The following is a 288,358-nucleotide window of genomic DNA, read 5'->3' on the forward strand; positions in this document are numbered from 1 at the left end:
TATAATGGTTTAATTCACACAGAAAAGAAAAATGTATATGCATTAATGAAGGTTTGTAATGCAAAATGGCTAAATGTGTATTGCTAACACTGGGGTTGTAACGTGGGATCATGTGAGAGGTATTGAGTTGCAATCTCCATTGTGAAGGGTGTTGCTTTGAATCTTTGACTCCCAAAACTTAATAAGGCAAAGATGCAAATGGAGTTTTTCTCTGAATGCTACAGAGAGAAGAATACATGTAAATGGCTCTCCTGAAGAGGGAACAAACAACCTGGAGGCTGGAAAGGAGGTTGGAGAGAGAGAGAAAGACCTTTGCTTATAGGTCTGTTTGAATTATTTCATATTTTGTAGGATGCTGAGCCTGTGCTGGACATCACAAGATATTGTATGGATGTTTTTGATGTTTTAATGTTGTTTTGAAGAAAGTTCTGCCAGTAAAAGTTTGAATAATATTTCTATGGGCCTGGGCAATATTTCATTTCCAAAGGAGTCAGTTCTTATGCTTCCAGTCACTTCAAACTGTGGAATATTTAATACCTGCAACATGACCTAGATGGACAAATGATATGACTGAGTGTAGGGCAACTTTATGTGTCCAGTAGTGAATTTTGTTTATTCCTCGTACACAGGCCAACAGCTCCAGAGTGACTGCCACTTCTTGTTGCAACCAAGAGTATTTGCAGCCTCTCAGCTGCTTCTGTAAAATGCTCTCTCTTTCAGTGGGCAAGACATGATATAAGCATGGAAAGATGCCCCAGTTGTCAGCCCCAGCCAAATTGGTAAGTGGCAGAAGCCTCTTCTCTAATTTCACAGCCAAAGATAAAAGTTTGCTGACGGTGACACAAATCAGGTTGCAGGCAAAAATTAGCTTAGAGTATATAGATTAATATAATATAATATAATATAATATAATAATAATATAATCAGCACATAATAATATGTGAACACATGTATGTACTTATTCAGGAACCACATGCAACCCCCTCTTTAGCACACACACACTCTTTTTTTTTTTTTTTATAAAATTTTTATTGGTTTTGCAACATTTTTAAAAAAAACAAACAAACATTAAAAATGACAAACATACACGTATAGTTTCAAACATATTTTCATAAACCTCTTTTCTTGGACTTCCCCATACCCCCCCTCTCTGCATCCCAATGTCCGTAGTTCAACTAGCAACTCCCAATTGTTACTTTCCAATCTCAATCATCTTAGTCCTCTTTTATAGTCTAACCTTATATCCCTGTACCCCTTTGTCTCTGAAAACCACGACATTTTAGCATTCATTAAGTTTATAGTAGTCCTTAAGGTAGCTTTTAAATTTTCTCCATTCTTCTTCCACCGTCTCTTTTCGTTGGTCACGGATTCTGCCTGTCATCTCGGCCAGTGTCATATAGTCCATCACTTTCATCTGCCATTCTTCCAAAGTGGGTAAATCTTGTGTCTTCCAATACTTTGCGATGAGTATTCTTGCTGCTGTTGTGGCATACATAAAAAAAGCTCTATCTTTCTTTGTCACCAGTTGGCCGACAATGCCCAAGAGAAAGGCCTCTGGTTTTTTAGGAAAGGTACATTTAAGTACCTTTTTCATTTCATTATAGATCGTTTCCCAGAAGGCCTTAATCTTCGGGCATGTCCACCAAAGGTGATAAAAGGTACCTTCAGTCTCTTTACACTTCCAACATTTGTTATCGGGCAAATGATAGATTTTTGCCAGCTTGACTGGGGTCATGTACCACCTGTATACCATTTTCATAATATTTTCCTTTAAGGCATTACATGCCGTAAATTTTATACCGGTGTTCCATAACCATTCCCAGTCAGCTGACATAATATTGTGTCCAACATCCTGAGCCCACTTAATCATTGCCGATTTAACTGTTTCATCCTGTGTGTTCCATTTCAACAACAAGTTGTACATTCTAGATAGATTCTTAGTGTTGGGTTCTAACAGTTCAGTTTCTAATTTTGATTTTTCCACCTGGAAACCGACTTTCCTGTCCTGTTTAAAAAATTCCATTATTTGGCGGTATTGGAACCAATTTTCTACTTTATGCTTCAATTTCTCCTGACTTTGTAGTTTGAACTTATCTCCATCCTGTTCTAAAATTTCCCAATACTTCGGCCATCCGACCTCCATATTGAGTTTCTTCACTGCTTTAGCCTCCACTGGCGACACCCATCTAGGGGTTTTGTTTTCCAATAAATCTTTATATCTTATCCAAACATTAAACAATGCTTTTCTGACAATGTGATTTTTAAAGGCACTGTTAACTTTACCATACCAAAGATATGCATGCCAACCAAAAGTGTTATTGAAACCTTCCAGATCCAAGATGTCCGTGTTCTCGAGGAGCATCCATTCTTTGAGCCAGCAAAAAGCTGCTGCCTCATAGTACAATTTTAGGTCCGGCAGGGCAAAACCCCCTCTTTCCTTAACATCTGTCAATATTTTAAATTTAATTCGGGGCTTTTTGCCCTGCCAGACAAATTTCGAGATATCTTTGTGCCACCTCTTAAAACATTCCATCTTATCAATAATCTGCAAGGTCTGAAACAAAAATAACATTCTAGGCAATACATTCATTTTAATTACTGCAATTCGGCCTAACATTGACAGTTTCAAATTTGACCATATTTCTAAGTCTTTCTTGATTTCTGACCAGCATTTTTCATAGTTGTCCTTATACAAATTCTGATTTTTAGATGTTAAATAAACCCCTAGGTATTTTACCTTCTTGACCACAGTCAAACCTGTTTCCTCTTGAAATTTCTCCTTTTCCATATCTGTTAGGTTTTTCCCTAAAACTTTGGTTTTTTGCTTGTTCAACTTAAATCCAGCTACCTGGCCAAACTGTTGTATTATTTCTAAAACCCTTTTCGTACTAGTGTTTGGCTCTTGCAAAGTCAATACTAGGTCATCTGCGAACGCTCTTAACTTATAATGTTTAGCTCCGACCTGCACACCTTTGACCTGCTGGTCATTTCTTATCATATTCAGCAACACCTCCAGAACTGAAATAAAAAGTAATGGGGAAATCGGGCACCCCTGTCGTGTTCCTTTTTCTATCTTAAGTTCCTCAGTCACAACATTGTTTACAATCAGTTTGGCTTTTTGTTCAGAGTATATTGCAGCCATACCATTCTCAAAGCCCTGACCTACCCCCATCCCATGAAGATTCTTCCTCATAAAACTCCAAGAGATATTATCAAAGGCCTTCTCCGCATCCACAAAGATCAATACTGCCTTGGTGTTTATATTCACCTCTAACTTCTCCAAAATATCTATTACATTCCTTACATTATCTGCTAGGTGTCTTTTAGGGAGAAAGCCTGCTTGGTCTTTATGGATCTTCTCCATCAAAACTCTTTTAAATCTTTTTGCCAAAATGTCTGCAAAAATTTTGTAATCCACATTAAGCAGGGATATTGGGCGGTAGTTCTTGAGTTGGGTCTTTTCAGTCTCTGACTTTGGTATGAGTGAAATATATGCCTCTTTCCACGATTCAGGTGCCTTTTTTCCCTCAAGGATCTCGTTACAAACTTCTCTTAATGGTTGAGTCAACCATTCCTTCAGCGATTTGTAGTATCTGGAAGTCAGTCCATCTGGTCCTGGAGATTTGCCCAGTTGCATATTCTGAATGGCAGCCTCTATCTCTTGTTCTGAGATTCTCTGGTTCAAGTCCATCTTACTTTGATGAGAGATGTTTTGTAGTCCATATTTTCCGAGGAATTTGTCTATATCTTCTTCATTTTGCGGGCCTTGGGTATAAAGTTTTTTAAAATAGCTTAAAAAGCAATTTCTAATTTCATTGGGTTTGGATATGTTCTTTCCATCCACCTCTAGGCTTGTAACTGTATTTAGTTTCTGCCTTTTCTTCAATTGCCATGCCAAAAGTTTGCCACATTTATTTGCTGATTCAAAAGTCTTTTGCTTCATTTGCCTTATCTTCCATTCAATCTCTTGGTTCGTCAATTCCATATATTGTGTTTGGTATAATTTAATCTCTCTTAAAATGTCCTGAGACTTTGGTTTTGTTCTTAATTTCCTCTCTCCTTCCTTTATCATTTCCAGAATCTTCTCTTTTTTCTCATTTTGTTTTTTCCTCTTTATTGAGTTTTGTTGAATCAAAAATCCTCTCATCACCGCTTTACTTGCGTCCCAGATCACTCTTTTCTCCACGTCGGTCCTCAAATTTATTTCAAAATAGTCTTTTAGGGTCTTTTGGGCCTTCGTGAGAATCTCCTTATCTCGAAAGAGGGTGTCATTCATTCTCCATCTAAATTGACCAGTTATTGTGAGTTTCATCTCCATCTTCACGGCGTTATGGTCGGAGCAAGTTTTTGGGCAGATTTCCACTTTCTTGATCTTCGGAGCCATTCCACTAGTAACCCAGATTTGATCGATTCTGGTCCAGGTCATCATTGCTTGGGAGAAAAAGGTTCCCTCTCTCTCCAGAGGGTTCCTTGTTCTCCAGATATCTATCAAGTCCATATTTTCAGTCATTTCGAAAAAAGTCTTAGGGAGTCTCCCTTCCTTGGTGACTGTAAGTCTTTGTGCCTTGTCCATATTAGTGGAGACCACGCCATTCATGTCTCCCATAATTATCATATTGTAGTCCAGATAGTCCATCAAAGTTTCATGAAGTCTCTTAAAGAAGTCGGATTTACCTTCATTTGGTGCATAAATTCCAACAACTAAGAATTTTTCTCCTTGTACTTGTATCTCCACAGCCAGATATCTCCCTTGTTCATCTTTGAATATCATTTTTGGAGCCCATTTCTCCTTCACATATATTACAACTCCTCTCTTCTTAACCTTGTCTGATGAAATAAATTCTTGTCCTAGCCTTTTATTTAAAAGTAATCTCCTGTGGGCTCTGGTTATGTGAGTTTCTTGTAAGCATATCAAGTCCAATTGTTCTCTATTCAATATATGAAATACTTGTCTTCTCTTCAAAGGCCCATTGAGCCCATTACAATTCCAACTGAGGAATTGCAGAGCCATCTTGTTATTTTTCTAAGGCTCCTCCAACAGCTCCAAGTTGTTGCTCTTCTTCTGATGGTAGTAGTTTTTGTCCAAACGAGAGATTCAAGATATCCAATGCTCTCCTCTGTTCTGCAAGTACGTCAACAGTCCCCTTCTGTAAGTCCTCCTGGTATCTTGCCAAAAATTTGTCTTTATCTTGAATTGTCTTTATTTTCACCTTGTTTCCCTTAAAGTCAAATGACAGCCCTTGTGGGAATTCCCACCTGAAACGAATAGCGTTTTTCTTTAATAAAAGGGCTAAGTCCTTGTAGAAGTTTCTTAAGTCCAGAAAATATTTTGGGATGTCTTTAAAGATCTGTGCAGCTGAGTTTCCAATCTGCAAGGCCTTTTCAAAGTGTAGTCCCAATATTTTGTCTCTTTCCTCCTTGGATCTGAGTGTAATCAAGCAATCTCTCGGAGTCTTTCTGTTTTGCTTCTTACCCAATCTAAAGGCAGTCGTAATTTTGAATTCGTCTTCCTGGAGTTCCCAACAATCCACAAACTCCTGTGTCAAGTATTCCACAAGGTTGTCTCCTTCATTCTCCGGGATCAATCTTATTTTTAAATTTCTCTCTTTCCTCTGTAGCTCCCACAAGGCCAAGGTTGCATCATGCTCATAAACCTTCTTGGCAATCGGCTCTAATTTCTCCTGTGTCTCTCCCGCAGTAGCTTTGGCGTCTTCCGCAATTTGACGCGTAGTGGCGTTTTCCTCCACCAATTTATTTATAGATTCTGTATTCTGGTTTAATCTTGCTGAAATTTCTGCTAATTTTAGTGTATTCTCTGAAGTCTGTTTTGTCAGAGACTCCAGAGTTTGGTTTATCTTAAGCAAGGCATCTGTCACAGCTTCCATAGAGACGGCTGCTCCTTTGTCTTGTCCTGTTGATGCTGTTGTTCCTGTTGATCCAACTGTTGCGCCTGAAATTGAGCCTCTTTTCTTTGCCTGTAACTGTTGCAGCTGTTGTTGTTGTTGTTGCTTGGTCTTGGCCCTTGTGACTATCTCTTCTTGTGTGCCACTCATGTCAAGGTCAGTTCCCACGGGATTTATTCTCCCTTGGAAAATTCCACTGTCTTAGGCCGTGCCGGGCTTCACTTTGTCCTCTAGAGGGAGCAAATCAAAATGGCCATAGAGCAAAGTTTCCAAGTATAGAGACAAAGGAGACTGTCCCAAATGTCCAAAATATAAAAAGGGAGATTAACCCAGTCAAAAGTCTAAAAGCTTGTTGCTTCAAATTGCCACAGTTGCCCTATTTATGCTACTTCTTGTTGTATTGTACAGTAGCCAGGCACTGTGGAAACTTTGTATCAGAGTATCACTTCACAGGAAAAAGTCAGTTCAGTGTACTAAGAAGGCAGACCGTTTCATGCTTTCAAATAAGTGAGACAGCAGAGGTTTTTTACTTCCAACAAATCTTGCAGTTATTGCTCAAATTCACCTCCCCTCTGCCCTGCTAGCTAGAGGGGAGATCAAAGGGTCAGAATGTCCGGTTAAGCTGATCAAAGAGCTGGTTTAAACGGATGCAGGTTTAGAGCTCCGTTGCTTTCACTTTCATGCAGTCGGGGGGAGGCAGACTTCCTTTGTTTAGATCTCCCCCGTTTTTAGCCCAATTTTTAAAATTTGAAAAGTCCCGATTATATTTCAGCTCTTACTCACGGGGATTCAGTCCAGATTTTCTTTTCAGGAAGGAATCGGCGCTCTCCGCTTATGGCGACGCGGCTTCACTTCGCAGGCTGGGTAGCGACTCTCAGCACCGCGCTCACTCCCGATGTCGATCCGTAGCCTTTAAAAAGGCTCTTTCACGGTACCGGGGGGCGCAAAGGTGCCCACCGAGTCTCCTTGTTCTCAGGCTTCAGCGCCTGGGATTTTAGGGGTCCCCCGCTTGCCGTAGCGGGTAAGACCCGAACTTGCGAAGCAGTCCTTCTCCGGAGCTCGGAGCTAGGACCGCCATTAAGCGCTGGCACCGACCGGAAGTCTCAGCACACACACACTCTTTCTCATGTTGGTTTGTGCAGCTAATAATAATGAGAAACCTTGGAAAATAATTGTTTCACAGTTAGCCAAGGTTACACAATTATCTCTCTTTCCTCACTCAGATAATCTCTCTCTCTCTCTCTCTCTCTCTCTCTCTCTCTCTCTCTCTCTCTCCCTCCCTCTCTCCCTCTCTCTCTCTCTCTCTCTCTCTCTCTCTCTCTCTCTCTCTCTCTCTCTCAGAGGTCTTCAGGACTAACAGCATCCCTTTCATTATATTTGTGTATCAGTTGAACTCAAACTCAGGCCAAATCATTGACAAACCCGAGACTTTAGCTTTCTCCACCAGTCCAATGGGTGTAAGACTGTCCTCTCTGCTCCTCTTTCAGCTGTGGAGCAAAACCAGTGAGAGTAGACATTTCCTGATGCAGTCTGTACCAAATAATAGGCCATTATTTATCTTGTGCCTAAGGCAAGATCTCTCCTTCACTTCACATCACAATACACCAAGGTAATTCAAGGAAGTTTGGGGAATGGCATGCAGCTGAAACTAATAATACCTTCCCAGTTTTAGAAATAATAATTGTGTTTTATCTAACCTTTGGATTTTTATTGAATATTTTTGTGCCTTTTTTATTTTCATGCCCAAACACAGCAAATGTCAAGAAAGGCCCTTCCCTCAAACATTCTTTTGGGTTTGTTTTTTCCCCTCCACTTATTCTGGGGCAAAAAGAACTGCCAAGGCCAGGGCGAGGATGTTGGGCATAATGGAGATATAGTCAAATAAAATCCCTTTGACAATAGCCCATGAGCCTCTGAATTTCAGTCAGCACGCACTGACTTCTAATCGTTGGTTAATAACAACAACCTCATGGTCACAAACAAGGGGGGTACCCCATTCTGTCACCACAACAACCCTAGGGTAGTTTGTGACAAACACTTAATGGGCTTAGACTATCACCACACACCTCCCACATCAGTAGTCAATCATTGTTTTCAGTCACATGCTTTAAATACAGTAGAGAAATATATGGGCCACATTTTAGTCCAAGGATAGCCAGTCTGATGCCCTCCAGATGTTACTGGACTACAGCTCCCATCATTCCTTACCATTGGCCATGCAGGATGTAGCAGATGAGGGTAACAACATCTGGAGGGTGTCATGTTGACTAGGTAAAGGGCCCCTTACCATTAGGTCCAATTGCGGACGACTTTGGGGTTGTGGCGCTCATCTTGCTTTACTGGCTGAGGGAGCCAGTGTACAGCTTCCGGGTCATGTGGCCAGCATGACTAGGCCGCTTCTGGTGAACCAGAGCAGTGCATGGAAACGCCGTTTACCTTCCCGATGGAGCGGTACCTAGTTATTTACTTGCATTTTGACATGCTTTCAAACTGCTAGGTTGGCAGAAGCAGGGACCGAGCAACGGGAGCTCACCCCATTGCGGGGATTCGAACCGCCGACCTTCTGATCGGCAAGCCATAGGTTCTGTGGTTTAGACCACAGCGCCACCCACCATGTTGACTACCCCTGCCTTAATTCCTGTAGCCCTGTTAGATCTGACAATAGGTCCAACTAGCCCACCATTTTGTTTCTGAGAGTGGCCAGCCAAGTGGCTCTGGAAAGGTCACAAGCAGACCATGAATACAATACAATACAATACATAAATACAGTACAGTACTGTTGTTTGTCCCCAACATCTGGAAGTTAGACATTTCTTGCTTCTGCACTTGGTGTGGAGGTTCATTCCAGTACCATAAATATCTATGCTTCATGATTTAGAGACTTGGAGATTTAGAGCTCCTTTATAGACTGCCATCCCATTCTTGGCCAATAATATTGCCTGTCCTGAACTTTCTGTCAGTAGATATTTAAAATAAGAATAATGAATTAAAACAGCAATCCATTAAAAAGAATACAATCCATGCAGGAGAGATAACAACTGTGGCTGATTTCCATATGTTTGTTCTGAAGAGGCAGAATCCCTTCTGGTGGCATTTGGGAGAGGCAGGGGTCATCACTTTGAACTGGATTCCAATTATGGTAACACTGTACATTTATATAAAGCAGTGTTTCCCTATATGGACGATACTCCCAATATGGGCGATATAACTGAATAGGTTATTAAATCAACAGTGGTGCAGATAAAAGGAATAAACTTTCCCTCTATTGAAATTTCACATAAAACAAAAAATTAAGTTATCTGCTGAAATGAACAGATTGCAGGCTTAATATATATGAAAAGGAGTACAATATTAACCTTTGAAATTTGTTTTTGGAAGGATTATTTCTTGGGAACTAGATTAAGCACATTTTAAAAGATTCAGTATAGAGGATAAGACTATTTTGTTAACACTACTCATCAAGATAACCAGAAAAGTGTAAAAACATGTAAAATGAAATCTCTGTTTTCAGAAATTATACATGCTTACTGTCAGGAATCAGACTGAAGGGTATTGCTCTGAGGAAGAATGGTGGGAGCCCCCTCTCCCTCTGCTCAAGGGCCTAATCCTGAAGCTCCTCTGGAGCAGGAGGATAGTATCAACCTAGAGCAATGGTTCACGGAAGGACACAGTTCGGGAACTAACAGTTGGGCTGAGCTGGGAGAAGAGCAACCAAGGGGAGAGGAACAGGGAGAGAGAGAGATGGTTGAATCTCCCTCACTAGAAACTATGCATCCCATGAGCCCGAGAGCCAGGCGGCTGGATAGGGTAGCCTCTGAGAAGGCTCAGTGGTAGAGGGATCACGTGGTGAGGAGACGGGAAGACGGAAGTAACTAGAGGGAAGTGGGAGGAACTCAATGGGAGCACCTGCATGATGAGAATGGACGCTGAATGTTTGCGCTGTGTTCAATAAACCTCTCTGTTGCTGCAAAAGACTGCTTTCGCTTCGTGCTGCTATCTACAGAGAGGGGGATGGTAAGCCTTGCCTGGTAAGCCCGACCTTACCTAGGAATAGAATAGCAGATCCATAGGAAAAAGCATGGAATCCAATAGGCCTTAATTTTATTTATAGTGTTTTAAAATTAATTAATTTGTGTTATGAAACTTACTTATTAAAAACTTTCTTCCTAGCTGCTGACTACCAGAGTTGATACATTTGAAGGCACTTCCCCCCCATCCATAAGATTACCGCATATAAAATAATGGAGGCAGTGCAGAATGCTTGACCTCATCCTTGCCCGATAATATCTATAGTCTGAAAAGAAAAGAATTTCCCTTGAAAAGCTGCATGTCGATTTTTGTTGGGCAATGGGGTCCAGTAGATGCCAACAATGGCAGAAGGTTAAATCGACATGAATGGTAGTTTCTTTAAAGGCATGCAAAACATTCTGCCGTTGAATATGCAAAACAAAACCAGACTCAGGGCTATTTCTATGCCTTGCCCTGGTGCCAGAATACGTGATGAATGCAACAAATGTTACCAAGGAGATAATTGGAAGTGAAAAGTCAAAGCATGTCAATTTGCAAATTTTCAGCCGTGCTTTTCCTGACTGAGCAGCTTTTGAGCTGTAGCTGGCCAACTCCACTGTATCAAATTAAAGATCCTAACTTGTTTTCCTACATTAGACTTGTGAGTGCAATATTTTATTTTAATAATGATGATTCCATGAAGGTTTAACTTGACACATATATTTCCATCCTTTCTTGAGTTTTCAGTCCTGAGAATTTTATCTTCATATCCTAGGCACTAGAATGTGAAACCAGGCTTGTGTCAAGTGACTCTCCTTCTACAGTAGATATCCCACCACTGCTGAGGAGAAGGTAGGGACTCCTGGAGAGAATTTCAGGACTTGCCCTAGGAGTCTGGTACAAAGAAAAGACGACCTGTCCAGTTGCAAAAAAAAGTGTTCCCCTTTGCTTCCCTCAAAGGAAAATGGAAGTTCCACTCTGCCTATTGGACTGGACTGGAGGAACAGAACAGCGTTGTTGTGTTGTGTTGTGTTATGTTGTTGTTATGCTATGCTATGCTATGCTATGCTATGCTATGCTATGCTAATAAAGTCACTTGTCACCAGAAGGTCTCCAAGTGACTTACATTAAAGAAAAATATATGCAAATATATAATGCCATAGAAAAAAATGAGGGGATCATATTGTACATTAATATTTTATATAACATACAGCTAATGGGAAAACTAAAATAACACACCAGCCCCATGAAAAGTCACAAACTTTGTTTGCAATCCTCAGACAATAAAGAAAGCAATATTCCTACCCACTAACTAGCAGAAAAACAAAACTTTAGCCCCCCTCCCCAGTCTAAAATCCATCCACATTGGTGAGTCCACGGTCGTCACCATCTTAGTCCAGAGTACAGGGTGGTTGGGCATTTCTCCTCTCCCTTCAGTAGGGAGTAGTAAAAAAAAGGAAAGCAGTGGCAAAAGTGTTACCTGCTTTGTAGTTGTCCTGCCTCCTGTTCTTGTCTTGCTGCTGGTCGGGGTGCAGAAAGCAGAAATGTGCAAGAGTGCTTCTTCATACCCCTCTGCAAAGGAAGTGAGTGCATTGTGATAAGCAGCAATGGCTAAATAGCACTCTTGCACAATGAGTTTATCTCACCTACCCACCCGAAGAAAAAAAAAATATCCAAGGTGGGAAAAGTAATGGGAAGCTACAGCGGAAAGTGCAGGAGAACAAGCAATTGATGGCAATGGCATATAACCTCCACACAATTTGTGTGAGAACAAATCAGGAGATTGCTGAATATACAATTTGCCTGAAGCGACCAAAGAGAGGAAAGTAGGCCAGACAAAGGTGGACTATTGGGAAATGTCTGTGAATTTCAATAATAGGAAGAGGACCACGTTGTCAGGAGTTGTAGAAATGAACAGCTGTTGCAGGAAGTTGTAGAATTCCTGCCATCTTGGGAAAACAGGATCTTCAGTTTAACCTAATGCAACAGTCTTCCAAAGACCATCTTCATGGTATGCCCTAGAACTAAAAGTACAGCATAACCAGGTGGGAATTTCAAACAGCTGTTGGACTTCGAGTAGGAGAACTGAACATTCACAGCCATTCTACTAAACATTGTTAGCTGTTATTGCAAGATGAGGTGTGATGGACAAGACAAGCAATGATTCCACCACGAAGTAACCAAAGGCTCATTTATTAATGCAGCTTTTCATCAATATTTTTTGTAACGAAAGGCTTTGTTGGAAAATGTGGAATGCCTAGATGGGCTATGTTTTTATTTGTTGTTTTAAAGTTGTGGCGAGGATCACTCTTTGCATTGCAGCACCCAAAGTGGCTTTGTTGAATCTGACTTCCATTTTTTTTAAAAAAAGCTTTGTTTCTTGTTGAATCATATGGAAAAAACCTAGCTCATCAGTGTTAGCACAGTACCTCTGAAGAACATGTAGGTTAAAAAAACTTTATTCTTGGTTAAGGAATTATATATGGCTTAATTACTTTCCTTTCATTTGTTTCAGAAAATATTATACATATCCGGTGACAGTATTCTTGTGTTGATTTTTGCTTTTCGATTGTTCACTTAGAAGGATATTGCTCCAAATATTTGGTGTTCTATAATTAACTTTGAAATGTTATGAGATCAGTGTGAATAAAAGTGGGAAGTCATTGTTCAACCATTGTTTTGGGGGGAACTGCTAGTTAGAGCTGAAGACTTCCTTCTGTGCTTCAGTGCTCTGATGTGTATTAGAATGAATTCATCTCAGAGGTTTTATATAAGACGAAAGCAGTGTGGTGTCAGTAAAAATAACTGTCTCTAGCTACTTGCCCCCTTCTATTTCCACAAGCAGAATCTTGCTAAACACTAATGAAGTCTTCGTTGTAATTTTCTGGTGCTTAATCTCTTACCAGTTCCATAGTCAAAAAGCTTCTCTTCAGTTTGTTTGGTCCTTTGCCAAGGCTTTGATGTGCACCCCCCCCCCAATAGACTAATAGACTTCCTTGGGTCATTTCCAAATGTAGACCTGGAAGACAATCTTGTTGATTCTAATTTCTGGAAAGAGGTGGGGGAGGGGGTTCTAATTATTTTTGCCAAAAGGCAAATAAATACTTAAGCAAATAAAATTAGGTTTCTGTTTATCAAGTCTTCTGTTTGTGTATCCCATTGTAAGCGTTATTTATTCCCTTCTGTCTATCTTTTTTGTAATTTCACACCACTAAGGATCTCTATCAATACATTTGAAAGAGGAAAAAGTGTAGCTATAAAGAAATTAATGCATAGAGATTCTGTATGCAGTTATGGCTGCAACAATCCAGCTGAAATTATCTGCAACTCATTCCCGCTGAAAGCTGTGGAATGAGAGATGCAGACCAAATCTGTGTTTATTCAGGTTTACTCAGAAAAAGTCCAACTGTGTTCAATAGGACTCATTCTCATGACTTAAGCTGCAGTTTTAGTCATGGATCTCATATGTCCTGCTTAAATCAATTAGCTTAAAATGCATTTGCATTTCTGCTGAATTGTTGCCAGAATCTTTAACTCAGTGGAATACAAAAATAAAATGGGAGGGGGATTTCAATGTGCAAGCAAATATTTGAGCATAACCCATCAATGATAGCACACTTTAAAGACTAACCCAGAATGCAATTACCATTTTTTAACTTGGGTGCAATCCTGTCAAAATTAAACACACGCTTAACTCTCTTACATTGAAATCAATGAAGTTTAAAATAGCTTAACATTATTGCACCCATGCATTTTAAACTTGCACTCTTCTGTGTACCAAATTTCTCACTGAAATTCCAAAGGACACTAAGAACCATATGCAGAACTGAAAAGACATTTCCTGCAGAACAAATTTTAAACAATTGTGTCTCTCTCTGTGGTCTTTATTTGGACAGGTCACAAACAAAGCAATGAATGGAATACCATTTAAGAAGACAGATGAACAATGAAAAGGAAGAGAGGAGAAGAAAAGACAAAGGAGGAACAAGGACTCAGTCATGTGAAATTATTGTGATTGCCATTTCTATTCATTCTCTTTATGTGCTACAACCCTGTAAGGTGGGGCGCTGTTATTATAGACTGGAACTAAAGCGGAGCAATAATGTCTTATCTGGCACCATGCATTAAAGATAGATTTTAACATACCTCCTTGCTGTTTCCTAAGCATGGTGCTCCACGCCACTGAAAAACAGCTACAGAATGGCTTTGCAATGTGTGTGTGCCATTCTGTATAAAGAGAATGGATTCCAAGTTGTTGGACTAAATGATCCTTGGGATCCCTTCCAACTCTACAGTTCTATGGTCCTATGATTCTAAATCAAAATGTGCTAACTGGAATATTACTCTTCCTATGTTGAATTCAGTGATGGAATAACTGTTGTATGCCTCTTTATTATATAATGAAAGGCAGGCACTACTGAGGTGCTAACACAGGAATGAACACAATCTGAAGACGTCTCAGGTGTTCATAGTTTTACAACATTTGTCCTTGAAACTGTTTCCAAAGTGATTGGGCGGGTGGAGGGGGGCGGGTGGATTGTGTGTGATTCTAAGGAGACCAGAGAAGGAATGCAGCTTAGAGTATCAAAAGAATCTGGTCCACAGGAAATGTGATTGTTTTAAAATAATCCAGAGTAATTGGGTTGAGAAAGTAAGGTGCAATTGTATGGAAGGATTTAAAATGAAATTGGAAGGGATTTTAAATGCTCTTACTAAATTCTCTGCATAATACTCTAGGCAGCCTTCAAAATCTTGATTTCAAAAAGCGGGATGCAGTTTGAGTGACCAGATTTTCAAAGTAAAATAATGGGCTGTTCATCACATGGGGGGGGGGGATGTGTGGTTTTTTTTTTATAGCAGGCCAAAAAAGTTTGGATTCAGGCAGTCAAGTGATGAGAAAGTAATGCCAGTACTGTCTTCTTTCCTTTATCCTGTCTGTCTCTCCCGATGTCCCATCAAAGTGCAAGATCAGTTAAGCAATCTTTTGCTTGCTGAAAGAAACAACACATGACATATCCTTTCTATTGCCAACAAGGTACTGTAAAACACAGGCATTTAAAGCACCTGACTTTCCCAAAGAATCCTGAGAACGGTAGCTTGTTAAGGGTGCTGAGAATTGTAGCTCTGTGAGGGTCAAACTGTTTTCCATACCCCTGTGGTGTTGTTTGGCTTGGTTTCCTTTAATCATGGGTGTGCTTTAACTCCAGCCCCAGCCAGCTGGGCCAATGTTTATGGATGTTGGTAGCTGTAGTATAGCAACATCTGGAGGGGCACAGGTTATCTATCCCTGACATAGATCCTAACACTTTAAAGATGGATATATATGAGACACCAATAGTGTTAATTCCTGTCTCGTGTTATTCCATGACTCCCTCTTGGTTGTCAAGTTCCCAGTGGTAGCTTATATTTCTCATTTGTTGGTTTCCCTCTGGACTTTTTTTTAAAAAAACTTGGATCCTGTCAGCACTGCCTATCCATAATCTAATTAACACGGCATCTGCTTCAACTTCACACTTCTTTGTTTTGAAAAAGCAGCAGACCATTGCAGTACTGCACCATCTTCTTTGTGCCAAACACGCCTGAGCACAGAAAAGGAGATTCATATGACGTGATAGCTTGCTGCCAGCATTGAATGACTAAATTTGGTCCAATAAATTGCACTGGCTTCACTGTTTTCATTCTGAAGGACCAACATGCCTACTAGCTCAGTTGTCAAGGAAGGCTAAGAGCTCATCACTATACACACACACACACACACACACACACACACACACACACAGAATAAGAGTCCCACATGTGGATACAATGTTTGGAAAAATGGGCAAACAGGCAGACAAAGCAAAAGGTCAGGAACCCTTTTTGCCCAAGACCCACGTTGCCTTCTGGTCAACCTTCCAGAGGCCACATGCGAGCGATGGGTATGCAAGGCCTACAGGCAAAAGTGGGTGGAGAAACTCATGTACATTTTATCTTTGTGCAGTAGGCTTCTTTCTTTTTCTTTCTTTCTTTCTTTCTTTCTTTCTTTCTTTCTTTCTTTCTTTCTAATGCTTTTTTGATTAACAGAGAAAAACAATCGGCAAAAACAATCCAAAATCCATACATATTACCAAAAGCAATCAATTCAATTCATACATAAAGAATTCCATTGTGACTTCCGATCCCAGTGTGGTTCCTACATTGCGTGTTCGACTGCACACTTTCCCTTGTCTCTCCTACAGTGTCTCAATTGTATTGATTTTGTACTATTTCCTACGGTCATGCAGGCATCAATCCATACCTACCAAAGAATTTAAATTTTTACAGTGTTCTTTTAGATAAACTTTGTGAGTTTCCCATTCTCTATAAAATGTTTGTTCTGAAACATCTCTAAGTCTTCCTGTCATTCTTGCTAGCTCAGCATAGTCAAGCATTTTCGTCTGCCAGTCCAGCTTAGTAGGAATGAATTCTCCTTCCCAACCTTTTGCTATTACGACTCTTGCTGCAGCTATTGCATACATAAAACTTTTCCTCACATTTTTTGGAATCTCATTACTCATTATACACAACAGAAAGGCTTCAGGCTTTTTTTTTTTGAGGGGGGGGAGTACATTTAAACATTTTCTTAAGCTCATTATATGTTATACCCTAAAATTCTCTCTTTTTTTACAGGTCCACCACATGTGGATCATTGTGCCCTCTGCAGTAGGCTAGTTTCTATACACTTTCCTCCATCCAGGCGAACAAGAGTTCAAGGACACATCCCAGGTAGGCTTGTGTGAAGCAGAGCTAGTGAGGGATGTGGCCTGGAGAGAGTCCTAAGGGTCAGATTGAGGGGCCTGAAAAGATGCATTTGGCTATCTGACCTGAGTTTCCCTTCCTCTTCTATGTACCAAGGAGCTCCCAAGGATTTTTGTAAACGCCCTGCCCTCCCCCAAACCAAAATGGCTTGAATGCCTGCTGCTCAATGCTTCTTCCAAAGGTTGGCTGTAGCTAAGAGCATGTGAAGAGCCTGCTGGATCAGGCCCATGGCCCATGTAGACCAGCATCCTCTTCTCACAGCAGCCATTCAGATGCTTGAGGGAAACCTGCAAGCAGGACTTGACCACAAGAGCACTCTGGCCTCCTGTGGTTTCCAGCAGCTGGTACTCAGAAGCATTACTGCATGCGATAATAGTGCATGGGGACAAGATTTCGCCTGTTGGGTCTGGGGGTTACTGTATTTTTTGCTCTATAAGACTCACTTTTTCCCTCCTAAAAAGTAAGGGGAAATGTGTGTGCGTCTTATGGAGCAAATGCAGGCTGCGCAGCTATCCCGGAAGCCAGAACAGCAAGAGGGATCATTGCTTTCGCTGCGCAGCGATCCCTCTTGCTGTTCTGGCTTCTGGGATTCAGATTATTTTTTTTCCTCTTTTCCTCCTCAAAAACTAGGTGCGTCTTGTGGTCTGGTGCGTCTTATAGAGCAAAAAATACGGTAAGTACCTTAAGGCACCCTGACAGGACATTGGTAGACAAGGGCTTTTATCCAAACCCATGTGGAGATATCAGGCTGTAAGGGATATTAATGGTGCCTAGAATGGGAAATCAGATGGTATTTAGATGTCTAAAATTTCAATATTTATTTCATAAAAATTCAATACTGCTTGATTGTTTTTTTAAAACAACTAAAAGTTGTTATATAGAAGTTGCTTGATAAAATACTTGCACTCCTTCCTCGATTTCCTATCCACCAGCACTGGAAATGCTTCTGTATCCAAGGGGGAACAGGTGCCTTCAAAAATGGAAGCATCCCTCTAACTGGTTCAGCGCCCAAGTCACTTTTCCCAATCACATTCCTCCTCTCCTTTTAAATTATTCTGACATACTTTTCTCTTCAATGAAAGCAGTAAGTGCCAGTGCCAAATGGTGAAGCTCCTGAAAATGCATTGTGTCAATTATGCTGTACCAAAGCTTTCCCAGACAAAACTATCATTTCATGGGTAGTTTTACTATAAAATGCCATCTGTGTCAAATAAAGAATGAGGCAAAACTACAATATCCAATTCAACATTTGAGGATTATAATTAGCTGCTGAGTATATATGGACAGCCTTTAAAAAAAGATTTCATAACTCCTACGTTGCTGAGTTTATCTTAATAATGAAATATAATGGTGACGGAAGCAGGATTTATGTTATTTTGAGCTTACTAACAGGCAGTGTCACTGGTAACTCTTGTGTAAGCTGATATGCAAATTTTACAAATGGGTGCTTTTCATGTTTATCCTCTTGGCAGAAGTACAGACTGGGATCAAAGTGATCGAGGCTGTAATCTAACATGATCAGTGATGAGGAGATATTTATCACTAAGGTCTCTGAGCATGTTAGCATTGTCTTTTCTGGTTGGCATGAAGGCAATGGCATTATTTTTCATGTTTGCACCTTGCCATTCCAGAGGAGACCGGGAAGAGTCACTTCCCTTGGTGGGAATGCAGTAGACTGCAAAATATTGAAGCAATTCATAGATATGATAATACTAGTGCTGTTTCTTTTTGTTGATGCCAGTGTTTAGGTGATCTTTGTAACAACCTGTATTGGGCATTTGACTTTGTATAAATTTCGGCTAATGCAGTCTATGAGAATTTATCATGAAATATTTCTTGAATAAGCTCTGCTCATGCATTCAAAAGAATCTGTGAAGATTTCAGCTAGGTAAGGGCATATGGTGTGTGCATGCTGACCTGCCTACAACATCTCCACGCCCCACCCGCTCCTGAGCTTTCAATCTGTTTCCCCCCAATTTATCTTATTTTATTCTTTCATACAGAAACAACATAACATAAACATTAAATCCAACAACCGCAAAAACAAATGTCCAAATTTGGCTAACAGACCTAAAGCAATGTCACCATTCCCTATACAATGTCTTTTCTTACCCCCAAAAGATCTCCCCATAACTAATCCAGTGTCTTATTTGGGTTTGATACATTGAATAAAGCAAAACCAATCATGATCTAGTGATCTCTCTCTGAATACTTCTTTTGTGGCCACAGCTATTTACTTAATTTTCTCCATAATCACTTGCTGTGGCAAGTGGCAAGGAGAGGCGGTCTAACTCTTTTCATTTCCGAGATATAGCCATCCTTGCTGCGACCAGTGGAAAGTTTATGATTTATTTGTGTTTGAAATGAAATATTTTACTCTTATACAATGAGAGCAGTTCTAGTTAATATTCCAGTTCTGTAATTATCCTAATCTCCCCATGTACCGAAACCCAGGATCTATAACCCTTTTGCCTGACCACCATAGAATTGTAGAGTTGGAAGAGACCTTGTGTGGTTAAACCATTGAGCTCAAAGGTCTACAGGGAGAGTATAGCTGCACTCAGCTGAACAGTTAGAATCCTCCTTTCAGTCAGATGTGTGTGGTTAGAATGTCCGTGCAGAGCTTCACTCAACACTTGAATGATTGGATAAGGAGGGGTGGCACACCCAGGGATGTTGGAGTGATGGTAGCACATGCCCTAACATAGTCTAAGCCAGGGGTCAGCAAACTTTTTCAGCAGGGGGCCGGACTATATTTTGTTCCTCAGACCTTGTGGGGGGCCGGACTATATTTTGAAGGGGGGGGGGATGAACAAATTCCTGTGCCCCACAAATAACCCAGAGATGCATTTTAAATTCTACTCATGTAAAAACACGCTGATTCCTGGACCATCTGCGGGCCGAATTTAGAAGGTGACTGGGCCGGATCCAGCCCCCGGGCCTTAGTTTGCCTACCCATGATAAGCCCTCGTTGGCTATTCCGACTAATAAGTGAAGAAGAGTTCTTCTATAAATATCCACTTTCATGTTTTATTCTTATTCTTGTTGTGTTATCATTTTGTGAGTTTTTGTGTGTTGTAAACTGCCCTGTGATCTTCAGATGAAGGGTGCTAATAGAAAACAATTAATAATATTTATGCTAGGCTAAAATCCTATCTACTTTCTCCTCTTCAAATGGAAGACCATTTCTGCCTAATAGCAAAGACCCTCACCCAAGCAGACATCATCTCCTGTTGTTTGGATCCCCTGTACCTACCTCCTTTCTGGTTAGACACCCAAGTCACCCAAGACAATTTCTCACCCAGCAAAATATTCCATGTCATTTATTCACACTACGCACCCACCAGCCTTCTGGTCTCTTGTTTATTGCAGAATGGAGTTTAAGCTTCTCATTGCCAAAGCCTTCTTTACGGATCTGACCCTCCTGCTTACCACATTGCTAATACCTTGCTTCATCAGTGTCTGTGTTGTCATTTACTATTTTCTTCCATAAGACAATGGGCTGATTGACATAGCTGTCATTCTTTTCTAATGGAGGCCTTATTCTCTAACCACAAAAGTGGCAACAGATACAAAAAAAACTTCCCGAGTTAGCCTAGGTTTTCTAATCATATTAGTTAAACGCATGTAGCAAATTACAGCAAAACGGGATACAACTCCCTCATTCTTTATCATTTATTTTGTCAAATTATCAAAAAGCCTTATTTTTATAAGTTACATTCTTTTGCTTTTTTGTCACATAAAGCAAAATTATATGTTATAAATAACATGCTTTTTTAAAAAAACCAAAACGACCCCTTTTATGAAGAAAAGGCAGTGACAGAGACTTGATCCAGAATGCAGTTTTAATCTGAATTGGGGTCCTGCACCGGTTTGCTGCCAAACACACACACACACACACACACACACACACACACAGAGTGTTGTTTAACCTTCAAAGCTATAAGCAGAACCCTCAGGGCTGTTTAGAGCATATTCTATATTGAGGCCCTGTTGCTGCTTTTTCTTCAAAATGAAAGTGGCCAGTTTAAGTGCGCTTTTAAAATGAAATTTTGTAATATACTGTTGGGAGATAGTAACGTAGCGTAAGTGCACAGTGCATTGTTTTCTTGAGATGTGGACCATAGACAATTATACTAATAAATACTAATTTCATTATTTATATGCCACCCATCTGACTGGGTTTGATCCTACCACTCTGGGCGGCTCCCAACAAATATTAAAAATACAACAACAGACAGACAGATCGATGTGAAATTATTAACTATGAAACTTTCCTGTTGTTAGGCATTTTACCTTCAAGGCACTGAAAACTTTTATGATCTTCTCAGGAGAAATGGAAAAAGTAGGTCAGTGACCTCAACAGTAACCAAACAAGCTGTTCAGCATCAGGTAAGGTACAGATAAACAAACACTGAGAAAGACAGGTGGCTGGTCTCTGATGTGCACTCAGGCTTGGAATATCTGGGAAGGGTGAAGTTCTAGAGGCACTGCTTGAAATACAAGGCCATTAATAGTCACAGGTTCATTCGTGTCACACAATACAGTTTTTCTTCTCACAAACAGTGTCACCCTTGGCAGGGAGGAAGCTCAAGTGGAGAAAAGTAATGAGTGAACCATAGCCTTGGCACAAGGCACTTTGAAGCCTATGGTGCAAAACTGAAGTGGTAGCTTACCTGAAAAGATGAGAAGTTAAATTACTGGCCATTTGGCAGCATTTAATGTATCCCAGTGTTATGTACTGAGCTGAATAGGATCCAAAATGTAGCAGTCTGATTGGTCCTAGAACAATAGGATCCAGAATGCAGCAGTCTGATTGGTCCACAGGAGCCACCCAATCCAACTCCAGGTGGAAGTGAATCCGCAACCTGATTGGCCGACAGAAGAATCCCGGGATTAGCCAATCCCGTGGGGCCCATTGTGTAAATAATGTATATAAAGCAGACATTTCGGGGGAACTGGCATTCCTCACTACTATAAGCTGAATAAAGAGCATGAAATCCACACTCAACTCCGAGTATATTTCACCCAGATCTACCACCTACGATCTCACTCTGCCACATGGTAAGGCCACCCCACGTAAACCACAAAAGCATGGGTTAAAGTTTGTTCTCCCTGTTTTTGTTGAATTGATTTATCCTGCTCTTTGTTTTATTTTATGAAATTGATTTTAGTAATCTGAACTGCTTCTAACTGCAGTTTGAATGGTGTTTTAAAAACTTTTTAAAGTTTTGGCTTTATCTTATAAAAAGTGGTGTCTGAATTCTTAAGTAAATAAATATCAATCAATCAATAAACAGCAGAAAGTTCGGCAAAAAGTTATGTAACAACAGATGCATATCTTTGCAACGTTCCTACACAATCATGAACATTGCTGCTGGACAGATCTATAATTACCTGGTTCACACATTACATATGCCTTCATGAGCACATTTTTCCACATAAGGTAAAGGTCACACAAAAATTGTCTAAAATGTACATAGACAAGTATATGAAATCAACATATATGGTAGGTAAGGGCCGCTTACCATCTTCCCGGTGAGCTACAGTTGCAACCCGACATGGCGCCTTCTCTTTTGCCTGGACACACAGCACCATTTTTGATATTTCCCCCGTCCTCTCCAGCTACCGCAAAGGCTCACGAGTTCCCACCAAACCCGTGCTTTCAAATCAGCCAGTCTGCAGCAGCCCAGGTATGTGTGTATGTGTGTGTGTGTGTGCTTGGCCATCTACTTAGCCCGGCCAACCACTCATCACAGCATCCAGTCGGCTGGCAGCATCACTCACCCTTTCCCTCCCTTCATGAACAGCTGATTAATGCTGTAACCGTTTCTTTTCAGCTAGTCGGGCTTTGCTGTGTTCTTTTTAAGGTTGCCATATTCAGAGCCGGGAAGGAATTTTCCCTGCTCTGCAGGTCTCGCCTCCCCGATAGCACAAGTCACAACCTGGGCGGAATCCTATTGTCATTCATCCGATCGGAGTGTGGTGAAGTGGTGACTCACCTACCCCCTGTTCTCTGTGGCAGTCTTAACAGGGTACCCTGTCAGAGGGGTTTGGAGGGAAGTCTCTGTCCAAGAGCCAGGTTCATAGGGCAAGCGGGTCATAGAGCTTCCCTCAGCGTTTGGGGGTCATCTGCGCAAACTTGTGTTTTGCGGTGGATCCACCCCCGAATAGACCCTGCCATGCCTCAGTCCTCCAGCGGGGGGGGGGGGGCGCTGAGAGGGATACATGCCCATTGCCTATACCAAAGCTTCCTACATCTGAAATCAATAAAGTTGTGGTCGTTTGAATCCCAGACAGCCGTTGTGTCCATTCATGTTACCTCTCAGCTGTTGGTGCTCCAGGAGAGGTGACTCTGTGGCTGAGAACGCAATGGTTCATAGAAGTAACCAACCAGATTTAGTTCCAGCTATATTTTGGTTACATTCTCTGTATTTTAATTATAAGGATATTTGGGGCTCAGCAAGCAATTTCCTTCAAGCTGAACTGGCTATTCATTTGGGATACTACCCTGATCGCTAGCCTGTGGCTTGACTCACTTGCTTGCCTTATCTGTATTTGCTTTGCTGGCCCCCTTTTGAAGTCCATGCACCCTCTAGTAATGACACGCTGTGGTTGGGACTCTGTGGATTCATTTGAGGAATACATGATGGTGCGTCACGTCCGGAGGAGGAGGACAGTAGCTATTTTAAAACAGCAGGAACACAAGAAGCAAAATGATTACATTCAGGGACAATTTGGGGCCAAGCTACCAATTACATTCTAGCCATGCATGTAATGCTAGCTCAAGAGTTGATTTTCCACTCCAAAGCAATGAGGAACTGTCTCTAAGCTGTCAGTGGGATTCTAGCCTTGTGATTGTGATGTAAACACAGGTTTGGAACCCTAGCCGGGGAAACAGCAGCTGAAGTAGAAATGTTTAGCATGGTGAAAGGGTGAAGAGTTAAGTAGCATCTGCTGCTGGTGAAAATTGTCCCCTCCCAAGGGTTATTGTTACATCACTGAATGCGCATTTCATCTACCTGTTTGCATCACTACATAACTATATGATGGAGTACAGTAGATCACTATGTTATTTTAAAATAACCCAACAGGAGTAGCAGAAGAAGCCACTCTTACATTATCTAACCATACATCAATATCACATATTAGTAATATATCGCATAATGCACAATTAGGTCTTGGAACGAAATGAAACCTCACCTCTAAGAGAACTGCTCATCTTCAAGGTTCCAGCCAGCCATATCTTCTTCCAGTATACTTTATACTACAAATAACTGAAGATGGATGCTCTGATCTTACCCATTTTCTGTTTCTTTCTTTTTCAAACTGACACTCAGCATTCCACAAATACTGAACACGTTCAGTGCTCAATGACCTGCTTTTTTTGGGGGGGGGTTACATTCTTAGGTTCTTGAAAGTGGGTGGTGTGTGTTTTCGTACTTCTGGAAACTTTAAGGTTTCCTCAAGCATGTTGACCTCCCTCTTGTTTTCCTGTTTCGGCTTAAATATTGTTGGCACTCACTGCCTGAGTTTGCTGCTAGAAACAGCAACATCTAAATATGGCTCACTCAACCCTAGAAGAACCTTACTCTTTTGTGCAGTGAACTCCTCTCACAAATATAATTCAGGATGATGCTAAGGAAACTCTTAGTGTTCAGTTCTTATTAGTGCTTATGGAAATCCAACCTCTATTTTTTTACTGGACATATCTGGGAAAACAGTGACCTAATCATGGCATTAACTTTTCTTTTTAAAAAATCTCTAACAAGTTAACTTCTCTGTTTCAAGAAATTAAATAATACTAATTGTTCTCTATCTTAGCATCGGTAAGGTTTTTTTGTTTTGTTTTAGAATAGCACTAGATTCTACCTAATGAGACGTGAGGTACCTCTTAGAGACTATTTTATGTCAGTGAAACTGTTAAAGTGTAACTCTGGTCAGAAAAATGATACCATAAAAATGACATCCATCATTTATTTCTCCTCAGTGACTTCCAGATTAAATCTGCTCAGTTTACATATCAGACAGAGCCTTTATTTAACTGCCTTTTTATCTCAGTCTACTTAGGAAGCTCAACCAGGCTCTGAACTACCAGGATGTCCTTTTACTGCTTAATATATATTAGTGACCATCCATCATCAAGATCACAGATTCTTCATTTAAAATTTAGGTTGGCTTGGCTTTAAAGGTAATTGAAGGGTGGATTTTAATTGGCCAACCTACTCTTTATATTGTGTAGAGTGGTTTGGTACTTGAGTGTGGGGTAAATAACAAGGCCCTGGACCAAATTTTCCAAAACAAACTGTTGATAGATCCCTAAGCCATAGTTTGGCTCAGTGTTATGTGCGATCCAGATCATAACTGTACCTACAAACTATATAGAAAGGCTATAGAGAACACTAGCTACACACCCACAACCCACAGCTTGAAAACCTCCCCTTGGATTTTAGTTTGTTACCGCAGAGGTCCCTGAGTAGGAAGCCTGCCTACTCTTTTCCACCACGTTGGGAAATACTAGCCAGAATCTAAATCCAGATTAAAGAAGGCATTATGTTTAAGAATGAAAGTTTAAAATTAGGTATGTTATCTTTGGAAAGACAGGCTTCTTGGACTGATTACCTCTGAGAGTATGCAGTTTCTTTCTCCTTAGAATTATATATATATATATATATGCATGCCTAAATAGCAAAGTGACTCTGAATATGTGTATAGTGTCTTCCCTTTCTGACTGAAATGCTCCCTTTCAGATACAGTGGTACCTAGGGTTACAGACGCTTCACGTTACAGACTCTGTTAACCCAGAAATAGTACCTCGGGTTAAGAACTTTGCTTCAGGATGAGAACAGAAATCATGTGGTGGTGGCGCAGCGGCAGCGGGAGGCCTCATTAGCTAAAGTGGTACCTCAGGTTAAGAACAGTTTCAGGTTAAGAACGGATCTCCAGAATGAATTAAGTTCTTAACCCAAGGTACCACTGTATACTCCTGCTGTTGGGATTCTTGTGGCCTGTTCTTCAGATACAAGGAAGCTCTTTTACACTGAGAAAGACTATTGGTTCATCTAGCTCAGTCCTGTCTATATTGATTTGCAATGGCTTCCCAGGGCTTTAGGCAGAAGTTCTCCTAACCCTCCCTGGACATGTAAAAGATTGAAATCAGTGCCTTTTACATGATAAACTCTGCTAATGAGAGCTAGAGTCTTCTCCGCTAAGGACACCATGCCCTCAATGTATTCTCAAAAGGCTCCAAGGTCTGATTCTATCAGTTCTTAAGTGTCTGCAGGTTTCTGCAGTGTAATCCCCACAAAAAAATTTTGGCTGGAACTGACAGCGAGAAGAAAAGAAACGTGTGAACAAACCATGGGTAATTATATCTTTGACTCTCTTTTTTTTAATTAAAAAAAACAACTAATGTCCACTTGCAGTCAGGATGTTACGCTGGTCCAAGTGGCAACACCATGACAGTTATAGGAAGGTAATAGTATTATGCAGAAAAGCCCCTCCTTTGTGACTTAGCTCTGTGCTGGCATGTCAGGTGGGGGAGGGAGGTTCCTGCCCTCTGACCAAAACAGGATGCAACACAAGGCAGATCAATTTTCTCTCCTAGTGTAGCCTATTCTTTTCAAGCGTTTGCTACGGCTCCACAAGAAATATTGGTTCAGTCCATGTACCTGCTTTGTCTCTGAACATATGTTTTCAAAAGATACAGGAAATTAATTCATTTGAGTCATCTCCATGAGCTGTTATGCTCATTTGCATGCACAGCGACACCTTTAAACAAGGCAGCACACCCATACCTGAGAGGCACTGTGATTAGCTTTCCTTTGATAAATAAGGAGCAGAGAAACCATCCAGGATAGATCACAGTATCAAAACGCGAGATTCTAGTCTGCGTAGGAGTTCGGCCTTGTTGGATAACCAGTGGAGTAAGTGTGTGTCTTCTCTTTTGCACTTCCTAACAGTACAATCTACTCAGAAGTAAGCCCCATTGAACTCAGTAGGGTTTATTTCTGAGTAGACATCATAGGGTTGCACAGTTAGCCTCACACTTCTGTTTTCAAAGCATTCCCTCCTTCAGCGTTGAAGGTTGAATAATGCTTTCTAAAGCAGTATTTTAGCAAGTATTTGCTTATTGTCCATGCTTAGCATGCAGTGAATTTTACCAGCTTTATTAATCATTCTCAGAACAACCAGCTGAGGGGACCATTTACAGATGAAAAATTGAGACTGACTTTTCCAGCCTTTCCATCTATGCACACCTGTCAACTATTCCAGACCCTCCAAGTGTCCCTATTTTCCAGGGACAGTCCCAGGTTTACAGAAGCCATCCCAGTTTCTGATTTGATCCCGGAATGTCTCTCTTTTCCCTATTTTCATCAGAGAAATGTTAGAGGGTATGGTAGGATCTCCCTATTTTCATCAGAGGGATATTGGAGGATATGGAGTTACGTGACCCCGAGCCAAGGAGATAAGTAACTATACAACCTTTAGAAGACATCTGAAGACAGCCCTGTATAAGGACGTTTTTTAATGTTTTATTGTGTTTTCATATATGTTGCAAGCTGCCCAGAGTGGCTGAGGCAACTCAGTCAGATGGGTGGGGTATAAAATCATCATCACCATCATGATTATGGAATACGACGTCCCTACTTTCATTGGAAAAATGTTGAAGGGTATGAGATTCTTTTCCAGCATTTTATCCCCCAGATCATACTGAAGTACTGTAAAAGTCAAGAGATCAGCAATATGGCTGAGTGCTTGAATTACAGTTTGATAAGAATTCACCATGTGCCTTGGAATACAGTGGTGCCCCGTAAGACGAATGCCTCGCAAGACGGAAGACTTGCTAGACGAAAGAGTTTTCCATTTTGGAGGTGCTTCGCAAAACAAATTTCCTATGGGCTTGCTTCGCAAGACGACAATGTCTTGCGAGTTCCTGCTGGTTCCCCCCCCTTTTTTTAAGCTGCTAAGCCGCTTATCAGCTGATCCGATCAGCAGATAAGCCGCTGAAAGCTGTTAATAGCGCTAATCCTTCAATGGGCTTGCTTCGCAAGACAAAAAAACCCGCTAGACGAAGAGAATCACAGAACGGATTCTTTTCGTCTTGCGAGCACCACTGTACAATAAACTTTGGCTTTTTGTAGTATTTTCAGAGAATAGGAAAAAATAGTCTTGCTAGATTAGGCCTATGTCCATTTTGATGAGCACTCTCTGACTCTAAACTATGGCCAGCCAGATGCTCTGGAACGCTTACAAATGAGGAATGATAGTTACTGAAAATAATTTCCTGTTGGCCTGGAGTTCTAGCATTTTGAAAGAGAACCATTTATCTCTGCTCACTCTCTTCTCACTTATAAGGCATTATCTTCAACCTTGATTCCACCGTCCCCCCCACTGCACACAAAAAATATTAAAGCCCATCTGTTTCATAGGCTGCAATCCTATACATTGGAGTAAGTGCCACTCAACAAGGCTTATTTCTGATTAGATGTGCACAGCGTTGCAATGTTGTTCTCCCCGCAAATTCAGATCATTTTAGTTGCCCTTTCAGCATTTCCTCTCGCTCTACCACAGGCTTTTTTGAGACAAGGCTAAAGGGTTTGCACTTTGTATTCCAAGTGTCACCACCACCTACAGAGGCCATTTACTGAGCCTTTGCCCTGTGTCCATGAGATTAGTGGTGGCTCAGAATAGTGGCTGTGTATATCCATTCACTTAAAGCACACATCTTCCCCCAAAGAATCCCAAGAACTTTAGTCTATCCCTCACAGAGCTACAGTTCCCAGCACCCTTAGCAAACACCAAGCCATGGCATTCCAGTTGTGGAATTCCTTCCATCTGTAGGTTCATATAACCCTTGCAATACAGGCTGTCTGTCCTACCGTAAAGGCTATTTAATTTGACCCTATTCTCATTGGCCTTGAGGCATTTTGAGTGTTGTCTTAACTCTTTATATATCTATTTTACTGTATGTGGTTGATTGATAGAGCTGACTCCTCAGGCCTTTTCCCCTTTTATGGACTATAGTTTACTGCTGGTGCTTTTCAAAGCAGTTTTGATGCCCAAAGCTACTTTGAAGTCCATCAGGTTAAAAAGCAGAATCCAAATCTAAATAAATATCATCATGAAATGTTGCTTCATTTTCTTTCACTTTCCTAATCATCAAATGGCCAACTCAGGTGATAAGTGCTGAATGGAGGTACTGCACAAAAAAGAGAGGGAGCTTTCAACATGGCTATGTGAGCCACAGTTAGTGCAAAAGTATTAAACTTAAAAAAGAAAAGAAATGTTAATTTAGTCCAATGGATGTGCTCCCACAGCTCAGGGAAATCCTGAGATGAAGACTGAAATTAAGGAAGCATCCAAAAGTGGAGATGTTATACTGAAGGGTAACTTCAAGTACCCTCACACGGGCTGGCTGCATATGTGTTCCAGTCATGACAAAGAGTAAAATTTATAGATACCCTAAATGATTGTGCCCTAGAACAGCTGGTTGTGGAACCAACCAGAGGGATTGGCCTGACCCAGCAGGCTCTTCCCATGTTCTTAGGGGCTGAGGATGCAGGGCAACATTTTGCTGCAGGTCCCAAGTGTCATGCAGAACACTGAATATTATTTCTTTTGTTCTCTACCTTAAAGGGTTTCAGTTCATTGCCAAAAAATACCATTGCAGCTAAAAGTGGCAATGGGTATTATTTCTAAATTAAAAATGTATTGCTTTGCCGGTGAGTCTTGGGGAGGACTGCTCCCCCTGCAAGCCCATTCTCCACCTTGGGCCTGGGGGCGGCCCCCATACTCCACCTCAGCATATAAGGCTCCAAGGAGGCCTCGGGACATCGCTGCTGCCGCTTTGCCGGTGAGTCTTGGGGAGGACCGCTCCCCCTGCAAGCCCATTCTCCACCTTGGGCCTGGGAGCGGGCCCCATACTCCACCTCAGCATATAAGGCTCCAAGGAGGCCTCGGGACATCGCTGCTGCCGCTTTGCCGGTGAGTCTTGGGGAGGACTGCTCCCCCTGCAAGCCCATTCTCCACCTTGGGCCTGGGAGCGGGCCCCATACTCCACCTCAGCATATAAGGCTCCAAGGAGGCCTCGGGACATCGCTGCTGTTCTTCTGCCAGTGAGTCTTGGGGAGGACCGCTCCCCCTGCAAGCCCATTCTCCACCTTGGGCCTGGGGGCGGCCCCCATACTCCACCTCAGCATATAAGGCTCCAAGGAGGCCTCGGGACATCGCTGCTGCCGCTTTGCCGGTGAGTCTTGGGGAGGACTGCTCCCCCTGCAAGCCCATTCTCCACCTTGGGCCTGGGAGCGGGCCCCATACTCCACCTCAGCATATAAGGCTCCAAGGAGGCCTCGGGACATCGCTGCTGCCGCTTTGCCGGTGAGTCTTGGGGAGGACCGCTCCCCCTGCAAGCCCATTCTCCACCTTGGGCCTGGGAGCGGGCCCCATACTCCACCTCAGCATATAAGGCTCCAAGGAGGCCTTGGGACATCGCTGCTGCCGCTTTGCTGGTGAGTCTTGGGGAGGACCGCTCCCCCTGCAAGCCCATTCTCCACCTTGGGCCTGGGAGCGGCCCCCATACTCACCACCGCCACAACTCTAAGGACACTGCTGCTGCAGCAGCAAATGTTTAAACGTTTTATATTTTTTAAAGTGTTTTAAAAGTGTTTTTACTTATTACTTTGTTGTATCACCAGAAACGGTGGTTTTTTATCCATGTATTTTTATTTTGTTTTGTTTTATTTTGGGTTGGGATGGTTGTTGAGTGGGGTGGGGATTGGTTTTGTTTTGGGGTAATTGTTTCTTTGTTTGTTTGTTTGCTTTTATATTTTGTAAATGGAGGCGAGTATGAGGCCTGGGATTCCTACTGTGGAGGGGCGAGGGAGGTATGGCGGTGGGGGCAGATGTCATAGGCGAAGGGGATCGAGATACGGATATGCTCGTACCCCTTCCAATCTGCGCCCCATCCCGAGAGACGAGGGTAGGGTGAGCAAGGATTACTCACCTCCGTCACTGGTGTTGTGCAATGCCAGGTCTATAGGCAACAAAACCGCCACCCTGCGAGATTTCATCATCTCGCAGGGGGTCGACCTGGCTTGTGTGACGGAGACCTGGGTGCGCGAAGGGGATACTGTTACCTTGCGAGAGATGGCGCCCCCGGGTTTTTCCGTCCTCCACCAGTCACGGACTGTGGGCCGGGGGGGAGGGGTGGCACTATTAATCCGGGAAGATTGTTCTTTCAGGGCTCTACCACCGCCATCGATCCCCGGCATTGAATGTGTTGGCCTAGTGTGGGGCTCCGAGGTGAGCTTGGCTGTCTGGCTGGTGTACCGGCCACCTAGCGCACCAGCAGCCACCCTGTCAGGCCTGCTGGAGGCGGTGGCCGGCTGGGCCTTGGAGTTCCCTAACCTATTGGTATTGGGGGACTTCAACATCCATGCCGATGCCACTCCCTCCTCACAGGCTCTGGACCTGGTGTTTTCCATGGCGACACTAGGGCTCTCCCAGTTTGTTTCGGGCGCCACACATCAAGCAGGCCACACGCTGGATCTGATCTTTGGCGTCGGTATAGATGTGATCATGTTTCCTTCGATGAAGGTGCCATGGTCTGATCACTACGCTCTGAAAGCCAGGATTGACGTTCCACCCCCACCCTGCTTAGGTGGTGAGCCGATTTGGGCTCGCCCGCGGAGGCTGATGGACCCTGATAGATTCCGTCAAGCCTTGCGGGACCTTTCTCCCCCTGGCGACTCATTGACTGAGCTTGTTGAGGGCTGGAATACCCAGCTCCTGGCAGCCATCAATGAGATCGCACCTAAGCGCCCTCTGCGACCCCGCAGAAACCGGGCTCCCTGGTTTACTGAGGAGCTCCGGAAAATGAAGCGGGACCTCAGACGGCTAGAGTGAGTATGGCAGGGTGCCCGTGACGGAGCCTCAAGAACATCTTATAGGGTTTTTATGAAAACCTACGAGATGGCAGTGAAGGCCGCTAAGAAGTCCTACTTCTCGGCCTCCATTGCATCCGCTAGCTCTCGCCCGGCACAATTATTTAGTATAATTCGGTCTTTAACGTCCCTCGAAGGACAGCCAAATTTAAATAACAATTCGACACACAGCTGTGAGGCATTTGCGAGCTTTTTTGCGGAGAAGGTCCTGTCGCTCCGCCATGACCTCCCTGCCAATTTGGATACAATAAAGGAACTGGAGGCCCCTCGACTGTCCTCGGGTCCAGTATTGGACCACTTTGACCGGATATCCCCAGCCGATGTGGACAGACTCCTCCGAGCTGGAAAGCCCACCACTTGTCCTCTCGACCCGTGCCCGTCTTGGCTGATTAGAGCGTGTCCAGACGAGGTGCGGGCCCCCCTGGGGGATATCATCAATTTGTCCCTTGGCACCGGGACATTCCCAGGGGAACTGAAGGAGGCAGTGGTGCGTCCGCTCTTAAAGAAAACATCATTAGATCCCTTAGATCTATCCAATTACCGCCCAGTTTCGAATCTTCCATTCCTGGGTAAGGTGATTGAGAGAGCGGTTGCTGAACAGCTTGGTAGGTTTCTGGATGAAACATCGGCTCTGGATCCATTCCAGTCCGGCTTCCGCGCTGGTCATGGGACCGAGACGGCTCTGGTCGCCCTAACAGATGATCTTCGTAGACAGCTGGATCGAGGCGGGTCGGGGCTGCTGATTCTTCTAGATCTGTCAGCAGCTTTCGACATGGTTGATCATGAACTTCTGGACCACCGCCTTGCCGACGTGGGGATCCAGGGCACAGTCCTTCAATGGCTGCGCTCGTTTCTCTCTGGTCGGGGACAGAGGGTGGCGCTTGGGGGGGAACTGTCATCCCGCCACTCCTTGGTGTGTGGAGTGCCTCAGGGTGCGATTCTCTCCCCGATGCTTTTTAACATCTTTATGCGCCCCCTCGCCCAGCTTGTCCGGAGTTTTGGGCTGGGCTGCCATCAGTATGCTGATGACACCCAACTCTATCTGTTGATGGATGGCCATCCTGACTCGGCCCCAGACACACTGATCAGATGCTTGGAAGCTGTGGCTGGATGGTTACGTGGGAGCCGGTTGAAGTTAAATCCTTCGAAGACAGAGGTCCTCTGGCTGGGACGGGACGATATGGGATTGAGGGGGCAACTCCCATCTCTTGCGGGGGTGCAATTAGTGCCAGCACCGTCCGTTAAGAGTTTGGGTGTAATCTTCGATACCTCCCTCTCCATGGAGGCGCAGATTGCAGCTATAACAAAGGCGGCATTTTTTCATCTCCGCCAAGCTAAGCAGTTGGCTCCTTACCTCTCTCGCCCTGACCTAGCCACTGTGATCCACGCGACGGTCACCTCCAGACTGGATTATTGTAACTCGCTCTACGTGGGGCTGCCCTTGAGACTGACCCAGAAACTCCAGCGGGTGCAGAATGCCGCAGCAAGACTCCTTACGGGGTCTTCGCTGCGGGATCACATTCATCCGGTGCTATACCAGCTGCACTGGCTCCCGGTGGAGTACAGGATCAGGTTTAAGGTGCTGGTTTTAACCTTCAAAGCCCTACACGGCCTAGGACCCTCGTATCTACGGGACCGCCTCTCCTGGTATGCCCCACAGAGGAACTTACGGTCCTCAAATAAAAACATCTTGAAGGTCCCAGGCCACAGAGAGGTTAGGCTGGCCTCAACTAGAGCCAGGGCTTTTTCGGCTGCGGCTCCAACCTGGTGGAACGCTCTGTCACAAGAGACAAGGGCCCTGCAGGACTTGACATCTTTCCGCAGGGCCTGCAAGACAGAGCTGTTCCACCAGGCCTTTGGTTAGGGCACAGCCTGACTCCCTCCTTTGGCAATCTTTACAATACTTTAGTTTATGGTTGCCATCAATTGTGATTTTAATTAATTCTTATGATGTTTTATAATGTTGCACTATTTTAGTGTTGTTAGCCGCCCTGAGCCCGGCTTCGGCTGGGGAGGGCGGGATATAAATAAAATTTATTATTATTATTATTATTAAGATATGCCACACACAGCACCCCCATACCATGTGATGCATGAGGTTTAAAGCAATCCAGAAGCAAAAATTGTCCAGTCACTTCTGCTGTTCAAAGCCAGATTGGCTGAAATCGTGCTTCTGAAAAAGCTATGCTTGCTAAATGATGATCAGAATTACCATTTGAAAGCATATGTAATATGATAATAAAAATGCACGTGAAAAGGAAATGGAAGAATCTAACATATAGGTGGAATGGATGGATCTTAATTGAACTGCAGCCTCTGCGCAATTGTCTACATAATTATTTGTTTTAAATTAGACACAGGTGTATAAGAGGATTTTAGACGTGGATCAGGCAAACACTCTCTAAAGTGCTCTTGAAATTACTGGTACTTTTTTCTCTCCTAGCAGATTTAAAAGTGCCCTTGTTTGTACTTTGTTGCCTAATGCTTTGTGTTCTCCATAGAAGATAAATGATGGCAGAGTGAAAGAGAAACTCCAATAAAGTGTGCAAAAATGCCTCTAAAGCTGCTCTTCAGACTCTTTGTCACCTTGTAGGCAATATCCCCCCTCCGTTCCCCACACTTCTGACCTAGAGAAGGTTCTAGAATTTTGTACTCTAATCTTCATAATCGAAAGGAGATACGAGAGGAGTTTTGACAGAAAGTTAAATAGCTGAACCAAATAAAAAGGGCACTTGCAACTGGAGACAAATAATTTTTCGAAGTGAACTGATAGCCCACTAATCATGGCTCTCAAAATATGAAGCAGACCTCCCTAAACGGGCATAGCCAGTTGCTGCTGGATATTTTGAGTTCCACTGTGACATCCCATAAGCCCAGTTTTTATAGTTTCTTTAATTGGTCCAGGAGGTGGTGGCTGAATGCCCATCTGTTTGTAGTACTGGATGGTTGTGCTGAGACTTAGTAAAACAACCCAAGAAACAAGAGAAAGCTTCAGTAATGACTAAGAGCAGTTAAAACAACAGAGTCTAGAGGCACTTTAGAGACTAATGCATGGATCATGGCATACACTATAGTTTGCTTGGCATGTCTAATGTTGTTGTTGTTGTTGTTTTTACTAGCACCCCAAACTCCATTTTGGAGAGCCAGAACAACTTGCAAAGTAGCCAGTTCAAACTAGGCTGTGTATGCTGCATTTTCTCCATGTACAGTGGTAACTCGGGTTAAGAACTTAATTCGTTCCGGAGGTCCATTCTTAACCTGAAACTGTTCTTAACCTGAAGCACCACTTTAGCTACTGGGGCCTCCCGCTGCCACCGCACTGCCAGAGCACGATTTCTGTTCTCATCCTGAAGCACAATTCTTAACCCAAGGTACTATTTCTGGGTTAGCAGAGTCTGTAACCCGAAGCGTATGTAACCTGAAGCGTATGTAATCCGAGGTACCACTGTATTTCACTTTCCCACACACTGTGATGTGCTCTCCCACCATTTACCCTTACAAAGCTTTTCCAGGAATTGTTATCCCACCCATCTGACCTCATGGAGATTTGGTTTCAATCCCATCCACCTTGTTGCCGGGCAGAGCTGCAGTCACCTAGCTTTGGTGCCTGACATCTCTCATGGCTTGCTTGGTTCTTAATTGGCTTTTTATAAGCACTTCCTCTAGCAGTCTTTGTCCGTTCTCTTTGACTTGTAAGATATTGATTGGTTCACATTGCCGGGGCTAGATCTGCGCCTTTTGCCCAACCCTGAAAGGTAGGCTTTATAAACAGAGGCAAGTCCAGGAATCAGTTTGCTCCCCTTGATTCTGCCCAACAACTTAATATGAAGTAGATGATCCGCTCCATAACTGGAGAGTCCACAGACCATGCAGACTTTGTGTAAAGTGGCTTGAACAGAAAGACTTTCAGTTTTGATCCTGATTGGTACCCAGACCTTAATGAACTAATGAAGAAGCACCTGTTATTATTACTTCTGCTTCTTCACTATTTTTCATGTTACTTGAGTCTGCATTGTCTCCATAATAAACCACTTTTATTTAACAAGAGATCTATACAGTATAGGTTATAAAGTGTTGTACCTATACAGTCATACCTTGGAAGTGAAACAGAATCTGTTCTGGAAGTCCGTTCGACTTCCAAAACGTTCAGAAACCAAAGCATGGCTTCTGATTGGCTCCAGGAAGCTCCTGCAACCAATCAGAAGCTGCAGAAGCCCCTGTTGGATGTTCAGGTTCCAAAGAACGTTTGCAAACCAGAACACTCACTTCCGGGTTTGCAGCATTCGGGAGCCAAAACGTCTGATTAGCAAGGCGTTTGGGATCCAAGGTACAACTGTATTATATGAAAAAGCCTGGAGACTGTTTGCTTACACACTTTCCTGAAAAGGGCCTTATTCTGGGGCTCTGTAGCCAAGTTTGCCTGTCTCCTTCAGGCGGCCACTTACCCACCCCCCCAAAAAGGGTGAAAGAGGACACAGACTGCATACAAATTGCATATTCTAATTTATATTTCTAGATGCAAATTTATAAATAAATACCATGGTGGGGAAGTCTGTACTCAGATGACCTGTGTGCTCTCCAGGTGCTAATTGCTGATAACAGCTTCAAAGTCAGTTCATGTGAGAATATACAAAGCCAGTGGTGAGTTTACTACATTTCACCAGGTTAAAACTGGTTATGAAAACCAGTTCCTGGTATATAACAGCAGTGAGGAACTTATGCCCACCCGTTCTTGCAAGATTCTGAGATCACGTCTACCTCTCTTGGCTAGGACCAGGGGAAAGTGGAAAGGAATTGGTATATTCTCATCTACAAAAGCTTTGAATGACCAGCTATAAATTGTGATATATCAGCTGCCATAAATGTTACCTCAAGGTAAATGACTATAAAATCATAAAGGCTTTCCGAGTCATTAGAGTTTATCCAAAAACTGGGATATTTGACTTTAAATATACTGAAGTTTCTCTGGAACCTGAATAGCCAAATCTATCCTTTTGATGCTTCTGCAAGAAAAACTAAGAATGGTCGAGATGAATATATTAGGAAGAGGAAGTAGAGGGAAGCTCATGCACTTATGCAAGGAATAAGAACTGGGTGAAGTTGTCTGAACATATGAGAAAATGTGCAACCCAGATTCTTTCTTCCACTACTTCAACCTAGGCTTTGGGTCTCTTTTCCCCTCCCCATTGATCAGCATATATTTTTTTGTAGCCCCACATACTTATCTAATATCTACCATCTTTTTATTTTATGAAGGCTGCAATCTTAAACCTACACTTTCTTGTGAGTGAGCTTCATTGAACACAGATGCCTTACTTCTGAGTATACGGCCTCGGTCCTGTATACCTGAAGGAGTGTCTCCATCCCCATCGTTCAGCCTGGACACTGAGATCCAGCGCCGAGGGCCTTCTGGCAGTTCCCTCATTGCGAGAAGTGAGGTAGGTTACAGGGAACCAGACAGAGGGCCTTCTCAGTAGTGGCGCCCGCCCTGTGGAACGCCTTCCCATCAGATGTCAAGGAAATAAGCAGCTACCCTATTTTTAAAAGACATCTGAAGGCAGCCCTGTTTAGGGAAGTTTTTAATATTTAATGCTGTATTGTTTTTAACACTTGATTGGGAGCCGCCCAGAGTGGCTGGGGAAACTCAGCCAGATGGGCGGGGTATAAATAATAAATGATGATGATGATGATGATGCATAGGATTGAGCTGGAAGATACTTTTTTGCCCATTCTTCACCTCATCTGTCTGTCTCTTCAATCCAAGCTTCCTCCACAGCTGAATGCATCTGATGAAATCAGTCCATCGGCTAGCTTGTGTACATATACGAATGTGAAACAACACAATCAATGACCTTTAATCTGTATGCTAGTACAGTATGTATTGTGTTTTGCTAACAAAAGGTAGGCATAGGCGCACAGTAGAAGTGCTAGTAATCAGGAAGGAGAAAAAGATTGTAAGTAATCAAAGATGAAATGGCAAGGCCATGAACGGTGTAAACAGTACTTAGAGGGAATGAATGTTGCTGTCTTAAATTGGTATTTAAAATGTGTGCCTTGGAAGAAGATGAAACAACTTTTCTGTGGTTTTTCCTATATTAATATATGATAGAATTTTCTGTCAGCATTCTGCGGCAAAGAAGAAGCATCTGACACACAAAGTCGCCATTAAAATGGCATTAAGAATGCTTGCAGTGTGTGAGAGGGGAGGGGTGGATTTCAGGGAAACAACATCTGCAGTCATTAAACGGTGCATCATCCTTCACCCATATAAGACAATGAGCATTTAAAGTTCAGTATTTTTAAAAATTGTAATGCTGCCTTTACTTATTCAATAGACGACAAATGGAAAAGCCACGTTTTGGTCAAACTTTAAAAATCATCTATGTGGCATGTCTTTTTTACGTATTATGTGAAGAGTCAGGGCTATGATATCTAATATACGAGTAGCAGTATTTCATGTGTGGCTTCTGGAACACATAGAGTTTGTTGCCATATGTTCCAGTTTTTAGAGCTGTTATACATAGCATAATTCATAAGTTATCCTAATACTGTACAGCATAAGCGGTAAATTATTTGAATTAGTCACTGTACAATCCTACAGATGAATTCGAATGAGGACTTCACCGGAATGAATGCATGCTTCTAATATTGTGCTAAAGTTGCCACCTCTCAAATCATGCATATTTTTAGGTCAACCCAGATTATTATATTATTCCTAGACTATATTTCTAGGAAAGATCAACCCATCTCACTATAAAATAAAACTGCTGAAGTTTTCTGCCTTTTAACACAATTTGAAGTTGATGTTTCTGTTGTGGAAAACCCAGAAAATTCAGAAACAAAACAAAAAGTTGTTGGCATCTGTCGTTGTGGTTGCTCATTGCATGTGTTTGAAACAGTGTATGGTACTGCCAAGCTGTGTGCTCATGTGATGAAAATCCTGTTATAATGCATAAAAAGAAAAAGATTAAAAAGTGGGAATGCACTCTATTGCACAGGAAATTCTCAGCAGGCCTAATGCCTTAGCTTCATCCTAAATTTGAGGTAGAACATAAGATTAAAATAGTTTTAACTGCTCAGTGTCCTTCAGCTTGCTTGACAGGCAAAGTCAACTCAGATTCCCAAGCAGCCAAGCTCTGGGAAATTCTGGGCTCACTGTGCAATGTTTTAACAGCAGGAATCTCAATAAAATCAATATTAGTCATTTATCCGATCTCTAGAAAATCCTCTTAAAACATGCCCCATATTGTTTCACCCATCAGTTTTATACACAATTCTTCCATTTGCTTAATCGCCAAAGTCACTGGAGTGTCTCAAGCAGGTTTGTTTTCCATCAACCCAAACTTTTAATTTTCTTTCAAGACAATAACAATAATCATGTCATTGCCTTTGGACATGATGTCTAAAGCTGAGCCTGCTTTTAAAATTAATCTCATTATTCTTCGTCAGAGCTCTACACTTTTTGTTATCAGTCGTGGAAATAGCCTCCCATACAAAGCAAAATATTTTTATTTGTCATTGGCTGTATTAGCTATAGTTAGCAATTGTGGTAATATATTAATGGTGATGCTTATGTTGTGCGAGATAAATAGTTGAGAGATTTGGATGATCTGAGCTTAAGCAAATGCTGTTTTGTACTCTCACAAAGATTAAAAGTTACCTCAGTGCTGTGGCCTGGGGGGTAAAAGAACCAGAGCCAGCAGTCAATGATGATACCTTGTGAAGTAAAATGAGGAGGCATAGCTCAGTGGCTATGCATGATATAGATCCCAGATTTAGTTAGTGGTAGCATCAGGGCAAGATGTTGGGGCAGAAATCCAGGGTGTCTCTCAGCAGAATGGGCACGAGGGCTCCTAAGCACATTAGGAACTGGATTATCCTATTCTGAAATAGATAAAGTAATGCAGATTATTTTCCAAAAAGTCCTCTCCCTGTAAGACCATCACTCACAGTTTAAAGCAGCTTCTCTCAACCTCCATCAGAGGTTTTGGAATGCAACTCCTATCCACCGTGCAAAATGCTTGCAGGACACCAAGCTGGGAAAGTCTAGTCTGAAATCACCTAGTGGCATGACTCGGTTAATTTTCCAGGACATCCGCTACAAGGCCTGAGGTGGCAGGGATGGAAAGGAGCTCCATCTCAGACCTTAGAAAGGCTTCCAGGGCTAGACTAGATGGATCAAGGATCTGACTCAGTATTCAACACCTTCATAGGTCTGAGAGGCTTCTGCTGTGGCAAGCACGAGGGGCAGAAGGACTTGGTACCACAAGGCAGCAATGGATGCATGGGGACTGATACGTCCTCACTGTGCAAGTGCCTCTGATAGCCATGGCCCACATTGGTAGCACATTAGCCAGCAGGTACAAACCTATAGTACACCAGCCTAGCAGGCTGCATCCCTCTGCTTCTGCCTTTGCGATGCCCACAAATAAGGTTCTGGGCCATCCTAGCAGTGGCAGCCTCTTTCTTCCAAGGGCACCATCTCACTGACCCCACCATCGTGTGAAACCAACAATGGCCTCTTAGTTCACATGAATGGCTAGGCATGCTGCAACACACCCAGTATAATGCCAAGAGTGGGTGGGGAGAGAATGGGATGCTATCAGCAGTTCCAATTTATCTGAACTGCTGATAAGGTGTCGTTTGAGTCATTTCTAGGCTACCCCAATTGAAACGCAGCCCCATGAATGGGACACAGGTGGACTCCTTTGTTTGCAATTTCACCACAATCATCCTGTTTTACACTACATTTGTTGTTGTCGATGATGATTTGTCCCAGACCTCTAGTTTGTTAATACAACGTTGAGTTAAAAGCAGAAGAATCGTGCGTATATACTTTTTTTGGAAAGTTTTATTTTCCTGTAAACTTTGCTATAAAGCGAGCATCTGTTAAAATTACAAAATGAGGTTGTTCAAAGAAAGGAAGAAAAAACTCACCATTGCTTTTAAATGCAAGCATTACGCCTTATATTTTCATTTATTAAACACGTTGTCTCATAAAAATACTGTCAAAATGCAGGGACGGACAAGTCTAGCAGTTGCGTTGCTTCCCCTAAAAAAAGCAAACAACAACAATCCTGGGCTTGGTTTGTTTAATATTTAGATGGAAGATGATTTCAGCGTTGTTGCGTGATTTCTTTGTGGTTCCAAACAAGCACATTTGAAACAAAAAAACCCTTCCTTTTACCTACAGCATGATGGATGTTTAGAGTTTTTATTACATGAGGCAGACTAATATTAGAATGGTTTGTTCTTAGTTTTTGATTGTTATCAGAGTTATCAGAACATTTTGTAGTAATATATTAATTATCTTGTACGCTGCTCCAAGCTCTTGTTTGGGAAGAAGCAAGGATAGTATAGAAACTGAAGGACTGAATGAATATTGGAGCTGAATTTGCATGGCTAGAATAACTTATTCTCTTGTAAACACTGGAACAATTCAAAAATGTCTGCAGTCAAGGATGACTGTTCGGTTCACTTCTCTACTGAGATTTTCACTGTCCTGAGGTCCATTATGGTAGATAAATAGATGCATTATGGTTAGTATTGGCCTCAAAGCTGCCCAAAATAATACCTCTCTGGGGCTCTAATCCTAAATAAACAAAGTAGGAAATAAGTTCCATTGATCACAATGGGACCAATTTCTAAGTAAAACTGCATGTTGGAAACAAACATTGCACAACCAGTAAACTTGATTTAAATTCCCAAAGAGCAAAAGCACCAGAATTTTAGCCATCTTCAGCTAAAAACTCACAACTCAAACTTCCTCTAGCTGTCTCACGATCCTCTGGCAACCACATATAAAATACTAGAGCCGTTAGATCACACTCTTGTTCTTTAGCTAAGACCATGATCACATGATAGCCATAGCAACAAGCCCTTTCATGCTCATAACCGTACAATATGGACTGAGAAATTAAAGGCCTATTAGGTCAAGATCAGCCCTTTGAACTGAGTCTAGAAAATAGGACAAAATCAGCACATTTATTTTATTTATTTATTTAAAAATATATACAGTGGTACCCCGGGTAACATACGCTTCAGGTTACATACGCTTCAGGTTACAGACTCCGCTAACCCAGAAATAGTACTTCAGGTTAAGAACTTTACTTCAGGATGAGAATAGAAATCGTGCTCCGGCGGCGCGGCAGCAGCAGGAGGCCCCATTAGCTAAAGTAGTGCTTCAGGTTAAGAAGTTTCAGGTTAAGAACGGATCTACGGAACGAATTAAGTACTTAATCCGAGGTACCACTGTACAGCACTTGAATATATATATGGTTGACTTTTGACTTTTGTACATGGTTGTGGATTTTCTCATATATTCACAAACACGTACAAAAGACAAAATACAAAGATAGATTAACACTACCTCAACTTTCTAAACATCTTGGGGGGCTTGTCTAAACAAGAATGTTTTAGTAGGCACCGAAAAGAACTCTGTGAAGGTGCTGCTTGAGCTCAATAGTCAGGGAGTTCCAAAGTGTGGGTGCTGCCACAGGAAACACATGTGGAATGGGTATTATGTGGCACCTATAGTAGCGCCAATTCTGCTGATAAAGGGAAGATACTTCTTTTCGCTGACCAAAACAATGAAAGGTTCCAAGTCTCCGGAAATGAATTTCTTCACTGGAATTAAGCATGTGTATTATGCACACCTTGCATGTTTAATTTTTTTGGGGGGATACATGCAATGTATTATAATCACAGTGTTTGTGTGTTGTGCTTACAGAGTTCAAGACACCTCAAGTATTACGGCCATTGGTCTATAAGGGATACCTATGGCCTTTTGACAAAACATCAGCATCCTCAGTGGGGAGCAGTTATTAACTGCACTTTGCTTGGTTTTTTTAACCAAAATTTTGAGCATTGGTAGGTTGGTGTGGGTAGAGGCAATCTGTGGCAAGTGCCACGGTCATTCATCAGTCTAGTCTAGTACCCTGTTCAATTATGTTGTTGTTGTTTTTAAAAACTCTTATACCAAACAAAGAACTCTATAGTTCACGTTCTCCTATCTAATGTATATAGGCACCAGAAAAGAAATTTTCAGTATGCCCCTTCCAATTGTGAGTATCTCATAAATTGAAATAAAGGATGTCATAACACTTTAGATACGATTGCTTCCTGGAATCTGAACAAGATACATAGTCATTGTTTATCAAAGGCACTGGAATTCACAGACTTCTGTTTGTAGCTCTGGAGGATATGACTCCAAGCTTTTAAGCAAGTATGGCTTGTGGGCCTAAGGACAAGATTCAAAGGTCAGGGTTCAGTTTTTAGAACTGCCCATATGAAGGCAGAATTGGTGACTAATTTTCCTGTGCTACTAGGCAACTGTGGTTGGGGTTTTTTTGCAATAAAGTTCATTCTAGAAGTTCATCAAAAGTGGTATAGTGCATCTTGTGATAAAGCCAGCATTATTGGGTTATAGAGGAAAGCATAAAAGAATCTTTTCAGGGCAAATCTTTATCAAAAACCATGCACATTGCATTTGTCAAAATCATCACAGTGTGTGACCTTTTGGAACAGCTCATATTTTATTTTATTTTTTATTTCTGCCAGATGTAGAGTCTTTTTAATGGAACACCAAGCAATGCTGAATATACGTTTGCATCTTAGAAAAAGACTATGTTCAAAGATAGCTAGACAATACACTTTCCAATACTGTACAGGATGAGAATTCCTCTCTGGATAGGTTGTCATTTTACCGGCTGAGTTGAATTTCACTATATGCTACCTTTACTTGTTTTTTTAATAAGTAAAACCAAGGATTATGAGGACCGGTTAAAGGAGCTGGGTATGTTTAGACATCTATGATAGCCATCTTCAAATATCTCAAGGGCTGTCATATGGAAGATGGAGCAAGCTTGTTTTCTCCTGCTCCGGAGTTGGAGTAGATGACTTTTGGTATCCCTTCCAACTCTGCAATTCTACGCTATGATTTAAACCATCTGAGTGATTTGCTTATCACCTTGTTTTTGTGAGAACAAACAATCCTATTCATTTATTTCTGAATAATTCTACTCAAATCGTCAACTGAAGGCATTCAGAGCAGCGCAGCAGTGGGTCACTTAGTGAAGCACGTACTACAAGCATCATGGCAACAGGCTAATGCCACAAGCCAGATGCTTCTCTTAGTTACAAATGTATAGCTGAAAGCAGAATATGACCCTGCGTGTCAGCTGAAAGCTGCTGTGAAAGCATTTTTTTATTTCACACAGTTGCTATTCCTGTTAATAATTTGGTTACTCGTAGCAGTTGAAACTGCACCATGTAGACTGACAGCCAAAGCGAAGGTCTGGTCATCTTCCAGGTATGCTATAAAGCCTATTTCATTTTCTGGCTTTTAATGATAGATTGGATCCAGGAATATGAGAGTCCAGGACTCGCTCTGTGAAAAATAACTGTGGTATAAATTATTTAATATCCAAATGGACTCCCTTATATTTTGTGCTTTACATTCTGTAATTACAGATTTTAAAAATGAAGAACAGAACAGGCTTATTACAGAACTATTGACTGGTTTTCCTTGGAACGGGCAACAAACACTGTACCAGTTGTACACTTTCTATAATTGTTTTCAAATTATTGTTTCAAATTATTTAGAAACAATAAAAATATTGGTCAAAAAATATTCCTGATCCATATAAATATGCTTTTTTTAACCCCCCCAAAAAAATCCAAGTCAGAAGAGCACTGAAAATATTTTATTTATTAACCACATTTCATGAAATTATTATGAAATGTGGAAAATTATTAACCACATTTCATAAAAACACAAAATCTTAAAGCACTTTACCAAATATAAAAACATAAACATGTTGAAGCAGTTCAGGAGCAGAAAGTGTTTTTTTATTTGAAAATTGATTTTTTTCAGTACACTTCACCACATTTTGTTACAGGGAAAACACCAGAAAATATTTTGCTTTTGCAAATGTCAAGACCAAAAGAAATGTATCTGAAAATGTTAATTGTTTATCTTCGTGTCAGCAGTTTTTAATCATCTCATCTCGGCATCCAGAAAACAGTTTTCCTAGCTACCATTTCAAATGTCACTCTGCTATAACTGGTATGGCAGTATTTAGTGGTAAAGGGCACCACACAGGCCACTTTTCAAAGTGGAATGATCATTGCTCAACTGCATATGTTAATTCATGTAAATATATGCAAACATCAAATGTTTTCATTCTCTGCAGTTAAGGGTGTGGTAGGAATAAAATAATAAATATGGGCACTTGGCTAGAAACTCAGTCAGATCAATTTAAAACCAATGAGATGACATTCTGAATTTTATATAAATCACTACTAGTGCTGCCAGCGCATCTTAATTTTGGCCAACGCTTACCAGGGCTTTGTACTAAATCTTGCTTTTAGTGCCAGCAGGATGGGTAACCTTCCAGAAGGACTACATTTCCCGTTATCTCTGATGACGGGCCAAGCTAGCTGAAGCTGATGAGAGTTGGGAGTCCAACAACACCTGGAGAACCATGGGTAAGCCATCCTGCCATACAGAATGCTTTCCTCTAGACAACTTCTGAGTAAGCATGCATAGCCTTGTGCTGCATGCCTGTGGCTCAAAACACCTATGAAGAAGTGTGGAATTTGATTTACAGAATGCAGTGGAGAGTGGAGCTGTTGTGAAATAAGAGGCATCTGTTCTTTGGAACAGATAAACAGCTGTGTACATAAAGCATTAGCCAGTGTCATCTAACAGATAAACTGTTCGCCTTCAGCATTGGTCATATTCAAATCTAGGTTCTCCAGAATCTATGATATGTAAAGAAATTATGTTATTATCTTATTTAGTAGTCTGAACTGCTGAAAATCGGAACTTTGCTAGCCTCCTGCTATAATGCCACATCTAATTTCTGTTGATTATCATTACCCTTAGACCTTCCTATTTTATTAATGCCCCCTTATGATATTTAAGGGCCAGCTATAATCTGCTCACTTAAGCGTCAGATTTGGGGGCTAGCCAACTATCTAGCATGCAGTATTTGACTCAGGCTCCCCTAGGTGACCTTGGGCAAGATATTAGCTTTCAGATTTAGTTGTGTTTGCTGAATGGGACGATGGCTTCCTGGACATATCAGGAGAGAGCTTCTGCTGTTGGTTTGAGCTACTAAATGTATAGCTTCAGGCTCCTTCGCTGACAGATGCTGGTGTTAGGAAGTTGGTGATCGGTATCTCTAAGTTAGCACCCCTATGGCTGTTTTTGGCTATTGGACCCTGGACGGTATGAATTTTTAGTGATCAGATTTATTAGCCTGCACTCTTCCTAGTTAAAATTAATGTACGGTGAAATTCACACCAGCACAAAAGGCAATTTCAGACACTTAATTAAGCCCTACTTAAGCCTTATTTAGATAACAGAGATGATGATACATTTCCTTTTGATTGACTCGCTTTTTCTAACATCTGAACTCAAGTGGTCTTCCTAAAAGGAAATGGTTACTCAAGGTGACTAAAGGCTTCACTAGCTGGGTCATGAGTCACACCCGGTCCAATCCATATCTAGAAGAACAAGGCAATAAGGCTGTCCAAATCCCAGTCGATGATGATGCACGATCAAGGCATCAGCGAGTCTTTGAGATTTGGAGGGAATCCAAGGAGAGCTGCTTTCTGCAAGCAAAGAGGTTGGGTTCCCCCCTCCCCCTTGCAGAAATGATTATTGACTTTACCTGTAGTGCTGAGCTTTTCTCGTCTCCCAAAACTAGCACTGCCAAGATACCCTTGGAACTTAAGTTTCATTAAAAAAAATTAATTCCCTCAACCCATTTTTTTTCTCCCGACATCATTTCCATTTTCCTTTCTGACCTCTTGCACTAGCAAATTCTACAGTAAATATTATTAGTATTAACTCGGTGGTAGGGCACAAGCTTGCATGTAGAATCAAGTTCAAGATTACCTAAAAAAGGTTAACCTAACACCCGCTTATTTGTTGGATGGTAGCACGACAGTTTTTCCAACCCTTTCAGTCCAATTTTATTATATTTACTTTAATACATTACATTTATATATACCACTTTTTCTTTCAGGGAGGTCAACGTGGTGTACATGGTTCTCCCCTCATTTTATCCTCACCCACAACCCTGTGAGATAGGCTAGGATGAGAAACGCTGACTGGTTGAACGGAGATTGAAGCCCTGATCTCCCAGGTCCTAGACCAACACTAACTGTTAAGCCACACTAGTTTTATTGTTTTAGGCACTGGCCATACATATTTATGTAACTGTGGGCTACCTGTGGTAGGTTTAATTAATTTTATACATAACTTCCAATAAAAGAAAAGTATAAGCCATTTACAACCAAGGGGAAAAAGGCAATGATAAAATGTATTTAAAATAGGTTTAACAGTACAGTATCACACCACTCGTGCAGCTCAAATGCCTGTGAAAATATAAAAGCACTTTGGCCTGGCACCAAAAAGATGACAAAGTTGGCAGCAGGAGGGCCTTCCTGGGAGACTATTCCATAAATCTTACAATTACAGGGGGAATGCATCTTTTAAATACTTTAAACACATCTTTTAAATAATTTAAACTATTTTTGGACTATTGAAACATGTTAACAATTTACAGCTCCATCCTATGCCATATAACCCATTGCGTTCAATGAGGCTTGTTGTTGTTTAGTCGTGTCCGACTCTTCGTGACCCCATGGACCAGAGCACGCCAGACACTCCTGTCTTCCACTGACTCCCACAGTTTGGTCAAACTCATGCTGGTAGCTTCTAGAACACTGTCCAACCATCTCGTCCTCTGTCGTCCCCTTCTCCTAGTACCCTCAATCTTTCCCAACATCAGGGTCTTTTCTAGGGAGTCTTCTCTTCTCATGATGTGGCCAAAGTATTGGAGCCTCAGCTTCACGATCTGTCCTTCCAGTGTGCACTCAGGACTGATTTCCTTAAGAATAGATAAGTTTGATCTTCTTGCAGTCCATGGGACTCTCAAGAGTCTCCTCCAGCACCATAATTCAAACGATAATTCAATGAGGCTTATTAGCAAGTAAATGAGAGTGTAGGATTGCAAGCTTAACGAACATTGCACTGTGCAAGAAATTGGTTATATAGAAGCACCTTTGGGCAAATTAGGATAGTGAGTAGCCGTGATATCACTAACACTGTGCTTTGCAGCACACCAAGCACCCTGTAGGCAAAAACAGGGTTGGGGGGATAACTGGTTTATAAAAGTGAGAGAATGGGCTGGATATTTGAGCTTGAGTGCCAAAGATCTGGGACAGTAACAACCCCTCAGGGAGTGTAACTTCTTCAGCACTGAAGTCCACACTGGGATTGATTTATTCTTTAAAGGATTTATCAAATTTGTATCCCATCTTTTGTCCAAGGGGCTCTAGGAAGATCATTTTGAGGTTGATTAGTTGTGAGATAGCAAATTGCTGAATATTCATAGGGTTTTTGAGGCCCAGTTTAACATGCCTAACCATCTGTCCATTACTATACTACCTCAAGGGCCACAGATAAATGCCAAATTTTAGTAAAAAAACCCAAAGCTTTTATATAGTTTTAATACAATACAATGCTAGCATCGTAGCCATCTACACAACTCATATTCAGAGTAAACTGTGGAGTAAATTATTATATTGATGCCTGTGGGTAGCAATATAATTTAAAAAATGTTGCAAAGTACCACCATGCTGGTTGTAGTTATATAATTTTAGACTCTGCTCTATCTTATGCCGCACTCTTGCTTCCCCACCTTTAGATGGTAATATCAGTCACTTCACTTTCTTCACAAGGTAGCAAGCTTTTTAGGAAGCCCCTGCTCATTCTGCAAACGAGGCCTGGACACCTGCCCCAAGTTCTGTCCTGCCATCACCAATGGCCATAGATTTGCTCTGGAGCAGTTCAGCTGCAAAGTAAATAAGATTGTGCAGCCAGCCCATTTCGGTTTTTATTCACCACAACCAAGAGGTAAGAGAGGCTTGCAATGTGTTCGATTATGAAGTCTTACATCTACATGATGGCGCTAATAATGGAGAAAAGGCTATCTGTTTCCCCTTCTTACTTACTACAGTGTGTCATTGCAAAGCCAGCATTGGCCTGAAAAGACCTGCACAGCAGTTTGCAGAGTTTCCAGATTCAATGTTTTTCAGCCCTCCGTGCAAGCACAATCCTAAACGAACTGCTCAATTCTGAACAGCTATCCGGAGCCTAGTCGCTTCTAGGACACTGTCTGGGGCCCAGCGCTTGCAACCTCTCCTCTCCCCACCCCCGTTTTTTTTTGCTCTTTCTCGCCGGCAGGAGGCTTTGATGCATGGACACAAAGCAAGTTTGCTCAGTGACCTGTAGGGTGAGGGAAAAATCCTTGCCAGCTCTGCAAATGACCCAGCACTAATCCTCGAGGTTTCCTGTGCACTCAGCAACCTTCCTAATTTCCGTTATGCAGCCTGACATTTTTTGGGTACGCAGGCTGGAGCGCTGCCCAGCAGCAGCAGCAGCAGGCAAAGTTTTTATTTTAAAAAAGCAATTACATATACAGTATGTGCAATATTTAATTGCACATTTGGCGAGTAACGAAGCAGGTAGCAGAATCTCGAGGAGGGGCGCCCGCGGGTTGAAAAAAGGTCCGCCAACCCACGAAGCGCAGGGACCGAAAACTTCCTAATTGGCGCGCTGGTCCCATTCCAGGCTCCTAGGCGATGGCGGGAGAGGAGCAAAAACAAAAGGCGACGCAGCCGCCTCCTCAGCTAAGCCGCTTTTCCCAGCAGGTGGCTTCGTCGCAAAACGCCTCCAGACAATGGGGGCAAGAGCAGCGTTCCCTGGCGTCGCCCGCCTTGGCTTGCCTCGGCTTTTTGTTTTGCACAGGCATTTCTCACGTTCGCCGGAGAGTCCTCTCACCCAGCTCATAATAAAAGCGCGAGGCTTTCTCACGGTCGTGTCGGAACGTTACCTCGAGTCTCTCTCTCGGTCTCCCTACCATCTCGCCTAAAATCCCCTTTCTGTGTGTGTGTGCAGACCAGACACGCCCGGCCCGTGGTCCTGGCTGAGGGGTAAAGTGCCCACAATAAACCCTCGGCTTCCTCCGCGCACCTCTCTCTGGTGAAGAAGCAGCAGCAGCTCAACCTTTCGCTCGGGGGTAGCTGTGGGCGGTTGCCTGGCCCGGGCAAAGGGCTGAGCTGAGCTGGAGCCGGTTGCTTCCCATTGGCCGTGCGGCCGGCAGGGAGAGCCGGGGAGGAGGGGGGAAGAAGAGGAGGAGGAGGAGGAGAGGAGGAGGAGGTGAAGCTGCCAGCAGCAGCAGCAGCAGCAGCCAAGCGCAAGTGAAGGCATACACATACACACACACATACGCGAGCGCGCGCGCACACACACACATACAGGCGCACACAGGAACGCCGCGCGAGCGAGGCAGAGGCTGCTGTGGTATTGTTATCCTCGTGTGTGCAAGCGGAGGGGGTTGTTGTTGCTGCTGCTGCCGCCGCTACTGGCTGCTGGCCGGCGGGGAGACGAAGCGAGGCAAGAAAGTGAAGGAGGCGAAGGACTCGCGGCGAGCATGCAGCAGCAGCAGCAGAGCCGGCGTCGGAGCGGCGCTGCCAGGGCGCACTTGGCGACGCGCTGAGCAGGAGGAGGAGGAGGGAGGGAGGCTGCCTCAAGCCGGCCGGCGAGAAAGACAAGCAGGCAGCCGCCGCCGCAGGAGCGAAGAAGACGGGCTATGTGCCCGGGGAAAGCCCGCGGGAACCGCTAACACCGCCAGCCCCCCCCCTCTCGGCAGCGCCCCTCACGAAGAGACTCCTTCGCCCGCTGCCTTTTGTGCGAGTCGCCCATCGCCGACACCCCGGACGCGGCAGCCGGACCGGGAGCTCCGCCGCCCCTTCCTCCCAGGCGAGCGCCGCGGATTCTCCGCCGCCCCCTGCCGCCCTTCCCGCCTTGGCCCGCGCCGCCGCCGGGCCCCCATCCGCGGACTTTTCGCCCCGCCGTGCACGCCTCCCCCCGCCACCGCTTCGCCTCCATGTGCCGGATAGCGGGAGCGCCGCCGCGGATCCTGCCGCCGCTGCTGTTGATGGTGCTGGCGGCCCTGCAGCAGGTAAAGAGCCGAGCGAGCGAGGGGAAGGAAGGAAGACAGACAGACAGAGGAGAGCCGCAGCAGCGGGGCTGGGGGCTCTTTGTTCCCGCCGAAGGGCGGTGGCGGGGCTGGCGAGAGGATGCCGCCGCCGGGGCCGCGGGCGAAGAAGCCCGGGCTCCCCGCGCTGCCCCGGAGGCGAAGCTGGGCCTGCTTGGAACGGGGTTGCGAAGCTGGGGCGGCAGCGGTGGGGCGGGGAGGGGGCTTGGGGGAAAGCGACCCCCTTGATCCCGGAAGGTGTTGGGGGACGAAGACGGGGTGTAGCGAAGGGGGACGGGAGAGGAGTTGCAGAGGGGAGGCTGGAGCTTCCTCGGGAACGCGAGTTAGGGATTCGTATTTCCCACGGCGGAAAGGAGCAGGTGCTCGCTTCGGCGTTAGTAAGGAGACTAATAGTGGAGAGATGCATATGCCTGCGTAGGGAAGAAAAACCGGGGCGCAGAAGCGTTATGGCGGAAAGTTAGGACCCAGTGACACCCCCCCCCTTGCACTGGCGTTGGATCTGATGGGTGGGGTCAAACAAAAGTCGGCCTGCGGGTCGAGAAGGATGAAACCGATGATTGCAAATAAAGGCACCGCGGGGCGTGCGGATGGGAAGAGCTGGGATCCCTCCGTCCTGGGGACGAGCAGAAGTGGGGCAGGGACTTGGCGCCATCTCTTCCTTGGGGAGGGAGCGTGGGAAAGGAGTGGATGCCACCCACCTCTTCCCTTGGGATGGGAGCAAGGGCTTCTTTGCTCCTTGCTGGCAAGGCGGAGATGCGCACGCTCTTTCTTGAAGAGCAGACTTCCCCGAGGATGGAAGTTACCCTGGATAAACAGAGTGGGGCCGGTGTCTGTGTTGAGACACCTGCTTCGCAAATCAAAGGCTGGGGTGGGATTTATTTCCCATGGCAGGGGCCACCAGACCACCCTCTCTCCCTGTCGCCCTCTTCAACCCGCTCGCGCTCTTTCTACTTTGCCTTCCGGATGCCAGATTGCCAGCCCACTCGGGTCTCGCAGTTACACAACCACGAAGTGCAACTCCATAGATCTCATTGAATTGATTAGTTACTTTTTTAAAAAAACCACGACACATCCCCCCTCCTTGTATACAATCGGGAAGGTTAAAGGGAGCATATGTAATGCACCGCAGGAACTGTTTGTGAATCGCGTGGGATTTTAATCTGTGTTTAGTAGTAATTGTGACCCCAGAATCAGGGCGCCGGTCGGCTATTTCGGATTAACCGGCACAAAATCTTAAGGCAACGGTGTGTACTTTTGCCTCTGTTTAACGAATCTGGCGAGAGCTGCTACCTGAGCAGCCACCCCGGTCAGGGACCCCGGGTTAGTGGAGCCAAGCGTGTCCGAAACGCCGCCTTCCGTGGCCTCGGGTCCGGTACAGAGGAGCGTGCGGAGCCGCTGCCTCGCCCCTCTGCTTGGCTCCCTAATCCCTTCCCGGGAAGAATTTAATCAGCCTCCGCCTCCGCCCGGCAGCCTCGCTCGCCTCCTCCCCCGCTGGCGTCCTGCTGTGTTTTTTTTACCCCTGCTGCAACAGCTAACGGGAATTTCCATTGAGGCAAACTCTTTCTCCTTGCTTAATAAAGCGTTGCCACCTCCCTCGCCCAACAGGGGGCGCTGCGGGAAGGCCACGCGAAGGCAAGTGGGAGGCATGTCCACGCACCCCAATAGTTGAGACTGAGGTTCTGGCCAATACATGTAGGGATTGAAAGAGCCGCCATCCTTGGAGGTCTGCCCAAAGTTGACAGGGTCTGTGCCACTGTGATGCTTGCTGGCAAGGGGTGAGTCGACTTTCACCCAAGTCAGGAATTAATATTTCAGAGATAGGATTTGGTCCTTTGCTGAGTAAAGAGTGAGCTGACTTGGACAAGGGAAGGCTGTATGCTTTTACGAGGCGAGAGGTTTGCAAGCCTTGGCGAAGGCTTAAGACTGGTTTGTTTACACTTTTGCAAAGTAGGGATCTGCCTGGAGAGCATTGCTGGTGTTTCTGCATTTGGTGGACAGTGGTCACCTGGAACGCATAGGATGGGTATGGGGGCTAGGCTGTGTACCATTTTGTTGGGAGACAGATAGGAATCTGCCTTATACTGTCCACACTGACTGGCAGCAGCTCTGCAGGGTTTCAGGCAGGACCTCGCCAGCCCTACCTAAAGTTGCTGGGGATTGAACCTGAGAGTTTCTGCATGCAAATCAGATTCCCTACCAGCAAGCTGGATGTCTTGCCTGATAATTTGTGATTCTGCACCAGGAGTGGGCAGTAGTCCATCTGTGCCGAAAGTGCAGAATTAGGGTGGGCCCAGGTCTCCAGAATAAGGATTTGATTTGTCTGGGCAGGAATTGGTGGGTAAATTACTTGGATTTTCCTGGAGTGTTTTTGTGCACCTGAAGGTAGAGCATTGCCATGGCTTGTTCAGTGAATATTGACTGTGTAAGGAATGTACCTGGGATGTGGGACAGCTTGTATAGAAAGATGCAGGCATTAGGGCTGTCTTTCATGAAGCAGATACCACTTGACATATGCTGATGAAAATTCAATTAAGTGATTATCCTGCATTTTGGGGCTTATCCTGTTGGAATAGGGAGTGTACTCTTTGCATGGCCACCGGACTCCCCTGGTTTTGCTGCAACAGACTAACATGGCTACGCCTCTGGAAATAGTTTGTGAAAGGTTCTCTGGAGTAATGGATGAACTGCATTTGATACTGCATTTGATGTGCATTTGAAATGGAACTGTGTAGGGTTGAGTGGGGTTTTTTTGGGGGGAGGGGTGTCCTGGCATTTTCCTAAAGTGAGTTCCAATAAGGCAGGGGACAGAGGATGTGCACAGGATGGATGCTGGCACTTCGGTCAGCGAAACTCCGTCTTCTTCCTAGTGCAAAGGGCAAGCAGGAGTAAATCTCCGGGACAGATGGTGCAGCTCATTGCCTCTTAATGGCATATGTGGCTGGAGCATATCGTCGAGAACGGGCAAGGGACTCTGGGGAAAGGGGTATTTGTGTAGCGGGCTGTGTGAGTGGGCTGGCTTTCAGCAGTGGGCGATATCCGGTTTAAATCCTGCAGGGGTTGAGTGATCTGGGTACAGTAGCTGCAGCAGCAGTCACTGTCCATGGTGCAGAGCTCAGATTACTCTCTGGCTGTGAACTGAATCCCTGCTTCTGAAACGTAGTAAACACAGACTTGGCATGTTGCAAAGCTCCCTTCCCTTGCCCTTTATTTCAAAATACTGCTTTTTTTTTTTTTTTTTTTTTTGGCTTTCTCCTGTACAGCCAGTACTCTTTTTTCTGTAGCTCTGATGGCTGCATCAGGCAGCTGAGGTGCTGAAACATTGATCCTAAACAGCTGGGGGGATTTTTCACTGGTTTAATAGGAGGTTAGTTTGCCCTGATGGGAAAGTGTCAATGTTGCACCTTCTGTGTCTTTCCTTCAAACTCTGCCTCCCTTTTTGGGAGGATTGTTTTAACTTTTTAGCTAGGTTTATTGTTTTCAGGGTCTGTTTATAGCCGGAGTCTGAGTTGCTTTTCTACAAATTTTTAAGGTAGAGTCCACTCCTCCCCCCCTCTCCCCATGACACACTTTCTTTGTCAGGCTTATTTTCTCGTTTTAGGATGCCTCCAAATTTTTTTTATCTCCATATGTTATTTGGTAAACTTTAAAACTTGAGTTCTCTGCTAAACTCTTTATTTCACTGTGTGGTTTCCCCCTATAAGTACTGTTTTTAAATTAAAGCTATCTATGAATTATGGACAGGAACTGCCTTTATTGCTTTTGTGTATCAGAGAGTTCCAGTGGCATGTCATGGTTGGAAAATCCAATTTCCTCCTTGTTTGGGTACACATTAAATCAGGTTAGGACTCTCTTTTTAACAGGGTGTAACAACACTGAAAGTTAGGTATGAAATCAGTTTTCTAAACCTGTGTCTGGAAAGTGGCCTTTGATTTTTAACTATTGCTTGGCTTTTTTTTTTTTTTTTTTTTTGCTTTCTCTTGCAAGTCAGAAATTATTTAAAACTTTTACATTGCGTACATTGCTAGTTCAAGAGAATTTCAGTTATAAGAAAATAATATTGTTTCAGGACCTATACCTTGGCTAGGTTTTATTTAAATTGTTTTATATTGCTTTCAGCCTTTGTCAGATATTTCTTTGAGGGTTTTTTTTATGAATTCATCACTCATCATTTGTACAGCAGAGCAAACAGCTTGTTCAGTATAGGTTCAGTCAATGTTTGGAATAATGCAGCATTTAGGAACATACTGGTAACTGATGATTAAACACTCACTTCATTGATGATTTACTTTAGGTAAAATCGGTGGTTGTTACGCAAAAGCTTGGCACTCTGAAGGAAAAGGGGAAAGTTTGAAAGGTGTGTGTGTGTGTGTGTGTGTGTGTGTGACACAAACATGCATACTTTAACATCAGAAGCCATAAGTGCTTCTGAATTGGGAAAAGAGGAAGTCTGTGTGGGAAAACTGGAGGCAAAACATCACAAAGGACTTCGAATGACCTCCAGAGGCAATAGTTCTTAGGAAAAGCTTCAGTTAAATTTTCAATCCTAATTATTAATTCTAGTTTCTTTCATTGTATGGTTTCTGAGTATGGCTAAGATATTGGTCTGAATAGTTAATATGAGTATTGAAAATTGATTATAGGAAATGGATTTTAGTTGTGTTAAAACTGACTAGTAGCAAAGCAGATGCACATTCAGGTCCCAGTGATTGCCACCAAAACTTACGCGGTTCTCCTTTATTATTAATTAATTATTAATTAATTATTAATTATTATTAATTTATGAGTGCTACTACCATTTTTGTTGCCTTTACCCCAGTTTTTGAAGTTGTGTGCAGATTCGTTATCTTTCCAGCTTCTTAAATAGGGCTATGGAGGTCTAGGGGCCAAACTAGACATTTATAAGAGACATGGAGAAGCACTCTGTAGCTTTTTCCTTTTAATGTAATATTAACATGGTGTGACATGGCATTATCATGTGGTGCATCTTACTGTCTTTGCCAGCCAATGATGTGAAGCTAGGGTGGGGAGGTGCATGGTGCAATGGCATCCCATCCCATGTTTTTTGGGATACAGAACTACATAGGTAGGTTAGTCCTAATTAATAAGAATAAGTGGCAAAGCACTTCAGTAGGTTAATATAAAGAATCTTGAGTCTACTTATGATTCTTCTGCCTCTACAAATCATGTTTTCTCAGTGGAAACTTCTAGACTATGATGCTTTATCTCAGATATTTGGAATTCCTTTTGAAATGTGGGGTTTTTATATTAAATTAGAATTTGTCAATATTTTTGCTTTCTTTCCCAGGGTTATGTTTCACATTTTTACAAAACATTGCAGAAGTTTATTATGAGTAATTTTAATTTCTGATTACTGGAAAATAATCAGTATTTTGAAATTCTAGTTTCTTTTGTATCAATATCAGTGACGTCATTCAAATCTGTGACAAACCCCAAAAGTACAATTTTTATTGATATTTATTTTATTATTATAAATATTTCTAGACTGCTTAAACATTAAAAAAATCTCAAAGCGATATACAAAATAATAAAAGGCATGCAATGCCACCAACCAAAATAAAACAGTATAAAATACAGTTCAAACTTCAAATAGCTTTTCTTCTATCAATGATCTCACCATCATTTTCTGGGGAAATACTGAACTGTTGTTTTGACAGATGGGTGGAAGAAGCCATTCTTTTTAAGGAAATGTTTTATATACATATTAACCTAGCAGATGCATTTCAAATATGTTTCTGAAACAAGACAGAAACTGACTTTGGGAGCAATACAATTATTTGACAAAATGCACATTGCATACCTGTTTTATCTGGTTTAAAGTCAAGATGATGTGCCTTTAAATGTTGAATACATTAACATTTTAGGAGACATTTTCATTATACTAAATATCAGCATTTCAAATAAATCTTTAAGGCACATTTATAATAAGATATTTTCAATCTATTGACATTATTTTAAAAGTCTTCTCCCCATTCCATTTCACATTCTGATTCACTATCATGCAAGACTCAGTAATTCCTATTAAGTTTTAGGTGGCAGCAGAATGATAATTTGAACCACAGTGTTTGTTTTTCAGAATGTCTTGCTGAAGCATCAACTGGGAGGATTATTTATCTTGTTCTCTGATTTGTTTGGAAATATTTACCACACTTTTTAAAAAGAACTTCATCCTTGAAACAGTTTTTAGTTAAAACCAACCCTGGCTGAAAATAAAATAATAAAAAATAAAGTACAACTAAACAATAAAGCAGTATAAAAACTGTATAGAAGTAGAAGATAAAATATACAGATTTCCTTTTCTCCGCTAAGATGAACTTATTGCATCCTGTGAGCAAATACTTTTATCCAAGTTTGTATAAGCAGTTTTTACCCTGTTGGTGCCTGCAGTTTTTATCTCCCTCCAGTGTACGAGTCAATATCTACTCAGCTTTTTTTTCCAGCTGGTGAGTTGGAACCCATTATTGGGCATGTTCAGCTACCCTGTGAGTAGAATAGGAAACTCCCAGTAACGTCAGCAGAAGCCAAGTCTTGTGGAATAAGATGGCTAGAGAAAGAAGCTCAAATTCACCCAACAATCTAATAATAGAAAGGGTAAAAACATTCAGATTCTTTTTACTACAGACGCCAATTGTGTAGACTATAAAATCGAGAAAAGCTATTTTTATTAAGTGATGGTGACCACTCAGAGTGACTCACGCCTGGTTCTTTCCTTGACTTGTGCGTTCTCTCTCTCCAATTCCTTATTTAAGAAAGTGAATTGCTCATATCTATGCAGCATCTGCTTTTAAGTTCCTTAAAATTTAAAATAGATGAAGATTTCTGAACTTCCCTTTTTGATAATATAAAAGGGGTTATCTAAACAACCAGAAGTTTGGAGAAGGGTTGTAGCTCAGAGGTAGAACATCTTGAGTTTCATGCAGAAGATCCCTGGTTCAATCCCTAGTGTCTCTAGGTAGGGCTGTGAAAAACCCCTACCTCAAACTCTGGAGAGAGTCTCTCTGCTGCCAGTCAATGTAACAGTACTGAGATAGGTAGACCAGTAGTCTGACTTGGTAAAAACCAGCTTCCTGTGTCTCCCAGAAGCCTTGTGACTCTTCAAAGATTTAACAACGCATTTCTAACCATGTATACTCAGAAGTAAATCCTATTAAATTCAGCTATGCTTAATCCCAGATACGTGGGGCTAGGATTGCAGACTAACGCTTATTTTTATTTTAAGATTTCAAGAACTAGTTCCCACTTTATCAGGTACACAGAACATTATCTCTTTTTGCCCGTATGGATATATCTATAATTTGGTCAGTAAATGCAAGAGGTACAGTATAACATTCCTATGCAAAGCTCAAATGGATGCAAGATCAGTACAATGGTTATGTTGCTTTAACAATGGTTGTGGGATAGAAATTCCTGGGGTTGTATTCAGCTAAGTTTTACTAAGAGCAGACCCACTGAAAATGTTGGACCTAAGTTAGTCATGTTCATTAATTTTAGTGGGCCTATGCTGACTAAAACTTAGAGAATAAATGAGAGAATCATAGAATTATAGAGTTGGAAGGGATCCCAAGGGTCATTATCCATAATTCTGTATACTTCTATCATATTTTACTCACCTTTTTTCATAAACTAAAAGTGCCCAAATGTTGTAACCCTTCCTTATAGGGGAGTTGCTACTGTCCCTTGATCATTTTGGCTGTGTTTTTCTACATCTTTTCAGCTCTACAATATTATTTTGAGGTGCGGTGAACAGAACTGTACACAATATTCCAAGTGTGGCTACACCACAGATTTGTATAATGGTGCTGTGATATCAGCAGTTTCCTAATGATCTAGAAAATGACTCCGCCTTTTTCACAACCTCTGCACACAGAGTCATCATTTTCAGCAAGCTACCCACTATGGTCCCAAGCTCTCTTTCCTGGCCAGTTCATGCCCCATTAGTATATATTCAAAGTTATGATTTTTTTGGCTTTCACTTTACATGTACTTGCACTGAACAATTATTTGCCATTATAATGCCCATTCACTCAGTTTGGAGAGATTTGTCCCTTCTTCCTTTTTATTTGTACAATAGTAACCATTCTCAGTGTTAGACAATGATTAATACAAATGGAAAGGAAGAAAGAATTTCCAGTGTGATATTTCATCACCGGCCAACAATGTCCTAACACACCTTGGAACCGTTTGGGTCCAAACTATTTATTGAGCACCTGCAGACATACTATTTGACCACACTTTAAGCTGAGGTAGGCAGTGTGGTGGAATGGCAGTGCTCACCTGACCTCTGTTTGGTCACATTACTACGGCTTACTAGGAGGTAGAGCGGGAGGGGCAGGGCATCAGTGAGGTCGGTGCTGTGCAAATGCACCAGTGGAGCCAGTCAGGTGCTCCTGTCAGTGCATTTGCACCTCGCAACTGCCTTGGGCCCTTTCCCTCTGTTTTCTGCAACAAGTAGCAGCACAACCAACCATGGACTGTTGAGTACCACCACCCCGTCATGCAATCTGCTGCTGACTTTGATCTGCTTTGGAGACTCTTCTAATGTGTCTTCTCTCCCCACAGCTGGTATGGTGGGTGACCACAAGGAAACAAATCCTTCTCTGCGGTAGCCTGATGGCTATGGAATTACCTTCCATTGGACCTGTATCAAATTTTTACATTGCAGAATTTCTGGAAGGCCCTGAAACTTGTCTTTTTCATTTGGCCTTCTAGGCATGATGCTTATTAGCTGTGTGATGGTCTAGTGGAATTAGGGTTGGGTGTCATTTTGCTCTGTTGGAAAAAAAAAAGTGTAGTATTGAGTTGTAGTTCAAAATTTCAAAATTTTGTATTACTATTCTTTTCATAATTCCATTGCATTGCACTGAACTAAACTGGATTGTATTGTAAGCTACAGGGACATTTGCCCAGAAAAGCAGCCTAAAAATAATTTAGATTAATTAATTTAATTAAACAAGGGGCTAAACAATAAAGGTTTACTCATGAGTCCTGTATTTGGCACGTTGCCTACCCCCCCCCCCCGCTTCAGTCATTCAGTGTTAATGATACCCTAACAAAATGTAATAGGAAACAAAAGGTTTTCTAGGCCTTTCAGGCTATAGTTAAAACAAAGAAAAGAAAAGTAGCTGAAAATGCTTTATGAAATTTTGGCCCATGTGAAATCTTGTTACTTTGCCTTAATGCATACCTAGAGATAAAGGGTTGTGGCCTAAGCTACAATACAACTTGCAATATCATTTATGTTTGAACCAAATTATTGCTGTACTGTCCCAGTGTGAAACACAGCTATATATCTTATGTTCTGCTAGGGAACAGAAACAGTAGTGAGTTAACTATGGTTTTTAAAACATCCTTTTGTTTTTTACTTTGTAAGTATTCTGTGAACTGAATTTTGTTTTTGTTTTTTAAATAGACTTGAAAAGTCTCCCCCATGAGGATACATTAACCTTTTCTGTGTAACCTTTCAGGAATATGTTTTGTCATTAGCATGTTTTTGTCCTTTCCCCCCTAAAACTTAGATGAAGAAACTAGTTCTGTTTGGTAGCATACCAAGGTTTAAGCCTTGGAAATTACTACTTATGGATACAGTTAATTCCAGTGTGCTTTTATAACCATAACTCTTAAGCATGCACAACTGCCTTTGCAAACCTGGGCTCTGAAAGTGCTGTTGTCAAATGAAATAAACCAAAGAGTAGACATACCACTTCATCCTTGCAAAGCTGACCAATCAATTTAACTGTAAGTGTTTCTCTTCTGCCGTTGTAAAATCAGTTCATCTCTTTGTCTAAGGGATGTGTTTTGACAAACTTCACAGTTTAAAATTGGCTGCCCTACCCACAACACATTTGCGCTGATGGGCGCCTCCACTGACTTCCAAGAGCTTTGAAGCATTAAGGAACACAAGAGCTGCATTTAATTTAGTTAAGAGAACTCAATATTTAAAATTGCTGTGGTGTGCAAGGACTTCAAAACTGGGGTCAGAATTTCAGTGCACACTAAGGAAATGCATCATACAGACCTGTGGCTCAACAGAGGTTAGTTTTCTTAATTTTAGGAGAGATGACAGTTCCCACACTTCCATTGGCATTTATTATTATAAAGGTTACTACTCGCAGTGTTGTTCAAGCTAGGCTATTTATATCACTAAAAAAACAACTTGAAGGGAAAATCACATAGGGAAATATGAGACAAGTAAAAGGTTTAGTACAGAGAAAGGACCTCCCCATCCTTTTATACAGTGTATGTAGGCAACCCAGCAGTGTGACAGTGGATGTGCTGGACCGTTACCTTCCTCCATAATGGAGTAGATGAGAGCCAATGAACTGAAGCCCAATCGAGATAAGACTGAAGCACTGTTAGTGCGTGGTTCCTTAGACTGGATGGATGGGATACTGCCTGCTCTTGATGGGGTTACACTCCCTCTGAAGGAACGGATATGCAGCTTGGGTTCCTCTGGGTCCATTCCTCAGGTGGTCTCAGTGGTGCCTTCTATCACCTTCAGCTGGTGGCCCAGCTGTCCCCCTGCATGGACAGGGATAGCCTAACTTCAGCCATCTGTGCTCTGGTAACCTCTAGGTTAGATTACTGCAGCATGTAATATGTGGGTCTGCCTCTGAAGACGTTTCGGAAACTTCAGCTGGTGCAGAATTCATCAGCCAGGTTACTTGCCTGGGCAAGACTGTTTGAGCATATAATGCCTATCCTGGGCCAACTCTAGTTTCTGGGCCCAGTTCAGAGTGCTGGTTTTGACCTAGAAAACCTGAAACAGCTCAGGACCGCAATACTTCAAGGACTGCCTTTCCCCAGATGAACTGACCCAAATCCTGCGATCATCACCTGAGGCCCATGCTTGTGTGCAGCTACATGAGAATGGGCCTTTTTTGTGATGGCTCCCAATTTGTGAAATGCTCTCCCCAAGGAGGTTTGTCTGGCGTCTTCGTTATACATCTTTAGGTACCAGGCAAAAACACTTCTCTTCTTTGGCTAATTAAACAAACTTACGGCCTTTTAAACTGGTGTGTGTGTGTGTGTGTGTGTTGTTTTTGTTTGTTGTTATGGTATGCATTTTCTCAAAATAAGTGAGGAGAAACACACATTTGGAGGTGGAAAGATAATCAGAAGGTCAACTAGAAACCTCCCTGACTTGTGAGTTTTCCATGTGTAGGATGATGTTGTGTTCTGTTCATAGCTGTCAACGTTTCCCTTATTCCGAATAGGATTCCTCGCAAGAAAAGGGGAAAGTTGACAGCTATGGTTCTATTCAATTTTGGTACTATTCAGAGTAAACCCATGTAAATTAATGGACATGACTGATTTGGGTCCATTAACTTATATGGGTCTACACTGTATAACTTTCTTGGATACAACCCTTTGTGGCTCTAGGTCACATTTCCCTGTGTGCATTGTGAAATGTTACGGTCCTATTCAAACTTTAAGGGTAGATGTGATATTTTCCCCCTCCTATCCCCGTAGAGGTGTTCAGAAGAATGTGTGAGGCCTCAAAGATGGCAAGAGTTTGAGATGGAAAAATATCTGTTTCAGCTCACTTAAGTTTCTCCTTCCAATCTTACATTTTGTTTTCCATATTTATGCAGTCAGTAACTTGATTTAAAAAAAAAACACTTTAGCATAAATTTCTCCTAATAAAAACAATTTTGTATGCAGTTTTGATTAATACACACATTTTTGGAACACTATTCCCTAATATTAGGCATTTTTGTATGTAATTTTCACTAACATATGTATGTCTTTTTAGGCACGTTTTCCCCGAAATATGCATTTTGGTACATGTTGTTTGGGGGGAAACTGCATCACAAAATCCAGACAACTGAATTTTGAAGGATAGCTGTGTTTTAATGCACATATTGGTGTGAGAAGTGTGAATTAAATAGGGTTTGTTTTTTTGTTGAAATAAAAACAAAACCGAATTTCCATCCCTAGTAGGGTGTGAGCACATGCTGGCGCTGCCCCATGGATATAGGCCCTGCCTTTTCCTCACCCAACCTTCGTACATTGAGCAGAAAGGACTGCAGAGAGATTTAAACTGTGATCAGTCAAATGTGGTTAGAATCCTCATTTCAGTCTTGAACACAGTTCTGTGGAGAGGTTACAACCGAGTTCAGCAGATTGTGGTTAGAATCTCCCTTCAGACCTTCCTGCTCAGGGGTCCCTGAGAAGTGGGGGCAGATCACTTTGCATGCACCTGCACCTTAAGTTTAAGTTTCAGTACTCCCTCTTTCTTCATCTCTGCTTAGTTCATTGCTGATACATGATATAAAAACATGTGATTACAGATTGGCAAGTATGCTCGCCACATCAGGGCTGTTCAGTGAAAGCTAGTGAAACAGTTGTTCTGTGATTTAGGCTATTTAAGGTCTAGATCAGGGATTGTCAGCCTGGTCCCTACAGCCTGGTCCCTACCGCCCACTAGTGGGTGTTTCAGGATTATGGGTGGGTGGTAGGGGGTTCTATGGCACAAGCTAAATCCTCCTTCCATCGAGCACTGGTGGGTGGTAAGGAAATTTTACCATCCAGAAAGATGCATTAGTGGGCGGTAGGTACAAAAAGGTTGACTACCTGTGGTCTGGATAGTATTTGTACACCAATATTACAAGTGATGGGGCATGGTAGTTGTAATGGGCTTTTAATTTAATACTGAGGCTGTACAATTCGGTTGAAAATTATACCTTCAAACATTTCCCCCTTATCTAGTATTTTTTTATATATTATTTGCCGATGACCCTGAACATCCCTGGAAGATGTAATGATTTATGAGAAGAGATTAGCTGTACTTGCAGCAAAAAGACCTCCTGCTCATTTTACAGTCTCATACTCTGGAGAGACAAATGAAGCTTCTAATGTTGAACAGAAAGAGCAGAACTGGGAACAGTTTTGTTTATCTTCCAATCAGATTATGATCAGAAGGTTGAAGGTAGCAGTGTTGCAAATAATATATTGGGGATAGGTACTATCTCCTTCCTCAATCCTGTTTTATGTTTTCCTCTCCTTCATTACCTTCTCCTGCAGTGTAGCTGTTACAGATCTTACACATCTTTTGTCCTAAATTGGGGTGGGGTGGATTAGTGCTATTACTTGTAAATACCTGATACCAAAGGAGTGAGTCTTTTTTTTTGCATTGGCCTTAAAGCTGGAAGTCTCATAGGGATCTAGGGATGTACATGACTATCCCAGTCTATGTTCTCTGTTTCCCTTTCTCTCTTGCAGAAGACTACAAATGCAGCCACAAGACCTATCTTTTCCCTATACGAATCTCTCTTTTAGACAAGAAGGTGAAGAGAATAATTAATGTTATTGTCTGCTTAATGATATTGTCTGTTTCACCTGTTCAGGAATGCTTGGACCTCTAAGGGTGCTGTTGCTTCGGCAATGAATCATTCCAGAATGAGAGCTTATATGGGAGTTGGAGGCTCCCTTTCCTCGTTCAACCAGGCCTTGATCTGGTTGGCTGGTTATACACACATCCTTCTTTCTCTGAGTAACCTCACATTAACCTGGCTGGGTGCATCACTCACAGCCCTGAAACTCCTACTGGGCTTGCCATTTGCTCTCCTAGGGAGATGACGGGGTCCAAGGCCAGGAAGCTATGCAATTGGTGTGTAGTTCTCTGATCTTGGAGTAGGGAAGATGGCTCATCAGGATTTCTGGTTGCTTGGAGATCTGCTAGGGCTGGGGTCCTGTTCCCCTTACTATTCTTCCTAGGAGACTGCAGATTTGAGGGCTGGGGAGGGCTAAGCCTTGCCATTTACCCAGTCAGGGAAATAATATAGCATTTTATTATTATTTTTCAGCATTTACATATTGCCCAATTAACCATGTTCTCTGAGTGGTCAACAAATTTAAAAGCTGTGAAATACAATTAGAAGCAAAATGAAAACCAATCTGTATCTATGCTCTCTGCCTTAGTGGTGTGGCTGCTTATGACTGTCACAATCAACCAGATGAGTTACTAATTACAAGCGAACAATAATTATTTTTAAAAATTTAAAAATATTGTCACTTTAGATGCAATTATTTTCAGCCTAAGGAAGCTCGGCTATTGGGCCAAGCACTGACATATTTTGAAACAATCTGTTTTAGTGAGATAACACACTGCAATGTAGATAGAATAAGTATTTTAACTGAGGAATCAGTTATTTGCATCCAGCTGAGTGACCACTGAGATTTTTTCCTCAACTGGAATGTCGCTCTGCCCCCTGCCTAGTTGGATTGATCTACAGTGATGGGCTAGCAGTTTTCTAATATTTAAAAAGTAATTAGTAGACTGTTGGCACAAGGTTGATAAAAATGATGATTTAAAAAGTTCAGTTGTAAATCAATATTATAGTTAGGTTTTCAACCTTGATACTAATCTAGCAGAGATTCAGAATACTGTATGTGTTTTGCTTTTCTCATTGTTTTGAGTGAAAGTTGAAATGTTTTTTAAGCCAAGCAAAATTGCATTTTAGTGAGATGTGATATGTTTTGTCTAGCTGCAATTTAATTACCATCTACTTAAGTGTTTATTTCTGTTGATTTCAGTAAAAGCCAATTGAGTGACATATTTCCTGCAGGTGGTTTGTAGGCCAGCTTGTTTCAGTTCTTTCCCCGTAATAGTATTTCACCGACTAAAAGACCTGCCTATCCTGTGCATTTGAGTAGTTACCTGCTTAAAGTTGCTTAAACTTTTCCAGAACTGATGCCTGCTTGAGCAATCCCAAATGTCCCAGGAACAGCAGATGATGGGCCGCTGCATCCAGCAGATCTCTCTCACCACAGTTTGAGAGGGAGGTCCACAGTGCAAGGTTTCCTAGTAAAACTATGGAAAGGTTAGCCATTGCGGGTTACTCTCCATATGTACTCAGAGCTCCGTGGAGGCATGGACATGGTGTGTGTCAAGACAGAGGGACCATGGATCTACAGCAATCTAAGCCTACTCAATCCCTTGGCATACCTTCAGAGAGACCCCCGGATATATGCCGGTCATTAAGCTAGTATATTTAATTCTCTTACATTGCTGTCAATTTTTGATAGCAGTATTTTTGCTTCAATTACTTTTGTAAGAACAGAGACAATAGATATTAGCAGTATTTTCTGTGGCTCATAAAGGTGGCATTTAGGGTATTTTTCATGGTCTAGTACTTGAGCAGTAGCGCTGATGTTGCCCTTCCACTTTTAGCAGGGCTCTGTAGAGTGTATTCAGATCTGCATTTCAGAGGCCATTTGAATAACATTTATGTGGGCCTCACTTTAAGCTATTTCATTAGTCCCGCCAATAGACAACAAAATGCGGTATTTTATTCTTTTCATGGACATTTCCATGACTATAGGAGATATAACATATGACCAGCCAGGCCCGTTGAACAGAATTATGATGGATTTTTGCCTAGGTCCCTATACCAGTGCTTCCCACTAGTGATTATTAGAGAACTCTAGGCTCTGGTGAGGTGAGTTTTTGCTGCTTTTAAATCTCAGGCCCCTTTGCAAGTCACAGTTGCTGTGTACGGCCCATTTAAATTGCTTCACAGGGTTTATTACTGCTGAACTGTTGCTATGTCGTAGTTCATCACCCACATCCTGCAATTCATGCTTTTACAACTGCCCAAAAAGAATGATCCACAAGCCTCTCTTTATAAACAAATGTTTCATCATAATATGACATCTGTTATGTGAGATGATTTAAAACAGCCTCTCTATAGCAAGTGTAAGGTGTGCAGTTGCCTTTATCTTCTTGCTGAGAGGAGGGCAAAGTTTGGTTTGATTTGCTTCTGCAGAAGGAAGAAAACAGAGATTTCACACCCAGCAGCAGCAGCTGAGCCAAATCTCTAGCAGAGGACTGGCGGGAAGAAGCACTCTTAGTTTGGCAATGGTCCATGGCTTAGTAATTGAAAAACAACACCTTACTCTTGTTTTTATAATTTTGCCAGGCATATATAAACAGACTTTTTAAAAAATGGTGGTCATATCTTAAAACTGCAGAATTCCCATGAAAAGCTACTTTGATTCTTACAGATCTCTACAGACATATCTTTACTAGAAAGAACATTTTATGAATAGTTTTCCCAAGGGGGAAAGGGGAATTGTTTTTATGATTTCAACGTTCTTCATTCAGGGGAGAAGTCTGCACCCTAGACAGAAAGGAGTGGTGTTCTTACACGCTTCATCTTCCTTTCTACAGTATTATGAAGATTACAATGTTGGGCTTTAAATTGTTTTGCTGTGTCATGAAATAAAAATGTAAAAGAGAAATGTATGGCTGTGATGCTTCATACTCTTCAACTGAACTTGAAACGACCCAGATTGTGTGGTGATTCAAGATTCAGTTTTATTTAATTCCAAATGCAAAACACGAGAGGCTAAGGCATTGTCAAAGTCTGAATCTCTGATTCCTCTCATGTGTTTATGGCCACAAAATCTTTACAATAGACTTGCTTTTGGGAACAGAGTGCTGTCTTTTGTCTCTGGGAAAAATTGAGAGGTTGCAAATGAAAGCATAAAGAGGCCTCTTTATTCATGTCCCCAAGTCTTTGTTTCATTGGGCATTGTTTCAGTTTATAAGAGTTGTTTTAGCAGATATAGCGTGCTGGAAAGGCCGACTGATTCCCATGCACATCAGTGCAGGCTTGTTAAAATCCTGTTATCTACTCAGCTGCCCACCCAGGATTTATTTGTTTCAAGGGTAGTTAGGATGTCTGTTTTCCCCCCTCTCCTTGTTAGTTACATTGAGTTTGCTTATTAAATTATGGAATCTGACAGCATCTTGGGCTGAAGAACCGCCTCCCGCTCTGATTTTCAGGGTTTATTACAGTTGTTGTTTAAAAGCAGTACGTAGCATTTTCCAGAATAATTCTCTTATAATTTAGAAATCATGTGCATTTTGTTTAGCACAGTCGTTTGTCTATAGGTGCCTAAGATAATTGCAGTCAAATTTTGTGTGCAGCTTAATGTTCATATGACACCAAAATACTTGGGAAGTGGAAGTCCTCTGATTAAAAATGTTTATGGTAATGAAATGTACAATACCACCTAGTATAGTTTTTGACTCTGGTCACGTAGATCGTTTATTTGGCCTTCTTTCACTACAGAAGTGGGTTGTTAAATTGTACAATGTTGTATGTTTTAATGAGGTAAGAGCAGGAGACAGCATGGTTATTAATGTCATACTTGGCATTTAGGTAGATCAGCTATATTAAAGAAAGCCTCCAATTGATGGTATTAGCTACAAACAGTGTAAATGGCTTACTAGTGATAGTTCAAAGGACTATTTAAATTTTAAATGTCTGTCTGTAGAAACCTGCTTAGATTGGAATTGTTTAAGTTGTGCTGTAAGATGACACAGGAGTGGTTTTTTTTAACTGTTTAACTTAGATTACTATTTACTCCCATTAATGAAAATGCTGCATGAAAACACTTTTTTAAATTAAGGGCTAACAGTTTCATAAAGACAACAAATCAGGCTTTCTTTGTGAACTGAGTAACTATTCTTCAGTAACTTTATAGCAAAGACGATTGTATTAAAAACATTTATTTGCAAATGTATATAGAGATTTCATATGACTGCATTTATCCAATCAGACAAATACAGAGTTGAGCAGAGCTTGAAATGTATTGACAGGTTTAGTGAACATGTTTTGAATTGGCCATTAAATCTCTTGAATGCCTCAGATTCATATCTGACAAACTTGATAATCAGTTTTCCATAACATTTATTTTTATTTGAAGAAATGAATTTGTTTTTTCCACAATTCTACTTCAGCCTGAATGGCTGTTTAAGCTGAAACATTCAGTTATATTGTGTATTATTTAGATCTTACTAGACAAGTGGGATTTGTTCCTTGCATCCCAGTTATCAAAAAGATTAACCCTTTGCCCCCAGAATTCTAATTGCAGCCATTTAGAAACAAAGAGGTTGTTTGTACAAGATAGTAGCAAAATCAGGGTTTATGCCAAGTGCAATGCTTCTCAATTGAATGGGGTTGCGAGTATTACATAAATTTTGTCTTGCATTTCAGGCACCTATAAAGGCAACTTGTGAAGAAGGCACATTATGCAAGACTGGGTTTCCTGAAGACGTTTACAATGCAGTCATATCCAGGGGAGTTCGTGAAGGGCAGCCTCTTCTAAATGGTACGGTTGCACGTGACATTTCGTTTATTATTTCTTGTGCATACATTAATTCTAAGGTATATTGTTTGGATTCCTTAAATAACACAAGAACCCTCTTTTACTTCAGTAATATACCAGATATATACTACCAGATGTAGTTTTGGGATTCAGTTAGATAGAAATGATTGACCAAAGGTTTGCCATTGAAATACCTCTTCCAGAGTACTTTTCCACAGAACTCATTATGAGATGGCTTCATTGCAAGACTTTTCTGTTAGCCCTCTTGATAAAGTCATTCTCGATTTTGTAAATTATAACAAGGACCTTTCTTATCCTAAATAGGAATTGAAATTTTATTACAGAAAAAGATTGTCCCCAAATCAGTGTCCTCCCTGTACCAAAATGTGCTTGCTATGTGGCAGGGGTAGTGTTCATAGAAGGATAAAATAGTATAATATCTATGTTCTCATCTCCCCTCACCCACTTCTCTCGTTCTGAGTGTTTTTTGTACATGTGAAAGCCTTTTACCAAGCTGTCATATGATTTGTGAAAGCTACCTACTTTTTAAAAATTCCCTCTATCCTTTTCCCCCAAATGGCATAATAACCGGAATGAGAACAAAAAGATAGGCGGTTCCCATTTCTTCAGCCTTCAATGCCATAAAAGCTGGCAGAAATCTCAAGAAACACAAAAATATTAAAATTGTTTATTTATTTCTGTTCTGTGAGAAACATATATTGTGTGAAATATATTGCTAATACTTTACAGCTAGACAGATTTTTCTATACAAAGAGAGAGGGAGAGAGAGAATTTTAATTGTCAGTAGAGGGCCTCAGAGTAAGAAAAATGTATTAATTTTGTTGTTTTATAAGCTGTGAATATCATAGAAATTACTTTGCAGCTAATTTAGAAATTATGGCGCTGATCAAGAGGATTAGTTTCAGTGAGTTTCAAATCTATCTTAAATAAAAACTAATTTGATTCTATCCATTGTTTCTTTCTTCTACAAATATTGCTGCATAGATCAAGCCATTAACATAAATGAAAAAGATTTTTTTTAAAAAAAATGGAGCCACAAATCAAACTGATCCTTGAAACAAAAGCTTTCTTCTGTATTTAACGTATTCTATTCAACAGTGTCTGCTCATAATTATATTTTTACAGACCTTCCTAGTGCTTTCATAACAATAATTGAATCTCAAATGCAAGAGGAATTTATTGGTTTTAGATTATTAAATCCTGACTTTAATAAAGTACTTCCTTGATTCATTTAAAGCAAGGAAATAAATTCCATATATTTGGTTCACTAATCAGTAGGTTTCAAAAATGATAAGACAACTTGGAATATTCTTCAAAACTAGTTTCTTGATATTGGGAATTGTGTTGCTGTTTCTATCTTTAACTATGAATTGCTGGAGTTCAATTTGGTAGTGCAATTAGCTGCAATTCACACCTATCATAATAGACAAAACAGCAGTTTCTTCCCTGTTTTCAAAAGAATGTTTCCTGATGATTTTGTTCACATTCATATATGAGTAAGTATAAAATAATCCCCCCTCTTAAGAAGACTTGCAGATAATTTGCCCAGAAAAGTAACTAGTTCACAAAAAGTACCACACACTTCTGCTAGTAATTTGTTACCTAAAAGAAAAGAGCTGTCACTTTGGTAAAGTTTCTCTTCCAAGTCTTCTAGAGGTATTCCTACTTGCCCTGTGGAGAAAAATGTTTGTGAAGGATCTGAACAAAGGAACTGCAGATAAAGTGTGAAATCTTTGTTTCAAGAAGAACTTTGAGATTATTTACACTGATCCCAAGGGAGTACAATCACAACGTGTTTGTTAAATTCTTTCAGTATATAATAACATTGTAAAGACAAATAATGAAATATCTTAATTTAAATAAAAAAGAGGGGAAAACAATCACAATATGCTACTCATCTAATAGTTAATATTCTACTATTATACAGACATAAAGCTTAACATTAATCATTATATCTGCATACGTAACCATGGCTGAATAACTATTGGCCACAACCCAGAATATGAAGCCATAGTTTGAAGGGGGCTGGCATTGGGTTATACTCAGAGTAGACACATTAAAGTCAGTTAAGTCTACCCTGAGTATATATCAACCACTAGACAACACAGGAATTAATTTGCAATATACAGAAAGTGAATATTACAAGACAGTTTTTAATTTCTTTTTTATTTGAATCTGTGTGTATTAGTTTTTTTAAAAAAAACTTCCTGGGGCATCATGTTTGTTTGTATTGTTCACTACAACTTCCTTAGTCAAATTATTTTAATGGTTAATTCTCTTGAAAGTACCGACATGCTTGAAAGCATATCATTTGCTGGTTTTACATAAATGTACAGGCTATCATTGGATGGCTTTGACTTAAAATTTAATTACACTGTCATTTTGAAGTACTATTGTTGTCAAAAGCCCATTTTCTGGTTATTAAACTAGATGCATGTGACAATAGAAGTTAAGCATGCTTTGTGTTGTGCTCCCTTTTGAGGGTGAAAAGCTCTGTGGGCCAGATTCGGAACCCTGTATTTCCCTTGATATTGTTGGCGTATATCCAGATTTACACCAGCTCGAGATCTGAATTCTGCACTTTAATTGTTATGGATTTTCTGTGAGGGTTGAAGCTTTTTAAAGATTTTTTTTACTATACTGTCAGTTGCCTGAGGTATAGAGGTTTTATTATCCTCTTAGCCGGCATTAAAATACAGTGACTGAGGCAAGAGACTCAAAGAGTGACCAAACTTTTTTCATTTGTTTTCTGTTCTTTTTGTTGGATTTTAACACATTAGGGAAACACTAATTTGTTTCCCTTCAAAACAGAAAACTCTTAAGGTTATACTTGCACTGTGAAATGTTAGAGATCTGTGTCAGATGCTGCTTTTGCATGTCTCCTCAATATGTCTGCAAACCTATACGCACTTACCTGGTGGTAAGTCCCATAGAACTCAGTGAGACTTCCTTTTGAGAAATGTATAGGGCTGCACATTAATTCAGTTTATGGGTGCACAAATCCCAGTTCTCTGTTGCAGTGCAACAGTTACAGAAAACGCACCCAAAGAGCTCTACCAGACAGCATCTCATGTAAGTATTAGATAATTTGTTGAAAGAAAGCAGTTCTGTGGCAACTCTTACAGGAGGCCTAGATAGACAGGGAGAAAAATAGACAGCAAGAATAGAATAGAATAGGCAGACTCTTAGAATAGGCAGAATAGAATAGAATAGGCAGACTCTTAGACAAAGCCAAAATCTGGCTGTTGCTTAAGCAAAGATGTAGGCCATACTGTTTTGCCAGGGCGGGGGGAATCAATAGATTTCCTTGGTGGATGGGGTGTTGCTGGAAGATGAAACAATAATACAGCTGTTTCAAACACTACTGCAATTCTGAATGGCTTGCCAGTAGGGGCAGAAAGATAGAAATCTGGTGACCACCGTTTCCAATCCCCTTTCACTAAACACATAAGGATGACTCTGCCTATTTCTCGTATGTCAATCTTCCTTATTATTATTATTTGTATTGCCTACAAGGACATACTTTGCTTTACATAAAGCAAAAATAAGACAAGCCCCTCTCTCAGGCTTACAACTTCTTTTTCAACTTTGCTGCTAGTTAGAAGACACAAAATGGGCAATGATTCTATAGTTGACTCACATCCTGATCCTAAAACATTTCTATAGAGTTGAAGTTGGGACTTACTTCTCAGTACGCATACTTGGGCTTTCAGGCATTGTGCTTTCGACTTGGTAGCTTGTTCTCAGATATTTTACCTCTAAAACCAGCTTTTTTGTTGTTTAATAATGAATCTGTGAGTTTTAAGTCTGCATATCTATAATTTGATTACTGGTAGTTTATGGTTTACATCTACTTACAATCTTCACATGACCTTCATAAGGTGCACTGGCTTATGTTTCATTTCTGGATTCATTTGCAAGGACTGGTATAGCTATCCAAAACCCCTTACACTTTGGGACCAGTTCCTTGAAGGATTGCCTGTCTCCATGTGTGCCTCTCCTTACACTAAGATCCTCTAAGATCCTCCACTAAGGCTTTATCCACATTCCTTTCCCATCTGAAGTATGTACAGCAGGTGCCTGCCAGGGAAGCAGCCTTCTCAGTGGTGGTGCCCCCAAAGCAGGACGCTTTCTCCAGGGTGACTTGCTTGGTGCCTACACCAGTGTCATTTTGGCGTCAGAAGAAGAACTGATTTTCTTAGAACCTTTAATTCAATTTATCTGTTTTGTCTACATGAGGTCTCTTGTTTTTATGCTGCTCCTTGTGATTTTATGGTTTCTAATAAATCTTTCTATGTTTTTAATAGCATGTTTTAAATTAAAGATAATTTGTTTTCAGATTTTGTACGGGTATAAGTCCTTCAGAATTAAACAAAAAATGTGTTGAATATAAGGTACATTGAAAATTACTACAGAAATATAGTGATCTTCCTTTTTGAGATAAAACTGAAATTTGCAAAGCAGTGAATAAAAGTTAAGGAGATGGATGTTAGAAAAACTCCTTTCTTGATAGTGAAGTGCTGTCAAATGTTTTATCTTAGGTACTTCACTGGTGGGCTTTCTGGCATTCTAAGCATCTAACTGATCACTCTGTTTGGGAAAGGAATTTTACTCAGCATCCTATTGGTGGTCAGGAGTGGTTTTTTCCAGCTCTTATCACTTCCACAGCATATGATCAGGCCTGGAAGTTTGTCTCATCAAAGTATCGCTTATGACAGCTTTCTCATTGCTGATAGCAAATGTGCTCCACAAGCACATATAACCTGTTGGATCCCCCCCCCCCCACAACTCTTGTGGTATGCTAGGAATTAATGCAGTTTTATTGTTCTAAAAGTATCCCAAGATTGAAGAAGTTTTCCATTTCAACACCACATTCTATACAGTTCAATGAAGAATTCCTGCACAGAAATCTTGCATCAGTTCCAGTGGCTATATTGGGTATCTGTATCATAGATTCTGATATGCTTTTGTGCAGTCCTTTCGATTAATAAAATTATAACATCATGCTTACCTTTGATACAACTGTGGCCCTGCAAATATTTGCCATGCATATTGCTTGGGTTACTGCAAATCGGTTATTGTAATGCTTTTTTAACATACTAGAAAAGTTGCTATAGCATAAGATTCCACATAGTGTAAGTGGGTGTCCACTCAATTTAGCAGCACTTCTCCTTTATCTCCACCCCTTTGGAATCCTCTTCCCACCCCTAGATCTGTTCCAGAGGATTGGGGGACCCTCTAGAGCAGATTTTATGGGGACTGGAGAGGGAAGAAGAGAAAAATCCAGTTGCCCAAGTGAATTTGTGTTGTGAAAGCAGACAGACATCATTGCTTTTTTGAGTTTCATTCAGATGAGTGAACAATGATTAATAATCACCTAACTGCTTTATATCAATACGAGTTGCTTGCAAAGTTTTTAATTTAAAAACATTTCTAAAATAGGAAACAGTAGTGTTCTATGACATGCAGTATTAGAAACTCACTTTTATGAGGTAGGTGCCAAATGGCTCCTTAAATCATGGTTATAGTTGCCAAAACGGAATGCCTAATTTGCATTTCGGGGCATAATCTCTTGTGAATAGTGGCTTTAAAAATAAAATCTTTTATTTAAATATGCAGATTTTTCACGAATCACTGGCTTATTATAATCTTAGCAAAAATGTAGGAGAGCCAGAGTATGTGTTCACAAAATTTCTGTGTAAAACTGTTGGTTTTCACATTGTGTGTATAATTATATGTTCAGTTCTATCATTTAGATTTACAATGGGATCTTTTGTTGACTTGTCATCCTTTAACATCAAAAGACACAGAAATTACTAGAACTTCCTATTGAATGGGTTGTTTTTTTAAAAAAAAGTGTCTTAAAATACAGATTATAATACAAAAATAAAACCACATTCTAGCAGTAACTAAAAACATAATGAATCCATTAAATTAAATAATACTGTGTTAAAAGATTGGATGTCATTCAGTTTGCGCTAATCGACTTGACTTCGTTGTTCTGAACATAGCTCATCGTTGTGTATCACCAATATATGTGTTATTGTAAACCATCTTAATTCTTAAGCAAGGGTAGAATGCAACTAGGGATGATTAATGGATGGTTGGGTACAAATAAGGGGTATTCTCATGTTGATACAGACTGTAAGGAAGACAGAAATTAAGCCTGTTCACGTGAATTATTACTGGACTCACCCCCCATATTTGCAGGGCCATTTGTCACTTGTCCTCCCCATCACCACAAGCCCTCCCCACCAGCAGTTTCCCCGCCAACTCCCCCCCCCCAACTGCTATAACTTTCTGAACCTTATCTTGCCTGGGAAGTTGTATTAAGATCAGTAGCAGCATGTAAGGGGATGGTGGAGGTTTGCCCATTTTTATGACCTTTTATTTTGCAGGATATATACATGGTTTTCCATATAAATCCATAATATCCTACCTAGGAGCTTCAGCTGAGCCAGCAGTTTGATAAAATAGAGCAGCCTCAAGTAGAGTAGATGAGAAGCCTCTGTGGATATGAAAGCATGACTCCATGCGAGATGAGGGCCCTGCCAGATTAACAGCTACAGGGGGTTGAAAGTGACCCAGGAGCTGAGCTTGTAAGACACTCATGTTGAGCGGGTGGCCGAAGAAATCCAGAGTGTGGATGGGCAGTGGAAGGGGCTGGGACTGTGAAGAGATGCAGTCAGTAGCTGAAGGCAAGGGGGAAGACAATGCCTTGGAGAAGGGCAAGCCGGCAGAAGCTGAGGTGCTGCTTCTTCTGATTGATTTTTCTATTCACTGGGAGCCTGCTGTGGAAGAGGGGAGTGGTGCAGGAGGAAAGGCCTTGTGAAGGAGGTGGAAAGTGTGTTGGGAGAAGAGTGAGCAGGCTGAGGAGCTGCTTCTAATTTGTTTCTCTACCCCTTGGGAGAGTGCTGTGGAAGGAGGAGTGCAGGAGGAAAGTGCCTCAGAGGATGGAGATGAAGATCTGTTGTTTATAGAGCTCTTCACTCCGTGTGTGTGTGCATGCATGAGCGAGAGGAATCAGTGCCTGTGGAGATGCCAGAAGAAGAGGAGCAGCAGCAGGAATTTGTGCACCAGCGCCTGAGGAAATGGTGGCAGAGGAAAACCCGAAGGCAAAGCTGGAGCTCTGTGTACATGCACCAGGGAGGCAGCCAGCATCTGCTGAGTTGAGTGAAATAAAACCCAGTAATGACCTTTCATGTCCCTATACTAGGTTCATCCCTTAAGCAGGCCCCAGCAGCCAGGGTCACTCAGAGTCCCATGAGTTTTGGGGGCAAGAGCCACTGGGAGGGTTACTTGTATTTGTTTGGGCCCATGAGATTTATTTGGAGTAAGCTTAGAGGGGCAATCCTGGTCGTCTTTTTGGGTGAACTGGGCCAGCTGATTGTGGAAAAAGTGCTCCAATATAAAGATTTGTGGTTGGATTATGATCAGCATCTTGGGACAGGAGATTAAGTGGACTGGCCCAAGGGTGGCAAGAGAAAGAAAGAAAGAAAGAAAGAAAGAAAGAAAGAAAGAAAGAAAGAAAGAAAGAAAAGTCTCCACTGTCCTTCACTCTGAGGAAACCGAACTCTTGAGTAAGCGCCTGGAACCCCTGAATTCTTGTACCACTCAGAGTTGGGTGGCATGCTGCAAGTGAGAATTGACTTCTCTCCCATATGAAAAGCAATACCAGTTAATTTCTCTTTCGTTTTATGTTGTGTTGTGAACCACTACAGTATTCTGGTTTTCAGGTTCATTGTAGACCACCACATTTTCTTGACTTACGTAATTCTCTTCTTGTAAGCCACCACAATGGATACATAGACTGAAGAGAAAGGGGCAGGGGTCCACACATTATGGATACCCAGCAATTATTTTTAGGGACCTGTGAAGTATGCCATTTTTGCTCCCTGTTTCACATGCATTTTATATCTCCTGCCTCACATGATTGCTTTATAGAGGGAAAAGGATGGGCAAGGGTAGTACATTGCTAGTGTATTAGTAGCAACTCTTCTCTTCCAGCTCCTGACATAGATTGGTCCCAATACAAGATAGAGCCTGGTACTATTTTGGAAGAGGCACTCTTCACAACTATGTTGCTAGGAGCTTTTTTTTTTTAAGGTAATTACACCTGTCATGAAATATAGAGGACACTTTCTCTGCTGTTGAGCAGAATAAAATGTATAATTGCCACTGGAATCTTGACCACAGTTGTAGAGTACTGGAAACAGACATTTTGTGAGGCAGAATGTAGGCATTTTATTAAATTAAAGCCTGAGCTTAGGCCAGCACGGTTTTTAATGATGCACTCCATCTTTCACTGACTTTATATTAAAAAAACAACGCACCGGGGTTTGACTAAGGGCAAAAGAAAGAAAAAAGTGTTGTGTTACTTTCTTGTTGAGTAAGCCAGAACTGCATATCATGCATGATCTGGCAAACAGTTCAGGGTTTAGTTGGACTAGATCAATAAATTCAGATCCCTTTGTTTAGTAAGATCGATTAGATGTAATGAAGTCTGTGCTCCAATTCCCTGCTAAGGATCACTGCAGGGGATAGGAAGGTGTCTGTTTCTGTGTTATAAAGTACAGCAAACATTATAGTGAATATTTTTTGTATTATATAAGGATTGGACTGCACTTTTATTTTTCTTCTTCTCCAGTTTTAGAAATCCCCTTTAGAAATCCACTTGAAGTGCCCTAGGAAATGAACTTTCATTTTTATGACTTTTCTTTTGCAAGATACATACATGCCTTTCCATATAAGCCCATGAAATCCTACTTGCTTCAGAGTTCTTGCCTTTGTTATGTTGACAGGGTATTATAAATCCTTTTTTTGAAAAATCCATTTTGAAATTAAAATGCATACTTGAGGGAAGAGCATTGACTTTTAATATAACCCCATATTCTAGGCATGTTTTTGATGTAAAGTTTGTAAGATGAGCTTCAGTCGCTGTTGCAATGCAATGGAGCCAATGCCTAATTTAAAAGTAAAGTATCATACTTTTCCGTATATAAGACTAGGTTTTTTAAAAACTTTAAAATACATTTAAAAATCTGGGGGCGTCTTATACACGAATAGTGCATATGCCCATTTTCTAAATTTTGAGTCCCCAAAAGTAAGGGGCGTCTTATACATGGGGGCATCTTATACACGGAAAAATACAGTATTAATCTGGAGTTCAGCCCTAACTGTAGCATTGTTAAAACAAAATAAAAAAATTCCTTCCAGCAGTACCTTAGAGACCAACTAAGTTTGTTACTGGTATGAGCTTTCGTGTGCATGCACACTTCTTCAGATAGCATTGTTAACACTGTTTCTCCTATGACCTTATTTCCGGAATAATAGTCATAATAAGCTGGTGGTTGTTACCTGAGGGAATGGGTGGCATGGTTAGGAGTCCTCCAGTTCAATGCCTAATTAACTTTTGGATCCAGTTACAGATGGGTAGCCGCGTTGGTCTGCCATAGTCAAAATAAAAAAAATTTCCTTCCTGTAGCACCTTAAAGACCAACTAAGTTAGTTGGTCTTTAAGGTGCTACAGGAAGGAAAAAAATTTTATTTTAACTTTTGGATCCATGTCTTGAGCAGATAGGTTAGGAGGCACTTGAGTCTCTCGCCCAGGGGAAGGTGACTGTGAGGGTCTCAACTCTGGCTATATGCACCTTGGTACCATGGCATCTGGTTCAGCGTGCGCCTGCCCCGGATTTAGGGGCACCTGGTTTTCAATCCCAGGCTCAGAATCAGTTACCCAGTTTGGCTTCTCAGCTGGTTATTCTACAGCCTCTGACTCCATGTCATGATTGCTTGTGGTTCTCAGGTCATGACAGGATCCTTCGTTCTTCTTTTTCAACTTGTTTTCTGACCTCTCTGTGTACTACATGTCCACCTGTTATCTGCGGGAGGGTTTTATGTCCCCATGGATATTTGGATCAAGAGAATCCAAGTGCATCACTTTTATTTATTACAAAGGAAACTATGTTTTCCAAATCCCCTTAAAATGCAAAGAATGATTGTTCCTGGAGCTCAATGTCGGTGTAAAATTTATTATAGAAGACGCTGGAAGATACCTGAGAAGAATGTGGCAATAGGCTGGTTGGACTTAAAGAAAGGTTTTATGTGATAATTCAGTATGAAATTACTTTGCTGCCTCTTAGTGAAAGGAGTGTTCATTTTATTGCCATATGAATATGCAACAGTGTTGAGATGGTCACCTAATATGCTAACAAGATGTACTTCCCTCTACTGTTACATTATAATAAATGCATATGTCACTGCTGTTTGACAGTTAATTAACACGTGGTATGAAATACAAGAAAGCCACATTTAATTTCAACTCTCCTTTTTTCTTACCTTGTGAATGTAATTGCAGTTATAGTCCAACACGCTGATATTCTGTAATCTATCCATACTAATTTGCATGACATTAATGACATAGAGGGAGAATAGTTTTGTTTGGCATAATGGTTTATGGTGTTTTAGGTCCACCTTAGCCTCTGTATACCATACAGAGTGTGTCTTATCGCTCTGTGTTGTTATTGATAAGTCGAATCAAAAGCACCTTCTAATCTCACGTGCTTAACAAAAGTAATCAGTAAGGCTTTGTGAATAAGGCATTTACTATTAAGGTTATATGTTTGTGTGATAGTGCAAGGAATATGAGAGTGATGACTGGTGTCACAATGCATTGAGGAAAATTAATGCATTTCTTTGCCTGTGTGATCTAGAATCAGGAGTTTGGTTCTATTCAAAATACAGGCTGACACCACACAGAATAGCACATGCTGGGTGGACATCATAAGAAACAGCACATGGAACCTTTTGATGCTGTGCAAGGAAGCTGCTGTTGGGCAAAAGTGAGCAAAAAGCCTGCTGAACTCATAAAATCCTTTTTGAGAAGTATCTCACTGGTTTGGGGAAAGCCACTGCTAAACCGAAAATTGCACATTCTTCTGTGGGCCCTCTTGCCACATGCAAGTTCCTTTTTAAAAGTTTTTTCAGTAGCACATAACTATTTTCTGGCAATTTTCTGATGAGTCATTGCATTTCTGGCCTTTTAAACATAGAGCTGTTGTGACACTCTACAAATGCGTACCCAAAGTAAGTAAATAAATAAATAAACAGTTTCATCCTAAAACCTTTTTCTCATCAAATAAGTCATGTGTACTCTTTCTTGTTTTGATACGTGGCAATGTTTAACCTACGTTCACTTTCAGTTCCTCCCAAATTTTCAACTTAGTGAAATAATGTAATTTTCTGGGAATGGATGTGCAAAGGCACCATTCAAATACTCGCTAGAGGTGTTCCAATAGTTTCTTTCTACTGTTGGGTGAAGTATTTGGTTTGTTGTTATTTTAATTTGTCCTTGACTTGTAATAAACCTGTTGGCTATAAGCTTTCAGAGAGCCCATAGGCAGTTTCTGATCCCAAAGCCAAAGCTGACATCTGTGGCTAGAGGGGTCATCTCTCTGTACACTGTTGCTACTGCCAATAGTTTTAATTTCCTAAACTGATTATTTAAATAATGTTTCCAGTGATGGAAACAAACATTAATTTAATGTGACATCTATTTATTTTCTCTCTCCTCTCTCCAACTTTTTTTTTTTCATTGACAAGTGTTCTGGCTTAAATATGCGACTTGAAAATTCAGAACTCTATACTTCTGGAATTAAAAAGGAGAAGAATAAACAGTTCCCTGACATTTATACTTAAAACTGTTTCTCATTTGAATTCAGTGCCTCTGTCTGCCTTTTGTCTTCGTGTTCTCATAAAATCAGCACAGTATTGTAAAGTTCTTGCAAACAACAAGGAAACAATTCTAAGTTCATGGTTTGGTGTTTCAAGTTTTAGTTTCTAACATTTATCATACTTTTTATTGATACCTCACTTTTCTATACAACTCAAGGCAGCTTACACTAAATCAAAGTCAGCACAGATAATGGTGATAAACTAGAAGTGACAATGAAAGACATGGGCTATAAAAAAGACCAAGATTAGCCAAGAATTTCAAAGTATATCCAAAACATTTCAAAAGAAACCACAGTAAATGCCTGTGAAAACAGAATGTTTTACACCTGCCTCCTCAATGCTGTCATTCATCATTTCATGGCACTTCTGGGCAGTGGAGTTCCATAGTTGTGGAATCACAATGAAAAATATCCTGCACTGTGTCCTAGCAGATGTAATTAATAATTAAAAGTGGGGTGTTACCTGGAGCTGGAAAGGAAATGAGTTTTTTCAGGTACATTGGACCAGACCATGTACAAAGTTCTAATGATAGTTGCTAGCATAGATGATAATTTCCCTTTCAAGGCTGAATCCAAAGGTTTTCTTTTGCATAATGTCATTTATGCTCATTGAGAAAGCCAGTGAAAATAAGAATATTGGGCCAAAAGTCAATTGAGTGCAGGATCCTGTTTTCGTAGCAACCAACCAGTTGCCTGTGGGAATCCTGAAAGCTGGACATGAGTGCAGCAGCACTCTCCACTTTTCTGAGTCCTGGCAACTTGTATTTAGAGACATGCTGCCTCCCTCACTGGAAGTAGAACATAGCTATTAGCCACTGGTGCCCTTAACTTCCAAGATTTTATCTAATCTACATGAAGAGTGTCGTGAAATTCATTTGGTGGCCTTGGGGCAGTTGCTGTGTCTCTTCCTAATACACTTTACAGAAGAAATGCAAATGTGGCATATGCTGGGATTCCAGGGCAGGGATGTTATCCCTATCTCTGACTGCTCCATCAGGGGCTTGTTTATAGATAAAGGTAAATAAGGTAAAGGACCCCTGGACGGTGAAGTCCAGTCAAAAGTGACTGTGCGGTACGGTGCACATCTTGTTTTTCAGGCCAAGGGAGCCGGCGTTTATCCACAGACAGCTTTCTGGGTCATGTGGCCAGCAGTGAATCTCCTCTCTGTGAATTAATTTAGATACAGGAAAACACTGTTACTTCTCTTTGCATTATTCAGAAAAGATCAAAACAAAAAAATTCCTTCCAGTAGCACCTTAAAGACCAACTAAGTTAGTTCTTGGTATGAGCTTTCGTGTGCAAGCACACTTCTTCAGATACACTGAAACAGAAGTTGCCAGATCCTTCTATATAGTGAGAAGGTGGGGAGGGGTATTACTCAGAAGGGTGGTGGGAATGGGTGATTGGCAGATAGCTGAAAAATGGGTGATTGGCAGATAGCAGAAAAGATCATTCATTTTTGTACAGGCAGTGACCATTTCACATGGGGGTTTCATTCCTGGCCGTGCGTGTGTCGGCAGAACATGTATAAGTGCTCCCCGTTACACCCCCATTCTGCCTTCTTCTGGGTCCAAAAGGACCCACGTGTCGGCCATTGCACATTAATTGGATGCACTTAAAATGGTTGCCACCTGTACTTCAGAAAATTTTTGTGTATGCAGGTTATCTTGTTGTAGGAAGGGATATTCCAGAGGCTGCTTCTGATGTGTTCTGCATAAATCCTTGAATTTCCTCTCTCACTGAACTGTATCCATACCATCTGAAAGAGAAATCTCACTGGCCTAGCCCTCACTGAGGTGCATCTGTGTAGTACTACTTTAGACTCAGAGGCCAGAGGTCGTAACTGGCTGCTGCTTAACACCAAACTTGCTGAAGCTATGAGAGGAGCAACGAGGGATGCTCTTCAGGTGTAATGTTCTGCCCCCCCCTCCATTAAAGGCTTTAGCTTTAAATATGTGTAAAAGAAACCATATTTCTTAAAGAGACTAGTCTCTGCTGTGCCTTGATTTTGGGTGAGCAGCTAGAACTCCCTGGAATCTTGCTACCGCTTGGCAGAGATTTGGGGTGGTGTAACACTATCTTGGTAAATTGCTGTACAGTAAATTATTTCACTAAAGGTCCAAATAATTTGATGTTTCTTGCAGGTTGCAGCAAATGGTGGCGTGAATGAATAAGGTTGATCAGCTACATAATAATACAATCCATCAATATCCATTAGGTTATATTGCTTAGCTTTCATTAGGAGCACTATTTTGGTTTTAACTTCTTAGAATCCTAGACAGTGCAGAAAATTGTAAGAGCTCATTACTGACTGGGCCCTGTAGTCTTTAGTCAGCACAAAAGTGAAAACTGAACTTGGAATTAATTCTAACATCCACACATTCATACTTAAAAATGCTTTGTATCACACACAAGACTGTATTCCTCTTTTGGAATCGGAATCAAAGTGCCATGTAAATACTTTTATATCATTTTCAAATAAGCCCATCTTTAAGGATATTTGCAAGAAGAACTGGAGCGCTGTTGACAGAGAGATTTGTATCTTCTGGTTATCACTTCCAGCCACTCTTACTTCCGTTTAGGCTGGAATGAGGCCCATTAAGTATGGAAATGTGAACTCATCTGCTAAAGCTGTCTAACTCCTTAGAACTCCTGGAAAAAAATACAGCATCACAAAAGCTGAGTTCACACATGCATGTTCGTCATTTGATCATTGTAATGTCTTGTTCTAGCTTGCCTGTGCAATGAAACATTTCAGGGAGAGATAATATAACTTAGCATAGTTCACAGTGCTCTTCTCTGTTCTGGCAATTCATGTGATGAACTCCGAACCTTTCAATCAGTGTTGAGTAATTGGATGATGAGACGTGATGTGCTGCAAATGCATCCTTAGATTCATCTTTCTGCAATTCTCCCTCTCTCTAGCTTCATGTATAACGGACCATGTGTCTGGCCAGCTGCCAGCCCCAGCCTCCTACTGGATTATGGTGGTGCCACTTACCCACCCCTGCTGATGTGTCATGGCCCACAAGTTTACACACAGTGGCCCACACAGCCAAGAGGGATTAGATTCTCTTGTGACAGCCATACTTCTGAGTAGTCAGAACAAAACAATAGAACAGCTAGGGGACCTCCAGAAGTAATTGGGTGGGCTGGGGAGGGAGGTAGAACAGCCATACTCCTCTAGACATTAAAGCATGACTCCATTAAGAACCAAGGAAGATGAAGCCTGGTGGGACCAAGGGAGCAAACTATCTCAGGCCCTTCAACAGATCCTCGTCACGGGAGAAGCAGCCCATAACTACTGCTCTGGATGGAGCAGCAGTGTGACCCTTTGCATTTTTGCTTCTCCCGAAAACCCTTTGCTTTTAAGTATCATTATCTTGGACAGGGTAGAGAAACTGATCTCCCCACTGGTTTTCTTGTTCCGCCTTGCTCTTTCATGTACACAAGTAGAGGCATTATTTTTTTGCAAGTACTAGGAAAGGATTAATCCACTACTGCTGCAAGGTATTCCAAAAGCAGTTCCCATCTCTGTTTAACCTATCCCCACTTTTTGGGCATGTCATGAAGTCCTGTCAAACATTCTATGATAGGCTGTTGAGAGAGAAAAGTGCACTAATGCCAGATTTGAAAGCAGTTCAGAAGGTATATTGATTAATGCACCCAAAACAGTTTTGTGATAGCTTATGTTACAGTGAAATCTGGAAGAAAAGTCCACCCTACCCCACATGGTGCTCAATAGCTATGCATGCCACAACCAGCAGTAGCCAACATTGATGCTTAAAAGGAACATACAGACACCCGTTCTGTGCACCTTTCCACTTTCCTCCATAGCCCCCTGAACCACTTTAAAATATGCTCCTGGGGGTTGGGGGACCTTTAGCTACACAATAACATGTAGTGCAGCAGGAAAGGAATTGGCAGAAATCTCACCTCCTCAAACAGAAGTGTCTTTTACTCACTTAGTAGCACCTTAGGATCGAAGGGGAACTCTCTGGAAGGTCTTAACAGGAAAAGAAGAACTTAGGATGAATTATTTGAATATTTATTTGAAGTTTTTTCTAGTAAAGGTAAAGGACCCCTGGACCCTGTCGAGTTACAGCTCGGCATCCAAAGAAAAATCAGTCTCACACCATGATAGGTTCCGAAATATGGCTCCTCCTAGGGCTAATGCAGCACAGCTTTTATTGTGTGAAATAGAAAGATACAAAAAATACAAGCCAAGCAATTTGTTCTAGCCAGCAGATAAAGACCTTCGTACTAGACCATGCGAGCGATCAGGCCATGCTACGTTAGCCAATCATATGGGACAGCACGAGCTGTTCACGCGCTGTTCATGCTCCAAGGATGCTTCTAGCTATGAAATCACCCTGTAACAATAAGAACTTTGCTCATGCTCTCATGTACAAGCAATCATTTTCCCACATGTCCCCTTTTCTTGTTTATATTATTAGAGGAAAAGAGGGACCATTAGTCCAAATCGTACACTTCATTGCCTAAGCGTCTGCACTTTGCAACATAAATTCCTCTTGTAACCCCTGTGGTGGGCCGTGGTCGGTACCACCATGCAGTGCATTGGGAAATCAAAGAGGGTATGCATTGAATGCAACAACACACCATAATGAAGCCAGCAATACATGCAATTACAATCAATAATATTTTTCTTAACCATAATCCATTAGGTAACCAAGAAGATAACCACTCCCATGGATCAAAACCTTCAGGTGGATTCAAAGGATTATGGGCTATCATTTGTTCCATATGATCAATAGTAGCAGAGATATTGGTTGATTGATCAGTTATATACATGCAGCAATGAGAATGAATTAAGGCACAAATTCCACCTTTAGAAGCAAGGATCACATCTAAAGCATAATGATGTTGAAGAACTACATTTCTTATTTCTGATATTTCTTTGTTAATCATTTTTAAAGCCAAAATGGTGGAATTAAACAAATTTTCTGTCCAGTTTGCCAATTTATGCAAATCACGGTAATTCATGGCTGCACCTAAAGAAGGCAGAAGAGACCTAGAAATGGCTGTCCCTGTATATTGAGAAATAGGTGATTGTACTTCCCTTCTGTTACGCAAACGGACCGCTGGGAGCTTATCTATTTTATACACCAAGGGTACTACTATACCTAACGTGCAGGTACCAGAAAAAGCAGAGGGGATTTCTTTGTAGGCACGTGTGCCACAAAATAACCATAAATCAGATTGAAGCAAACATGTAGTTCTGCTGCTCTTTCTCATCCAGTCGAACCAAACATAAAAGTCTCTACACGCAGCTTGTTGTTCATAGGTCATGTAAGTTGTGACATTATTAATTAAAACCTTTGGTCTGCCACTCATGGTAGTAACATTAAGAAAACAAGAAGATCCATTAATGTATTCATATGTCCAATTACAATATGGATAATGACCTAAAATTTTTTTGCTATTGTGATTAAAATGAAAACAATAGGGAGCCAATTCTACGAGCGATAGAACTACAGGAGGTAAACTTATGCGATTGTCCTTCATATTATTGCTAATCTTAAATGAAGCATTTACTGGAATACTAGAATACCACCACCAAAAAAAAGCTCAAAGCTTCAAGAAGCTTTTTAAAATCATTTTTCTCAGCAGCTAAATGGCACTAGCCAAGCATATTCCGCTTGCTGTAACTAAAAAGATTGCAACAAGGTCGAGAACAGAGCCCATTGTATTCGTGGGCCTTGTTAAAAAACCATATTGCAAGTTGCTTTCTGTCCGGGAACCATGCCAAAGCACAAAAATGAAACAACTGGAACACACTGAAATCCCTTCACCCCCTCCCTTGCCAAGAGTCCACAATAGTTCCAAGACAGCCCTCTGTACATGCTCAGGGGAACACATCATAAGGCAGGACTCCTGAGGGAGGAGGAAAAAAAAAAGAGATCTGGGGGGTAAAATCCAAGCGATGCCAATAAGGATGAGAATGGTAAATTAGTCCAATGGCCACTTCCAAGCAACCTGTGTGATATTTCGTGGCTCGATTATTGGCATGTAAAAACCACAATCCAGAAGAAGTCACACAACCATTTCTGCAGATACAGGAGCCCATTTGCTGTAAATAAGTCTGATGTATTGCTCCTTGTACTGCTGAGTCAAAAGTCCAAGCCCAATGAAGCGTGATGACACAGATGGGATGGTCGCTATTGGGAGGCAGCAAAACTGTAATGATGTTTGGTGGTTGAAGTGGCTTCCCAGGGAAAAGGGGGGCCAATGCAGTAGGGATGAAGATGGCCTTTCAGCGTGCCAGGAAACACTGGAACAGCTGTGGAAGAGCCTCTTCCATTGCAGAGGTGATTGTGATCTTGTCCGCTGGATTCTTGTGTACTTTAAGGGCAGAAAATAGTGGAGACAGAGTGGAGGTGGGCAGGTCCAAATAACTCTTTATCCAATTCAGCTGTCCAAGAATTTGTTGTAAATCCACCAGTTTAAGATGATCAGGGAACTGTAGTTGAGGCGTGACTGGAATGGCTGCAGATGCTGTCAGCTTGTGTCCCAGGCACGTAATAGGTAAGGTCCGCTGGATTTTCTCCTTAGCCACTGTCAATCCAACAGGTTTTTTCCTTTGCAGGATTTTGGGACACGGCGGAGGACAAGGCCGTGGCTAGCAGGCCGTGGCTAGCAGTGCCCACTGACTGGCAGGCTTTAAGCATATCAGCAATGGCTATATTTGATGTTGCCATTAGAGGGCGCAGTGCTTGCTTACAGTCCTCATTTCCATTAGCAAACGCAAGCTGGCGTACAATCAGTTCTTGTGCTGCCAGGTCCTGAACTTGCCGCTTGAAGGTATTATACAAGCGATCAACAAATTGTCCATAGGGCTTTGCAGGGCCCTGTCTGATGCTCCCCCACCGGCCATTGCGCTCATTCCTGTCATCAGGGACAGAGGCCAGAGCCTCTTGGGCTGAGGCTGTAGTGGCCTCCCAATACTGAGGATGGAGAGTTAGCTGTTGGGCAGCAGTAAGAAAATTGCCTCCTCCCGTCAGCCCATCGAGAACATCAGTTTGGGTCAGCATGACGGGGGCTGGGGGTGCAGGAGCAATCACAGGAAAGAGATTTGGAGTATCAGAATCAAAAGGCAGCAACGGAGCGGTGGCACGGAGAGATTTTTGAAGAGGAATGGTAGGAGCGGTGCCAAATGCCTTGGGCGGAGGAGGTGGAAGAGCGGGGGGTGCTGCAGAATTTGAAGAATGCAGGGGAGTGACAGGAGGAGCCGAAGAGAGAATGTCCGGCGGTTTAGGAGGTAGGTTTGAGGCAGGCAAAGCGTGAGCCGGGGGGGCGGGCGAAGAAGCTGTTGCCGCAGCCAGAAGAATGTTTGAAGGAGTTAAGCACGACATAGCTTTGTAGACGTTACCCCAGGCGTGCAAAACCTTGACATCAATCTGAGGATGATTTTGAAAGAAGTGTCCAATTTTTTTCCAATCGTCTAACTCCCAATTTCCGTCCTGGGGGAACCAGGGGCAGTGAGTGTCCAGGGCTTTTATAAGGGACTTAAGGTCAGCTTTCCGAACAGCAAGGTTGTTACTGGCCAAAAGGAATTTAAGGTCTTTAAAAAAATTTTTCTGTGGTGCAGAGAGAGATTTTCCCATGATTGCAAGAGTTGCAAAAAGAGCAGGGAGCACTTACCGGAGGGATCCGTAGGAGGATGAGGGAGGCGCCTTTTGCCCTGTCCGGGCGGAGATAAGTGCTGATAAGTCCGTAACGTAGTCCAGAATCACATTCACACGGGAGCTCTCACCGGGGATCCACTACGTGGATGAACGACACGTCTGCAGCCCTGCCGGGCTAGGTGAGGCTGAACGTTGTAAAACAGCATGAAGTCCGAAAGAAATCACACGGGAGCACTCACCAGGGATCCACTACGTGGATGAACGACGTGTTGGTGAGTGCTGAATAATGAAAAACAACGTGAAGTCCGAAGGCAGTCACACGGGAGCACTCACCAGGGATCCACTACGTGGATGAACGACGTGTTGGTGAGTGCTGAATAATGAAAAACAACGTGAAGTCCGAAGGCAGTCACACGGGGCACCAATTGTCGAGTTACAGCTCGGCATCCAAAGAAAAATCAGTCTCACACCATGATAGGTTCCGAAATATGGCTCCTCCTAGGGCTAATGCAGCACAGCTTTTATTGTGTGAAATAGAAAGATACAAAAAATACAAGCCAAGCAATTTGTTCTAGCCAGCAGATAAAGACCTTCGTACTAGACCATGCGAGCGATCAGGCCATGCTACGTTAGCCAATCATATGGGACAGCACGAGCTGTTCACGCGCTGTTCATGCTCCAAGGATGCTTCTAGCTATGAAATCACCCTGTAACAATAAGAACTTTGCTCATGCTCTCATGTACAAGCAATCATTTTCCCACAGGACCCCAGTCAAAGGCAACGATGGGGTTGTGGCGTTCATCTCGCTTTCAGGTCGAGGGAGCCAGCATTTGTCCACAGGCAGCTTTCAGGGTCATGTGGCCAGCTTGACTAAACCACTTGTGGCGCAACGGAAATGCCGGCTCCCTTTAACTTTAACTTTTCTATTGGTCATCCTGACAACTATCCTAGCTGACGTATTAGTTATTCTTACTGATTAAAATTCGCCTTGTGGTGTTCTTCAGACAAGTGTCAGTTTCTAATCATGGTATAAAATGGTTCTAGCTTATTATGTTCCGATGATGTGGTTGCAGAGTTGGGTAGAGAATAAGGAAAGCTGGAAAGTTACAGTGTCAGATTAGAGCAATTGCCTATGATAGACAGTGCAGGGATAAAATGCATATTGACCAAGTGTGTTTGCTAAATCTATTACTGAATGTCATACAAGATATCCCTGCAGCTGAAGTTACATAAGGGCACTGAACATTTTCAGACTCATGTAGAACCTAAGATAAATGAATGTGAAAGAATAAGTTATGATGAAATATTTTTTTAAAAGAAATGCATTTTTAAACATCACAGCATAAATAATAGTGAATGATTAACACACCCTTTGTCCCTTTCTCAGATTGAAACCTAGCTCCCTCCATCCTCAATGGTATTTATTTCAACATGTGAACCCAGCCCATTAGACTAACCATGATTTATTTTCTGCCAACAAACCATAATGTGAAACTGGTTTGTTATTGGTTTGCAAAACATGGCATGTGTGGGTTTTTTGTTTTTACTATGATTTGCCATTACATCCACACTCAGCAGCTTTGCTTATCCATTGCTTGTTTGGCTGCCCCATCACAGATGCTCACCAAGCTACAAAGGCATGGGGCCTGAGATACTGAGAAAGAAACCAAGCTTTGGAAAACAAACCATGGAGAAGTAACCCATAGTTTGTTAAACAAACCATAATTAAAACAAACCATAATGAAGCATTATGTGTTCACACAGCCATAGACTGGTTTAATAATAATCTGTGTGTGAAAAACTGTTTTTTTATCTCTTCTTTTTCCGTAGCAACTAATGATCTTTTATGGCTTCCATTGTGATGACAAGGAAGGAAGGTGGGTTCTAACCTCTTCCTCAAATCCCAGAAAGTAGTTTTATCCCCTTCCTCAGATGTCAACACTGAACATAAATGTTGTCCTGGTTTTAGCAGACAGTTACTTAATGTAACTACTGACAGCTGCACTCTGACATTGGTATAGCTACTAACTGTTGATGTTCCTAGAACTATGAAATCCAACAGTGAGTAGAATATATTTTTCCAAATCTTTCAGCAGTTGAGAACACCATACGATTCAGCCATCTGTAACCATTTCCTACTCAATGAGTCTCATTACAAGAAACCAAAAGTTATAATTAAAAGCATAATATTCCAGTTTTGTATTCCATATGGCGAACTGCTGAGAAAAGGCTAGAAATAAAACTTGAGTGATAGAGAACACTTCTAGTGCCATTAAATAATTCTCATTAGATATTAAGATGCACCAATTAGTTTAAAAACTAGAGGAGGGAGTGCTTTATTTGTTTGTCGTCTTTCCTCATCTGTTGCTGTTACCTGGATTTGATATTTGTTAAAAGACTAGAAAGTGAAATCTGACCTTAATTTAAATAATCCCCAGTGCTTGCCCATAAAAACTTGCTTATATATTTTGCTTCAGATTTGGTGTTGGGAAAGCCTTAAAAAAGTGAGAAACAGGGCAGTTCCTGCAGCTCATAGACTTTCCGCTATACTAAATAAAAATATTGACAAAAGGAATAAGATACTGCTGGCAATATGATGGTGGTGATAAAATGATAATTTTTTTTAAAATTTTGTACTATTTCGGTTTTACATTTATTTTGATGGTAAACTACTTTGGCAGGGCATTTTCGCAGGGAGGCAACCCTAAATATTTTTAAATAAATGAAATAGCTTGGCTGAAAATTAAAGAATCCATATAAGGCACTGTATAAAGCAGACATTGTTAGCAACACTAATGTCTTACTGGATGAGGGTCAAGCAACTTTTCTGTAGCAAGGATGGATAATTGCTTAGAGTTTTTGATGAGTAAATGGTATATAAATTCTTCTAAATAAGAGCAACCTGTGGCCCTTCAGGTGTTCTTGTGACTACAGCTCCCATTATAGTCAGGGAAGATACAAGCAGTTGTCCAGCAGCATATGGCAAGCCAAAGGTTGGTCACTTCAGAGAGTGGTAGAGAGTTTTGCTATTGGGTTCAGTAAAATGTGGAATGTAGTGTTAGGTGACTCCCCCCAGCCTAATTCACAATTGTGCAATTTCTGCAAATATCCAATGGTCATTTAAAAATCATCATTTTTAAGCGCAGCCTCATTCCCATTCCAGTCTTAGATCCTATCCTACTCCGGAGCACAAGAAAGCCTGGATGCCTCGTACTCACAGCTCTCTCAGTGAGCCTCATCTGTGGGAACCACCATTACACTTTACTAAAAAAATTTTTTTGCCAGCAAATGTGGTACTGCAAATTCACGTTTTAAGGTGCCAAAGCAGCTGCAGTGCCATTGAGTGATGTTGTTGAAGTTTCTTTTCTGGAGTGAGGGGAGGTCTGTTCTCCTACACAAGCCTGTTCTAAGATTTCCCCCTAGATATCTGGTGAGTGTATTTGTGGATGTCTGTTTTTGTCATAACAACAGTAAGAACAACTGTGCCATGATTACAGATGGTGAAAAGGTTCAAATGGGATGCTATCTCCTTCATTTAACAATCAGAGTTCCTTTCAAGGTCCGTGGCTTAGGTTTTAGGTTTGCTTTTGTTGTCTCCTAAAGCTGTAATTGTCTAGTTGGTTAAATATTTGTGGGCATAACTTCAGAATATGCTTTCGGCATGTAACTCAAGGGGTTAGTCATTTTCTGAACAAGATTGCAGGGTTAACGAAGAAGTTGTATGTTGTTTATTCTCTTTCTCATTTTACTTTTTGGCATTTGTAGAGTCAGCCTTGTAGTTATCTTAGCCTGGAGTACACTGTTTTCTCATAATGTCAATAAAAGCCATATACCTAGATAAAAAAAAAACAGCTATCAAGCAGATGGGTATTGTGATCAACCAGGAGAGAGGAAGAGACACCTAGAAATATGTTTTAGGTCCTCAGTTTCATCTCCTCTAGCCTTGCTCAGAGGACAAGTAATTTTCTTGGGACTTCCCATGAGCTCTGTTGAAGCCTTATTTGATGACATTAGCTGATAATAGAACTGTCCTGTTTTGGGAGAGTAATGGTTTTTACTGAGGATGAGAAACACCTTTGTTTTTTGAATGGTGATAACTTGAATTTGTTCACTGCAGCATCCTTCCCCTGTAGGAACTTAATTCTTTTATCCAAATATTTTTGTATAATATTTTTGTTTGATACACTTCCTTGTATACATTCCCTCCAACATCCATATGCAATATAGATACTGTTACCTTCTCACTTGCTACCTTCAATTATGGCTAGGAATTCTGTATATAATAATATTGGATGATTATTATTATTTACCATAAATTATTATCGAACTTTCCCATCATGCAATACAATAAAAACTAACTAATCTAAATAAAAAGAAAAGAGTGAAGTAAATACAAAGCTGTCTCTCAAAGATAGAGCTTAATCCTTGTTGCACGTAGGAGGGCATGTACCCTCCCAGCTCTCACCTGGGAGCTTCCCTTTCTTCTTCCAGCCTCCCACCCTAGCAGATCTTCCCTTCCCTTCCTCTCACACAAGGTCCTTTACCAGCCAGCTATCACCTTCATGTGTGTAACCCAGAGTAGAGGACACCAAAAAAAGCAAGTCAAAAGAACAATAAAATGAAGCAGGAAAATAAAAGTAGTGGAAAAAGGAGGAAGAAATAAAAAGGGCTTCCGGTTTTCTGTCAGTTTGTGTGTGTGTATGTTTGTGTGTGTGTGTGTGTGTGTGTGCGTGTGTGTAAACATAAACTGACAGATATATATAATGAAAGAATTCACTGCAGGATGATATCCAGGTGTTCCTCCTTCTGCTAGGTGATATTTTCCCAGTCTTCAGACCCAGACATCTCAAATTCATTCATTTCCCCTCATAATGATTGAAGTTCCTCTGCTCTAGGTCACTTATCCAGCTCTGAGTCTCTCGAAACTTTTCAGTCTCCTGGCATGGAAAGCAGCTTTTTCAGAGCATCAGAGGTTGATCCCTGTTCTCTCTGTCTTCCCAGGTGGACTGTGATAACCAAGATTTATGGCTTACCTATCATTAATCACCACATAATTATCTCTGTTGGTGTACTGTCAACAAAACACATCCAGTCTGCCATCTTCCTCTCCCAGAAGCCCCACTATTATTATTTACAATGCTAGAATCATTTTTACTACTACTACTACAACTACTAGTAATATATACAAGTTTTCCTAAGTACTTGAAGTATTTCAGTACAGTGCAGTACACTACAGTGTAAAACACTCCAGTTCAATATGCTTCCCTCATGCATAAAGGTGTCTTTTGTTAACAGCACCTCACTGGCCACAACATACCAGAAACTACTCTGGCATAAATAAGCCAGTTATGAAACATACTTGAAAATTTATGTAACACACTTGAACTTTCGTTCTGTTCTTCATTTATAAGACTGCTGGAGAAATTGCCTCTATTGCCCTCACTTCCAGCCATTAGTAAGTAGGGATGGGTGAATATGTCAATTTTGGTTTCTCTCAGTTTATCATTTATCCAATCTCAACTTTGGTTCTCCACATTTCCCCATCAGTTTGTGGTTTGAGTGAAAGGCAGTTATTGAAATGAAGAATCTTGAACCAATATGATGTTGTGTCACATTTGTACATACTTTTATAGTGGCAGCCTCGTGTTTCTGTTACAGCAAGCTCTGTCCTAAGGCTCAGTGGGGTCAGTAGAACTTTAAAGCACTTCACTTTACCTGATTTGTGCCCAAAATTACTGCATGAGCTTTCAGAGAAATATGTTATTTGGTTGCACTGACGCACAGCTTTTCTTTTCGGTAGCTGTTTGGGGGAACAGCTCAAGTGTGGAGAGGGGTATTAATTTGTGAGACGTTACACTGAAATGATTACAAATAATATGTGTTTATTAAACCTGTTTGAGGAAGCATTAAGGCAAGTCGGAGTCTTGCCAGTTTAGATTGCATTCATGAATGCACAAAATGTCAACCAGAAATCCTGGAGGGGAAACAGGGCAAGTGAGTCTGCCTTATCCTAATGTATTGTCTGGCACAGATATGTCACTGAATTGTTGATAAAGAATGTTGCTGTGGATTGCCAGACCCAAGGCACGGTTGTGATTCGAGAACAGCAAGCAGCCCTTAGATGTAAAATGTTTAGAACAAACTTGATTTTGATAATCCCTTGTGTTTGGTGTGCTGTTGAGGTTGACTCTTATAATAGGCTCTGAATAGTCTGGCAGCAGCTGTTTGATTAAAAACTGAGTAGCAGCCTATCAAGATACCTTCGAACTGGCGCTGTCCCAAGTGTGCAGGATTGCATTTCATCTGTTTACTATCTTGACAGCTGGAGTTGTTTAGCTGGATACTCGATGGTTTGCCTTCCTCCCATGGCTAAAAATTCCACTCACTGATTACAATGAGAGGAAAAAGTTAATGAAGGCATATGCTAAAGAGATTTAAATTTACAGTGTGTTGGGCTGTTTCTTTGTTTGGTAGATATTTCATAATGCATTCTTCTATTATTGGGAAAGTGCCGCAGAGTTAGCCATATACTTTTATCATATACACCAGTTATTTTAGCCCCAACTGACTAGTTCTTGTGTCTCCAGCTATAGCCCCTCATTGTCCTAAAAGGGAGGCATCACAGAGGGAGAATCACTGAGGTCAGCAAAGCAAGAATCCTGTCATTACTTTTTGTGTGGGGGGGGGAAGAATTGTGGGGTTGATTCTGTGTGTGCTCTGGAGAAAATTATTCCTGTTGTGAGCCAGCAGTTCCTTTAGGATAGAACTGTAGTCAATAGCTTTAGGAAAGATGCTTTGTTGGACAACACGTCTAATTGGTAGTCTTCACCTAATCCTACTCCTTGTTGCTCCAAAGCAGCTAATTATAATCCCATGAGATTGTTTTCACTTATTCTGTTTGAGGTGGGTGGGTGGGGATTTCCCCTCATTTTCACTGTTTCTTATAAAACTTTTCACCAGCTTACTTAGGTCTTACAGTTTTAGAAGAAATTTACTTTCTGGTACACTGGAACCACTGCATTTACGAATTGCCGCTTACCTATAAGTCTTGGGGAGTGGCAGTTTGTAGGCAAGGCAGTAGTTTGCCCCTTGCCAGTTAACCCTACACAGCTGTTATGGGGATGCTCATGCTTCCACCCATGGTCGTATGTTCAGCTGTGTGGTACCTGTTTCAAACAGGCCAATCTGGTTAGTATAGGGAGGTGTGGCTGTGATGGCAGACCTGGAGTTGGCAGTTCTCAACCAGGTCTGCCTAAAAGTTTTGAATCAAAACCACACCTAGCCTCAACCTCAGATTGTCACTGGATTCCATGCCTTCCTTACCTGTTTCGGTTGGTCTGGCCTGAAGGTGAGCGGGCCAGGGCCTGTTAGACCCTGCTATGGAATACTCTGCTGCCTTATTTGGGGCTAGAGAGGAATTTTTCATGCAGACAAATTGGCTGGTCTGTAGGTTTTCACCTAGGTTTTCATAGCAATTGCCACAACTTTTGGCAGATAAGGCATTGGGTTTGATCCTTCGCTAAATAGGTAAGTCAAATCAGAGCAGTCTCATTAGGGCTGCCATTTGGAAGGGTGCTATGCCCAATGTCTAGTTTAATCCTATTGCAATCAATGGGCCAATTATAACTGAAATCCTAAAATGTTAGTTCAGATAGGTTGTGGATTTTTGTGTTAGTTACAGGTATATGCAAGGAATATTAATCTTCAGTCTCATCCACAGGTGCAGCCATGGAAAGTTAAACTTTCTTAGCCTTATCGCTCCTAGTGACCGCATGCATGCCTCCCATTCCCAGTCATCAGAAAATTTAGTGTGATAGTCTACACACTGCTAATTGCACACTTCTTACAGGCATCTGATGTTCTTCTCATAGATGTTCCCTTGCGCATGGTTCCATGGTTTCCAGAGATGGGCTGGATTATCCCAGGAACTCTGAAGATAAAAGAGCAGAGGTTTTGTTGCACAGGTCACATGAAGCTTCTGCATTAGCCATTAGAATCTCAGCTGCAGCTTCTTACATGGTCAGGGCGGCCTACATCTGGGTGACTGAGGTTCCACCAGAGTTTGTCGATGTTAAGCAAGGAATAGCAAAGCTAGCCAAGGCCTCTGCCTGTGTGTCTGATGCCTCATCAGATGCCTTGCAATTTGTAGCAAGAGCCATAGCAGCAGACATGGCAGTGTGCAGGCATCTCTGGCTTAAACGGTGGCAGGTGGGCCAGCCTGAGCAGTGACCCCTTCAAGGGCCACATCTGAGTGGTACTGAAGAAAGGAAGGGTGTGTGTGTGTGTGTGTGTGTGTGTGTATGTGGTTTTTTTACTAAGTTTCACCACAGCTGCATTGATTAACAGAGATATACTTCTTCCACTTGTTTTAGGTCATACAAGTAAGTAAGAAGTCCTTCAAGTCTAGAGTTAAAAGAAAAATGAAAGCAAATCAGCCTTGTCTTGAGAATGAGTCCCATTTGACAGATGTTTCCAAAAGATTACTACAAGCAAGGAATAGACTCTCAGCTTAACAAACCGTACAATTTTGTCCAAGTCCACTTGGAAATAAGCCCCATTAAAGTTGGTTGGGCCTACCTCCAGTTAGGACTAGAATTGCTGTCTAGATAGATAAATAGATAATCAAATAACTGACAGAAGAAACTACTGCCAGTCTTGTGCATGTATATGTGATATTTCACCTTTGTCCCCATAGAACAGGGTGACTAATGTGTGCTCCATCAAACATTGTTGGACTTCAGTTCCCTTTATCCCTGACCATTGGCCATGCTGGTTGGGACTGATGGGAGTTGAGAGTCCAGCAACATCCAGAAGGCCACAGGTCAGCCACCCTGTTGTAGAATGTAGACTTAGTCAGGATAATTTTTTACTTCAGTATTGCTGGTTAACGTACAACATTTTTGAACCAAAGATCATCAGTCAGCTGTTACTTGGCTCAGTCATACGACCTACAAATCCCATGTTGCCCTTTCACTTCTGCTTCAGTTAGAGATGAAAAGCAAAACTCCACAAAGTAAAAATTGCATATTCCACCAAGTTCTGTAAGGAGGCTGATCAAGAGCACGTTTTTAGCCCGAAACTACTTGCTCTTTCTGCCCTGCATTTTGTTCTGAGAAGAAATCTGCTTAAATTCCTCCACTCTTTCCCTCTTCTGAATAATTAGGATATCTGCTGTTCTAGAATGTGTTTTCTATAAATACCTGGCTCTTGCACCAAAATGCTAGCTTTAACTCCTGAAAATCAAGTTTAGCTATAGTATGCTGTCTCTTGAGACTGTTTGGAAACATGCGCACAAAGCATCTAAGAAATATGGCAGGGGTGTGGAACCTCAGATCTAGGGACAGGACATGGCCTTCCAGGTCATTCTGTCGAGCCTCTAGGCCAGGCTTCACCCAGACCTACTTCCTGCCCTCTTTTGGTGGCTAAAATGTTTCCTTAAACTGCAGTACAGTGGTACCTCTAGTTGCGTTCCGCTCTTGTTACAGACTTTCAGCTTAGGAACACGGCAAACCCGGAAGTGTTTACTTCCGGGTTCGCCACACGTGCATGCACGGAAGTGATCTGTGCGCTTCGTGCATGCGCCAAAGCGCTCGATCGCGGCATGCACATGCGCGGAAGAGGCGCTCTAGTTGCGGACTTTTCGGGATGCGAATGGCACCCAGAAACAGATTAAGTCCGCAACTAGAGGTACCACTGTAATGCTGTTTGCTTGGTTGGCTGGCTGGAGAGATGTATGGGTGTGGCTGGTGTAGAAACTTTGGATTTGCATGACTGGACTGTAGTGTACTGTACAAAAGTAACAATCCCATCCACTGCTGTGCCCAATTTTCACCACTGGCATGCAGCCGCCAGATTGTTGTGCATGAGGAAATGTTACTACAATGTATTGTATGTGGGGCTGCCTTTGAAGATGGTTTGGAAACTTCAGCTGGTGCAGAATTCAGTGGTGCAGAATTCACTGCAGCAAGATAGTATTGAGTACATAACATCAAACCTGGCCCGACTGACTCAGTTCAAAGTGTGGTTTTGACCTACAAATCTTTATTTGTCTTAGGATCCCAATACCTCAAGGACCACTTCACCCCACAAGAACCAACCCAGACCCTGCAATTGTTGCCGGAGGCCCTTTGTGTGTGCCCCCTCCATGAGGGATAATGGAGGATTGCAACATGAGAATGGCCCTTTTCACAGTGCCTTCTCCAGGGAGGCTTGCCTGGTGCCAACTTTATCTAGTTTTAGGTGCCAGGCAAAAGCTTTTCCTTTTACCCAGGCTTTTAAGCCTTAATTTGAAGAGTTTTGTGGCCTTTGTTGGTGGGACAGGATCTGCTAGATTTTTCTTTTATTTTTATTGATTGTGTTTATTGTAATTGGTTTTTCTTTTCTGTTTGTAAGTCACTTTGACTTTGAGTCATTTCTATGAGTAAAGCAGCTAATCAATCATAATCATAAAAATCTATAATCAAATTTATTACTGGTGGCTGTTTGTAATGACTAGTGGAAATTAATACTTCTGGATATACTCCCCAGTTCATTGCATTTCAGTATGTTCAGTTATTTAAAAGACTTCAGATTTTAAAAATCTGGTTCTAACACTGTGTAAACACTTTAAGGAAGAGAACTTATAAAAGGATCTTAAAGTCTTTTCTAGTTCAGCATGTTCAGTGTTTGGCAGTGAACAGCTTGTGTGCACATGACCACATTACTGTATTTTTAGAAGTGCTTGATAAATTAATACTATTCTATTTATATACATGATTTTATATTGCCTTCCCCAAAGCTGCGTTCAGATAAAACCACAAATAAACCAGCAATCCTGTGCACACTTGGGGAATCAGGGAACAGTATTAATGCGCTCTGTGTCTACGTTGCATGTTCCTGACTGAAATTATGTTGGGTCCTATTTTCAGATCCACACAAAATGGTCTCTAGGGTGTGTTTTTTAAAAAAAATTAATCTAGCAAGATGATCTCGGGATTGCTGTTTATTCCTCTTGCTTTCATTAACCATTAGGACATTGTGTGGAAAACAGGAAACCATTTTTTTTTACTGGCCCTGTCCCCTAGCAGAGACAGCACATCATGACATCCCAACCCTACCAGGAACATTTTCAGGCACATACATTTTAAATGTGCACAACAGGTATCACACTTCGTACCCACTCTGAAGAAATGGTAAAAGGGTCAGATTCTTTTTTTAAAAAATGGAGGCAGTTGTCGGACCACTTGTTCCTATTTGATGGGAGTATGGATTCTAGGGTTTACCATGTTCTGACGTGCTTTCTACTTTGGGAGCTGTGAATTGGGTGATTTTGCTTTGGAATGCAAGTCAGTATACAGTGGGGACATAAGATTATAAGAAAAGTCTGTTGGATCAGGCAGATCACCCATCTAGTTCAGCATCCTACTCTAAACATTGGCCAACCAGCTGTCTGTGGGCAGCCCAGAAGTATTCTCCCCTCCTTTGGCTTCCAGCAACTGGTGTTCAGAAGCATACTCCCTCCAAGCAAGCAAACATAGAATTTCATTGAGACTCAAAACAAAAAAGCTCTATTTAAACAGACCCACCCATCAGTAATCCAGTATGATAATGATAAGTTGGAGTTCAGCCTACCATTTTGGCAAAAGTGTTTGATATGTCAGTTGATATGTAGAGCCAATTGGGAAAATTCAAGTCACTGTTTTATGTTGCAGTTTTGTTTTGCCCATGCCAAGTACTTCTGCAGTTGCGGAATAGATTTTTTAAATCAAAAACTGCTTACCCTCACACTCAAATTAGAAATATATATTTTTTAAAAGTGTTAGAAAAACAAATACTGTATACCAAAATACGGAGTGGGTTTCATTTTATTATGGATTTATTTATTTATTATTTTTAAAATAATAATAAAAATAATCATTATAAGCTGTTTTAAATCTTCAGCCTGATACTGGTATTTAATACTGAACTTTTCATTTAAAGCATTGAACCAAGTTTTTACTAGGGTTGATATTTTTTCTTTTTCATATGGACGGTATCATTATATTAAATCCAAAAGCTCAGTAGTTAAAGCTTTTTCTAGGATATGGATTGACGAATTCTGCATCTGTTGGATTTCTGCATGCAATGCAGCTGTTGACACTTCCATTTTTAAAAAAAAATAGTGATCTTGTATTTACAGTCTAACATTACATGGACAAGTGATAGAACTGCATTATAATGCTTTTCGTTTCACCATTACATAGTCTCTGTGTGCTCTGCTTCTGAGTTGCCTTTCATCCTGCCCTTTGTCTCTTTTTGTATGGAAATGGATGCCTCATAAAGAATGCTATCAAATTCAGTAACTGGTAAAAGGATACCATTTCAAAGGTGGAGGGGGATTTGACACATTCCAAGGGACGAGTCACTGAGCCCTCCTGTTTCAACATGGCTGCTTTGCTGAAATATTAAAGCTGGTGGCATGCTGCTAAATCCCTTTGTACACTCCCTCTTAAGAATTCCACAATGTGGATAACCTCCAACCCTTTGACTATATGCAAAGTAGAAAGCTTGAATCAGAGCATTGTGCTGTAAAAAGTTAGGATGAAGAAGGACTAAAAAAACTCACCCTATTGGTTGTTTTAGACACTCAATATTCAAAGCATGTGGAAAAGAAAAGAACTCGTTATGACTCAGGTTCCATTAATTAGATGTAAATTAACATATTTAGTCTCTTAACACAAAAGAAGGTAACTGGAATTCGGCAAGCCCAGAGGACATGGAAATTCTAATTAGATGAGAACATAGCCAGGAACAGAACTGTAAGGCACTGGTGAACTTGAACAACCATAAACAGTGTGTGTTTGTTTGGAGTTTTAAGTATTGTACATAGCTTTTTTCTCTTGAGAAGGGGCAGGAGGGCAGGTCAGTATCCTCTAGGATAGCACCACCCACCAGATTGGAAGGCATAAGCATCTTGCTGCCTGGCTTCTCTGTAGGGGGGGGGGGGTCCAATTCTTTCCCAGACTTGTTTTGACAGCAGCCAAGTATTAGGAGTTTAAAAAGGTAAAGGTACCCCTGCCCGTACGGGCCAGTCGTGTCCGACTCTGGGGTTGCGTGCCCATCTCGCTTAAGAGGCCGGGGGCCAGCGCTGTCCGAAGACACTTCCGGGTCACGTGGCCAGCGTGACAAGCTGCATCTGGCGAGCCAGCACAGCACACGGAAACACCGTTTACCTTCCCGCTAGTAAGCGGTCCCTATTTATCTACTTGCACCCGGGGCTGCTTTCGAACTGCTAGGTTGGCAGGCACTGGGACCGAGCAACGGGAGCACACCCCGTCGTGGGGATTTGAACTGCCGACCTGACGATAGGCGCTGAGGTTTTACCCACAGCGCCACCCGCGTCCCTAACAGGAGTTTAGCAGTATTTTAAAATTAAGGAAGTTTTCTTCTGCCTTGTAACTTGAACGAAGAAAGACTTCTTTGACCTCCCTCCTCTCTCAAAAAGCACATCCAAGCCAGATATGGACCCCTCACAGCAGGGGGGGGGGGATTATCAGGAGGGCCTGATTAATTTAATGGGTGTGAAGGAATGTCCTCTTCTGAGGAGCAGTGATGGCATTAGAGTCCCAGATGACCTCACAGTCCCAGGAAGGCACTAGAGTTCACCCCACTTCCTCACTCTTCTCAAGAAAGGAAGGGGGAGTTGAAGAGGGGAAGAAGAATTGGTTTAGCTCAAAACAGGGGACTTCCAGGCCAAAGTGGCTCCCCTAAGGAAACTTTCCTTCCTCCCCCGTAAAAGGGGATCAGGCAGAGTTTGTGTTGCTTGTTGGTTCTCCTTTGGGCAAATGTTTTCCTGAACTGTGGGTAATATCCGAGGTCAGTTTCAATTTTGTGGTTTTTAATAGCCTCTAAGAGTTCTGGAGAGAGTTGACCCTCTTGACTTTGTCTCTCAGCTTCCTTTTTAACAGTTTCCTTATTTCTGAGAAGTTTCCTCTTTTGAAGTCAAATGTGACTCTGTTGGGCTTTCTTGGCAATTGTCTACTTACATGCATGGTGTGTTGCCCTTTTCTTAGCTCAAATGAAAATTAGCCCATTGACAGGGAAGCTGCTGTTGCTGCTGCTGATGACATTTTATCTCCCTCTTCAGTCAGTAAAGGTCCCCAGAGCTCCTTACAGGTCACTTCTTCAAACAGATGTTTCTTCCTTTTAGGCTTACAATGTAAAAAGACATGACACAAAAGGAAAATGGAGTGGGGAGGAAGAAGAATTGAGCAAACTTAGGTGCAAGTTCATCATTTTAAATTAAGCCTATGGGTGGAAGAGCTGAAGGAGTGGAAGCACCAAAATCCTTTGGTCTGTCTGCCACACTGCTCAGCATGCCTTCTCTTCTTACTTCTTTCCTGCTTCTAAATGGGCATGTTTACAATTGAGGTGTTAGTTGCTAATTGTGACTGCAATGACTGGTCAGATGGGGTAGACAGATTACATTAAAGCAGCTGCTGAGCATGATGTTTTATTGTACTTTAGTAGAAGCAGAGGCAGGGCTGGTTCAGACAAAAACATGCAGCATGCATGCAATAACTAGCCAATAGCTCCAAGCTCAGGCGTTGCTCACCACTTTGGCACCCTCTTGCCCTGAGTTCCTGCTTGAGGACAGTGGCTGCTTACTACTCTCTGCCCCAGCTCGCCAGCCACCACTGAATCAGGGGCTGACTTTCCAGAAGGAGAAGAACATAATCTTTAGGAAATGGGCCATTCATTTAATTCTGAACAGTCTACCAGCCTTATTCCAGTCAAGGATCTGCTAAAGCAGATCTGCTGCTGTAATGCGGAAGAACCAGCAATCCTGCTGCTCAGGAAAGCCTGTTGATGCCAGAACAAGCAGTACTCAGTTCTTCAAGTGCCATACAGTAATATATATCTTGATTGCAATTCTTAATGAATAGTTTGAAAAACAAAGATTTACACAGGTAGAGATGAGCTTTTCAGCTTGCTTGCACTTCAGCTGGAGTCTTAATTTTGTTGTTGCTTTTACATTGGATGCTATCAATTTTAAGTAGAAGCCAACACCATCGTTTAAATAATTGTTTGGCAACACTGGGAAGCAGACGTCCGAATAACAGCAAAAATGTATTTCGATATTATTTGTCAATTTGGGTTTCTCAAATGACTGTGAAAGAAAGGAGAAAATTTCTTTTCACAGCCTTTCACATTTCCTCTGGCCCACCCACTCTGTTTTCCAATATTTTCCCAGACCTGTATGTTGTTGTTACTAGCAACCTCAACTGCAGAGGAATAAGAGAGAGGGCATAGCTCATTGATAGAGCGGAAACTTTCCATGTGAAAGGGCCAAATTTCAGTCCATGGTGTCATCATTTAAAAGGATTGTGTAGCACAGGAATGGAGAAGCATGGCCCTTCAGATGTTGCTGGACAACTGGGCAGCCTGGGTGGGACTGATGGGAGTTGTAGTCTAGCAACACCTGGAGGGCCACAGCTTCTTCATCCCGGAAGTAGGAGAGCATAGGAAGGATCTGTATCTGAGACCATGGAGAGCCGCTGCCAGTCAGGATAGAAAAACGGAATTGATGGACAAGTAATCTGACCTAGTATAAGGCAGCTTCCTGTGTTACTCTGAAATACCTTCTCCCAATCGTTAAGTTAGAACCTGGCTATGCCTTCTTAAGACAAACTTTTCTTCGCTCTGTCATTCAGGCCCGTATCACCTCAGGTGCGACCATTTTTGATTCCTGAAAGCAAAAGAGTGGAGAATTGAAAGAGAAGAACAATGGATTTTGTTTTATCTGCCAGTGCCAAACTTGCCCCCTTCTCTCCATGCATCCCCTTTCTACTCCAGATTCCATCAAAAAGAATTGGGAACCTTAAACCTTAAACCACCTCCTTAATTGAGGTTTGTATAATAGAATTCACACCTTAAAAGCTTCTCAGTGGCCTCAGTAGCACCGCTGAGTGCCACAAGGCTGATTGAAGCGGAGAGCTCCTTTTTGAATCAAACTGTTAGCTCTTCTCCTGCAGATACGCTTCAAAGGAAAATAGATGCTTTGCTGGCCAGTTGCAATGTATGACAGCATGCAAGGCGGCTAAGCAGAAGTTTACATGTAAAGACTGATTTTAAAAAAAGTAGAAGAATATTGTGAAGCCCTCATTTCAGCATACAAATACAGAACGGAGGGGGCATAATTTGCTTGAAGCGGTAACTTCTAGACAAATTTCATGCGCTGTTCAGGCCAAGGAGTGATTCAGGTCACATCAGTACTGTACATTTAAGGGGCATGGCTTCACTCAAAGAATCCTGGGAACTAAGGTTTGCTAAGAGTGGTGGGAATTGTAGTTCTGTGGGAGGTGAATCACAGTTACCCTGGGTCATTGGGGAGGGGGAAGCTGTGTGCTTTAAATGTGGCTTAAATATGTGGTGTAATACCCAAGATGATTCAATCCCTATTCAGGCATTAATTATGACAACTTAAAATGTGAGGGGGACGAGTAGACACAAGCACGTTTGCTCCATGGACTCCAACCCCCTCACCACCCTAGTCACTATCCACAAGTTGGAGAGTGACTGAATCTGGGAGACTTCCTCAATTCATGCAAGGATCCCTATGAAACGAAGGTTCTAAAATGTCTGGAGATTCTTACCAAGTCTAGGAGGCTTCCCCACTGCAGACAGTCACCAGGTATGGAGCTAAGTGTTCTCGCGCCCACCTTCCCCATCCCTTATGGATACATGAATAGGGCCAAAGTCTTCAAGCCGTGACCTTGCTATTTCGTTTTCAATTAAGTATTTGAAAGCCCTTCAAAACTAGGCATCATTCTGACATTGTAATATTGACATTTCACACGTGTACTTTATTTCACTGTTTCCCATGTGAAAATGAGAAGAAAGGCTAGAGGTGATCTTAAAAGGATGTGAGGGCTTATATGGGGAGCTATTCCTTAAGGTATTCCTACAAAGGCCTATGAAGGACTTCATTAGACCATTGGCCAGCACTGGTGCAGCTGGCTGATAATTAATGCATATGCTTCCATCTATCTCCCTGCCCTCATCAACGGATAGCACAGGATGCAGCAGGCTTTCAGAAGTTTCTGAACCATTTTCAACCATATTCTTATGTAGCCTTCATTGTGATAATTGGTCCTCCAAGTTACAAAAGTATGAATGACATTTACCAGAGTTCCATGTTCCAGGAAATGCAGCAGTCTGCAAATAAAATGGAGGTGACAGAAAGCATTATGGCAAACCTTCAAGAGGGAAAAAAGAGAGAGGATTTTCTAACAATTCTGCTTTCAAAATATATTTCTCAGTAGAAAAGGTATACGTGATCACTAAATTAAATACATTAAGATGTGATCGGTATCCTGTAGCAGTTGTCAGCTTCACACTCTTCTACCAGTGTGCTTACAGACTTTATGCTAAGTAGGAATAGATATAATTCCTCTTCCTAATCTTACCACTAGTTCACTTCTATTATCAGAGTGGCAACTTTTGACTTTCATTTCAACTTATTTTCTTAGATTTGGGATAAATCTACCCCAGTTATGAGTAATCATTGAAGAAGATTAAAAACTCCCTAGCAGGATATGAGTAGTTGTTGAATGATTTGAGTCAATTTACTGTGATATGGTCTGGAATCCAAAGAGCCAGTTTAGGAATGTTCATTGATTATTTTCCCCTTTAGCAGCAGACTTTGATGCACATATAACAGAAAACCCCCCAAATGCCCTTAATAAGTTGGGATCTAATTTAACATTCTGAAAATATGCATATTTTATATTTTAGTTTGCTCTCTGTTTACCATGGCACTCTGTGTGTGTGTGTGTGAGAGAGAGAGAGAGAGTGAGAGAGAGAGAGAGAGAGAGAGAGAAAGAGAGAGAGAGAGAGGAATAAGCTTCATAGAGTATTCCCCTCAAAAAAGTAAATTACAGCTTTCAGACCCGCTAATTTTTTCCACCCTACATCACTGACATGTTCCAGGACATATCACAAACTGCTTTGGAAGGCTCTCTCCATTTCCAAAGTTGTTTACATTGTGGAAATGAGAGCTGCTGTTTGAGAAGTACAGAACCAAGGCAATTCTGGGTGCAAATAACTAATTGTGTAAATGTTTTGATCCTGCCCATTTTAAATACAAGCTGAGCTGGGATAGCTCAGTCAGTAGAGCATGAGACTCTTAATTTCATGGTTGTGGGTTCAAGTCCCATTTGGTGCCAAAGTTTCCTGTATTGCAGGGGGTTGGACTAGATGACCCTCGTGGTCCCTTCCAACTCTAGAGTTCTATGATTTTATAATGCATCCATCAGTGGCTAGGAAATAGTAGTTAGAGCAGCTTAGATTGCTGTAGGGAATATGAAAGCATTTTGAGTTTTCACAGTTTTCTTCATAGAGACTAATGAAAATAAACAACTGTATTGTGAAAATGGTTTATTTACAGAGCTGAAAATTGAGTTTATTGTGATGATTACACACTTCCAATATGCTTGGAAATAAAGAAGCTTACTAGAAAGAGATACATCTCATATTCTTTTGAATGCAAATGATAGTTTATTTGTAAAATCAGAATTAAAACTGTTTTTTGTTTAAAACTTGAGAGATGAAACTGTTGCAATTTTGTGTGTTTGTGACCTGGACTATGTGGATTAATCAAGGGTGGAGACTCATATTTTGGGACAGTCCCCTTCTGGCTCTTTCCCACCCTGTGGATTTATCATCTAGCTTGCATTCACTTTTTAGAACCACCTTCCTGGTTTTAGATTGTGCAATGCTAAAGCAAAGCAGCATTTTCCTCTATAAAAAATGTTTATGGTTAAACATTTTAGCAGGAATATATAGATGCACCAAAATGGGGGGACACTTGACTTGACCTAGGGGTCTTAGTAGACCATAGTAGACCATAAGCTTAACGTGAGTCGATAGTGTGACTGCAGCAGCAGAAAACACACACCAAAACACCTAATACAATTCTAGCTTTTATCAACAGATCTATGATGTCCAGATCAAAGGAAATAATAGCTCCCTTGGTCAGATCTCAAATGGCAGTATTGTGTGCAGTTCTGGGCACCACACTTTATTGTGTGTAGAGGAGGTTGTAGAGGAGGTTGACCAAGATGATCAAGGGTCTGGAAGCTAAGTCTTATGAGGAATAGGGGGGAGTTAGGTATATTTATATAGAAGACTAAGATAGCCATCTTCAAATATCTGAATGGCTATCACATGGCAGTTGGATCAAGCTTGTTTTCTGCTGCTCCAGAGGGTAGGGCCTGAATCAATGGATTCAAATTACAAGAAAGCAGATTCTGACTAAATATTAGGAAGAACTTTCTGATTGTAAGTGGTGCTCGACCATGGAATATACTACCTCAGAAGGTGTGGCGGGTTCTCCTTTTTTGGAGGTTGCTAAGCAGAGGTTGTACGGTCATCTCTTAGGGATTCTTTAGCTGTGATTCCTACATTGCAGGGAGTTGGGCTAGAAGATGATCCTTGGGCTCCTTTCCAACACTACCATTCTGTGATTCTAAGGGGGGGAAATTATCAAAACTTGGTTTCCTTTCTATGCTAAGTTTACTCTTTCTCAAAAATAAAATGAATTCAAACATGGAGAAATGTAAACATCTAAAGCTGTAGAACAAAAAAGAGGAAAAACATGCATTTTCTTAGAGACATCAGAGTATCAGAGAGGTTAAAGAGATGCTGATTTTCCTACTGAGTGCTATATTTAGAAATCGCATGTGTGGAAGAAATGTTCTGCTTGCACGCCCAGAGAATGAAAATCAAGTCAACTCCTTGGGCAATTTTATCACAGGAAACTTGGTTGTTGTTTTAGTTTTTTTCAACAGCAACATTTTATTAAAATCTTTCATTTTGATAGAAATTCTATAGATATGACTATTGCTATATTTTTGGAAATCTTCTCACTTGTGGGAACCTGTTAAATAGACTGCAATACTTTCCTATTAAAAGACAGAATATAGTTTGAGGGGAATAAAAGGTAAGCATTTTTCATTCCAAATGAGGATTGAAAATAAACATTTAAAGACTTGGTTAAATTGAGACTAGAATTTCCTCTGGATAATTTCTATGAGTTTTATCCTGTGCTTCTCAAGCAGAGTTCCATTCATACCACAGGACTTGCCCTTTCTCTCTTCTCCTTATGTGACCCCAAAATCTACTCAGAGGGTGCATGTGGGGCTCAAGGGAAGAAGAGAGGGGAAGTTCCATCATGCACGTAGACGTCTGGCGCCCAACAGCACTGTTGGGACGCAATGTGCTTATTAATTATGTTGATGTTTGTGCTTTGCTATGGATAGAAAACCTGCTAGAAGAAACCACTGATCAGTGTAATTGTTCTGTATTCATTTTAATACCTTATTGCCATTGTGTTTGTAGCTGCTCTGAAGAAATCACATTAAGCCGGAACATCAAATGAGAAGCAAGCATGCTGCACTGATTTACTGTCACACTTTGTTTGGCGAATAAATGTGTCCTTTCTGATTCCATGCTTGGGGTGCAATGTGGACTTAGATGCAGCCCAGTCCTTTAATCTTAAATGTAGCGGGAATTTTTCATGCGTAACTTGCCTAATTAAATACTTTTATTTATAACTCGCTACCTAAGAAATTCAGAAAGTAGCTTCCAATCACAACAAAAAATTGTTATAACGTATAAAATTCAAAGTCAGTGAAACAACAGAAAACAATAACATAAATCAATAATGAAAAAAATGTCGTTGTTTGCTAAAGGCCCAGACCAAAACAAAACAAAACAAAACCCATAATGGACCTGCCCCCTAAAGCTCAGCAGATTAGGTGCCAGATGAGGCTGTTCTGCAGCTAGATCACTACCACAGAAAAGGTCCTAACTCCAGCTGCCCCCAAGTAACTTTTGAACCAACCAACCAGAGAAGGGTCTGCAGAGATTATTTTAACAAACCTGCAGTTCAAATGGAACCATCACCTTTCTTAGTGAGAAACCATTATCAACAGTGCTTTGCTTCTGAAGGAAGAGATCTCTTTTGCTATACGAGTAAGCATCCTGAAGCAGATGTGGCACCATGCAAAAGAAGAAGACCTCTTCCTCCTCCTCTCTTTTCTAACCACAGCGAACTGCAGAGCTTGATCATCTGTGCCAAAGCAAACAGAACAAGGATCGGATGAACTTTACAAACAAGTAGAGCAAGGACAGCATTATTTTACCACACAGCATTTCCTCAGTCTTGGGATGGGACATATAGGACTGACTGTGGCCAGTGCAGAATTCTACTTCCCATGTACTAAACAAACTCCCCTGTGATTTTTACATCAGTCATGAATTCCCCAATACTGTGGTGAGGAGAGCTGTATGCCTTTTCTCAGTTGGTGCCTGAGCCTGTCATGACCCTTGGTTTTCTGTCTCCTCTTCCAGTATAAAATAACATATACCGTATTTTTCGCCCTATAGGACACACTTTTTTCCCTCCAAAAATGAAGGGGAAACGTGTGTACGTCCTATGGGGCGAATGCAGGCTTTCGCTGAAGCCTGGAGAGCGAGAGGCGTCGGTGCGCACCGACTCCTCTCGCTCTCCAGGCTTCAGGAAGCTATCCGCAAGCCTCGCGCGCCCGGCGGGAGGTCCCACCGGGCGCGCAAGGCTTGGGGTGGCAGCCTGCAGCCCGAAGCAGGGGGCGAGCTGCGGAGCCCGCCCCCTGCTTCGGGCAGATGTCGGCAAGCCTCGCGCGCCCGGCGGGAGGTCCCGCCGGGCGCGCAAGGCTTGGGGTGGCAGCCTGTTCTGGGGGATGGGGTCGGGGGAAGCTCGGGCTTCCCCTGCGCCTGCCCCGCGCCTAGGGGGGGGGGAATAATTTTTTTTCTTTATTTCTCCCCCTCAAAAAAAGAACCTAGGTGCGTCCTATGGGGCGAAAAATACGGTAAAAACAATAACAAGTGAATTTCATTATTTTGTTAAGAATCTTCAGTAATGCTTCTTCATGTCCATGAAACATCACATACACACAATATAATAATAATAATAATAATAATTTTTTATTTATACCCCGCCCTCCCCAGCCAAGGCCGGGCTCAGAGCGGCTTACAAGCAATAATAAAAACAAGATGAGTGATTACAACTTAAAAACAAAAATAAAATACAACATTAAAATAATGGAACATTAAAATATTAAAATGAAGCCTCATTGCAGGAGAAGGAAAAGAAAAAAGAAAAAAGGGGGGGAGGGAATCAAATTGGCTCCAATCCAAAGGCCAGGCGGAACAACTCTGTCTTACAGGCCCTGCGGAAAGAAATCAGATCCTGATATGGATAATACATGTCAGATTCTTGCAAAAGCAATAAATTACTTCCCTGTTCCATTATAATATGATACACACCTTTGCTTGGCCTTTATTTTAAAGAAGGTACAATAGGATTGGGCTGTGCGTATCATATTGGCTTGTTGTGTTCAGCTATATAAACACTTCAGAAAAGTCTCCTCTTTCCCTGTAGTGCAGCTAATCATTATTTTTCTTTATATCCGCCACATATGTGTGTCTCAATTTGGACAATATTTGGAATGCTGTTGTTTTGTTTTCTTTAACAGAAACACAATGCCACAATTATCAGTTTGTGAACAAGGTCATTGCAATAGACAGCAACATTGACGTGTTCCCAGGGAATGTACTAACCGTGAACTTTTATCCACAGAGGGGAAAATGCAAAATATTCGTTAAAGGCAGGGATTCCCTTGAAGTATGTAACAAAAAGTGATGGATTATACTGCAATGAACAGGAGCACTTATTTTACTCAGTGTAATAGAAGTCCTTAGACATACGTTTGCAAATATTTATTTTACTCACTACTTTTGGGAAGATTTGGCAAATTGGCTAACTGATTACCGCTGTTACAGAAAGCATGCAGAGTCTTGTAATCTAAATGTTAATTTGCTCATAGAGTTTCATTCTCTTGTGTGCAAAGAGAAAGAAAAGAGAAAATACTTTCCTGATTCCAGTTGTTATAATTATGCTATGTTTTGTTTTTGTTTTCCTTAAATTGTTTTGGTTTGGTTTAAGTGGAGCTTTGTAGGTGGCCGAATAAGAACTTCAAAATTAGGCATTCTGTATAGCCTTGCCACATGCAGAAGAGAACCTTACAAATAAATAAAATCGAGCAGTCTGATAAATACTATAAAATGATGACATTCTGTATTTCAAACTGTGAAAACAGAAATGATAAATATTTAGGTATCCCAAAGATTCCTCTTTTCTCACTAACCACAATGAAACTAGTTGTTGTTTTTTAAATAGAGTCTCTAGCATAGCTTGAGCAGCAGTGGAGTAATTCAACAAGCATTAGACGAATACTCACATTTTAGTGGCATCTGAGTATAATCAGAGATAGAAGAATACATTTTAACTGCAGCATTATTTAAATCACTGAACATGTGGGGGAAATTTAGGATACAGAGAATGCCAAGACAGCCAGAATGGCAATTGTATAATTAAAGGTGGCGTTTCCCTTTTGTTAACTATCTAAGGCTGGTTGTGAGTTTAATCAGATATTTCCTGGTCCATGCTTTGGCTACTACAAAGCACTTTGATGTCTTGGCAGTTCATGTCAGAGGATCTAATATCTGCAAATATTAACTCCGTGCATTTTTCAGTCACATGGAGCAGGCGTTTTGGGCCAGCTCCAAATTCTGCTATGAACATGTGCTGCTGACAATGTTTTGTGAATTGGGGTAACATCATGCATTATTTTTGAACCTTGATTTCCAGTGACTTGTGTGGGAACATGAATTCCAGCAGTGCCTGAGTTGCTAAAGATGCCTCCAGTCTGGTGTAATGAATAAAAAGGCGATGCAGTTAATCAAGCCCTTTTGCAGGGTTTTGCATCAGGCTCTGCTGAATTATTGTTTTGTTGCTTGGCCCTTAAGCACAGATATTAATGGCAGGAAGGTCAGTAGAAAATTCCAGTCACAATCCCCATGCGAAGAAGAAGAAGAAGAGTTTGGATTTGATATCCCACTTTATCACTACCCTAAGGAGTCTCAAAGCGGCTAACATTCTCCTTTCCCTTCCTCCCTTACAACAAACACTCTGTGAGGTGAAGGGGGCTGAGAGACTTCAAAGAAGTGTGACTAGCCCAAGATCACCCAGCAGCAAGATCACCCGGTTCCCCAGATTACGAGTCTACCGCTCTTAACCACTACACCACACTGGCTCTAAAGTTGGCCTCTGTGATCCAAAATTTATTTTCACAATCGTCCTTAAGTTTGTTTACAGACATAATCCATTTTCAAATGATTTTGCTGTTTAATAATAATAAAAGAAGTGACTGAGTCAAGGTTCTCTGCATTTAGATGCTCATGTTAAGTCTCTCAGAAGCTATGAATGCCCAGGCAATTGAGTCAAATTGAATGCTGGTTTATTGCCTTAGTATTTCCTGGCAGTTAGAAGTATGCACAATAATTGTTTGTTTAGCACTCCCCCTCACCCAATCAAGTTAATACATTTGAAGGTACAATATACTCATTCACTGAGTAGATTGGCGAAGGAGTTACCCATTATGGAATGTAGCCTTAGCTCCGTAGTTCTAACTGCAGAAGCCATCCCACTCAGACTTCAAGCATAGTTGTTTAATTTTTAAAAAATTACTTTTATTTAAATTTTCCTGTGGTTTTAAAGAGGTAACAGTTCGCTGGCTTATGGTGAAAGCCTTCAAGGTTTCCAGAGGGGGTAGAAGTTGCAGTAAAACCAACCATAAATCTTTTATGGGCTTAAGCCCACTTTGTCGGATGCAAGGTGTAATTATGACCTTTCCCACGGAGTTGTCTTGGGTCTCTGAGCCACCTTTTATGTTTTCAAAAAAATAAGTTTCCTGTAAAAACCAACAATGGTGTGTTGCTCTTACTTCAGTTTCTGCAAACACTTCTATGGCTATCAATGCAAATGTTCTGGGGAAATGTTTTTATATGATTCCTCTTCTGATAATCTGCAAATGTGCCTGATTAATGCTGATGGCATTTCATTTTGAGTCATTTTATTTCTCTGTCTAAACATGTGTATGTGAAATCCAACTCTCCAAATAAGCCAGCTTTGCTCTCTGTTCATAGATCCGTGCCTATTATGTTTTTCCAAGATGCGATGGTGCCATGAATCCTCTTCAGCTAACTTGTAAAATGAATGCTAAATTCTGCTTTAATCAGCTATTCATCTTAGCAGCATTTGTCACAGAACCATCCCCCTTCTCAACAAACTGAACATGAAAGAGAGTAGGCTGAAAGCCTTAGCAATTGCACTCGGCCCTTTCTTTCTTTTGTCACCAATACAGTAGATTCTGGTGTCTCCTAGACAACAGCATCTAAAAGGCTTTCTAATTTCAATCTCTCATGGCTTTTCCTTCAGATTGTTGATGTCTCCTTATACAGGCAACCAGTAATCAACATTTGTCCAGATTTTTTTTTTAATGTAGGCAATTTATAGGGCCCTGCTGACTTTTTTCATCTATCTGGCTTGTATTCAAGGATGATACAAGAAAAAGAAGGTGTTTTATTCATTCCATCTCTTCTGCTTCTAATCAATTTTGTTTATAGTACTGCTTATTGCTCCATTTCAAATTTTCCAGTGCATATTTTCTTGGAAAATATTGGATATTTGAATTTTATAAAAAACAACAACTCTAAACTGTTTTTAGTAGACACATATTTCGCTTTCAGAATCACACAGTTTTCCTTCAGTGCAATCCTGTGTACGTTGCCTTAGAAGTAAACCCTACTGAGTTCAATGGGACTTACTCCAGAGTAAATCTGGATAGGATTGTGACTTTATTTATCTAGATGGGCAGCTCCTCCCTTGGAGTGTACTCATCAGGCAATGAGCCCCATTAAACTCAAAGGGGTCTCAGAGGGGACCTGCTTTTGAGTCAAGATGTATAAGATTGTGCTGTAAAAGTACTTTAAAACAGATAAGGCAACCTAATGAAATCTCTTAATTGTTTTTTGTTTTGTTTTTTTAGAAATACAGTGTTTGTAATTTTGGGGGTGGGTTGTTAGCCACCTTGAGTTTTAAAAGGGAAAGGCACTAAACATGAGAGGAATAAATGAAGAGATCTGCAGGGGTGGGAAGCAGAGAAGAATGGAAGGTTTGCAAATGGGATGTAGAGAGACTTCCAGTTGTTCAAGGAGAGGAGAGTGTCAAAGCTAATCAGAGAAAAAAGAGAAGTTTATGGAACTCTACTGAGAAGAAAGGAGCTACACAGAGGGGGGATAGGCATTTGAGAGATGGGGATGCAAGCCAGTGACAGGACAGAAAAACATTCTTTCTAAAGGCACATAGTATTTAGATATGGAAATAAGGTATGCTGTGGATGGGAAGGGAAAGAGGCTTTATGGAGAGTAGTGTTCAACTTCAGGACATTTGTAAGTGGCAGAGACTGAGGAGAATGTGCATCACGGCAAGGGTAGACAGAAGGTAGATTGAGAGCTTCTAGTAGAACTTTTTTTTTTTTTGCTCCTAATTGTTGTGACAATTGTGGCAACAAAAACTGACCACACACAAACCTCTGTTTTGCACCTGACTCCTGCTGATGGATCTTACTGTTCAAGATCCTACTGTTGAAGTAAAAAACTATGTTGGTTCTGCTATCTCAAAGTCTGCTCACCTGTGCTCTATGGAATACTGAGAAAACAAGGTTAGCGGATCATGAGTTATAAATAAACCATTAAGTTAAAACTATTTCAGTTCTTAAAAGTTACTCTGCCCCTCTGAGTAACTTGAGTCATACACGCCTGCAATGTAAGCAGATAAAAGTCCTTAAAGCACTTAGGATCTGTCAAGTCTTCAAGGGGAAGGAATTCCATGATAGCAAATGGATAAGAAAATGTTTCCTCATAAGATTGTGATAAGGGATGGGAAGAGGAGAGATCATCTTTCGCATACGTAGGAACCAAACCTTGTAGGATTTGACCTAGTGGAATGTGCATTAAACTCAGTTGGACTCTTATGATTTATAAGTGCTCATGTGTGGCTAGGTGCTTGTAAATTTAATGCTAGATCTTTTAAGATTTTTGAGATATTTCCTCCATTCTATACTACTCAAAAAAATAAAAATATCCCCAACTGAAGAAGGGTCGTTACACTCTTTTAATTTAGAATAAAGCCAAATATTTGTTGTTTGCTCTTCTGCTTTAATGTTTGTCAGCTGTAGGTGAAGTTGATAGCATTCTATTGTCCTCCTTTGCCTGCTTTTTAATCTTCATTCTGTGTTGCGTTTTTTTCCTGCCTTGCATATAATGTTTTTAAAAATGCACAAAACATTTTACACACTGGCTCATCCAAATGATTTGGTTGTGGTTGGAGGCAGCATACCTCTACATACTATTTGTTGGAAACTCTAGGTGCTCTTGTGTTCAAGTCTTGCTTGCAGGCTTCATGTAGGCATCTGGCTGGACCAAAGGATGCTGGACCAAATGGGCCACAGGCCTGATCCAGCAAAGCGCTTCTTATGTCCTTATGGAAATGTTGGTCTGGGGAAATAGTGGTCAAAATATACTGTGACTAACCTGCAAGTGGCTAATGTCAAAGCTGCTCTGTTTTGTGGTTGCTGTTTTGACAATGAGGGAATAAGGCTGTGCTAATATAAACTTACATTGACATCTTAAGATCAGCTCACTTCCTCTGATGTATCCTTGGCATGGGACATTGTAGGAACAAGAAATGCAGCAGATATAAAGTGTGGGAAAGAGCAGATGACCATAAAAGCAAATAAGTTGACGTCAATGCAGATAAAAACCCTCTCTAAATGTAATCAGCAGTGCATTCCTACTTTCTTAAACACTGGAACTTCCCTTAACTATAAATATAACCATGGGGCATGATTCTGACTAATCTCATACAGTGGTACCTTGGTTTAAGAACAGCTTAGTTTATGAACAACTTGGATTAAGAACGCTGCAAACCCGGAAGTAGGTGTTTTGGTTTGTGAACTTTGCCTTGGAAGCAGAACATGTTCCGCTTCCGGTTGAGTGTGTTCTACTTGTAAATTGAGTCCTCCGCTGCTATGAGAAAGCACGCCTTGGTTTAAGAACGGACTTCCGGAACAGATTAAGTTCGTAAACCAAGGCACCACTGTATGGTCATCTTCCTGTTCTTGCTAGGGTGGCACAGATGAGGGAATTTAGGTAAATGCAGCTTGTTATGCAGAGGTGAGAAAATCTGCATCTGCTAAAAGTCCTCCCAATACATCCTTCTGAAGAGTTCAAAACCCTTCTTTCTTTACTCCTGACTACTTAGATTGTCACTTGCTTTCTTTCGTAGTTAAAAAACGGAATAGTGGCACTGCCATTTCTGCTACACACCTTAGGTGAAAATGTCATGCACTTGTGGGTCCCAACCACTAGATGAATATCTGTGTCTTAGGAGTATTTTATTTTATTCATTAAATTTGTATTCCGCCCTATATCTGTATATCTGAAGGCGGTTCACAGACAGTACAGGGCCTCTCATTTGATAACTATGACTACTTGGCCCTGCCTAATATGATGTTCTCAGTTGCTTATTGGATATTATTCATTAAAGTTTCTTTTAAATGTAAAATCATGTGTTGTGGGTACTTTTGAATGGCATCTTCTGAAACTGATGATTGGAGCTTCTGGAGGATTGCAAGAACAATGTATAGCTCAAGTAATAAGATTCCTTTCCCCCCAAAAAAGTGCATTGTCGCTAAGTAGCTTTTAAAATAAATCCTGTTTCCCAGCTGGAAGATCCAGGGAACAAATGCATATTAAAATAGATACTGTGGACAATTTTAAGGGAGGCAGAACAAATACAACCAACTGATGTCGAAACATTCAGATAGAAACAATATACTGAAATTCTGTGGTCAGCATTGCCAATGCCCCCAGTCTGAAAAATATGGTGTTTCACGTGTACTAACAATGTGTTGCTGCATAGTGAAATATTACTCTGAAATCTGTTTATGCTCATTTAATTTAGCTGTGCCGTGGTACTGATCATCACTATGTGAAAATGTCATTCTTCTTTCTTGAAGTATCAGGGCTCCTGCTGACTTTCAGTTTTGCATGTGGATGAAAGGAATGTGTGCCTTTGAAAAGCTTTTTTTATTAGAATGTGCTAATGAAGCTTTAGGGCTCTCAACACTGGATAAGATAATCCATCATATTTGTGGGTGTGAGCATGACCATGCATATCTCTCACTACTTTTTGCATTTTATAAGGGTTGACTTCCTCCCCGCCTCCCTTTTGTAAGGGCTCCTAAGGCTTCTGCCAGTTAGACTCTAGACAGCTAACAGCAACTATGGGAGTGATACTGATAACGGAAACTCTGGTAAATGACATTTCAGGAACCGTGTTGTGTGCTCAGACTTCATATGAGCAAGAGGATTTCTAAAAAGATGTTTAGAGGAGATATTTTCATGCCTTCTACAAATAGTTCCAGCACATAGTAATTCCATCATATGCTTCCACCACACCAATACACTTGTACTAACCTCATTGATTTACATTGGTCCAGCAACACACAGTTACAGCTTGCCCAACATCTGCATGCTTATTTGAGAATCCCTGTGGCAGATAGATTCATCACAATATAGCAGCTCCATCCCAGGTATAGGAGCTCTACATGGACTTCCCATTTGCTGCTGTTCCCTTACTCCAGGGTAAGGAAAATGGGTACCAGAATCCTTTGTGTGTGCTAGAATGCACATGGTGCTGTGGATCAAGAATTTGTCTCCTAAAGCATTTATTTCCTATAAAAACCTGATGCAAAGAAGTCTTTTAATAGATCCATTTTTTTCACAGTCAAGAAGAGACTGAGGGGAAATAAAACAACACATATTTGGGTCAAGTAGTCTGATCTAGCAAACACATATTGCATGTACTTCTATTGCATGTACTAACAGGCTACAGTTAGTTGATTCTGTTTAGAACAAGCATTTCCATCAGCCTTTGCATAATTTCACACTAATAATGTGGCTGCCCTACATTAGCTGTTCAATTGCACAATAAATCACTTGTTTCATGTGTGTCCTCTGTTTCTGGTGGCTTACCAAATGTGTTATGCATCAAGTCCCCGCAGTTATGAAGACCTTGAGACTATCATTAGTTTTCATTTTCCTTCGTTGACACAGACACAATTTAGTCTTCTTCACAGAGATGTTGTTGCATGAGTGTAATAGGCTTTAACAGTTTATGACTTTTGATGTACTGTTTCTGTTTGAGATTAAGGCAACATTTTCATTTTGAAAGCTTCGGTATTTTTCCTCCTTCCCTTTTAAATGCACACATTTATTAGACACCTTTTCAGCCTTCAAAGATAACAGTGATTTGTGTTTTGCCTCTTTATATGTGTTAATTTCATAAGAATAGCTGTGTTGCAGATATTTGTGAGAAGCAAAGATGAAATAGACTCTCCAGGCCAGTACCGAAATGTTTGCCTTAGCATCATCATAATCACCATTGCTTATTTGTAGGCCACTTTTCCATGGTAAACCATGCTCAAAGCAGCTCAAAGCATTAGAAAAATGTGCATAATAAAACATAACATTCAAGTATAAGGCACCAATTACAAGGCATAGCAAATCTCAATAGTCATACAGATGTTAATAGGCTAATCAAAATATCTTATCTTAATAAATATACAATAAGATCAAACAATTAACTAATTCATAATAAGGCATATCCTACGAGAACACAATCCAAATAGCAGAAAAAATAATGCATTATCTTAAAAACTAAATGTTTTCCCCAGCAACCGCTAAACTAAAGCCCACCCTGATGGCTTCTAGGCATCTTGAGCAGCCTTTATAGCTGGAGTCAGTCAGCTGCACTGTGATGTTTCACTTGGAGAATAACTGTGATTCAAACATGAATTGCATTTACAATAATAACTTGACAATAATGACAAAATCAGTCTTTAGTGTTGTTACTTTGTAATTGGTATTTAATGTAGTTCCACTTAAGGGCATTCCAATTTTAAAACATTACTCTTCATATTTTTTAAACTTACTTTGAAGCTGCCTTATAAATATTCCGGGTATGTGCGCTCTTAAATCTAACATTGTTTCATACAGATAGGCTCAAATGCCGTTCCTTTGGAGGAATAAAATATGTGACTGCATAAAAAATCAGGTAGAAGTGAGGGAGTTTCCCAGTACTTCCCATTATATGTCTTAATATTGTATCTGTGGTAAATGAAAAATAAAACTGTTTGAATGGAGATACACTAAGTAGGTAATCCAAAATTCTCCTCTGCCAGTTTGTCTAGCTACTCCAAAGAGGAATACACCTAGAAATGTTACTGCCCTTAGCATCCTGAGATGAATGATTTGCTCTTAGTTAAAAGGCAAAAAGCAAGCATTAAACAGCTTGCTGCTCCAGATGTTTTGCTACCCTAGATAGTTACCTGCCTCAGCCTGGCCCTGCAGCAGGTTGGATTGCTTTTGAGTCATTTGTATTTCCCACATTGATTGCTGTTCCCAGTACTTTGCATTGTCACTGATAAATACATTTTGAGTATCCCCCCCCCCCAGTATTAAATCAAGAAATCAGATACTTTAAAGAAAATATTTTTCTGTAATCTAGTGTAATGACTGTAATTGTCTATGCTAAGTAGTAAAAAAAAACCTTCTCTGGACACTAAGTGTCCCATTTTCATGAAATTGGGAAGTGGCAGCGATAGCAATAGCAAATATTAAACTCAATATACAACTACTGTTTACAGCTTTTATCAAAACACACAAACAGAATGCCTTGAATTTGTTGCAATACAATATTATTGTTACTATAACTTTTCAGAAATAGTGTTGAATATTTGTAACTTGTGCAAACAGCTGCTTCTAGGAGAGTTACTGCGCCTAATGTGTTTAATTTGTTGGAAGCCTCTCAGAGTGGCTGGGGCAACCCAGTCAGATGGACAGCATATAAATAAAGTATTATTATTATTATTATTATTATTATTATTTACACTCCGCACTAAGTCAAACCTTGGCTCAGTGCAAACATGGGGTCTCCTGGAGAGGAGCTTACAGCCACCTTGGGCTTTCACCAGTCATTCTAGCTGCTGTACTGAACTAAGCCAAGGCTTGACTTCAAATGTTGTCCAAACCTTGGCTCACTCTCCAGAATAATAATAATAATAATAATAATAATAATAATAATAATAATAATAAATTTTATTTATACCCCACCCTCCCCAGCCAAGACCAGTCTCAGTGCGGCTAACACCCGATATAAAAACAATTGATTGAAATACAACTTAAAAACAAGATTAAAATACACCATTAAAATACAGCCTCATTTCAGTGGAAACTCAAATAAAAAACTTGGGGGGGGGGGGGGTTTGAAAACGTCAAGTCTTCACCAAGGCTAACTATCCAGACTGGTTCTACATGGGCCAGGGAAGTCCCCAGTTCCATCACAGAAGGAGAAAGGAAAAAAGAAAGAGGGGGAGAGAATCAAATTGATTCCAAGCAGAAGGCCAGGCGAAACAACTCCTGTCTTACAGGCCCTGCAGAAAGAAATCAGATCATGCAGGGCCCTGGTCTCATGAGACAGAGTGTTCCACCAGGCTGGAGCCAGTGTTGAAAAGGCCCTGACTAGCCATGGAGCTGTAACTAAGGTATGTTTTTGGTCACCATTTGCAGCTAGTCTGCAGACAGTGTAACCATGAGCCTGGGTTCAGATGATAAACCTTTCTGTATCTCTTCATACAGATGCAGCAGAAGAGAACCAGGGAAGAGCAAAGCCACTGTGAACTCCTCTCCAGAAGCTTGTACATTCACACTAAGCCAAATTTTGACTTAGAGCAGTAGTTCCCTTTTGATGGTCTGCAGACACCAGGGGTTCCATGAAACCCACACAAGGGGTCTGTGGCACCATTCACATAACAAAAACCATCATAGAAATGTCAAATTTTTCAGAAGTAGGGGACCCATCACTTAGCTTTTGAAAAACGTAGTATGTAGGTAATTGGGAACCACTGCCTTTGACACTTGTGCAAATGCTGGGGAGAGTTCCAGTCCCTTTTCCAGCTACCTAAACAGTAATGTTACATTGCTGGAGTAGAGCATATGGATTGTGTTTGCTCAAGAATGGAATGGCTGCTTCTGCCCTCAAGTGGGTGTCTTGTTATATAGCTGTATGAGGCATGAATAATAATGGCCAAATAGAGTCACTGTGGAGCTTTATGAGAATTGCATCCTTTGGAGATGCAATTCCCCCAGGGGCGCCTAGTTGTTCCAGAAGTGCTTAGGGGTTTGGGGAGGGCTCTTGATGTTTTCTTCACTGGAGCAAGGCACAGTGCCCCCCTGTACATCAGCTGATGGGTGGCAGAAGCAAACCTTGCTCAAGGAGGGAGAAGTGGATTCCAGCCAATGTAAACTGCTTTTCCCTCCCAGCACAGCTCTTTGAAACAGCCCCGTTAGCCCATGGGCATAGCCAGAGGGGCAGAGGGCAGCTGCCTCCCTAAATCAAGGAAATAAATAAAAACACTCAACTAACTGATGTGGAGCAGTTTGCAAAGGGCTCAGTTTAGCTGCCAATGCCTGTTCCCTCTTGGGAGCACAGGTACGCAGCCAAAGCAGTCGGCCGCTCCCAAGTACGAGGCGAGGGGAAGCGAGAACTTTAGCCTTCTCCCTCATCCTCTCCCCCTTGCTTAGGGGAAAATTGGGGTGCTTGCTTTGGCTGCACATGTTTTCAAATAGCAGTGGTGAGAAAGGAGGGGGGGAGAGAGTTTAGTGGTGCGAAGGGAGATCAACTTATTGGGGGTGTGCATGTGAGGGAGAGAGCTTGCTGCTGAGAACTCTTTTACATGCCCAAATATGTATAGTTTTGCTGGAATATGGAGTCCTGAAGTTGGGTCTTCTGAGCACCTTGCAGGAAGCAGCATGCTTCTAAAAAGAAGAGGACAACCTGTCACATTTCGCCCATGAGGCAGATCCTCATAAGGATCTGGCCAGTGGAGCAAAAAAGCTTCCCCACCCCTCTTGTAAAGTGCATGATGGTTGCATGTTAAAAAAAAAAATTCTACTTTCCTCGGAAAAGCAAATTCTTGTTAATGAAATGACTAAGTGTTGGCTTATCAAAACACCTATGCATATATATTAGACAGCCGAGTCACCGTGCTTTCTAAGGGGGAAAAACATCCACTGTTGGCAAACCAACCATTTTATTTTCAATAGCCAGTCTTCAAACACAGCTAATTTTAGATCAGCTATGTACTTTAGATAAATTACGTTTTATTTCTGCTGCTGCCCTTTGCTTTTTCAGTCCCACACTCAGTTGATGGATATGCTTTTTTTCAGGCTGCAGCTTACTTGTATTTTCCATGTTGTCTTGTTTTGTTGCCCATATAGCGTATGTTTATGACAACTGTGTGATGAATTATTGTATGCAGGTACAGTGGTACCCCGCAAGACGAATGCCTCGCAAGACGGAAAACCCGCAAGACGAAAGGGTTTTCTGTTTTGGAGGCGCTTCGCAAGACGAATTTCCCTATGGGCTTGCTTCGCAAGAAGAAAGCCCATAGGGAAATCTCCGGGGACCTCTTTTAAATGCTGGTGGTGGGGAGCAAAGCCTTTCCCCCCCTCCGGCCTTCAGAAGAGATCCAGGAAGGCCGGCGGGGGCCGAAAGGCTTTGCTCCCCACCGCCAGCATTTTAAAAGCAGTCCGGGATAGCAGGGAAGCGCTTCCCGCTATCGCGGACGGGTTTTGAAGGCAGGCGAGGGGTAGCAAAGACTTTCGCCCCCGCCCGCCTTCAGAAGAGGTCCTGGACCTCTTCTGAAGGCGGGCGGGGGGTGAAAGTCTTTGCTCCCCCCTGCCTGCCTTCCCGGGAGAGCGGAGAAAGGCAGCGCGTTTCTCTGCTGTCCCGGACGGCTTTTGAAGGCAGGCGGGGGGGGCAAAGACTTTCGCCCCCCGCCCGCCTTCAGAAGAGGTCCAGGACCTCTTCTGAAGGCGGGCAGGGGGCGAAAGTCTTTGCTCCCCCCTGTCTGCCTTCCCGGGAGAGTGGAGAAAGGCAGCGCGTTTCTCCGCTGTCCCGGACGGCTTTTGAAGGCAGGCGGGGGGGGGCAAAGACTTTCGCCCCCCGCCCGCCTTCAGAAGAGGTCCAGGACCTCCTCTGAAGGCGGGCGGGGGGCGAAAGTCTTTGCTCCCCCCTGCCTGCCTTCCCAGGGGCTTTTACATCGCCCCGGACAGCGGAGAAGTCCTCCGCTGTCCCGGGGTTTTTTAAAATGCTGGGGGTGGGAAGAAAAGCCCTTGTCCCCCCCCCCAGCCTTCAGAAGAGGTCGGGGGACAGACTGTCCCCGGACCTGGTCTGAAGGCGGTTTCCATAGGAACGCATTAATTGATTTTCAATGCATTCCTATGGGAAACCGTGCATCGCAAGACGAAAAACTCGCAAGAAGAAAAAACTTGCGGAACGAATTAATTTCGTCTTGCGAGGCACCACTGTATTGCCTTGCACCACCATAAGACATTTCCTGCTGGGTTTCATGTGAATGTATGAATAATTAAATCCTCTTTCATTTAACGGAAGATAAGTAGATATAAAATACTTAGTATTTGTGTGCTGATATTGGATGAAGGCTGTTATTGCATTTTGGCTGTGGTGTTTCAATAAGTTCTTCACACAAGGTGTGAAGGTAAAGGTAAAGGGACCCCTGACCATTAGGTCCAGTCATGACTGACTCTGGGGTTGCGGCGCTCATCTCGCTTTATTGGCCTAGGGAGCCGGCGTACAGCTTCCGGGTCATGTGGCCAGCATGACTAAGCCACTTCTGGCGAACCAGAGCAGTGCACAGAAACACCATTTACCTTCCCGCCGGAGTGGTACCTGTTTATCTACTTGTACTTTGAAGTGCTTTCAAACTGCTAGGTGGGGAGGAGCAGGGACCGAGCAACGGGAGCGCACCCCATCGTGGGGATTCGAACCGCCGACCTTCTGATCGTCAAGTCCTAGGCTCTGTGGTTTAACCCACAGCGCCACCCGCATCCCTTAGTCTGGCTCATAGCAAGCATCAAAGCTGCATTAGAAAGCAGGAAGAATAGCCCCCCTCCCTCCTCAGCTTGTCCTCCTCCCCACAGAGTAGTATTCAACTAAGTTTTATTCAGAAGAAACCTATTGAAATTTATGGACATAACTTGGTCATATTCATTATTTCAATAGGTCTGTACTATTGAGTGGAATAGCACACATTATATTTACATGTATGTAGGTTCATTCTACACCTTACACTGCTGCATACTGGGATGGGAAGAGCTGAGATTGGTGCATTGCCAATGCCCTGAGCACTAGGAGGAGAGAGGAGAATCTAGCTATCAGTGGTACTAGTGGACGGCATGGTGGGCTGCACCACTCCCCTGACCTCCTTCCAGTTGAGTCATTGCTATATATTGGGAGGCAGGGGTGCCAACTTGAATAAGTTTTTTTTTTGGGGGGGGGAGACTCAGGTAAGCCCCAGCCTTCATAATCAATCACAAGATGTGGTGCACACATACCATTTGAATGGTAATGCCCATCAACGCCATTGGGGTGGCTGAAGGGTGAGGTTGTGTGGCTTCTTATAGCAGGTTTGCACCACACAACCTCGCCACCGCCTCGCTCTCTTCCTCCCAGTATAGGAGCCAATTCCTGGGGGCCAAGGTCCCTTTGGTCACCCCAATAAAGTTGATGGGCATTCTATTAGTATTCCATTAATGAGGTTAACAGTTACACATTGATCTTGCAAGGAAGCTAAGCAGATTTAAATGTCTCCATTGATAGACCTAACATTGTTCTTGGCTAGCCAGCTAAGTTAAAAATGAGGAAATGAAGGAAAAAGGAAAATAAAAAGCAGAAATGCCTTGGTAATATATCTCAATTGATCTATATGTATTTTCTTTGCCTTTAAATAGTTTGTGCTATTTTGAATTGTCCTCACACTGGCAAACCATTATTATTATCTTATTTATTTAGAGCATTTGTTCCCAGCTCTTCAGCAAAAAAAGGCTCCCATAGCAGCTTACATAAAATCAATTAAAAAGAAGGCAATTCAGACTTACAATCCAAAAACCCCCCACAATACCCAAGGGAAAAGAGACTGGGAAGAAAAGGAATATTATGAGTGTAGCCTAATTTTCCAACTGTAAAATCAGTGTTCGTTTTCGTGTATTCATTATCCACCAGGTGTGACTTTAAAAACTCAGAATCCGAATGCAGTGTCTCTTTAAAAGAACGGAATAAAGTGAAACAGCATCTCATGAGTTTAAACATAGGCTTGGCTTTTAGTAAGTAGATTGGCATGGCTTGTATTCTAACTGCCATGCAGATGGTATCATCAATTTGCTGAAATGGTGGTGGAAGAGTTCAGTTGTTTTAGCTGCCAGTGCTGAATTTCAGGCTCTCAGCGGCTGATAGCAGGTTGTCATTTCATGCTTTGCAGTTTTGTTCTAAGCTGCAATTCTGTATATTGTTTCAGTGACTGAGTTTATTCTGTCTTCCAGAAAGTGTTCTGTATGCATATAAAATGCATCTTGTTAGAAATTGGACAACACTTCATGCATTGGATAAGAAAATTCTAACATGAATAATTTCAAAAGTTATAAAGATACAATATGAAACTCCTTCCTGAGTCTAGTTTTCCCAGATGCTACATTTAGACTGCTGGATACAAGATGGTAATAATTGCCCCCAAAGAGAAAGGTTTATATCAGTAGGTACTGCAGTAAGACGTGCAAGGCAATTATTTCTTTTGTGTATACAAACTAAAGTCCTCTAGGTTCGTAGAGCATGAAACTCTTAATCTCAAGGTTGCGAGTTCTAGCTCAGGTTGGGCAAACATTTCCTCCATTGCAGGGGGTTGGACCAGATGACCCTCAAGGTCCCTTCCAACTCTACAATTCTATGAGTCTGTGTTGCCGAATCACAACTCTCACCATACTTCATACTTCAGCAACATCTGGAGAGCCAAAGGTTCTCAACTCCTGCTGTAAACAATTAGAGTTTGTAAATGTTTGCATGGTTCTGTTGCAGCAAAATGGTCAAGAGCCATGTTCTCAGTTTTGTTATTTACATATAGAAAAGCATGCATTTCTTTTTAAAGCATGTATTTCTAATAAGTAAATCGGAATGTCCAATCAAGACCATCCCTGCTATACAGAAAATGACTATATTTTACATTATTATTTGTTGGTGTCACAGGGCAAAAGCTAGATGTTCAATTAATACACAGCAAGAAGCTATATACTGACGCCCCCATGTATAGGACGATCCCTGTTTTTGGGGACTCCAAATGAAGAAAATGGGGGAAGATTGACCTGAATTGTTGACGATAATCGCTCACCCGCCGGACCAACGCTGACAGATACATGCGCCTCGAACAAGCTGCCTATCAGCTGTTCCCTCACAGGCAGTGTCAAGACAATCACTGAGCTTTTTTAGGGGGAGGCCCAGAGTTTTTGAGCTTTTGGGAGGGGAAGGCGCTGTTATCCAGGAGGGGCACAAGGTGCGAGATTTCTATGACTGGAAAAGCATGGAGGGGTGATATTACTTCTATTGCCGTGGCCAATTGGAGCAGCAGCGATGCTTGTGCATAGCCAGCTGCAGACTTCGCGTGGCACAAACAGACCACCTTCAGCCTCACCCATCAGCTATAGGGCGGGCTCAGTGGGAGGAGGCAAGCAGGAGGCCCTGAGGGAAAGGCGCAGAGGGGTTACATTTCTTCGATTGCCGCAGCCAACTGGAGCGGCGGCGCCGATCATGCAGAGCCACCGCACAGCACAAACAGACTACCTTCAGCCTCCCTCCCAGCTGTAGGGTGGGCTGAGTGGGAGGAGGCAAGCAGACTGCAGAGGCCCCGGGGCTTGCCCCTGCGAGGAGCCGCAACTGCCAGAGCATGTATGGCGGCAAGTACCGTATTTATTTATATCTTTAATTGCTATATTCTATGTATAAGACGACCTACGTTTTTAAATTTAAAAAAACTGGGGGAAATCTCATCTTACACACAGAAAAATACGGTATATTGTTCTTCTTTAAATAATTGCATGCACATGGGAACCTACTTCTTACTGGGAAAGCATTGCTCCTTATAATTATTAAAGGGAAAACAAGAAACATTGCTGCACACTACTCAATTCAATAAACACTTAGTTTGCTCCAGAGGGTTTTTCTTAGGAGAATGATGTCCAAACTCTGTACTCAGTATGTTAGTGTGCTGAGAGGGTAACTGAGTTGGGGACAGTGAGGAAAAGAGCTGTGTATTGGATGAATTCACCACTGTGCTGCACAGAAAGCCAAGTGCTTCATTGTTCCCCTTTCTCTTTGACAGTATTAGAACTGTGATATTGTTAGCACCCGTCTGTCTCAAGAGACAGTGGAACACATCTTGCACAGGGAATAGGTTCTAAAGTCAGTGGGTAAGATATAGTTTGTGTATAGTCGAAATTACCTTAAATTGCCCATAATTTACACTCTCCTTCCGAATGACCTGTTGTTGGGGAGGGGACCTGGAGCTTCAAGGAGTCTTCTGGGTGCAAGAGGCAGCACCTACTTTGGCCAGTGGAGGAGAGAGAAAGACTTTTTCTCTGTGTCCTCCAGCCAGTGGTGGATTGGTAAAAGCTGGTGATGGTGTGGAGGCCGCTTCCACATGTGAGCAACAATTGGAATCCAGGAGAGAATAAAAAACAAGGGAGCGGGAGGCAGAGAGAGATGAAGGTGAGCAGGTCCCAGTGAGGCAGAAGAAAAAGGCTGTAACAGATCCTTAAAATTGGCACAAGGGATTCTAATACAGTGGTACCTTGGGTTAAGTACTTAATTCATTCCAGAGGTCCGTTCTTAACCTGAAACTGTTCATAACCTGAAGCACCACTTTAGCCTATGGGGCCTCCTTCTGCTGCCGCGCCGCGGGAGCACAATTTCTGTTCTTATTCTGAAGCAAAGTTCTTAACCCGAGGTACTATTTCTGGGTTAGGGGAGTCTGTAACCTGAAGCGTATGTAACCTGAAGCGTATGTAACCCGAGGTACCACTGTAGAGGGAAGCAAGAACAAGGAAAACAAACATCCTTTTGGGAGCTTGAGGAGGAACTATTAACTGGGCTGAATTTAGGTTGCAAGAAGGTTATGCCACTTCCCATCTTTCTGGGAGCTTGCTGGTTTTGGAGAAGACTCTTATAAGCTGTGTATCATAATGTAATGTCGGAAGCAAACAGGTTTCTGGTTCTTTCCATATCTCTAAAATAAGAGATTTTGCTGAGAAACATTATTTGACATTGTGAGGTGTGAAGCATATGTCATGGCTTGTGACTGAGGACATTCGGCAGTTAGTCGTTGTAAAGTTAACTCTGGATTGTTTCTGAATGCATTAATGAAATCTATTTATGAGTCACATCATATTGGAGGCCCTCATTGTAGTGCATGTATTATATTCAGTGATCTCCAAATTCATGTAATTTGTTCTCTCTGCAATGGATTCCTCAAAGGTAATATTCTACTCTTGCCCTTAAGGCTTTTCTAAAAGTAGAATTTTCATTCTACTATAATCAATCAAGCCTCTTGCCATTTCCCCCCGTTATCTCAATCTAGCACAGGTTGAATATCAAGTGCAGTATTTTGTATTTTTCATTTAGCTAGGACTACTGGAAAGTCCCGGGCAAAAAACTTGCTTGATTTATCACAGGAAACAAATATACCTATATATCAAACTGTCTGCTCATTTCCCTTTTTCTCCTTCTTCAGTGCTATACTAAAATTTGATGGTTGAATTAAAGTGATTCAGTCAGGACTACAGAAGCCTGTTTCCTAAGTAGGGTGCTACCTGGAACACATTGCATAAATTTGCACAGCACTGTTTTGGCACTGTGTTTTAAAATATGTCTAAATTTGTGCTGACATTGTAACATGAGAGGCTCCTTAGCTGAATGCTATAACATTTGCATCTTTTTTCATTTATTTGTACTTCAACTCCAGACATCTTCCTTCCCTTTTGCATTATCATATGTATTTGTGCTGTGTAGCTTTTGTACTCATGTGCATTTCAACAAGAAGGTAGTTCTATCCAATACTTTGATTGCCAGAACATCTTTTTGTTTTAATTTAGGTTTTCCTCTTTTTATATTCTGACAAGACACCTAAAATATGTCTAGCAGAAATAGAACAGACTCAAAAGACCATGCTTCTAAACATTATTTTTCCAATGTAGATTCTTTCAGTCTTTCTTATGGAAATATAATCTCAACTGAAAAAGCTTGCTTCTCTCAAATTGAATGATGATGATTAGGATTCTTTGCTCATCCTATACCATAATGTCTAGGACAGATTACAACAATATAAAAACACAATATTGTCATCATTTATATCAAAACAATAGGATGAGTCCTAAGAATAATAATTTCAGATATTCAAAGGAGGTGTATCTTCAGCATATAATGAAAGCTATGCCATGATAGCGCCAGATCCACTTCTTATGGAAAAGGAATTTCACAACTGTGGGGTTGCTGCAGAGAATGGCCTCTTCCAGGCTGCCAATCCCTAAATTTCTGAGTGGACATTAGTTTTGCCCCATGATAGAAAGAATGGTGGAAGTATTTCCATGAGTCCACAGAAGCTGCACAGTACATGTTTACTCTGAAGTAATTCCCACTGAGTTTAATGGGACATTTCCAGGTAAGCATGTACTGTACAGTCATACCTCATATTACGGATGCTTCAGGTTACGTGTTTTTGGGTTGCAGACCCCGGGAAACATGGAAGTACCGGAATTGGTTGCTTCCAGGTTTCGCTGCTTGCACATGCGCAGAAGCACCAAATCGCGGCAGCACCTGCACAGACGTGGCGCTTCAGGATGCGAAAACTGCGGGTTGTGGACGTGCCTCCGTCACGGATTACGTCCGCAACCCGAGGTTCCACTGTATAGAATTTCAACCTTTGTTTTATTCCCCCCTCCCCCCGCCTAAACAACATGAATTAGACTTTTTCCGAGAGATGAAGGCATAGACCATCTCAGGGCCTGGTCCAGCTGGACTTTCTCTTGGCTACCATAGTTGTCTTCCAACAGCTGTCCTGGGGGAAGGATCCTGATCACATTTATATGTTGATATTGCTTATTGCATGTGAGTGTGCGGACACACATTGTAAAGTAATTTGATATTTCCTGTAAGCTGTCTTGAAAGAACTTTTATCCAAAGGCAAGCTAAAAATAATTGAAATAAATCTGATTTTGGAATTGAGGAAAGATTAAAAAGCAATGTGTGATATGCCATTGCAGCAGGGATGGGGTGCGTAGGAGGGATCATCTGTTCAAAGAAGTAAACAGCAAACATTTCACCAGTTTTGTGCAAGCAAAATATTTCTTTCAGTTGGGGCCTGGTTTGAAGAGAAGGATTGACTGATATGTCGGTGAGATTGTTGTTTCTTTCAAAAGCATACTATCTTAATGTGACACGTACAAAGCTCTGTCAAGTTAACATCTAAAGGCCTCTAATTAAAGAGGGGGAAGTTGTATCTAGTTCAGGGTTATCAGAGTGTTCAGTGATTGTGCTGCGGGTAAATTGAAGGACTTCTCTGTTCACCTTGGTGCTACTTCCTCCCACTAGCTAGAAAATGTGACTTTTCTACCCAACATCAAGCAAGTTGAGTAGAATAGGCCAGTGGTGGTGAACCTATGGGATGCGTGCCAGAGAGGGCACTCAGGGCCCTCTCTGTGGGCGCACGTGCCATCGCCCCAGCAGGGCCTTAGCTTCCATGCCGGGGCTGGGGGAAGAAGAGGGCTCGCGCCATCCAAAGCCTGCAGCACCAGGGCCTGGCAAACAAGCGAGGGGCTGAGCAGGCATTGGCTTTTGATGTGCCAGGGCCTCCCACCAGTCTGTTTTTCCTACTCAGGAGTAAGCTGCCAGTTTCTGAATGTGCAGAAGGGTTCACCCAGAATAGTTGGTTTCATTAGTAATCTACAGTCTTTGTTCAGTGGAATGAGGCTTGCAGTCAAAATATTTTTGCTTTTGCCACAGAACAAATAATCTATGAAATTTATTCAAACAGCTGTAGAGAATAATATTTAAAAATTAGTGCAATGACTATCTTTTTGCACACAAGTCTCCTGTTTATTTATTTTTTAATGATCTGCAAATTGTGCATTCCACTGGCAATCTGTTATTTATTTTATTCTGTTGTCACAGGAATATTGCAAGTACAGTGGTACCTCCGGTTACGAACTTAGGTAATTCGTTCCAGAGGTCCATTCTTAAGCCGAAACCATTCTTAACATGAGGTAGCACTTTTGCTAATGGCGCCCCGCGCTGTTAGCGCGCGACTTCCGCTCGCATCCCAGGGCAAAGTTCGCAACCGGGAGCATCTACTTCCGGGTTAGTGGAGCTCATAACCCGAAGCATTTGCAAGGAGGATAGTATGTAACATGAGGTTCCACTGTAGCTGTCACCAATTCAAAATACTGTTAAATCTAGCTACGGACTCAAGAGCTGCATGCACTTGTTGTGCCTTTGCCCTTGTTTTCAAGTGCCAAATATTAACATATCCAAGCCTGAACTTTTGAAAGGGTTTCTCAGTGTGACGTCTGCTGAATTCACATGCATGAATTTACTAGACAATATTTGATTGCAAGGGCAGATATCTGAAAAATAATGAAAATTTTTTAAAGGTTGTCCAGATGCGATGAAGCTGACACTTCAGCCACTTTTTATAATACAAGTCAATGAACTGATAAAATATTCCTCAGACTTTATTATTTTTTTATTTATATCTCTTCTGGTATAGCGTTGTAAATATATCTATGCTATTCATGCTGTTCTCTCAGAACGCTACAGTTGCCATAGTTTACCTATTCACGTATGAAATTAAAAGCCTTGCTAATAAAAATAGAATAAATTTTGTACATTTGATTTGACACGTGTTCTGCTTTATAGCTGTTGGATTTTTAATCTTCTTTCGGCTGAAAAGATTATCTGTAGGAGGGTAAAGAACATGCCTAAACTGAGGTCTCTCTCTCTCTTTAATAAGATGTAGGGGAGCATGCAAAAATAGCTTTCTAACTGAGCCCATCCCCACTCTCTCCTGGCTGACTTGGATATGGGTGGGTTATAAACGGAAGTAGATTGAGACCAGTGCAAATTTCAGCAGTGCCCTTGACATCAAAATTTGGCGCCTCTCATCTTCCAGTCTACATCATAGTTGTGGCACCCCCTGCAGTGCCCCCAGGGCTCCACATCCAGTTTCCTAAATCCACCTCTGGTGCTGGTTCATGGCTGAGACTGCAGAATTGACTCTGCGAAGGTGCCTTTTATCCCACTGGTGCCTTTGCACAGCTCAATCAGTCTTGCCTCCACCAGTGTGATTCCCCAAGCAGCCCTCCTTACCCCCATCCCACATCATTCATGAGGCTCTTCCAACCTTCATGCCCAAAACAGGAAAAGAGATGGTAAGGGCACAATGAACTGCACCCAAGGGTACTAAAGGAGCTTATGGATGTAACCTCAGAGCCTCAGTCTATTGAGAGTCCTTGGAGAACAGGTGAGGTCTCTGTAGACTGGAGGTGTGCAAATGTTGTCCCTATCTTCAAAAGGTGGGGGAGAAGACGCAGGCAACTACCAACTGATAAGCTTGGCATCAATACCAGGAAAGGTCCTAGAGCAGATAATTAAACAGTCGGTCTATGAGCACTTAGAAAAGGATTACTAAGACCCAGCATGGGTTTCTCAACAACAAGCCATGCCAGACTAATCTCCTTATTTCATTGACAGAGTTGATGGATCAGGGGAATGTTGTGGACATAGTGTATCTTGATTTCAGTAAGACCTTTTACAAAGTGCTCCATTTTTTCTTGTGGAGAAGCTGGTAAAATGTGGACAGGATGAGGTAACTGTTAGGCGGTGATAAAGAAAAATAGGGGTGGTTGGCTTTTGCTGCTGACCTCCCCTGAGTCTCCTAAGTCCATGATCGGCCAGAGATGAATTGATGGAGACAGGATGCAGTGAAAGCAAGGCAAATCTTTATTTTTCTGCTGCAACGGAGTTCCCTTCCCTCCTAGCAAGGAGGCAAGAGAAGAAACATCTCTTTTAAGGATTTACATTTTGGTGCAGAGAAGGACATCCCCTCTACAAACAGTAAGAAATTACATCACACATAAGGTGGGGTTACTGTGGCTCAGGCAGGCCAAGGTGTGATATTCCTGAGGATTTAACAAGTTTACATAGTTCCAGACACAATTTACACAAAACGTTAGCTTTTGATAAGACAATCAGGATGCCCATCAGACATCCCTCAATGCATAGCATCTGGGCAAACAGTGCCAATTAATACAAAGGAGGCTCATAGATATAGGAGAGGAATCCCTTCAGGAACTTCCCCTTACTGATATCTGCCTACCTGTTCTCAGGAAAGGGGGATTAAGGAGACAGGAAATATTAAGAGTCTTTAGGAGAGCCAAGATGGCTTTTGGATTGCTATCCTATACTATTTTAGACATGTGGTTTATATACTTATGTAAGTGTGTTTACCTTGTGCAATTATCAACATTTATTCTATATTTGAGACCTTAGAATTCCTATAACAGTGGTTCAGCTGACAGAACAACCAAAGAATGCTCACTAACCGTTCCTTGCCATGGTTGCGAGTGGTATTTCAGGCTGCATCAACAGAAGTATAGTGTCCTGATCAAGTGAAGTAATAGTATTATTACATTGCTATTACTATTATTATTCTCCTCGTCTCCATATTTTGAGAGCTTGTGAAGATGATGGATAATTGTATATAGGCTAGGGTACGGTATATCTTAAGGAGGATTGTCTCCTCCCTTCAAATCAGCTGAAGAGGTTCTCCTTTGGGTCCTTGCTATATCCAAAGCACAATTGGTGAGAGCCTTTTAGGTGATAGTATTCCAACTGTGGAACTCTGTCCCAAAAAAAGCCATCTGGCACGCACTCTAATGATATTTTTTATTTGTCATTGGTTAAAGTTTTATTAATTCCAGAATCAATTTGTCAGTTTGTCTGGCTGATGTCCCTAATATTTGGAAGATGAAGGAGAAAACAAACTCCACATGTTCTGGCCTTAAACTTTTCTGTGGAACTTTTATTTTTGCTTCCTCTTCTATTCGGAATGTTCCAAACTTTTTTTATTATAGATGTCAGACTTCTGACACTCTTAATTCTGTTATCGAATCCAGGCATTGCCTTCCATGACTGAAAGGCTCCTTTTGCCCACCAAAGACTTTGAATCCAGCAAAACTGGTGAAAGACACAAGGCAATCCTTGCTGATTTGCACCTCCTTCTCCTCCTGCAACCCCTAGCACCACCTCTCACTTTTCCAGAGGGATCCCTGCCCAAGTCACAGCACAGTGCAAGAGGGGGTGCTGGAGGCATCGGGCAGAGAGGAATTGGCAAAAAAACCTCCACGTGCAAGATCATCCTCTAAGTGGTACTCTTAGTTTACTAAAATTAATAATTATATGGCATTCATATTTAAAGCTGCTTTTATTGTCCAGAATCATATGTTTGGATACGTGTATTTGTTTGTATTGCTGCTTCTTTGTACTGAATAAATTGCATTTATTATTCCCCTCTTCTTTCAATTTCGCAAGCTTAGAAAAAGTTCCACATGAGTATATACAGACTTATATTTGCCATCTGTTTGTTAAATAATCTGAGCACAAGAGAGACTTGAATCTCTATACTTTGTCTGCATTAGAAAACAAAAGCAGTCATCTAAATACAAGCATTATTGTTTCCCCTAAGATGCTTGCTCCTTTCTGTTACATTTTTCCGCTAAAATGAAGACAAAAGAAATGTCAGTGCTCAGGAAGATTTTGTGTCAGTATGTGGTAGGGGCAAGAATTGAAAAGGATCAGTGAATCAGATGTAATTTGGGTTATGTTTGAGATACCAAATCTGTGTTTTGCTGACGGCCACTATTCCTTTTTCTCCTCCCCGAAAAGCTGCATAGGCATTTCTATCAAACAGAAAGAACTTTATCCCTGTTTTCTTTCTGGCATGCCTATGATGACTTTGTTCAATGAGCAAAGAGGATTATGGGAAGTGGAACTAGGTGGGTTGTTTGAGTAAAGATGTGTAAATGACTTTCATTGTGGATATGAGGACTGAACATTCTTAAGATAGTATTTTTCCCTTTCAGGTAGCTTTTAAAAATAGTCCATTTATCTTAATTTAATTAGCTCAGGTGGGGAGGGAGACATATAGAATCTAAAATGTCATTTTAAAAAGCAGCTGCAAGTCATGGTATAACATCAAAATTCCACATTTTTTATCATCACAAAAAGAAAAGAAATTCTTGAAAATGCACTTTTGAAAAATAAAACTACAGATTTTAACTTTTTCCCTCCTGTACAAATACCTAGATACTGCAGCTCAGGGATATCAAGCCTTTTTGGATTAATGGGCAGATTTTGAAACTTGCTTCCTTAGAGCAGGAGCAGCATAATATATAATGGCTGCCGTGGGTAGTGGTATAACACAAAATGGTTGCCATAAGAAGCGTCGCATCACACAAAATTAGAGAGACCACCCACAAAAACTCTATGTTTACCATGTAAGCAAGCTATGCCCTGCTAGTTCTAATTATCAATATCTCTCTCCCTCTACCTCCTCCTCCCTCTCATAGTGTTCCAGTCTAATAAAAACAGGTAGCATTCCTCAGTTACCAACAAAATATAGAAAGTAACCACACCACTCTCATTTCGTATAAATTGCTTAGAAGGTACCTGCACATTTTGCCACATAACTTTCTTTCTAGGATGGCTACAGACTTTCCTTTTTGAAAAAATGATAGCTCAAAGTCTGGGGCACCTGCTCAGGGGCACCCCTAGAATTCCTCACTGGCACCATGATATCCACAGGTGCAGAGTTATCAACCCCTGCCCTAGCTGATTGAAAGAGTACATTCATTCCCATGTACTGATTTTATTTCACTTTAAAAATAAACTTAACCTGTGTATTGCATTACTGTGTCAATCTTTAAACATTTGTTACAGTGCAATCTCTTTAGGAAAATGTCACAAAACTGTAGTAACATGATTTGTGAAATTGATCTAACTTATCATTGACGTTTTGCCATAAGAAATTATGCCAAATTTTTAAAAATGGGGCAAAGGTTTCCCGAGCGTATCAAAGTATGCAGTAATTCTAAACTAAATAGTAGTTCATGTCTTTCAACTTTTGATTTGCCCAATGGATATATAGATAGATAGATAGATATAGATATAGATATAATCCCATTTACCGGGGGCGGGGAATTATTTAATCTGTATTCTCAGAAAAATATTTCTTTATCGGCTAAATTCTCAGAACCACATTTGAAATAGTTGCATCAAACAATTATTAGTGCTAGGAGGCCAAAATAACCGGTACATTTGTTGTTATATATGCTCACATCCATACCATACATTTCATAGAATCATAGAATTGTAAAGTTGGAATCTTTACTCAAAGGATCATCTGGTCCTATCCCCTTCAGTGCAGGAAAAACACTTTAAACCACAGGGAATCCTGTGAATATAATGCATTTTGATTTTTTAAAATGTCTTGCAATATTGCATTTTTTATGGACATTTGCCATTTTGTACACAACTTTTTATTTGGAAAATGGCATCACAGAATTTAGAGGAGTGCAAATTTTAAAAGTGACCTTTGTCTCAGTTTGAATATTGTTCTGGGAAGTGAATTAGACCAGTCCTTATAAAAATGCAATCTGAACCAAAATTGTCCTTCGTCCATACTACCAAACTGCATTACATTAAACATATAATTTATACTGTATCTGTTTGTTTGTTTGTTTGTTTGTTTGTTTGCTTGCTTGCTTATTTGGCTGGTTGGTTGGCTGGTTGGTTGGTTGATTTGAAAAAAATCATAACTGGCAGGAGGACTAATCAGAAGCATAGCACATGGGAAAGGGGAACCTTTTGTTTTCACAGCACCGTCCTAACTAAAATTCTCCCTTCCCTGACATTCCTGTTTGCATGGGAGGGCAGCTGTAACTTGTGACAGTGACTGCTTCCCTTCTGTGTCAAACAGCAATTTGGGAGGGGCTGTCAATCTAGAAGAAAGGGTTAAATCTCTCAGATCTTGATATGCCCCTCCTCAGCTTCTGTTTACGGTTTAAAAAGAAGCACAAAGTGTCAAACTCTCTTTTTAATATAATATTTGGTCCTTAAACACCTTCTTTTCCTTCTCCTGTTGCATCCAGTCCATTGCCAAATCCTGCTGTTTCAACGTCTCTCATCTGCTGCCTGATCATCACCATGGAGTCATTGACTGCAGATCATTTCCCTTTATCATCTATTACTTCTTTGCAGTGTATTAGTTCAGAAATCTTACATTAAAATTTTTGTGTGTCTCCCTTCTATCTGTTTGGATCTCCACTGCTTATGGTATCGCAGTACCACCAATATACATAGCTGCAACAATGCTTGCGCCGCTGCTGTTACCGTAGCATCCTGCATTTGACAGCCTGGACAAATCTCCCCTGCAGTATAATCTCATTATAAAAGATTACCACCAAATCTTTGACATTTAGGATTGCACTAGCCTTGCTGTTTCCATGGTGAGAGATTTATTTAGGATAGCACTTTGCTGAATTATTCTCAGTCTTGTGTCCATCATGTTCCCAGTGTTCTCTACCTAATTTTATAGTCCGTAATAGATTTCAGTGACAGTGGTACCTTGGTATTTTCAGTAGCACAAACCCATATATGTCCATCAGTAGATCCCCTGGCAAACAGAACACCAGATTTGATGTTGTCCTAGTTTGTTGTTGACTGCAGTTCAGAGAAGCTCACATAAAGGTTTCCCCATCACCACCTTCCCCTTAAACAGAAGTCTTCCAAAATGAGACAAGTATTCTTGTTGTGCTATTGGGGTTCTTGGTCAAAGAAAAGAAATTGCTTGGCTTGTACAAAAAAAAAGAGTAATATATGCACTTGAGATGCAGCGTGATTATTATTGCTGAACATACACTTTAATTGCCTGATAAATGAAGCTGGTTAATTGAAGATTATACTAGTAAGGTACATGAGATTAGAGACAAATTTTACAAGTGCTATGAATTATTCATATCATTAGATATGGGAGTAAATGGTTTAGTTCTCTGGTGTAATCTAAATGAGATTGCATGCTTAGTACTTTGGGTTTTGTATTGTACACCTCAGTACATACGGTTTCACAAGAGAACCCTGTATAATGCCATAAGACTCAGGAACGTAGTTACTTTGTGTTGTTGAATAAATTAGTTTGATTTTTTTTCACTGTTTGGTAACTTTGTGTCAGTGTCATTAGATAATGTGAACACATGCCCTTTGAGTTATAAGTGTGAGAGATCAGATGGGGCAGATCCAACCCACAACGTTTTGTTTTTATATTGTATGACCCAAACAGCATGGACTGATTTCTGTTGAATATTTGCTGAGAAGCAATTAACACAGCCTTTTAGGTACATGCCATCTTCTATCTAAGCTGACAGCTACATTTAGTGATGCTCATAGTGAAACAGTTGTATTAATGGCCTATCAAGAACAAGAATGAACATTGACTACTCACCCTGACTAGGTAGGACTTATTTTTATTTACTTATTATGTTTGAGCCAAATCCTTCCTCCAGGGAGTTCATGTGACGGAAGCCGTTGCCTTAAAAGGTTCAATTCCTTCCTTGTATTTTTAAGGCCTTCCTTTTGGGAGAGGCCTTTTTTCATTTAGTTGGGTACTAGTGATGCTGACTACTGTTGAGCCAAGGTAGAGTACAGAAAGATTTTGTGGGAAAGTTCCACCGGAATATAAAATTCTACCATTTAGATTTATGGGGATGGTGGGTTGACTTTGTGAACGATTAACTTAAGGAAACTTGATTTTTAGAATTGTCTGTGGTGACTAGGATCATCCATATGACCAGAACAGAATACATCTGCTGTCACTCAAATGGGCTTCATTTGTACACCCAGCTCTTGAAAGTTGGAGCGACCAGGGCAAGCGCAGAGGTAGAAAATACATACACACCCCAGAGAGATGGAATTAAAAAACGTAGACCTCTCCATCACCATTTTCAAAAGAACTATCCTATTTTATGGATGCTTATGCCTACATAATAGATGTTCCCCATTAAGAGAGCACACCTAGGCTGCAGTCCCAGGTATTCTCACTCTGTAAGTGGCATTGAACTTAAATATATTTCTGAGCATACATGCAAGGCCAGTAAAAAATGAGGCCACTCTGACTTTCCTGCAATCTTCCCTGAAGCCTCGTAAGAAAAATTGCTGGCTTTTCATCTATCTTCTTTTAAAACATCATTATTCCACAATGAAAAGAATTCATTGTGGAAGTGAAACAGGGTCACCCAAAAATAATATGCTGATTTCATATTCGGGGGATTCCCTAGGTATGCAGAAGTATATCTGCTTGTAAATTAAAAGGGGGGGGGATGACTTTGTGAACTTCTGGAACCTATGGTATGTTGAGGACCCAAAGATGAGAAAATTCCTAGGGAACTTACTTATTGTCTGGAGAGGGAGCTTCAGAGTTCATAGTGAATGCTATTTTCTCCCAAGGAAGAAGTGAGAGTTCTCACATAAAACAATAGCTGTGATGGGACATCAGTGTGCCCCATCCACAAACAAGAGTTGGCATTTTTTTCTTCTAACTCTGGTCTTATTTCATGTGAAAAAATAGGGTGGATGTTGTCTGGTTTTAGTTTAAGAAACACATTGTGAATGGCACTGCAACCCATTATCTCCATTTTTCGGTTATAGGAGGGAATAGCCCTGACACTTAGCCCACTGTTTTATTGGAGGTTAGAGTGAGACTAAAGAAACAAAAAACAAAAAAACCCAGACATATTGTGTGAGTTAGTAAATTTAGTCTGTGCCTGAAGACTATTGAGCTATGCAGGATAAAAGTATCACTTTAAATAGAAGTGGCTAACCTGCGAATCTTCAGGTGTTGTTGGACATTGAGTTCCATCAGCCCTTGCCACCATAGACCATGTACAGCCAGCAATAATGGGAGATGGAGTAGTTCAGCAATAGATGGAGTGCCACAGGTTCTCCAACTTTGAGTTGGAAGGAAGTGAGGAGACCTTTTTGAGGCCCTGTCAGTGTATTGGATGCTACAGGTAAGGGTTCAGGTGAGGAGGATGTGCATTCTGAAGTTAAAAAGAAAACGAAAACCTCTGTACCCCATGCTATACTTCCATTCCTCAACCCAGTAGTGCTCAGGTTTAGGGCAGGGTCTTTTATACTTGTACAGTATAGCACAACGGGGGGGGGTGTATCTAGTGCAATCCTTCAAACAGAACTCTTGTTAGGTTCTGGTAATGCACTGCATCATTTTATTACAGGTCCCCAGTTAGAATGTTGTGATTCTGAATAATAAGGTATTTTTATTTTATGTTATTTTTCATTCTTTGCCATTCATCTTGGCTATTCCTATTACAGGGGTACCTCTGGTTACATACACTTCAGGTTACATACACTTCAGGTTACAGACTCTGCTAACCCAGAAATATTACCTCGAGTTAAGAACTTTGCTTCAGGATGAGAACAGAAATCGTGCTCCGGCGGCGCAGCAGCAGCAGGAGACCCCATTAGCTAAAGTGGTGCTTCAGGTTAAGAACAGTTTCAGGTTAAGAACAGACCTCGAGAACAAATTAAGTTCTTAAGCCGAGGTACCACTGTATTCTTAAATCATTGACTGCCTAATAGAGTTATGGCAGAGCCAAATTTCACCTAAACCACAAGTTCAGGCTACAGTTCTTTACAGCCCATGACATCCCTCCTCTTGGATTGCTTTACAGGGCTGTTGTAATTATTACTAATATAGTGTACTGTAGATGAAACCCATTGAACAAATGCTATTATGGTGATTAATAAGTAATCATATCAAAGCTTGAGCTGCTGAATGAACCACAGTTCTTTGAGGTGTTATATTTAGAGAGGAGCCCTTGTCAGGGAAGTTATGGCAAAGCATTTAAAAACAATGTTTAAAATAGTATCTTGAATCAGTTTGTAGCTGGTAATTTATTTGGGTACTGTATATAACGATCAGTAACATCACCTTGGTGATTTTTGTGCTTCAGTGATCACAGCACACCAAGTAAAGAAATATTTTGGAGGAATATATGCAAAACCATTTATTTTAAGATAGTTGCTATATGTTATAGTGCTGTGACTAACATGCACACCCCTTTCAATTTAGTTCAGGAAAACATCAGCATTAATAAAGTCTATTTCTGCAGAGGAAAATGTTTCTTATCTGACCATTAATACTAATTGAAAAATGATAATTATTCTTTCTTGCTGAATGCTGAAACATATTAAGGTTACTGATTTGAATCATGCTTTCAAGGCATACAGGGGAGCAAAAACTGTCCAAAACACAATATATAATTTAATTATATATCAGTATAATTTGTTAATGTGTACTCTTTGCAGAAGAGAATTATTCTGCCAGGGCAATGACAATTTTATACATTTTCAGCAAGGGACTGTCAAAAGAGAACCATTTTCATTGAATTTCATAGCATTCAGTTGCCTGAAGGAAGAATATCAATGAGGAAGGTACCAGCTTCATTTTTTATTTATTCAGCTATATTGATATATGGACTAAAACAAAAAACAAAAAACCCAACCGCAAACCCATTTCTTAGAAGATCCCGTCTATGACATTAAAACCATCCAGTTAGAATATCCCCCTTCCTAAACACACAGCAAAATGATGGGCACTTGACAGTGAATTAGATTTCTCTTTGAGATGAATGTTTTAAAGGCCGTAACCTCTGTAGTTGCCAATATTTTTTTCTGTACTTTTGTTGTATGAGTTTTTCAGTGGTTGCTTACAAAGCCACTCATGTAATTTGCAGTGGAGATGTTTTAGGATAGATGTCCATCCTGAAGTTGTGTAGGAGTAAGCACTCACTCATCCTCCTTGTTTGATTTCATTATTGGAGAGAGTTGTTCAGCATTTATTCTGGCATCAGTATATTTAAAGGACACAACGTCCCAGCTTTGAATTGAAAGGGAAGATGGGAATTGTTTTGCTGGTGCAAAACCAGTTTTAAAGAACCTGCTGCCCTTTTCTTTTTAAAAAACAAAACTTTTTTATTAAAGATTTATTGGTTTACAAAAGTATGTGCAATGTCTCTTTTTTCTAGCCCTTTTCATGCTTTGGAACAGAAAAGGAGGGAGGAAGCTGGAAATGTTGGGGTTGGGATTGGCAACTACAATTTGGGACTTTGCCAACGAAGTCCAACCAAAAGTTCTCATTAATTCAACAAGTCTTGCATTTGACACCTTTCTAGGAGATTGTGGCTCATAGATAATGCATTAATGGGAAATTGAAGTTCATTTTTTAGTTCCTTTCTTACTCACTTATTTATGATGGTAAATTAACAGCGGGGTGCTTGTTTTATAATACTAAAAGGTGGGAAGTTTTTATTTTGTCCTTGGAAACAGAATTTAAATACGGGATAATGTTGGTTTTGGACAAAGTGCAGCAAATAATCCAGGTTAAACTGGGATGTGTTTTTTTACATCACTTTTAAACTGGGATGTGTATTGTTTACACCAGTTTGACCCTTGATATTGTGTTTTATGTTTTTGCAGTGAGGTTTAGAAGCTGTGAAGAAAGCAGAAAAGTCCATTTTGAAAGCAGTGCACCATCAGAGTTTAGAGTGAGTGAAGATGGCGTGGTTTATGCAGCTAGAAGCTTTCAGATTTCTCCAGGACTTACTGAATTCCTCTTATACGCTAATGACAAGGAAACCCATGAAAAGTGGCAAGTGACTGTGAAACTAGCTCTTGAGCCGGAGGATTCAGTGAAGGTAAGAAATTGGCTAATAGGTCTTTGAAGTTACATTGGTTTAAAATTCTATCCAAACATCTTAGGTTAATAGGTAACTAACATAATTGTTAAGCTTAAAAAATAACATTCCTTAATCTACTTTTTTAACTGGGAAACCATAGTCCGTTAAGAATCCTAAAGTTATTTACATTTGAGCTTTGTGGTTGAGCAGGGTTGTTTATATATTTATACCCAAATTTAAATTGGAAGAGACCATTCTTTTATTTTAAACCCCCTGAAAGCATTACAGTATTTATTCAAGCAGTTAAATAAACCCACAAAATAAACAATTCTCTACGCTGATCCATCAATCAAATTTATTACACTGGAACTACAGATTTACAGCAGAAGCAGGAAAGTGATTCTGGCAGGGAATGTTGGCTTTGCCTTGGCTCTCCGTAATCAAGTGTGTGTGGGGGGGGGGGTGAATCATTCATTGTGGCTCCAGTGCCACTTGCCAGAAGAAGAGTCTCCCTCTTGTGGAAATTGTTCCAGGCTAAGCTGCAGGAAGGTGTTGCTCAACCCTGCTCCCTGTAGGAAACAAATATGCATGATTTATGGTACTTACCCTATTCCTTTGAGCTGCTCCATCATCTTATAAAAGATATTTCGGACATTTTATGTTGATAGATTGAGCCAAAATAACATTAACAGCCACAGGTGTAAGACTTAAAAAAAGGGTACTCTTAAAAACAGATGGATTTAACCGATTCAAGGGAAACTAGCTCTCTGGAACCATCATGAAGTAGGTCATGATTTCACCCATAAATAATCTGCAGACATCCTGAGCTTGGGCAAATGCTGGTATAGAAAACCTTAATGCTAGTAGCCCTCTTGCTGACCAACTTCCTTGCACCTGTCTCTTCCCACTGGCATGAGGTTTTTCCCCAGCTATTGCAGGTTAGTCCATGAATACTATCACCTGCTTCATAGGGGCTTTTTCCACAGTTGCAAGACGTTCTGTTTGCACTTGCATTGCTAATTGCAGGCTGTTTATGACTCCTTGAGCTTTGGAGGCATCTATGCAACCTGCTAACTTTGAAATATCTTTTGTATTTAAGTGCATGCCTCCCAAGCAGTAAACAAGGCATTATACCATAGCAGAAGATATCCTTCTGAGCCCGCCAAGATCCTTCCTTCCTTCCTTGGACTGCACAGATCAGGGGTGTAGATACATAGCTGGTGAAATGTGTTTTGTTTGGTGCACCACCAGTTCTTCAGGCCTGCTCTAAGCCAGTTCTCTACATGCACCCTGCCACTGGAATTATTCCATTACCTAATTTACATCCAGATCCTAAGCACTTTTTTCAGATGTAAGTCCCACTGAGTTCAGTTGCCCTTGTTTCCCAATAAATGAGCTTAGTAGTGCAACTTTAGCCTTCTTAGCCAGCCCAATTAGGATGCTTTGTGTGGAAGAGTCAGGATTACTTATGCATTATAGTTTAAAACATCTGGCTTCCGTAACGTTAAAAATCCATTATTTCGTTCTTCAGCACAATTAACTGAGCGTACACAATATTGTTCCTAAAGGTTCAAAGTAGGACAATCTCCTTTGCTTTCTCCATATGCAGAAGTGAGTTAGCATGTTTGCATGCACACAGGCAACAAGAGCTAAAAGCCAGAACGCTTACAAATGCAGAGAATTGTTGACACCCTGCAGAGATTAATGCCCACTGTGCAAAGTGGGTCATCTACAGCATCCATCATGGCTGACATAGGTTTAAAATAATTACAACATTAATTCTATGGGATTTAATAGGGTCATAAATATTTGAGACATTCCTTACTACTATGTATTAAACTTCCCTTGGAACTCAAATTATATTTTAGCACACCCAGATCTAAATTTAATGTACAGTAGCACATTACCTGAACTGTAGCTCCAACTAATGAGAAATATCTAAAGGCATGCTATTAAATTCTGCACAGTATTAACTAGTCTCCAGCTGGACTATAAAGTGTATAAGGTAGTTTACACAGCACCAAGGTATAATAAATTGTTTAAAACTCCATCTTCTTTCTACCAGCACCTTGCTAAAAAACAAAGAGGTTGATAGTATTTTACAGGGAAAGAAATGTATTGCATATAATTTTTATACTGTGTCATGCTGTGAATATTGTTAACAGTTTAGGGTTATGCACAACGTTTTTAACACATTAAAAAAGCACACAATGAAAAATTAGCTAACCAGTTCAGGTTCTAATTTCTGTTTGCTTCCATTACCTATCATGAAAAGGAGCAAAAGAAAATGGAAGACATTGTATTTCCAAGACACCAAAATAAGCACATTGGCCATCTGCGAAGACAGAAGAGAGACTGGGTCATCCCTCCAATCAACTTGCCAGAAAACTCCAGAGGGCCCTTTCCTCAGGAATTAGTTAGGGTAAGACTGAGAAGAGAGGAATGTCTATGACAAATATATGGCAAATTCCACCGTAGAACAAATGAAACATGGTTGGCACTAAATCTCTTTTTGTTTACTTGTTTGCCAAGGTTTAGTTTGAAAGTTCTGTGTTTCCCCTGCAGTAGTTGGTGAGATTGAAAGCACATCCTGTGGTTGCAATATGCTTTGATTAGCCTCTGGGAAATGCAAAATTAGTTACTTAAATCTGAAAGTAAGTGTGGAAGAAAATGATTTTTCACATACGTGATTTTAAATGAGAATTTTTTCCTACACGTGTTCTCTTAACTGCAATATACAAATAAGGCTGTTAGGAATGAGGATACTATTGTTTCACAGCAACACAGTGCATCCTGTTCTGAAATACCAGTGAAACTATGTGAAAAGGCATTTTCAGCTTCAAATGCAAAAAAAAAGAGAGCTTTTGTTCTCCCTCCCCCCACCAAAAAACAAACATAATACAACTGAAAACCCATTAATTTTTCACCTTTTTATGCTAGAGTTTGAAGCAAATTTCACAGACAGGGATAGGGATGGAGCTAAGTGGGTAAATAAAGTGCTTAATGTCTTCTGAACTTAAATCATAAGGAGAAACTTGAGGTTTGTGCCTACTGTTTGGTGCTGTGCATCGAAATGCTTTACTTTATGAGTTCAGAGTATCTCAGACAAATTAGCTAGTGGTGTGCAGCCAGACTCTGCCCTTCTATGGCAAAGGTCTCATACACACAGCTGTGGAGGGGGCGTGTTTTGAAAGTAATTATAACATTGTTGGCAAACCACCTGTCTGGTGTACTTACATGTCTGAGCACCACAGTAGTTATTAGGAGCGAAAATAAAAGCTGTGGTGCATGAGATAGTATTTACATGAGGAGAGACATTCTAATACCACACACTGCAAGGGCTCGCAGTTCTTAGGAAATTCCGAAGGCAGCCAGGAGAAAGACGAGGCTGGTCATTTAGGGAATATAATGACTAGCCAGCGAGAGGAGTCAGGAGGAGTTTCACTAGTTGGTGGTTTTGGTAGGTTGCTGCACAGCTGACTGTTCCTCTACTGAGAAGTCTTGAAAACTTCAGATTCGGCTTAAGTTCCTCAACCTACTCAGAAAAGCCCTTGTGTGAATATAGACAAGGTAGACCACCAGAGTTTGCCATCCTGGCAGTCATGGTACCATGGTGCCTGTGAAGGCTTCCAGTGGGTGGATGTCCCACAGCCTTTGAGCTTTCTTCTTTTTAAGTAAGCCTGTAGACCTCCTAAAAAAGGAAGCCATGGGGCCAAATATTCAAATACCTTCTAAGCAATGTCTGTGAAATGAGAGCTGTATGGGTTGCCAGGGGTGGTTGTCTCTAATTTTCTGTTGTGCCCCACTGTTGTGCAGCCATTTTACATTATGTCACTCAGGCTTCATAGCAGCCACTTTGTGACAGGCACCACCAGCAGTCTCTCAGAATTCAAAACATTGCCACAAGTCCAAAAAGGTTGCTGACCCCTGATCTTAGCCTGTTCGGATATTTGTTTTTACGCCAAATATAAAAAAAACCTGTATCCTAAGATGACTGCAAAAGTCCATGGGAAATCTGCAAATCCAGTCACCCTACTATTATTACACGTTATGTCATAATGGCATGCTACCATAAGGATACTCCAGACCAAGTTCTGTGTTACTGAGTTGGTTGATCTATGGACACGGTTTCTTTCCAAGCCAAAGACTGGGATGATTGCTACTGATTTTCTACCTTAAATAATAAATGGTTCCAGCCACCTCTTCTGATGCAATGTTGATCAGAGAGGAACGCTTTACAGATATACCAAACGTGCCTGAGGCAACCCTTTGCTGGAACATTATGTGGTTGCTAAGGAAGTTGACTGTCCCGAGTAAATTCAAAGCAGTTTTGGGCTAATATGGTGATGTTTGATAAATCTCTTGGGTGCCAGTTCCACCTGTTCCATTATGGAAATGTCAAAGTAAAGTTTACCAACGATAAGTTAACTAACTTGGGCTGCTTTTTGCAATGAGCAAATAAACAAGATTAAAAATAACAACAGAGTGGATTTGTTTTTGTATTTTTAGAGCTAGCGCTTCTGATGACTTGTGTGTGTTAACAAAACCATCATTTTCTTGCTACATAGATCAGATCTGATCGTGATAAAAGCCTTTCCTTGCGATACAGTGTTACTGGGCCAGGGGCTGACCAGCCTCCAACAGGAATCTTTATCATCAATCCAATCTCAGGTCAACTATCAGTCACAAAACCATTAGATCGGGAGCAAATAGCTTCTTTTCACGTAAGTTTTTAGCCAGAGTTTTAAATCAAAGACCTTAACATCTGCTTTGACTTTGAAGGGCACATATGTCATAGTTGGGAGACTTAAAGAATTGGTGCTGGCTCTGCATTTCTACACATTGCTCCTTTTCATACATATTAAGATCATGCTGTTGACATAGTTGAGCATCTTCAATCTGATTTAATGTATTGGACAAAAGAAATAAAGCAAAATAGGAATGTGGCAGTTTGTATTTTCTGCTTTTCACATTTGGTTACAAATAGGTTGGGGTGGGGGGAGGACCTTTGGAACCAAGGCCATCCTGACCTTCTCCGCCGCCGCCCCCCCTCCCCCTGCCAACAGAGATTTGCACCTGCAGACCTTTCTGCAGCTGTACCAGCAACCTCTCTAGGGGCCTGAATGTCATCTTGTTGGTAGAGCAGCCTAAGTGTAAATTAAAGCCAGTAAGAATGACATTCCTTGCCATAAAGGAAACAGTAAATTGGCTGGATAGAAAGATTTACCAGCAAGATTATTAGAACACAAAATTCCATTTTTGACTAATGCTAAAAAAGAAAAGTCTTCTGAACAGAAGAAGAGCCCTGCAGCATCAGATGAAAGATCTATCTAGTCTCACTGCAAGCAGAGTATGAAGGCAACAGTTCCCTCCTGTTGTAACTCCTGGACAACTGGTATTCAGTGCCATGCTGCTTGTGAACCTAGAGCTTCCATATAATCATGACTCGTAGCCATTGGTAGACTTGTACTCCATGAAGTTGTCTAATCCCTTCTAAGCCAGTAGCCATCAGCACACTCCATAGCAATAAATTACACAAATGAAAAAGTGCCTCCTTTTGTCTATCCTGAATTTCCTTCCAGTCAATTTTGTTGAAGGACTTGAGTTCCCTCAGCTTTAGAAACCTCAACCATGTTCCCTCTTAATTACTTTTGTCTAAACTGAAAAGCAAAATAAGATAAATAATTATTAACTAAAACATTTGTTTACTCTGCATTAATGACTTGTTTATAGGGCCTCAGATCTTGGAGGGCTCTGGGATTTGGTAGTTTACCCATATGCTACTTTTTGTTTTTTAAATTTTATTTTTGAGGCTTGATTTATGTTTAAAATTTCGTGTATTTTTATCACTGTAAGCCACTTTCAGATGTAGATAGTGAAAAGCAGAATATGGTTTTTAAAAATAAGTAATTCTGTAACACCAAAATACAACAGATATAGGATTAAATGTAATATAAAGAAAGAAAACATGAAAACTTCCAGCATCATTCTGAACATTGTAAATCCACATGTGAGGGGTCAACCATGTCTTCTACAATGATCCACAAACCTGTTCCATCCTAACAGAAAACTCTTCTGTCTAAGATTGATTCTAATGGAGAAAAATTTGGACTGAGCAATCTTTAAAGCGACCCTAAATTCTCAATAAATTAGATAATAAAAGATTTTCTGTAAACAAAGATGGCCTGGAAGTGGTGCCAAAGTGACTAAAAGAGAGAGGGTAACAAAAGAAGATGCTGAAATAAATCAAGTTAACTGAGTTCCATTTAAAATGTCCTGTCAGCAACACTAATTGCCATGCCTGATGACATGTTTTGCAAGTTTTCTCAATTACTAATGACTTTTGCAGCTGAGGGCACATGCCGTGGATGTAAATGGAAACCAGGTGGAAAATCCCATTGACATCGTTATTAATGTCATTGATATGAATGACAATAGGCCTGAGTTCTTACACCAGGTTTGGAATGGTTCAGTACCTGAAGGATCAAAGCCAGGTAAATCACTGGAATTTTCTAAGCAATGTATTATGTATATAACTTCAAAATGTTAAAATATATTTTATCATCCCCTCCTCCCCCCCAAATTATATAAGCTAATTACGTTCAGTAGGGCGTGGCGGGAAAAAGATCAAGACATCATTAATGTTCTTAAAACAGGAAGGATTCTTTAAAATCCCTAATGGACAAACTGCGCTTGGATGGAAAGTGTTAAAGAAAACCCAAAGAGAATGTGAATCACTGAGTATTTCTAAACATACAGGCAACGACCGTTTCACACTTGTCCAATATGTGCACAACCATGCACACATGAATCGGCACAACCCGGAAGTGGCCAGAAAAGGGAGCATAACAGGAAATGGGATTACGTACCTCTGCTGGTGTTTGCAGGGGTCAGGAGCGTAACCCCTTCTCAAAACGGTCATTGCATGTATTTTAAAGCAGAGTAGAGAATTCCTGAATATTTGGAGGAAACTACAGTATCTGATAAAGAGTTTTAATATGAAGCTTGGGAGGAAGTTGCAAGGCTTTTTTAAAAGTGCCGTGCAGGTTTCAGGGTGTACCCAGGCCTCCAGGGAAACTGAAGACACATAATGGTTGATTCCCCAATCTCTGTAAACACAACAGCCGCCTTTGAACTCAGTTCTGCCTGCATTTTTAGGCTTCACACACAGGTTCCTTTTGTAGATTGAGAACAGGAATAAAGAGAAAGTAGGCAATCCATATGTAAACCAAGGAAAAGATTAATTTTATGTGATGTGCTAGCTAAAAGAAAAGTCAATAAAAGCCAAATTGGGTTAGTCTACCTAGTGGTTGGTTGGAAAGCAAACTACCGTTATCAAGTGATATAAGAACTTCTTCCTGTGGTTTTAAGATCTTCCTGGGAAATTCGGGAAAAGAGTGTATAAATTTAATTCAAATATACAATGTACACTAAAGGACGGGTTGCTTTTTGGTTTCTTAAAATGTATTGGATGAAATAAGAGTGATACTGATCCAAATATTTATGCTGGTCTTTATGGAGTCAGATAACCTTTATCTTTCAACTGATCAGACTCTTAGAAGGCATGTTCACTTCCCAGACTGATCATCCTCAGTCTTAGAGCATGATCAGATTTGCTTTTGTGCATATAATAAGAAGTTGCTCCCTGCCTTAAATTTCCCATTGCAGCCCATTGACATGGCTTTTCATGGTCTCGCAGAACAGAATGTACCACTATCACCTGCCAACAATCATCACTGTTTTAAAAGTCAGCTTAATAAGGGGAAGTAAATGGTAACTAGAAATGCCCTTTCTTTGTTCAGACATGTATACTGAGCCGACAAGCGTTAACTTTCTGCAAAATCAACATTTATCCCACACTGGAAATTAAAAACACTAGCTTATGCACAATGCTATTCATTTGAGCTGAGTCAGGGAAATAGTTATTTACGGTAAATGTCCGCATCTTCATTTAAAATTGTGGAGAACCTGACTGCTGGGAGATGATAATCTGCAACAAGTGAACTAGGGTATTGAATAAGCACATGTGATTCTATCTCATTTGTCCTTTATTAATCACGAGCCTTGGGGGAAAGTGTGTGGTTTGAATAAGAGAAGGAATGTGAAATGTTTTGTCAGAGGAAGTAAATGTTTAGACCCAAGTTAGTAGCTTTTGGGTGACCATGTGTAATCTGTTTATTTAACCTTGAAGACAATTTGTTCTTTCGTTAGGAACCTATGTAATGACGGTCACTGCTATTGATGCTGATGACCCGAATCAGTTGAATGGAATGCTGAGATACCGAATCTTGTCACAAGCACCAAGCACACCCTCCCCAAGCATGTTTACAATTAACAATGAAACCGGCGACATTATCACAGTTGCTGCTGGCCTTGACAGAGAGGTAAGATGGGTCTTGTGTTACAAATGTTTAAACGTATTGCCTCATCATATATATGGCTACCAATATTATATGCCCATGTAGAAACTTAATGTGTGTGATTTTTGCAAAGTTATGATTAACGTCTAGCTTGCTGGAGTTAAGGCTACTGTGGTGCTCCACACATTCCCAGCATTGGGATTTCTGTCTTGAAAGCTCCTAGAGAAATGATGGAAGTGCTAATTTCTTCCCGCATTTTATTAGCCTCATTTTGAGTTATTAAATTGGAACACAGTTTATTATTACTAAATTTACTTAATCGGTTTGTTTGCTCACTTCTTAATTTTATTCATGAAAGAATATTATCCTGTACCAGAATTCTGCCTTAATTTTAATACCTTGGCACAACATGGGAGTTAATATACCTCTGAAGGATCTTTCAGTTGTCAGCAATAAACATTTGACTTTGAAGCTAAACTCAAGAGTCTTTTGAAGCTGGTTTTATTCTTTGTAGGGAGGAGGTTAGTAATAATAGCACCATACATGTTGCTGCAATCCCTACATTTAAAGAAGTGTTCATTGCATTTATTTCTAAGCATCTGCAACTCGTAAGATTTTGTTTGCTTGTGACCTGAGAAAGAAGTGCTAAAGAAACCATCAACCAAAACTGCCCCAGTGTAGCTAGTAAACAACATAATACAGGAGCAAAGATTGCATTATATACTACTAAGTTTTACTCAGAGTAGACCCAGTGAAATTAATGGGCCTATGTTCATCATATTCATTCATTTCAGTGGGTCTACACTGCGTAGGACTAACATTGGTTGCAACCATTTGAGGCTGTATTGTCAATCTCCTAGAGCAGGGATTTCCAAACCGTGATCTAAAAGTCCTCCATGAGCTTCATTTAGGTGATCCATGGCATGCCCTCAGTAAATACCCATATTGATTTTTAATTTTATTTCTCTTGCTTACATTTTATTGTATTGTATTGCAATTTGAATTCTGTTGAATTTAATGCAATAAAATAAAATATAAGAAATAAGAGAAGCAATGAAAATACAACTAACTGTCATAGAGCATCTGGCTCAGCACATTACAGTTGCTGCAACAGGCAGAAAAATGGTTCAGTGCTCCACAAAACACTCAGCAATTTTTAAGTGGTTCATCGGAGGGGGGGGGGGCAGTTTGGAAACCATTGATGTGCAACCGAGTTGAAGGATTGGTACAACTTTACGTACCCCACGTAATAGCCAGGTTGAGTGCAAGGCCACCTAGTAAAGAAGCCTACAGAAGATTTGCCTTCTCTTCAGTGTGTGGCTTAGTTCATTTTCATGCAGGTGAAGACACTCCTGATGTCAACTGTGTTGAATTGATGAAACGTGTCTTGTATTTTCCTCCTTTAACAACAACAGTTTTCCTGGCAGCGGCAGAATCAAGGGCCAGTGCATTGGTGCATTGGCACCAAAGAGGATCAGATGGTCCCACTTAACAGCTGTTAAGCAGAGGGATCTGAGCCTATGTGGTGCTAGCAGTTGCTCCTTCACAAACGGTTTCCCTGCACACAAAGGAAAGTACTAGCAAAGTGCTAGCATTGTGCAGGATCTAATCCACTTGCACATCAGCTGGTATACAGCTGATCCTGTGCAGTGCTGCTTTGCAAGTGGCTTTCCAGGAAAGTCTCTTGCAAAGCAACAAGATGCAGGCTGTCAGGCAGAAAAGAGAGTTGTGCCTATTTTCTGGGAAAAACGCTGCTCTTTCCCTGCGGTTTTCCCTGCCTGCGTCTCCTTCCAGCCTGATGCTACAGATTGTCCTGTGCTAATCCAGTGACTCACAGCAATCCATAGCTCTGGATCGGGGCCATCCAACTCTGTTCAGGATTTAGGTGTGGGCTGAATCCAGTGCACAACGTTCTGTGTGCTTGTGAAAAACATGCAAGCCAAACCTTTTTGAGCCACAGTCCAGCCTAGCTTGCACCCATTTAGGTCAGCCAGAAATGAACGGCCTTGAAAGGCAAAACTGCAGATATTTATCACATACTTTTTCTCGTTATGGTTTATTACTTTTTATAGCAGCTTCTAAAATTCTGTATACATTAAATCCTGTTCCGTTTTATTCTGTCTTTATTTTTGCTTGGAAGGTAAATGTGCTTTCAAGCATGCCTAGAGAATGGACACTTCATAGAATAAGCAACCTAAGACTTGGAAGCAAAGGGAAGTTTTGAAGTAACTTGGCAACCCTTGCTATTGCATGCCTCTCTTTAGGGCAGGGAAAAAGTTTGTTGTTTTATTATCATGCTGACAAATGAAAATACCAACTTCATTCTATCAAGAAATAACATTTAAAAGGTTTTTGGTGCAGGGAGTAGAGAGAAAAATTCATTTTCAATGAAAGACATTTATTTTTTCTAAATACATTCATTTTCACAAAAGTCTATTTTGCTCCATCAGTAAAGCACTCAAGACAGTAACAGTTCAGAGTAATAACAAAATTCCTTTATCGTTTACCAGTTTTCTGCTTGGAAGATGAAGTGAACTCTGCAATAATATCACTCCACCAATCTGAAAAGCATTAAAATGCTGAATTCCAAATCAGAAATAGTGGGGGAAGTAATGTGTATTTACATTTAACAGTATACAGTATCAGCAAAAACCAAATGAATTATCAGAGTCTCTCAAGGAAACACTATAAAAAACGATTTTTAAAAATATATTAAGAAACCAAAAGTATAATCCCTAAACAGAGAGACTTCTAGTTTCAGGGTAAGGGTGAGCCCAAGGCCCTGGCTTAATCCCAACAATAATGTAAGAATAAGCATTCTTAATACCAAAGGCTGTTTTTAACAAAACAAAAAACAATTGAAGCTGGCGGTGCTGTCGAAGAAGAAGGACTATCTAGTTCCTAATGTTGAATGTTTGTGGAAATAATTTGGATTTGGGTTTCTCTTCCAGTAACTTGTTTCTGTTAGCCCTGCCTGTGCTGGTTTCCATAGTGATGCTGAGAAGTTGCCGCTACATTACCCTCAAGTTCCCCCACAACAAAGCCTTGGCAGTTTGAATCATTTGCCCAAGAATGTGCCCTCCCAGCCTCAGCACTCATGAACCTTTTTTTAAAAAGTGCCCATCCCTGATTAGGTTTGAATTTGCTACACAGCATTTGTATTTTTTAAATGTTAATCCAGAATCAAAACTTTGTGTTCCCAAACAGGGACAGGGTGGTGATTGCTTGCTAGTCAAGAAGGCTGTGGTTTGTTGCAGTTATAAATCACCCAAAACAAAAATTCATGGAGCTGAATGTGGTTAGATGCAATCCGTTGTTGGAAATCCAGCAGCCCTCAGTTCAAGTGATGTTAACCAGAATGAGCAGCGTGATAAGCTCGTTGCATAGCAAAGCACAATTTATTGAACACCTGCTGTCCTCTCAGAGTGTTAGCTCTGTCTGTAACTCCTGGTGGTGTCATTTTGTGTTTTTTAGAAAGTACAACAGTATACATTAATAATTCAAGCTACAGACATGGAAGGAAATCCAACATATGGTCTTTCAAACACAGCAACTGCTGTCATCACGGTGACAGATGTCAATGACAATCCTCCAGAGTTCACTGCCATGATTGTAAGTCTGTGATAAAGGGGATGAAGTGTACGGATAGCCTTTACTTAAGAAAGATTCTTGCTGATTCAGCCAAATGGATTTAATATGTTTGTGACATTGGGTCGCCCAGTGGATTTCAGTGGTTTAACTAAGGCCATAGCTACTTCTTAGAGCATAGTAAATGCAGCCCAAAACACAGCATTTAACTGTAAAGCAAAACCTCCCCCCACCTTCTCTCTCTCTCCCCCCCCCCCTATTTATATATGAGAATGATATGTTCACATTGCCGCTTGATAGAAGCTGTTTGTTGGGTTGTTCCCCTGTACAGAAGGGCTGACCCCAATTACCCATACAAACTGAAAACTGTTCGAACCAGAGTGAATTAAGTTGGAAACTGGGGACCCTCTGTGTTGCTGAGTAGCAGCAATGTGGAAAAGATTGCATGATGCCCCTGTGCCCAGTGACATACATGTCATTCCGTGTGCCTTACGATTGCAGTTCTATGGTGAAGTCCCTGAAAACAGAGTGGATGTTACAGTAGCTAATCTAACGGTGACTGATAAGGATCAGCCACACACTCCTGCTTGGAATGCCATGTACCGAATGACTGGTGGCGATCCCACAGGCCGGTTTACTATCAACACTGATCCAAACAGCAATGATGGGTTGGTAACTGTTGTGAAGGTAAGTTATGCCATCGACCAAATTAAGCAGATGCAGATAAATGGCAGAGCGCCGAGTATTAAACAGCTTCGGCTGTTAAACCCAAAAGGCAGATTAGGAGTAGATATTAAAATATATGTATATCCTGTCTCTGGCGAGGGTGGCATTCATCTTCTGGAAGCTTCCCTAGGTATACGCATTGTGTCATTCTAGCTTATAATTTTTTAAAGAATCTAACTAGGCTGTTCAAAGGAGCATGTTATCCATTTTTATTTGCAGGAGACCAAAACTTTTTAAGCTCCACCAGTCTCCACCCCCCCAGCTCAGAAAGTTTTGTAGATGGTGGATTTCATTACACAGCCTCAAAGGGCAGAAAGTAGATTCAATGATCTCATGGCAGACCTATATATCAGTTAGAATAGTTTTTGAATTTTAACAACTGCACTGTTGCTAAATGGAATGTTCAGACTGAGTTAAATTAAACTTTAAAATGTATATACCCGAACTATTTCCAATAGCATATATTACTATCTCCAAATGAATAAGGTCTTTTAGTATTACTTCTTGCATTAAAGAAGTCTAACTGATATATCATGGACATATAGACCAAGCAACAGTAGGTTATGTGAGCCGCTCCTACTTTGCTCTTGCTGTGTTGTTATTGTTGTTGTTTAGTCGTTTAGTCATGGCCGACTCTTCATGACTCCATGGACCAGAGCATGCCAGGCACTCCTGTCCTCTCTTGCTGTGTACTATCAAGCAATTATTAATTGGATTATAAAGTTTCACTTCTAAGAGGCTGGTGTAATAGGGCCTTGATTTTGAACAGAAGTATAGGATTGATGTGTTTCTGGTCCTTTGTAAACATTTATGATTCTGTGACTCAGATTTTGCACTTGCTTGAAGTTAATTGCATGCAAAGGTATGCTGCTTAAGATCAAACAACGTGTGTGCGTGCACTTGTTTCAATCCAAGTCTGTCCCGGTGAGAGTTAAAGAGCAAAATTGATGTTTTAGTGAGAGGAATGCACCACAGTCCTTCTCCCCAGGGTTTGTTTCTTTCTTTCTTTCTTTCTTTCTTTCTTTCTTTCTTTCTTTCTTTCTTTCTTTCTTTCTGGCCCTACTAGTGTTTCCTTCCACCAGCAGAGTGTGATTGAAGGGATGGAGTCTGGATAACAGAGATTGGAAAGGAAAACCAACAGCCCTCTCCACCCAAGAGCTGATTTTGCTCTTAAAATTAGACTCACCAATTTAACAAGCCAGTCTACCACTATCATGTGTAGTTGGAACCTCTGAAAACCAATGATTAAAAGGCTACAGCCCTGTATTTAAAGGCTACATTTGCATTTGTACATGCTCAGGTGATAAAAAGCAGCAGGCAAAACACATTTCCACAACTGCTTGTGTGTGTGTGTGTGCGCGTGTGCTGTTGTTGTTGTTGTTGCTGTTGCTGCTGCTGTTGATATCATCTACACATGTCTGTGTATGATAGTGGGAACAGTCCTCTGACCTTCTGTATTTTCATACACCTAAATTATCATCTCAACATGGACTCTTATGGCTCATGCCAGCATTCAAGCATTGAAAATTACAAATAAGTAGGATATTATAGGCATCCTTATGATTTTCAATAGAATATACATTTTTGAACCATGAAAGTTGAATACTTTTTTTTTTTTAGTGGAATGTGAATTATGCTCTAAGAGAGCCACAGCCATTGTTCCACATGTTTCTAGACTCTGTAGCTGCACATTTCCAAGGGTACCAATTGTATCAGGTTCTGCCAATAAGAAGCACATGATGATGTGTTTTGTATTCGTGTGCAGAACAGAGACACTGAAATCAAACCAAAGAGAAGCAAATTAAAGCCTCCAGAGTATAATCTGCTTGCAGCAGCTCAGTTTGTTTCAAATTAAATTCTTTATTTTAAAACTGTCAGAATAGAGGCAAAAAAGGGTAAAACTAGGTAAATAAATTAAATGTTGTGGAATCTCCCAAGAGAAGTGCTAAGCCCTTATTAGCTCTAATCCAGTTTAATGATTCCTGATGGAGATGTATTGTAGTAAGCAATCCTTTGCCAGTTTCCATGAAAAATTTCCATGCCTTGATTTCAGCAGCATAAGCTATGTAGGGAGAAATATATTCAGCCGTCCTTTAGCCCAAGGTGCCATAATGCAGTTATAATCTAAAAGAAACGTACATGATTCTGAAGTAGTTAAGTTTGTTTTAGGTATATTTTAGGTTGCTTTTAAAGTTTCATTTTGCAAATCCCATTGTCCGAAAAAAGGCAAATATTAATGATAATTTGTTATACCCCCCCCCGACAACGCAGAATATTTAATACCCAGGATCCATCAAAATCAGTGCAGATCTAAGGGCAAGACCCCCCCCCCCCGAGAAGTGCTGCCCTGAAAGAGGACACAACACAATGGAAGAGACGATTTAATTTTCAGGAGCAAGTTTTAAACCAGTGCTCATGGCCCCTGTGTTTTCAGTTACAATTCCCTAAAGACAGAAATTACTTCAAGAAGCTGCAAGTAATATTTTCCTTGTAGGCCATAAATAAATGTTTTTACCCCCCAACATGTCTGATAAACTGTCTGCTTAAAATGTTGAAAAATTCTGCAGCCCCATGACAAATGCAACCACTAACATAGTTCTCATTTTGCTTTTGCCAGCCTATTGATTTCGAGACCAATAGGATGTTTGTACTGACAGTAGCTGCAGAAAACCAAGTGCCTTTGGCAAAAGGAATTCAGCATCCTCCTCAATCAACGGCGACTGTATCCATTACAGTTATTGATGTGAATGAGAGCCCGATTTTTGTCCCAGTCACAAAGCTCGTGCGTCAGGAGGAAGGGCTACTTGCTGGCAAGGTCTTAACGTCCTTCACTGCTCAGGACCCTGATCGTTACATGCAGCAGACTACACTAAGGTACAGTAGGGCCTGCAACGACCTTATACCTTTATAAATCTCTGTACATGAGAACCTTATACATCAAAATCTCTATGGATGAGCCTTGTAGCACTGCCAGAACCAGGCAGTTTAAAGGCAATGCTCGCCCCATTGCATTTAGTCCAGTGTGCCCAGCTGCACAAACCCTGGGTAGAATCGCAGAAAATGTGGGGGGCTGGAAATAGCAAGGCTCGGTGCTTTCAGTACTCTGAAGCCTGTTCTCTCCACTGGCTCACTGCATGCCCCCCGTGTCATCTTGGGCCTTGATAGCATAGCAAGCCTCAAAATGGATTAGCTTTAAACAGGTTAGCCGTCATGCTAATTAGGCTGCCTTCTGCTTAAATACCTAACAGCCAGCTGAGTTGGAATTCTAGGACAGATACATGAATGTCCTCATTATCTCCAGCCATTTCCAACAGCTGCTTAGTCTGTGCAGCTGAACGCTTAGCATGCTTTATAAGAAATTGTGCAACAGGGTCGGAGAAAATGTTGCCTTCTGGTTCCCCTGCTGGTGAAGTAGCCCTAGCGTGACATGCCTGTTCTTTTGCAAGGGTTAGAGGGTAGGCAACAGGGCCAGCATCTGCTCTCTTACCTTGTATAATGGTGTTGGTATTCTTGCACCCAATCGAACATACTGTAGCAGCCACACAGTGGTTTATCAGATCAGACTGATATGTGAACCATGGGATAAGATTGGATAAATGTTTGCACATGTTCCCCTGTATAGGGAAAACTTGCATACCATTTGAGAAAGTTGCCATGATTTCAAAGAAGCACATTAAGAGCTAGGTACTTCTCTTCCATTAGTCCATCTTTCTCTAATTTTGTTTGTTTGTCACCTTTCCCTCCTTCCATATTATAGTTTCACCTTTCCTTGCCAGGAACCTGCTTGAAGCATTAGCGCTGCTCGAAACATCACACTGTCTTTCAGTTGGGTTCAGTCTAGGTTGAATGTGTTTCAGTGGAGCAGAAAGGTTATCTGTAAATGAGGGCTTTTAAAAACTTTGTGGATTGGAGCCCCACTAACCCTTGACCCAGTCCCAAGCAGCTGGTATTTATATCAAAATGCAGTGGGTTTGCGTTTGCAAAACAACCAAATAATGTAGTTTAATAATTCATCAGAGATAGCCAGTGATGTAACATTTATGTAAAATAGTTATATAATGCTTTCAAGGCAAGTCTTTTAAATAGTATACAGCATTCACCCAGTGTGTATACCTAAGAATGCAAAAAAGGGCAAACTCTTGATCAGCAGAATCTGTATAAATCCTTAACAACCACATCGTCTTGGAGACGAGCCCTTCTTTTCTCTTCTTCATTTTATAAAGTACATTGGAAATCAATGTGGTGTGTGTGTTTTTGTTAAATTTCTGCAGGTACTCAAAACTCTCAGATCCTGCTAATTGGCTAAAGATTGATTCCATTAATGGTCAGGTAACAACAATTGGTGTTCTGGACAGAGAGTCACCACATGTGAAAAACAACATGTATAATGCTACTTTCCTTGCCTCAGACAATGGTATGTACCTAATGTCAAAGGTTTGTTTGCTTGTTCTAGTACCATTTTTTTTTCACCAGAGGGGGGGCACACTAAAATATTGATATAAATATGCACTAAAGTATAGCATCGTAATAGAGTGTAGTACACAAAAGACTCTTTCTGTACAGGTGTTAAATAGATCAGTTGCGAACAACCTGCAGCCTTCTGGGCCTCCCTGTCCCTTTCCTATCCCTTGGCCACCTTCCTCACCCTTAACTGCAGATCCTCAGTGTGCAGAACTCCATAGACTAACATTTGCAACAGCTTAAGCTCTAACAATGTTTCCAAGGCTCATCCTCCCTTGCACCTATGGTGCCTATCTCAGTTTGGAAAAGTGCATAAAGGTGAGAGAGGCAGCATAGGAACATGCTGGAGGACTTTTTAAGATGGAGGGGGAAGGGAGAGGTAAAGTGTGTGTGTGTGTGTGTGTGTGTGTGTGTGTGTGTGTGTGTGTGTGTGTGTGTAAAACAAGCCACATCTACAGCCAGTTCCATCAACACATCCCCCAACCACCTGTTGACCTCCACATATGGCCCTTGCGGGCAAAATGCTTGTCCACCTTTGTTGATACTTGCTCTTTATTTTGATTTGCCAACAGCCACCTAAAGCCTCTTTCTCCAATCATTCTCCCCGCACTTTAGATGTCTCCTTACCTTCCCATGCCGCATAGGACCTCACAATTGCAACCTAATAGTGTGGCCCATCCAGCAGCAGTCTGAACTGCTTGCTTGCCATTTCCTGTTCATAGGCAGGTGTTGCTTTTCTTGTTTTTGCAGTGCCAGCCAGCTGCTTTTTTCCCATTATAAGAGATACCAAGCTTCCATTTTATTTTTGTGCTCATTTACCTTCATTCTGAATTAGCACACTTGTTTGCTCCCACTCTGGAAAAATTGTCGATGTTGGAAGCCTGGATAGCTCAGTTGGCTAGAGTGTGGTGCTGATAACACCAAAGTTGCAGGTTCAGTCCCTGTGTAGGGCAGCTGAATATTCCTCCATTGCAGAGCATTGGACTAGATGATCCTCAGGGTCACTTCCAACTCGACGATTCTATGATTCCAAAAAAATATTTTTTGCAGTGAGGTGAAAATCTTCTGCAAAGAGCTCCCATGCCCTTTCTTCGTTTCAACACAACTAATTTTGCAGAGCAAAGTTATGCTTTGCAACAAATCTATGTAATTAATATTATCATGCACACTCATAATTCATGTGTTTGTATATGTGCAATAAATAATGTAACCCCCTTTTTAGTAGAAAGCAGGCTAATGTTACTTTTCCTTGTTCTGTAAGGAATCCCTCCAATGAGTGGGACTGGCACACTTCAAATCTATCTCCTCGACATCAATGATAATGCTCCCCGAGTGGATCCTCAAGAAGCCACCACTTGTCAAACGCTGCAACCCAATGCAACAAACATCACAGCCATAGACGATGACATTGATCCAAATGCCGGGCCCTTTGCCTTTGAACTGCCACATCATCCTTCCAGTGTTAGGAATAACTGGACCATTATTCGTATTAGTGGTAATGTGCATTGTTTTTTTGAAAAATGAATATTTGCATCTTTTGGGGGTTATGTTCAGTAGCCAGTTCCCCATCTGATTGGGCATGTGACCTGGCAACCCAAAGTAATTTAATTCAAACGAAAAGGGTGGTGTAAGTCAAACTCTCTTTTAAAGGTTTGTTTTCCTTCTACCTGGCTTAGGCTGGCTTAGCCAGCAGTAGCCCAGATTGTGAGCAGAGTTTGGAACTGGTGTTTATTATGCCAGTTTAACACTGGTTCCCCATACTTCGGATTGCTCCCTAATTCTGTTTGTGGCATCAGAGAGACTGACTTAAAAGGTTAGAACCCACATACTCTGGTTTTCTTACATGACTATAACTTACTGGAAAACTGAGGGCCACTACCTACGTTTAGGTAGAAGTGCACTTAAAAATAACTTCAGATACAGTTCTGAAAGAGGTCCTAGAACAGACATTTCTCCAGCCATTTCATGCCCACATAAAGCATATTTACATAGTTTGTTTTCTTGTTCAGGTGACCGAGCCCAACTGGCTTTGAGGATCAAGTACCTTGAGGCTGGCATCTATGACGTTCCAATAATAATAACAGATTCTGGGAATCCTCCCAAGTCCAGCACGTCTATTTTGAAGGTGAAAGTTTGCCAGTGTGATTTAAATGGAGACTGCACTGATGCCGACAGGATTGTAGGTGCAGGGCTGGGCACAGGGGCCATCATTGCAATTCTCCTCTGCATCATCATACTACTCGGTAAGTCTTGGGGCCATGTGACCAGTGATATGAAGTGCCTCGTAAAGTAAGATGCAAAGATACATGTTTCAACTGATAGGCTGTCTTTCCAAAGGATAGGCTATAGATTTGTGTGTCTGCAGGTGGTCTACTAATGGTCCGTCGATAACTATTATTATTATTGATTAAATTTCTATAGGACCCTTCATTTGAGGATCACAGGGCGATTCACAATATAAAAACACAAAAATACACACTGTGATAACAAATGAAAACAATTACCCCCCCTCCCCCCAGTTTAAAAGGCCATGGACTATTTAATTAGCCAAAGGCCTGGGCGCTTAAAGATCTGTAACGCAGGGGCCAAGCAAGCCTCCCTGAGGAGAACATTCCACAAATGGAGCTGCAGAAAATGCCTGTTTTCATGTTGCCACCCTCCAGACTTCTCAGGTACAAGGCATGCAAAGAAAGGCCTCAGATTATAATCAGAAAGCTGGCTTGGGTCTTGTGGGAAAAGGCGATCCACAGTATACTGTGATCGCCACTGACATGCTGAAGCTAGTAATCCCTTAATGGAATATTTTGTTTTTACTCTGCCATCACATGGGTTAACTAGTTTGCTTCGTTTCTACACTCATTGTAGTTTCTGAACTGCTTTCATCACAACTATAAGGTGATTTCTTTGCATTTGGAAATGGTGAGCAGTTGATCATTCCATGGCAGAGTTTCAGTTCATGGCCTCTTTTTGGAAAGTTATCTTCACAAGGGATCAGATTCAGAATTAACTGGAGTCTATATAGCTACCATGGTGATAGCGTTAGTACATATCTCTGTACATATGTATCTTTACTTCAAAGACCAGAAGGACTGTATATCGTAGATAGTAGTGTTTAGCTTTGTCTTGTGGCTGGACACAATAAACCCTGTGCTGCTTTGATGTGGGTGGGAGAGAAGTTGGTCCCTTAACCAGAGACTCTGGAAGAAGCTATTCTGCTGGGATTAGGAAATCGCTGGAGACTTTGCTGGGGCTCCTCATACTCTGCTGATACATCACACTAGTTGAGTGTCGTGAACAATCAACTGACTTTCACAAGTCACCAACATACAGTATATGTCAGATTTGCATTTGACCATTTAGACTTTACAAAGACATGTGCATCCAGTAGTTTTCTTCTCCTTACCCTGCTTGAGATCTTTAAAATGCAGATCAGCCATTAGTATTGAATGTACTAATTTCATGCACTTTCTAAAACAGATTGAGAACCTTTGGCCCTCCAGATGTTACTGTACTCCAGCTCCCATCAGCCTCATGACCAATAATCAGGGATGAATGAAGTTGTGAAGGACCACAGGGTCCCCATGTGTTTTTAAAACAGTAGTAATCTGAAAATGAGCTAATATCATCCACTTTTGCTCTTCTATAGTTCTGGTTCTGCTGTTTGTTGTTTGGATGAAACGTCGTGATAAGGAACGTCAGGCCAAACAACTGCTCATTGACCCTGAAGATGATGTAAGAGACAATATCCTGAAGTATGATGAAGAAGGTGGTGGAGAAGAAGACCAGGTGAGAAATGGGCTCCTAGTTACTAATAGCACAATGAGACCAACAATGAGAAAACAGCTGGAAACTGGGATGGGTTGGGGGATATAGAAAGTCTTGGAAATAATCCAGAAAAGTCTTTGTGTGCATATACTGAGACCAGCAACAAGATTTGTTCTGGACCCAAATATTGACAGTTCTTCCCAGTACTTGCCCACTATCCAAAACCGGGGTTCTCAACTTATTTCAGATTCATTCCAGATGCAAGACAGAACATCACATTTTACACATTTCTATGTGTTTGGAAGCAGCAGCCCAGAGCATCAAAAGAGGCTAATTCTTTCCTTTGTAAGGAGAAGGCAGGGTTATTGATTGCTTCCATGAGCTTTCCCCAACTTCCATTTGATCCTTCTGGAGGCAGACATAATCATTAAATAACAATTAAAGTTGGCTGCAGAACTCTTGGGAGTACTAAATGGGGATAATAAGCTCACTTCACCTCCTATCCTTCACTAGCATAATCACAGGCAAAGGTGCTTGTTTTCAGAGATGGTACAGAGCCATGAAAACCACATGGGAAGATGGTCACTAGGAGAAACGATGCTTTTTGCCTTTAAATTGAGGCTTCAACCAGCACTTAGTATAATGTGTGTGCTGAATGACGAATCTGAAAATGAGTCATAGCAGTGGGAGGAAGCCAGCTTTTCCTTCTCTCATTCTCTTCCACTGCAAATAATGATACATCTGTAGCAAATAATAGAGACCAAAGGACTTATAAACTCATGGTGTTTGGTCCATGATCCCATCAATGTTATGGGTCAGGTTCTGGGTTGAAAAGTGTTCAGTTTTGCTTTATACTAGGCTAAGTGTAGCAGCCTTAGATAATGGAACAGTTCACTTCGGAGTGAAGAACATAGCGTTGAAATCTATATCCTATCAGAGACCATTGGATGTTTTAATATCTACAGATCATATTTGCCCTTAAGATTAAATCCGAATAGTTCTTTTGGAGAAGTATTAGTGTAAAATATAAAAGGGGAAAAAACTTAACGGAGCTTGTGCAGTAACATAAAAGCAGAGATGAAGAGTGAGTATTTTAATTACTGAAAGCTGTTCATTAAGGTTCACGCTTCAGTTCTCAAAACATTTAGACCACAACAGATATTTTTTAGGGTAAAATAATTGGCTATATGCAGTTTTAGAAATGTGATTTCTTTTTGTTTTCTGAGCATTGCAACAAAATCCTTAAGAGTAAAAAAAGTTCTGTGTGGAATGTATAACAGTATACTACACAGAAATATTTTTAATTATCTTTGTTTAACTTTTCACTATGTGACCCTGTACCTATGAGTAGATGAATTTTAATAATTTTATCAGTATGAATTTCAGCTGGTGCATCTCCTCAAAAGTGTCAGGCCTGAGAAGAAGCTTTGCTAAAGACACTACATATTACAGCATTAAAAAACACCACACGCAAACATTCACTATATATGTGGTGCAGTGGTTACTTTCAGGAAGTGCCAGTATTCTAGAAAGAAAGTTTCATCCACCAAAGGCATGGGTAGGCAAATTAAGGCCCGTGGGCCGGATCCAGCCCAGTCACCTTCTAAATCCAGCCCTCAGACAGTCCAGGAATCAGCATGTTTTTACATGAGTAGAATGGGTGCTTTTATTTAAAATGCATCTCTGGGCTATTTGTGGGACATAGGAATTTGTTCTTTTTCTCTTTCCCCCCCAAAATATAGCCTGGCCCCCCACAAGGTCTGAGAGACAGTGGACTGGCCCCCTGCTGACCCCTGGTCTATGCCATCTGCCTTGGCAAGAAGCATAGTGCTGAAAGATATCTGATCTGCCAGGGTTTTCACACAAAAGGCCCACAGAGGCCATTGTGGATGACACAGACTTCCCTCTTGGAGAAAAGGCCTTGATGCTGCTGGGAAGCCAGGGTCAATACATGTTACCAGCCTTGGACAGAAAGAGAGAGGCTGACCATTTGGCTTTTGAGTTATCAAAAGGACCAGCAAGGCACCTAAAAGCTGAAGGGAAGAGAATTCAGCAGTACAAAAACAGCACAGGTCAAAATTCAAGACATGGGATGACTTGGGTCCCTTTCCTTCATTTTCTGCTAGGGAGAAAGTATCATTCTCAACAATTGCTCTCAGCTTCTAAGAGCTCTGGCCCAGGCCCTGCATGCCACCTCCGTGGTTTATATTGGGGCACAAAATATTATTGGCATCCTACTTCACAGTGTGCAAGCAGGGTTCTCCATGCACAGGTTGTCGCCTTATTTAGAGAGGCAAAAGAGTCTGCAACTGTTCTCACTTGTCAGAAGCATTAAGCAGTTTTTCACAGGGACAGCTGATCTCAGGGTAATCAGAGTTAGCACTGCAGGAACCACCTCCATTCAATACATTCTGCAAAGTACACCTAGATGGATTCATTATTTTGAGCCATTGAGTATGGCTCAAAGATGAATTTTAACAGGGAGAAATGTAAAGTATTGCACTTGGGCAAAAAAAATGAGAGGCACAAATACAAGATGGGTGACACCTGGCTTGAGAGCAGTACATGTGAAAAGGATCTAGGAGTCTTGGTTGACCACAAACTTGACATGAGCCAACAGTGTGACGCGGCAGCTAAAAAAGCCAATGCAATTCTGGGCCTCATCAATAGGAATATAGCATCTAGATCAAGGGAAGTAATAGTGCCACTGTATTCTGCTCTGGTCAGACCTCACCTGGAGTACTGTGTCCAGTTCTGGGCACCACAATTCAAGAAGGACACTGACAAACTGGAACGTGTCCAGAGGAGGGCAACCAAAATGGTCAAAGGCCTGGAAACGATGCCTTATGAGGAACGGCTAAGGGAGCTGGGCATGTTTAGCCTGGAGAAGAGGAGGTTAAGGGGTGATATGATAGCCATGTTCAAATATATAAAAGGATGTCACATAGAGGAGGGAGAAAGGTTGTTTTCTGCTGCTCCAGAGAAGCGGACACGGAGCAATGGATCCAAACTACAAGAAAGAAGATTCCACCTAAACATTAGGAAGAACTTCCTGACAGTAAGAGCTGTTTGACAGTGGAATTTGCTGCCAAGGAGTGTGGTAGAGTCTCCTTCTTTGGAGGTCTTTAAGCAGAGGCTTGACAACCATATGTCAGGAGTGCTCTGATGGTGTTTCCTGCTTGGCAGGGGGTTGGACTCGATGGCCCTTGTGGTCTCTTCCAACTCTATGATTCTATTCTATGATTCTATGATTCTATTCTATGTATTCTGTCTTCTTGAGAGCCACATGAGAGTCTTTCAGGCATAATCCCAACACCAACTTGGGAGTACCAATACTCCCTTCCTTTCTGTGGCTCTAAAACAGGCATAGGCAAACTCCGGCCCTCCAGATGTTTGGGACTACAGTTCCCATCATACCTGACCACTGGTCCTGTTAGCTAGGGATGATGGGAGTTTTACTCCCAAACATCTGGAGGGCTGGAGTTTGCCCATGCCTGCTCAATACTGACACTGTTTACACCAGAGGTATGTAACCTGGTGCCCTCTATCATTCTGGGCTGCCATCATTCCTGACCATTGGCCATGCTTGGCTGAGGCTGATGGGAGTTGTAGTTCATAACATCTGGAGGGCATCAGGTTACTTATCCCAGGTTGTCTAGGCCATTATGAAAGCTGGTCACTCAGAATGACTCCCTTCTTGGAAAATCAGCTTACCACAGTTTCAGTTCAAAAGGACCTCAACCTCTGCCAGAGCTTTCACCAAAATGTTTTCACCAGCTACGTTTATAGCTCCGGTTACTTTTATCACAACAAGCAATGAATAGTATATATTAATTAAACTAGGAGAAGAGATTTGACTTCAACAACCATTTGTAAATTCTTCGTTAATACATTGCAGAATGTTTCTCATTCTATTTACTCTGCACTGTCTCTTTTGACACAGTGATCCTTTCTGGGATGTGGGGTGGTATGGGCCAGCCTGCTATGCAAAACAAAGCACAGGAGTCATAATGTTTTACCAAGATCTACCTTATGCCTGGGGGTTGTGCCTTTTCTCTCCTGAAAGCTGAGAAGGATGTGTGAGAAGGATGTGGCAGTTGTTAAATACCTTATTTGCTTGTTTGGATCCACTGGTGGTGAAAAAGATAAACAGGATGAGGATGTGGATTTATATGTCTGGTTTTTCCTATTCCTTACCCTGTGCTGACACATACTGAAGGTAAAATAATGAAATCTAGAACATCTCCTAAATGCAGTCCCAGATATTTAATAATCCCTTCAGAGGACCTAGCATTTCTAGAACCATCTATTTTTAATTAAAATGGTGGCTGAATATTAGATGGGCACTTTCGCCTGAAGATTATTTGTGGTCGCACAGGATGTCATCCAGTTTGGTGTTGATGAAAAGCTATCTTGACAGTTCCTCTCCATCTTACATCTAAAAGGTAGCCTATGCAAACAGCAGATGACATGGTAATTCATGGACTCTATGACCTTGCATTGCATGTGATATATCACATGGCTGAATGCTTTCCCAATTTTTTTTTTTTAAACACACAAACTTTTGGCTGGATTACAACTTGCATCATCCCTAACCATTACCAGTGTTGATTGGAGCTGATGGAACATGTTGTCCAAAAGCATCTACAGGACTTTGCCATTCTCCAAATATGTTATCCAAATCTGCAGAGGTCTGTCCTTGTTTGCGTTTCAGAATGAATATGTCTAGCATTTTATTTGTGTTACAGAGGAGTCAATATTGGCAACTTTCTGCATATATTAAATAGGTATTTTACTAGGCAAATTGTTTAGTCACAGATGAATGCTACTTCTGAATCTGTTTCGCAGTAGAAAATGGATGAGGTGTAGCACAAAGCAGCCAACTGGAATGACATTGTAAATGGAGACAGGGACACTATGGAGGCAATAAGCATTCTGTTTTACTCTAAATGGATATGTGTGTGAGATGAAGATAAATTCAAGATACATTCTGAATTGGTTTTATAATTCTCAATATATGCATTCATTTGTAGGAATGGAATTTCCCTTGCTAAATTCTCAAAACATTGTGATTGCCTATTACTTTCACAGGACTATGATTTAAGTCAGCTCCAGCAACCAGACACTATAGAACCAGATGCCATCAAACCTGTCGGAATAAGACGACTTGATGAAAGACCTATCCATGCAGAACCTCAATATCCGGTCAGATCAGCAGCTCCTCATCCTGGGGACATCGGAGACTTCATTAACGAGGTAAAATAAGGAGAGGAGGAGAAATAAAGATTCATTTTAGCACCTATTAGACACCATCTGTGCAGACAATGAATAATAGCTTTTACATTTGAAGAATAATATTTTTTTAAAAAAAGTTGCTTATACAATGAAAATTATCTGGTTTGGTAGACATAAATATGGTTCTTTTTAAGCACATGGAAATTTAATTAAATCATTCAAACTGAAAAAGGGAAATGCATCAATTAACTTTTGTGTGCTGATATTAATTACATTCATAATATGTTATCAGTCTTAACCACAATATATCCAAGAGGGATTATTCACTGGGTTCCACATAATAAATAGACTAGCAAAGTGATAGCTTAGCCTACATTCATGTATTAATTCCAATTCATAACACAGGAATTTCATTCTTATTTTCCTCACACATCACCCTTTGAATTCCAAAAACAGGAAATTCAGTACTTCTACAAAGACCAAAAGTTCCATCAAATAAGATTAATGTGAGGATAGCAAAATTAATGTTACATAAATGCTTTAAACACTTGCCTTGCTGTGGAGCTTTAAGTGCCTTTGTGCATTAATACATAGCCAGGATATATCTCTATACAGGCAGTGCTATGTAGGATTACCAGTGTTTCTTGTGCTTTTTATGTTACTTTTGCCATTGACCAAATTTTATGGTGTGTGTAAATGCCTACTTGAATGCGATTTGAGGAACTAGGCTTTGATCTGTTCTTTGTGCATACTGCTTTGGAAACTATAATAATATTGAACAGAAGAAGTAATCTGAATATAAATTAAAACATAAAAATGTTGGGTGGTCATAGACGTTGCCCTGCATTTCTGTTATTGAATACATGAATAAGCAACATAACATTGAATAAGAACTTTAATGCAAATGAAAGCGAATACTGTAGGAAAGCAACATAAATATGAAGAAGTTTTAAGTATCAGATCACAGTTATGTAGTCTTGCGTTGGTTTTATGTCACTTATTCTTGAAAACTGGGCTACAAAAGTAGCCCATTTCCAAGGTGTGCCTTTGACTAAACAAAAGGACTGGGTTGATTAGGCAATATGATGCTGCTGTTACCAGAATTTAGTTCCCATCAGCTGTATACCCCCCTGACCTCCATGGTGCCAATCAAGTACTTCAGCAAATTTGCTTTGCCAATTAGAGGACCTCAGCACATGCCCGGATTTCCTGGGTCCAACACTCGGTTACTCCTGTTCACCCAGGCTTCAGCTCATGACAGAATGGAGATCAACCTTTCTGGTGATGGGAAATCTCATCACTGAAGTGCTACTGACATGACCATGGTGCTGGGCTTTCCTGGCCATGTCCCAGAGGGGGGATTTTTGTGTGCAAGGCTAAAATGCGACTGACTTTCCTGTCTGTGGTAGGGATGCTTGATACTGGTTCCAGTTACGATTCAACACATTTGCACCTCACAAATTTTAACTATTCCCAAGCCAGTACGTCTTTAATGACATTTCAAATCAGGCTGAAAACTCATTGAGATACTTCACTCCCTGGAGTTACTGGTCTTTGTCATTAATGTTAGTTGGATTTATACATAAAATGCTTTTTGTTTGAGGAGAGTCCTTCCCAGAAGTGTAAATCACACTGACTTTGAAGATGAACTGGTGATAAATGGGTTGTTGTGGTGATGAAGATAAAATGAATCTTATAGGGGTGCTGACTGGGGCAGGGACAGGCTTGGGGTGGGATTTTCCGCCACCCACAGCCCACCAAATAGATCACTTAGTTCTAGAATGGGACAAATTTCAGGGCACTGTGTTGATGATTCCCCACAACTCAACACATCCCCCCAAAAATCCAATTCACATTGTTCAAGGCATAGCTTGTAGGGTGTGCTCATGATTCTGCACACACTTCGCAACCCACACACACACTTTGTCCAGGAAAAAAATAAGCAGTTTGCATTATTAATTCAGGCCCCAATACAAACAGGGTGATAGAAAAATTAACTGATCATTTTATAATAAATAATAACATGTTATTACAAAAATAGATGCATCAAGCTCACCTCTGATGCATCAAGCTCATCTTTTAACGTTCACGAAATACAAGTCATGCCCATTTTTTGGTTATGTTAATAAATACCATAAATTTTACATTAAGATGTAAACAGTGACTATGCTTTCTGTGTGTGTTTGGCTAAGTCACAGGGAGCAAAAAAATGTGTGAGAGGAGGGTTAACAACAAAACAATGAACGTTAAAGGTGGTTAATGGCTAACATAATCACTTCAACAGTGAATTAGTGAGACAGAAGGTAAAGTGAATACACATTTCAGCAGCACTTACCCTAGTTAGCAGACATGTAAGATCAAATCCTGAGGAAGAGGGATGCTAGCTAAATCATATCGGAACAAATGCATCATATAAAAAAAACCATAATGTTAGGGAAGGTCACTGCAAGCAAGTCTACAAAGAGAGCAGGCAAGCAGACTGGGCATTTCCACACAGTTAAAAAATTAAACTTCAGGCAGAGAACCAGGTACACTGCATACAGGTGCTTTAAGAGCAAAGAGCTGGATGTGATTCAAGAGAGTTCAGCTAGATTTTGGGATTTTAGATGCATGTTCTCTACCTCCCAGACTGCAAATGGGAAATCCAATCACCCTACCTGCATATTTTTGACAGTATAAAATGGAACTTCGTGTCACTCATAGCAACTGAAGTAGACAGCTCAAATTGTTCAATTGTTCTTCATTTCCAAATTATATTCTGCATTTAGGTATGAAATGTAAAGCCTTTAGGCTGTATGTTGAAGATTGTTCTGGATACAACAAAGTAAAAGACCTATTTCTCAAATGGTTATTTGCCAATTTTTTTTTACTTTATGGATCAGATTTTATAAAAAATTAAGCTGTCCTTTTTCAGTGCTCCAGTGTTAAATCTAGGTACCAATTTATACTGTTTAGAATATGAAATGCTTGTTTTGCTGTAAATGCAAATTTGAGGCAACTTCAGCAGAGTCTCTGTAAAACTGCCTTTCAGAGGCCTCTTCTCCACCAGACAGTTTGCACATTAAGTGCAGCCTCTGGAACATTGAATTTTTCATTGCAGTTTTATCCTATAAACTCTATAGCACCAGCAGTTTTATATCATCATCTGCTAGCGGTAGATGCTGAACTAAGAGAATCTAACTCCCAGCTTGAAAGGACTTAAGAAGATTGCTCTGTCCGTTGTTGATGTAGATGGCTGACACACAACAGTGCTCTTGCTACCTTAGAAAAGATACATTTGCCTGCTGAAGCCTTAAACGCCCATCCTAGAGCCAGGTAAGCTGGCTTTACTGGTAGTGATGGCAGCAGGACTGAAATGAGACCTCGCACTCCAGGCCAGCACAGCAATGCATATTCACAAGGTTGCTATCATGCAGTCTTCCCCAACCTGATGCCCTTCGATGTGATTTAAATTACAAGTTCTACAGCCCCCCCAGAATGATGTAGCTTGCGGCTGATGGGAACTGTAGTAAAAATGTTCTGTAAGTCACGAGGTTGGAGGAGGCTGTTAATGCTTTTCAGAATTCTTAGCCATTTGCATTTTTTATTTGCTTTCAAAAACATATGTGCCAGAGAGGTTGGCCTCTCTGTTTGCTTTTGGAGCTTTAGCCAGATGACCTTGTCCACTTCTCAGTTTGTGCCTTACAAACGTGAGTTCTCCCTTGTTTGACATTGCTTCAGTTTATATTGGGGGGGGGGGATCAGGAACAATAGATCCAGAAAAAAATGCATATAATTGCACTGTGTTAAACAGCATAAACTAATGAATTAGATCCAGATGTTTCAAGTTGATATCATCCATATGGCATTATACAAATGTAGGGCTATTTATTTGCCAGCACCTTTCATCTAGACTCACAGAAAGTGGATGCCTAATCCTATCTGTGCAGATAGAGATGGTCTTCTGTGTCTACTGCATTTTCTTCACATAAATGCCAATGATTACAGGAGGTGAGGGAGGGGGAGGGAGGCAAATAACAGAGGCTCTTTCCAACACTTCAATCAGTGACCCAGCCTGCTTCCCCCTGAGCTCATCTTCTCACATCTGCTTCTATTGCTGAACCCACACAATAGCACCAGCCTGTCAAATTTTTGCTCCTGTGCATGTCTTGGGATGCAGCATTTGATCAGGTTCGTTTGAATCCCTGGGCGTGCCCGTTACGACTGTTTGACAGTTTCATTTAATAGGTGACCATGGGAGCTTCGCACGCTGAGTTTGCAATATTTGATAGGTTTCGCTTGATCTCTAGATTCAGGCTGCTTGAATTAGCATAATTTGAGAGCTGCCGGGATTTGTGCTTGTGTTCCTGATGTTGGCTGGTGTATCTGTGGCTGTGTTTACATGATCAAAAGCAAAGGGTTTCGCATTACCTGGTGACACTTCCAGCTGTTCACAAACTTGTTAATGCCTGCAGTTGCTTCCCTCCCCCCGTCCTCCTCTTCTTCGTAATACAGTTTTTATTGAATTTCCCAATTCTTACAAATTGACTTCAAATTAAATAGTTACATTGTTTCGTGGATTGACTTCCCACCCACACCGCCACAGTGTTTTTGTTCAAACCATTTTCTGCAGCATTATATATCAAGCTTTTATCTGTTACAGAAATCCCTCTAATTCAATTCTTCTGCTGCTCCTATTTCGAATCCTGCCCGCAATTTCATTTGACCGTAGTGATTTTCGGATAGTCCAAAAAAGGCCTCCATTCTCCTCTTCTTCATCAAGGGGGGGGGCAGTCAAGTTCAGGGAAATGGCATTTTCCCTGGTGGTCCCATTTCCCTTCAAATGCAGGTGTAGAAATGACCTAGGGGTGCTATCCTCACTTCATTATTTCCCCTCCTTTCTGTCTTTCGTTACAGGGACTTAAAGCAGCAGACAATGACCCTACAGCCCCTCCTTACGACTCCCTTCTAGTCTTTGACTACGAGGGCAGTGGCTCCACAGCTGGGTCACTGAGCTCCCTCAACTCTTCGAGTAGTGGTGGTGAGCAAGACTATGACTACCTAAACGATTGGGGCCCACGTTTCAAGAAACTTGCCGATATGTACGGAGGAGGCGATGACTGAACACGACGAGCGGAGGAGGCGATGGCTGGATGTTGCGTTTGGACAAGTACAAACCTTTCCACTGGTATTCCCAACAAGCGTACAGAAGCTAGGCTTTAACTTTGTAGTCTACTAGCACAAGTGCTTGCTGAAGGCTTTGGCATAGGCTGCAAACCTATTTGGGCTCACTGGGAATATCAGTCATCCAATGCTGTTTGGAAAAAAAATGGAAAACAAACAATTGAGCTCAGTTACACTTGAATTTTACAGTACAGAAGCACTGGGATTTTATGTGCCTTTTTGTACCTTTTTCAGATTGGAATTAGTTTTATGTTTAAGGCTTTAAATGGTACTGATTTATGAAAAGATGAGACAAACCACATTGGGGTGGGGAGAAAGTTCAATCACCAATATGCTTCAACATGCTTTTGTTACATTGCATTGCTTTTATTAAAATAAGGAAATTGGAAAAAGAAAAAAAAAACCTCATGGGGAAATTTTGTTATTTGGGGGAGGGGGGGAGAAGGCCATGAAAATGAAAAAAAAAATGTACAATACTTCTAGTTTTAGATGATAGGGTTTTTCACTAAAATTCTAAAACTTATGCAGCTGGTTGCAAATAAAGGGAGTTTTCATATCACCAGTTTGTAGCAGAACTGATTTTCTTTTCTTATGATAGAATGTTAGACACATTTTGGTCTTAATCCATATACACATTTTTTAAAGCATTTTACAATACTTTTTTCCCACTTCACTGTAAAAAAATGGTATGTGTACATAATGTTTTATTGGCATAGTCTATGGAGAAGTGCGGAGACTTCCGAACATGTGTATGTATTATTTGGACTATGGATTCAGGTTTTTGCATGTTTATATCTTTCGTTATGGATAAAGTATTTACAAACAGGTTGCAAACAAGTGACATTGATTCAATTGTTGAGCTGTAGTTAGAGTACTCAAGGTTTGGGTTTTTTTAATTATTTTGTTTTCGTTTTTATTTGTTTGGGGAGGGAGAAAAGTTCTTAGCACAAATGTTTTACATAATTTGTACCAAAAACAAGCAAACAAAATGAAGACAGAGAGATAAAACTCAAGGGATAGCCTGATACTGATGGCTCAAGCAATTACACAGTATGTTAAAAAGAGCTTTTAAACCAGAGAGACGTCTGACAACAGCTTTGCCTCTGTATTATGTACCAGAATATAAATGATACACCCCTGACCCCAATGTTCTGAATAAAATGCTAATTTTGGATCTTGTGACTGGATTGAACTTCTTTCCACTTGAAGAGCATGAATTGGAATTTTTTAAAAAAATCAGGAAACGCTAACAGAAAAGCCTTAACATTTCATTCAGAAGGCTAACAAAAATATTTTAATACTTCCTTGTCTTTTGATCCAGCAAATGCCCCTGTTGAAGTGAGGACACCAATCAATAGACAGAGGGGTCACATCATGACAAGGTCTTCCCCTTATTTACTACAGTGAAGGAAGCATTTCTGCACAGAAACTTTTGCAAGCACCAAGATGTGTCTCCGTCATTTCATTGAGTAGGGAAGCATGCATCTCTAAGCAGATGAGGTACTGAGCTATGGTTACAGTGATGTGAAAATTAGGCCACATCTCTTACATAGGCTCCATTGGAATGAATGTGAATTGTATTATAAAAACACAGGTGCATGGTATCGCGGGAGCTAAAACTTGGGTGTAAAGCCTGTTTAGAGACCTCCAAAGGGAGGATCCCATGAAAGCGAGAAACTGAAAATTTTGGCAGGCCTCCTTGAATTAGCCCAGAATTCTGACATATTGTTGGTGAATGCAACAGATACAATATGATAATGGAATGACTTTGGGAAGTGGGAATTAGTGTGCCAATCAGTAGGTCTATGTCGGAGGGTAGCGGGGGCGGTGAAGGATCCAGCTTGTGGACAGATCCTGAATGTTGCCACCCTGCCATTCAGTCGGTGTCACCATGACATCATGTAACTTAAAAGGAAAGAATCTAGGTTCATCTCCCCATTGTTTCTTTTCCTCCTTTGTTGTCATGACATGGTGGGAAGCTCCCCCTTTTCTTTTGCAGCTTGCCTGAGTGCCAGTTCAACCAACCCATGTCTGCAAAGGCCCAGTTGGGCCTTGCATTCAGCATTGAATTGAAATTCATCACCCAAGGCAAACCCAAGTGGGAACTCACGGGTAAAGCGGATCCAAGCAGAGCCTGCATTGGGCCCCATATTAGAAAATGCTGAATGGTACCCAATGGGGAGCACATTCTAATGGAGGGGTTGGCAAGGTTTACCTCCATGGGCCGGATTGCGTGTGAGCGTGCACACCTGTGATTTCCATCGTCTGCGCAGACGCGATTTCTGGTGCCGCAGAAGCGAGTCCCCATGCCACGTTGTGCCAGTTTAGCACAGTGCGCGAGGACTCGCCGAGCAGGCAGCTCGTGGGCCAGTTAAACAACCCCCATGGGCCTTAGGTTGCCTACCCCTGTTCTAATGCTCCTGGTCATTCTTTTGCAGCTGCAGCTATACGTGTCTCATAACTGACTGATGTGGGGAAGATGGGCATAGCTGGAGGGGAGGAACAACCCTGTGGGTCCAATTAAAGCCCCTGGCAGAACTAATTTGGCTTCACGCTGGACATTCCCATTCTTGGTCTAAGTTACAGATTTGGGAAAGGTTTATGACTTCATTTTAATTCGCTATTATTGGAGGCTCATTTTCTCTTCCGCTCTTGTCAGTTATATTACTAGAAATAGTGGATTTAATTGGACTTAATTTCTCTAGTTTCCCTTCAGTTCAGAATTACAGGAGAAAATGTGGTTTTGAAATAGAATTCTTTATTAACCTATTTGTATCCCAGCCCTATAAATGGATCATTGGGGTCTTCCTCAGTTGTATTGCATTAATGACAATTACTCACAAGGCCTACATAGCTGCGGGGCAGCAGAGCTTCCATTTGTGTGTGTATATGCACCTACATGTGTGGGTGTCCGTGTGCATGTGATAGATATTTAATTTCTAGCAGGTCTGAATGCCTCTAATCTTTTTTTAAAAAGTGTTTATTTTGAAGTAAGCTGCGCTGAGTTCTGAATGAATTATTCCAAGTATGCTGAATATTGCAGTCAGACGTTGAGGAAAGTATTCTTGGTTTGATGAAAAAGGCTAATCATATATAAGTGAAGTATGAAGTGGGGTGGTGGAGGCACAGTTTAAAGCAAGAGACTGAAAATAGAATTGCACATGGGCAAGAGAGGAGAGCCATGATAGTGGAAGGAATTGGCTTTAATAAATGCAAATTACACAGGGAGGTGATAGATCGCTTTGTAAATTGTGCAAGTGTGTGGTGCGTTTGCAAATTTATGCAGAAATGTGTTTTGCAGTAATGGTTCCTTTTATTGCTGCTTTTTCTAAATAGCAACAAAATGGGATTGTCACCAAAAAACAGTATCTGCATTGGGTGGGAAAGAAAACATGCGCACAGAAAAATACTTTACCATCCATTAAATACCTTGTAAATGGAATAGAATTGATCCCAAGGATGTGTGTAATCACATTATGATTTCCTAATTTTTATGAATGTACGGGTGGAGAGTGAACATTATCCATGACTACTCATTGGATTAGAAAATATGGACAGGATAGACAGCAGATTTAGCAGGTATTAATGTGCTAGAGAAATTGGTGGTAAATAAGCCAGCAAGTGGTCCACCTGGAATGAAAAAAATGCTCTGAAACGGTTATAGAGTTAGGTGTTAGTTCCTGCACCTTATTCTAAAATTTGCCACCTCATTAAATTAATGTTGTCAACACCAGAAGATTGGGTAGGAGATCAATCAAGGAAGGACATTAAGGAGTCTCAGAGCATTCAACTTATTTAATAATAAGTTGCAACATAGCCCTGATTCACGCATATCTGCATATCACTTGATTTCTTTAAATCTGAATTCTGTGCGTTCGGCGATGTGAGATGATGTGGAAGCTCAGTGGTGAACTGTCTGTGATGACCCTTACACAAACTACAGATGATCTTAACAGTTACCAAGTTATTAACATGTGTGTGCTCTTTCAGAATTAACTAAAAGTACTGCAGATAGTAGATGCTTCATGTTAAATAAAGTGGATTCGGTGAAGTCTACCAAAACATTGCTACTGTGGACGATTTTATTTGTTTCACTGAGACTTGAGGAAGATTTGTTAAAACATGTGAGGGTTATCCAGTAACAGTGTTTGGTGAGGCACCAACATTTGTCTCCAGCTAATGTTTTGTTTGCTTGGCAAGCAGTGGGGGGAATCCAGGAGACAAATGTTTTAGTTTTTATCTTCCAGGAACCAATGCATTGATTTGTTTCTGTTTTCCCTATAACATGGGGAGGAATTGGACTGTCAGTTTTCCTGAATCTGTGGGAGGTACTTCATAGGCATAGAGGGTATTTTACAGGAGACTTGACCATCCTGTTTTTTGACTGAGCCATTCAGGGAAAGATGAAGGGCTGAACCACTCCTACCCAATTCCACAGTATTATCTTACCACCTGCCTCAAAACAGATGACATACACAGTCACTGCAAAGGAGTGTGCCAAATGAGCATTGTGAATGGTGGCTGCTGGGAAGCAAATCTAGATCTGCCACATCTCTGCTAATAGGGGCTTAGCTCTGAAGCTAACTGCCTTTTGCAAAGAGAAGTATTAAAATGTTCCATCTTGAGCTGCTCTGTATGTACGCACACAGCTGCATGCACACATGCTCCGTTCCTTTGTCTTTCCTTATCTTCAGTCTGCTTTATAAAAGGTTTATAGTCTCCTTTAAATTTTTAAATGGAAATATGTTTAATTTAAAGTTGAGATTGCATCAGTTTGGGAGAAGGACAAGCTGCTCTAATTGTGAACGAAAGCACTTTAGACAGCTGCTTCAGGTTATTATTTTCATGTTTCAGTTCCACTGCTGCAGTGTTGCGTTTTGATTAAAGACATCTGAAATCCAGCCTACTCTTGCGCAGGAGGCTCCTCTGTTTATAACCAAAGATCCAAAAGGCTTCTCCTTTGTAAAAAGGGAAAAGCACCAAAGAACGCCACGTCGTCTAAGAAATGTGTTGCTGGTTTTCTTTATTGGTTGTCAAACCTGTCAGGTGAGAAGAGTAACAGATGAGCAAGCAACAGTACATCCAAAAGAGTGCTTCCAATCCCACCGTCTCAGTTGCATGCTTTCGCACTAAACTGGAAACGTGGAAAATGAGGCAAAGCACGAATCTTGACAAATTGGGTAGCCTTTTCTCCAGATTGGAAAAATTACTCTTGCTATGTAGGCTGGATGGCAAGTGGAATTAGCCCATCAGTAAAGCATGAAAGAGGATAGCACTGCATGTCCTAACTATATGTGATGCTAAATATGCAGCTGCCAATCATGGCCGTGGCTTTCATTTATTTGATAGCAACTGGCAGTGGGGGACCCTAATTTTTACCAGGACCACATAATGCAAAGTGGGAGGCTTTTCTCTTCCTGCCCCAGCCATGATCTCAAGGAAAATCCCCTTCTCCCACATGGTAATTAGTGATGGGGAAAACGATCCCATTAGGAGTGGACCCCCCCACTTGCTAACACTAATTGCTGTGGGAATTTCTGCAATAATCAGAGAAGGGGAGAGTTAAACCTTACCTCATTGCATATTGCAGATCTGATAAACATGGAGAGGGGGAACTGGCTGTTAAGTAAGCAAAAACCCTGATTCTGACAGTGGCACGTTTAGAATTGAATGTTCAGTGTTTAGTGTTTAGTGACTGCACAAATGCATTATAAAAAGCATTCAAAGTTCTGTATCACTTTGGGAAACAGACTCCTCTCACTTCCTGAGAGACATTCAAAGTATTTATACTGCACCAAAGTAGCCATCAAATAAAAGGTACAATTTGTGTCCTGTAACTCTTCCCAAATCTAAGTGATCTCAATGAATAATATCATAAATCCATATCTGTGACACAATTAATGTGTTGTTGTATAAATGTTTATTATCAGAAGCAATGACTTGGTCACTTTTATTGCACCAAGTACCCTGGTTTGACAAAAGCATGAAGCAATCCAGCTAGATGGGTATAAATAAATTTGATGATGATGATGATGATGGCAAGACAGACCAACCATCCTCTAGGCCAGTGCTGCCCCACCAGAGTGGCAGTGACCTAAAAAGAATTCCTTACTGGTCCTAGTAGCTGTCACTCAGTTTTATAGCTACAGGTGCTGGGACATTTTTCCATGGTAAGCATGTACACCACTGAGCTATGGGTCATCCTATAATGCTTCTTCATAGGTCACAATAATTAGATTATGTCTGAAACCTCTAATTTGCGGTTCTCCTTTTATCAACAATCTGGCCCAAAGTTAGAGGCAGTGTTGCTTTGCACTGGATGGTGGCAACACAATACTGGAACCAAATAGGCAGATGGCCATTGCATAGAACCACTGTTTCCATAGTTTCAGCTATTACAGGCTTGTTAGTAGGGTGAGGGTGAAAGTTTATTAGCCCCCCCCCCCATTTGTTTTGGCATTTTTATCATGGCTTCTTACTGCTGTTTGGATTTATTCACCAGAAGATTCTACATTGCTAGCTCTTCCACATGGAATGTAAGACAGCTTGCTATCTAGATTTAGCAGGCTTCAATAAAATCATGTTAACAGATTACAGTAAGTGTTGCATGCTCAGTAGATTTAAGAGATGCCAATAGGGCTAAGCAATGATAGTAGTCCTTGGTGTATAGAGAAAACCTTGTGGAGAATGAAGCAAGCCAAATCCCTGGGATAGCTCAGTTGGTAGAGCATGAGACTCTTAATCTCAAGGTCATGGGTTTGATCCCTATGTTGAGCGAAAATACTCCTGCATTGCAGGGGGTTGGACTAGAAGACCCTTGTGGTCCCTTCCAATTCTACCAAATTCATCCACCTGACAAATTTAGCAAACAGCACCCCCATTGCCTTTCTATCCACCCATCATCTCTCTGCCTATCTCACCTGATGGCTTTGAACGGGGCCTCTCTTCGTAGTCCTTGAAAGACTTCTTTGTCAATGAAAGTAGCTATAGCTTAATAAGCAAAGAGTGCTTCGGTCAGGTGGATTTCATTTTTGATCCTTTCGCTTTTTGTGAAGGTCTCGGTTCAGCAAGGACTCTAATGCATCTGTCAAATTCCCACCAAAAGAAATGTCTTTCGTTCCTCAAGTTGATGAATTGAGGCTTGAATCTAGAGTTGTTCTTTGATCTGCTGAAGATGGTGAATAGATTCACATGACAATTACTGCCAGAATTAATCTTATGGTCTCTCAAAAGCTGCTAGCCTGATTATTCCTTTTCCCTGCTATATTCAGGTCCCTCTTCAGTTCTCTAAACTCTGCATGTACTGATTTCCACCACCATTTATTTACATACTATGTCACAGAGGACATTTATGGATGCTGTTGGGAAGAGCATCAACTGAAGCCATCATTTTTTACTTGCCAGAGCCTAAGGAAGATGACCATGCACTCTTCCCAAGGAGTTCTAATGGTCCCTCCAGCAGCATAATATAGAGAAAGAGAGTACCTGCTTAGAAAGTAGTGTATCTGCTGTGCACAAAATCACATATATTCCTGGGAAAGGTATCATTCATATTTGCCCGTACCTATTATGTACAGTGGTGCCCCGCAAGACGAATGCCTCGCAAGACGAAAAACTCGCTAGGCGAAAGGGTTTTGCGGTTTTTGAGCTGCTTCGCAAGACGAATTTCCCTATGGGCTTGCTTCGCAAAACGAAAATGTCTTGTGTTTTTTGCAAGTTTGTTTCCTTTTTCTTAACACCGTTAATACAGTTGCGACTTGACTTCGAGGAGCAACTCATAGAACGTGGTGTGGTAGCCTTTTTTGAGGCTTTTGGTGATTTTTGAAGCTTTTCCAAAACTTTTCCGACACCGTGCTTCGCAAGACGAAAAATTCGCTAGACGAAAAAACTCGCAGAACGAATTAATTTATAACTGTATTTATTCCAAATGCTCTTCATACTGATCAGAATCAAGAACTGCATCCTCAAATCTTCATGATCTTCTATCTTCTCTTGTCAGAAGTTGCTTCTTCAAAAACATTTCACCAGAGCTAATGAGTTATCTTTCCCCTAACTTGGAAGGAGACCTGATTTCATTCGCACCTACCTTTTTACAAAGTAAGAACCTTCCACATAATGTGTTCCACCTGAACTCACCCAGCAGGCCTGTTCAAGCAGGAACACTTATTTGCAGCAACAAGGAAACCTGTGTGGTGTCCAAAAAGGAGGAAGTGGCTGCCAAAAAACTTGTCAGTCATACACCTCGGGAAGCTTTGAGAAATCAGCATAGAAGAAAGCATAGAACAAGCTTCTCACACTGCATCCCAGCTGCCAGCCTTGTGGTTGAGAAGAATGAATTCTCCCTACAGGTGGTGAGAGAAGGTGCACTTGACTGAACATGCCCAATGGTTCTCCTTCCTGTGTTGTGCTTCTGCCTCTCTATTTGTTCCCCTACTGTCTAGTTTGGGGGCACTTCCCAACAGAAAAGAGTACCAGTATTAAACTTGATTTCAGTCACAGACCAGCATAAGATAAAACATATGGATAAACCGAACACATAAGACTTAAAACAGGTAAGGGATAAAAACTAGTAATTAAAAGGTGATTATATCATACATTAAAAAGATAAAAATTAGGACAAATGGTTAAAAGCGACTATAAGGGAGACCATCCTTCAACGAATATCCATCATGGCAGCACAAAATCTAGCAACTGAGTATGTAACATCTGGGTTTTCATCTTGAAGTAGCAGGGAAGTATAAAGCTGTTCTGTGCGACCTGGGAATTTTTGTAGTATAGGTAAGATGAACCTAGCTCATATATCTGTATAGTATTGGCAGTGAAAAAGACAAGTTCTGTTGTTTCCAGTTGCCCAGAGCCACAGGGGCATTTCCTCTCCTCATACGGTGTTTTCCTACAGTGGCCTTCCTGGATAGATGAAGGGAGGGCATGGCAGCGGGCCAGAGTGAAAGCCCTTCACTGTTTTGGATTTTCAGGGTTGGTTATATACAGTGGCGCTGTGGTTTAAACCACTGTGCCCCTTGGACTTGCCAATAGGAAGGTTGGCAGTCCGAGGCCCCGTGACTGGGTGAGCTCCCATTGTTTGGTCCCAGCTCCTGCCAACCTAGCAGTTTGAAAGCACACTCTGCAAGTAGATAAATAGGTACCTCTCTGGCGGGAAGGTAAACAGCGTTTCCATGCGCTGCTCTGGTTTCGCCAGAAGCAGCTTAGTCATGCTGGCCACATGACCCAGAAAAACTGTCTGCGGAAGCGGACAAATGCTGGCTCCCTTGGTCTGTAAAGCGAGATGAGCGCTGCAACCCCAGAGTCATTTGTGACTGGACTTAACTGTCAGGGGTCCCTGTACCTTTACGTACGCATACCCCTAAACATTTTGTGAATCTACGTTTGGCCTCATTGAGGGGCAGTATTTAAATATGAGCAGGAAAATGAGAGTATGCCTAAACATTTTTATTTTTATTTTATAGAAAAAAAGCACTGGTTATATATGGCATCTGGGAGGTAAGATGTCTTCTCATTTCACTGATTAAAAATTTCAGGGACCTGCCTAGATCTGTTAGGCATTTGGTATCATTCCACATGCTGTTTGATGGGGTTTTTTTTTTTTTTTTTTTTTGCTTATTCATACCCCATGTTGAGTAGGATCTGTGGAGTGAAGTCTAGAGTTGTTACGTTTATCACTGCACATTTCCATGTCATTTGGAAACCACCCTTAATAGCTAAAGTAATAACAATTTATTATTTCTACCCCGCCCATCTGGCTTTCCCCATCCAACCTCTGCTTAAAAACTACCATGGAAGAAGAGCCCGCAACCTCCCAAGGGAAACCTAAAGGTGCAAGGCCACACATGAGGAAGGAGAGTAGGAAGTCAGTGGGAAGTGCCCAACAACCAGATGGGGGGGGGGCATTTTCAGACTGGGAATGTGGCCCTCAGTTTGAAAACGGATACCTACCTCTATCCTAGAGGTTCACATATAAACAGGAAGAAGTTGCTGTCAGGCTGGTCATTAGCTTGTATGTATATAAATACCTTGGTCATGTCTCTTATGCAAGTGTCAATGCTCCGGAGTCCTGACCTTTATTTCTCTCTTCCTAGCCTCTTCAAGCTTGCTATTTGCCTTAGAATCATGGAAATGTAGAGTTGGAAGGGACCCCAAGGGTCATCTAGTCCAACCCCCTTGCAATGCAGGGATAGCAGCTAAAGCATCCATAACAGGTGGCCATCCAACCTCTGCTTAAAATCTACCAAGGAAGAAGAGCCCACAACCTCCCAAGAGAGCCCTTTTCACTGTCAAACAGCCCTTACTGTCATAAAGTTCTTCCTGGTGTTTAATCAAAATCTCCTTTCTTTTTGACTTGACTCCATTGGTTTGAGTCCTACCCTCCAGTTCATGTCCTTTCAGTATTTGAAGATGGCTATCATATCTCCTCTCAGTCTCCTCTTCTCCAGGTTAAACATAGCCAACTCCCTCAACTGTTTCTCATAAGACTTGGTCTCGAAGATCCTTGATCATATTGGTCGCCCTCCTCTGCACATGTTCCATCTTGTCAATATCCTTCTTAAATTGTGGTGCCCAGAACTGGAAACAGTGCTCTAGGTGTGGTCTGACCAAGGCAGAATGGAGTGATACTATTACTTTCCTTGATCTGGACACTATACTTCATTTGATGCAACTTAGAATAGCATTAGCTTTTTTTGCTGCTGCATCACACTATTGACTCATGTTAAACTTGTGATCCACTAAGACCCCTAGATCCTTTTCACATGTACTACTAGTAAGTCAGGTGTTCCCCATCTTATATTTATACAGCGGGTTCTTCCTGTCTGAATGCAGAAACTTACTTTAAATCCTGGTCCCTGCTTGTTTGGTCTGACTTCTCCCACTTATGATTCTATCCAAACTTTCTTTCCTCTGATCCAGCTATATTTCAATTATGTTGTCAAAATATGGTGTTGTTGGGGTGTGTGGGGGTGTGTGGGTGTGTGGGTGGGTGTGGGTGGGTGTGTGTGTGTGTGTGAGAGAGAGAGAGCATTTTCAGTTATGGAAAATTCAGATAAATTAAATTTTACATTTGAAAAAAAGCACCATCTTTCTCTTTCTCTTTAAATATATTCTTTCCCATATTGTGCCTTTTTATGTTGCTCTTATCTTTTCTCACCAAGCCTGGCTATATTTTTGTTTTCTCTTCTTGCTGTATGTTTATGAAGATTTGCTTTATAGGGCTCGGATCTTGGAGCAGCCTTTTATAAACATAAAAGAAGTGTCACTGTTTTAATACAACTGATTTATAGGCTTTACTCTTTCAGATGTAACATTATTTCAAGTTTCAATTAAACGCTCACCCTCCCATTACACTGGCACTTGTTCACTGGGATATTTTTTTTAATTACTTCACATTTGATTTCTTCATATCTAATATTCTTGCCAAGAGTGTATTTTTGTGAAATTATGCTATAATAAACTCATGTTTGTATAATTTAGTAAGATTGAATGAAACTACCTTCAAGTTACTGAACAATAGTATTCCACCCATGAATGTGAAGCCTCTCTCTCTCTCTCTCTCTCTCTCTCTCTCTCTCTGTGTGTGTGTGTGTGTGTGTGTAGGGAAGGAAGAATCCTAGGAATATGATTAATGAATGGTTGAATTTTGAAAATTATTCTTGGAGGCCTGCCTGCACCCAAAGATAAAAATTCCTTAATGTGCCATGTGTGTCTATAGATAGAGAAATCTATAGGACTCTCTTTCTTCAGTCTGCTATCTTTGAGAAGTTAGATTATTATATTACATTTGTTATCTTCAGTACTGCAGGGTGAGCTTCTAAAAAAGTCCAGCTGCCTCCCTGCTCTATAAATCAAAAGTAATGGTGAGATAACAACAACAAAAATACATTCTGGTTGAAGAACATTAATTATTTGGGATGGAGCAGGGCAGGGCAAAGGACTGCAAGAGAAACAAATTGTTGTAGGCTGGTTGGGTAAAGAGAATTGCATTAGAATAGAAGAGCACAGAGAGCAACTATCTTCTCTTCTGCAACTCTCATTCATTTCAGCAAGGCTGGCTCATGAGAACATCCCAGTGGATTTGGTCCAGAATCACTAAAATGTTGCATTTTCATGAAGTACAGATTTCTTGTAAATAAGAATATTGGGGTGCATACCATTGGTCCACAAGTGTATGGAAGTGTTTGGAAAAGGAATTTCACACGTCACCTTATATAATTAGCAGCAGGAAGCACATTTCTAACAAGGAACTTGCTTGGAAAAGTTTGGATAAGTGAATTTCTGCTGAAGAGCTAGCAGTGAGCATGTTTTTTGGATGCCCACCAGAAAAAAAGACTTTATATCCACAAGTATTTTATCCAGGAAAATGATATTCTTAGGATATAGTTATTGATATTTTTGTTGGTTTTACTAATATTGCAAGTTTAGCATTAAGTCTTCATTCCTCCCTTTTGTAATGTGAGATTCTTGCCAGTCTGTGGAAGACCTGGAATGATCTGCTGTCTTTGTAATGTTGGGAGCTAGTATGGTATAGTTTGTTAGGGTGTTGTGTTAAGGATGGAGAGCCCCAAATGCAACACCCACACCCACAAAGACCCCCAGGTGACTTCAGCTTAACCTTCCTCAGGTTGTTGTGAGAATAAGATGGGAAGACCACATATTCTGCCAGCCTTGAGGTCCTTGGAGGCATCAGGTGCTCTCCTGCTAAATACCCATTTGGCAAGGAGACAGCTTGAACACAAGTTGTGGGAGACTGGGTATGAATCTGACCAAACACAAGAGCTCACCATCAGGCCTAATGTGCAGGGAAGAAAGCAAAGCGACACTTCTTTATCAACCATGTGTCTGCACAGTTCCATCTAGGCCAGGGGTGGTCAGCCTTTTTATACCTACCACCCACTAATGCATCTTTCTTGATGGTAACATTTCCTTACCGCCCACCAGTGCTCAATGGAAGGAGGATTCAGCTTGTGCCGTAGAACCCCCTACCGCCCACCTAGAATCCTGAAACGCCCACTAATGGGCAGTAGGGACCAGGTTGACTACCCCTGATCTAGGCAATCTCCTTTAGGTGGTTCAGAATCTTGCCCCACAAAACTGAGCACTCGGAAACTAGCTGTAACACTTTTACGAAGCACTTGCAGCAACTTATAGTTGAGATACCACTGGTTTTGCAGTTCTGCACCATCTACCTAGTCCTGTTATGTTGAATTCCAGTTGTTGAGGGATGAGATGAAAACGTAGACAATGTGCATGAGGTGTGGCCTATCACTTGTTTGTTTGATCCTTATTCACAGAGCAACAAAGGCTAAGCTTTTATGCTGGCAACAGCTGCTCCACCTCTGCAAGGTCTCCTACTTTGCATGAAAGGTGATCATTAGATCAAGCAATGTATCATAAACCGCTGCTTCAATACCAGCAACACAAAAAATGGATTTCATCCTGTATTTAACAAAGGACTCTGCAGCAGAAGTTTTTCCCCCCTACCATAATCTTAAAGCTATTTGCAGGGTGTTAATGATCCTGAAAAATAGGATAGTTATGTTATATACTGACATTACTGCCTGGAAACACATTGGATGTGTATCCCTCTCCAAGGAAGTCCCATTAGTGTAGATTTAGAAGTTGCATACTAATTCCTAACTACTTCGTTTTTAAGCTGATAATTATCTGAAGAACTGTATGAAGGGAGTGTTGCTTCCATTTAGTAACACAATTTGCCAAAATATATACACATGACAGCAACAGTATGTAATGGACAATTTTGGAAGCAGATGGTTTGGAACCAGAAGATTCAGTATTGTCTCTTTATGAAGGAGCTGGGCCTGAGGCCTTTGGCGAAACAAGATTGTTAATGTCATCCTGTTCCCTGGTGGTCAACATTTTGCATCAATATGATACATAATTCAACACAATTGATGGCTGCTCTACTAATTGGAGCCTGATATATTATTGACACTAAATTGCCTCTCCCTTCTGGAAGGGATAGTCCCTTTAGGGCCAGATTTGTGCTTAATGATGGGGCACCTCGCACTGTAAGAGAATTTGCACTGAACCTTGACTCTGTTGTTCCTGCAGTGGAGATAAATGCACAGTACTATAGCGACCCGATCAGGGAAAGCTCTCACTGAAATTGCCATTGACAAAGTCTCTATTTTCTTTTCTTTATTACAGTTTGTGGCAAGACGTAGAGTGCTTTTCCATTATGGTCTTTTGCATGCACAGTACCAGATGGACTGAAAGTATTATTGACTGGCCTTTTTCTAACTCTAGTAAGAAAATTAGGCTGTCAGGGTTTTTTGTATTTTCCATTTCTGATAAATGGCTCCTACCCTGCTGCATGTGTGCTGCATATATGTGTGTGCTTGTGTGTAGGCACACAGATGCACACATAAATAGCCCCGACTCGGGCAGAAAAAGAAGTGGAGCGTTTGGATTGTAATGGCTTCCGAGGAACAGGATTTGATGTGAATTCTACTGTAATATCACCTGTAAGATTTAAATACCTGCGCAAATGAGGCATGAGCCAATTCAGCATGTCCAATATGCATATTCATAATTTGAAAGCAGCATCGCTCCCGACTCTGAGGCTGCCAGAGAGACCTTGCTTCTTGGAAAGAGGATGCACATCATTTCTTCATGCCAAGGACTTGTACCTCAGCCAGCCACTCTAAGCTTTCGGTTTATAGAGGAGACATGACTGAGGCAAACTTCAGAGGCAAACCCAGCAATCCGACTCCTAGCTGTTGGGCTGTGTGACTCTTGGCTCTAGGCTTATAAGAGAGCCTTCAGAGACAATGAGAAGTTTGGCTGCTAGAAATGAGCGGCAGCCAAGGGTCAAGAGGAAGGAGGTGCAACACAGGCAGTGCTGATGACAATGAATGGCGATCACTTTCCAGCATTGGCTGATAATATCAACAATCCATGCTCCTGCATGATGCTCTTGGATATTTACAGCCAGCAACATGCTTACAGAGTGCTGCTGCCTGCACTGCCTCTGCCTCCACTGTCAGTAAGGTCACCATCCAGTCACTGCATGGTGATGGTAGACATTGACTACCCTCTGGCTCTCTAGTCTAGGTAAGGAGCATTGTGTGTGAGAGGCAAGTCAGGTCCCCCTATGGCAGAGAAAATACAAACTCAGCTGTGAGATTGGCTTGGGGTTTGTTTGTTTGTTTGTTTGTTTGTTTGTTTGATTAAATTTGTATACAGCCCTTCATCCATAGATCTCAGGGCAGTCAACAGCATGAAAATACAAGATTAAAAACACAGAAGACATAATAAAAACAAGAACAAGAACCAAACCAAACCGAACAACAATTCCCCCTTCTCTCCAGAGGTTTTTCGTGCCTTTGAATAGTTGGAGCAAACCTGGGTTTGAAATAAAAGTACTGAAATTCTGTGATTTGGGTTTGGCAGCTGTGCATCTAAGATTTGCTCTGGTCTTTTAAAATACAGTGGTACCTTGGGTTACAGGCGCTTCAGGTTGCAGACTCCGCTAACCCAGAAATAGTACCTCAGGTTAAGAACTTTGCTTCAGGATGAGAACAGAAATCAGGCAGCAGCGGGAGGCCCCATTAGCTAAAGTACCTCAGGTTAAGAACAGTTTCAGGTTAAGAACGGACCTCCGTAATGAATTAAGTACTTAACCCAAGGTACCACTGTAATGTAACAAACCCCAAACCCTCAGGAAAAGAAGATCTAAATGTAACAAAGCTCAACACACGGTGGGACTCATTCTCACAGAAGGCAGTAATGAACACCAACTTAGATGGCTTGAAAAGAGGATCAGACAAATTCTTGGAGGATAAGGCTATTGAAGGCCCATGAGGGCTATGCTTTGTCTCCACAGTAGGAGACAACAATGTTTCTGAATAGCAGTTGCTGGAAAACCCAGGAGAGCAGAGGGCTCTTATGCGCAGTTTCTTTTTGCAGGTTTCTCACAAGCATCTGGTTGACCATTGTGAAGCATAGGATGTTGGACCAGATGGGTCATTGGCGTGAGCCAGCAGGCTCTTCTTGTGCCCTTACGTCCGAAAGAGCGCTCGTAACTTTGGGGGGAAATAATCCCCTATTCTGCTCTGGGTACTCGAAGCCACACTGCATCCAAGATACGCACTCCCATTCCAAGTTAGCTACTTCAGCTTTTCTTTGGCACAGCTATCTCCTCTTCCCAGATGGAAGCTCATTAATCTTCAGGTACTTTCCACATTTCCTGACTTTGTCATTCTTTTCCCCTTTCTTTCGGGTTTATAAAATTATGCATGGCATCTCTTTCCGCATCCTATCATTCTCTGATGAATTTCCCTAACTCTCCTTTTTTTCACTGCTCTGAAAGAGAGGGAGGGCGGGGAAGTGTGCTGAGACTTCAAAGCATGTCAAAAGACCAGGGCAGAGAAAGATGCCCCTCCTGCCTTCACACACCCCTGTGCAATCTGCAGCATGTTTTTATTTAGAGTACCGTAATGAAAGCATCCGTGTTATTGGGGTGGGGTGGGCATTAATAATTGATAAGCCCATCTCTTGCCCGTCTGCTTTCCTTCTCCTATTTATGAGAGTGAGGGAGGAATACAGGCCGTCCAATATTGCAGGCACTACATCAGCCGTGTGCTAAATTCAATAGAGCAGAGGAGTCCTCTTCTTTCTTGCAGCCTAATCAGATAATTAGAGGTTTTGTCACAGTCTTCTGCCGCCTGGTACAAAGTTATCCTGGCTGATGATGTGACACTTTATCTCTGGCAAATTTAGCAGGACGACTGTTTGCATGTTGGAAGTTTACTTTAATTGGGTATCTTGAGATTTACAAAGGGGAAAGTAATATTCTCTGCGCACCGGCGAGAGCCTACGTGTATTCGCCACCCCCAATATTTTAAGCAAAGGCTAATTTCCTAGGTTCCCCTCCTCTCTCGCTCTCTTTCTCGGTTTTCCCCAGTGATGGTGGCCTGCCAGAAGCAATACAAATTGACTCCATATTTAGAAATGAAACAATTTCTGCAGCCTGTGTATTATGCAAAAGCGTCATCCGTCCAAGTGCTTTTTTCGTGCAAACTGGAGGATAAGGAAGCAAATTGTGTTTTGAAAGAACATCATGAATTGTATTGGGATGGAAACAGTTTCCTTGCCCTTTCTGTTAACCTTTATGATAGCAAATAGGTCATTTGACATGCCGTTCACAGTAAACAGTGGGAGTTGAAGGAGGGAGGATAGCCAGAGAGTAATTTACAGGCTATATATATGTATTATATATATAATGTCCTTCGTACAAAGCATCCCAAACCAGCTTACAGCAGAAATCAATCACCATAAACTAAAGGGGGAATAAGAAGGTCACCCAAAATAGGTGAGTAATATGAACAATGGGGGAATTCTAATGCTATCTGTCTCAAATTTTATTTAGTTTGGGACCCATCTGAAAGACTTGCTGGTATCAGGTCATGTTTAACAGTTGCCACCCAAAGGCCAACACTACAGCTGATTAAGAAAGAAGCGTAGATACAACTTCTCAATCTGTTCAACCAACACAATTACAGAGGTACCTTCGGTTAAGAACTTAATTTGTTCTGGAGGTCCATTCTTAACCTGAAACTGTTCTTAACCTGAAGCACCACTTTAGTAATGGGGCCTCCCACTGCCGCCGTGCTGCCACCGTGCGATTTCTGTTCTCATCCTGAAGCAAAGTTCTTAAGTCGAGGTACTATTTCTGGGTTAGCGGAGTCTGTAACCTGAAGCATCTGTAACCTGAAGCATTTGTAACCCGAGTACCACTGTACTCTATTTTACTTCCTCGCTACAACTTGTTATGGAAATAAATCAAGGGTTTGCCAGTTGGTGGGATGAGGACCTTTTGGGGGATGAAAATGGTTCACATTGGCAGGGGTTCATTTTATTAATTTTCCATACCTAGAGCTTTTCTCTTTAGGCTTTAGCAAACCAGGCTACAGTATTTCTCTGCTTCTTTTCATGTTTCTCTTCTGACATGCTTTCCCTTACGAGTAAACACTAAGCCTCCCACACTGGAAAAACACTTCACTAATCGGGTATTGGGGTCAGAAACACACCAGTCATGCCACTGTTTTTAAAATAGGCACTCAATGTTGTTGACTATGAATTCAATTTAATGTAAAAAAAAAAAAGTGGATTGCTGTTTACAGTACAGGAATACAAATATATCAGGGAGGTAGCTGAGATCTATAATGAGTCCAGTGCTGATTTTTACGTGGGGTTTTATAGGCTAATGATATATATCTATTTTCCCCCTGTATAAAAATCTCCTGGAGCTATGAACAAAAAATCAATACTGAAGGGTTAATACCTCCTTAGCTTAACTGCTGCATGAGCAGAAGGCAGTTTTCTTGTTAAATGTGAGCTTTCGCCATGTTTGGGGATAATTTAGACATCTAATGCCTTGAACGTGCCAAGTTTCATGTTCTTCTATTTATTTCTTTTAGGGTCAAATAGATACCTATAGCAACGTTGTGCAATTTAATCTCGCTGCTTTGCTGTAGAAAAACATATCATATCTTTACTTGCTAACCCATGTAAACATTTACATAAACATAAGTATGATTTCAGGGCAGTGCTTTCCTCATAAGAAATAAATAAATTGGATTCTGGTCTAGCTGCATTGTAATGTGGACATTGTTATAGCGATACTTCCAATTTTACCTGCGCTGATAACCATGTGATTAAAAACTATTTTTTCTTGACTGGTTGACTGTTTTTCACTCCTCACACCTAGCTAAATTACATGAATTATTGTCATCACAAGAATTCAGCCTGACTGACAATGAACTTTGGTTTCTTACTACCAAAGTGGCATGTTGTGATATCCATGCACACACTTTGCTGTCATCATGGATCAGTTAGTAGAGCAGGAGACTTTTAATCTCAGGGTTGTGGGTTCAAGCTCCACTCTGGGCAAAAGATTCCTGCATTGCAGGGGGTTGGGCTAGTTGAACTACTTGACTACTGTGCTCCCTTCCAACTCTACAATTCTATGTTTCTATGATCTTGCCAAAAGGGCCACACTTCTCTATGGGAGATTAAATAGTTGGCAAGCTTTCAGTTACATTTTCCAAGTGGGGATATGTTTGGCATAGGCTTTGTATAACATAAGTGAAATACCACAGTGAAATCTCTCTCTCTCTCTCTCTCTCTCTCTCTCTCTCTCTCTCTCTGTGTGTGTGTGTGTGTGTCTGTACACACACAGCTTCCAACACATCATGCTTCCAGATTATTCAGCAAAAACTGTGGAACTGAATGTCAGAAATGTCAGACATCTGAAAATTTGGCCACATACTAAATTAAGTTGTAACAGTGGATTCTTGTCACCAGTAACTATTCACTGTCACCTTGCATTCTTGATCCCCAATTTACTTCTGTCCTAGAGGCATTTTTCTTCTTAGTCTACACAATTCTCCCCAGTGAAATCCACATGGCATCTACACATTTTCAACAGCATCTTTAATAACATTTAACATGCTCATTAAGCATCTCCCTTCTGTTACGTGGGACATTCCACTGGACATCCAAACTATAGATGATAATGTGTATATAGAAATGGCTCAAGACATTTTGCTTCTAGGGACAGAGCATCAGTTGGTCTTCCCCATCTACCTTCGTCAGAGTACATAGTACCATAGGCCAGCCAGGTGATTTTGGTACATGAGGCAGAAAATCTCAGAAGCTCTTCTCCACACTCTGTGACAGTAAAAATATAATAGCAATAAATTAAATAACCAATACATTGCTGCCATTTCATGACATCCAAAATTAGCTGCCTTAGGTCACCTCCTCATTCTGCCTAATGTTAGAGCTGGCCCTGCCTGAGCACCAATGTATGTATCACTAAGCACACAGAGTTGCTGGCTGTTGCCCCCATAGGTGGCATTCAGCATTTACTCAGAGTAGCCCTATTGAAATGAATGGATCTACTCTGTGTAAAACTGAATTGAATAATACCGCCCTTTTATTTATTGGACTTGTGTCCTGCTATTCCTTCAGAAACAGCAGAGTTGCTCTGTACATCTCAGAAAAGTTCGGCAAGTGTGACTTCTATCAGTGTTGAAAACAGACCACGTTTTCAAACAAGGTACTAGCAATTTACATTTAATATATGTATACATGCAAAAAGATCTAAGCAAAGCCATGTATGACCTGAAAGAATAGCACTCCTTGGATTTTAAATATTGATAAAGCAAACTGAATAGGCAGAATCAGGATAAACAGCACTGAATAAAATATCTGCAAAACTGCTTTTAATCTTTTAAGTCTGCTGCTGACAAACTTAAATGATGTAGAACTACTAGGGGAAACATGGTTGGCACTTCATTCAAGGCTTCTGCTTAGATTGTGCCACTCTTTCTTTTAGCACTCAAGTTCTTATACTGGGCTGAGAAGTATGTCACTAAGCAGAACATAATCATCGCCTGAATTGCAGGGCACCATTCAGACTACAAACAATTCTGGGGCAAAAAAAGAGAGAAAAAAGACAAACTTGTTTCACAGAATAAATTAAATTTCCCAGCTAATAATGGGAATACAGTAATAACTTTGTGAAAGCTAAGGAACATTTTGAATACTTGGCAGAACAGATTAGAATGTTCCCCAAAGGACCTACTTTTTCAGGGGGGAGAGAATCATTCGTACCTTTAAGGGTAGTCGAGCTTCTAATCTCAGCCTTTAATATTGCTGTGCTACTTTTATCTGCTGGTAGCTAATGAAAGGGTGCCGAGTGCCTCCATCTAATTCAAGTGCTGCACAGCGTCACTTCAAGGCCTTCTGAAATGAGCACACCTATTCTTATTTGGAAGACTATAATATAGTAGATACAAAAGATCGAGATTTAGCCAGATAGCCACTTGGCCCTGGTGACCTAAGAGGAACTGCAGGTTGGTTCCAGCCAAATGATTTGGACTCCAAATTCCTATCAGCCCCAGACAGCATGAGCACGACCAGGGGTGATGACATTTACAATCTGAAACCTTTTGAGTGTGTCATTTGGGATACAACCGTCCTAGAGGAGACCCTGGGGCTGTATTTATCCTGATAGTAAAATAAAAATAAAAATGGGGGTGCTTTTTTAAAAAAAACAACAACACCACATTTGTGTCACTGCCTATATTTTCCCCTATCATGACAATATAAGGGCTGTCCCAATACATTTTGCTCTCTGAGGCAAAGCAGCAAATGGCAACCCACCTGCCTCCAAGTCAAGCTTCCCATTGTACCAAAGGCCTGTCAAGCAATTGTGGCCTTTGAGGCAGAAATCTCACAAGAGCCTTGCCTCTTCCCTGGCAGTAAAAGTACCAACAATAAAAATATTAAGTAACTATCCATTTGGCGCCTTTCGATGGCGTCTAAACTCTTTACGTTATAACTTCACTCTGCCTAATGGTAGGGCCAGCCTCAGATTATACTTTAATGAGTTCTACCCTCTCTTAACAACAGGCTCTGCTCCTTATAGGAATCACTTAATAAGAAACTCTGGCTGGGGTTGTTACTAGAACTGCATCTGCTCAGCAAGGCTGTTGGTCTTTGTGTTCATTTTGCCTCATCTCTGACAATTTGGCTGTTTCAGTGGCATCAGGTTACTAAGCAGTACTCTGTCTGCTGCCAACTACCTATTGGAGCTGGAAAGAAAACAGGCCATTGCTAATGGAACAAAACCTTCCTTCTTCCTGCCTGAGAGCCCACCAACCTTTCCAGACACTTGCCTCTTACTTTACCTCCATGTAGTCATGCTGTGGGTTAAACCACAGAGCCTAGGACTTGCTGATCAGAAGGTTGGCGGTTTGAATCTCCGCAATGGGGTGAGCTCCTGTTGCTCGGTCACAGCTCCTGCCAATCTAGCAGTTCGAAAGCACATCAAAGTGCAAGTAGATAAATAGGTACCTCTCCGGCGGGAAGGTAAACGGTGTTTCCGTGCGCTGCTCTGGTTCGCCAGAAGCGACTTAGTCATGCTGGCCACATGACCCAGAAGCTGTCTGTGGACAAACGCTGGCTCCCTCAGCCCACAGAGCGAGATGAGCGCCACAACCCCAGAGTCGGTCATGATTGGACCTAATGGTCAGGGGTACCTTTACCTTTAGTCACTTATGGTGTGAGATGGGCCAGCCAAGGCAGAGGCAATGTGCTTCGGGGGTCTTGGTATAGGAAGAATCCTCCTTCATTTCAAGGTAAATGGGATATTTGTTGAGTGTTTGAGCCCACAGTATGTAGCCCATATTTGTCCCAATGTGAGCCAATAGAGAGCATCTGCACTTTGATCAGGCTTCCCAACATGGTGCTTGTTGGTGAGTCAGCCTTATGTTGACTAAAGCCAATGAAGGAAAAGATTGTAAGCCATGACAGCAGAGAAAATGCTGGCTAGGGGAATGCTGAATGAAATGTATTGAAAGGGCTTCATTGTGAAAAGGTGCAGGGTTTTGTTCAGCTGGCTACAATTCCTGGCTAATTGATGTGATGTGCCATTTCTGGCTGTTAGTCCTCTTAGTCTTTAGCTGGAGTTTTGTTAAGAACAGATGTGATGGTCCTGCTGCAGAAGCTTCAGAGAGCCCACTTCCAGTCGCACAACAAAAGAAGAGTCATTGAAAAAGGTCAGGTTGCATTCTTTTATTATGCTGTAGTAGAAGACCTTCCATTCTGTTGAACCGGAGGTCTTTCATACCAAGGGTCTGAATATGTGCCGTCTTTTCATTTCAACTTGTCTTGCAAGATGGATATCTACTGTGGTTAGGTTTGGTTCTGAGAATGCTTAGACTGTAAAGACAGAGAACTTCTCTGTCTTCCACTCCACACCGCAGAATGGTCTAAAAAACTGTAACTGTCTCTTTAAAAGGCTTTTTTATATATATACAATGAGGAAGCTGGGTCTATAGAATTTTCCTTGTATTGGCATCACTGATAAGAAATCAGCACTTACCACAAAAATGGAGTAAACCATGAATAGCAGAACATTTCACTATTAAAGCTTCCAAGCAGAGTCATTCCAAATACTAGCATTAAACAAATTAAGGCTGATTAAAAACCACAGTGAAACATTGTCAGGGCACTGCCTCCAAAAGGAACCCTGCTAGTTTAAATCACTACTTTAAATGATCTCCATGTGGCTTTCAATACAATTTTATTTGACCTTTAAAGAACACCAACAGGGCACCTGATTGTGGCAGGTCACCTGTGTGAGCTGGCAATAGTGGAAATTCTGTTTGTCTTGTTGCTTCACTCCCTACCCCTCTCAAAACCTTGTGATATTTTCTGCATTTTGAGCTTGCGCCTTCTTTTGTTTTTCTCTGTGACTTCGGCAGTTGATTAACCCATGATGTGCAGCTTGAACCTTCAATTACATATATAGAGAGGTGGGTGTGTATGTATACAATAGGGAAACTCAAAATGGAAGCCGCGTAGCACATTTGGCTTCCAAAAATTGTTTGAAAACCAAAGCAGTTACTTCTGGGGTTCAACGTTCAAAAGTCGAAACGTTCGATTTCTGAGACATTCTATGCCTCACAACACTGACTTTTCTTGCTCTGCCAGGTCTGAGCTGTGGCAGTGGCTTTTGTTTGAAAACAGGTCCAACAGCATAAATCCACTCACACAGTTTTATTCTGGACATAATCCAGCCACTATTATGGTGTGTTGATTTCAGTGGGAGAGTGATGTGGTTAACTATCCACCTGAAAGCAATGGGAATCAAATATACTTGACTTTATCATGATGATGTCCTGTATTATTACTTTTTGCGCCTCTCCTAGCCAAGAAATAGTCCCATGATTTTAGGATATTTTCAGCCAGCTTGTAAATCTCATGGAGATGGAATTTCTCCATCCTCCAGCAAAGCCAGTAATGCTTCTCTAAAAATGAAATGCACTATGAACCACTGAGTGAATAACATAACTTATACAACATGTCCACTAGGTACAGGGTTTCATCTGTAGCAGTGCAACTTATGTACAATCTGTGTTGATTATAAGCACATGCAACTAGCTAAATTAATAATGGCCATCTGGCTCATGATACATTCTCCAGGTAGTCCTTCAACATAAACAAGCATTGAGCCATCATTTTGGAATTCGATGGGTATGTGTTGGATCCAACTTAGCTACACTTTGGATCAGGTTACCAGTCGATTAAGCAGAAATAATATTCTTTGTACAGCTGCATAAAACTCACTGATGTCACTGAATGACCAGCACTGTTAATAATTGCATAAGTTATTTTGATCACCTTTAATGTTCACATATACATCTACACACAAATACACACACGAACTGTAGAAGGAGAAATGAGTGGGTGTTTTTCCCCTACTTGGATTTCTCTGCATGCAGGAAAAGAAATAATGCAAGATGTAATAAGATTGCTTTTGTTTTAGAAGAAAATGGGGGGTGGGGAGAGATTCATCCACCCCACTCCCTTCCTGATTAACATATACATCAAGTATTGATGGAATTTCTTTTTTCCCTTCTTTTTAATAAAACCTCTGTAGAAAAGTAAACCCCTCTCTGCACACTGCCACATATACACTTTCTTCTTTTCCAGCATCTACTATTGGCATGAAACACTTATCTTAAAAGTATTACTTCTTAGAGTTAAAACTCTTATCAATCAGCTTGAAGCTGTGAGCCTGACATACATGGTCTGTGAGAAAGGTTTCAGTTGATTTCATTATAGCTGATTTTGTGCAATCCCTGTGGCATTGACATGGTTCTATAAACACCAGCTCATTTCCCAGTAAACTGACACAGGGAGCAGCCAGGAAATGCCTGGTTCAGTCCCACATTTGCAAACATCAAGCAAGATGGGAGAAGGGGCTCTGGCATTCTTGCAACTCATTGCCTCTGTCTTCTGTAGACTTTCTCGGCAGTACTTCTAAAGCTTGGAGTTTCCAGTGAATCATAGGCAATCTGTGCTTAGTGAGGCCTTTGAGAAGCAAAGGAGCCTTTTAGAGACTATACCATTTACAATGACAGTATTAGACTGTGGTTTATTAATGGGGCTGAAGTGAAATTCAAGCTGTAGTGTTTGAAGGAGTCCCCGTTTGCAGAAAACAAGTAGCAAGTGGAAGGTGAAGGAGAAATGTTGACAAATATAAACAGGGAGCTAAACAGTCTTGTAGATTAGAAGTCGCAGGGTGACATCTCTGAAGCAGCTTGAGAATGGCAAATGGCATCTGCTAATGGCCAAGATAGATGTGAGAGCAAATAAGCACATCACTTGCTGATGCATCTGCTTCTAAAAAATAGTTAATAAAAGGTGTGTGCATACACACACACACACACACACACACACACACACACACTTCATTGGGACCACAGTACACAGTACCCTTTCATCTCTTACCTGGTCTTGATGAAAGTCCTCCATCCTCAGCTGCTGTTAGCTCAAGTAATTGTCTCAGCAGCTGCTTAGCATTCGGAAGCACTGATTCAAACAGGCAGGTGTTCATGTCTCTTTTACTGACCTGATGCCCTCCAAATGTTTTGGACTACAACTCCCACCAGCACTAAGTAGCTTGGCTATGCTGGCTGGGACTGATGTGAGTTGTAGTTGAGAACATCAGGCTGGCAAAAGCTGGTGTAGTGAAGGGCTCATGTCTGAATGTGTCCTATGTCAAATTCTCCCTCCACAAGGAAGCCTTATATGTCAGTGAGAAAGCAAAATTGGAGGGTTGCCATATGTCCTCTTTTTCATTGGTAGAGTCGTCATAGCAATCCATAGTTAAGTCAACAAATATGTCCTCATTTTAGCTCTTCAAAATATGGCAACCCCAATTTTTAGCTCTTCAGAATATGGCAACCCCAATTCAAGCAAGCAAGGTGAGATCACTCACATATGCAGAGGCATGAGATATTTTCAGGAAGATTGTAATTTCTAAGGACCAGAACATGACTGAAACAGAACACTCCTTAGAAACTGTGTTTACATTTGGAGTCACTCTGCTCTTTCTTTGGCACATCAGGATGGCTTCACAGATTAATTTTTGACATGGCAAAATGACTACAAAGCAGTGTCATAGTGTGGATTGCCAGTGCCCAGGGCCCCATGGAAGGAGGGAAATGGATGCAGTACGCATGCACATTCAACTGCTCAATGGCATCTTCATCACCTAGGAGATTGCAGTCACAGAGATAACAAAATAAGAGTTGTTCTGTTGTCTAGAGAAGTCACTTCCTGGTTCACATGGAGAAGCCTTTTTCAATAGAGCTCAGCAATGGAAGCACATAGCTGTATTGAGGCAACACTAGCTGTTGAAAGTTTGTGTCCCTAACAATTTTGGGCCCGGGGCAACTGTCCCTGCATCCTCCCATGCAATGCAACTGTCACAAAGTAAGTCTGTCACAGTGGCGTAGCGTGGGTTGTCAGCACCCGGGGCAAGGCAAGTAATTTGCGCCCCCTACCTCGGTACGGTCAGAGAGCTGCGAATGCGAGCACCCCCCCAGATGTTGCGCCAGGTGCGGCTGGCCCCCCTGCACCCGCCACGCTACGCCACTGGTCTGTCACATGGTGAATGTGTGGTTTGAATGCACACTCATGTAGAACAGCTGTGATAGACCACACCAGTTCAAATCCTCATTTCCAGTGGTTTAAGTCTTGTATGGTAAATATGCCAGCTCACACAACACAGAGATATGAATCCAAGCATCCTCACATCTATTGCTGTGAGCCTGAGTGACTAGAGAAGTGTACCTTTGGTACAAAGTGGCCTTACCTTTCCATAAACTCACACACACCTCAGAAGACCTGCTGATCATCATTATTTCAGTCTTGTCTCGATTCAGTTTGAATTGTTTCAGTCATCAATTTGTCTCAGTAGTTAAATGCCATGTTGAAAGCTGGCAACTAGTGCTATTCCAAGGCTGGAATATCAAACAGCTTGATAATGGGGAAGAAGCTGCATAAGGGTCTCAGACTGACTGTCCCTTGGCTACAGAATGATGGACTACATCTCTAAAATTTCAGATACATCCGCTCTTCAAGAATGCTAAAATCTCCCAAGAGGAGTTATGGGCCACTGTCATTTGTGATGGAGCATGACAACCTCAGATGGCCAAACAATTGCAGTAAACATAAATAATGGGATAAGAAACTGTCAGACAAGCTAGCATTGATGGACAGGGATCCCTGATGCTTGTAAAGATACTTGCTATAGCTGAATTGGCCACAGATCAGATATCTGGCGCTTGAGATACCCGTTAGAAAAGCAATTCACCTTCTATTCAGAACCCAACCAATCCTTCTCTCGAATAGATCAGATCTGGATTTCTAAAGAAATATGCCCAAGAATTAAAAATATAGAAATAAAGCCAAAAGTAATCTCAGATCATAACCCACTAGAGATGGAATTGGATAGCTATGAGAAAAGATCCTACAGATGGCGATTAAAAGATTACCTGTTGGATGATCAAAAGGTGGTGGAAATGGCAAAGAAAAAATTGACGGAATACTTCAAGGATAACTGGGGCAAAGGAACGAAAGAAAGTACAGTCTGGGATGCTAGCAAGGCGGTCATAAGAGGATTTTTCATTCAACAGAATGCAATAAAAAACAGGAACAGAGAAAGAAATAAAGAGGAAATTCTAAGACAAATAATGATAAACGAAAGAAAACTAGTTCAGAAACCTAACTGTACAGAAACAAAGGAAAGAATAAAAATTCTTCAAACCCAGTTTGCCACAATAATAAATAGGGAGGTGGAATGGAATATAAAAAGACTTAAACAAAGGAATTTTGAACATGCTAATAAACCAGGCAAATGGCTTGCCTGGCAAATTAAAAAAAGGAAAGAACAAGGGATAGTTAATAAAATAATAGTAGAAGGGGAAGAAAGAACAGACCCTAAAGGAATAAGGAGTGAGTTTATGAGTTTCTATGGCAACTTATACAATGACCAAGAAAAGATAGGACAAAGGAAGATAGAAAGATACCTGAGAGATAAAGGGGGACAAAAAATTCCACTGGAGGGAAAACAAAGACTGAATACACCTATTGAAAACAAGGAAATAGAGGAGATAATTAAAAATTTGAAGAGGGGAAAAGCCCCAGGCCCAGACGGGTTCACGGCAGGCTATTATAAGGAAATGAAATCAGTCCTAGTGGAACCCCTGAAAAAGACAATGAATATAATATTAAAGAAAGGGGAAATCCCGGAAACCTGGAAAGAGGCGTTTATCACATTCCTACCCAAACAAGATTCGGACCTAACCCAAGTCAGAAATTTTAGACCAATCTCATTGTTGAATGTAGACTATAAGATATACGCAGGAATCCTGGCCAGAAGATTAAAAGATGTACTGGCAGATGTTATTCATAAAGATCAGGCGGGATTTCTGCCAGGTCGGCAGATGAGAGACAACATAAGACACATTGTGGACATGTTGGAATTCCTGTCTATTAGGTTTAATAAACAAGTTACAATGATGTTCATTGACGCCGAAAAGGCGTTTGACAATGTGGTATGGAACTTTATGTTGAGAAACCTGGAGTACATGGGTGTAGGTAGTGACTTTTACAATGGGGTGAAAGCAATATACACGGAACAGAAGGCCAAGTTGATTGTAAATGGAATAATAACGGAAAAGATTGAGATAAGGAAGGGAACAAGGCAAGGATGCCCTCTCTCTCCGTTACTATTTATAACAGTGTTAGAAACCCTCCTAAACTCTATAAGGAAGAATGGCAATATAAAAGGGGTGACTCTAGGTCAGAACGTTTATAAAACCAAGGCCTTCGCGGATGACTTAGTAGTGATGACGGAAGAGCCATTAACATCAATAGGAGAGATAATGAGAGAGATAGAAGCATTCGGAAAGGTGGCTGGATTTAAATTAAATAAGACGAAAACAAAGATGATATATAAAAATCTGGACCCAAAGACAACAGAATTAATCCAACAGCAATGGCAGATAGGGAAGGTAAAGAAAGTCAAATATCTTGGCATCTGGATAACATCTAAAAATATGGATCTTTATAAAAATAACTACGAGCCGGTATGGAGGGAAATAAGGAAAGACTTAGAGAAATGGGGACGTCTAAAACTATCTTTATGGGGAAGAATAAACATGATAAAGATGAATGTTTTACCAAGACTGATGTTTCTGTTTCAGTCCATACCTATAATAAAAGGAAGTAAGACTATAAAAGAATGGCAGAGAGTAGTTTCGAGGTTCATATGGCAGGGCAAAAAGCCCAGAATCCAATTCAAATTGCTTACAGATGTAAAAGAAAGGGGGGGGGTTCGCGCTGCCAGATCTTATGCTATACTATGAGGCGACATGTCTAAGTTGGCTAAAAGACTGGGTCAATTTAGAGAATACGGAATTACTTGATCTGGAGGGTTTCGATAACCACCTTGGCTGGCATGCCTACATGTGGAAAAGTGAAACGGACTTCCGGTCGGTGCCAGCGCTTAATGGCGGTCCTAGCTCCGAGCTCCGGAGAAGGACTGCTTCGCAAGTTCGGGTCTTACCCGCTACGGCAAGCGGGGGACCCCTAAAATCCCAGGCGCTGAAGCCTGAGAACAAGGAGACTCGGTGGGCACCTTTGCGCCCCCCGGTACCGTGAAAGAGCCTTTTTAAAGGCTACGGATCGACATCGGGAGAGAGCGCGGTGCTGAGAGTCGCTACCCAGCCTGCGAAGTGAAGCCGCGTCGCCATAAGCGGAGAGCGCCGATTCCTTCCTGAAAAGAAAATTTGGACTGAATTCCCGTGAGTAAGAGCTGAAAAATAATCGGGACCCTTTAAATTTTAAAAATTGGACTAAAAACGGGGGAGATCTAAACAAAGGAAGTCTGCCTCCCCCCGACTGCATGAAAGTGAAAGCAACGGAGCTCTAAACTTGCATCCGTTTAAACCCGCTCTTTAATCAGCTAAACCGGACATTTGGACCTTTGATCTCCCCTCTAGCTAGCAGGGCAGAGGGGAGGTGAATTGGATTAATAACTGCATGAAATATTGGAAGTAAAAAAAACCTCTGCCGTCTCACCCATCTGAAAGTACGAAACGGTCTGCCTTTTTAGCACACTGAACTGACTTTTCCCTGTGAAGCGATACTCTGATACAAAGTTTCCACAGTGCCTGGTTACTGTGTAATACAAGAAGAAATAGTATAAATTGGACAACTGTGGCAGTTTAAAGTAATAAGTTTTCAGCAATACTGACTTTGACTGTGTAAATCTCTTGTTTTATATCCTGGACAATCCCCCTTGTTTTTGTATTTGGAATTTTGCTCTATGGCCATTTTGATTTGCTCCCTCTAGAGGATAAAGTAAAGTCCAGCACAGCCTGATAGTGGAATTTTCCAAGGGAGAATAAATCCCGTGGGAATTGACCTTGACATGAGTGGCTCACAAGAAGAGATAGTCACAAGAGCCAAGACCAAGCAACATCAACAACAACAGCTGCAGCAGCAACAGGTAAAGAAAAGAGGTTCAATTTCAGGCGCAACAGCCGGATCAGCAGGAACAACAGGACAAGATAAAGGAGCAGCCGTCTCTATGGAAGCTGTGACAGATGCTCTGCTCAAGATAAACCAAACTCTGGAGTCTTTGACAAAACAGACTACAGAGAACACACTAAAATTAACAGAAATTTCAGCAAGATTAAACCAGAATACAGAATCTATAAATAAATTGGTCGAGGAAAATGCCACTACGCGCCAAATTGCGGAAGACGCTAAGGCCACGGCGGGAGAGACACAGGAGAAATTAGAGCCGATCGCCAAGAAGGTCTATGAGCATGATGCAACTTTGGCCTTGTGGGAGTTACAGAGGAAAGAGAGGAACTTAAAATTAAGACTGATTCCGGAGAATGAAAGAGACAACCTTGTGGAATATCTGACACGGGAGTTTGCGGATTGCTGGGACCTTGAGGAAGACGAATTCAAAATCACGACTGCCTTTAGATTGGGTAAAAAGCAAGACAGAAAGACCCCGAGAGACTGTTTGATTACACTCAGATCTAAGGAAGAAAGAGATAAAATACTAAGACTACACTTTGAAAAGGCCTTGCAAATTGGAAATTCAGCTGCACAGATCTTTAAAGACATCCCAAAATACATTTTGGACTTAAGAAATTTCTATAAGGACTTAGCTCTTTTGTTAAAGAAAAATTCTATCCGCTTCAGGTGGGAATTCCCACAAGGACTGTCATTCGACTACAAGTTAAGGAAGGTGAAAATAAAGACAATTCAAGATAAAGACAAATTTTTGGCAAGATACCAGGAGGACCTACAGAAGGGGACTGTGGATGTACTTGCAGAACAGAGGAGAGCATTGGATATCCTGAATCTCTCGATTGGACAAAATCCACTACCATCAGAAGAGGAGCAACAACTTGGAGCTGTTGGAGGTGCCCTAGGAAAATAGCAAGATGGCGTTGCAATTCCTTAGTTGGAATTGTAATGGGCTCAATGGGCCTTTGAAGAGAAGACAAGTATTTCACATATTGAATAGAGAACATTTGGATTTGATATGCCTACAAGAAACTCACATAACCAGAGCCCATAGGAGACTACTTATAAATAAAAGGTTAGGACAAGAATTTATCTCATCAGACAAAGTTAAGAAGAGAGGAGTTGTAATATATGTCAAGGAAAAATGGGCTCCAAAAATGATATTCAAGGACGAACAAGGGAGATATCTGGCAGTGGAGATACAAATACAAGGAGAAAAATTTCTAGTGGTTGGAATCTATGCACCAAATGAAGGCAAATCTGACTTCTTTAAGAGACTCCATGAAACCCTCACTGACTATTTGGATTACAATATGATCATCATGGGAGACATGAATGGCGTGGTCTCCACCAACATGGACAAGGCACAAAGACTAATAGTTAGCAAGGAAGGGAGACTCCCTAAGACTTTTTTCGAAATGACAGAAAATATGGACTTGATAGATATATGGAGAACAAGGAACCCTCTGGAGAGAGAGGGAACTTTCTTCTCCCAAGCAATGATGACCTGGACCAGAATCGATCAAATCTGGGTTACTAGTGGAATGGCTCCAAAGATTAAGAAAGTGGAAATCTGCTCAAAAACTTGCTCCGACCATAACGCCGTGAAGATGGAGATGAAACTCACAATAACTGGTCAATTTAGATGGAGAATGAATGACACCCTCTTTCGAGACAAGGAGATTCTCACGAAGGCCCAAAAGACCCTAAAAGATTATTTTGAAATAAATTTGAGGACCGACGTGGAGAAAAGAGTGATCTGGGATGCAAGTAAAGCGGTTATGAGGGGATTTTTGATTCAACAAAATTCAATAAAGAGGAAAAAACAAAATGAGAAAAAAGAGAAGATTTTGGAAATGATAAAGGAAGGAGAGAGAAAATTAAGAACAAAACCAAAATCTCAGGACATTCTAAGAGAAATCAAACTATATCAAACACAATATATGGAATTGATGAACCAAGAGATTGAATGGAAGATAAAGCAAATGAAGCAAAAGACCTTTGAATCAGCAAATAAATGTGGCAAACTTCTGGCATGGCAACTGAAGAAAAGGCAGAAACTAAATACAGTTACAAGCCTAGAGGTGGATGGAAAGAATATATCTAAACCTAATGAAATTAGAAACTGCTTTCTAAGTTATTTCAAAAAACTCTACACTCAAGGCCCGCAAAATGAAGAAGATATAGATAAATTCCTTGGAAAATATGGATTACAAAAAATCTCTCATCAAAGCAAGATGGATTTGAACCAGAGAATCTCAGAACAAGAGATAGAGGCTGCCATTCAGAATATGCAATTGGGCAAATCTCCGGGACCAGATGGACTGACTTCTAGATACTACAAATCGCTGAAGGAATGGTTGATTCAACCATTAAGAGAAGTGTGTAATGAGATTCTTGAGGGAAAAAGGGCGCCTGAATCGTGGAAAGAGGCATATATTTCACTCATACCAAAGTCAGAGACTGAAAAGACCCAACTTAAGAACTACCGCCCAATATCACTCCTTAATGTGGATTACAAAATTTTTGCAGACATTTTGGCAAAAAGATTTAAAAGAGTTTTGATGGAGAAGATTCATAAGGACCAAGTAGGCTTTCTCCCTAAAAGACACCTGGCAGACAATGTAAGGAATGTAATAGACATTCTGGAAAAGCTAGAGGTGAATATAAACACTAAAGCAGTATTGATTTTTGTGGATGCGGAGAAAGCCTTTGACAATATTTCTTGGAGTTTTATGAGGAAGAATCTTCATGGGATGGGGGTAGGCCAGGGTTTTGAGAATGGTATGGCTGCAATATATTCTGAACAAAAAGCTAAGCTGATTGTAAACAATGTTGTGACTGAGGAACTTAAGATAGAAAAAGGAACACGACAGGGGTGCCCGATTTCCCCATTACTTTTCATTTCAGTTCTGGAGGTGTTGCTGAACATGATAAGAAATGACCAGCAGGTCAAAGGTGTGCAGGTCGGAGCTAAACATTATAAGTTAAGAGCGTTTGCAGATGACTTAGTATTGACTTTGCAAGAGCCAAACACTAGTACGAAAAGGGTTTTAGAAATAATACAACAGTTTGGCCAGGTAGCTGGATTTAAGTTGAACAAGCAAAAAACTAAAGTTTTAGGGAAAAACTTAACAGATATGGAAAAGGAGAAATTTCAAGAGGAAACAGGTTTGACTGTGGTAAAGAAGGTGAAATACCTAGGGGTTTACTTAACATCTAAGAATGTGAATTTGTATAAGGATAACTATGAAAAATGTTGGTCAGAAATTAAAAAAGATCTAGAAATATGGTCAAATTTGAAATTGTCAATGTTAGGCCGAATTGCAGTAATTAAAATGAATGTATTGCCTAGAATGTTATTTTTGTTTCAGACCTTGCAGATTCTCGACAAGATGGAATGTTTTAAGAGGTGGCACAAAGACATTTCGAAATTTGTCTGGCAGGGCAAAAAGCCCCGAATTAAATTTAAGATATTGACAGATGCTAAAGAAAGAGGGGGTTTTGCCCTGCCGGACCTAAAATTGTACTATGAGGCTGCAGCTTTTTGCTGGCTGAAAGAATGGATGCTCCTCGAGAACACGGACATTTTGGATCTGGAAGGTTTCAATAATGCCTTTGGTTGGCATGCATATCTTTGGTATGACAAAGTCAATAGTGCTTTTAAAAATCACATTGTCAGGAAAGCATTGATTAATGTTTGGATAAGATACAAAGATCTATTGGAAAATAAAACCCCTAGATGGGTGTCACCAGTGGAGGCTAAAGCAGTGAAGAAACTCAATATGGAGGTCGGATGGCCGAAGTATTGGGAAATCTTAGAACAGGATGGAGATAAGTTCAAACTACAAAGTCAGGAGAAATTGAAGCATAAAGTAGAAAATTGGTTCCAATATCGTCAAATAATGGAATTTTTTAAACAGGACAGGAAAATTGGCTTCCAGGTGGAAAAATCAAAATTAGAAACCGAACTGTTAGAACCCAATACTAAGAACTTATCTAGAATGTACAACTTGCTGTTGAAATGGAACACACAGGAAGAAACAGTTAAATCGGCTATGATTAAGTGGGCTCAGGATGTTGGACATAACATTATGTCAGCTGACTGGGAGTGGTTATGGAACACCGGTATTAAATTTACGGCATGCAATGCCTTAAAGGAAAACATTATGAAAATGGTATACAGGTGGTACATGACCCCAGTCAAGCTGGCAAAAATCTATCATTTGCCTGATAATAAATGTTGGAAGTGTAAAGAGACTGAAGGTACCTTTTATCACCTTTGGTGGACATGCCCGAAGATTAAGGCCTTCTGGGAAATGATCTATAATGAAATGAAAAAGGTACTTAAATGTACCTTCCCTAAAAAGCCAGAGGCCTTCCTCTTGGGCATTGTCGGCCAATTGGTGACAAAGAAGGATAGAACTTTCTTTATGTATGCTACAACAGCAGCAAGAATACTTATCGCAAAGTACTGGAAGACACAAGATTTACCCACTCTGGAAGAATGGCAGATGAAAGTGATGGACTATATGACATTGGCCGAGATGACAGGCAGAATCCGTGATCAACGAAAAGAGACGGTGGAAGAAGACTGGAGAAAATTTAAAAGTTACCTTAAGGACCACTATAAACTTAATGAATGTTAAAAATGTTGTGGTTTTCAGAAACAAAGGGGTACAGGGATATAAGGTTAGAATATAAAAAAAGGACTAAGATGACAGAGATTTGAAAGCAACAATTGGGAGTTGCTAGTTGAAGTATGGACATTGGGATGCAGAGAGGGGGGGTATGGGGAAGTCCAAGAAAAGAGGTTTACATGAAAATATGTTTGAAACTATGCGTGTTTGTTTGTTTCTTTTAGTGTTTGTTTGTCTTTTTAAAATTTTGTAAAACCAATAAAAATTTTATAAAAAAAAAAAAGAAAAGTGAAACGAGAAAACACAGGGGATTCAGAAATCATATCTTTAGAGGACCGATAATAGAAGTGTGGGAGAGATATAAAAACATACTAGAACCGAAAACACCCCATTGGTTAGCACCACTCGAAATAATAAATAGGAAAACCATCAATATGGGAGGTAACCGGGTAACATACAACCAACTAGTAACTAAAGTGGATGGGAAATGGAGAATTAAACCCTACGAGACGATTAGAGAATACGTATACGATTGGTTTAGTCACCAACAGATTAACCAGATGTTCAGCAGAGACATCAAAGAAAGAGGGTATGTAGACAATGACTCAAAATTCCAGACGGAAATAATAAACAGTAAGGTGAAAAATATATCTAAAGCATATAGGATGCTGTTAGACTGGAATTTGGGAAACGAGGAGGTGAAATCAGTGATGATTTGTTGGGCAAAAGACGTAGGCCACAGTATACAATACGAGGACTGGGAAAGACTATGGAAAGATGGATTGAATTTCACAGCGTGTACGGCGATAAAAGAAAACGTTATGAAAATGTTTTATAGGTGGCATTTGACACCTGTAAAACTCTCAAAAATGTATAAGGTTAGCAAAAAGTGTTGGAGATGTAAAGACGCAGAGGGCACGTTCTACCACATGTGGTGGGAGTGCGGGAAGATAAAACAGTTCTGGGAAAAGATATATACAGAACTGAAAAAAATATTAAAGTACACGTTTAAGAAAAAACCAGAAACTTTCTTACTAGGAATACTACAACGAGAAATAAGGAAGGAGGATTGCAAAATGACATACTACGCGACTACGGCAGCTAGAATCTTAATAGCTCAAAGATGGAAACAGGAAGAAACCCCAACAGTAGAGGAGTGGAGAAGCAAATTAACAGAATATGCAGAGCTAGATAAATTAACGGGAAAGATCAGATATATAAAAGATCAAGTGTTTATCAGGGACTGGGGAAAATATGCAAACTATCTGGAAAACATCAGTGATGGGCAAATAACGCTAAGGGGGTTTAGAGAAGTATTGTGATAGACTAAGGTTATTGTATAAGGAAAACAGAGATCAACAATGGATATAATGACAATATAAAGGATGAAACGTGCGACCGTATTTATTGACTTCGTATGATTCGCGGTCAGGCTGAAGGAAGTCCCAAAACAAAGAAATATGTTATGAAAAAACTACGGAAACAAGAATTTTGTGTGCTCTTTTTGTTTGTTGTGATTGAGAATTTCTGTATTTTTCTTTGTATGTTTGTGTTTTGTTGATTAGTTGTGTGCATGTTGTCTTTGTGGAATAAAAATAAAAAGAATTTGAAAAAAAAAAAAAAAGAATTGGCCACAGATCATAGAAAGCTATAATTCAAAGGCTAAATATAGACCCCGGTACACAGAAAAAGTAGAGCTTTCCATCTCTGGTACTGCTATTCATATAGAGCAGGGTCTGCCTCCTTAACCAGGTATCTGTGCACAAAGGGAAAAAAATGCTGAAACTGACTAACATGTGGGCAGGCACATAAGGGAAAATGCTGCAATTTCCAGTGAATGGGCATCATTCTTTGGATCTGCGTTTGGCTGCCTGCCATCTTTGAGGATGGGAAGGAATTCCCCCCCCCCCCAAGGATCTGAAGGTGGGTTGCATGATTCCCTCCCCTCCACTACCACACTTTATCCTTCCAAAATACCCTATGGAGTAGATTAGACTGAGAGATTGTAACTAGGCCAATGTCCTCTAGTCATTGTGACGACTGATCAGGGATTTGAACCTGGGTCTTTCTAGTCTTAGTCCTCAACTCTAACCACTGTATCTCATTGGCTCTCAGTTGTCCAGTCACTCTGGCTCCATTACTTTTCTTAAGTCTAACACTGTTCAGTGCTCTCTGTATTGTGTAATATGGTCACTGCTGCCCTTGCAACATGGAGCGGTCTGAGAAGTTTATTCCTTGTTCTTCAGCAAGTTAAAGCACAAGCTCTTTGCAGGACAGACACAGTAGTATGTCTTGCCAGTTATTATGTGTCATGGTTTCTTAGCCAGTTGCTGACAGTCAAAATGTGAATGGTCATGAAGGGAAGAAGATAATTTATTTTGAAGCAAAGAAAAATGTTTTGAATACATGAGTAGCACTCATGAAAGGCCATCACTTCTTGCCAACATAATTTAAATATGAAAGGGTGCCAGTCATGTCATACAGCTGATCAGTCTTGCTCATATTTCTATACTGAAGTACACACACATTTGGGAGTGCTTTCTGAGATACTCTTTCGTTCTAGATAGCTATTTCATTCCAGTGAGATGAATTCAAAAACATGGAGTACTATCCAACTAAGTCATACTCAAAGGCACATTGAAAAAAATGAGCTGAGGTTAGTCACCACACATCCCCCCTCCCATCCTAGCTTTTAAATTCAGAGGAATGTTTGGAAATTCCAAATGTCCTCCCCATTCTTAGGGCAAAAATCTGAATAGGTTATTGTACTTCAAACTGTGTCTTTGAGTGAATAAGAAAAATCCCTGATGCAGTTGAAGTGTGTCCCTGAAACAAGCAACAAATGGCTGTTCAAAACTTGTATCCACAGTCCAGAGGAAGTTAAGTACGCTTAGTTCCTACTGAATTCAAGGGGACTTAAATTTGTCATAACTAAATTAACCCCCCTAGAGTTCAACAGGCCAAGTGCAACTATCTCCTTTCTTTGTATGGGGTGGGGTGTGGGGTTAGTGTACATATAAAATGTTGGATGTATTTCAGAAACAGACCAAAGAGCCACAGAGTTAGTCTTTTTTGAGACCCTGAAAATGCAGCAACCTTACCATGTAAGCATGAGTGGTGAAAGTATCAAATAGCAAATTGCCATTGATGGCTCAGAATAATAGAGCACAGGATCAGTGCGCTGTTCAGCTATCTGAAAGCAGAAGTCTTGGCCTTGTCGTAGCATTTATTTCCCATTAATGTCCCAGGCTCTCTAGAGATTCTCTTACTAGCAGGAGACCACCTTCTTGTGAGACACTTCTATTCTATTCACAATTATCTCTTAATTACTTCTGTCCTTTCCAGAGTGGCAACACCTTGAAGAATTTTCGTTATAGCTTGTCATTATCGACTTTTCACCTCCTTCAACTTCCGCTGACAGGCTGGCATTTAGTATTAAACCACAGAGACCTGAATAATCATAATATCTTTAAAACACACACACACACACACACACACACACACCATTTACAACACCACAACAGCAAATTCAGGATTAACATGGACTTTTGTGACTGGCTGGTTTTTGCATAGAGTAAATTACTAATTCCTTGGGCATCATTTAAGCAGCTCGCTGGCAAAATAAAAATCCCTGGACTTGGAGAATAAGAGTAGATTTAGGATTTTCCCACATGCTGTGATCTCAACCATGTTAGAAAGGAAGTAGTTTATCTTGCAGTTGCTAAAAAATCTCCACTGTGTGATATTCAGTAGGGTTTGCAAAGCGATGGGCTAAAACAGTGAAACCACAAGATCTGCAAACACACATATCTTAATATGTTGGTTGTTCACTTCCATGCTGATCATTTAGATATTAACGCCTGTTAGGTAAGTAATGCAAAACATAAGCAATTAACTACCTTCTCTTGTGCTCTCCTATTTCAAAACAGTACACACATCTTCCCATATTTTAAGCCCTTAGCTCATGGGTTTTTGTGAAGGGTAGAATAGCTGGATCCATAAACATTGTTCATAACATTCTTTATCACAGTATGTGGCACCTTAAAGACCAATACTCAGAACACACCCATTGAAATCAATGGATTTTAGATTTCATGTTTACTGTTTCTAATGGCTCTGCTGTGAGTATGAAGTAGACACAACCCTAATGTTTGGAATGTTTAGTCTACTTAAGTGTGTCACAAGATACTTTCAGTGTAGGTGCTCAAGCAGCCAAGATTTTCTCAGTATCTTCACAGTGTTGTCTTCATCAAAATGGCATCCTGTACACACCCACACTTAATCCAGATGTATCATAGAGGAATTGTAGAATTTTAGAGTTGGGAGGGACCCTGAGGATCATTTAGTTCAGCCCCCTGGAATGCAGGAATATGCAGCTTTCCCATACGGCAATCGAACCTGCAATATTGGTATTATCAGCACCATGCTTTAACCGACTGAGCTGTCAAGGTATCATTTTTATAGGGTTTTCACCTTATGGGATTTTCCATGGAAGTGGCAAATACAGATTAAATGGGAAAATAATATGGGGCAGCTTTTTGATGAGGACAGTGATATGTGGATGCACGAGCACTACCAAGCTCATAATACACTGCCATGGGAAAATGCCCTTTCTTTTGGTTTTTTGCCCCTGCAGACTAACTTGGCCTCCCCTCTGGAAATGTATCATTACTGTATTCTGCCTAGACAAATTAGGAAGGAAACAGGAAATCACTATACACTGAGAATACACAATGCTACCCGAGACGTAGTTCTTGATGAACCAAGTTCCTGAAACCAGAGTGCAATATACTTCTGGTCCATTCCTAGGACTCTTCTGAAGTGATGCCTAAATGTTGATGGTATCCTGAATTGCTTATTTCATGAGATACACAGCTTTCAGTGAAAGCCCAGTGATGGGGAACCTGTGGGCTTCAAGATTTTGTTACACCCCACCTCCCACCATCCCTGACCATTGACCATTTGGGTAGGACTGTTGGGAGTTGGAATACAACAACCTCTGGAGGATTAGAGTTTTCCCATCCCTGCTGTAGAGCATAGTTTAACTTTTATCACTTCAGATGCTTTCTCCCTTGACAAATATTTTAACAATTTGTTTTACCAAGATTTCTATGGGCAGATAAACTTGCTTCACATCATCGGATGTTGTTCTAAGGTTTCCATTGTGAACGATGTGGGAACAACAGGCCAAAATGCACACTCCCTGGCCGTAAAAATTACAGGTCTATAAATTGAGTTTTCTTCACAGCTAGATGTTGGCAAAGCTGACAATGAAAAAGTGATTTTGTTTTTCATCAAGCAGCTGGATGAAAAGAAGCTCAAGGTAATACAAAGGTCACTGATAATTGCCCCCCTATAGATGGTGATAGACATTTCGACTGAATATGGGAACACCACAAGCAACTTTCTTTCAAAAAGCCCCATCACTTTCTTTGTAGTTAAAGCTGCTTCCACATTAAATAGAAATTGCATTTAAATTGTTAGAAAAACATGAAACATTGATAGGTAGGTGAATATTGAATCCTTGAGCAGTAAATGGTACTGTATTCATGATTAACCCAAGTCCATTGCTTTCAGTAGGTCTACTCTGTGCAGAGCCTGTTAAGTATAATAGATTTAATTGGCACAGAAATGGAAAGTGAATGTGTATTAATGAAGTTATAAAATGAAAAATGGCTAAATGTATATTGCTGAAGGTTTAATATGGGGATTTCCCCTAGGGCTATATTAAAGCCAAGGAGAGCACTCTGAGCTCTTGCTGATAATTAACTAACTGATTGTTGTTCTCTGGTAGTAAACATGCGAGTGTTGTAAGCTTAGATCATGTGATGAAGGTATTGGGTTGCAAATCCCCATTTTTAAGGGAGTTACCTTTGTGTCTTTTGTCTTATGGCCCTGTGAAGTAAGGACATGTAAAAGACCCTCTCTGAGAGAGAGAAAAAACAGCTCCAGCCTAAAATGGATGCTGTGGGAAGAGACAGACCTTCTGCTTCTAGGTCTGTTGGAATTATTTCATACTTTGCTGAGCCTGTGGTGCACAGCACAAAACATTGTGTGGATGCTCTGGATGTATCATTTTCTGTATTCTGTTCTGTTATGAAGAAAGTTCTGCAAGTAAAAGTCTGAATAATATCTTTATGAGCCTGAACAATGATTTCTTCCAAAAAGGAGTCAGTTCTTATGCTTCCAATATTAATATCTGCAACAGGACTGACTTGCATTAAAGCTAACATTCTGCTTACAGCTTGGAGTGCATGATTTTTCTGAATGCATGTGTGAATTTTGCATTAAGAATCTCATGCTGAGAGTTGGGGGGCTTGAACTGAAAGGATGAGTGAAGCCTGGGCTGCTAAATGTCACCCTACCTAGTCATACCTGCCAGCCAGACCTGGCTGTACCTTCCCTTTCTTAGGAAAACTGTGGCTCAGATGCTTCACATCTCCAACTAAGCATGGTGATGATGTAACCTAGATCTTTGAAAAGGGACAAAAAAGCGAAGCTACAGCTTTGGCTATGTTCTACCTCCATTATCAGAGGCAGTAGGCTGGGAATTCCAAATGGAGTTGAACGTTGTTGCACTCGAGTCCTGCTTATGAGCTTCCTATAGGCATCTCAAAAAGGATAGTGGATTAAATAGGCCTTTGGCCTGTTTTGCTAACCTCCAGGTACGCCTCTGCATATAAATATCTGATTTGTTCTGCTGCCATTCCCAAAGACAGCATATATTGTCCAGGGCCACCAACAGCTCGTATTCATTATTAATAGTAGTTCTGAACTGCTTTTCCCAGTAGCATGTCAGGCTAGGAAAGTATTGTCTGGAAAGCATAGCATCAGAGTTTATTATTTAAATCGCCAAGCGAAGACCTTGATTGAAACCATTGATTTTAATGAAACATTTTATTAGCGTTCTCTCTCTCTCTTAAAGGAAAAGCACATTGTAATAAATTGCTGTCGGTACTGAAACAAGTTGGTTTAGCTCTAGATACAATGCCCTCTGTCTGCAGTTGTGGGGAATGAGTCACACCTAAGAACCAGTGACTCTACAAGCACACCCAATTTGCATCAAAAGAAGCCAGTTCCGTGGGGAACACATGAGCACGCCAACTTCTCTGCATAGTAAGACATATAGCCCATCAGCAAAGTGTACCAACGGCTGCTTAGGAGAAATGGACTCATTTACTAGATTGGGGTGATTCTCTGCTTGATTCCAGTGGGACACTGGCTTGTACAAATATCTCCCTGATCTTTACCTGCTCCCATCCCCACCAGGCGTCCACTCTGCAGTCAATCTGGTGCCCTCCAGCTATTTTGGACTACAACTCCCAGCAGCTCCTGATGGCACCAGGATGGCTGCTGTACTAACTGCTATTCTATATAATCCCTGAGTCCTCAGTAGGGGCTGTAGCAGGGCAGAGACATCTGGAATCTCTGCTCCACTAATGGACAATGGGCAGTTTGAAGGTTCTAACCTAATAATAATAATAATAATAATAATAATAATAATAATAAATTTTATTTATATCCCGCCCTCCCCAGCCGAAGCCGGGCTCAGGGCGGCTAACAACAATCAAATAATCAAACAGTCAAATAGTCACGCAATCTAAAAATATTTCATTATAAAAATTAATTAAAATCAAATTGATGGCAACCAATTAAGCAAAATTCTGTGCAGGTTGCCAGAGGAGGGAGTCAGGCTGCGCCCTGACCAAAGGCCTGGCGGAACAACTCTGTCTTGCAGGCCCTGCGGAAAGATGTCAGGTCCCGCAGGGCCCTAGTCTCTTGTGACAGAGCATTCCACCAGATTGGAGCCGCAGCCGAGAAGGCCCTGGCTCTAGTTGAGGCCAGCCTAACCTCTCTGAGGCCTGGGACCTTGAGGATGTTATTATTTGCAGACCGTAGGTTTCTCTGTGGGGCATACCAGGAGAGGTGGTCCTGTAGGTACGAGGGTCCTAAGCCGTATAGGGCTTTAAAGGTTAAAACCAGCACCTTAAACCTGATCCTGTACTCCACCAGGAGCCAGTGCAGCTGGTATAGTACCGGATGAATGTGATCTCGCAGCAAAGACCCCATAAGGAGTCTCGCCGCGGCATTCTGCACCTGCTGGAGTTTCTGGGTCAGTCTCAAGGGCAGCCCCACGTAGAGCGAGTTACAATAATCCAGTCTGGAGGTGACCGTTGCATGGATCACAGTGGCTAGGTCAGGGCGAGAGAGATAAGGGGCCAACTGCTTAGCTTGGCGGAGATGAAAAAATGCCGCCTTTGTTATAGCTGTAATCTGCGCCTCCATAGACAGGGAGGTATCGAAGATTACACCCAAACTCTTAACGGACGGTGCTGGCACTAATTGCACCCCTGCAAGAGATGGGAGTTGCCCCCTCGATCCCATATCGTCCCGCCCCAGCCAGAGGACCTCTGTCTTCGAAGGATTTAACTTCAACCGGCTCCCACGTAACCATCCAGCCACAGCTTCCAGACATCTGGTCAGTGTGTCTGGGGCCGAGTCAGGATGGCCATCCATCAACAGATAGAGTTGGGTGTCATCGGCATACTGATGGCAACCCAGCCCAAAACTCCGGACAAGCTGGGCGAGGGGGCGCATAAAGATGTTAAAAAGCATCGGGGAGAGAATCACACCCTGAGGCACTCCACACACCAAGGAGTGGCGCGATGACAATTCCCCCCCAAGCGCCACCCTCTGTCCCCGACCAGAGAGAAACGAGTGCAGCCATTGAAGGATTGTGCCCTGGATCCCCACGTCGGCAAGGCGGTGGTCCAGGAGTTCGTGATCGACCATGTCAAAGGCTGCTGACAGATCTAGAAGAATCAGCAGCCCCGACCCGCCTCGATCCAGCTGCCTGCGGAGATCATCTGTTAGGGCAACCAGAGCCGTCTCGGTCCCATGACCAGCGCGGAAGCCGGACTGGAATGGATCCAAAGCAGATGTTTCATCCAGAAACCTACCAAGCTGTTTAGCAACTGCTCTCTCAATCACCTTACCCAGGAATGGAAGATTCGAGACCGGGCGGTAATTGGATAGATCTAAGGGATCTAATGATGTTTTCTTTAAGAGCGGACGCACCACCGCCTCCTTCAGTTCCCCTGGGAATATCCCGGTGCCAAGGGACAAATTGATGATATCCCCCAGGGGGGCCCGCACCTCGTCTGGACACGCTCTAATCAGCCATGATGGGCACGGGTCAAGAGGACAGGTGGTGGGCTTTCCAGCTTGGAGGAATCTGTCCACATCTGCTGGAGATATCCGGTCAAAGTGGTCCAATACTGGACCCAAGGACAGTCGAGGGGCCTCCAGTTCCTTTATTGTATCCAAATTGGCAGGGAGGTCATGGCAGAGCAACAGGACCTTCTCCGCAAAAAAGCTCACAAATGCCTCACAGCTGTGTGTCAGATTGTTATTTAAATTTGGCTGTCCTTCAAGGGACGTTAAAGACCGAATTATACTAAATAATTGCGCCGGGGGAGAGCTAGCGGATGCAATGGAGGCCGAGAAGTAGGACTTCTTAGCGGCCTTCACTGCCATCTCATAGGTTTTCATAAAAACCCTATAAGATGTTCTTGAGGCTCCGTCACGGGCACCCCGCCATACTCGCTCTAGCCATCTGAGGTCCCGCTTCATTTTCCGAAGCTCCTAGATTTGGTATAGGTTTTTTGCAGTCAGTGAGGTGCTCTCTTCTCTCTCTGTCTTTGTCTCTCTTCATCCACTGAAGCTGGATATTTCCCAATTGTGACAATGCAGCCTTCAGTTACTTTCTCTGTTTGAGTTTCCTGCTGCTTTTATTGCTTTTATTGCTCTGGCTTTTACTGCTGCTAGTTTTATTGTTGTTTTCCTGGATGGTGATTTGGATTGCTTCCAAGTTTGTTGTTTTAGGTGCGAAAAATGTAAGCCGCCTTGGACAATTAATAGGAAAGAGGGATAAAAATGTATTAAAAGAAGAAATAAACAAGATACTTACTGGTTTATATATAAATATTGAGCCCATTTATCTATAGAAAATGAAAATAAACATTACTTTTAAAAATAGACGCTTAACAATTTAGGAAATGAACATAAAAGGTGTCTAATGAATTGTAAGAATAAATTCACTAAATGACATTTAAAACACTGGTTTGCGTTAAACAATATGCTTTTAAAGAAGTAAAAAATAGTTTATATTTAGAGGAGCATATCCAAGCAATCACAATATGGGAGAAAGGAGTGTGAAACTGACAGTGGTAGGAGTAGTAACTATTCATTTAGCACTTGGCATCTTCAAGGAGCTGTTCAAACATTAATTCATCCTGACAACACCTTGACAGGGCTGATGAAGATATTAATCCAAATGTGCAGAAGGCTAAAGTCACCAAACAGATTTAAAAGATGGGGTGGGGGATGCACGCAGGAGGAAATCCCTAGTGTAGCACCTCATGTACTGTTTCTTGTAGCAGTTATAGTTAGTAGTACATGGTGGATAATAAGATTGCCGTGACCAAATACCACTGTATGAGAGCCACATTTATTTATTCATTCGTCTGAGAAACATATACTCATATTTCTATGCATGTGTACACTCAAGAAAGCTTAGAACACAAATCTACAATCTTTTGTTCCCTGGGAGGGTGTCCCAGATCTCTCCTTCAGCAGGTGGAGAGGGAGATTCGTTGGTGGAGGAAGTCCACATCCTCCTTTCAGCTGTGGAAACCTCTATGGTGGTCTCTCCTCCAAGGTCAAAAAAGGAGATGTGCTCCAGGGATGTGTCCGGAGTAGATCAAGGGGCAGGGAGACTGTAGTGGAGAGATTGTGGAGAAGACGTTGGTGGTCAATGTGGCTTTTATACTAATAATATATGTATATTGGAAAGTTTGTCTGTTTGTCCTCTGCGCCTTTGGACACCTCCTAAGATCATCACTAAATCTGATGTGAAGGGTCATGAGATAAAGAAGCTGCATAAACCTTAGTTTTTCAAACTAAGAAAAGTCTTGCCTTAAAGCCCAAAGTGAGGATGCTTGCTGAAATTCTGGTGGAAGATAAGAATAAGAATACAAACAAACAAACAAATACTTACTTACTTATTTGTACCTTGCCTATTTGGCTAGGTTTCCCCAGCCACTCTGGGCAGCTCACAATAGAATATTAAAAACACGATAAGACATCAAACATTAAAAACTTCCCTAAACAATATCTTCTCAAAGTCAGATAGTTGTTTATTTCCTTGACATCTGGTGGGAGGGCGTTCCACATGGAAGATGTCATTACTGAGAAGGCCCTCTGCCTGGTTCCCTGTAACCTCACTTCCCGCCATGAGGGAACCGCCAGAAGGCCCTCGGCGCTGGACCTCAGTGTCTGGGCTGAACAATGGGAATGGAGACGCTCAATGAAACAATGCCAAATGTCCAGCTGAAGCCAGTCAGGTCTCTGCAACACAGGGGACAACTAATGGTGTTCCTCTGGATAATCTCAGGGAGCAAGTAGGGATGTAATGTAAGTTTGTTTGTTTTATTAAATTCATAGCCTGCCTTTGTCTTGCCATGGAACCCAAGGTGGTATATGTCCGCTTTCCAGATGGTCATCCATCCAGGCACTGACCAGACCCAGACCTGCTTCACTTCAGCAATAATGTGACCTCATGTGTCTTCAGACCTTGGGTATTAATTTTTGTATAAACCACTGTTTCCAAAGCAATAGCTTCTTTTTTATTGCTGTCATGCAATTTTAAAATAGCAATAACAAAAATAACTAAGTCACAATATTGGAGTTGCCATTGTAAAACAAAGAAACAAGATAATTTCTCTCAGTAAATAAAGTAAATAAAGCCTTCTCTCTGCCAGCAGGAACAGGAACTGACATATTTGGAGTCAGTTAAGGGGCAATGTAATAATGCTGTGTCCCAATCGAACAAGAGGCAGTTATAGGGGCCAAAATCATAAGAAGGAAGCTTTAAATTAATGGGACAGTTGTGGGGGACCTATGCTGAATGGAACTTTCTTCCAAATAAATATTATTGTAGGATTTTTTGCTATGGAGATAGGCACTGCTGAATAATAGAGTATTATATTATGTGCTGTGTACAACCATCATGTTGATTCCACTTATTTATTAATTGAAAAAAAATTAAGAAAGAGGAGCAATGCCTCAACAGCACTAACATTGATACAGGGGGGAACCCTAAAGACATTATTTGCTTTGTTATCTAAGTGATTCTGCAATTCATCTTGGAAACATTTATAGGGTAAATCTAGTTTATACCATTACTTTTGCAAAATGCAATTCTTTCTATCACAAAACAGCCAGAGCTGTATAAAAACACACATCAAGGTAACTGCTACAAGGACAAATCACTAAAGTCTAGAGGAGAAAGAAGTGTTTTGAATTTGCCATTGTCATTGCCTGCCACACAATGGCTTTTGTGTGGAGATAACATGCACAGAGAAGTATTGTGTACAGGGAAAGGACGGGAGGGGACGACGACGACGACTGTTTCATGGCCATTCAAACTTGTCCAGACTTTCTTGTCCTCTGAGCTAGATATTAAAATGTTCATTTCAACCTAGGCGTAAGATGTGTATATCTTTAAACATGATGTGTTTACCAGCAAGTATCCTTCAGAAAGGTTGTATTCATGTTTTGCCTCCATTTCCTTATACCTTGCATGCATACTTTGGGAGGAAGAGTGGCATAGAAATTTAATAACCAAATAAATAAATACTACCAGGGCCATAGGGACGCGGGTGGCGCTGTGGGTAAAACCTCAGCGCCTAGGACTTGCCGATCGTCAGGTTGGCGGTTCGAATCCCCGCGGCGGGGTGCGCTCCCGTTGCTCGGTCCCAGCGCCTGCCAACCTAGCAGTTCAAAAGCTCCCCCGGGTGCAAGTAGATAAATAGGGACCGCTTACTAGCGGGAAGGTAAACGGTGTTTCCGCGTGCTGCGCTGGCTTGCCAGATGCAGCTTGTCACGCTGGCCACATGACCCGGAAGTGTCTTCGGACAGCGCTGGCCCATGGCTTCTTAAGCGAGATGGGCGCGCAACCCCAGAGTCGGACATGACTGGCCCGTACGGGCAGGGGTACCTTTACCTTTACCTTTACCAGGGCCATAGGCCAGTGGTAGAGCAGTTAAACCTGTGTCACTTCACACTATGAACTCGTATTGTTGTATGTGATCCTCTTTATAGAAATTCATTGCACATAGAAAACTAATAGATCTGGGGAAAGGCACAGTTCCATATCCTTGAAAGCTTTTTTTAAAAAATTTTATGGAGGCGATATTTCTGCATTGTAGCATTACAGATAGGGGTTTACTACTTCAGTGAAAACTGGTCCCCAATCTGCATAGTCTATTAAGAATGCCAACTTTCTATGGCTTTCTGGGGCTAGGGGCATAGAGATTACAGTTAACAGGCAAAGCTTTTCCCATTATGAAGAGAAGAAGGTGTTACCCGTTGATACGCACATGCCAATAAATAATTGGGCCATGTCAGAGCCTTTTGGGGAAATGGGTTGTCTAACTGTGCAAAGCTTTGTTAACAATGGAAGCCATGGTATACGAAGACAGACCACCAGTCCACCTAGCTTAGTACTGTACTGATGGGCAGTGGCTCTCCAGGACTTCAGACAGGGTTCTTGACCTGCAGATGCCAAGGATTGAACCTGGAACCTTCTGAACACAAACCAGATGTTCTCCCACTGAGCTACAGCTGAGGTTCAGTACCGCTACCTTGGATTGTTCTCGAATCCTCAGGCTTTCCCTGTAAGTTTGTCCCTGTGTTGCCTTCTTCAAATCTCACCCAGCATTCTGCCACAAACCAGTACTTCTGCTGGGTGTTTGTGCCATACCTATGAAGCACCTTTGATAATCCGTCCCATAGCGATCAGAAGTTCCACATTCCTTGAAGTGAGGAGACCACATGCACTCTTTGCCTTTGCTGGGGAAAGCAACAGTTCCCTGCTTTTCTGATGAACACATTAATTTGGTGCACTCTTCCCTCTCCCGATATGAGTAAATTATGGTAATCCTGATCCCCTACACAGTGTGTGCTCAGCTTTGCTTTTTGTTTTTTTTAAAAAAATGCCTTTTGCATAAATGTGTATTAAATTATTTAATTCAACGCCTTCAGTAGTTTCCCATGTGTTTGCTTTACATTTCAACCACTTCAGGAGATGCAGTGCACTTGTGTCCTAATAAAATCATCAACTTACTGGCTTCGGTCATTTGTAGTCTGTTTCCTTTTCTGCTTAGCCTAACCCAACACAGCCACCTTGTATTAGATGTGGAGGCTGCTGTGAGCTGCAAACAATTGAATGGCCTTCATGTGTGGGGAAAGCAAGACGTTGTACAGTATGCTAGCCAACCTGTCTTACCACTGCATGTTCAGTGTGAAGGGCCTGTACAGAGGTGCACAACAAGAGCTCCTCCACCCCAGGGGGAAATTGGCCCTATGGCATATGCATGCAAATGCACTGATGCCGAAAGTTTAACTCAGAAAGCCATTTTCAGACCTTTGGTGTAAGTGTCTGTCAGGATTGCTTATTTATATGATGGTCAGAACTGCAGACTCTTTTCTGCCCAAGGGCATACCCTCCAATATTTCTCTGATGAAAATAGGTAAAGGTACCCCTGACCATTAGGTCCAGTCGTGGACGACTCTGGGGTTGCATGCTCATCTCACTCTATAGGCTGAGGGAGCCAGCGTTTGTCTGCAGACAGCTTCCGGGTCATGTGGCCAGCATGACTAAGCCATTTCTATTCAGGGCTGGATTTAGGTTTGATGAAGCCTTAAGCTACTGAAGGTAATGGGGCCCTTTATATGTCCAGCTGTCCTTTGTCAACAACAGATTGTCCCTGTTTTTTGAATATATGCTATATGGTAATTTATGAACCTAATAGGTATCTAAAGCCATTTGCACATAACAAAATATGTATTTTATCAAAGTAATTGTTGAACTGAAATACAATTAAGAAGAAGTATATTAATAGTGAAATATAATTAAGAAGAAGTTTATGGGGGGGCAAGAGAGTGGGGCCCTAAGCTATAGCTTGTTTAGCTTATACGTAAATCCGGCACGGGTCCTATTCCATTATAATAATAATGATAATAATTTTATTTATACCCTGCCCTTCCGACTGAATTGCCCCAGCCTCTTTGGGTGGCTACCAATATACATAAAAACATAGTAAAAAAAAGTTTAAAAAACCTTCCCTATACAGGGCTTCCTTCAGATGTCTTCAAAAGGTTGTATAGTTATTTATTTCCTTGGCTTGGGAGGGGGGGTCATATAACCTCCTACCCTACAACATTTCTCTGATGTCTTAAGGAGAAGTGGACATTCCAGGATCAAATCAGAAACCGGTACGCCTTCTGTAAATCCAGGACTGTCCCTGGAAAATAGGGGCACATGGAGGGTCTGCAAGGGGCCTAATCCCTTGTGGAAAACTGTTTGGGTGCTGCATGCTAGTGATGGGCAGGACCAGGGCAATGGATGTGACTTTTACCTTTGCCACATTCCAGCTGTGCAAACAATTAAGGGTCTCCAAACACAAAGCACCTCTCCATTTTCTATCCAGGCAAGCAAGAAGCAGATGACACAATGCAGCCTGGCAAAAATCTTCAAAGGGGTCATGGAGCAGGGACAGTGATGGGCACAGCTTGGGGATGGACAGTGGCCTGGAGAAAGACCTGGAGGGCCAGGAAGAGAGTCTTGGAGGGCCACATTCACCCCAGACCTGAGGTTCTCAGCCCTGCTCTACCCCACCCTTCAAATAAAAAGCCATGCTGAAGACAGGCCAGACCACTGCAATTCCACTCCCTACACCTACATACATACATTTATCGATCACAGAAGTAGTGTCTGAAAATATCTCTGTCCCGTGAAGGAGTGTGTTGTTTTCTAGGTGACACTGCATATCTTTCCAAACTTAGAAGGTTTACAGTATACTACAAAGTGCTAGTATAACCAGATGTCAAGGCATTTCAAGGAAGTAAAAGAAAAGAAACAGCTTGGCATAATACTTTCCACATTCTATTCAAACAAAGTCTCTTTTGACTGTAACCTGCTCTGCTGATCACACCTTCAGAATTTTTTTTGTGCAAGGAGTGGAAAGGTTTTATAATGTTAAAGCTGATTCCTTGCAGCAAGCTTAGGATTATGAATTTACGATATATTTCATCACCTTTCATTATGCATTTCAAGGGGAAAGTGGAAATGAAGTGTCACTTTCCCTCCATTCCCCCCCCCCCCTTTTTAAAGCATTAACCAACAGGATGTTTGAAAGATGCAAACTGTCAGAAAAGACTTTTTTTATTATTGTAAAAGGAGCTAGACAATGAGAGATTTCAAACCACCTTTAAGCATCTTTGCCAGCACAATTTACCAGCATGAAAAGAAAGCAACTCAGTTGCAGTCTGTAATCTCCGAAATGGTTTGCATATCTCCCCTGCTTTGTCATTTGAGCATGCTGCAAAATCTGGCATGTGATGTTAGATCTCAAATTCAGATTTAATAAAGAAGAAAAAGGTTTCCGAAGTGCAAATGAGGATTGCTGAGAATTTAATAATCGGAGTCCAATTAATTCTGTTAAATTAGAAACAGGCTGGAGTTCTTATCAAACTGGGCCACTCAAGCTACTTGCAGAGTTGAGAAATATGCTGTGGATCTGAAGATAAACAACACAGATGGGACCTGGAGCAATGTGATTGTATCTTGGTTTCTTCATCAAAATGACTGCAGAGGATCTACTTCCTGTTGGGGATACTTGGTGTCTTCTCCAGAATAGACATCAACAGCACATTAGCACACTCTTAATGCTAGGCAACTGTTGAAGCAAAACCAATCAGTCCTGGACCAGAATTTCTTCTAGGAATCTAAAGCTTTTCCAGGCATAATGTTATCATCACGTATATATCTCAGATCCTGAGGACTGCAGATTTGCTTTTCTTTTTAAATAATAGCCAAAAAAGATTATTTGCCCCCACACATGAATAAGAGCTGCCTAAATAGCTCACTAATAGGGATGCAGATGGGGCTGTGATCTAAACCAGAGAGCCTAGGACTTTCCATTCGGAAGGTCGGCGGTTCAAATCCCCGCGGCGGGGTGAGCTCCTGTTGCTCGGTTCCAGCTCCTGCCAAACTAGCAGTTCGAAAGCACACCAAAGTGCAAGTAGATAAATAGGTACCGCTCCAGCGGGAAGGTAAACGGCGTTTCCGTGCACTGCTCTGGTTTCGCCAGAAGCAGCTTAGTCATGCTGGCCACATGACCCAGAAAAACTGTCTGCGGACAAACATTGGCTCCCTCGGCCAGTAAAGCAAGATGAGCGCTGCAACCCCAGAGTCATTTGCAACTGGACTTAACTGTCAGGGGTCCTTTACTTTTTAAAAAATAGCTCACTAAATTATAGCATAAGATATGCTTGCAGGAGTACTATTGAAGGAGTTTTAGTGTCATGGTTTCCTATTCATGTATCACTGTATAGCATGCATGACTTCAACTTGTCTGAGGTTATTCAGAAGACCGACGACAAAGCCAGGAATAGAAGATGAATCCTAGTTCCAGCCCCAGTGTTGTCATCTATCTTGTTAGGTCAAAGCACATGGCACAAATATCGGCTTGTAAATATTGGCTGGCAAATAGATGCTCTCTGCCAATATGTAGTTACTATTATTATTTTCATGCAATCTAATCTTCTATCTTTCCCTAGCTTTATGTGGCTGAAATATTTGTGTTTTCCATTATGACCTTAGCTTGACTAGGCTTTTAAAGTAAAGTGGGTTCTGCACAGACTAAGAGAGGGTGTTGTTCAAGACTGCAAACACAGAGTGCAAAGCATGAAAAGTGAATCATACAAGATTTATATATGTGCATAAAATGTAGCTGGGGCTGCTGTAGTTAATGGTGATGACTATAATGCATTATATTATTGGTCAGAGTTTAATTGCTCCTGCGTTCTTTCAGCTATGGTCCCCCTTGATGTTCAGCATCACCTTTTCTTACTCTTCACAATGGAAAGCATAATGCTGGTAGTCAACAAAAGAGGTTTAAAGACTGTCTCAAGGCAAATTTTTAAAAATGTAGTATAAACACCAGCAACTGGGAAACTCTTGCCTGTGAACACTCCAATTGAAGAACAGCCTTTACCAAAGGTGTCATGGGCTTTGGAAACACTCAAACTCAGGATGCAAGGGAGAAACATGCTAAGAGGAAGGCACGCTTGGCAAATCCACACCGTGATCAACTCTCGCCCGGAAACCAATATCCCCATTGTGAAAGCATGTGTAGATTCAGAATTGGCCTCCACAGTCACTTATGGACTCATTGTTAAAACCGTGTTTATGGATGACAATCTTACTCGGCTACAAGTGATCGCCAAAGAAGACTCTTCACCTCTGACAGCTGATGCCTCCTACTGCATGTTTTTTATTCATGCACTCCTAGATTCCGACAGCTCTAGATAGATCCATTCATAGATGAGATCCTTCCAGTTAACTGATCTTGTGCATGTGCTCTCTATCTTGTTGGGAATCCAACCTCCCCACCACCACCACATGTAATGATAACTGATGAACACATAGGATACCATCAAGACTGAGATGCCAGTAATCTTGTTTTAAAAGTTTCATCTCTTTGTAACTTGTGACTTCTTCTCTTCAAAGCAATCCAGACCACAGATGGGTGATACTGGCAGAATGTAACCAATTGCACTGAAAGAAAAAAATGCACACACACCAGCCAGAATTCAAGTTATTTATAATAAATTACAACAACAGAGACCAGTCATAAATACTTGTTTATGTTTTGCTAAAGTCAAAGAAAGATCTTGACACAATCTTGAACACCAAAAGATAATAATGTGCCCAACATAATAGAATCTAACACTGTAAGGAAGTCTCTTCTATTCTCTTATCAGTTAGCCAGAGAATTTGTTTGCAAGAGAAGTTTTGGAAAGAATGTGGGAGCCAATGCTTTGGTCCTCAGGAGTAGCTAATGTGATGTCTTCTAGATATTGTTGGAAAACAGCTTCTATCATCTCTGACCATTGGCCATGCTGGCTGGGGCTGATGGGACTCAGAGACCAACAGCAACTGGAACACAGCAAACTGGCTCTCTGTGCCTGAACATCAGACTGATTTATACCCTGCTTTATAATCCAATCAGTTTTCATGACAGCCTACAAAATGTTAATATGCGAGCATATATATTTAAAGAAAATTCAATGTAAAACAATGAAAACAACCATCAAGCAATAAAAACAACAGATAAAATTCCCTGGACTGTTTATATCTCATTGTCTTGCAAGCATATCTATTATATAGTAGTAGCACAATGCTAGGCCTGTTCACTTGGAACAAAATTCCACTATTTTCAATAGGGCTTGCTCCCAGATTAGTGTGTCTAGGATTGCAGCCTAAGGATTGTAATTGCTATTTTTAGTGAATATTGTTGTACTGTATTGCTAAGAGTGCTTTTTGTTTGTGCTTTATTTAAAAAGAAAAATCAATGAAAAATTGTTGTGGGGAGATAGGAGCCACACTGAGTTCCCACATGCCCCCCCTTCTGCTTCTGGTGGTTTAAGAGTAAGAACATAAGAATAGCTTAGCTGGATCCAGCCAGTGCCCCTTCTAGTCTGGGATCCTGTTTTCACAGTGGGGGAATCAGATGCAAGTGGGAAGTCTTCCAGTGCAAAGTGAGCACTGGCCACCCACATTTTTAATATGTTTCTTTTAAATGAGTCAGCTACCCTAGAGGGCCACAACAGTTTGAGAAATTATTCTCACCTTGGAATGGTTGTGTGTGGCTGGAATCCAGCAGGAAAGAAGGGGGAGGAAAACCCAGGGCACTATCTTAAAACTGTTTACATTTATATATTTTTTTTAAAAAATCCCCAATTCTTTTTGATGCATTTACTTTGAGAGTTTTGGGCTTGGTGGGCTTCCCTGAGACTTTCTGCACAGAATATTACATCAAACATGCCTGCACAGCAGTGATCTCCCAGCACTGTCTGATATTCCCTCTGTGCAGAAGGCAGGGAGAGATTTCATTTCATGCATCATTCATAAAGCCACTGCTGGTACAGTATTCCACAAGTTGCTACATCTCTCCCTCCAACCGGCTTCCTCTTATTCCTCCAGCAAAGGCTTCAAACAGAAAAAAGACATCTCTACTCTCCAGTCTCTTTGGAAATTGGCCACAGGTGCTGCACCATGTCGATAGCACCCTTTGTCTTTTTAAATATATAATTTAAGCTAAATGGGGGGCCTAAATCAATTGCTTGGGATTTTAACTCAAGCGCCTCGCGTTTTGCATGATTTCCAAAGAGCTGCAGTCATAGAGGCATTGCCAGAACTTCTAACACAAAGCAAAGGACAAAAATAAAAATGTGCTTGTGTCTGGGTAGCAGTTCTAACATGAAATGGAAGGTACTTTTAGGTGGCATGAGAAGTAATTCGCTGAGCTAGGAACACAGAAGGCTCTATTATACCAAATCTGGTCGTTGGTCCATCTAGTTCAATATTGTCTACACTGACTGGAAGGGGGTCTCCAGAATTTCACATGGGACTTTCCCATCCTTAACTAGAGATGCCAGAGATCAAACCTGGGACTTGTCTATATTCTCTATATTCAGAACAGATGCTCTACCACTGAGCTATAGCCATTTTGCTGTGGGTGGGGCCTTCTGGAGTCATTGGGATGAAAAAACGACCACCCGTGATACAGTTCATACTCGTCACTGGCCTAGAGGTGATCAGTTTTGACTTGCCCGAAGCAGGCCTTTGGTGCAACATCACTCTAGTATTCAGAGGCACATTGTTTAAGCAGTGGTGGTAGAACGTGACTATTGTGGATCTGATTTGCTTGCTTGGTGCTTCTTGTAATTGCAGAGTGGCAGGAGCAAAGAACAGTTCCAGCATGGCTCTACCCAGTCATCCTACTGAGACTCCTTGACCTGGCCTAGTTATAAATGATTCCCGCATCTTTTCCTGAGAAAGGTTTAGGCTTTGCCTATGGTCACATCTACACCATATACCTAAAACATCCTTATACCACTTTAACAGTCATGAATAGTCCTGGGGACTGTCGTTTGATGGGAATGGTAGCTCTGTGAGGTCAGCGCCCTTAACCACCTACAGTTCCCAAGATTCTCTGGGGGAAGCCATGATGGTTAAATGGGATGAAAGTGCTTTAGATGTATGGTGTGGACTGCTTGTGCCCCTTGTTTGCTTGCTTTCTCTCCCTCCTCCCACTTGCATAGGGAAAAGCTCAGTTTCCCTTTCTGTACCATCTTGGGCCATTGATTCCTGGAGCTTCCCGGCACTTGGTCCTGCAGGTACTCAAGTTTGGCTCTGCTTTGGCTGCCTGCAGCCATTGTGTTGGCACAGAGCAGCAAACAGGTGCTGTAATTAAACCCGGTATACTGTGCAAGTAAGCAGAAGGAATTTTCTTGATGTTGTGCCAAGTATTTACTCCCCTTTCCAGCTACAAGTAAATTTAGTAGGGTCTGACCCTCCCAAAATGTCCTTTTAGTCCTAGCTCCATCTGCTACTATTATCTAAAAGGTAATTTATTCTGGTAATAGAGTGTTAAATTATCCATCTGTCCAGTGATCAAGATGTTGTACGTCATCTAGATTTTCAGCTCGGATCAGTTTCATTAAGATGTTGAGCTGTTTCTTATTTTCACCACCTGAGGATGCATCTTTGCTAGTACTAGGGGTTTCCGTTTTTGGCATAGTTTTGCTTCATGGGACATCATGGGTTGTTCAGCAGCAAACTGCAGCCCATAAGAATATATATATTCAGCTCCAAGACTGCAATCCTACAACACTTATCTGTAAGTAAGCCCCACTGAATTAAATGGAACTTCCTTCTGAGTAGAGATGTATAGGATTACACAGAAAACAGCAAGGGACAGAATATGAGAACATGTTTTTAATTGTTTGTTTATGGGGTTTAAATTCCAGTTTTTTTACTCATGTGGCAATATTCAATATAGTTTGTAATATTTAGAAGCAATGAACATAAATGCTGATATACTTTTAAAAATAATAATGATATAAGACACAAGAGAGCAAAAATTGCATACCCCTTTAAAAAAACCACAAGCCATAATAAGACTGAGGAAAATAAGAAAACAAGGAGGGAAGCCTAAACAAAACAAACAAGTTTTCACTTGAGGACATATAAATATGGGGAAGGGAAGAGTTGACTCTCATGGGGTAGGGAGCTCCACAATGTCAAAGCTGCTAGTCAAAACTCATTCCCTTGTTGCCATCACATTTCCCTTGGCCTGTGAAGAGAGTTCTTGGCACAGAGAAGAGCCCGGAGGCCCAGTGTCAGCACCCAGAATGGTTGTAGAAATGGTAGAGCCAAATCCTGAAAATCCCACTGGGACTGATGCTGGTCTCCTACATTCATTTACTTCATTAAAAACAACAACAAGCTTTTAAAGGGCACTGTGGTGAGAGACATAGCTGACATGACAGGGGGTCCAGAGGCATTCTGGGAAAATAAAGATGGTTGTGGTGACAGCCTTACCTGGCGCTTCTCAGTGGTGGGCTGAGTGTTGTGGGCTGACGTGGTAAGCTGATGGAGGAGATTGGGGGAGGTGGTGGGCAGGCAACAGTGCTGGGGACAGGTGACTCTCAGCCTGGTACTGAGAAAAGGAGGGCTAGGAGAAGCGGCAGCAGCTGTGACCATCTTCATTTCATGGAGGTGGAGGGAGGAGGGAATGCTGGGAGGGCATTTTATTGAGGGCCTCCTCAGTCCTTCTGCCAGCCTTGAGGCCCTGTTCATCTGACTTCAGGGTTGAGGCAGGATCATATAGAGCAAGAAAGTCAAGGTATCCAGGTCCTGAATGGTTAAGGCTGGGACAGGAGTGGCATGGTATGGCATCTCAATTTGGTGCCAGTCAGCAACCAACAGCATTCTGATCCAACTTAACACGTTCACATACTCTTCAAGGGCAAGGTATACAGAGTGTGTTACAACAGTCTGTCCTTGATGTCACTAAAACATCTGTAACCTTAGTTCTTAGGTCTGCTCTGCACAGGACTGGGAGGAGCTGGAGTGCAAGCTGGAGCTTGGCAACAGCCCACCTGGCTTCAATCTGAGTTATCCAGGAGCCTCTCTAGTCACCTAGCGATCTTGATTTCCCAATCAAAATACTCAACAAAAGTACTTGATTTTTTAAAGAGAAGTGACACCCTATCCAAAACAGGCCGAATCCCTATGGACTCTAAGCCATTCTGAGGAAGGGAACATCAAGCTGAACTTACGCTCTCTCATAACACTAGAACTCAGGGATGCAGGTGGTGCTGTGATCTAAACCACTGAGCCTCTTGGGCTTGCCGATCAGAAGGTCGGCGGTTCAAATCCCCACAACGAAGTGAGCTCCCAATGCTCTGTCCCAGCTCCTGCCAACCTAGCAGTTCAAAAGCATGACAGTGCAAGTAGATAAATAGGGACCACTGTGGCGGGAAGGTAAACAGTGTTTCCATGTGCTCTGGTTTCCATCACGATGTTCCGTTGCGCCAGAAGTGGTTTCATCATGCTGGCCACATGACCCAGAAAGCTGTGGACAAATGCCGGCTCCCTCGGCCTGAAAGTGAGATGAGCATGCACCCCATAGACGCCTTTGACTGGACTTAACCGTCCAGAAGTCCTTTACCTGTTTTTAGAACTCGGGAATATAACATGAAGGTGAACATTAGAAGATTGGAACAGACCAAAGAGTACATGGCATATAGATAAACGATAGATTTCACTTTCACAGGAAGTAGTGATGGCTACCAATTTGATGGCTTTGGAAAAGGGTTAGAGAAATTCATGGAGAATAAGGCTATCAATAGCTACTAGCCACTAGGTCTATGTTTCATCTCTGCTGGTATCCCTCTAAACACCAGCTGCTGAAACCCGCAGGAAGGTTGCACTCATGTCTTGCTTTGAGGCTTCCCTTAAGCATCCAGTTGGCCACTGTGAGAAAAGGGTGCTGGACTTGCAAGTTGTCAAAAGGTGGCTCTTTATCATGGCTTCAGCATTAGATTCCCACCATTTTCATGTGGTCCTCCTTATATGCCTTTAACAGCAGCTTGCTCTGCAGACAGGAATTGGAAATAATGTTCCATATTGTCAAAAGCATTGCCTTCTGATTTCTGCAGACTATTCTGCATTCAACAGGAGAAACGGGCCTGGCTGACATTTTCTGGTGAAAAATTAGCTGGGGACCAGATCAGTTCACTTAGTGCCTATTTAAAAACAGAAAGCATTATGCAACAGGCAGCTCCCACAGTCAGGGAGGCTGGAGCATGATTCTGTTTTCAGCCAACCCACTGAGGACTAGTAGTGTTTCTGATTCATTGCATGTTTGTATCTCAGTTCTCATTGGGCACTGTGAGGGAGGCAGATGACAGTGGCTGATGGATGTCTGGTCAACATGAGTGGCAGCTACTTTTCAGGCTTGCCAGAAACTACTAAGTGCAAACCACGATGGTTGCCTCTGGCTAATACATTTCTGTGATGGGAAAAGTGAATCCTGAACGATCTGGTTCAGGCTCTGATTCCTGACCTGTCCAGGGTAATTTTAAGACATGAAGCTTAAACTGCTTTTTGCTTGGAATGGCCCATAATGTTTTCCTGTTCTATTAATAACATGCATGACACTAAAATGGAAAGAAATGGTTTAAAGCTGCATTACTATACACCCTAAGCTATATTAAGGTATACTTTTAGGCAGAGATGTTTAAGATTGCACTACACACCAGCTAGGTGAACATGCAAAACTTGCTTCCTAGTTTCCAGAATTGCATTTGATTTGTCAGCTGTTGCTAGCAAGGATAAAGTTTTAAGGGGATGGGTTCCATGCAATAGTCTTACCACATCCCCGCTTGTTTTTTGTTGTTAAATAACTCTTTGAGATGAGAAGAAACAATGATCCCTTTAAATAGTTTCACATATTCAGGTAATTATTAGACAGGTTCACAAATGGTCATTCCCCCCCCCCCTTCACAGGATTCCATACATGTCACTGACTTAGGGCTCCTCCACAGTTCCACTTGTCCTTCCCCCCCCCTTCCCCTTGCCCCACTCCTTTCCCAGGGAAAACCCACTCTTTAGTGCTAAAATGGAGCAAATGTCAATTTGGAGAAAACTCAAATTGCTGTTTGCTCAAAGTGAGTGCTAAAGAGCAGTTCTCCCTTGAGGAAAAGCAGAGAAATAAGAGGAAGTGTGGACGAGTCCTTAATTTATGAAGACATTCTGATTAGGATTTGGAGGGGTAACAAAGGCTAACATGTGGGTCTCTATTGTTGATAGCGCCTCCTTTGGGAAATTTACTATTTGGGTCTAGAACAGGCATTTTACCATACATAGATATAAGCAACTTTCAGCACTGTCTGAGATTTTATAAATAGAATTAAAAAGCACAATGACCCAATATTGCTTGTTTTCTGCTACAGGCTTTGAAATGAAGCTTTGCTTTGAATGAGTGCTTTGATAAGCAGGAAAACATACAGAAGGTCAAAATCAAAGGAAAAACTAGATTGGGTGGAGGTTATCATTGGAGGCAGAATACAGATAGTCATGGTGCAATCCTAAGCAGGTGTACTCTGTAGGGATCGGGGAGAAATCTGAGGAAGGGAGTTGCATTTAAATGAAGAAATACTTAATTTGCACTTCTCAAACCAACACACAAACTGTCCATCACAGTTCTCTGGATTTTGGGTTGTAGTTCTCAATTGAAACCATGTGTAAAAACTGCATACATGAGGGGAAAGTGTACATACAAATGAAAAGAACATTTTTAAAGAAGCATTATATTAGGGGGGAATTGCTTTCAAAATGTATATGTTAATAAAACTGCATCCATTCATTAGCAGATATTTGCACTAATATGCTGGTGAATTTTGATGAGGATATAGTGAGGGACAGGCATCAGAAATGACTGCAGATCTGGATTTGAGCTTGGAAAAATGAGGAGTTTCAGGGGGACGAAAATTAACAGATTAATCCATTAAATCCATATTTATGCTGAAGTAAGTCCCACTGAGTTTAATGAGGCTTACTCACAAGAAAATATGCATAGGACTGCAGCCCAGATTCCCACCTAAACTCATTAAAATGCCATATTTTGGGGAAATAAACCTTTCCTGGGAGACTGAAAAAGGAGCAGACCATAAGAGGGTGGATGGAAAAGGAGTGATGGAAAGAAACGTAACCTGGGGTGTGAGAAACATTATTGTCACAAGGCCTGCCTTTTCCTTCTGCAGATTCAGTCCAGTTTAGTTTGGATATTATTAGTAGTAGCAGCAGCTATGTTCTGCTAGCTAAGCAATCCTTTAGCAGATTGCTAATTAATAGAACAGAATGAATCAGCTGATGGGAGCAAATTTATTTAATCAGACAATTTATATACTGCTTCATCACAATTGTCTGCGAGTTTGATACTCAACAATAAACATAAAATTGGAAATGACTTGAAAAGCCCACGGGAACAAAGAGGTCTTCAGTAGGCGGCGGAAGTTCAGCAGGGAGGGAGGCTGTCTAATCTCTACTGAAAGATAGTTCCATAAAATGGAGCTCACAATATTGAACATGGCATGGCTCCTTGTGGAGATGATCTGTACATCCGAGCCAGGGGGCCTCACTAACAGTGACTCTGTGAAAAAACTCAGTGATCAAGTAGAGATATAAGGAATCAGGTGATTCTTAAGGTATTCTGGACCCAAGCTTTTAAGGGCTTTGTAAATTTGTACAACTATCTTGACTCCAACCTGACTGCATATGGGCAGCAAATGGTTAGGAGATAGTTGGAGATCTGCCTCTTGTTGGATAAAATATTCAACAGGTATTTGAAGAGTGTTTGTATATACACTGTACATACTCTTTCCCAAAATGACTGCACAAGTTAACATGACTACCACATGTGGAATGTTGCACCAACTGTCTTGTATCCACTCTAACACCTTGGTGAGGATGTTTTGTCTATAAGCAGCTATATCTTAAAGGTGTTAAATGCCTTCTATAAATTAACTTCAAAGAATTTTCTCTTAGATTACACTGACCTTAAATGGTATCCCCCCACCCCATATATTGTTCCAATCAGACTTGCCAATTTCAGTGTTTAAGTCTGTTTCCCATAATTGTTTGACTGATGAGCATTGCCCAATAAACAACTCATTGTGTATTTTGTATTTTTTTAAAAAAGGATATTTATTAAAAGTTTAACAAATACAGAAGAAGAGAAAAAAAGAAAACAGTAAAAAAATACAATAGATTACATCAAAAGAAAATAAAAACCAGATTGGGGGGAAAAAACAATGCAGCACAACAATAAAAACAAAAAAGCAAAAACATTTAAAAACAAAAAACATTTAAAAACACATCCAATATTCCTTATCTTTACCTTCATTTACCTGTTTCATCGACCTCCTCACACCTCCCTTTTTGTATTCTAGTTCAGTTAACTATTTCAGCAAATTCTTTCCATCTTTCTCAATTTTTGTTCTATAATTTATCTTAATGGTCTAACCTTAAATTTTTCCATTTTTACCCATTATCAATCAACTTTTACTTAAAACTTTATTACATTTCTGTTAAAACCATATAGCTTCATTCCAACATCCTTCTAACATTCATTAATTTTGCAATGTTTTTGTAAATATACTTTAAATTTTTTCCAATCTTCTTCCACCAACTCTTCTCCCTGGTCTCGGATTCTGCCAGTCATTTCCGCCAGTTCTATGTAGTCCATCAGCTTCATCTGCCATTCTTCCCTGGTGGGTAGATCTTGTGTCTTCCAGTGCTTTGTAATGAGTATTCTTGCTGCTGTTGTGGCATACATAAAGAAAGTTCTATCCTTCTTTGACACCAGTTGGCCGACCATGCCCAGGAGAAAGGCCTCTGGTTTCTTCAGAAAGGTATATTTAAATACCTTTTTTCATTTCATTATAGATCATCTCCCAGAATGCCTTAATCTTTGGGCACGTCCACCAAAGGTGAAAGAATGTACCTTCAGTTTCATTACATTTCCAACATTTGTTATCGGGCAAATGATAATTTTTTGCAAGCTTGACTGGTGTTATGTACCACTGTAAATCATTTTCATTAAATTTTCATTTAAGGCATTACATGCCGTAAACTTCATGCCAGTGGTCCATAACTGTTCCCAGTCAGCCATCATGATGTTATGTCCAACATCTTGTGTCCATTTAATCATAGCAGATTTCACCATTTCATCTTGTGTATTCCATTTCAACAGCAAGTTATACATTCTTGACAAATTCTTAACTTTAGGGTCTAACAATCCTGTTTCCAGTTTTGATTTTTCCACTTGTAAGCCTAATTTTTTATCCAAATTATATGCCTCCATTATTATCATTGTGTATTTTGTAAAGGAGAAGTCTTTCTGGTGAACATCAAGTTGATTTTCCTTGGGGAAGTATTTGGGTGATGGGCTGAGTTAACCTACAAGGCCCCAGGGAGCCCCTCCACACATTCATTCAATGGGGTTGCATGTACCACTGCCCCACAGAGTCAGAGAGCTATGAGTTGGTTGAAGAATGGAAACTGCTTGTAGGTATATGTCTTTTCTCTCAGGATCTGATGTGGAATAATAGTTCTGCGGCTTGAATATGTGTGTTTCTGCTTCCTTGCTTTCCTGATATATTTGTAAATGATGTAAATATACAAAACTGTAATGCACGTCTAGTGCTCTGCCGTTCAGAAGAAATTGAACCCAAGCAGTGTTGTGCCAGGACTTCTCATCATTCAGAGATGAGCACATTTTATACAGGGATATCTCTGCATATGGTGCTTTACTGAACGACATAAAGATACTGAAACATTCCCTTCCCCATCCAAGTAACTTAAAATTCTACATTTCAGCAGACTATCTGGCACCTACAAACTTCCCTGGGTAATGTTTATTTGGGCAGGAAATGCATTTCATAAAAAAGAGAAATCAGTAAGTGTGGCATTACATCCAAAATAGGTTCCAGCAGTCTTCCTATTCTTCCAGCTTGCATTCTGTAGCTTCAGCCCCGTTCTAAAGCTAAACACTGAATATAATCCAAGCATGTTTTTCTTTCTCTTAATTATAACCAATGTTCCTGGCTTCCAGCCATCCATATTATGGTTGCTCTTTCTATGAGAATATGACATGAAATTAAAGTCTTCTTAAAAAGCAATTCTTGCTGTTTTGGTTACTATTCTGTATTGCCCTTCAAAACATGAACTAAAAATAACAACAATTCTCTGACCATTTTCTTCCTGCCTCCCTTTTCTTTTATGACTTGGCTTCATGTAAACTCACTTTTTGTGACTATGATGTTCTTACTATAATAATGAATGATCGACTTGTTAAACACTGCAGCACACAAGCTCATTATGTTGGTTATCCAAAGAAGTTTGAACTGGGCCATTTTACTGTGATCTTCTAATAAAAGGAGGTTTAGGAGGGAGTTAAGCTGATTGTGCAGTCACGAAGAAAATATTAAAAAGTTGAGTCAAGGGAAGGCTGGTGATTCTTTGCGTTGGTTAACAGAATGCATGGCTAAGCTTTCCCCTGTAGGTCACTGACTGAAATCCACCAGAGTAAGCGCTTAACAAAAAAAATGATAGCAATTTTAATTATGGCATAAAGGAAGGACAGGTTCATTCATAGGGCATAATATAACCAATAGTACCCTTTGAATATATGTACCTAAAGGGACCCAAGAGCTTTTCTTTTCTTTTTACTGACCAAACAACCAACATTAGAATACTGTACATTTTTTTTTACTGTTTTGGTATCTTGTCTAAGCAGAGTACCTGTTTAGATCCCCCCCTCTTATTTGTCTCTTGTTGGTTATATAATTAAGCATTCCCATATCACCATGCCCTCTTTTTATAGTACATATCCTGCTTTTTTAATGAATTGCACACTTTCTCAAACCACCACAGTTCATTACAATATAATGTATGTCTTCATTTTAGAACACCACAACACCATGCAGATTCAGACAAGAGGTGTAGGGGGTTTTCTGTTTATGATACACTTTACAATGTTACCCCAACACTCTCCAACAAGGGATGCCAGCACCATCATTGAAGATCCAAACATGGAGTTCTTTGGAGTCATCTCACCATTTGAACCAAGCAGGGATAGAAAAGTGCAAAGGCTTATGAAGGTTTAATAAGTGACAGCTATAACAGAAATAAAAGAAATTAGAATAATAAATGACACACAGAGCCATAAAGGATGCTCAATTTATTTAACCAATTACTTTATTTGATTGTGCTGACATTTATATATATATTTATGGTTTAGAGTTATTTTATTATCATCTGCCTTCTGTTTATCTGCTAGAAAGGTGGGATATAAGTACTGTATTTTAAATGAACAAATAAATAAAACAAACATTTCATCACTCCTAGACTGGGAAGTATTCTGCATGGTTCCTAGGCAATTGGTCTTCCCCAGTCTACCCAACAGAATGGAAAGGATCCTGGATATTCCAAACAAAATTTGATTCTTTCCTTTCAACACCCCTGGTGCATTATGGGAACTTTACATGTAATGCCAATTAGCTCCAAATCATTGTCAATATTCGGTTCACTGCATTAATTATCTGTCTAAAGAGCAACAAGGCAACCCCATTCCAGAATTTCTGAAATGAAAACAGTGAGCTAGGTTTCCTTTAAAAAAGAGGGCTTTTGTTTGTTTCCAGATGGAAAAGCAGCACAACAGTAGTCAAGTATTTTACAAGCCCTGAATAGAGCACCTTCACAATTCCTAAGGCTGCATAATTAAGCATATTCTCAAAGCACTTCCTTGGTTGCCTTCAAATGTTTGTAGACTCTTAATAAGACAGTCAAAATGGAAATTAACTCTTTTAAGGCATATAAGCAGCTAATGTGAAGGTTTCTGTGGGATGAAATTTTAGCAGGATACAAATGCATTTGCATTTTGCTCATTTGGAAAGAAGGACTGAATAAACACCAGCCTTTATTTAAATGGACGGTGTGCATAGTGGAGTATGCTCTGGTAATTACGTCTGCAGTGCAGAGAAAAGTGATAGAAAAGAAACAATAAAATTGGTGCTTTAGTTTATCCACAGTGGTAAATAGCATATCACTCAATTCCCTACTTGTATCTCAAAGAGGCCTTTGCTGAAGGCTGCTACTTATATAAAGTGAGCCTTAGAGTCACCTGGGGATGTTGCCTTGCTTCACTAGGTCTAGCTAAGCAAGTGGAGAAGCCAGCTTTATGAGGCAAAGATATCGGTCCTGTGTTGCCATGTAACACATGAACAGACCTCTGCACAAACTCAGCATGGTTCAGCAGCAGTTATTCCTGGCTTTATTTTGGACCACGGTGGCCATAGCTGAATTTACTAGTGGTTTTTTTTTTTATTTCCCTCAGTGATTAGTGGTCATAATGACTATAACTGGATTGAGAGGAAAGTGCCAATGAATCGCTTTTAATGGAAAGTAACAATAGAGGAGGTCTCCTGCTTTCATGTGCTAGTTGTGGGCCTCTCAGAAGCATCTGGTTGGGCCACTGGGAAATAAGACACTGAACTTGATGGATCTTTGGTCTGGTCCTTCTTATCATAATCCTTGATTTTGAGAGAAATGTCTGGAGAGTTTGGCAATTGCAGTAGGAAGAAGGTTCTTCAGAAGCCCATGTGTCTAGAAACTCCTCACACGAACACTTGGGTACTAGATGAAGTTCTCTTTGGCAGGTTTTCTACATTTGCCACCCAAGTTAAAAATGGCTGTCCTTCCATGCTGAGATGGATTCATTTTGTTTCACTGAGATTAAAATAAATTAACTGAAGGAAGTTCATAGAGGGGAAATTTCCTATGCCCCTCTTCACACCCGTCACTTGCCTCTCTCCACAAAAGCCTCTCAGGGGGATCAGAGAGCCCTTCTGAACAATGTGGGTTGAGGTCTCAGAGACTTCAGGAAGAGTTCAGTTGGCTATTAGTCTTCATTATCCAAATTTGAAAAACTAATGCAATCTAGTGTGGTTTATAGAATGGCTTGGATCCAAAGGTAAAATAAGGTCTTAATAGGTGATATTTCCTGTTTACTTCTCACCAGCCCTCTGTTCCTCATCCAGTATTGTTCAGAAGCACCTCCAACCACATAGAGAGGCTTTTCAGGGAGAGAGGCATAGGTGGCTGCAGGGTGCAGGGGGATGAGAAAAATATTGTTCCTATTAACTTTCTTAGGATCAAAGCCATTGTTCTGATCTTGTAAACCACACTAGATAGCATTAGCTCTTCAGGTTTGGATATCAGGGATTGAGATCCAAATATTGATATTGAATAAAAAGGACACCAACAATACTCCAGGAAAGTATACATAGATGTATACATACCATGTATACAGTATACATACCATGTATACAGAGGCACTTGTTACAGAAGACATAGAAATGGTTGTTCATGTTCAAAAAAGAAAAAAGGAAGAGATGACTTGGCAGAGCTCAGTGAGGGTATTTACACATTCCCTGTTGCTTCAAAACTGAGTTATAAGATGCCTATTGCAAAATTCAAGCTACCATTTTTGTTTTCTCTAAACACCACAGGCTACAACTGTTTAAATAGAAGTGGAACGAAGCATCTGGAAGAGTCTAATTTTGATTTTATTTTTCTCTGCTATAAAATGGCCGAATGAACTTTCTGAAATATAAAACAGGACACATAAAAATGACTAGTGTGATGAGACCTTGTATGCCAAGCTGCATCTCTGAGCAAATTGTTATGGCTGGATTTAAAACAGAAATGCTGATGGGAATGGAATCTTAATTACACTGTTGCAACTGAGGATGCATTACCAACTACTAACAATTACCCTACAGTGAAGAAAACATATAATCTAGTTTGAGCTTTAAAAAGACTACTGCCTTTAATATTTCTTATTTGCATGAATAACAAAATATTTATCCTAGCATAACCTGTGGATAACCTTGGTACATTATTTCTTGCCAGAATAATGTATGGAACTTTATTTTATTTTATTCAGATTGCCCCCACTCATTGTAAGGGAAAGAGAAAAAAGACTGTATACAGATGGCTATTTCTGAGAAGCAGTGGGGAATGAGTTCTCCCTATTTTGTTATCAATCTATCATGCTTCTAGCATCAACAATGTATAAATGTAATAGGAGAGGATGGGAAATCTGTGCTAGAGAAAAGGAAGTCTATTTTCTCAGCTTCCCAGTTGCTTCTGCTGCTACTTCATGAACCATATGAGCCAAGGCGTTGGTGAGATTGCTCATCACATGTGATGGCATCTGAAATACTCCCTCCTAAAGGAAAACTTGTTCACTTTTTCTATCTCTCTTTTTTTTAAAAAAAATGGTTCATATGTTTTTTATAGTTCTATTATTTCATATATTTCAGTTTTGCTTAAAAAACAACAACAAATAAGCCATCCCACCACTTCACAAAAAGTTCCAAGACTGTTTTGGAGAGGTGGGGTGAGATATTTGTCATTAGCTCTGCCCAGTAGGGAGGCACCTGTGATACACACTCTAAAATGTATAAACGTAGATTGGCACAATGCTGACCATGCTTCACAGGAACTTTTTTTTTTTTTTTTGCCTGTGCAACCCACCTTTTTTGTAGTTTGCAATCTGTGATGAACTACATAAAAACCGTGTGCTTGTCTTTGCTCCTCCTGCTTCCCGCCTCTCCAGGTCCTGGGAGACCAGGAGGGAGGGCAGCTTGTCTCAGCAGGAGGAAATGACCACCCTTTCCTCTTTAAGAGCCTGGCTCACCTCTTCCTCTTGGCCTCCCCCATCCCCCTCTCCTGTTGCAGCTTCTAGCTCTGATTCCGGACTGCTCTCTGCCACATACTCCCCATGCTCACTAAACCCTGTTGCCTCTTTGGCTTCCGACACCTCCTGCTCCCAGTCTGCTCCCTTTTCTCCCTCTGGTCACTCATCATCATCCCACAACCAATCCCTGGGCTCTAAACCCTCTTCCCTTGAGAGTTCTCCAGCTGGTTCCTCCCACCATTTCTATGTGTCCAACTAGTCGATTATACCCTTTCTATGGCAGTGAAAATGTGTGTGTGTGTGGGGGGGGAATCTGACTCCTAAATGTTAAAACAGCTGCTTTTTCTGGATGGTTGGGAAATACACATTTTGACATCGTTTCTTCACCACTCTGCTGTGAATTTCCTTCCTACACTTAATACAAAACCAAGGATGTGGATTTTCCTCTGACCAACGCGGAAGAGGAAAGCGCCATTCACAGACCATTTGTGATCCGGGGGCAGTATGATGCTGCTCATGTCATCATTCACTTTCCTTCCATGATAAGGCCCCATTTATTTTTCGCCAGTTTTTGACATGAAGTGCTGCACAATCCTGGATTCTGGAAGGAAATTTTTCTTTCTCTCATTTCTTTTTACTTGGAACACTAGAGCAGAAAGTGTTTCTGTGTTTCAATCTCTGGGATGTCACGATGGCTGCTCCGTCCCTTCTCTCTGCCTTTGGAGTGTGATTTGTGCCTTTGGGCTCCTATCTTCAACTAGGATAAATTTACTGTATGCTTAGACTGCTCAGAAAGGCATGAGAACCTGGGCAGACACCATATCCATATTCAATCTTCAAATCTAGATTACTGCAATGCACTCTGTGCAGGGCTTCCCTTGAGGCTGACCCAGAAGTTGCAGCTCCTGTGGAATAAGGTGACCCAGCTGTTCACCGGGACAGAAAATCACCATGATAATGCGTTGCTGTTGAAAAAACATGCACTGGCTGCTAGTTAGCTACCAGGCTACATTCAAGGTGCTGGTACTGGTGTATAAAGCCCTACATAGCCTGGGACAAGATACCTGAAAGAACAAGCATCTCATCCCTTATACACCCAACCAATCACTGTGCTTTGTAGGAGAGGGCATCCTGCAGATTCCATCTTATCAGGAGGTCTGCCATGCACAGTGTGGGGACTGTGGAAGCACCTGCTCTCTGGAATTCCCTCACATTGCATACCAGACAGTTTCTATTGTCATTTTGGTACCTGTTGAAGACTTTGCTCTTTCAGCAAACCTTCTAAGTGTTTTTTTTTTTTTTAATCCTAGTTACTATCTCAGTGGGATTTGAAATTTTATATATATATGCAATTGTTTTAGATGTGTTCATTGTGTTGTGAAATTGCTTTGAGACGCCTTGTAGGAAGTGATTCATAGATGAAGCAATAACAACAACAGCAACGACTTGAGTGTCAAATTAAATCCCTTTCAGCACAGTCTACTCGGAAGCAATTCTCATTGAATTCAATGGTGCTGGCATCGTCTGGGGGGTGTCATTGGCTCAGTAAGTTGCATGCATCTTGCAGGAATACATTGACCATGTTGTTATCTCTGCAGATGGCCTACTTCGCTGGGTTGTTCTGAGATTAAAGACAATAACATCCGTCCGACTGGGGCGGGGGGAACCTTCTTTCAGTATGGAGGGTTAGTATTTATTGTGGGTGAATATTCCAAGGTGGGATGCAGTGTTTGTGGGGAGAGGTTCAGCACTGGGAAGTGTGTGTGTGGTTGTGTGGGGGTGCATGCATAGTTGTGTAGTGTGCTGTCTACCATAAGAGTTGAGAAACAGGTTCCCGTATGTGTTCATGGGCAAAAAAAAAAGTTGAAAAGCCCTCATCAAACCACTGAAGTACCATTGCGATACTTCATAACTAAATGAATAGGGATAGCACAAATAATCCACTATCTGGCTACCTCTGTTTTCTTGGCAAAAATTTAGCTTCACTTTTGTGTTCAGTCAGACACAACACAGTTTTGCCAGAACTTTCCATAGACTTTAATGGGGCAGGAAAACTTTACCACCTTTTGAACCACTGATCAAAACTTCACCAAACTAGTGAAATTGTGTGTTCTGCAGCAAAGTCTGAATAAAATACATGACAGGTTCTCGCCAAAATTGGAATGAAATATATGGAATTTCTTCCCAAAAACTGAAAAAAGGGTCAAGGAGTCATTTTTCATCACATTTTTTGCTGCATCTGTGGCAAATTTCAATAAATCTATTTGAAATTTGGAGCATTTGTAGAACTCATCAGGTAGATCATGTGTGCCAAGTTTTAAATTATTTGTGGCAAAGACACCATTCTTATAAGGTACTAAAATTAGAGGTTTAAAATGATAGAACCTTGTTTTTGCTACTTCCCTTCACTATATATAATAACCAGTGTTAGCTGCTATTAGAAATGCCAGGAACATGTTTCTATCTTTATCTACATGAGGCAAATTGCTGCAGGTAAGAGGATATGGTGACTTTTGTGTGAGTAACATTTCACTCATTTAGATACAGAGAAATGCTGTGAAGAAGAGGGAAATCGCAGGGTTAGGGTTTTGTTTTTTTGTTTTTAAAGGTAATTCTAATATCTTTGAACTGAGAACAGTGGGAACACAGTTCAATTATTACATTAGATTATGATTTCAGAGAGGGGTTAAAACTGAATGTAATGACTCCTTAGGTGAGAGATTTGGAGCAATTAGAGGTCTGGAGATGTATTGTTATGTAACTAAAAATATAATTGCTTTATAAAGCCTGTGCTGCCAAGCCCTTCCTTTTGCTGTGTTGGAAGCCATTTTTCAAATTCTTATTACTCCTCTATGTGGCTTTAATTGACTGAGGTTTTAAACCTCCGTTCTCTAGTGAGTATTGATGAGGCTTTTAGTTCTGAATTTCAGGAGACTTTAAATATAAGCAAAGAAATGTGGATCTGAAAGACTCCGTGCCTGAGGAACAGTCAACCCAGGGCTCTCCAGGTGTTATTGGACTACAACTCCCATCATCCGCAGTCAGCATGGCCTATGTCCATGGGTGATGGGAGTTGTAGTCCAGCAACATCAGGATGGAGGTTACAGTGTTTGGCTAACCCTGATGCTGCGGCACTCAAAAACACAGAAATTCATCACCCACTTTAGTCAAAGTCCGAGTCTTGAAGTCTTGAGTCAGCAAGCCCACTTTTGAAGTTGAGCATCCTCCCACATTTCCACCACCTAACAGAGGGCCACACTGTCAGCCTTGAATGTGCTGATCAGCTGTTGGATAGAGTCTGCTGCCTGTTTCCTCTGCATTGTTCCCTTGCATTGTTCTTGTGCTCCTGGGTGCAAAGTCTCCCTCCTCCTACTCTTCACTCCCCAGGGGGAGCAGCTGTTACTAGGGTTTTCACATCAGAGACCAAGTCTGGGCACCTTTTTATTTATAAAACGGGGGGTGGGGGGTGGAATTAAGGATCCAACTAATTTGCTGAGTCACTGCTGTTTGTTAAAAGTGTGCATGTGACTGTCTGAAAGCACAGCACTCAGATGGTCAGGATTCTGGGTTTGAGACAGTTAAACTGGAAAGAAGATTGATGAGGATAATAAATCCAGCATAAGGTAGTTCCTGACAAAAGATGAAGCAATCATGTTTAATGGAGCTCTGCAAGCTATAACAGGACAGAGATTGCAATGACTAACACTTCAAGGCACCAAAGCCTTCTTATGCTAAGCTGTCTCTGGCTCTGAGTCCATCGGTGCTCCTCCAATGGGTTATGATTTAGTTAGAGCACACTATAAACAAACAAAAAATACCCCCCTTTCCCCACAATTGGATTATGGAAGCAGAGCACACATCAGTTGATACCTCCACTGTGAGCAGACTTGCTCTAACAAGGGTGACAAGGGGTTTAGTGTCAAATCCTGATTTTTCAATTTTCTGTGACCAGCGGCAGGCTGAAAATGATGCTTTGCCTCATTGTTAGCGGTAACCTTAAGCCTCTCTGTCCTTGAATGAATGCAAAAATGCTGACCATTAGAGGGCAGCACAGTAACACTTTGCTTTCTATTTTGGTTTTTTACTCAGCCTTGTCATTGGTTCGGCTTGTTTCCCCCCATCCCTCTAGGAAAGAATTCTTGCATTTAGAAGTGGTTCCTCCATGTAGCTAAAGGGGGGAACATAAAACAAAGCACTGACAGCAAGCAATAGGAAGATGAAGATGAATTTATATGTATTCCTCACTCCCAAATTCCCTGGCTTTCTCAGCACCTGCTCATCAAATCATAGTTCTCTATCAATCTGTTTGGGCAATACCTTTGGCACTCCAGAATTTAGGGGGTTTAAATAAACAGAAAAATCGTGATGCTTATGTTCTCAAGTGCAACCATAATGTGAGATTCCAAACCACAGGCAGGAAGTGAAGTGTTGTAGGAGCGGCAAGTTTAAACACAGAAAGAGAAGGAAGAATGTGTTATAATGGCTGATTGCCTTGCTTCTTTGCTTTAATTATCTGGCATCAAGCACCACAGCTCTGAAGGCATCAGTGGCAGGATCCTGGTAAATGAAGAGATTAAGCAAAATAAAAGGAAAGGTATTGCTCAAATTGCATACCTTCCAACATTTCTCTTATGAAAACAGGGACACCCTATTCAACAGCAACAACAACAACAATTTTATTTTTTATACCCTGCCCATCTGATTGGTTTGCCCCAGCAACTCTGGGTGGCTTCCAACTCTCTCTCTCTCTCTCTCTCTCTCTCTCTCTCTCTCTCTCTCACACACACACACACACACACACACACCATTCAAAAACTTCCCTAAAGATTGTATAGTTACTTCTCTCTTTGTCTTGGGGGGGGGTCACAAAACTCCATACCTTCCAAAATTTCTCTGATGAAAATAGGAACTTCCTAAGGGAAAGCACGGCATTCTGGGATCAAATTAGAAACTGAGATGGCTTCTGTAAATCTGGGACTGTCCCTGGAAAATAGGGACATTTTGAGAGTCTGGCACTGGTGCAGGGAATGGAAGCAGCAAAGCCTTAGGTTTACATTGAGAGCCAGACAGCTTCCAAGTGACTTTACTGCACTAGAGATGAGCAATCTGTGGCCCTGGAGATGTTGTTGGACTCCAACTCCCTTCAGCCCGAGCCAGCATGGTCAATGTTCAGGGATGATGGAAGCTGTAGCCCAGCAACACCTGGAGGCCCAAAGGTTCTCCATCCCTGCAATATAGCTAGAACTTGTCTTGTGGCCCTTCAGATATTGTTGGACTAAGACTCCCATCAGACCAAGCCAGCATAGCTAATAGTCTGGGATGATGGGAATTAAAATTGGGGGGCTATAAGCTAGCTAACCTGAGACCTTCGGGTATAGGGCAGTACAGAAATTAAAACAAAACAAAACAAAACAAAACAAAAAGGTTGATATGAGAAGGCTGCACTCTGGATCTTGCATTCTTGAGATCATGTTGCTTGCGACAACGCACATGTCAGGGACTGCACATTAGGAAGCTGACGTAATGAGTATTTCCCCAATAAAGATGTTAAAATCTATTTACCTGTCTTCGTTGGTCCGGGGTGCAGGTCAGTAAATATATAGGTGCTGAATTTGCATGTACTAGGAGAATCACAGACCCTCCAAGTCTCTATTTTCACTGGAGAAATGTTGGAGGGTATGGCAGGGAAGCAGGCAGAGGGCCTTCTCGGTAGTGGCACCCACCCTGTGGAATGCCCTCCCATCAGATGTCAAGGAAATGAGCAACTATATAACATTTTGAAGACATCTGAGGGCAACCCTTTTAATGTGTAATGCTTTATTATGTTTTTATATATGTTGGAAGCAGCCCAGAGTGGCTGGGGCACCCAGTCAGATGAGTGGGGTATAAATAGTAAAATGAGGAGCAGGAGGAGGAGGAGGAGAGAGAATAGGACGTCCCTATTTCCATCGGAGAAATGTTGGAGGGTATGGAATCATGATTGTGAGAAATTACCGGTATATGGAATGAAAAAGCATGGGGGGGGGAGGGAGAGACAGAGAGAGAGAGACCAACCCCAAAGCCCAAAGATCCTAATGTGACTTCAGGACTCTTATTCCACAGACCAGTGGGCTGGAAATGGGGGTAACGAGGAGGTGATCATCTCACTTGCTAAGCCCTGGCAGCTCCTGTCTGCACCCAGCATGCAGATTCTGAGCATTATCTTCTCAACACTCCCCTCCCTCTGTAACCTGCACCATACCGTGAAGCATTCACGGTAATTGCTGGAAACTGTAGAATAGCTCAGCAACATTGGGGTGTGGGGAAGCCATCCAAGCTGATGCTTCTGAGAGCACGATAAAAAAACAAAGAGCAGGCTCATATAAGGAAGAGCCAGGAACCTCTTTCACAAGCCATTAGCATGACCCATGGTTCCCGACTTCCTGTTTCCAACAGGTAAGAAGCTCTTTCTTCACAACAGCAAAAAGGGGGAGACATTTGAGCAGGTGCCTAAGGCCTCCACTGCACGTGTAGGGAAAGAGACGGGTCGGAGAGTATATTCTCATACTTGCACTGGAGCAGTTGATTGAAAGCTTGTATCATTGAATTAACTTCCAGGCCAAGCAGGCAAGCCGGTAGTCAAGGCCAGGGCTTTCCTTCTTGCGTACTCATTTTGACATCCTTTACCCATTCTCTCAAACACTACCAGCTATCATTGAACTCTGCTGCAGGGTCCTTGGCAAAACAGTGGAAAACAAAAGGCAAACATAAATAAAAAGTGGCATGATATGCCTTTCTGCCCAGTCGGATCAGCACAAAGCCTTTGACTGCAATGTTATTTAAAACAGCTTCACATTGGATCTCGCATAGATTTGATTTATACTTCCATGCTGGAGCATGTGATGAGCACAAGTGATTCACACTTCCAATTAAATGGACTTGGAAGCCCAAGTTCACCAGCTAATGTTTATGAAAATGCATCATAAGGGCAGTCTTTTCCCCAACCAGTTGCCTTCCAGACGTTTTGAACTACAACTCCCATCATCCCCAGCCGGCACGTGGAGCTGTGGTCCAAAATGTCTAGAAGGCAACAGGTTAAGGAAGGCTGAGTTAGGGGAAAGTGTGCTTACCAATGAATATGTTAAAACAACGTACAAGAATGCATCGCATCAGGGGAAATTGCTTGCAAAAATGTATGCCTTAGTAATTTCTCCTAATAAACACATTATATATGCAGTTTATCATACTAAAATGCTGCTGAATTTTCATGAGGACTTAAAAAAAAACTCCTCAAAAAACTGATGCAGAAGTATAAAGAATGAAATTTAAGACTGGAAAAATAAGAAACTGAGAGAACCAAAATTGACAGATGTTTTGACCCACAACCCCCATCATCCCTGGCTTCCTCTAGTTCAAATATTATATACAATGTCCTGGCCTCACAGTGGTTTACAACAATTTAAAATTACAGTGAAGTTTAAAAGGAAACAAACAGGCTTACACGCATGTTTACTCAACTGAAAAGTAAGGTAGGTTAGATACACAAATAACACGCAATGGCTTCCAGAGAAATGAAGAGCAAAATGGTTTTTTTAAGTTAATGCTTGAGATAAAACAATAGGCAGCCAGTTCATTGCTTATTTCTTTACTGGAGATTTATGGGAAGTTGGAAAGGCTTGGATCTAAGCACATGAACAGCTGTGGGGAAGTTTTGACCCTCCCAATGTTGCTGAACTACAATTCCCATCAGCCCCAGCCAACATTGCCAATGGCCAGGGATGGTGGGAGCTGTAGTTCAGTAACATCTGACCAAAGGTTCCTCACAGCTGCACTAGAAGATCCCTAATCCCGAAGGATCCCTCATTCTAAACCAAAACCTGTGTAGTCATTCAAATTACATTAAGCAAGTGCACATGAGGGAGGGCCATGTGTACACTGGTTGAAGATCCACTATGGAGCTTATGTATATACAACTGTATATGTAATGGGTCCTCTCTCTGTAGTTGCGGACTGCGCTTTTCTGATTCCACACAGAAACCTCTGCACATACACATATATTGCATACACAGGCATTTCAATGGAAGATGGATAGGTTGGGGGCATGGCCAACTGCAATGATCCTTCTCCCTTCCCATGTGCTCTCTATCATTTGAAGTTTTCAATAAGGTAAAATGTCACTTCTAAATCTCAAAACATGGAGGAATGCAAGGATGCATTGTATGAAAGAATGCATTCCTTCAATTACATTGGGTTGAAGCCGGCTAGGACTTTGTATAATGTTGCAATCCCCTTCCCCCGCCCCCAAAGAAAACAGCAAATTTGGAGCATCTTAATTTAAACATTCATATTAATTCATCCATTCAAACCAGTTCATCCCAGAAAACATTATTAATAAGTTGCACCAAATGCAATGTTTCATTTCCAAGGCAAATACATACTTCAGAAGAGCTTTGTGGAGCCCTGGAGATAAAAGGTGCTTTTTTTGGCAGTGATAATTTGGCAACATGCAGAGAGAGAGAGAAAGGGAGAGAGCAGCTTGTTTCAGAAGGAAAGGACTATCTACATATTTTCCATGATATAAAAGGATCGGATTTTAACAAGAGCATCACGAGAGCTCTTTCCTCCTCTCCATCCCACTGCAATGTGCCAGATCCACTCCTGGTGTATTTCTGTATGCATCTGATCTGATGTGTTTGAAGAACCTTGAAGATAGGCCAGGGTGTTAAGTCTTAGTTCAATTTTTATTACACCTCATATAATGCTTGATTCAGTAGTGACTGTAGAAATTTTTATACCTGAGCCCAAAGTCAAAATTACACCTTCCCGCTCTGGGTTAAACTGATTTCTTCAGCAAACAATGACAGAGATGAAGATTAGAGAGAAGAAAATAGCAAGCCTGCTACCAAGACGTTGCCTGGAGGGACTGTTTCATGTAGTTTCTTAATAAGCTTGGCTTCTGTCTAGGGGTGTCAGAAGGCATCTGTGACAGATAGACCTTGGGTCAGCCTCCTGGTGATCCAGAAACCAATCAGGGCTGGGTGGAGTGTCATCTAATCAGGAGAGAGTAGGGAATTAAAAGTTAGAACCTGACAGTTAAAACTGTCAGATAGGGCTTGTGTGAGAACTCGGATAGGGCTTGTCTGTCAGTGAGTTAGGGCTTGGAAAGTGCTTAGATAGGGATACGTTTGGAGCCTGGCTATGGCTGAGTCAGGGATTAGCTAGGCAGGGCAACCCAGATTGTTTCCTTAACGGGAGAGGGTAACTCTCAGAAGAGGCTGGGAGTGGGGTTTTTTGTGTAATGTAAGATCAATATCCATTCTATTTTGTCTGTTTAGGTAAAGGTAAAGGGACCCCTGACAGTTAAGTCCAGTTGCAAACGACTCTGGGGTTGTGGTGATCCTCTCACTTTACAGGCCAAGGGAGCTGGCGTACAGCTTCCGGGTTATGTGGCCAGCATGACTAAGCCGCTTCTAGCGAAACCAGAGCAGCGCACGGAAACACCGTTTACCTTCCCGCCAGAATGGTACTTATTAATCTACTTGCACTTTTTGGCGTGCTTTTGAACTGCTAGGTTGGCAGGAGCTGGGAACCGAGCAACAAGAGCTCACCCCATCAAGGGGATTCTAACCACCAACCTTTCGATCGGCAAGCCCGAGGCTCAGTGGTTTAGACCACAGCGCCACCTGTGTCCTATTTAGAGGCAAGGTTAAAGTGTGACTTTTAAGAAAGTTATTAAATATTTCTGTGTTTGTTTGAAAGAGTGTTGTGCCTTTCCAAACCACTTAGCTAAACCATTAGGCCAAATGTCAAAGTTGATTGTTATATGTATTATTCTTATTGCTGCTGAAAAATACATCAAACTGATCCAAGTTGGAGAGTGACACGGCTGACAAGTGCTGGGGTTTTGCTTATGCAGAATTCCCCCAAGTGACCTGGGCCAAATCTCTTCACATTGCATGGACATCTGGTCTAGGCTAGCCCATTACTAACACTAAGCTATAACACTAAGCCATGTTAGTACTCTGGAAAAGCTGTGTGTGGCTAAGTCTGCAGTGTTGGGGATTCTGAAAAGTGGGCAGAGGTCAAAATGGCTTCAAAGAGCAAGGAAGGGGAATTACAACAAGAGAACGGGAAAGATGGGTGGGGGGAGAACCAATGCTTATTTTTAAACCAGCGTTTTATACAGCGGTACCATCATGACAGCTCTTCTTGTAGATGTTCTCTTTTCTTTATTATTGGGAAGGCTTCTGTCTGTGGGTCAAGCCACACACCGTGCGGAATATGTTTTTCTTAAATTAATTGCAGCCACAGTGCACTCTGGGTGGTGTTGGGATGATAGCATCTGAGTTGGGGAGAGGAGACTTCTCCCTTTCTTTCCCAGTTGTGGCTTCCACCAAAAATTCCCCCACCTAGCCGGTGCAGCTATGCATCACAACTGGAAGCAAAAGAAACTTTTTTTATTGAGCTTTGTAGCCACAGGAGGGAAGCTGATATTCAGAGGGGGTGTTTTTTGGGGGGGGTGGGGGGATAAGGGGAACACAGCTGTGAAGAGAAAAAATAAACCTTCTCCCATGCAACTGTGATTCTGATCATAACTGCTCCTTCAATGGCCATCATTAATTTGAGATGACAAGAGATGTTTATGAGACATAAGAAGCTGCTATCTAATGAATTGGACCATTGCTCCTACTAACTAAGTAATATCTAAACTGACTGGCAGTGGGTTTCCTGGATTTCAGACAGAGGTCCCTTCCAGCCCTACATAGAGGGGCCAGGGATTGAACCAGGGACCTTCAACATCCAAAACAGATGGCTGCAGATGAGCTATGCATTAGGTAGTTTGCCCCTAAAATGGCCAGTATCAGGCCCTGGAACTATGTTACTGTTATGAGTTTGGATGGGGGTATTAAGATGTATGCCAGGCCCTTTTAATCACGGGATCCAGCAAGTGTTAAAATCTAATAAAGTCTTCTAATTCCTGGAACAGCCAGGCCAGCTTCCTGGTGGGGTGTTAGGAGAACAAAGGAAGGGGCTCTGTGTGAGATGGCAAATGGGCGGGAGCCCCTCCCTCAACTCAGGGTAGTGAGAAAGACAGAACCAGAATGTAGAGTTAAAAGTTGCAGTGATGTGGGACAGAGCAGCAGTCTGGGTGAAGACAGAGAGACAGAACCATGTTTGATGTCTGTTTGAATCCAAGGCTGTGACTACAGGAGAAACAAGACCCTCATGAACCCCTCCACTGTAGGCTCAGGTTGTATACATGTGTAAATAAACCATATATCATAAAGACACCACAGTCTCTGTGGTTCCTCATTCCAAGGAAACCGAACCCTGGAATCTCACAGGGCTCAGAGATTGGGGTTGCAGGCAGCATTACTTTTCTGCATATTTCTTCATTTGATCCTCACCACGCAGAAAAGTCAAACTAATAGAGCTAACAGGGTGAAGTGGAAAAAAGGGACATTCAGGGATCCTTGTTCCAATTCATTGCACATTTATTTTAAGAAATCACTAGCTCTGTACCTGTGCGCCCACATACCAGTATAAATTCAAAAGTGTGCCAAAAAGGAACAGAACTTTGAGATGGGGTTGTGATGTAGCCAGATTTAGCTTCTGCTGAAATAAATTAGCAGATGAAATTAACAAGATTTCTAGGTGAATGTCATGTGGATGTGGTGAGGTTGGGTAGGGAAAGGAAAGGAATACCATAATTCATTTAAAAAGTGGGGTTAATGGGGAAAGGGTTCTGATACTAACTAAAGAGGCGTGAGATAATGGGCAAAAAGAAAGATGAGTTGAGATTTCTGATCACAACCATCACCCAAAAGCTCTACCTCTCAATTGAATCCTCATAATGCAGTGCTGGCTTGGCCCTTATGCCACCACCAGAAGGGTGGCCTTGTGTCCCACTTTACAGAGTCTTTTCAGTCTTACTTCAGAAGAGCTGTCAGAGGACAGTCCATTGTCCTTTATTTGAAGGGCTGTCAAGTCCAAGTCCAGTTTCAAAGAAAAAGGGGCCTTGAAACTGCACATCAAGAGTTAGCAACTGGACAGCAATGCATTTCTATTTAAATAATAGCAATTATTTCCAATTTTTCATCTATTCCAATGCTGTGTAGATCTGGGGCCTCTTTTGCCTTCTTTTTTGGCAATGCATGGATGAATCTTCAAAAGCTGAAGCAGAAGAATGTGCCACCATTATGTCCATCTGAGAAGAAGCTCCCTCTGGTGCTTTGAGAAATTAATACATTCCTGTTCTGCATAAGTGGAGCTCAATTCCTAGGAAGCATTTCTACCTTAATTTTACATATAGACTCATTCATTTCAGAGGTGCACTAAAACTTCCAATTTGGATTATGGTTGATGCAAAGATTTCCTAATTGCTACCCATAATACACTTCCAACTCCAGAGAAGCTAATTTTCTTACTCTTCTCAAAGCATTTTGTTAGGTGCTATTATATTGATGCCATGTAGATTTAAGCAAGAAAATGCACTTTGTTGACACATAAAAGATGCTGTTGAAAGAAACCCATGAGAGGTGAGCACTTCTTGATTAGACTTCCAAGTGTTGCTAAATTAAGAGGAATCTATAATGGGGTTTATAAAACGCACAATATAATGCCTCTCTCTTTCTATGTGACAGTTTTGCATGCTGTTTTAGAAATATCTCTCGTTTTAACAGTGTTTGAGCTTTCCCACCTCTTTGTGGGTGAAGGGGGAATGGAGACTTGCAGTGCCAAAAGTGGTTGGTGTGCTTAATGCAGGGGTGCAGACCCATGGGACTGGTCTACTGTGGGCTGTAGCCAGTGGTGGGTGGAGCTAGAACTGACAGAAGGTGGAGCCAAAGGTCCTACAACTTTCTGTGGAAGAGCTAAAGCTCAGTAGAGCATCTGCTTTCCATGCAAAAGTCCCCAGCTTGAATCCCCAGCATCACCAGGGAGGGCTGGGAGAGTACCATCTCTGGAACCCTGGGGATCCACTGCTAATAAACAGTACTGAGCTAGATGTACCAATGGTCCGAACTGGTATAAGGCAGCTTGCTATTTCCCCATCCTTTCTCCTCCTCTTGTGCACACACATGAAGCGGAAGAGGAAGCAATTGGAATTTCCAGAAGGGCAATTTTTGGACCACGGGTCCCACCATCTCAGGTTTAATGGGCAACTCCTTCGGGATACAGGCATCACCAGTGGAGCTTGGGCTGTAGAATTAGTGAAACTGGACCAATGAGAAACTATGAATTGGCCTTGAATTGATTAAAACAAGAGCCAGACCTGGGAGCCCAGAGTGTGAATCCCTGCATGGTCATGAAGCTCATTGGGTGACCTTGAGCCAGTCACCGACTCTCAGCCCTACCTACCTCATAGGGTCATTGTGGGATTAAATAAAGAGGAGGGAAATCATGCATGCCACCTTGACTGAGCTCCTTGGAGGATAAGTTGATAAATGCAATAATTTTGCAGAAAAACTCTTGCATCTTCTCTTCATTGAGGTTTGTTACATATCTTTCAGGCATGTGTTCTAAATCCAAGTCAAAATATTCCTGCTTTTAGCAGTTCAGCCTGAATGGGTCTCTGCTGCATGTACTGTCTTCCTTGTCCTGTTTTGAACTCACGAGGAAATGGAAGTAGCCATGCAACGTAATGAACTGTATCGGGAGAAAGCTACACGCCTACAGTGACAGATTGTTTCAGCTCGGCTTTTAGCTGTCACTGTGTCTCTTATTCAAATGAAATGCACAGAGAGTTGCTTGGCGCTGTGTATCAGGGAACGATCCTTTAAGGAGAGGCTTCTACTCCTCTTGCGTTTCTCAACAGTGAATTATGTCTTCGGCAGAAGCCGCAAACTGCTTTAAAATGCAATCTTTGAGGACATGGCAGTGGTGGTGGTGAGAATGTGTTACTTTTATAGCTCATTTTCCATTTTGTCAACCGAAGGCTTTATCTCCCCATGAACTTCGTTAGTCTGAGTAAATGCTGGCCACTAGTAAGCTGAAAGGACATGACAGGAGAGACCAAGGAGAACTGGAAGCAACCAGCCTGAGTGTTTTTGGATTAAACACACAGTCATCAAATATCCATTCAACCATTATTTACTTTCCCTATGCCTAGGCGGAGGTGCAGGTGTGTGTGTGTGTGTGTGTGTGTGTGTGTGTGTGTGTGTGTACCAACACAAAAGCACAGGCCTTTTATGTCAATACCATTAAGTTCATAAAAACGTTTTGGGAAGTACATTTCACAATATGTTTTGCTAGGACTAATAGCATGTAGCTGAAGCTGTGTTGCATTTAATCCCATCTCACACTCTTCCTCATATTCCTATACAAGCCTCCATCACCTGCATCCAGGTGGCCTGGTGGTTAGAGTGTCAAACTAGGATCTTGGAGACATGGGTTCAAGCTTCATTTGTTTCATAGTAGATTTGCCCTTGAGATCAATAGTCCCCATACAATACAGTGGTACCTTGGTTCTCAAACTTAATCCATTCTGGTAGTCCGTTCGACTCCTGAAATTGTTTAAAAACCAAGGCGCAACTTCCAATTGACTGCAGGAGTTTCCTGCACTCAAATGCTGCATCGGATGTTCGGCTTCCAAAAATCATTCGCAAACCGGAACACTTACTTCCTGGTTTGCAGTATTTGGGAGTCGATTTGTTTGACAACTAAGCCATTTGGGAACCAAGGTACCACTGTACACTAAGAACATGTCACTGGCCTCATTTGCTCCCCGTCATCCCTAGTTACCGTAGAGTCTTACTTTTTTCTTTCAGGTGCTCATCTGTGAGCAGCTGCTGTACAACCCCACTGGTTAATATTCTCATCACCTTCCAACTCCAGGAAAGTGATTGTCTACAGTGGGGAGACTTTTCTATTCACAGGCACTCTCTGTGTGTTTTAGAATCCATATTCAGAGTTCTGAAATATGGGGAGCCTCTCCAGGTACAAAAGTCTCCCTGCTGCAGATAGTCACCTCCCTGGAGCTGGAAGGCAATGAGAAAAACATTAGCATTAGATTAGTAACAATCTTTTCTGATTTCACTTTTTCCAAAGGAAGATTAATTTCAAGGGAAAAGAGAGACACAGAGAAACCTTTAAGGCACAATTCTGCCAAACTTAAGCACTTTTTAGTGCCTAGACCAATAGGGAACTTAAGCATGTATTTTACCTCTCTCTTATGGAAACCAACGGCCCTTGAAAGTGCTTAACTCTAAATCATACCCCAAGATTTTCTCCATCTCTTTTCCCCTCTTGGCCAGTGCAGCTGAATTCCAAATGACTAGCAAAGCTGTGTTGTGTCCTGTGCACCCATTTAAACTGAAAAGCGCACAAGGTTGGCTGGGCTGTTTCAAAGTCTCCAAAGCTTTAGCTGTAATCCTCTTAAAATATTATGCCCTGTGACTTTGCATACCATGTTGTCAGCGGCACAAAAGGTCTCTTTCATTTTATTTACAATTCTGCACATGTCTGGCCCATTGTGCTTCTGAGTTTAACCCTTATTTTCATTGTACTACAGAGCTTTCTGATGCAGAAATGAAAATATCTCCTCAACAGACACACACACACACACACACACACACACACACACGTGTACAACATTGCTTATTTTTAAAAAACAACACCACACACCTGCCTTCTTACATTATTTTCATAGTGTAAGGTAAATATCCTACCACTGTTACTGTGAAGATTTCTGCATGAATCTTTCATGCAAATTAAGTCAACAAATGCTTTCTTCCCAAGATATTTCCATTTACCAAGGCATTTTAAGCAATTTTTATTCCCTGAAATATGTGTGCATCTCTAAATTATGAAACAGTTGGCTTGTTAATACTGCATTTGTGGAGGTTATTCCAGTTACGGCTAACTTATGCCTCAGATGTATTTTTTTAAATGGTCATTTATTTATTTTGAATTATTTAAATGTATGTAAATTTAATATTGACAGTTGACTAGCATTGACCAGTATGCAATCCAGTTGACTAAAATGGTCTGTTTGGGGGAAAGGGAAAAATCTGGCCTCCAAAACTAGCTTGTGTATGATTTTGGGGGGTGGGGGAAGAAGAGTGTTTCAGAGAGAAAGGCTGCAATTTACCTTAGGTAAATCCAGTGCTGTAACTAACAGCAACTTCCTGTTCTTTCCTTTCCTTTTCTAGAGGAGGGGAGCAATACAGTATAGCCAAATAGGAAGAGCAAGGTATGTCCTGCTACCCTTTAAGGACACAACAACATTAATTCTGCCAGCTAAATGAAACACAATTATTATTTGATATTTGCACAACTCTTAGTTTTGCGACTGAGTTCGCATCATACATTAGGGGGGAAATTGCATAAAAATGCATTATATTAGGGAAAGTTGCTTGCAGAGATGCGTATATTGCTTATATCATGAGAAATTTACATGCAAATGCAGGTGAATTTGCATGAGGGTTTAAAAAAACATACAAATTGCTGAAGAAATTTAGGATTGAAAAAATGAAAAAATGAGAGAAACCAAAATTGGCAGGTTCATCTATTTCTCCTGGTGGCAACACAACCTTTTGCTTCCCTTAGGAAAATAGTTGTGGAATCAGCTAGCAGTCACTTTCATTCTTTCCCCCATGTTTAGTCAAGTAACCTTGTTCATTTAAAACTACACAAAATATCTGAATCTAGCCACTTCCTGAGACAGCTTGATGAACTATTTCTCTGACCCAGTATAGCAGTTCCTGGGTTCATTATTTGGTTTTCTTTTACTGAAATGGGAAAAGGGAGATGCATTTGAAAGCAGGGAAGGCAGCTGAGGAGGTAATTGTAAAGCCCTGAAAACGATAAGGAAGCTTGGGAGCAGATGGAAGAACCTGAGCTACATTTTAATTTATTATTTCAAATTGGCCAGATTGCAGTTAGAGTCTCCTCTCAATAACTGGCCATCAAACTGTTAGGTAGCAACGTCCTGAAGTTGTATAGCACAGTTTGGGAATGATGGATAATCTGCTCTGTAAATTAAACGTCACCCTACGTTTAGTACTTGATAGCATGAAGTATGACTTCAGGGAACTGAGGAGAGAACTGGGGGAGCTGTAGATGTTCTGGCAATTTTCTCTGCAATTCTGCTCATACTGCTGATTACTGACATGACAGAAAACTGTTGCTTAGAGAGACAGAGGTTCCACATATTGCTTTGGTTAATGAAGGGCGAATCTTCTATAATGCAGAGCATTATTATTATTTATTTATACTGTTTTATTTTGTATTCTCAGGGAGAGTCCTCTAAAATAGCTACTTCCTTACAGGATAGCTGCAGCTATCACGTGATAGCCTAAATGATTTTTTTTTTAAAAAAAGAATCATCTATTCATTGATTTCAGCATTTTCACCCACCCTTTCCACTCCAGTGGAGCATTACAAATGAAGGCTTGTGTCCAGCTAACTCCTACTCAGAGTAGACCCACTAAAATTAATGGAACTATGTTACTCAAGTCCATTGAATACAATCCTAAGGCTGCAATCCTAACTCCACCTACCTGGGCGGATGCCCTGTTGAATTTGGTGAGACGTACATACATTGTTATGATTGCCCCATAATATACCAGAGAGAGAGAGAAATCAAAATACCATACTGAAAGCCTGATGAAACAAAAAGTCTTAAATCCTGGCAGAAGATCATAAAAAGAGGTGAGCTAAATCTCTTGGTGCACATCCTTGGCACTGCCACAGAAAATTCCTGGTCCTTCATTCGCATTAGCTGTGACTCAGATACTGATGGGACAGTCAGAGGAGTTTTTCCCTCTGAGCACAGCAGATGGACAGGCTAAATGGAAAGAGATGAGCATTAAGCATCATGGTCCCAAACGGTTTAGCCTTTAAAGGTAAGGACCACTTGGAATTGTTTCTGCAAATGAACCAGTAGACCAAGGGTTACCAACCTTTGGGGGGCAGTGGGCACATTTGCAAACTGGCGAAACTGTTGTGGGCATACACACCCCAAACACACATCATGACCAATTATACTGTCTACAACAGAATGCTTTTTTCAAGCCTAATTTTGGCTAAACAGATGGAGGTGCAGAGGACCATGTGAGCACCAGGAAAAGCATCAATGAGTCCATATGTCCCTGCAGATGCCACACTGGTGACTCTTGCAACAAATAGTGAAGTTGCTATAATGCAGAAATAATATGCTGTTAAATGTCTGCACACTGCATTCTGAACCCGTTGAAGTTTCCAGATGTTCTTTGAAGGGACCCACATAAAGTGCATCACAGTCACCTAGTCTTGATGCAGTCAAGGCATATTTCCAGCAATCAGCAATAGCCTTGGATTGGATTATATTTCATCCATGGTGTTCTAGATGGCATGGAAGAGCTGTTCCAGTTTTTCCTGAACATACCGTTGTTGAATGTACTTTAAATGTAAAGGTTCATCATTGTTCCACTCCATGTGTATGTCTTTAAGGGGCCGGAGCAAGGGCCAGAGCAAGATAACGAGACCCAGCTTTACAGCTGTGAAACATAGCAGGTGCTGCTGAGTTGTATTTGATTAAGGCGTGTCAGCATTTGGGTAGAGTATATAAGGAGCAGCACCTAGCTCTCCCATTACCCTGGGGGATGGGTTGGTGGTTGGGTCATGTTTGTTTGTTAATATACTTAGTGTAAATGGAGTTTTTGTTTTTCTTATTAAAACCTTCTTTAAGTACTTTTTGAGTCCTTTCTTTTTAATGCATGGTCTCCCCAGCAAGCTCTCTGCAGCGTTACTATACTGCAAAAAACCAACAACCGTATCTAACAACAAGTGGTAATGCTAACCACTGTCATCCCTGTATATGCAGAGTAGTGGGCATATTTGGTCTGCATTGATAACATCACACCCAGCCATGGTTGCACATCCAGGATTGGATGTAATAGCCAACCAGAGCTTGGTGAACATCATATTGTTTTTTGACCACTGGCCCTTCTGTGTGGACCTCCGTGTTCCCACTGTCCTACATCTGAAGTAATATCTAATAAGATAGTTGAAGTTGAAATGACATTGAGATGGGTAATGGAATTACAGACTGTGAAAATGCATTAATACTACTACTAATAATAATACTTTTTAGAAATGGAAATAATTGCCTGCAAATAGGAAACTAATAATCCTTCTCTTCTGGAACAATAACTGAGCAATTAAAGTCAACCCATTGATCTCATGGCTACAGCATGTGAACCACGTAACTAATTAGCTAACTTAAAATAAAGGTGAATGAATGAAGTGACAGTAATTAATTAAAGGGACAGTAATACTGAAATCCTCAATCCTTGTTTTTTTTTAAGCATTGAAATTTGCACCCCACCCATCAATCCAGTTATAAATTATGAAATCCAGTTATGAAGGTGACTAAGTTTTGCCCGCACACTCTGTACAGGACAGGCTGTCACTGCAAGTGCTTTTCAAGATGAAAAAATGGCCACAAATCTGATCTGAAAAAAGGGAGAACAACATGGTAGACACTGGGATGCAACAGTTGGTCAGTGATGTTATCTGGACTCTCTGTAAACAATGAGTTAACAAAGGATGTTAATTCTAGACTAAATTGCTAGTATGGAAAACAACATATATGCAATAGTGATGATTGTTCAGTTTTCTGTTTGGCACATAGCTGAAGAAGAAAAATATAAAGTAATGACAAAAAAGTCATGTAACACCAGGATAAAGGAGTGCAAAAGAATATTGCAGGGCAGGGGAAGTTTTCACTGCTTTAATCTCACTGCTGTCCATGACTATCACTATCACGTGGTCATTAATTCTTTCTACCACCTGTAAATTTTTTTGAAAGGAATTATTCCAAGCAGATGAGTGTGTAACTTGCCTCTGTGACATGTCAAGACATTTTGCTGCAGGAGCAGAACACAAATGCTCCTCTCCCCAGGCTCAGGCCAACACTTTTAACAGGCTTGTTGCACCACCCAGTGCATCCATTTCTTGCTTCCATCTATCCTCTGTTTTCATGCTGGCACCTGAGATGTCAAAAATGACAACATCTGTGCTTTGAAGATTTGGGAACAACAGTGAGAAAAAAGCATCTGGAAGAATAAAGCACAGGGAGCTTATAGGCTGGCATCTAGTCTACAGTCTGAAGTCCTATTGGAGTCCCCGTGTGATTGGAATGGCATCACTGGAATACTGTTGGCCCTGCCCTCTCTTTTGTCCTCCAAGGCCCACTCAGCCATACATTAGACTGGCTGCACTTATAGAGGCTCCCCATGTTATTTAGAATACTGTACAAGATCCCTGCTGCTGCTGATCCTTCAGTGGTTAAGGAGTGACAGGGCTGGACACAGGTTTATGATGGATGGGAATGGCCCTATTCTAACCACATTAGGGGATGGGATGAATATCCAACTGGATAGGGGGCTTCTACATCTGTGAGCCTGATAGCCACAGGTTTGCAAATGGAAAGTCTTTTTATTGTTATTAATGCTTTAAACTATTTAGGAAGATTTGATTGCTTAGCGATTTATATAAACAAATAAATTTTGTTGCTTTTTTTGCAACAAAAAAGTGACTATATGTAGTAAGCAGCAGCATGGGAACATTGACAATAAACAAATAAAAAAAATCAATAAATTATTTAGAACTATCACTGGTAAGTGTGATTAAGGGATAATTAAGAGAAATGGTTATTGTATTGATGGGTACAAGCACTGAAGAGAGCTACACTGGAGGGAGGAGAGAAAGAATGTCAAAGAATTTACCAAAGTAGGAAGACATAATTTCATCGGCAAAGAAAGGAGTGAGCTCTTCTCCGTTAGCACACATGAAAGGGAAACTCAAAAGGGAAACTATTATCTGTAAACTATCACTTGCTAGATAGCCAGAGGATGTTAGAGGAGAAGAAGAAGAAAAAAAGCATACGCAATACCTAGATCAAATATTTTAAGGAGCTTTTTATATTTTTGCTGAGCAGCAAGCACACAGCAGTGCTAACCTCCAATTATCAAAGATATTCCTAACCCAAGCAAAGTTTTAATGATGCAACTCCCCCCTCCCTCCATGCACAGACACAGATGAACTAGTCTCAACTTTCTCTGTTATCAAGAGAAATGAACTGCCAGAGAAACCACGTTATTATTATTTTTCCATAGGGGAGACACAACTTCAGCTTGACATGTGCTGCGAAGGATCAAGCTATGTTTACTGAGTCCCACAAAGGACCAGGTATCTAAAGAAGGAGAGGACAGTTGTTCATCACACTCATCCCTATTACTGCAAGACCAGGATTGTTGCTGTTGTTACTTTCGAAGTTGATATACATACGCCATGGGCTGTGCCTGCCTTAAAATCTGTCCAATTCTACTGAAGCTTACTGTGAGCATAAACTTTCTGAAGAATCCACTGCTCATGGGGAAAGGGCGGCAGTTCAATGGCAGAGCATCTGTTTTGCAAACAGAAAGTCTCTGGTCCACAACACCTCCAGGTAGGGCTGGGAGAAACACCAGTTTGAAACCCTGCCAGTCTGTGTAGACTTTACTGACCTAGATGGACTGATGGTTACACTCTGTATAAGTAGGCAGCTTCCAAGTGGCTGCTAGGCATGGAAAGCATCCGTTGGCTGGTGTAGATGATGTGATTTGGTCAGGAATGGGGACCCTATGGCTCTCCACATATTGTTGGGCCACAATCACTGTCATCCCTGATCATTGGCCGTGCTGGTTGGGCTGATGGAAGTTGGGTTCCAACAAGATCTGGAGCACTGCAGGTCTACCCATCCCTGACTTAGGTTGTGTGTTCAACTAATCCTCCCTGTAGCTTTGACATCACAGGAAGAATAAGAAACCAAAGGCTGAAAAGGACAGAAAATGAGATTTAGATTAAGCATTTTCAGTTCGAATTATATGGAGAAGGAATCCAGAGATACTGTAGAAATTCTTGACTTCATGGATTTCAAGCAGAGATTAGAATGCTCACCTTTGGGTGCACCAGAAGGCATGATTTAGGGAAAAGATGAGGAACCCGTGGCCCTCTATATGCTGTTGGACTCCAACTTCCATCAGCTGCAACTGCTATTAAATCAATGGCTCATCCGCCTGCTGTCTCCTGATTGGCCCACCGGGATGGTGAGGGCAGATTCTGCTGCTTCTCTCTTCTCAACAGTCTTGAGGGCTGTTCAAGTGGTGATTTGGAAGAAGTGTCAGACCCTATGGATGTTACCTTTACTCTCTTCAACTTGGGTAAGTGCTGGTTCTGTATACACCCACATTACAATTCTGTTCATCGCAGCATTCTATAACATTCAACCACCATTGAGCAGCTTTGCAATGATGGCATGTGTAGGACTTCAAGCTGGCAAAACCAGGACTTTGCTCTGCAGAAACCCAACTCTGCACTGCATGTATTCAACACACATTTTCTACCTGCCCATTTGCCCTTCAAGGTGGCACAGCATATGAAAAGGAGGTGACCATTTTCTTCCATTGTTCTTACACTTTGGAATGCCCTTCCCTCTGCTGTATGGAAAGTATCCTCTATCAGTGGCTTCAGACATCTTGTGAAGACACATCTTTTGATCCAGGCTTCCTGACCCATGAGTTTGGATTCTTACTTTTGAATTCCCCCTTTTAAGCTCTTTATATTATTTTTGTACACATCTTAATTTTTTAAAAAAATATATTAATCCATTTAGAAATGTTTTTAAATAAATAAGTAAATAAAAGAAGAACCAGAAAGAGAAATGTAAGCTATACCCAAATGCAATCGCTATACGTGAATCATGACTATGGGTTGTATCTAAGTTTTACTTAGAGTAGACCCCTGAAATGAATGAACCTAACTTAGTCACATTTATTAATTTCTTTTGAGTAGGACTAACATTGAAACCACCCCATGTGTTTTCACTGTTGTGCTTTTGTGATAGGATCAACGGACGTCATTTATCTGGGATCAAATTGAGCTAAGTCCAGAGAAGGAGAAAGTCTAATTCAGAAAATTTGGAACGACCCCTTTTCCTCTCTATCTGTACATTAATATACACCATGGGATGTGCCTAATTAAAACAATGATTATCAGCCTATTAATCTGGATTTGTGACTGTTTCCCTGCCCCATTGTTTTCATTCCCTTAATGTAACCCCTTGCATCAGCATCTTGGCTAGGGTTATAGTTTTGCATTTTGTTTTGTAGGCACTTATTAATGTGGGTGACACATTGTAGACTTCTGCATTTATCATGGAAAGGTGATAATAAGTTGTAGTGAAAATGAAGAGCAAACTGATGTGATGGGTATCATGCAAATTAAAAGCAAAGTCCTGAGGGAAGTAGAGAGAACAACAAAGACTAGCAGAAAGCAAGAGCTGGCTGAGGAAGTAATATGAAACCAATATAGAGAAAATAATCTAAGCCAGCTTTATATAAGTACCATTGAAAGATGGGTTGAATGATAGCTCTTTTCAGCGTGGAGGAAGAAAGAATCCAGAAATGCATGCAGGGACAATTATCTTTGCCTAAGCAGTGACATTTGGACAATTTTCATATCTTGAAAGTTGTTTATGCATTGATTTATAGTGTTGCATTGTGCAAAGTGGCATAACTACTCTGGTAGATTACAATGAAAGCTGCATTTTACCAGAGGTGAGCCGAAAGTTATTTGCTGAAGCTTTTCCTCACAAAATAAGGGAACCAGGGGAGGGGTGAAAAGTTTCATGATATTGAACCTTTTTGAACCAACCACAGCCAGGGCCAAGATGCTGTGTGGCATCATAAGGCCTTCAAAGTGGGTGCATGACAAGGAGCAATGCTCGCTTGGGCCTCCCTCCCACATGTTATGATAGGGAAATTAATTTGCATGGTAGAGAAAAGTATCTACCATCAGCAGGAAGCTCAGCTTCCAGCACTAGAAAGCTCGACCCTGTTAGAGTAGCCTCCTAGGTAAGTGTGTATAGGATTGCAGCCCCAATCATGAGAAAGATTGCAGTGGGACTTTAGAGTCAGCACGTCACGACTCCACATTCGTTGTGGGCAGATCCACACCATACTTTTGAAGTACATCCAATCTATGTTTAAAGGTCATAATTATGGGAACTGTACTTCCCCCTCCCCTCACAGAGCTCCAGTTCCCATTACCCTTAACAAACAACAGTTCTCAAGACTCTTTGGGGAAGTCATGTGCTTTAAATGCATGGGTCAATCTTCCCAAAGATTTTTAAGCTGGGAATATAACACAGAATCAAATATGGAACTGTAATTCTGCTCCTAGTGACATGAGGAGTACTGCATCTTCCATTCCCCGTCCCACCCCTGTCAGAAAACATTGCCAAAAATAAGCTTGGAAATTGCTGAGAGAAGTCAAAGAAGATTTGTCTGAGAGTAGGACACATACCTATCTCCCGCCTGCTATTACGGAAGCTGCCATTCCAATGAGAAAGTGACTCTTTGCCTGTTAGCCTGAGAATGTAGCTCCTTGTCATGTTAGACAATGTGGAGCCCTCGTCAGAGTTCAGCTGTACAACCGGGATCAGTGCCCCAAGGACTCGGTACAGAGACACGTAGATTTCTAGGAGTGACAAGCCTTTGCTAACAAGCCTCTGGACACTTGAGATGTTTGGTCATCAGCCTTCTATGCTAGCACAGAATACTGAAACAAAAGCTCCCAGGAGCCTCTAAAGACTTAAATGGAACAAGTGAGAGCCATGTTTAGACACTAGAATGTTGTGGAGTTTCTGCTGCATTTCAATTTTTAATGTTGGCTTTTTATTTTATTGTTGTATTTATCAGGCATTGTATTCCACCTGGGGTCTCATTGGATGAAGGATGGATAGAAATAAAACTTTAAAGAAGCATAAGTAAATAAGTAGAACATCTCAGGTGAAACAACTCTGACCTACTCAATCACCTGATATCAGAAAAGGTAAAGATTGTATGTATCACAAAGCCAGGAATCGTGCTTAGTTTTCTTGCAGTGTGCGAGAGAAGCAGTGAAAGGACTACTTAGCACAACCATTAACTATGGTTTACCATGATGTGTGAACTGGATCAATGTATGCGTGCAAAGACATAGTCAGGATCATCACGAGACGTTGACGAACTGCAGTGTTCTCAAATCTGCATCAAGAATCTAGTTGGAAGCCAGCATACAGGTCATTCTTTCTAAAAAGCACATGGTGGAGGTGGAGGTGGGGAGGCTTTGGAAACAGATAAAATTTTGCACTTTGCTCATCAGGTTTTAGTCATATTTGTGTAGATTTATAGGAACTAAAACACCTTGGAAACAGAACCAATCAAAATTAAGCACTTTTAAAAGCCCACTGATTTCAGAGAGAGAGGTTTAAGACTTTGGATTGTGCCCTTATCTGTGCTGGTCAATTACATGTAGTTTCTGCTACTGTGCTGAATATGACTGTACATTTCCATTTTCCCAAAGAATGTACCTGGTATGTGTGCAGTTTGGATTGCCTTCTTTACAAACAGGAACATTTTGTAAAAGAATGCATCCTTGAATTTCCTGCCTTTTGGCAGTGAAGAGGTTACCACAATTGAGGCAGTGATTAAATTGATGAGCAACTCATAGCATAGAATTATTCAACAGATACCAGAAATACCAGGTTGTTTGCATCACAAATATCTTACCTTAAGGGCAGAAGATATGTTTTAACTAGATTGTCAACAGGGGAGAGTGTGACTGTATATTAACATGTGAATCATTTTAATACAGCTGTGCTACCATAAAATGCAAATGAAAGCGAAAGGTTACAGCTTGCAAAATTAATAGTAAAAATATGTTTTGTGGAAAAATACATATTGTGCTCAGATCTCAACTGAATGTTTTCTTTTACATAGGGCTGGGTGCATTTTCTGTGTTTACGCCAATTTCAAAGCATCTCAGCATATTTCTTACAAATGTTACTTTCCATTTCCTCAGGTGAGCAGCTCTGAAAAAGTAATTCTGCAACTTTGCAGAATACTTGAGTTTGGACTCTACCGGATCGGGGGGGGGGGGAATGGGGTGGTATGCCAAGGGCACCTATTGGCAGGTGCCTGTGAAGTCAACAACTACTCCCAATGCTTGGAAAAGTACCAAGAAATAAAATGCAGCACAGAAGTACAAATGAATAAATGTGTATGAGCCACTTTAAAAGAATAGGCACTTTTGGCATGAAAGGCCACAAGTCTGAGAGGCTTTCTGGTCTGTCATATAAATTTGTGATTTACATCATAGTTGGGATTGCTCTTTGAATTTTATATATTTCATCTGGGCGTGCCTTAAACAATCCACTTTTTTAACACTAGCGCTTTATTATAAAATTGTCTTCCCAAGAAATTTCCCGTATAGGTTTTGACCCAGCTGAACTGTGTTTAGCTTTCACAACAGAACTTCACTGTGTATCCTTAGACCCTTTTTGAGCCTGTTTTGCCTCTGGGTGTCAGCAATAAAATTCATTTACTCACATTTTATGGTGTAAAACAGAAAAGAAAACCAATACCTTTTTACAGAATCATGACAATTTTTGAAAAAGTAGGGTCACCTCCTGTGGGTGCTGGTGGGAAACATGCAATTGCTTATTTGCATTTAAGTCCAATTCACACACTGCTTTAAAATTTCACACTGACTGGGGCTGTAAGCTTGTTTTTAAAGCCAACCTGTAGGCAAGCCCAACACATAGCCATAAATCATTCTGAACTCTATTTTGTTCTTCTCAGTGAAGCTCTTTCTATAAGAGGAGCAGCAGAAGGAACCAAACTGAGCACATGCTGTGCATGCAAAACATCCCACATCAACCCCAAGCATATCCAGGTAGAGATGGGCTGGGAAAGCCTCTTATCAAAAACCCTGAACAGCTGCTACCAGGTCATGACTATATTTGGAATATATTTTATGAATGTATTGCCTGTCTTTTCTGTATTACAGTAAATGTAAGCAGACCACAACGTTAGGTAGACCAGTGTCCTGACTGTGGCTTGAATTCAATTGAGAATTTGTCTAATCCTCTTATGGGGTTGGTGGCCTTTAAATCACTTGGGCTTAGTCCCTTTGCCCCAAGTCAGTTGAAGTGATAGTTGCAGAAACAGTGGTGGAAATTTGAAAGGCAGATGAAGAGGCGCAAGATACCAGGAAAGCAATTAACTCACTGTTGTTGTTACTCACTTTAATCAATGGTCTCAGCCTCACCACCAGTGACCCACGCCTCACACACTCCTTGCCAAGGGTCTTCTCCATATGCAAAATAATACCCATACTACTTGGATGAAGCTAGAAGGGCCACTGACCACCTACCACACCTCTGGACTCTCCTTCCAGCCAGGTTTCTGTTACTTCATTGTAATAAGCACCATACTTCATCTTAATATATGCCTGATAGCTCAGTCCCAACTCACTCAGTCACAGGAGTTTCTGGTTTCCTCACCCCTAGAAAACTTAGTTGGACTGGATCGTGTTTGCATTCATGCTTTTATTTATTTCCATTACAGTATTTACAATATTTATATATCACCCTATATTATCAAATGGGGGAGGGGTTATATTAAAAGAACAATAAATTAAAATAATAAACACAGCAATCCACAGTAGAAAACTAGGTCAGATATCAGCAAATGATTGGCTTAATGAATTACGTCTTCAACAGATGGCAAAATATAACTAAGGGTTGTGTTTGTTGTTCTTCAATGGACTTTGGCATTCATGCTTTTTTTAGGAAGCAGTCTCAGCACTACTGAAAATGATCCAATGATCATCTCTGGCCCTTGATTATTCTGTCTGTTCACTATAAGCTCTCAAGATTTAGCTGTTTATAAGTGGAATCTAAACAAGTACAAGGGCATTTAGCAAATAGAATATCAAGCTTCTATTGTGTTCTGTGACTTTATTGAGAAATCTTAAGAAGACAAGATGATTATCATGCCTTGTGGACTATTCCTTATCATAGCGAACAATAAAAATACTTCTTCTTATTATTTTGAAACAAGAAGGGGTTGTGCATACTAAATTCTACTAATAGTTAAAGTATTCTAAATGCCCCCAATATTCTCTCTCTCTCTCTCTCTCTCTCTCTCTCTCTCTCTCTCTGTGTGTGTGTGTGTGTGTGTATGTATGTATGTATATGTGTGTTCAGGAGCATTTGCAGCTGTTTGTAGGTTCTCATTTTTGCATTTCAACCTGTATGCTTTATTAAAGGGTGCTAACATGTCAGTAGCTTAAGTTACTTAGCAAAAGGGAAAAAGGAAAGCCCAGAGTCACGTTTTCCTAGACCCAAATTCCCAGCTGTCCTCTTTTCTGACAGAAAGTCTTAGGGCACAGAGTGCAAATGACTCGGTAAGCGTTTTTTAGGGTAAATGTGAAAACTCTCCCAGACTGCTAAGGGGAAATTTCTCAGGAATATTTCACAGTGTCAATCTCTACATATATCAGGCCGAGCCCAGCGACAACAAAAATGACACAGCTGCTCTATTACTTCTCTTTTTGTGGACAGAACACTGACAGTATTTCTTCTGGTGACAGCATTTATTCCTGATGGCAAAGCAATCATCACCTTGTAGTCTATTGATCTATCTATAGCACAATTGTAAGGCCATCACCAGCTGTGATGTGCTAAGGGGTTTCTATCCCATAGCCTCGGAAAGGACTTAACGTTTCTCTTTTGTACTCACATATTTTTCTGTATTCCCCATTTTTGCTGCTTTCTTTCATAGTCTGTTAGAGTAAAGGAAGAAGGTTATCCTGTGGCCAACTGGTAATCTAGATTTACAGGCCAGTTCTATATGTGTTTTTTGCCCATTTGGTTGAATATGGCATATTTCCACGGAAGTATGCACAGAAAGAAAAGACTGTTAATGGCTACTAGCTAGAATGGCTATGCTTTTTCTACCTCCAAAGTCAGGCAAGGGCAGTATGCTTCTGTATACCAGTTGCTATGAGTCCTCAGTGGAGAGAGCGTTCTTGCACCCAGGGCTTCCTATAGGCATCTGGTTGGCCACAGTGTCTTTAGCCTGATACAGCAGAGCTCTTCTTATGCTCGCAGGTTTGCTCTTTTAAACACATTAAAAATTGTGTATTAGGAGTTCACAATGAAATGCTGAATAATTTTTATAGAGCTTTACTTTGTTTAAAACAAAACAAAACACAAATTGCTGCAGAAATGTAGAGAGTTAAATTTAAGATCAGAAAAAAGAGAAATTGAGAGGAAACTGAAATTGACAGATTATTTGTCCATCCGCTGTTGTTGCCTGCATGTTTTTGTTTTGTGCTAATTTTCTTTAAAAAAAACACTTGGATATAGTTCAGAATTTAGCCATGCCTAACAGATGCTTCAGATACCACATTTTAAAGTATACACTAGGGCTCTACATAGAGGGCTCCCTGCCGACCAGCACTGCGACCTCAGTCCAGGCTTCTGTGCTGACCTTGGGACCTCTCACCAGTGATCTGTTCCCAGGTCAATTCAGATGGTGTGCTAGAGCTTAAGTAGGGTTTTAAAAACTTCAATGAAACATCCAATTTGGGGCAGGGGGTGGGAGACTGGGAGATGCTGTGTCTCCTTCCCAGCTCTCCTGACCAGGAGCAAGAGGGCTTTATCCTATGCTGTGCTGCTACTTTGTGAGGCCTTTCAAGGAGCAGCAATATGCACCCCACAGGGTCAAAATCTTTGCTTAGTGAAATATGTGCGATGCTGTTTCAGGGGTCTGGGAATTGGGCACGAAGAAGGAGAAGCAGGAAAGTCTGGGCAGGAAAGCCTGTACCCCCCCATCCAAAGCATCTACCCCGCCCCCTGCTTTTGGGAAGAAGCAGCTTCTCGGGTAGGTTGCTCCTACACATTTTTCATAGTTTCTTCTTCTCCTCCCTTGTACCCTGCCACTCCTTCCTGCCTGACACCCAGGGCCGTCTTACCCATAGGTGCTAGGGATGTGGGGCACCCAGGCGCTGGGCTCTCAGGGGCGCCAGACCAAGAGTCTGGGGCCCGAGAGTTGAGTCCGGGGAAGACCCCTCCCGTTGGTCGCAGTGCCGCAGGAGCTCTTCTGCTGTGGGCGGCTCTGCACCGTGAGTTCGGGGGCTACCAAGCCAACGAGATGCTGAGGCGGCTGGCTGGCTCCACCCTCCCACAGACCTGGGGCTGGGCAACCTGGGGGGGTCTTTGCACCCCGGCGCCGCATATCCTTAAGACAGCCTTGCTGACACCACATCCCCTGACAGGCCCAGATCACTCTGACCCAGTCAATCCAATTCAATCCAATTTGAGCTATGCCTAGAATCCCACTCACCTACCTAATCAACCCAATTTGTTTAATTTCTCAGCTAAAGTATGCATCTAATTTCTCAGCCCTAGTATGCATCTAAAACCATTCATGTTTACATCTAAGAACTTAATATGTATATGCAACAGCTACATATTTTCATCTGCATATATCATTGGAATATAGCAGGGAGCTATATCCACCATGTTTCCGAAGATGTGTACACATACCTACATCTGCTGCCACTTAACAGCAGCAGATAGCTTATATCACCCATTGGCACAAATTGAGCATCAGCACTAAGCTGTCCCACTCCACTGATTTCCATGGGACTTAGGGCTGCTTCAGAGATGCATGGAGAAAACAGAGATGCACACCTGAAACAGAGCATCTGGCCAACTGAAACTTAAATGTACAGTACATATCTTATTTGGCAATGCACGTACACATTATTTCCTAAAATATACACATTTGTCTCCCTTACACATCATACCTTGGAGTGCGTACAGAATGAAATGTAATCGATCCAGAGCAAGTTAGTTGCAGTGAGTTTCAGCTGAAACCAATGGAACCTAAGTTATTCATCTTGCCTAATATTTCACATTGATTTCAATGGGTCCCTAGTGCAACCGAGTTGCACAATCCTAACCCTGTCTACTCATCCCTGTTGAATTCAATGGGGCTCACTTGCAGGTTGGTGGGGTTTGGGATTTGGGGTACATATTTCCACAAAGACACACACACCTGAATTGAGGTCCAATGGAGGACGGGTTTAGTTAACAAGCTTTTCGGGTTGTTGTTTTTTATAAGAAGATAATGAGAAAGAAGAAAATATTTTCTGATTTGGCAACTTGGTGCCTCTGAGACTATAAAAGGACATGGGTTCATTACCGATTCAGAAGAAAGAGACTGCCTGCTGGAAGCACCTGTGCCAATTTCAGGAGTAACAGGATTTTATTAAATGTTTCCCCTGCAAATGTTAACCAGGCCTGACCCTTTTTAGCTTGAGATCTGAGAAGATCTCGGCCTGAAGTATAATGGCTGCAGGCTATAGCATGAAGGCTGTATTCCCAAGCGACGTGGCTTGTCTGTGATAGTTGCTTTTTACTGCTCTTCACAGGTTGATGATTCTTCCAAAATATAGCCAGCCATTTGTATTGGGCATGTATTTTTATTTTACAGCTGGGCCAATTACTGCAATGTTTGTTCGACTTCCTAAAGCAATACGTTTGGCCACACTCCCACACACCTGTCAACCAGCATTCGGTGCACTTTCAAGAAATGGGGATTAAATGATATTTGTAGAAAATGAGGCTCATTCTTTTATTTGCAAGTATTCTCAGAGGCTTGCTTTTTGAATTTGCATCATGCACTGGAATTTGTGCTCTGAGTTCTTTCACATATACTTTCAGTTGGGGAAGGAGCACAGCATTACTATGATATGAATGCCATAAACTAAGAAGCACTGTTTGAACATTAAAATATTCATGATGAACCCACAGGATAAAGTTTTTTTCTTGGGGGGGGAACCCAGGTGTTAAAAAGATTTAAAAAGTGAATAGCCAAAGAGAAGTAAAACTAATAGCATATATTCAGGAAGCATCAAAGTAGTGAAGAGCTGGTTCTCATGAATTTTGCCATACAGTAAAAGAAAGGAATGGTTTATTGCAGGGAAGTGTATCAATTTTGTAACCTCAGAGGTTCATCTCTTGGGTTCTTGTTTAATATAGGAATATATTTTTAAAAAATGATGCTTAAATGTGTTCTCCATCCTGTGGCTTCAGGTGATGCAGACTGAATTGAGACTGTTCACCTAGGTAAGCATCAATTATCTGATACGACTTGGGCTGCATTCGCATGGCAGTTTATTTTATTTTCCTGATGTTTCCCCAGCTATTAATTTGTGCATTAACAAATGCATTAACTGCATTTGAGCTTTCACGTGCTGTAAAAGCAACATTCAGAAAAATAGCGGACTGTAGCACAACTTTGGCACGCATTTTCGTGTTATTTGTTTCAAGAAAAAAATCCATTTGCAAATGACACAGAAATGAGTGCTAAGCTTGTGCTATATATTCTGCTATATTTCTGGAAGTGGTTTTACATTGTGTGAAATCTCAAATGTAATGCAGAAATTAGCAGTTAGGGAAACCAAAGGAAAACAGAATAAACTGTTGTGTGCATGCAGGCTTGATGTCTTAACCACAGTACATTGGTACTTCGAGTTACAAATGCCTCAGGTTTCAAATGCTTCAGGTTACAAACTCCACTAACATGGAAAAGTTCCCTCAAGTTGAGAAATTTGCCCAAGGATGAGAACGGAAATTGTGTGCCAGCGGTGCAGTGGCATCAAGAGGCCCCATTAGCAAAAGCACACCCCTCTAGTTAAGAACAGTTTCAGGTTAAGAACAGACCTCTGGAAAGAATTAAGTTCATAACTAGAGGTACCACTGTATATCCCTTACAAGCTTTGAAACCTGTGGTTTGCTGAGTTGCATACCTTGTGGTTCTTAAACAGAGTGCTGCATTGTTTCATTGCAACCTTGAACGACTCTCTTATGCCTTTACATATGAGCTTTGTTTTCTGTCTGGATAAGCTTCTTCACAAGTTTTGAAGGCCCTGGCAGATAAATAGATATTATTTCTATTTCCAAAATTAATTCTACTTCTCATGAGAAAGGTGATGGATAATTATGAATAGTCAAGGGAGCTGTGCTCTCTTAGAATGGACTGTCTCGTAGTAGTGAAGCCTCTCGTAACTTCTACTGACTCAATGCTATAGTGGTCTTGCACTAGCATGGCCCTCTCGGTGGCTGCACCAATAGAACAGAATGTGTCACATGACACTCCCTAACCCCTCTAGAAGCTTCTGTGCTGGGATTGCTTGCCGATCTGATCAAACAGATGGTCTTTGCCTTCAGCTGCATATGACACACACAGGTGTTGAGGAAATGCTAAAGCAACGTATGTACAATGCAGCATTTCTGAATTGTTTGGCCTTCAGTGTGCCAAATGTTTCCTGAGCTGTGAAACACGGAAGCAGCTGTTGACAGGAGAAAAGCTGGGAACAGGAACTCTGCTTTTATGTTGAGAAAGGCTATTTTAGATGGCATTCTGAGGAGACTGCAACCCTGACATGTTGAATGTAAATTATAGGAATATTTTTTTATAGTTTGTGCCTGTGTATGAGAAGAACAGCATAAGGTCCAATTAATGGCTCAGTAATTACTGCACTTAAGTAATTACTTCTGTAACAACGGGTGCTATTTTTGGATCCTGCCTCCCTGCATCAGGCTTTGTGCAGGAAAAGAACATAATTATTTGTAAGCAGGCTGACAAGGGAAACACATTCTGTATGGAAATCTCTGACACTTGTCCAGGTTCTCCAAGGCAATTCTTTTCTTACACAGCAGCCTGCCTTGAAAGGTCATTTTTGAATGAACACACACACGCATGCAATAGCCCCTTATCCAGTCTGAGGAGTATATTTTTTGAACTTAAAAACGCAGGCATGTGTTTGTAGTCAGCCTGGCACTCCTACTATGACTCAAAAAATGAGGAAAGAAAGTGGGAATCACCATTAGTGCATTAAATTTGTGCAGATTTCTGTAGAGGATTAAAGGAAAAGGAAAACAGAAATGTTTAAACATGGCACATAATCCTAAATAGGTACCGTTGCCATTAAGACAGGGCTCCGCCTCTGAGCAGGGTTGAAGAGGTTTGGAGGCAATGCTGCTTTGACAGCTCCAGAGTCAAAATCCCCATCTCTCTGACACTTATCACATGCATAATAGCAATATCTTTCTCAGCAGGCAGTCAGATTCGGTGGTTGCAATCAAGCTGTCGGTGGCTAGACAACTAATGAAACTATGTGCCGGTGTTATTGAGGAGAAAAAACAGTATTTACTTACTGTGATAGCTGTGCTGCAGTAAATATATTGAAATAGAAATTATAGTGTTAAATGACCAATTAAAAGGCAAGTGTTTCCATATCGGGAAAGGTGACTGTATTCTAGGTAATCCCTAATGAGCCTGTGCAATCATATTAAGCTTATTAAACATTGTAGCCAAAGGCAGCGTATTTACTAAGGGGGCGTTCATATCTCCTGGAGAAATTTTTTGAAGAGGCTATCATCTTTTAATTGAGAAGTAAATACTGAAAGATCCGCCTATTGAAAGCATTCTGTTGTTAGCCTGAATAATGGCAGCCATATATCCTAATCTGTTCTCAAAGTGCTAGTTCTCATGAGCCATCAATGCACAAGAAGGTGGGATTTGTACCTCAAGGTCAGCAGAAGTACACAACGTCATGAAGAAAGATACCTAAAAGGGACCCCCCCCAATATCCATTCCAATGAGGACTGAGCACTGGGCGTGGAATGTGGTTGTGGAGAAAGGGAAAAACCAAAGGAAGGGGAAATGGAGGGTGGGATTCACCCAATGAACTCCATCAGTGGAAACCCTGTGCAGGGACCTCTGTTTGTGTACTGGGGTTTACCCTCTCTCCTCCCTCTGCACATCTCCTGAAAAACTGGGTCTGGAGGAGTTGGGAGAACCCTCAGAGCAGCACCCAGGAAGAGGAAAGGGAGAATCATTCTGTCGGGACAAGTCAAAAAGATACTCATCTCACTGGTGGAGGAAGAGGTGTGTGGGGAGAGCGCATTGCCTCCGGCAGCGCGATCCTGGTGGGCTGCCATCAAAGCTGTCCCCCCACTGGGCGCCACGCCCCTACGGGCACCACACCATGCCCCCGGGACGTGCGCCAGCCTCGCCCCCACCTGTTGTCCACCCCCCGGTGCCGGAGCATGAAGCTCCGCCACTGACTCATCTTTGAACAATGTTGAATTCTACCTGCAATGTCTGGAATCTGAAAGAGACGCAGCTCACACTTCCACACTCTGTTGCAGGTACCACTGGCAGTGCTCATCATTGTCAGAGCTTGGAAAGTTCATTTTAAAAGGAACTAGTTCTGTTTCCAAGTTCACCATGCCCTAGAACTAGCTCCAGTTCCCATCTGTCCCTTTTCAAAATAAACTAGTTTGGCTTGCATTCAGTTCACAATTCAATTAAAGTTCATCCAACTGGTCCTCAGCAAAAAAACAAAATTTTAAAAATCAGCATTCAGAATGTTGCCAAAAGCTGTGCTGAAATATAAAATATACTCAAGAAGTCTTAGATACTTTTGAACTAATTCAGTGAACTTCCTTAAACCAAACTAGTTCATTCCAAGCACTGGTGGTTTCATTGAAAAGGAGGAGGAGGCATAGTTAGGAAGATGAAAATGTGGAAGGTTCTGTTCCTAAAGATTTAGAAATGTTTATTCTCCAGCAGCTACTGTAGTCGACAGGCTACAGGACTAGATACATCAGGGATTCCAGGGCAGTCTTGGAGAACTGCTTGACTTTCACCTTCAGTTCCCTATTTCTAAAAATGGCAGTAATAGTGACCTTCTGCACCAGGTTGCAAACTTGTATGTAATAATATAAGAAGGGTCCAAGTGGATAATGTTTCTCATATATCACAATGGGTTTTTCCTGCTTCTGACTAAATGATTTGGGAATGTGGCAGAGACAGCAAGCATTACACAGAAACAAAAGGTATGAAAGGTGTTGTGTTCAAAAATGTTTTAATGTATGATAAATTGCAGTTCAGCCTACCCCACCCCAAGCTACCAAAGTAATATTGTTGTGGCACTCGGCCAAAGCAATTTAAGCTCAGCAAGCATGAAGTGGCATTATGAGCAAGGCGTGCAGTTCATGCCTGAAGTGTGTGAGAATCCTTTCAAGCATAGGATGAGACATAACTTACTTGCTTCTGAATCTGTAATGTACCCTTGGAAATAGAAGAAATGGTTGCTTACTAGACCAAGATAGAACTTGTGGTGAAAGAAACCTTGTTAACCTATTCTTCATTAGGGACATGTCTACACAACAAATTTAAACCTGTTTCACTGCTATAGCTTCTTCAATGAAAATTATAAATTCCCCGTCTGTGATTAGGGTAAAGCTCTAACACTCAAATGAAGCTAAATTTCCCAGGGTTTCTGAGAACCAGCTTTAACCCAGCCTTACAATTATCTAAATTGCAGCAGATGCTTAAAAGGGCCATGGGTGCAAACGCCAGTGTGTCAGGTTTTGCTCATGACTAGCAATCTAAATCAAGAAGAGGATACCTTTTCCCCATATGAGCCTCCCATTCACTGAAATTTGTGGATCAAAAACTTCAGGTTTCTGTCCAGATCCCTTGCTGCAACCAAGTGCAAGGCCTTTTCTGCCATGCCATGTGGCCTTTGGAATAATATTCCTACTAAGGGAAGGTAGGCACCATCTGCAGCATCATATTGACATCTTTTAAAGAGAAGGCTCATTTGTTCACTCAAGCATTTGCCAATTTTTAATACCAGGCTTTTTACTGAACCTCTCTGTATTGATTTGTTTTCTGCCAGTATTGTAATTTTGGATTTTAATGTATTGAAATTCTGGATTTTAATGTGTTCTGTTGATATCTCTTGTACACTGCTCTGAGGGTTTTGTGTGTTTTTTTTATAATAAAGGACAATATGTAATTTTAAAATTAATTAATTAAGCAGGAGTACAAGGTACACAATACATATATATTTACAAGTTGTCTTTCCAGCAATGTTTGAGAGGGCGAAAATGGCTTCATCTGCTTTTTTTAGATAGTAAGTACTTTATATTCCTGAAAGCGTAGTTAGGAAGTGGTTTAAAATTAGGAACTGGCAGGAAGCTTGCAAAGATCGTTAAGCAAAGGCAAAATAACTATAATACTGCAAGCCATTCCACAGTCCCGTAAGTACAATCTGATAGCCTTTTATAGCCATGTAATCATTTGGATTCTTCTGTCCATATGCCTGCAAACACCTCCGCAGAATTTAACTTCCTATACATTGCATAAATGCCTGGTGCATCATAGTAGAATGGATGCTTACCATAGCCGTAAGGCATCATACAATTGTAGAGTTGGGAGGGATCCTGGGGGTCAATCTAGTCCAACCCCCTGCAACGCTGAAATTACAGCTCAAGCATATATGACAGATGGTCATCCAACCACTGCTTAAAAGACCTCCATTGAAGGAGAGTCCACAACCTCCCAAGCAAGTAAACATTTTGGACTACAAAGCCAAGTAGAACTGTGACATGTAGGTGCATGTGGTCAGTTTTTAAAATACGAAAACTAAATTTGTCACCCTGGAACAGATAGCATTCAGCACTTGCCCCAGTGGCAGTTTCCTATTGTACAGAACTGGTGGCATGGGAAATATACTTGAGAAAGCAAGTTGTCTGTACTTGTCATAGGAGCAGTCCATAATCGTTTTTAGATGTTCCACCTAGACAGAAGGAACATGAATAGAGGGGACATCACAGGAGAAGGCTCTGCCCTCATGCTGCAGGCACCTGTATCAATGTCTAAAGTAAGCCAATATTCATTTCAGATGAAATATATATATAAATTGTCCAGTAGCACCTTACATGCACACGAAAGCTCATACCAAGAACAAACTTAGTTGGTCTCTAAGATGCTACTAGACAATTTTTTTATTTTTTATACATATTTCTACTGCGTCAGACCAACACGGCTACCTACCTGAATCTAGATTCATTTCAGATGTGGAAATGAACACAGGTAGGTTGAGGCAGAGCCTCCCTCTGTAATGTCCTTCCTATGTGCATTGGTTCTACATGGTACTTAGATACCACAGTTGGAACTCTTCAGGTTATATTTTCCACCTATAACTGGATTTCTGTAAAACGTGTGTGTGCGCGCGCGTGTGCAAGATATTGGAGGCTCTCCCATTTGGTATGATGTTCAAAGTGCTTCTCGTCATGTCCTGCTTGTATTCTAACCATAGACACCTGGTTGGTTGTTGGGGAGAAAGGATGCTGGATTAGACGGGCAGTTGGTGTCATTCACTGTCCTTATGAAAATGCTGAACATCCCGATAACACAAGTGGTAGGTTTAATTGCCATGACTTGTTGCACAGTTAAGATTCCAAAGACATTAACTTTGTAAATTCCCAAAGTAGACATTTAGTTACAAGAGAGTATGTTTTCTTTTCTTTACAGATTATTGATTGTAACTCTTTTATCCATACAGTTAGTAGACTTTCTAAAGATAAAAGAATTATTCTGGCCAGCCTCCTCACCTAGTATTGACAACCGTGTTAGGTTATCCGATACTGACGGAATAAAATGGACAAAATGCACTTTAACTGCTTTTGGTCACAACCTCTTGTAATGCTTCTTTTGTAATAGATTTCCATTGCATTAACGTTATTAATACTGAGCGCTAACAATTTAAACAAATGACATTTTTTATATATGCTTGCTTATAATATAATGGCACAAATGATCATTCCTGATTGGTCGCAGAACCCACTGACAGAAAAATATGGTAAATCAGGACAGATGCACAATGATGTTGACTATGATACAGGGAAATTTTGTTGTGATAGGCACATTTGAAGGGTGCTTCCACATCAAGTGGCTTGTGAATGAATAATGCTCCAAATCTAATAATTCATTGGAGAGCTTGCCTAGCAGTCTGGTAGATTGAGCATAAGGAACTGAGTCGTATCATTCCTACCAGTGAAGTTCAATGAAACTTACTCTGTGAAAAGTACATTTGAGATGGCAACCTAATGGTATCATCTCGAAAGTGGAAAGAACTTCCCACTCATACAACAAGGCTTCACCTTCTGATCCTTCCACTTGCAGCCCCTGGGAAAAGGAGGCCTGGAGCGCTGTCTTTGGCCTCTGGAGCTGAGACCCCCCCACCCCTAGTTTAGGCCTCACCCCCCTGATCTAATCCAACATAGCTCTTCTTCTGTTCTGTGTCAAGTATGAATTGATTTGGCCTATTATGGTTACTAGGAGCCTGGTCTTCCACGTTTGCCTGATAGCAGAGAGGTGTCTTCTGCTTGCTGAAGGCTCTAGCTGTAGCTCCAGCTCTGCCCCTCAAAGACTATATTTCCCTCCCCACAAAGGTGCACCTGGCTTCTGCCTTATGCCAAAGACACACCTCTTTACCATGGCTTTTGTCACCTGAGAAATAAGACCCATCCTATTCTTTTGATTATATTTTAAAACTGATCTTAATGTTATATTTTTATATTGCTTTATCCTACCCTGTGTGAAGGGTAGGAAGAGAATTCAATGACAATGTCCTGTATAGCATGGGTAAATTTTAGTCTTTCTCTTCAACTATCTGTGTAGAACCAAATGGTGCAAATGTCCTGGAAAGCCTGTAAACGCCACCCGGTAGTGGAGATAATCCCAGCACTAATTGGTGCGACCTGTAAAATGAGATCGTATAAGCTTATCTTTTTGCTTTGAAGCCTTAGTTTTGGTTCAGTTAGTTGGGAGATATCAGGCTTCTCACAAGGGCTGCCTGTCAGCTAGTCCCTTATCTGAGAGATGGATGGAGGTGGGCAATGGGCCTTTAAGCCAAGGGTGGTTAATTGGGCTATTATTGCCAGTTTACTTAGCTTGATTTTTGAGTTTTATTTTATAACTAACACTTAACATATTAGCTTCTTGCTAATCTGTAAAGACAACATGGTCTCTGGCATTGCATTGTAAGTTTTCACCTCTTCACAATAAAACACCAGAATTGATCATGTCAATGTTTTTGACCTCCATCTGTGGAACCCTTGCTTCAAATCAATCACACAGGCCTTCCTTTGGGCCTGTGGATCAGGACACTATCTTGGACAAAACTCTGGTTTCTGACATTCTCCACCTTGACTACTGCAACTGGAGAGAGTCTTGCATCTTCCTCCTCCTCCTCCTCCTCCTCCTCCTCTTCTTGCCTGGCCTGTTACCAAAACATCACTATACACTTTCCCAAAAATTATTTCGTAAAGAATACTAGAATACTACAGAGAAATAATTAGAACAAAAGCACTGGCAGCAAAGTTTAAGGCCCAGTGAAATGCTATTTAAAAAATAAATGATAGAACAAAGCAGCATAATTTGCTGCCTCATCTGTTAGTCCAAATCCACTAATATAAATGAGATAAAGATAAACCTGATCTTAATGAGCTTTCTTTAAAATGGGTGATTGGGAGTATATGAAGTATAAAACACTTCAGCAGCATTACTCAGACCTTGAAAATACAAATTATTATTTGGGCACTGTATAACACAGATAGCAGGTTGCCTGAAACAATCTATACACTATTCTAATTGAAAACCACCAGATAGGAGGGATGTTCCCCCAGAGAATGAATTTTGTATTAAAATGAAAAACAAAAACATTTGCAACCTGTGGGCACATTTGCAAACCAGAGGCTCTGTCATGGGCATTGCATGTATACTCTATACTCAAGCACACACTGCAACCGATTATATTGGTTGCAACAGGTTGCTTATTTCAACCCTAATTAAGCAAGAGGAGGAAACCTATGGGCATGATGGAAGGCCTCTGTAGGCAAATTGGTGACCCCTGATCTAGCTATTATTGTCACCTCTGACTCTGCAAACTAACCAACACATAATCCATCTTAGATAATAATAACATCAATTCTTAGTTACTGAAAACACAAAGGGAGTGTCCCAGCCCAGACTTTGCTTTGGGCGATTTGGTGCATGTGTCATCCTAAGAATAATTCTATAGTAGGCTAATGAACTAGTTCAATCTACTCTGCATATTGAATCCTATCTTTGGGAGAGTTTCCCAGTTCACCTTCTATGGCTGACCGGGTAGGGCTTACCTGAAGTTGAGCATTAGCGGGCATGAGGAAATGCATCTTTCTTTTCCTACACTGGCAGCTTTCCAACACATTGTTCTTCACTCCCTCTGTAATATGGGGTGTCAACCACTGTATCACAGCAGTCATGAGAGAAGCTAGTGAGTTGGAAAGGAATTATACAACTCATGGCAAAATGGGTCACAGTTAACAAAGATCCATTCAGGAAAATCTCTTAAAATTTCAGTCATTTCAGAAAGAAACCAGCTAAGCATTACAGTGTTGTTGTAAGTCTAGAATTAGGGTTCAGTTCTTAAAAATCATGAGGAATCTAAAATTAAATTACCTAGAGCATAGCATAGAAAGATTCAGTGGCATAGAATAGTAGAGATATCCTAGCAGGCTTCAGTGAAATGCAACCCAACTCATTTTGCTACTCCGACAAGACAGAAGGATACATTTCTTATATTATACTAGATATGATGTCAAATAGAAATTGGCTTAGCATCCAAAGCTCACCCATTGTTTAATGCAGAATTATTATTTTACCAGCAGCATAAAAAGAGCCAGGGGAACAATAGATCACTTGAATCTGAAGTAGAAGCTGACTGAATATATCCTGCCAAAACGACACTCTTCTTCATTTGCTTAATGATGCTGGAAAGCTGTGCGTGATTCAGGAAAGACAAAAGGCACTATTTTTAGCTGTCTCCTCACTCAGTTTCCCCAAACTCTGCCTCTGGAGCCTTCCTAGGGCAGAAAATAGTCTTGATTCAGTCCAACACAAAACTCTCAATGGCTAATTGTAATGCATTCATAAAAAAGAATGATGCATTCATAAAAAGATTTAACTAGATTTCAGTTGTCCTTAAACTGGAACAGCAAGACCAAATAGTTTTCTTGGACTCCTTCAGATATCCAAACATCAGCAAACATGCACACTAAAAATATAGATGGAGTCATAAAAACCCCAGAAGGAAACCAATCGATTTGGAGTGTGCATAGTGTCTAAAAAAAAAAAAAAATAACATTCCCCCCTCAACTTTCTAAAACAAATGATGTAGCTATTAACACTAAAAACCACTTTGATGCATCACTACAATGAACAAGCATAACATATTTTGTATGTAATGAACACCAATGGTGTTTGGCCATCAGTTGGTCATCTTCAGTGGTCTAATATCACAATTCCAGTCTCACAGATGCACCCAGTTGCAGGTGAATCCAACGAGGATAGCAGACACAGCTTGATTCATTTTCTAGATGCAAGCAAGGGCAAGCATACAAGCTGAAGCAGGACACCAATAGCACACAGATACTTCTCCACAACAGTTAGGCATTTGGAACCCCCTGGCAGCTTCCCCCAACTTAGTGCCCTCCAGCGGTTGTTGACTACAACTCCCATCATCCTTGACTATACTGACCGGGGGTGATGGGAAACATCATGAGGACACCAGGCTGGGGAAAGCTGACCAATGACCACTGTAAAAAATAATGAAGATATACTTGTTATTCTACAGCACCAATGTTACAATCTGGGTAGATCATGTCCAACATACCACCACCTCCTACAATGAAACAAAGAAAGCATCAACAATTATACAGGTGGTCCATCCCATACTTTCCTGTGATGGTAGGACACACCTACCTGAAAAGCAGAGGTGTGGATAAAGCTTTCTCCCTTTTTACATATATTTTAGGTACAACTTTACAGATATTACAAGGCCTGGTGCCCTGGTTCCTTTCCTCCCAGACCTTTAGCTAATAAAACAATCTGTGGCCTTTTAAATTGGGGGGGGGGTATTGCTTTGGTTTGTTACTATGTTTTGCATTTTTGTGTTTTCATATTGTAAATTGCTTTGTGATCCTTGGAGGAAGGGGGATATGTAAAATGAATAAATAATGAAGCGGCAGAACTACCTATAGAGGTGTATGGACAAGTGGGAACCAGAAGTATACATGAGACATCAACAGAAGTCTAGCATTAATATTATTATTATTTATTATTTATTGAATTTATATACCGCCCTATACTCGGGGTCCCAGGGCGGTTCACAGAATAAAATCAAGATATAAAACCACAAAATACCTAATAAAAATAAAAACAGCAACCCAATACCCCCCCAAAAAAAACAACAACACATTTTGAAAAAGCATAGGATATAAATTGGATTAACCAAAGGCATGGTTAAAAAGGAACATATAATGAAGGTGCCAGGCAAACTTCCCTGGGGAGAGCATTCTACAGACGGGGAGCCACTCCAGAGAATGTCAGTTCTTGTGTTGCCACCCTCCAAACCTCTCAAGGAGGGGGCACACAAAGAAGGGCCTCAGAAGATGAACTCAGGGACTGGGGAGGTTTATATGGAAGTAGCCGGTCCTTGAGGTATTGCAGTCTTGAGCCATTTAAGGCTATATAGGTCAAAACTAGCACTTTGAATTGGGCCTGGAAACTAACTGGTCGCCAGTGCAGCTGGACCAGGATCGGTGTAATATGTTCAAACCGTCTAGCTCTGGTGAGCAACCTGGCTGCTGAATTCTTCACCAGCTGAAGTTTCTGAACCATCTCAGAGGCTGCCCTACATATAATAGTTGACGGGGGGTGCTCTGGTGGTGAGGCCCATAAGAGTAGACAGACCATTAAACTTGTGGAAGGTGGGGGCTTCTTACTTGGAACTTGTGTTTCAGTTTATTTATTTTTAAATTAAAAGTTGTCTATAAAATTAAGAAGTGCCACTATTATCGTAAATTGCTTGGAGTGGCCTCATAGGAATCAATTCATAATAATGATGATGATGATAACATGTGGCTGTTCTGCCATTCATTTCTGACGAGCAAAGAACATTCACTTCCATCAAAGGGTAAAAATAAAATAGCTTGCTGTGTAAAGCATTCACTCCTTAGTAATTCATTTTTTTCCACAGCCACTAAAATCCATCGTTTTAAAAATGAGTACAATATCCTGTGGTTTGACTGTTGCTGTCTGTGTCACTGGCCAACAAACCTGAGCCAGGATGTTACCCTGTGAGGAAGCGATTAGGGGCCTATGAAAGTAGCACACCAAATGCTAAATCCTAAGGAACATCTGTGAATATTGTAAATTGAGTGGAAGATCTGCCTTGACAGGTTGTGCTAGTGAACAATTGGGAAACCTGGGATGTATTTGCACAGTCCGGAGCAGGCTTATGAAAACACAGGTTTGGCAGTGTGTGCAGGCAGCAGTGTCAAATGATTTTGGAATGCTTGAAAGCACCAGGTAAGTAACCTCTTCAAAACTGGCGGGCATCGACGGATCATTAATTATTTTTATTATTTTCCTTTTCCACATTCAGCGCAAAACCCTGTACCCCAGAGAGCAATCAGGTGCAATGGGCTGGATAACTTGCAACTGGCAATCTGAGCAACAGGAACAAAACAAAAACCAAAAGCAGGGGGGAGGCGTTCACTCGATTTCTGACTGGCACTACCATCATCTCAAATTCCATACTGATAAAAAGGATTTAGTTGAGCTGCCTGGCAGTTTCCTAAGTGTGGCTTTTACAAGCTAGTACAAAAGCGCCAATTCATTTTGTTTGGCATATGCTCCAGATTCAACAATAAACTCTAATGAATGTAATTCTTTAATAATGCTGTCCGCAGGAACTAAGCTTTCGTACGGTTATGAGGAGGTGTAGGCTTATTGTGCTGTATTTTAATGACTGCTGTGAAATTTTGACCACACTTTTGAGTCATACTGGAGTGGGAGAGAGTACTAATTAACTTATTACTGTGGAAAACATCTATTTAAAGAATGGCAACTGTCCAGGTAGGCACAAAAAAGGGAGGGGGATAATAAAAAAGAAACTGAGTTTTAGTGCACTGTCCAGATCTGTGACTTCACAATGTATGGGTTGCATCAAACTAAGCTTTACTCAGTATAGACCCAATAAAATGAATGAACCTAAATTAGTCATGTTCATTAATTTCAGTGGGTCTGCTCTGAGCATGACTAACATTGAACACAAATTTATGTGTGCAAACTGAAAAGGCACGCACACACACACACACACACACACACACACACACACACACATTCTTTCCTTTCTTTTATTTAAAGAAGTCTTTTCATTCTGATCTGAGGAATATACTGCTAGTGTAGTGTGTGTTGAGATTACATAGAAATTATGTAGGTTAGAGGACAACTGAACAAGTATGCATAGAGCATGGAACAGCCAGTTTACCTCCTCCCACCCTCTGCTCCTATCAATGGTCAAGCCATAAGAACCTAAGGAGAGCCTGCTAGGTCATGCCATGTCAGGAGTCCAGGATCTCAGCTTGATAACACAGTGTTGTTGTTGTTTAGTCGTGTCCGACTCTTCGTGACCCCATGGACCAGAGCACGCCAGGC

The 288,358-nt window shown here is 41.3% G+C and overlaps 2 protein-coding genes and 3 long non-coding RNA genes across 8 annotated transcripts; 3 read left to right on the top strand and 2 right to left on the bottom strand.

The window, feature by feature from the left end:
* Nucleotides 1–614: 614 nt before the first annotated feature.
* On the top strand, nt 615–10,906 carry LOC310713541. Its single transcript, XR_014529325.1, has 3 exons — nt 615–779; nt 7,247–7,512; nt 10,739–10,906. It is a non-coding gene; the product is annotated as an uncharacterized lncRNA (long non-coding RNA).
* A 38,938-nt stretch (nt 10,907–49,844) lies between these two features.
* CDH2 (cadherin 2) lies at nt 49,845–175,448 on the top strand. Of its 4 annotated transcripts, none has more exons than XM_083517693.1 (16): nt 49,845–50,673; nt 68,733–68,847; nt 142,777–142,994; nt 145,252–145,398; nt 147,545–147,700; nt 149,326–149,470; nt 151,188–151,360; nt 154,811–154,948; nt 155,426–155,611; nt 158,268–158,524; nt 159,922–160,064; nt 161,373–161,606; nt 162,121–162,354; nt 163,758–163,897; nt 168,968–169,132; nt 174,008–175,448. In XM_083517693.1, exons 1-16 carry the CDS (start codon nt 50,599–50,601, stop codon nt 174,212–174,214), a joined length of 2,733 nt encoding a protein of 910 aa, XP_083373819.1. In that variant the 5' UTR covers nt 49,845–50,598; the 3' UTR covers nt 174,215–175,448. The 4 variants fall into 4 exon arrangements, with proteins under 4 accessions (XP_083373819.1, XP_083373821.1, XP_083373820.1 ...); XM_083517695.1 differs by lacking the exon at nt 49,845–50,673 and adding an exon at nt 51,808–52,484; XM_083517694.1 differs by lacking the exon at nt 49,845–50,673 and adding an exon at nt 52,570–52,635.
* Nucleotides 84,745–89,004, bottom strand: LOC310713736 (uncharacterized protein). The gene is made up of 2 exons (XM_083518216.1): nt 85,949–89,004; nt 84,745–85,629 (listed from the first exon to the last, which is right to left on the bottom strand). Exon 1 carries the CDS (start codon nt 88,220–88,222, stop codon nt 87,167–87,169), a length of 1,056 nt encoding a protein of 351 aa, XP_083374342.1. The 5' UTR covers nt 88,223–89,004; the 3' UTR covers nt 84,745–85,629; nt 85,949–87,166.
* Nucleotides 96,375–106,069, top strand: LOC310713688. The gene is made up of 2 exons (XR_014529408.1): nt 96,375–101,254; nt 101,613–106,069. It is a non-coding gene; the product is annotated as an uncharacterized lncRNA (long non-coding RNA).
* Nucleotides 115,242–119,720, bottom strand: LOC310713753. The gene is made up of 2 exons (XR_014529449.1): nt 117,006–119,720; nt 115,242–116,698 (listed from the first exon to the last, which is right to left on the bottom strand). It is a non-coding gene; the product is annotated as an uncharacterized lncRNA (long non-coding RNA).
* Nucleotides 175,449–288,358: the final 112,910 nt, after the last annotated feature.

The sequence above is a fragment of the Podarcis liolepis genome (assembly GCF_965112155.1).
Source record: "Podarcis liolepis genome assembly, chromosome: 8".
NCBI lineage: Eukaryota > Metazoa > Chordata > Lepidosauria > Squamata > Lacertidae > Podarcis > Podarcis liolepis.

Bases quoted from the DNA above. Each gene is read 5' to 3' on its own strand.
- CDH2 (XM_083517692.1), top strand. From the start codon at position 63,897: ATGTACATGACTATCCCAGTCTATGTTCTCTGTTTCCCTTTCTCTCTT. The intron at 64,014-68,732 runs GTGAAGAGAATA...CTTGCATTTCAG, and splicing joins TCTCTCTTTTAGACAAGAAG to GCACCTATAAAGGCAACTTG. The intron at 161,607-162,120 runs GTAATGTGCATT...TTTCTTGTTCAG, and splicing joins GACCATTATTCGTATTAGTG to GTGACCGAGCCCAACTGGCT.
- LOC310713736 (XM_083518216.1), bottom strand. From the start codon at position 88,222: ATGGGAAAATCTCTCTCTGCACCACAGAAAAATTTTTTTAAAGACCTT.